Raw genomic sequence first — 288,358 nt, 5'->3', positions numbered from 1 at the left:
TCTAATTGCCTCCATTTGCAGCCACTTCCGCCGTTGCTCGCTATTGCCATTGCCACAACCCATCTCCACCCAGCAGCTCAGGTAACCTTCCTCTCTTTTCATTAATGTTTGGACAACATAGATCATGCCATGTGAGTTGGGACAATTTGAATCTTAAAATCTGCATTTGCTACTTTAGCATGACTAACCCATCTTGTTTGATCATGTAGATTTAAGGGATTGATCTTACCTTTGATCCAATCCCTTAAATCTCAGTCTTAGGTTATTGAAGACTCTCATTTTCTTTAGCACTTTTCTTTGTTGGGATTGAAATCTAGTATAACCAGGTTTGAAGAGTTGGTCATGCTTGATTTTTTTTATTCCATTTACATTTTGGTTTTCTTGGGGTACTGTAATTCAAGGTATGATTGGGTTGATCCCATTTGCCTAAGAGAGGCTTCCTTGTTCATCAGGTTGGTTGGTTAATGATATTTGCCCAGCCATGTCTTAGTTACATGCATTATTTCAGTTAATATTTGCTTCTTTGAGAAGTTCACAAGAGCCTTGCCTGGGATTTGTTGGAATCTTTTGGTTGTTCTTGAAATTCCAAAGGACAAGCTGGTTCGATTCGAGAATTAAATTGTAAATGATGTTGGTATCATTGCCCTGCAGCTTGTCATCCTAGTTTTCAATAATCCGATTCATTAATGTGCTAAGGTTCTGACATGAGGACTATTGTTTCTTTGGGCTTTAGCTTGTATATGGTGTGAATCATTCATACATGTCATGATGTTCTAATATTGGTGTTGCTATATTTTGGAGATGGCATTATTCTACCCATTTATTCTTTCAATAGTGGGCCTTCAAGGTAATTTCAAATATATGGTAAGTGATGTCATCCTTGAAGTGTAGTAGTACCGTGGATTCAAATCCAAGTATAGATACTAGATTCGTAAATTCCAGAAAAGAGTATAGGGATCAGCATCCCCCAAATCATTTGGGACATCCGTTGATATATAGCTGCTTGACTTTGAGTTAATTTTCCATGTCTTCCAGCGATTTTTATGTCCAAGGTAAGAGGGTGCAAGCCATTCTTAAATGAATTATAGATAGGATTCACCATGTTTTGAGGCATTCATTGATTGAATTCCTCCATTGAAGATAAATCTTGCGCTTTCAACGACATTCCTCTTATTCCTTCTTTAGACCATTTTAAACTTGAACTATCAGTGAGCATAAGTCTTTTGGGATTGTCAATACCATTTGATCTTGCCATCAATTCTCAGGAACTTTCCTTAGGGCAAGGCTATGACGGAATGTATCTTGAGCCAACCCTTTCCCTTCCTGCCTTAGAGTCTTCGCAGGTTAAGGGATTTCTTCCTCTTTAGAGTCAGTCCTAGAGAGTTTAGGAGTCAGTCTTACCATCCTAGGGTTTAGGTGTCTGTCCTACCCCTGTAGAGTTTAGGATTCTGTCCTATCCCTTCATAAAATTTAGGATTCCGTCCTTCCATCTTTCAGAGTCAGTCTTCAGCATAGGAGTCAGTCCTTCAGTCTTTCAAGGGTCTGTCCTATCATCATAGGGGTTAGGATTCTGTCCACCCTCTCATCAAGTCGTGCGTTTTTTCTATCCACTCCTGCAAGGTATAGGATGCTGTCCAACCCTTGCAGAGTTGTTATTCTGTTCATTCCCCCCGCAAAGCATAGGATGCTGTCCAACCTTTGTGGGATATCAGGAGTCTGTCCTCCCCTTGTGATGATAGGATTTTGTCCTCTTGTGTCGAAAAAATCAAAAACATCTGAAAAATAAAAAATCTCAAAAATCTCGAGTCATTAGAGTGTAGTTAGGAAAATCTGGTCCGAACTACGGATGGCTTGATCCCTAGCTGAGGGGTACGTAGGCAGCCCAGGCGTGCTGCTGGCACCCTGAGTTCAGTCACCATTTTGCAAATATTTCCCACAACTTCATAACTTTCACAACTTCAAAACCTTCCAAAACTACAAAAATTCTTCAAAATAACTTTACCAACAATTTTCAAAAGATCCTCCCATAGAGTTAGGAGTCAGTCCTAGGCGTTTGGGGGTGTCGTAGAGTGGGGAGTCTGTCCTGATCGTGTTGCTTTGTCATGTCCGGTCGTGTGAGTGTCCCTAGAGTTAGGAGGCCTCAGGTCGTGGTCGGTTAGACACTTAGTCGAGCCGATGGCTAGACTAGAACGCGCTTAGATAGCCCACGGTTTTCCTTAGGACACACAGCCTAGTCACACCTAGGGTGTAGGGTTCACTGGCATTAGTTAGGGCATACAGGGAGTCCTAAAAATCACCATTCACTTGAACTTAAGTAATGTCGCAAGAAGCTTTAAAAACTAGTCGGGTCTAGTTAATCGAGTCTAGGATAGCGGTTCTAGAGGGTTAGGCATTGTAGTTTAGCATAGGTCGCCGAACTACGTTGGCTCTGATTCTTCCCGAGGCCGGGATACGTAGTGCAGCTAAGATGGATGGCCATCTTGGTCCGAGTCAATTATCGCATTAGAGTTTAGAGTTTGTCGTGTGGAGTCGTGTTGTGTTGTGTGTTTTGCTATGTTTTCTTACTTTCATGTACAGATCCTATACTTTTAGCTGTAGCATGCATGTGTTTGTCTACCAGAACATAGACACCAATTAGGCATGACACTCATAACCTAGCTATTCTTAGGTGTCATATCTTTCATTTCTTTTTGTGTGTGCTTCTTATTCATCTCCGAGATATGCATGATTAGCTAGACGTTATCTCGGGGATATTCGTTCTCATTTCACATGATTTTTGTCCAAAACTCTTCAAAGTTAATAATAAATGGCATAAGAGACCAGGTGCTCGCACTTGGGCGAATCGGGGGCGCCTAATCCCTTCCCCATTCGTCATCAGGCACGGACCTTTTATATCTCTGGTTATCTGTTGCGACAGAGCACAGCATGGGATCCAGGGCCCACTTCCTTGGATGGCGACTCTTTCTTTGTTTAAGGTGCGTCTCGAATCCGGGCTAGTCCCCGAATCGAGAGGTATCTCACTTGACATCGCCGCTCATGCTGTGAGGGGCACTCTTTCGAGAGTTCCTTGGCGGAGCTCTCCTTCACGTGGATGATCCCGAGACTCGCGTGGGGGCACCTCCCCCCGCCCCTCTCGGATCGGGTCCTACAGATTGGCGACTCTGCTGGGGATTTTTTGAAACATTGCCTAACTCTGTAAAAATGCCATTTTAATTAATTTTGAAGAAATTTGGGTCAAAACCAAGTTAAATGGGAACTTTATCGTTAGAAATCCAGGGGCACCAAGTAGGTACGTAAATAAAACAATGGATTCACACACTGCACATCATGCATCGTCATATTCGTTATTTCTTTCATTGTTTTTCATTATTATTGGCTCCACGGGATAGATTCGATGCGTGCCCGACTGGGATGTCATTACACCCTGATGGTACTGTTGAATATATTTCCAAGCTATGCGCCGGTGCTGCAGCCGTAGACATTGGGCGTACTTTTGTCTACAGCAGCTGATGGGCAATGAAGCATACTATGTATAACATTGGGCGTACTTTTGTTATACATGTTAAGTATGTTTCATACGCATAGTACCCGATAGATTGAGTCCGGAGCCCTACTTTGTTTTATATATTATGTATATACTTACTGGCTTAGTGAAACCCAACTAGGAAGTACCCGTGTTTATATACATCTGTATTGTATTCATATGAGGACGAACATGTGTTGCTTACACATGTGAAGCCTAAAGTTAGGAGCTTTGTCCCATTTGTAGACTAGGATAGCTCACCTTGCGTGGCTACACCGCGGTCCTAGTACACTCATCAGTCTGTCACGAGTCGAGACCTCCTTGGCTCCGCTAGATTAGACTAGGGTTGGTGCCCCTGGTTAGTATATATATATGTATATATATGTACATATTTGTTATTAGATTAGGGTTTACTTCTTAGTTAAGTTTTCCTTCATAATCTAATCAATTATTCTTCTCTATCCATTCTGTGGATTATCATCAGATTCTTGGCTCTTTTAGTCATGATCTGTCTTCCGTGAGCTTGATCATTTGATTGATCCTGATCAGACCGTGTTCCACATGTCGATTGTGAGTCTATCTTGCCATTATCATTATCGGAGTGTGTGTTCTTGCTGAGAGCCCTGCTTTATCTTGATCATGACGGCATACTCTTCATTATTTGTTGCTGAGACCCTCCTAGTATAGCCGTCATGCTGCCGATTTTATTTCAGAACCCTTGAGCGTAATCATTATCCTTTTGGGTTCGTTGACAAACCATGTGCTTACCTTACCACATCTCCTAGTATAGTTGTTATGCTGCCGAATTTTCTCCGAATACCTTGAGTGTGGTCATCCTTTTAAGCTTGTTGACAAACCATGTACTTGCCGTACCACATCTTCATGTACAACCGTTAAGCTGTCGGATTTTATCCAAGAGAAGGATGTGTTGGTGCTACCTTTTGTCTCAACTTGCGCATTACATTGCCATGCGATTTCTTCTCATTGAACCTAGTGTTTGTGATGTCCATGATAGGAATCTTACCCGGTTGGTTAATCATACCTCTCGAAAGATTCACCTTTTCAAAACCCATTTGGCCTCGCCTAGCTTCAAGGCTTAACCGCAATTCTGCTTCACCCATTGCACCTCTCACATTGTCCAGATCGCCATACACTGAAAATCTCTTCTTGACAGAAATGAGAGAGATGATGATGATATCCATGACCTGATAGACAGGGATCCCCTCATTCTTCTTGAACTCAAGTGCTTCCAAGAACCCTGCACCTAACCGTGTTGCACCTCCTTCACCCACCATGGGAGCCATTTCACCCATTCAACTCTTCATATATCTTACCACCTTTACCTGTACCACCTCTGGGCTGGAAAATGATTGGGAAGAAAAAAAAATGTCAGAGCTTGAACTCCTTGAAAACATCATACCAGAGAAAGCCTTGCCATTGTCAGATGCGAAAGAACAATTTGAGCTGGGTCAACAGAAACCAAAGAGGCCCTCCCTTCTGAGATTCTAACTCCAGGATTGTTCTCTCCAATCATTATCATCATTAATGAAGGCACGTTGTCCTTGAACTTTCAGCGCCAATCCGTTGCCTCCGATGAAGTGTCACATCTTTGAAATTTGCTTTGAAGTGTGTATACCAACCTTCCTGTCAAAGTTGGTAAGTCTAACCATGCCAATATCAATTCTAAGTATGTTGTGTTTATTGGTCTCTCTCATTCTGAGCCAATGTCCAATCTTTTGTTGAATTTGATGAAGAGCCTATCGTGGCGCGTCAAAAATCAATGTATGTACTTCAAACATTCAATGCAACGAACATTGGATTCCAGTGTCATCAATATTCTTGTATATGTTCACTCTTGGATCTAATGTTAATAAACAAATTAAGACACCCTCCTCGGACGAGGATGGCGATGAAATTCTCCTCGAGATCTGAAAGATGATCAGACAAGAGTAAGAGCGTCGAGCAAAGCCACTTGAAGATGAAATCGATACCGTGGATAGTGGTATCCAAATCCGAAACTCGGGAAATAGGGATTGGCAAAATCTTCCGAAGAGCGCAAAGAATCGATAAACCTATTTAGAGGGTTCAAATAAGCGTTGTTTGGTCCTATGAGGATAAACCGGAAGCGTATCTTGACACTGTTCAACGTAAGTCACCCTCAGCTTCAGACATCAGGTCGAAAAAAGCGAAAATTTCAAACGAAGAATACCAGACATCAAGTGAAGTTAATGAAAAATTGAGAGAAGACTTTCGGACAACAAAGTCATGAGCATTAAACATGAACCCCAAAAAGAATACTTGGGCTATACATTGCGGTGGAATTTCAAGTTAAAGTATTCAAGGTGTAGGGGCATTCCCCACATCCAAGCAAAAAAAAAAAATCAGAATGAACAAAAAAAAAGAAGTTAGAATCCAGAGAAGAAAGGAGAAGGGAGCATGCCCCACGTCAATTCCTCAAGAATGTCAGAATCTCAAAAGGCAGAGCTGATAAATAGACTAAAAGATTTCAAAATCTTCAGCATTTAGAGAAGACCCAGAGTCGTAGAATCCCGAATATCAGTGCGAGATCCCAAAGAAAAAGTGGGAATTCAATCAGTCTAGCTTGCACAGTGCAGATGAAGTCTTGCCAGGAAATGCCGCCAGACTCCTCAAAAAAAAAAAGAGAAAGAGAAAAAGTTCAAAGCCATTGAACCTTAGCCATTCTAGAAGCTTGTATGCCAAAACACCAGAAGGCCATCCTTGGACGCCTGAGCCTTAAATGCCAAAATCCCAAGTTTTTTTTAAAAAAAAAAAAAAAATCCTTTTGCAAACACCTTCGAGCCTCAACAAAATCAAACATTATTTTCAAGCACCCACAAACCAGGGGTAGTTCGTTCCGAACTACGTCTGACCTGATCCCTTTCTACAGGGTACGTAGGCAACCTGATCAATTCAGGTTCGGTCAACATTTGGAATAAAAGTCAAATTATTCCCTTTCAACCTTTGGAATAAAAGTCAAATTATTCCCTTTCAACCTTTGAGTTTAAAAGCCAAATCTTTCGGTTCCAAACCCCAGCGAACTACGCGGACTTGATCCTCCATTTTTGGGGTACGTAGGCAACCTGACCAATCCAGGTTCGGTTGAAACTTTGAAATCCAAAAGAAATATCCAACCCTTTTGAACCCAAGCCCGCCTAGAAAGCCCCTTCTGGTGAACAAGCAGAGGTTCAAAGTCAAAAAAAAAAAAACAAAAAACGATGGCGTCTGAAGACCCGCTAGGCTGAAAACCCGAGAGGGCGGTCTAGGCAGAATTTAGGGTCATTCACCCGCTAAGTTGACAACTGAAAAGTTGGCTTAGGCAAAAATTAGGGTATCAAGCCCGCTGGATTGAAAACCCGAAAGGGCGAACCAGGCAAAAGTTAGGGCAAGCGGTCCGTCAGATTGAAAACCTGAAAAGGCAATCTGGTCAATGGCAATGACTTCCAACAAAAAGCGAATCATTGAGATGGAGAAACAGTCTTCAACCAGAGTAAAATCTCGGAGTCCAAGTAGTGCCAGCAAGCTTACTTTAACATTCCTTTAAACTAGGGGCATTGAAACCGAGCAATCCGAAAGGGATAATAACCATGACGAAAACACCGAAAGAGGAGAGTAGTGCCTCTTGACATGGTCTTCGAAATACTCTAAGAGTGGTTAAGCCATACCCTTGAAAAATAACACATCAGATCCAAGAGTGAGTCGAAAGCGAGTCGAGTCCTTAAAGCAATAAGAGTCTTCTTTGATTGAGTCCTTGGAAATCTGTTCCTCCTTCATATTTGTGTTCCCTCTCCTTGCAAAGTCCAAACTGTCGGGTGCTGGAAGAATGGGAGCGTGTCCTCCAAAATGCAAAGAAAATTCAGAGTAAATCCTGGTTTAGGTATCAGAAGGGGCGAGAGACATCTTGTTCAAACCTGCCAAAGACCTTAAGCCTCCAAAAGTGAGCAGTGCGAAAGAAGGGATTTTCAGACTTGGCCATCATGGTGATTGTCCTACTCTCTCCATACAAAAAAAAAACTGTGCAACCTCAAGCCTTCATGAAACGAAGCATCTTTTCTTCAACCATCATTGTCCTGCCTCCTTATAACTCTTGTCATGGAAACACAATATACTAGGGGCATCTTTTATGACTTGCGTCATAAAAGATGTCAAGAGCACAAAGGCAATCAGTAATAATGTCTCCAGCAAGTTAAGATAAGAGGGGTACAAGCACATCTCAAGCCAAACCTCTAAACTCCTCAGTTGAGTCCATTCTTCAGAAGAGTCAATTCTCCAAGTAAATCAGTTTCCCCAGCGGAGTCTAGAATTTGCTCGCGCAGCCTTCAATCCCCGGCAAAATTCAGTTCTCTCAGAAAAAATGGTCAATACTCAAAACCTCAGCAAGTTACATGTGTCTGGTTCTCAACAGAGATCGCGCACTCCTAAAGTTCTCGGCAAGAGACAATCAATCCTGTAATGGAATTGATCGAAATCTCGATTTCTTGAATCAAAATTGTTCCTTCTTGAGTTTCGTGTTCTTGATTGCTAGAGTGGTTTGATGATGATGCTGTCTAATCATTCCGCTTTGTTCATCTGTCAAGATGCTGTCTTCTCAGATCCCAATTTAGGTTTGATCATGATGCTGTCTAATCATTCCGCTGTGTTCATCTGTCAAGATGCTGTCTTCTCAGATCCAAATTTAGGTTTGATCATGATGCTGTCTAATCATTCCGCTGTGTTCATCTGTCAAGATGCTGTCTTCTCAGATCCCAATTCAGGTTTGATCATGATGCTGTCTAATCATTCCGCTGTGTTCATCTGTCAAGATGCTGTCTTCTCAGATCCCAATTTAGGTTTGATCATGATGCTGTCTAATCATTCCGCTGTGTTCATCTATCAAGATGCTGTCTTTTCAGATCCTAATTCAGGTTTGATCGTGATGCTGTCTAATCATTCCGCTATGTTCATCTGTCAAGATGCTGTCTTCTCAGATCCCAATTCAGGTTTGATCATGATGCTGTCTAATCATTCCGCTGTGTTCATCTGTCAAGATGCTGTCTTCTCAGATCCCAATTCAGGTTTGATCATGATGCTGTCTAATCATTCCGCTGTGTTCATCTGTCAAGATGCTGTCTTCTCAGATCCCAATTCTGGAATGATCATGATGCTGTCTAATCGTTTCGCTTTGTTCATCTGTCAAGATGCTGTCTTCTCAGATCCCAATTTAGGTTTGATCATGATGCTGTCTAATCATTCCGCTGTGTTCATCTGTCAAGATGCTGTCTTCTCAGATCCCAATTCAGGTTTGATCATGATGCTGTCTAATCATTCCGCTGTGTTCATCTGTCAAGATGCTGTCTTCTCAGATCCCAATTTAGGTTTGATCATGATGCTGTCTAATCATTCCGCTGTGTTCATCTATCAAGATGCTGTCTTTTCAGATCCTAATTCAGGTTTGATCGTGATGCTGTCTAATCATTCCGCTCTGTTCATCTGTCAAGATGCTGTCTTCTCAGATCCCAATTCAGGTTTGATCATGATGCTGTCTAATCATTCCGCTGTGTTCATCTGTCAAGATGCTGTCTTCTCAGATCCCAATTCAGGTTTGATCATGATGCTGTCTAATCATTCCGCTGTGTTCATCTGTCAAGATGCTGTCTTCTCAGATCCCAATTTAGGTTTGATCATGATGCTGTCTAATCATTCCGCTTTGTTCATCTGTCAAGATGCTGTCTTCTCAGATCCTAATGTAGGTTTGATCATGATGCTGTCTAATCATTCCGCTCTGTTGATCTGTCAAGATGCTGTCTTCTCAGATCCTAATTCAGGTTTGATCATGATGCTGTCTAATCATTCCGCCTTGTCGACCTGTCAAGATGCTGTCTTCTCAGATCCTAATTCAGGTTTGATCATGATGCTGTCTAATCATTCCGCTTTATAATCTCCAAATCTCTGAGTGGCTTAATTAGAGGTTGTCTAATCATTCCATTCTGCAATTTGTGAGAGTCTATCTCACTATCCCTTGAGAGTCCATCTCAGTTTTCTTTTCAAGAATCTGTCTCGTCAATTCATCTTATCATTCCTTCTCGATGAGAATCTGTCTCGTCGATCCATCTCGTCGCCCCCTTGCATCCCATCTGTGTAAGACCCCTGAGGCATCCCTTCTGTGTAAGACCCTTGAGGCATCTGGCGCTCTTTAAGAATTCAACATTCGCAAAATCATTTTCGTTAATTCTTTCCTTCTTTAAACCAATTTCCGGGGCAGGTCAAAATGCGTTGTCCTCTTGGCTTTGACAATCGTGTGACGAGCACCCTCTGCCAAAGAGGGGCATCTGTAGACACCCCATTTTGACCAAGCCCTAAAACTAAAATAAAAACAAAAAAAGTACAAAAACAAAAATTGGAAAATCTCTGGGCAGCTGGGCCCGGATCAGTCCTCGAGTGCAAATACATATATATATATATATATATATATATATATATATGTAAATAAATAAAAATAAAAAAAAATTAGCAACTCAGGGCTCTGGGGTTAAATCTTGAATAGTTCGAGACCGTAAGTGGGCCCCCTGAAGTTTCGTCGAGATTCGACAGAATTTTGCCTGGGTAATGGGGTTCATTTCGAAAAATAGTGCAGAAGAGGGTCGAATTAGTCAAGTCGGGGGTACCCTGGGCAGAGAAAAGCCAGTGAAAAATCCAAAAGGGGGCTGTCCAGGTAAAGAAGAGTGGGGACAAATTCGCCATTTCTCTTTAAAAAAGCCGTCGGGCTAGGGTTTCAAAACAAAAAAAAAAGGAAAGAAAAAAAAACAGAGAGAGGGAGGAGCCGCCGCCCACCATCGCCTCCATTCCACCATCTCCTCCGGCAATCTCCCTTGCCGTCGGCAAGCCCCCGTCCACACCACCATCATCTCGGCACCGGCAACCCTCATCGCCACCTCCCTTCTTCACCTCCACCTCCACCAACAGCAGCCACCAAGGGAGAGGCCACCACCATCATCTCCATCTTCCCCAACCCAAACCCTCTTCGTCTTCCACCCAATCACCACCACCACCACCATCATCCACCTCTGCATCTCCTCCCTCTTCACCATCTCCCCACGAAAACCCAATCCACCCTCTTCAACCCCAACAGATCCGATTCTCTCCTTCTTCCCTCTACCCCAAATCAACCACCATACTCCATTAAACCACCAACACCTCTACCATTTTTTTTTCTCAAAACCCATCTCCATTAAACCCCCTTTTCAGCCACCACCATCAGCCGCCGCACCCATCTTCTCCTCCTCCTCCACCTTCATCTCCATCTCTCCACCGCCACCAACCACCCCTACCACCATCTCCACCTCTGCAACTACATCTCCGACCCCATCTCCGGCCAGCAACCCACCGGAATCCGAGCCGCCACCTCCCCCGTTCTATCCCCCCTATTTTCACCTCCAAACCCCTCTCCACCCCCATCTCTACCCAAAACCCATTTTCGAGCCAAACCCACTTCGAAAAAAAAACCCAAAATCCACCCACCGCCACCTCCTCTGTCCATCCCCCACTTCATCCCCTCTACTCTTACTCCCCTCGAAACCCACTCCCAAGCTCAGACCCTACTCCATCTTCACCCCCACCACGATCCGTTCATTTTCTTTGAAAAAAATTGCAGAGAGGGTTTTGCTGAAGGGTAGAAACCGAACCAAATCAGAGAGAAAGAGAGAGGAGAGGGGAAGAAAGAGGGTTTGCTACCCACCCTACGGCCACCATTTCCACCGTCCGTCTCCGCATCTTTCATCACCTCCGCCATCTCCGACCACCTCCCGTATCAATCTCGCCCCCTACACTCTCAATCGGACCATCTTTCATCTCCTCCCTCAAACCCCTTTCTAATTGCCTCCATTTGCAGCCACTTCCGCCGTTGCTCGCTATTGCCATTGCCACAACCCATCTCCACCCAGCAGCTCAGGTAACCTTCCTCTCTTTTCATTAATGTTTGGACAACATAGATCATGCCATGTGAGTTGGGACAATTTGAATCTTAAAATCTGCATTTGCTACTTTAGCATGACTAACCCATCTTGTTTGATCATGTAGATTTAAGGGATTGATCTTACCTTTGATCCAATCCCTTAAATCTCAGTCTTAGGTTATTGAAGACTCTCATTTTCTTTAGCACTTTTCTTTGTTGGGATTGAAATCTAGTATAACCAGGTTTGAAGAGTTGGTCATGCTTGATTTTTTTTATTCCATTTACATTTTGGTTTTCTTGGGGTACTGTAATTCAAGGTATGATTGGGTTGATCCCATTTGCCTAAGAGAGGCTTCCTTGTTCATCAGGTTGGTTGGTTAATGATATTTGCCCAGCCATGTCTTAGTTACATGCATTATTTCAGTTAATATTTGCTTCTTTGAGAAGTTCACAAGAGCCTTGCCTGGGATTTGTTGGAATCTTTTGGTTGTTCTTGAAATTCCAAAGGACAAGCTGGTTCGATTCGAGAATTAAATTGTAAATGATGTTGGTATCATTGCCCTGCAGCTTGTCATCCTAGTTTTCAATAATCCGATTCATTAATGTGCTAAGGTTCTGACATGAGGACTATTGTTTCTTTGGGCTTTAGCTTGTATATGGTGTGAATCATTCATACATGTCATGATGTTCTAATATTGGTGTTGCTATATTTTGGAGATGGCATTATTCTACCCATTTATTCTTTCAATAGTGGGCCTTCAAGGTAATTTCAAATATATGGTAAGTGATGTCATCCTTGAAGTGTAGTAGTACCGTGGATTCAAAACCAAGTATAGATACTAGATTCGTAAATTCCAGAAAAGAGTATAGGGATCAGCATCCCCCAAATCATTTGGGACATCCGTTGATATATAGCTGCTTGACTTTGAGTTAATTTTCCATGTCTTCCAGCGATTTTTATGTCCAAGGTAAGAGGGTGCAAGCCATTCTTAAATGAATTATAGATAGGATTCACCATGTTTTGAGGCATTCATTGATTGAATTCCTCCATTGAAGATAAATCTTGCGCTTTCAACGACATTCCTCTTATTCCTTCTTTAGACCATTTTAAACTTGAACTATCAGTGAGCATAAGTCTTTTGGGATTGTCAATACCATTTGATCTTGCCATCAATTCTCAGGAACTTTCCTTAGGGCAAGGCTATGACGGAATGTATCTTGAGCCAACCCTTTCCCTTCCTGCCTTAGAGTCTTCGCAGGTTAAGGGATTTCTTCCTCTTTAGAGTCAGTCCTAGAGAGTTTAGGAGTCAGTCTTACCATCCTAGGGTTTAGGTGTCTGTCCTACCCCTGTAGAGTTTAGGATTCTGTCCTATCCCTTCATAAAATTTAGGATTCCGTCCTTCCATCTTTCAGAGTCAGTCTTCAGCATAGGAGTCAGTCCTTCAGTCTTTCAAGGGTCTGTCCTATCATCATAGGGGTTAGGATTCTGTCCACCCTCTCATCAAGTCGTGCGTTTTTTCTATCCACTCCTGCAAGGTATAGGATGCTGTCCAACCCTTGCAGAGTTGTTATTCTGTTCATTCCCCCCGCAAAGCATAGGATGCTGTCCAACCTTTGTGGGATATCAGGAGTCTGTCCTCCCCTTGTGATGATAGGATTTTGTCCTCTTGTGTCGAAAAAATCAAAAACATCTGAAAAATAAAAAATCTCAAAAATCTCGAGTCATTAGAGTGTAGTTAGGAAAATCTGGTCCGAACTACGGATGGCTTGATCCCTAGCTGAGGGGTACGTAGGCAGCCCAGGCGTGCTGCTGGCACCCTGAGTTCAGTCACCATTTTGCAAATATTTCCCACAACTTCATAACTTTCACAACTTCAAAACCTTCCAAAACTACAAAAATTCTTCAAAATAACTTTACCAACAATTTTCAAAAGATCCTCCCATAGAGTTAGGAGTCAGTCCTAGGCGTTTGGGGGTGTCGTAGAGTGGGGAGTCTGTCCTGATCGTGTTGCTTTGTCATGTCCGGTCGTGTGAGTGTCCCTAGAGTTAGGAGGCCTCAGGTCGTGGTCGGTTAGACACTTAGTCGAGCCGATGGCTAGACTAGAACGCGCTTAGATAGCCCACGGTTTTCCTTAGGACACACAGCCTAGTCACACCTAGGGTGTAGGGTTCACTGGCATTAGTTAGGGCATACAGGGAGTCCTAAAAATCACCATTCACTTGAACTTAAGTAATGTCGCAAGAAGCTTTAAAAACTAGTCGGGTCTAGTTAATCGAGTCTAGGATAGCGGTTCTAGAGGGTTAGGCATTGTAGTTTAGCATAGGTCGCCGAACTACGTTGGCTCTGATTCTTCCCGAGGCCGGGATACGTAGTGCAGCTAAGATGGATGGCCATCTTGGTCCGAGTCAATTATCGCATTAGAGTTTAGAGTTTGTCGTGTGGAGTCGTGTTGTGTTGTGTGTTTTGCTATGTTTTCTTACTTTCATGTACAGATCCTATACTTTTAGCTGTAGCATGCATGTGTTTGTCTACCAGAACATAGACACCAATTAGGCATGACACTCATAACCTAGCTATTCTTAGGTGTCATATCTTTCATTTCTTTTTGTGTGTGCTTCTTATTCATCTCCGAGATATGCATGATTAGCTAGACGTTATCTCGGGGATATTCGTTCCCATTTCACATGATTTTTGTCCAAAACTCTTCAAAGTTAATAATAAATGGCATAAGAGACCAGGTGCTCGCACTTGGGCGAATCGGGGGCGCCTAATCCCTTCCCCATTCGTCATCAGGCACGGACCTTTTATATCTCTGGTTATCTGTTGCGACAGAGCACAGCATGGGATCCAGGGCCCACTTCCTTGGATGGCGACTCTTTCTTTGTTTAAGGTGCGTCTCGAATCCGGGCTAGTCCCCGAATCGAGAGGTATCTCACTTGACATCGCCGCTCATGCTGTGAGGGGCACTCTTTCGAGAGTTCCTTGGCGGAGCTCTCCTTCACGTGGATGATCCCGAGACTCGCGTGGGGGCACCTCCCCCCGCCCCTCTCGGATCGGGTCCTACACCATCATTTTCACCTCACCTTCTCTATTGCAAACCCCAATTTCCATTTTCATTTTAAAAAAATTCCAAGAGAAAGAACGAGAGAGAGAGAGAGAGATCTGAGAGATTAAGAGAGAGACAGAGAGACAGAGAGAGAGAGAGCTTCTATTGGTGTTTGTCATCATCTCCCACCCAAGCAGTTCAAGATTTGTCGGCATCTCATTTTAACTCTGATCACTATATTTTGGTCAGGTATCTAATCTATCTTCCCCCAATTTCTTTTGGTATTACACTATAACTATGAATGGAAATTGATTTTTATCTTTTATTTGATTTGGTTGCCTCGGTAAATCAATAGCTTGATTTCAATAGTTTCGTTGCTGATTTGTTGAAATTGATATGGTTTCAATGTAATTGAAAGTGCTGACTGCTTGTGGTAGCTTTTGGCTTTGAAACTAGGCAAGCAGATTCATGGTCATATAATTAGGACAGATTATATGGCAATGTCTTTGTGGGTAGTGTTTGTTGTTGATATGTATTCAAAGTGTAAAGGCATAATATATGCAGAATTGGTTTTAAGAGAATGATAAGGAAGAATATCATATCTTGGACAGCAATGCTTGTAGGCTTTAGTCAAAACGGGTTTAGTGAAAAAGCTATGAGGATTTTTTTTGTTAAATGCAGAATGCGATTGAGCCTGATAATTTTACTCTTGGTGGTGCGATTAGATCCTGTGCTAATCTCGCAAGCTTGGAAGAAGGTGCATAATTTCACTGCGGGGCTTTAGTTTCGGGGTTGATCTCATTTATTATTGTGTCTAATGCCATTGTTGCGATGTATGATAAATGAGGGAGCATCGATGATTCCCAAAGATTGCTGGATGAGATGGAGATCAGAGACCAAGTCTCATGAACTGCATTGGTTTCAGGATACATAGACAGTGGCGAGAAAAGTTTTTGATGAGATGTCAATTAGAGATGATGTATTTTCAAATGCGATGATCACTGGATATTCATAGATTGGAAGCTGAGATAGAGCATTTGAGGTGTTAGAATTGATGAAGTGGGAGCAAGTAAATCAGGATTATTTTAGCTATGTGGATGTTTTTAGTGTTTGCGCAAGTTCAACCGCTCTTATGCAGGGAATGTGTGTCCATGCCCGTGTGGTTCAGAGCGGATTCGAGTCTGATGTGTCTGCAGGGAACGCATTGGTAGATATGTACGTCAAATGTGAGAGCATAGGGAACTCGTGGGATGTGTTTAAGAAGTTGAAAGTAAGAGATTTGGTTTCTTGGAATGCTATGGTTTCTGGTTTTTCTCAGTATGGATGTACAAATGAGGCACGAAAGCTGTTTGAGAGAATGCAAATGGAGGGGGTAAAACTAGACCATTTTACTTATGTATGGCTGTTTTGTCATCCTGTAGTCATTTTGGTTTGGGGCGATGAAGGCGTTAGCCCAAGCCCATCTTTTAGGGGACTTACCTAGTCCAAGTAGCATTTCTACCTCTTATTTAGTAGACTTTCCAAGTCTTTTAGATACCTTTAAATATTTTGTTTTCTTCATTGCAAGGGCGATGAAGGCGCTAGCCCAAGCCCATCCTTAGGGAACTTGCTCAGTCCAAGTAGCATACCCCTCATTTGTATATAGGAGACTTGCTCAGTCTCGTCAGAACCCTTGTTTACGTCATTTGTGTCTCAGAGACAAGCCTTGTCTCATATAGAGAGTTTCCCCTTTTAGGAGGCTTACCTAGCCTCATGTTAGAGTGGCCTCCTCTTTTAGAGCAAGTCTTAGACTTGGCAGTGTTATTAGAGAGCCTCTGACTCATTTGTACTCCTTCCTTAGTGTTATTAGTTTGGAGTTTTTCCATTAGAGACTAACTCAGTCATATAGAGCCTTCCCTGCTTGGGATCTTAGATTGTTTTCTCTGTTCTTGGGACACTATCTTTCTTGTTGTGGTCCGTCTCTTTGAGACGCTAATTGCTTGTTGTTTGTTCAGGGTTTCCCCTTTAGATTTAGGGCTTTGCCCTAGTTTGTGATGTTGCTTGCGTGTTCCCTTTGAGAGTGAAAATATTTTAAAGTCCAAAAGTATTGGAATATTTGAAAACTCAAAAATATTAGAAATTTAAAACGTCAAAAACATTTGAAAGCATAAAAAACCTTTAAAAATCTAAAGTGTTGAGTGTTTTTAGTAGCGTAGTTGGAAAGTTCGTTTCAAACTACGTTGGCTTGATCCTCTTCCACGAGGTACGTAGTGCAGCTTGGGATCTTCATCCCAAGTCCAGCCAAACTTTGTAAATAAATGCTTTAACCTTTTTTCTTCAAAACCTTGTTTTCAACAAGATCTTCCTCTAGAGTTAGGAGTTTGTCCTAGATAGAGAGTTTTAGAGTTAGGAGTTCGTCTTTGATTTGTTGTGTGCTTGTTTGTGTTTGTTTTAGAGTTAGGGGTTTGTCCTAGAGTTATAGGAGCGCCTCCGTCCTGTCAGTGGGCGATTCACATCGCCGACTGATGACTAGAATAGGATGCGTTAGTCAACCCTTTGTTTTCCTTAGGAAATACAGCCTAGTTACACATAGGTTGTAGGAACCATCTGCATTAGCTTAGGGCTAACCTGCATTTAGTTAGGGCATATAGGGTGTCCTAAAATCTACAATTCACTGAAATTTAAATAATCGTACAAGAAGCTTTAAGAACTAGTCTGGTCTTTTAGATCGAGTCTAAGATAGAGGTCTAGGTGTCTTAGGCATCATAGTTTAGAATAGGTGCGAAGAACTATGTTGCCTTGATTCTCGTGGAGGCGGGGATACGTAGGCTTCTTTGGATGAACATCAGACCATCCGAGGACTCGGGCTAAATCGTTTAGAGTCTTGTGGACCCCGATCCGAGATAGGCAGCGAGGGAACGGGTCCCTAACACCATCTGGATCATCCACGTGTGAAGGAGAGCCCTACCAAGGAACTCTCAAAACGGATGCCACCCTCATAGCATAGCACGAGTGGCGATATAAAAGAAAGAGATATGTCTCGATCCGGAACCGAGGTTCGAAACCGAGACATACCTGAAATAAACTCAGAGTCGCCATCCATGGATATGCCATGGAACCCTAAAATCAAATCCTCTGTACAATGGATAACCAGAAATATATATGGGTTCGTGCCTGGTTACGAATGGGGAAGGTCTGAGAGCACCCCCGATTCGTCCGAGTGCAAGCACTTGGTCTCTTATGCCATTTATTATTAACTCCAAAGAAGTTTGAATAAAAAATCATGTGAAATGGGAACAATCCTCAAGAATCGTCTACCTAAGCATGCATTTCCTGAGGATAAAGATAATAAACACATATAAAATAAAATGAAAGATGTGCCACCTAAGCATAGCTAGGTTATGAGTGACAAACCTAATGGGTGTCTAAGTTCTTATGTGCAAACACATGCAAGCTACAGCAAAAGATATAGGATCAGTACGAGAAAGTAAGAAAACACATCAAAACATATAATAACAACATAATAAATCCTAAGACTCTAAATTATTAGCCCGAGTCCTCGGATGGTCTGGTATTCATCCAAAGAAGCCTACGTATCCCCGCCTCCACGAGAATCAAGGCAACGTAGTTCTTCGCGCCTATTCTAAGCTATGATGCCTAAGACACCTAGCCCTCTATCCTAGACTCGATCTAAAAGACCGGACTAGTTATTAAAGTTTCTTGTACGATTATTTAAATTCCAGTGAATTGTGGATTTTTAGGACACCCTATATGCCCTAACTAAATGCAAGTTAGCCCTAGGCTAATGCAAGTGATTCCTACAACCTATGTGTAACTAGGCTGTATTTCCTAAGGAAAACCAAAGGTGGACTAGCGTATCCTACTCTAGTCATCACTCGGCGATGTGGATCGCCGACTGACCGGACGGAGGCGCTCCTATAACTCTAGGACAGACCCCTAACTCTAAAACAAGCACACAGCAAACAAACAATCAAACAACCTATCAAAAGAAAAACCCTAACTCTAAAACTCTCTATCTAGGAGAAACTCCTAACTCTAGAGGAAGATCTTTTGAAAACAAGATTTTAAAGGTTTTTGAAGAAGGTTTAAAACGTTTATTTACAAAAAAAAAAGTTTGGCTGGACTTGGGATGTAAATCCCAAGCTGCACTACGTACCTCGGAAGAGGATCAAGCCAACGTAGTTCGAAACGAACTCTCTAACTACTAATTCTAAAACACTCAACACTTTAGGCTTTTTAAGGTTTTTCAGATGTTTTTTTTTGTATTTTAAAAGTTTTCAAAAGTTTTTGAAGTAAAGCGTTTTCACCCTTTTGGTCAAAGACCTAAGGAAAAATACAAAGCAAAACCTTAGGGCCAAACCCTAGGGCAAATAGGGGAAACCCCTAAACAAGACAAACTAAGCTAAAAAGACAAGAAAAAGATCTACGATCTCAAAAAGGCAAAGCTGCAATGAGACTGGGCTAGTCTCCAAAGAAGAAGGAATGACAACAAGACTAAGGAGAAACTCCTTACTAACAGTATCAAAGAAGACAAATGAGCCACAGACTCTCTAATACTACAACTTAGAGGAGGAATGAGTCAAAGACTCCCAAATAACGCCAACTAAAGGATAAATGAGTCAAAGACTCTCTAAAAAAAATGGAAACACGAGTCAAAGACTCCACTAACACCAACTAAAGAATAAACGAGTCAAAGACTCTCTAAAAGAAAAAGAACACGAGTCAAAGACTCCACTATTACCAACTAAAAGATAAATGAGTCAAAGACTCTCTAGAAAAACCAATAAGAGAAAGATTGAGTCAAAAACTCTTTAATAACACCACCTGAAAGACAAATGAGTCAAAGACTCCCCTATAACACCACCTAAAAGGCGAATGAGTCAAAGACTCTCTAATAACACTATCTAAAGGATGAATGAGTCAAAGACTCTCTAATCAAGGCTGACTCCTATGCGAATGGACTATCGACTAAGGAGAGGCTAACAAGCAAAAGGAATAAGAGACCTTGTGCATATTTGGCAAAGGTAAAACACCCAACCGAGCCGGACAGCTACCTAGCCCTAGGGTGCAACAAATGTGCAACCCAATACCCATAAGGGTAAGGGTATGAAGCCAAGCCGAGTAGAGTGTTCTTCCAAAACCAAACGACGCACAAAGAGGAAAACTAGCGAGAGAATGAGACCGGGCGGGTCTCCCAAACACATACAAAGATGGGCTCCAAGTAACCTTATCATTGCCCTCAAGGGGTAAGCAAGGCTAAGACAACTAATTGACCAAATTGGTCTCTAATTAACAAAGGAACAAACTGAGGTGCAATCTCAGAGAGGATTCTACAAAGGAGGATTGCCTAACGAGACAGAGTATGTCTCCTAGTACAGGTTCTATTATCTAAAGAAGTCTAGAAGACTACGCTAGTCTTATCCAAAGAGAGAAGAAAAAGGTAACTAAGTAAACTCAAATTTCATTCAATTATTATAAAAACAAATCAAATATCCGCAAAGTAAGATCTACAACTAAAGAGTGCACAACATGTAGCAATCATAAAATGATAAACAACATTAATTAGTCCAGACCAGCCGCTGGATAGCCTAATAAAGTAAAAACAATATCAAACACTTCTATGCCCAACCACAAGTACCACTGCCCCAATATGGGGGTGAAATCAGATGATGCTAAAGTAATCATCTGATATCACAAATACACAGGATAATATTTCTAAGCCCGCCTTGAAATCAGACAGTACTCATGTCGATAATATCGAATAGAGTAGTCATCTGATTTCCTCTTTCAATTAAACAATTTATTGAAATAAAAGAGAGATGAATATAATGAGCTTTCAAGATAATCTCACCTGAATAATCCCTTCATAACCATCTTCATAACCTAACTCAAAACTTTACATAAAAGAAGAGTATTAAAAATATCAAAAGATTATGATAATTCCAATTCGTATTAATTGTAGTGCGTAGCAGAAGGTATCAACTTGTGCAGATTCAAGTGCAAAAAAAAAGGTGAGCCACAAAACACAAAGACGGGCTCCAAGTAACCTTATCATTGCCCCGAAAATGATTAAAAACAAAGGCAACTAACAGACCCTGCAAGGACTCTGATAACCGGGATCCATATATAACATAAAGGAAAAGAATAAACGAGCTACACATCCAAACACATAGAGAAGTAAATCACTGTTATTTTGCAAACGTACCCCATCTCATAACCTTTATCATGGAATTACCATTTACCATCCAACCTCAATCAGTATAAACATGGATCTTAAATGCCTCTACAAAAATCTGTTACTCGTATGGGGCAAGCAGAGACGCACAAAATTAAATAACAACATGGACTCACATGCACCATAAAGAAATGATCTCAAACCATATACCCAAAACATATAAAAAAATGACATCAACATCAAACACTTGCAATAACCTTCCTTATCATTTAGTATTCATAAGACCATCAACTGATTCTTAGGATTTTTCCCAATGAACTATAACCAACTGAACAAAGAAATGAGCTTAACAGGAGAATGAATCTAAAGCATGTCATCATTCTTATGTAGAACATTAGCTCTTCATCTCATCTGATTCCTTTCATAAAACAACAGTACTATCAACTAATCAGCTCCTTCACTTGATGGGAGCTGCTATATCTCAAACGGGATAGTGTCCATTTATATATATATATATATATATATATATATATATATATATATATATATATAAATGAAAGCTAAAGGGTGTATAAACTTGCAGGAACAGCAGTTGTACAGTTACATAGACTTAGAGATACACACATATGTACATTTTCCTTTTCAGTTTATCTACTATTACGGGTTCGAAAAAAAATCTAAAAACATGCCATCAACGATAGCAACCAAAGATCATGATTATTTTTAACGAAATTCAAACACGAGTTCTGCAAAACAAGGGATTAGAATCTTAAGCATTCTATCAATTGTAATAAGCACATCATTCTTAATATTTTCCAAACCCAAATTCTGAGAAAACCTTACATTCACACAATACCCTGCAGAAATTTCTTAGATAATTGTGTAGAAATTAAATCAACAGATCACACAAGATTATCAAAATTTTACACAACCATGACTATAAAGCATCAAAATGAATGCCCAGATAGAGCTTTCCTCTAGGTTACTGAAGCTCACGCACTGATTCTAAACCAACCACAGCCACATCTCACGCAATACCTCATCAAATGCCAAATAACCACAGAGCACAGGATAAGTAACACCAATTCAAAGAAAATTTCAATCACACATTATTGAGTAGATTTCTAGAAGAAAATCATTACAAACCATGGAAATTATATTTTAAAAAAATAGAGTTTAAATGCCATTACCTTCTTCTTTTAGACGATTGAACCAAGATCTACTTGCATTTCCAAGAAGCGATGATATTAGCTTGAAGTGATACGAAATCGCTCAGATCTCTCTTTGCCCTTGCTTTGCCAATCAACAGCCTAATCCCTTGAGAATTTTCCATAGCTCCTTATTCGGATTTAGGGTTTGATGTTCAGGTTTGAAAGGAGAAGGAAAAAAAAATGATGAACATCAAGATCTGAGACGTAGAAGATTAGAAAGAAAATAATTCCTGCAGAAAATAGAACAACAATGGAGCGGATTATTAAAAACCAGACAGAGCTCAGGTGAGTTGATCTGAAAAATTGATCGGAAAAGTATGACGATCTGCCGGAAGATGACCGGAGAAGAAGAGAATAGCCGGGATCCTCGAGGAGGATGATCGAAAAAATCAAAGGAATCCTGGAATTTTAGTTCGGGCCAGAACTAGGGTTTGAGAAATTGCAAGAATAAAGCTAAAAGGAGTTAGGGTGAAGAAGATGAAGAAATTGAGGAGGAATGGACAACCGGAGCTCCGGCAAGCTTAGCCGGAGAAGAAGATATCTCAGATCTGAGATTTCAGATCTCAGATCTGAGAATCTAGTAATGATTGGCCGGAGATGGCGGTGGATTTGGGGAAGAAGAAGATGTAGAGGAGGATCGTTGCCGGAGAACAAACGGAGAAGAAGGATGATCGGATCCGTGCCGGAATTTTGCCCGGAGGAGGTTGTCGGATTGACGAGAAAATGAAAACCCAAATCTCTGCAATTTCTCTCTCTCGGATCTTTTTTCTGTGAATGAACCCCTCTCTGTCTGTCTCAGATCTGAAGTCTCAGATCTGAGATCCGAGATTTCTCTGCGAATGGGGTTTTGGATGTCTGGCTAGGTTCCGGTGGGATTTGCCGGAGGTGGAGGAAAAGAAAGAAACCCAAATCCCTCTCCCTCTCTCTCTCTCTCTCTCTCTCTCTCTCTCCCTCTCTCTCTCTCTCTCTCTCTCTCTCTTAGTCTCCCTCTCTCTCCCTTTCTCTCTCAAAACTTTCGATCGGAAGTAGGATCTCCGGCAAACGGTCGGAGAAGACGATCGGCGAAGGAAGAAAACGGAAAAGGAAAAAAAACCCACTCTCGTCCTCTGATTTCTGTTTTCAACGAGAAAAAAAACCACCGTGATTTTTTTTTTTAATATATATCAAAGCAAACAGGTTGATATTCGCACCCTCATTTGATGAGGCGCGCGGATTTTGATGAGCGCGCGAATCAGCTCCGTCTCAGACGAGCTGATTCACCCCTCTTATACACAAAAATGATATATTTACCTCCTTTTCCTCCATGGACAGCCCCCTTTTCATATTAATTCACTCCCCTCATACGCTCATACTACACCTCTTTCCTGGCTCGTCTTATTTGACCAATCGGATCGGATTTTGATGAAATTCCACGGGGATCTTAGGGAGACCTTAAGCTACCCTAGGGTTCAATTTGGAACCCCAGCTCACTGATTTGACAAAGCTTCTCACAAACAATGCAAACCTGGGTCTGGTCAAAATGGGGTGTCTACAAGTCTTAGGATTTGTTGTGTTGTTATATTGTATATTTTGTTGTGTTTTCTTACTTTCTTGTGCAGACCTATACCTTTAGCTGTAGCATGCATGTGTTTGTCCATCAGAACTTAAACACCAGTTAGGTATGTCACTCATAACCTAGCAATATTTAGGTGGCACCTCTCTCATTTATTTTTTGTGTGCTTATTATTTCTATTCTCAGGAAATGCATGCTTAGTGTGGACCCCGATCCGAGATAGGCGGCGAAGGAACGGGTCCCTAACACCATCTGAATCATCCACGTGTGAAGGAGAGCTCTACCAAGGAACTCTCAAAACGGATGCCACCCTCATAGCATAGCACGAGTGGCGATATAAAAAGAAAGAGATATGTCTCGATCCGGAACCGAGGTTAGAAACCGAGACATACCTGAAATAAACTCAGAGTCGCCATCCATGGATATGCCATGGAACCCTAAAATCAAATCCTCTGTGCAATGGATAACCAGAAATATATATGGGTTCGTGCCTGGTTACGAATGGGGAAGGTCTGAGAGCACCCCCAATTCGTCCGAGTGCAAGCACTTGGTCTCTTATGCCATTTTTAGTAACTCCAAAGAAGTTTGAATAAAAATCATGTGAAATGGGAACAATCCTCAGGACTCGTCTACCTAAGCATGCATTTTCTGAGGATAAAAATAATAAACACCTATAAAATAAAATGAAAGATGTGCCACCTAAGCATAGCTAGGTTATGAGTGACAAGCCTAATGGGTGTCTAAGTTCTGATGTGCAAACACATGCAAGCTATAGCTAAAGGTATGAGATCAGTACAAAAAAAATGAGAAAAACATATCAAATCATACAATAACTACACAACAAATCCTAAGACTCTAAATTATTAGCCTGAGTCCTCGGATGGTCTGGTATTCATCCAAAGAAGCCTACGTATCCCCGCCTCCACGAGAATCAAGGCAACGTAGTTCTTCGTGCCTATATGATGCCTAAGATACCTAGCCCTCTATCCTAGACTCGATCTAAAAGATCGGACCAATTATTAAAGTTTATTATACGATTATTTAAATTCCAGTGAATTATGGATTTTAGGACACCCTATATGCCCTAATTAAATGCAGATTAGCCCTAGGCTAATGCAGGTGGTTCCTACAACCTATGTGTAACTAGGCTGTATTTCCTAAGGAAAACCAAAGGTGGACTAGCGTATCCTACTCTAGTCATCACTCGGCGATGTGGATCGCCGACTGACCGGACGGAGGCGCTCCTATAACTCTAGGACAGACCCCTAACTCTAAAACAAGCACACAGCAAACAAACAATCAAACAACCTATCAAAAGAAAAACCCTAACTATAAAACTCTCTATCTAGGAGAAACTCCTAACTCTAAAGGAAGATCTTTTGAAAACAAGATTTTAAAGGTTTTTGAAGAAAGTTTAAAACATTTATTTACAAAAAAGTTTGGTTGGACTTGGGATGTAAATCCCAAGCTGCACTACGTACCTCGGAAGAGGATCAAGCCAACGTAGTTCGAAACGAACTCTTTAACTACTAATTCTAAAACACTCAACACTTTAGGCTTTTTAAGGTTTTTCAGATGTTTTTTTTCGTATTTTTAAAGTTTTCAAAAGTTTTTTTGAAGTAAAGAGATTTCACCCTTTTGGTCAAAGACCTAAGGGAAAATACAAAGCAAAACCTTAGGGCCAAACCCTAGGGCAAATAGGGGAAACCCCTAAACAAGGCAAACTAAGCTATCGATGACAACAAAAAGATCTACGATTTCAAAAGGCAAAGCTATAATGAGACTGGGCTAGTCTCCAAAGAAGAAGGAATGACAACAAGACTAAGGAGAAACTCCTTACTAACAGTATCAAAGAAGACAAATGAGCCACAGACTCTCTAATACTACAACTTAGAGGAGGAATGAGTCAAAGACTCCTAGATAACGCCAACGGAAGAACCAATGAGTCAAAGACTCCCTAGTAATACCACAAAAGAACGAATGAGTCAAAGACTCTCTAATAATATCAATTAAGAAAACGAAGTGAATTAAAAACTCTCTAAAAGAAATGGAAATATGAGTCAAAGACTCCAATAATACCAACTAAAGGATAAATGAGTCAAAGACTCTCTAAAAGAGAATGAAACACGAGTCAAAGACTCCACTAACACCAACTAAAAGATAGATGAGTCAAAGACTCTCTAAAAGAGAAGGAAACATGAGTCAAAGACTTCACTAACACCAACTAAAGGATAGATGAATCAAAAACTCTCTAAAAGAAAAGGAAACACGAGTCAAAGACTCCACTAACACCCACTAAAGGATAGATGAGTCAAAGACTCTCTAGAAAAAACCAATAAGAGAAAGATTGAGTCAGAACTCTTTAATAACACTACCTGAAAGACAAATGAGTCAAAGACTCTCCTATAACACCATTGAAAAGGCAAATGAGTCAAAGACTCTCCTATAACATCACCTAAAAGGCGAATGAGTCAAAGACTCTCTAATCAAGGGCTAACTCCTATGCGAATGAACTATCGAATAAGGAGAAGCTCACAAGTAAAAAGGAATAAGAATTTGTGCACATTTGGCAGAGGTAAAACACCCAGCCGGGCCGGACAGCTACCTAGCCCTAGGGTGCAACAAATGTGCAACCCAATACCCATAAGGGTAAGGGTATGAAGCCAAGCCGAGTAGGGTGTTCTTCCAAAACCAAACAAAGCACAAAGAGGAGAATTAGCGAGAGAATGAGACCGGGCGGGTCTCCCAAACGCACACAAAGATGGGCTCTAAGCAACCTTATCATTGCCCTTGCAAGGGGTAAGCAAGGCTAAGACAACTAATTGACCAAATTGGTCTCTAATTAACAGAGGAACAAATTGAGGTGCAAACTCAGAGAGGATTCTACAAATGAAGCTTGCCTCCAAAGGAGGATTGCCTAACGAGACAGAGTATGTCTCCTAGTACAGGTTCTATTATCTAAAGAAATCTAGAAGACTGCGCTAGTCCACTAAGAGAGTAGAAAAGAATTACTAGGCAATCTCAAACTCAAATTCAAATTCAAATAGCATGATAAACAACATTAATTAGCCCAGACCAGCCGCTAGGTAGCCTGATGAAGTAAAAACAATATCAAACACTTCAAAACCAACCACAAACCCCAATACGGGGACTCCAATGAAATCAGATGATGCCAAAGTAATCATCTGATTTCCTACACATATAATATTTCTACAAACCGCCTTGAAATCAGACGATATTCGTGTCAAGGACATCGAATAGTGCAAATCATCTGATTTCCTTCTTCAATTAAACAATTTACTGAAAATAAAAAGGAATGAGTATGATAAGCTTTGAGATAATCTCACCTGAACACCATTTATTATCGTCTTCAAACCCTAACTCAAAGCTTAGTACAAGAGAAGAATATTAAAAATTTTAACAGATTATACAAATGCATCAAATGATATTTCTGATTTTTATAAATTTTGATGCATAACAGGGGGCATATCTGGAAGGTTGGGTAGGCCTACTAAACAAAAGAGGGGAGCGCTACTAAGACTGAGCAAGTCCCCTAACAGATGATATTTATCTTATGAGCTTTATACCTTATGACAAGGTCACCCATAATAAAACCACCCCAAACATTCAATCATGTACCCAATGATGGAGAATTTCATACCATTTCCCACAGTTGATAATATGAATGCATAAAGATTCCTCATCTGAAATTATTCCAACGGGGTTGACATGACTGTTATTGCTATAACCATTATATTAAACCTTTCTCACCTGATACATCAATGAAAAGCAAGACCAACAGCAATTTGTTTGAGGTTAAGACAATTCAAGGAATAATAGAAAAACAAGCAGACTTGGTGTACTTACAACAACCAAAAGGTGACAACACAAACACTACACTATGCCTCTTTGCCTACTGAAAATAGCAAAAATGACACTTTGAAAAGGACAAGTGCAACTATCAGATCAATGTTGCCGTTACTCAATTGATGCTAGAGCACACAAAATCTGCAATGGGGTAATATCAACGCCATAATGACCATTATGCTCACAACATAGTTCGATCAATGATGAGTACTTCTTATAGAATCAATAACTAGCCCCAAATTAATAGAGAACCATCATCAGAATACTCTCATAACTTAACCCTTACTGAAATATCTGTAGGATCTCTGAAAAGCTAAAACCAGGGAAAGAATAACAACCATACGAGCGATATATGCGACCCAATTAATGGAAGTACAACTATCAAAACAAAGATATAACTCTATCAATTATGCAATGCTCACCAATATACCCAAATCAATTAGGGAATCAGCATTAGAATGGTAAAAAAAATTCAATCACTGATGGAACATCAATGAAATCATCAATAAATTCAAATTCACACAAGAATAACTACCACACTAGTAAGATGATCTAATTAACGACAAGGCTTATAGAATCATCAATAGACTAATATTCATGAAAGCACTATTGCTAAGCAAATGCTACAAATCAATCTCATCTGAACATTCCACATACAATAGAAATGAAGAACTAATGCACAAAAGAAATTACCTGAATTCTCTTGACGATATATTCAGATCAGAGCTTACGCCATCGGCAAATTTCAAAATCACACCATGAATTAAAGAATAGGACAAGGATTATCTGAGAGGTGATGATGATGCCCAAAGACAACAGATCAAACCACTTGATGACTTACACTCTGCCTCTTTCAGCAATTTGTGGATAGAAATGTCAAAGGACCAAAGGCAAAGGCCGAATCAGAGCCCAAATTATAAGGAAAAACTTGATCTCTGAAACCGAACTCCCCAAAGAAACTTGCGTTAGATTTCTGGAATTCCAGTAAGATCCAAATGAGAAGATGAGGTTCGGATTTTAAGAAGGGTTCGAAAGCAGAATTCTGAGATTTGAGGGCTGGGAATAGTTAAATCCGATCTTGAATTTGCCGATGAGGTAGCCGGAGAAGAAGAAATAATCGGGGAAGATGCAGCAGGAGATGGGGTTTGCCGAGGAGATAGTCATAGCAATGGTGATGAGGGTGGAATCTGTTGGGACAAGAACAAGGGAATGGTCGGAATTAATGGAGGTTGTGGTCGGAGGTGGGCCGGATCTCTCTCACCCTCTCTCCTTCTGTGTTCGATTGTTTCACCGGAGAAGATGGTTTAAAATGATGAGGGTTTTCGATCTCTCTCTCTCAAACCCCCTTCGGATGAGCTTTATATGAAGAAAGGTGAAATGGGTTTGGGCAATGTAGGGATAGGCAATGGAAGGATAGAGGTGGAGGTGATGGCCATCGGTGGTGGAGATGTGGATGGGTCGGATTTTCGGCGAGAAACCCACCGGAGAATAAGATCAGAGGTGGGGAAAAAATCTCTCTCCCTCTCTTTCCTCTCCGTTTCTCCTTCTTTCCTTCTTAATTTCTGAAAATCTCAGATCCAGATCTGAGATTTTCTCCCAAAATCTCAGATCCGGATCTGAGATTTCCCCTTCAAATCTCCTCCTCTCTTCTCTCCCTCTCTGCAATATCTCTTCCTCTGTATTTTCTGCTGGAGATGACAGATAGAAGTGGCGGCAGAAATGGAAGATAGCCTAGGGTTGCCGGAGATGTGGCCGGAGTATTGGAGGAGAAGGCAAATCCCTCTCTTCTTCTTCTTCTTCCCTCTCTCTGCTTCAGCGAGAATGAGCTTCTCCCCCCTTCTTATTTTTCATCGGTTTTTTTGGTTTTTATACAAAAAGAAGCAAAAACGGATATCGGCACTACCCTAGTGATGGGCGCACAAAAATGATAATGCGCACGAATCGGCCGCGACAAAAACGGGCTGATTCACCCCCTTTTTATACACAAATGATATATTTACTTCCTTTTTTTCCGCGGACAAACCCCTTTTCAAATGATTCACTCCCCTTTTGGTCAGCATTGCGTCCCCTGTCCTGACCTGTTCACTGAGCAAACGCGCTCGGATCTCGACGAAATTTTACGGAGGTCTATGAGAGACCCTAAACTACCCCAGGGTTTAATTTGGGACCCCAGCTCACTGATTTGACGAGGCTTTGTACAAGCAACTCGAACCCGGGTCCGGTCAAAATGGGGTGTCTACACTTAGATAGACGACTCTTGAGGATTATTCCCATTTCGCATGATTTTTGCCCAAAACTCTTCGAGGTTAATAATAAATGGCATAAGAGACCAAGTGTTCGTACTCGGGCGAATTGGGGGCGCTCTTCGGACCTTCTCCATTCGTCACCAGGCACGGACCTTTAGTATCTCTGGTTTTCCATTGCAAACAGAGCATTTGTTTTGGTTCCATGGCGCATCCATGGATGGCGACTCTGAGTTTTTTTAGATATATCTTGGTTTCGAGCCCTGACTCCGGATCAGGATGTATCTCTTTCTTTTTATATCGCCACTCATGCTATGCTGTGAGGGTGGCAACAGTTTCAAGAGTTCCTTGGTAGAGCTCTCCTTCACGTTGTGGAGATCTTAGAGGATGTAGGGACTCGTTCCCTCACCGTCCTCGGATCGGGGTCCACAATTAGCTGAGGGCCTATCTAGAGGGCTTATATAACAGCCAAAAAAACATGTACCTAACATATTTTAATAATCGGGTGGTCTACTGTTTTACTAATTGGTGATCTATTGATGGCGCTAAGATTGAAGGCCAGCACCCAAAAATGATGTGACCTACATGGTAAGTATTGAATTGTATACTAGAGGGGCCTACATAGAGGGTTTAATAGCAAACAAGATAATCGACCCCACATGTATATTAATCACTGATCTACTAACTGGACTAAAATGTTGGTCCTAAACAGCGAAAAACTAATTTGGACCGACAAGTAAAATAATGAGTTATTGTATTATGGGTTGTCTAATGAAAGTAACGGACCCTACATTTATACTTATTACTATCTATTAGAGAAATTAATAGCTAATGAATGTAATGGATCTCTCTCTCTCACTCTCTCATGTTCCGTCTGTCATTAAGACAACCTTTACAGCCATGGTGTCTCCCGTTTCCAAGCATTTTGATTTTTGACAAGAGAGTAGAGATCAACTATTATGGTTAAAAGAAGAAGAAGAAGAAAACGATTTCAGTTGACTCTGTCCCACAACAGGCTCTGCCATGTAACTGATGGGCTCCAAAATGCCAAAGAAACAACTTTTTAGCTTATAAATGTAGTTGTTTTACCTCCCTCGGCAAATGGGTGACTCTGATATGAGCCTTTCACAACGTTGTTTCACATGGTTAACCAATTACTCCAAGAGCTTATGCTCTTAAGAGTTGGTGTTATTTAATCATTTATACCTTACTACTCCCCTCACGTGTGGCCCATCTTTTTTTGGGATGTCCTCACACGTGGACTTTTAATATTAGCATATTGCCCAGTTGAGTTTTGAACCAGAACATGTTGCTCTGATACCATATAAAACAACCAATTACTCAAAAAGCTTGAGCTGTTAGAGTTGGTGTTATTTAATTATTTATACTTCAACATCCCTTCACAAAAAAGTGGCGATGAGGGGAGAAAGGAGGGTGGGAGCTTGGGAGGAGAGAATTGAAAGGGCTAGTGTGACTGTGTGAGGAGAGAGTGAGAAGCGGCTGAGGAAAAGAAAATCCTTAATTCCAAAAAAATGAATGGTTTGGATCACCCAAAAACTGTGGGCCAGTAATTATCTGGCAGTTTTTCCTGACCGACAGTCAATATCATGTCCATCTGTTCGGTATCTGTGTAAAACGCATCAAACCAATCTTAATCAACTTTCAAAGTGATTTGATACTTTATTAATGCCTCTGTATGCTGAACTGCTGAAGTGAGAACGTTTCTTTGCCAAATGACTTAAATGCCACTGATAAGATCTGGAACTACCCCAAAAAGATAGATTACACTTATGACATGATGATAGGACCAGGTTTTAAATTTCGGCTTCGGTACCGATTACGGACCCCACCAAAATCCGAAATTTTGTGTTAAATTCCGAAATTTCGGCCAAAATTTTGTAACATTTTTTTTATAAAAAAAAATGGCATTTTTTCGAAATTTCTGACCAAATTTCTGAAATTTCGGAAAATTTTGGTTTCGGTCCCCACCGAAATTTCAGATTTCAGCCAAAATTTAAAACCATAGATAGGACCCACCTGTATATATTGTAATGTAATACCAATATCTTTGGATCTTCCACCAATGGAGAATCCTCAAAGAAAGTAACATACTTGAATAGGACCGATAGGTAGAATGTAGAGATTTTACATGCTGCCTGGTCATGAAATCTAGTATTTTTCAAAAAGTACAGTGGGCCCACTTCATAAGATGATTTAGTGTTCATTTGTTAGGCCACATAGCCAGTTCCCGGCAAATTATCAACCTAGGATGATCCTAACCCTCTGTAGGGGCCAACAATATTATAGAAAGTCCTACATATTGAAGGGTAAGGATCATTCTACGATGATGATTCACAGGTTAAGGGCTATTTTTAGAATAGATATGTCCAAGTTGATATTGGAATCTTAATAGAAAATCACACTTTAGACTTTAGCCTAAGTTAATACTTCATAACTTCTATAGGTTATTATTTGATAATATTTGTCAATTATTTTTTTAGTCCCAATGTTTTTATATATTAATTAAAAGATTTACCTAAAATATATAAAAGACCCGTCACCCTTTAGGCCCTGTTTGTTTTGGATTTTGAGAATTGATAATTATGGATTTTGAGAATCAACTGTGAGTCCAAAACTGGTTATTAGACTCAAATTTACATTTAATTTTCAGTCCGATAATCTGTTTTGAACTCGCAAGCTATTGCCAAAACCCTTAAACAGACAGGGACTATTTCTTGGTAAAATTGGGCATTTGGTTCGAGTTGATTCTGCATCCAAGCAAAAATGTACATATTAGTGGGATGAAGAATCAATTTGAGTCCAAAATCAATTCTACACAGCGAACCAAATGCCTCATATGGCTGAGAATCAGTTTTGGACAAAATTGATTCACAAAATCCAAAACAAAATCAGTTTAGGACTTCTTCTTTAGATAAGTTAATAACCTGTCTTTATTAGTACCTCCCGTGTGCTCGTTAGGGTATTAACTTAGACAGGTCCTATTGTACAAACTATTAGGCTACCATATAGTGGAGGCCATGTGAATTATTAAGTGAAATTTTGTTCGCCATGAACATGGATTAGGTGTATAACAAGTTTTAATTAATGTTCAGTTGTTGAACCACTGTTTTTTTTGGAGGAGTTTTGACAGCTTGGGAAGGAATCCTAGGACTTCTCGCGCAACAGGTTTCGAAGAGGGAGAGAGAGGGGGCTGGCCCAGGGGAAAAGGGGGCTGAAATATATCACTTCCCTTTATCAAAGGGAAATGATAAATGCGTAATCTTTCTTTACATGGGTGGCTTCAATGGACGTGGGAATCAGGCCCCTTGAATTCTTCCCACGTTAAGTGCATCAGCCCCTCTGGCTATCCCAAGTAAAAACAAAGGCGTGGTGTTTGTGCCAAAATCTGCTCCAAGTGTTGATGAACACTAGAGCTCCAATTTGAGTCTATCCTACACTCAAAGAACACGTGTTAGGGGTCCTGAAGTGTGGACATCGAGAGACCACTCCGACACTCAAGTTAGAAATCAGTACACAAGCAGGAAAACCAAGCAATATAAGACAATGCTTGTGTATTAGAGAATATGTGTACATCTGAGCGTGGGGTCTATTTATACGAGAGGAATCATTGGCAGCTTAGGAGGCTTTCTTTCTTGGAGGCTTTCCCATTGGCCGAACTTTCTAAGAAGTCGGTTTTTATATTTGTCTTGGAGATCTTCCGAGTTTCCCCAATAGGACTCGGTTCCTTCATTAAATTTCAATATTTTAGGAAGGTTGCCATGCTAGAGTAGATCTCCCCCGTGCACTTGTACCCATCCGTGGTTACTATTCTTGGAGAGTCGGCTATATGGCTGACTTGCTATTGTTTCATGACGACAAGTCTAGTTACTTAAATAAGCTTGGATTTTAATGGATGGTCGGTTTTTACCCATAACAGGCAGATTTATCACTTCCTTATCAAATCATGATGTGACCCTGAAGATCTAAAAAAGATGCATTTTGCATCAAGGCATTGATTAAGAGGATGATTTTGTAAAAGGGAAATGATATATTCACTGCTTTTTTCCCTTGGACCATCGGCTTGGAGCCTTGGAGGCAAAAGAGTAGTCATAAATAATACACTAGAGATGGCTGGCCCAGGGAAAAAAGGGGATCGACTAGTTCACTTTCATTTATCAAATCATGATGGGGCCAAATACAACTGGCCACACCAGTGGTCTCTCACCAGATCAACGGAACTATCACCCTGGCATTTTGTTAGATACATGGCTCTCTTAGAACTTCACATTGGGATTTACTAGCATCTATCAGAGAAGGCATTTTGCAGATTTGCTGTAGCATGTGAGAGCAGCCACCTAGTGAATGAAGACAAGATCTGCGGAAAGTGAGCCTGTGTGGCTGATCTCACATGCTACAGCCCATCCGGGAATGCCTTTTGCAACGGACCCTAGGAAATCCCATTGAAGGGCCAGCCTTGCAATTTTTGTATTTTATATTTCTTTAATTTTGTTTTTTTCGATGGCATTATAAATGCAATTTGGTGAGGTGGATACAATGGTGTACCTTTTCTAGTGGGTTTCTTCAAAGAAACCCTTTACTTTAGTGTTCTTTATAGTCCTGAGAAAGTTTAACATAAAAAATGTGTATATCAAAACATGATTTAATTATAACCTAATGCGAGGGGACTGAGATCTACATTGATGTTCATATTTTAATAAAAAATAATTTAGAATTTCACTTGGGGCATGTTTGGCTACCATGAATGTTTTTCATGATAAATAGGTGTCTCCAAGTGGAGATAAGGGTGGAGTGGCTAAAAATCAGGAAACCAAATACTGGAAACTAGTGTATTTGGCAATGAGGAGTGGTGAAAAAACCGGATATGAAAAACATTACTCAAAATCCGACCGACCTTTTCCTGATTTTTCACAACTCCTCATCACAGAGACACTAGTTTCCGGTATTTGGTATCCTATTTTTAACCACTCCACCCTCATCTCCACTTGGAGACACCGATTTCTCATGAAAAACAATTCATGGTAGCCAAATGCGCCAGCCTTCAAAACAATTCATTCATAAGTTAATTGATATTGACACCCATAATAAGGCATTTTCCACAATTTCAACTTTTTAAATTATTGTACATACAACTTGCTTTTGTAATTACGCCCTCAATAAAAAAAAGTATGGGTGCAACTCTGCAAGTTGGGTCTGATTGTGACCACCCCTAATCCAACTCGAGATAACCCACCTGAACCTCGAGTTGAGAGGGTCAACATTAAATCAAGGAGAGCAACCTTCTATAAAACACCATCTCCATGTAGCTTCACTCATCCTTAACACATTCATTCTATAGAACCTCACATAGATTAGGTGTTCCTAACAAACCATAACACATAACCCTAACCATAACCGTAACCCAAATAATTACTAGCCATCCATTTGAAAACCTCCACTAAGCATGACCATAACCATAATCATAACCCATAACCCTAACCATAATCCTACCTATAACCATGGTTTTAAATTTCATCCAAAATCCGAAATTTCAGATTTCAGTGGGGACCAAAACCGAAATTTTCCGAAATTTCATTTTTCAGTGGGGACCAAAACCGAAATTTTTCGAAATTTCATTTTTCGCCATTATTCGAACCAAAATTTTGGATTTCGGTCCGAATTTTCAGTAATTTCGTTCTTAAATTTCGATTAAATGCCATTATTATTATTTTTTTTAAAAGTGTTACAAAATTTCGGCCAAAATTCGGATCCGGAATTTCGAACCAAATTACCAAATTTCAGTTTTCGGCGGGGTCCGAAATGGTTACAGAAACCATAATTTTAAACCATGCCTATAACCTACAAAACTAATGGGGTGGATGAGTCAACCAACTATGGAGATAGGGTATTTACAGGGCTACTCAAGGTGAGTGATACCTCAAAAACCTTTTACCTTATATATATATAGACACACACACACACACACAAAATAGATATTGTCTTTAGGGACGGGTTGAAATTCTATCGCAATAAAATTAGGCTAAAACTAGGAGGACAAGGTCGAGTTGGCTAGAATTGAATCGGGTTGGCTTTTTCCAACCCTGACTTCAACTCAACTCGAGGGAAGTCCAACCCGACCCGAATCAAAATTGGGGTAAATCTGTCGGGTTCAGGTTGGACCCTACCCTAGTTGCATTCTGTTACGTGCATGCATTGGTCCCATCTAGGGGTGGACATGGTTCGGTTCGGTTCGGTTTTGGGCTAAACCCAGAACCGAACCATATATAATCGGTTCCCTGAAATTGGAACCAGAACCGAACCATATATGTGTGGAACCGAACCGAACCAGAACCATATATAATCGGTTCGGTACGGTTCGGTTCTGGGTTTACCCAACCTTCACATAGCTTCCCCTTGTTCCATCCCCAGCCCTTGCCTGACTTTCTTGTTAAAGGAATGATGACTGAGAAAAACCAGTCAAGAGAGATTCATTTCATCGAGATTTCATCCTCGATGATAATGGCTACGAAACCATGATCATGTTTAGTACAAATTGGTAGCTTTCTATCGACATGGCATTCCACGATTCCAACCAAAACTAAGATCTCACCCATTAGTAATCCCCCAACCCACAGATTTACACAGGAATGCCCAAATGGGTTAATGAATAAATAATTTTTCCTCCCTTTCACCAAATAATTCCTTCTCCTTCCCCTGCGAACTTCTGTTTTAGCTAATCTATCTGAAATATGAAGCCCATCTTGATAGGTGGGGAAAGAAACATTTAAATATTGTACCCATCATCTTCATCATCGCCATCATCTCTCAAATGCTCGAGGAGCATGAAGCAGGGCTGCCTCTTGTTTGCCTGGTATTGTAGGAATTGCAACTCAGGCACTTGTGTGCTATGAAGTGGAAATGGACCTCTGACTGGCTCCCACAGTCATTACAGAGGATCCACACCATCTTGTGCTGGTACATTTCGGGCATGGGTGTCGAAGCAACCTGGAATTTCATTTCAATATAAGATTTAGTGGGGATGACAAGTGCAATGAATCTTAGGAGCGAGCACACAATATGGGAATAGCCTATTGGGTTGTTTGACTATCATCAATACCTCCTGATCGAGCTTTTCCCACAGCATGGACATGTCACAGAAAGACCTCGAGCAAACAGGACAAGCATATCTGTAAGAACATGCGACCCATCTTAACTCAATGGTTGACCCAAACAAAGAATCCAAAGAAAATTATAGAAAGATTAAGAGAGAGATTACAATCAACTTTTCATCTTTAAGGAATACTTACTGAAAATGGAGCTCCATCTCTTTCATGCAATCTAAATGCAATGTATGCCCACATCGTAACACACTAATGTCTTTTGTCGAATCAAACAGATACTGAGGATAACAGAGTTATAATTTGAGTCTATATAGACATTGAATTATGAGAAAAGCTACAACTAAAAGCAAAACCATGAAAGTGACTGATTAGCCAGATGCTTGAGGAAGCTATTTTACCTCGAAACAAACTGGGCAATTGTGGTGCATTGCTCTTTCCACACAACGGTGCGAGTCCTTCAATGCCTTTCCATAGCAACATCCTGATGAAAGAATTGGAAACCCCAACAGTGGTTAGTCTACTGAAAACGAAAGGAGAACAAAGCAGAAATTTATGGCAGCATGACTAATTTAGCTTACCACACTTATAACAGTGGAAATAGTTCTCCTCACCGCCAGTTCTGTATCAACAAACAAGGTCAGAGAAGTGTGTGAGAAATAAAGACCCCACATAGAAAACAAATCCTCTAAAATTGAATTATGAAAAGAAAAAGAGAAAAGATATCATGGTGGGAATATCTCAAACCTGCAGATTCCACATCCATCACAATGATATTGATTCTTGGAAACCTAAGAAAGAAACCCCATTTGAGGAAAGTGCCAAACAAAATAACGTGAGTAACTGATTATATTGTTGGATAGAAATGGTCCGTGCACAAACACAAGCCAACCAAAAAATGAGCATGGAAAGATCAACAACACTAAAACAATACAAGTTTTCAAGGCTGGGTTTATTTATGATCCTTAATGCACCCAACACAAAAGGGTGAAAAGGAACAAAGAAACCAAAATGCTAGATCCTCAAAACCAATAAAGCATTTCATCCATTTTACAGTACCTCAATTGGATAATTGAAAGAACTAACTGGTTCATTTCATACATTTTATAGTATTAAACTTCATTAAGGGAAACATTACAAAAAAAAAAAAACACAATTCCAAAGTCAAGTTGCATATAAAAGTCAAGTTCCTTAACCTGACATAACATCCAAGCATCCCAAGCCATAAAACATCCAAATAGAAAGGAAAAGTAAATAAAAAGGAATGCCATCAAATGATTCAAATCCTCCATTCCAATGTCCAAGTTCATGTTTCTTTGCATCATCCTCTTCAACATGAGTGAAGTGACAGTTGGACTTTCAAGGTCAATCAAGAGAAGTAACAACTGCAAAAGTATACAACAATTAATGTGGGCATACAAGTTACAATAATTAATTATAACAAAAGAATTAAGACAACAATAAAAAAACAAATAAAATGTTACCTTATTCAAATTCTTCAAGTTCATCTAGCTTTCCTTCTACTTCAATAGGGAGTGGCGAAGCCCGTAACCAATCTTGTCCACAAATCAAGCACTCTACTAATTTAGGGGTTAGAGAACTACGAAACTGATCAAGAATACGACCCCCGGTGTTAAAAGCGGACTCTGAGGCAACAGTAGAGACGGGAATAGCTAGAACATCTCTTGCTATTTTGGAAAGAATTTTGTATCTAGAACTATTCACTTTCCACCAACCCAATATTTCAAATTTTTGGTCTTGCTTTTCACATCCTTCTTCTAAGTACTTATCCACCTCAAACTTAGTATCCACGCTCTCCTCTTCTTCTAAAAATGCAACAAAGTCCGAATCAACAAGATCTATAGTTTGCTTACAAGCGTCTAGGTTTTGCTTGTCAACCTCCATCTCATCTAAGTTTTGAACTTTATTGGGAGGCGATGTGGCAAGAGATTGGTAATGCACAAAAAGACGTTGAAATACTCCATATACTCTATTAGTGATTGCACTAACCTTTTCCGAAGCATAGAGTTTAGAGTAACAAAATTTAATATACTTCAACTTAAAGCGAGGATCCAACACCACGGCAAGTAATAACATCATATTAATTTTATCGATGTTCCCCCAATACTTGTCAAATTTTTCTTTCATTTTCAACGCCATAATACTCAAATAAGCATCTCCACTTTTTGACGACTCATCCAAAAGACGTTCAATCTTGAAAACTTCATGAAAATATGAGTTAGAGGTAACATATAAAGATCCGGATAACCGTAGAGTAGCCTCATAGAAAGATTTCAAAAATTGAGTCAATACTCGAGCATTATCCCAATCATCATCATTAGGGCACCCATCTTTCAACTCTGCCATAAAAAGTACATCTTCCTCTCCAAACCATTCAAAAGCTTTTTGAAATTTCAATGCAATTTCCAACATAAGATAAGTAGAGTTCCATCGAGTTGGAACATCTAGGCAAAGTAAACTCTTACATGTAATTCTCTCTTTCTCCACACTAAACTTAAATCTTTGTGCTCTTGATGGAGAACTCCTAATGTACCTCACAGCCCCACGAATTCGAGAAATCGAATCGATGACTTCACTTATCCCGTCTTTGACAATCAAATTTAATATATGCGCACAACACCTCATATGAAAAATTTCCCCATCTAAAATGAAACCGTTCCTATTAGAAAAAATTTTCTTCAAGTATCCAACAGCAGTATCGTTTGAACTTGCATTATCTACTGTAATTGTGCACACCTTTTCTATACCCCATTCTATCATGCATGACTCGACGGCTTGTCCAATTGCCTCACCCTTATGACTAGAAATCATACAAAAGTTTATTATTCTTTTATGTAATTTCCAATCATGATCAATAAAGTGAGCTGTAAGGCACATATAAGAAAGGTTTTGTAAAGATGTCCATGCATCTGTTGTTAAGGAAATTCTTTGGTCTGTTTTATGCAACAAATCCTTTAATTTTTTTTCTCAATTGCATACATTGCCAAACAATCCCTAGCCACTGTACGCCGCCCAATCAACTTAAATCTAGGTTGCATGACACTACAAAAATATCGAAAACCCTCTCGTTCTACAAACTTGAAAGGCAATTCATCGATAATAATCATCCTATTAAGCGCTTCCCTACACAGCTCTTGGTCAAATTTCCATGCCGCAAGACTACTATCCCCTTCTTGTGACAATGATTGATATGAAGAAAGGAGTGTTTGCCTCGTGTCTTGAAAATTGGGATACTTAGTGCAATTTTTAATATGCTTCCATAACGTACTAGTACCATAAGAACTGCTATAAGTATAAGAATTTTGGCAATAATTGCATGTTGCCTTTTTAAGTTTCCCCCCTTCCGGATCTTTAAGTCTAGCAAAATGCTCCCACACTCCAGATGTAAAAGACATTTTCTTAGTTTGGCATACCTTTGCTTTACTTTGAGACGTACCTTCATCAATAGGACTTAAACCTCCAACAGGTACATCATTAGGAATGTTGGTGTCTCCCGTGCTCGACATCTAACAAGATAAACAAGATATGGAATATGGATGGTTAGATGCCTAGATGGTGTGACAAGAAATTCTAAGACAAGCTGCATCAATAAAATGAATTGAACTCAGACAATAATATGAATATGAATTGAACTCAAATTCTAATAGTAATAATTCTTGAGAGATGCATCAAAGCAGCTTGTAAGAATATGATTTGAACTCAGACAAGCTGCCAACAAGAATATCTAAATGCCTCAAGAAAACGTGCAATGTGGTTTCAGAAGAAAATACCCTAATTAATTATGCACTTTCACAAAATATAAGAATTCTAAGAAAATAAAGTTATCTAAAATTAATGTTGCAAAGGACAAAATCACAAACCCTAATCTTTAAGTTTAAACCCTAACAAAGCTAAATGGATCAAAATTTGTAACAAAGAAAAACTACTCAATAGAGTCAAAAATACTAATCTAAGTATCTAACACTCTCAAGTGGCTGCAAAATATGGACAAAGGAAACTCAAATTTCGAATTGAGTTTTACTTTTCCCAGTTTTTTTGGCCACTTTTGACCCTCTCCAGTCTCTACACCCATGCTGTCTCAGTCATTTCCCTCTCTCACCCTCCTTGCCTTTCTCAGCACCTGACAGACTCATATTTTATATATAAAAAAATTCATGGCAGCCAAACATAGCCTAATTGGAAAAAAAACTTATATGGAAAAGGGATGGAATGCTGGAAAATCTATAAATCTGCAAATCTATAATGTGCAAAACCAATAGGGTTTTCCCTCTTTCTAAAACCAATCTGCAAAACAGAAACCCCCCAAAAAAAATTCCTAAAATCTATAAATCTGTACAAAAAAAAGAAATCAAGGCCATGAGAAATAAAAACCCAACAGAGAGAGAGAGAGAGAGAGAGAGAGAGAGAGGGAAAATGAAACTCGAAATAGGGTTTTCCCCAAAAAAACATAAATAAAAAAATTTGGAGAAAATAGATGAAATTAAACTCACTCTGAGGCCGAGATCTGGAAAAAAATGACTCGAAGCTCGATCGGAGAAATCCGGCCGCCGAAAAGCCAAAAACCCCTCTTCTCTCTCGCTCTTTCCTTTCTTTCTTCGAAAGTTCGAATCTTCTTTAACTAGGAAAGAGAGTGAAGAGAGAAAAAGGGTTAGAAAAAAGAAGAAAATAGAGAGAGAGGGATAAAACCCGAGAGAGAGAGAGAGAGAGAGAGAGGAGAATCATACCTTGCGGCTTGCGGGAGCGTCGGAGACTCAGAGCGAGAGAGTCGGAGAGAAGGAGCGGCGGGAGACGGCGAGAGAACGCGAGAGCCGAGAGACAGAGAGAAGGAGGGAGCGGCGGGAGTGGAGGCGGTGGTGTGGAGAAAAAAAAACTAGGGTTTCTTTTTGGTTTGTGATTTGTGATTTGTGAATATATATTTTGGTTTTTTAAGTTTTTAGTTTTAAGTTAAAACTTATAAGTTACAGGGGGGTGAATTAAAATGGGAGAGGGGTGATTTTATCAAATGAGGAGTGGCAAAGGTGAGGGTCGGTTCTCGGTTCGGTTCTCGGTTTCAGAGTTCGAGATGCCCTATCTATAAGGGTACGCTTGGGGGTTCCGCTTCTCTAATGTTATAATAAAGCTGCCCAGACCTTGCGTCTTCCTGACCGATTTTCCGCCGGTTCCCGGATTTCTGAACCGGAACCGAACCATATACATATGGAACCGAACCGAACCGAACCATATGTGCCGGTTCGGTTCGGTTCCTCGGTTCGAACCGGAACCATGTCCACCCCTAGTCCCATCTAGTAGAATAAATTACTTTATATCTTGTGCTACTTTATCTTTAGTTGTGTGTTATAGATAGGAGTATTAGAGATAAGGAATATAAAGATTGGTTTGTTACGAGTTTTAAATTGAGTGGCAATTGTGTTTTTAATTTACAAATAATATGTACAATCCTTTCTAAAATCAATGAAGAAATTTGTTTGAGAATGTGTTGTGCACAAAGGAGGACCGATCATCCCCTCGAAGTGGATCAAGAGGCTGATCTTTCCTCTGTGAACATCAATTATGTTGTGAACCTTAACATACTCCTAATACAAAAGCCTAAAACAAGAGAGTGGGGGTGGAATTATCATTTTCCGAATTAGAACTAGTCATGTGCCGGCTCAATCCTTTCTCGATTATTTAAAACCTTATTAAGAAGAAAGAGAAATATGACTGCTATTCTTCCGACAAGTCGAGGGAGAGAAGCTGACACGTATGCGAGTAAACTTTACCCGCGTTTACGACGCTCCACTTCTTGCGTCTGTTTGTATTCCTTGCTCTTCGTTAACTTTTTTTTTGATAATTATGCTCTTCGTTAACTTCCCTCCACTTAAACACCGAACCCTTATCCAAATGACCATAATACCCCTCTTTGTTTTGCCATCATCCAAGTTTTAGAAATGCCCCTCCTTCCTTCTACCATGACGGAAGTATCCTCCAATATATCGAGAGACAAATATTGGAATTTTCTCTACGCTACTGATATTGGCACTATCCTGTGTTAATAATCGCACAAACTCTGCTTCTCTTTTCATTTTTTAATATGTTTCTCGGATCTTCTTGGGAACAGTAATAAAACAGCTTTTTAAATAATAAAAGACAAACTGAGTTATTGCAATTATAAAAAAAAAAATGGTAGTGTCAACATCAATAGCTTTTTCCTATAATGGATTTTTTTACACCCAGGTAGGGGTGTAAACGAGCCGAGCCGAGCCGAGCTTGGCCAGGCTCGGCTCGCGAGCCTTACCGAGTTCGGGTTATATTATGTTCACACCCCTCATCTTCCCTGGAAAGCCCTACTAGTGTAATTTGACTACTTTTTTAACACTATGGGGGTGGTCCTAGTAACAAATGGGGTTCCAAAAATGAAGTGACATATTTTGCCCCCCCCTTTCACTCCATGAACAACCCTTTTAATGTATATATTTATATATATATATATATATTAAATTCTTAACGAGCCTTAACGAGCCGAGCCGAGCTGAGCCTGGCGTAACTCGGGCTCGGCTCGGCTCGTTAAGGATTCGAGCCGAGCTCGAGCGAGCTTCCGAGCCCGAGCCAAAATTGACACCCTTACACCCAGGGCATAGTATGGCCAGATCCCATCATTTTAAAACACATGTTTGGAGAAGGTGAGGGGGCCCATCATTTTACAACACATATTTAGATAAGGTGAGGCCCCATCATTTTACACTCCTGCATAGCATGGGTAGGACCAACCATTTTACTCCTCATGTTTTGATATAGTAGGCACACCATCTCTACGCATATGGTGGGGTGGTTTCGCCTACCATTTGATGAGGTGGGTCCCACAATCTCCACCCTGCCCTATGCATAGGGTGGGGTCCACTAGTTTACACCTTGTGTTCGAATGAGGGCATATCATCAAAAACCTCTATTTGGTTGCCATCATTAGACAAATGAAATCTTTGGAAACTACCGGAGATCTCTCCTGATTATCTACTCCATGTCTAGTGACGTGTCATTCTTGTTTCCTCCCAACAAAATCTAAGCAAAAAATTAGAAAAAAAAAAGTTATTTTTTGCTAGAATTTGTTGGGGATGATATTTATTCTCTCATTCCCTCTCACTTATCTGTCTCTTTATCTATATGTATTGGTAAATGACACCCCCTACTACTATTGACATTGTACGAGGTTGACAACCAAACACTACTCTACTACTTTTCTACAAGCTAAGTTCCAAATAGATCCAAGGATTTAGGATTAAACTAAATATATATATATATATATATATATATATATATATATATATATATATATATATATATATATATTTGTTGAGAGAACATTTCCTACACACTTGTGTAAGTAAGTTACCTACACATTACCTTAAAATACAGTGGGAGCCCACATTGTTTGGGTGATCCAAATAATTCATTTGAATGGTCCTCACATAGATAGGGTGTCCACAAAAAATCAGATCCATAAGATCATCCCAACCCTACGATTTGTAGAGGTAAAATGGACGTGTATAAACCTTCACAAATTAGTCCATTTTTTGCCTCCATAGCTCTTTTAAAAACTTAAGCAAAAAGCGCTGCCATATTTCAATCTTTTCTTGACCGTACAATTTATAAGACTACTAATATTAGCACTACCACATTTTGATAATTGCACTAATTGCCCATGGTTTTTTCTTGTTAATCGGCTTTTAATAGTTTTTGGGAATTGTGAAAATATGTGATAGCTGGTCAAATAAAAAAAAAAGGTCAGGTAGTGTAATTATTAAACCATGGTAGTGCCAATATCAGTAGCCTAGTCTTACCTAATTAGCTGTTAAAGCTTATTATAATTCCAAAAAAAAATCAAAAGCCATCGAGAGAAGCGTATATAAAGATAGGTAGTGCCATTATCAAAAGACGTAGTAGGGATCTCATTTTTCCAAAATAGTTGAGCATCTTCGTCTTTAATGCGAAGTTAAGGCTAGTTTCGTCATCTGAGTAAAAAAAACCTATGGTTGGAGTTGTTATTTGGAGCAATGATCAAGGGTAATTGTGTAATACTAGACTTTCCCGTCGAAGGACTGCGAAATGGTTCGGACCATCACCATCTTGAGAGTTGAGACAACCAAATTAAATTCCAGAAGAGGAAAGATTTGAGATTTTACTCACAAAGAAAATCTCAAACGTTTATATTCTACTTCATTATTTCAAAATCCCAAAATGCTATCTATAAATTATAATAATTAACTCTACAAAATATCTTTTCCTTTCATTAAATTAAATACTCCAACCAGGTTGAAAACAAGTGAGGAAAGCTACCAAAAAACAAAGAAGAAATCATGTTATTTTTCAGAGCAAAGGTTTTTCATCTTTTATCAGCCATTCTCCTCATCTTGTCCACATTTTTCTTATATTCTTATGGGGCACAACACATTCAATCTGTAACCAAACCAGGTTTATCTCTAAACCCTTCCATGTTTTTTTTTTTTTTTTTTTTTTTTTTGTATATTGTTTCTGTTTTGTTAGTTCCTTGTTTCTGATCAAGGAATTTGATTTTTGTTGTATATTTGCATAAAACCTTCCATGTCCTGCTTTTATTTTGCTTTTTTGTAAATGGGTCATGTTTAGTTCTCTGTTTGTTATCAAGAAATCTTATTTTCCAAGTATATCTGCATAAAACCCTGATTAAGAAGGGTTGATTTTATCTTCTTTTTGGAAAGAATGGTTTGGTTTATGAAATGGGTTTTGTGGGTTTCTACCTTGATCAATGGATTTGTTTTTTTCACAGTATAGCTGCAGAATGTGTTTAGTTGGGTGCTCGTTGTGTCAAGAAATTTAATTTTTGCAGTATATCTGCATAAAACCCTGATTAAAAAGGGTTGATGTTATTTTCTTTTTGGAAGTTATGGTTTGGTTTATGAAATGGGTTTTGTTGGGTTTTTTTGCCTTGACTAATGAATTTGTTTTCCGCGCTTAATGGGTTTGGTTGGGTGCTTGTTATGTCAAGAAATTTTGATCTTTACATGTTATCTGCCTATAGCATTGGTTAAAATATGCGTGTGCATAAAATCTTCCCATGTCATCACTTTATTTTGCTTTTTTGTATATAGCTTATGTTTACTTCCCTGTTTCTGATCAAGAAATTTGATTTTCTGAGTATATCTGCATAAAACCTTGATTAAGAAGGGCTGATTTTATCTTCTTTTTGGAAGTAATGGGTTGGTTTATGAAATAGGTTTTGTTGGGTTTTTGCCTTGACCAATGAATATGTTTCTTTTGAAAATGGGTTTTTATGGGGTGCTTGTTATGTCAAGAAATTTGATCTTTACATCATATCTGCGTGTAAACCTGGTTAAAATATGCTCGTGCTCTTTTTTCATTTTTTGAAGGACTAATCTGGCTTATGAAACATGTTGTTGCAGTGGAAAAAGATGGTTTGGTTTCATGGAGGAGGTCTGTTGTTGAAAATTTAGCATCTCCTCCCATTGACATTGTGGTGGACAATGCCTCTTTTACCCTAGCTGCAGAAAGTACTCATAGGAAAGACCCTTTGAATGGCTATAAATATTATACTGGAGGGTGGAATATCAGTGACAAACATTACTGGGCTGTGAGTTCCTTGTGAACACCAAATTACTTTTCGTTTTTTGGCTTTTTTGCTAGTTTTGTTGGGTTTTGATCAATTTGGTTTATTCACTTTTTCTGTGCAGTCTGTTGGTTTTACTGCTGTTCCTCTGTTCGTCATTGGTTTAATCTGGTTTGTGGTGTTTGGTTTGGCCTTATTTTTTATCTGTTGCTGTTATTGCTGTTGCCCGCGGCGGAGTTACTCCTATTCTCGAACGGCTTACGCTCTTTCCCTTATCCTCCTCATAGTTTTTACCTGCGCAGCAATGTAAAATTTTCTTTTCTTTTCTTTTTTTTATATATTCTTTTATTTTCAGATAGCTTTTTTTTTTTGGCTCATTATGTGTAACCAGTTGATGTTTTGTTTCTTATTTTCAGTGTCGGATGCATTGTTTTGTATGATGGTCAGGGGAAATTTCATGGAAGTACAACAGATACTTTGAAATATGTTGTGTTTCAAGCAAATTTAACTGTTGATAACCTTAGGAATTTCTCAAATGATTTGGCTGCTGCTAAGCGTGTCGGAGTAAATCGGGTTTTCCTGCCTGCTGATGTCCAGGCTAGGATTGATGAAATTGAAACAAAGCTCAATAAATCTGCTAATGACCTCTCTACTAAGACGGATGACAATTCGGTCAGGATACGAAGTCTGTTGGATTCTGTGTAAGATTTGAGGTTTTATGTCTCATTCTGTGCTTCAAAATCTTTTGCATGTTCTGCTTTCAGTGAAGAACATTTCTTAATCAAGATTTGATTTTATTTTCTGAGGTTTCTTTTGATTAAGTTGACCTGTTATTGCTATGTGCAGCCGACTTGCTCTGATCATTGTTGCTGCTGTGATGCTCTTCTTGGCATTTCTTGGTTTCTGTAAGTGTGCATTCCCTTCATTGTGTGATTTCAATTTCAGATTCTGCAGTGTCCAATATTTCATTGAATTGGCGAACTTATTGATGTTATAATAACGGGTTACTTGCGCAGTGTTCTCTGTTCTAGGATTGCAATTTCTTGTTTACATGTAAGATAATATATCTCTTGTTTACATCTTTTGCTGTTTTCCCTTGTGTTTCTACTTTCTAGGGTGTGTAGTGTAATATTGCAATGATGTTTTATTGATATAATGTGGTTTATCCTGATTGAATGCATGATTATGGAATGGTTGCAGCCTGGTGCTGATTGGTTGGATTCTTGTCGCGGGCACATTTATCTTATGTGGCGTATTTCTTCTTTTACATAAGTAAGTTTTATTCATGTTACATATTGATTGATTATATTGAGTGCCACCTTCTCAGACATTGGATGCAGCTATTGTTGTACGTAATATAAGTATATGGTGCTACATCTTTCCATTTTTTCTTGGTTCATTCCCCTAGCAATGTAGAATCTTAAAAATGTACAGTTGTTAGCTTTGATTTTTTTTATTCATTGCCATGGTAAAGAGCTCAGGAAAATTTTCTAAAGGATTCATAAGCCAACCCCAACTAGTTTGGGACAAAGGTTTAGTTGAGTTGAGTTGAGTTGAGTTGAGTTGCTATGGTAAAGAGTGCAATCTAAATTTCTTGTGGCTAGTGATTGGCCCATGCTTTCCTTACAATGATATAGCTCCCAGTCAATGCTGATAATCTTACTGGATTGCTGAACAATTGAATTCGAGGCATTTATGATATGGTTAAGGCTTGAAGCTTTGAACTTGAAGGCATTTTGTGATACGGAATTTATTCTTGCAAACTGACAATTAGATATTGTTGATATTGTTTCTTATATTAGTACAAATTTATGTAATCTGTGTATCATCGCCATTTTTGTTTATTATCTCCATTCCATCTGGTTTTTAAACCTTCTGAGGTTCAAAATTTTGTAAAGCACTATCATTGTTAATGGCAAATTACTTCAAAATTTTCAATGTTTCTCAGTAAAGAACAGTGTCACTTTTTACAATCAATGGTAAAAGGCAGTGTTTGGATCCTACAAGGGAGCATAGGGTCGCACATATGTGAGATCAAGACTGTTGATCTTGTAGAACACCATGAGGCAACCCATATTTGGTCCCAACCCGAATTTACATGCCCTGCTTAAGATAATGGACAACAAATATTAACGGTTTAGTTTTTCTTGGCTGAACCCTAAATGAGGCTTAATCAAGGCTTGATGATTCAATGGAGTAGGATCATCTGATCAAGATGTTCTCAACGTCATTTGGGCCCTTATGATTGCTGTTTGGATCCACTGATCTAATCACGTAAACATGGTTTTAAATTTCGACCAAAATCTGAAATTTCAGACCGATTTCAGTTGACCGAAATCGAAACTGTATATACCCGAAATGATACTTTATTTCAGCCAAAATTCCGAAATTTCGTCCGAAATTTAAGGAATTTCACCCAAAAATCTTGATTTTGTTTATTTTTTAATATTTTCCCGAAAATTCGGCCGCAATTTCCGCTGAAATTTTGTATGAGATAAAATCTTTTTTTAATTGATTTCGACCGAAATTTCGGTTTCGTTGGGGGACTGAAACACATTCCGAAACCGAAATTTGAAACCATGGACCTAAATGAGGTAGAAGTGGGCCCAATATTATTTCTTAGGAAGGAGTGTAAATGTGAATTTCTTTTTAGAATTTTCCTTCTCAGTAATACCAGCCACTTTACATGATACTTTTGTTTCTTTAATTTCTCTTGGTAATTATGAGTCATGAAACTGTAAGGTCAGGTTTATTTCTGATTTGTTCATCTTAGTTGGTTATATTCAAAAGTTAAAGCAAAAGTAATTCATTTCTCTGTCTATGCTTTTCATTTTGTTTTTTGAATGGTTCCATCTATGCTTTTCATCAACTAATTTGTTGAAAGTTTGAATTACAACCGTCTTTTCTCTTATTACATCCACACATACTAGTACCCAATGGCGTCAATATTACCAATGGGATAAGGGACACACAGATAGAATGAATAAATGTAATATATTTGAACAGAAAATAAAGAGATATGATGATGCACGTCATACACATGGTTTTAAATTCCCACAAAAACTGACACAAAATGACTGAAATGTTTCTCTTTCCATTCCCACTGGATCTGAAACCAAAACGACCGGAATGCATAAACCAAAATAGTGGTATACGATATTAGTATATATTAAGTAATTTTATTTATAAAAATTTCTTGCAGAATGTTGTGCATGTATAATGTATAAATATTTATATGAATTACTTGTGAAATTTGGTACGTACTAAATTATTAGACATGCGCGGCAATGCATTCTACTTGGTGTTCGATGTTTTTAAACCATTATAAACTGTTGTCTTGATTATGTGATGGTTTCTAAGTGTGTATTTGTGCTTTCTTGCATTTCCCAAAGTTTCATCTTTAAATTCTATCATTTGCATATGTTTCCATATGTGTCCTTCACCGAAATTTCTAACAGAAACTGAAACATTTCCTTTTTTCGTGGTGACCGGACCCGGACCCAGACCCGGAACCGAAATTTAAAACATTTGTCATTTGTATAGTAGACTGGATATCTAAACACTAGAATGAGGGAGCTTATTATCTTAAGAGCTACCTGTCACATTACACACACTCTCACAATGGAAGGGTTGTGTTGACAATGGCACCTGAGTTGTCTATATAGATTAGGCAAATATAAAATTGGCCTGTAATGGATGTGTGGGATTAAACCGATTTTTTTTATTGGTAGGATTAAACCAATTTAACAGATCGATGTAATCCTATGTAACAAAGACATTACAAGTGAAAACCAGTTACCTAAATAATGAAATAGAGCACTGTCCTGCATTAGGCTTTAAATCCAGAACTAAATTAAAATTTAGATATATAACTCACTCTAAAGCTGTTCAATTTTTTTACTGTTCTTCAAGTGGTAGTAGACTTCAAACTAGAGAGGAATAACAGCTTAAAATAAAAGAGAAATAAGTTCTGAAATTTGAGCACTGAAAATTAATTTCATAAAAAAATCTTGAACTATTTTACTCGTAGGTAGAAGTCCTATTTGTCGACTAAACAACACACTGATAACTGATTCTTCTTGCACTCCAATTCAAACTTTAGCTACCTAACTACCTTTTAGCAACTTATTGGATTGTAATTGCTAACTTGTAACTTCTTAGTTAAAGCAATTGGCAGAAATTACCAAATTTTGGGAAGCAACCTGAGAGGCTGGGATATACTACTTCTAAAAATATTTACCTCCATAAAATGGTTTGGGACTCCTCCCTGTTTCTTAGGCTTGCCTGGGTTTCACCTATGCTATTCAGATTCCATCAAAACTCCTGAATTTCTGCAAAATTTCTCTGTAACTCTGGGTCAAAACAAAAGTTCTTGGAATTGCACGCCATGTTGTCTTCTTTAACAGGAGCTTCTCAAAATCCATCTCAGGTTTTGTGAAAATCACCATAAATATCACGATGAGAACTGTTGGGACACTGGTAGAACTCACCCTTAAAAGCTAGCAGTTAAGGGGAGGATGCCCAAGTCAGTATAAGCCCATCCACATCCATTCACTTTTCCGTTGTGGGATCTTTGCTTTTGCGTGGAATCCCCGGCAACTCCCCCCACCCCCCACCCCCCACCCACATGCAGAAGCAACGTGGGAACTATGAGATCTTCTCTGAGGGAGTTCCACCATCCTCAAAAGTACACCGGGTTTACCGAGATCTTCCCCAAGGGATTTTCTTCATCCTCAAGGGTACACTGGGGTTACCGCCCCCTGCCTCTGATACCACTTGTTGGGACCTGGGTGGAACCAAGGTTTTAAATTTCGGTTTTGGTACGTATTTCGGACCCCACCGAAATCCGAAATTTCGGTATTAAGCTTCGAAATGTGGGACTGAAATTTCGAAATTTCAGACCGAAATTCTGAAATTTTGTAACATTTATTATTATTATTTTTTAAATGCCATTTTCTTGAAATTTTGAACTGAAATTTCGGGAAATTTCGGTTTCGGTCCCCACACTGGTGGAACTCACCCTTAAAAGTTAGTTGTTAAGGGAAGGGTGCCCAAGTCCTTATAATAAGCCCATCCACATCCATTCACTTTTCCGATGTGGGATCTTTGCTTTTGTGTGGAACCCCCTACAAGAACATTGTAGTGTTTTTAAGTTTTCAGCATGATCTTACATGGAGGTTCAGGCCACCATGTTAACAATTGTCATGCTGATGTCGTCAGCCCTCTCTATCCTTTCATCCCTAAATTTTCAATTTCTTCTTTTTCTTCCTCTTGTGCTTGGAAATGATCCTTAATGGGATTTTGGGGCTTTGTAAATTGTAATTGGCATCATTTGTCTCAGGTTAGAGAGAGACCACATCTTTTCATCTTCATATTCTTCAAATGATTAAACATTGTTTCTCAGACATCAGCCAATCAAAGGATTTTTAGTTTTGCTTAGAGCAAACCAAGTCAACGTGGGCGTGCAAATGATTGACATGGGAAGTTCTTAAACAATATTATCAATAGGAGGTTGACTGAAGTTGATTTTGTTTTGCTTAATCTTGTTGTAGGTCCCCAACAAAAAATCTTCTTCATTAAAGAGACACGATAAAATGATCCGCTTAATTGAAAACTTGGTACTCCTCTATGTTGATTAGCGGCCTCTTAATACTTAATTTGCTTGCCTTGACTTCTTTTATTTCTCCATTTGGCCATTGACTTGAGAATGTAGGCACTTGTGTATTGAAAGCTTGATTCCCATCTTCCAAAGCATCCTCTAGAAATAACTTATGAACTTTACATCGTGATTGAAAGTGGTGATCATCGGTAGTCCATGAAGGTGCACTACATCCTTGAAGAAAATGTGGGCAACAAGTGTGCCATCTTTTGAAAACTGGTCTACATTGACATTTGACAAGAATGGGTTGCATGCCTCATGGAAATTTGTGGAAAAACCAACACAAAATACATGCTTAAATCTTCCCATGGAGTGCATTCAATCAATGTTTTCAAATGCGTCCAAGGCACACCCAAAATGCCCCTAGGCTCAAAGGAAAAAACCACCATACCCAAAGGTGAAGGCCTGTCACTTAAGGTGTACATGGATTTCACTTAAGGTGTACATGGATGGAAGCCTTATGTCTCACAAGTAAGTCGAACCAGGGCATTGTTTTTGCAAATCAAATCTTTAGTTTTTTTTTTTCCCCTTTTTTTTCTTAATTTAAACACTCACTAAATGTTTAAGTTAGGTTGAGGGGGCCTTATAAGACATATTTTATAATTTAAAATCATATTTTTTATGATTTTAGAAAGTTCTGATGTTTTAGGGATTTATTCCCCTAGATCTTGTTTGGTGATTCTCCCTAACCGTTCAACACAATCTAAACCCATCAGTTTCAGTGGATTTCTATCATCGAAACAAACCATGTGGTGATAGATTTGTTTGTGATTGACTACTCTTTTGAACAATGAGTTGAAATCCTTAATTTATTGGTTTTTCCCTATTCAAAAGGTATTTTATGTGGGTTTATTGGAGTGCTTTCTATCTCTTGATGATTAACTTGGGTGACAATAAAGATTGCTTGGAGATGTGCAAAAGAAATAGATGAGAAACAAAAGGGATATTTTGAATGTTTATATTGTGATCATCGGTGCACATGACGTGTTAGCTGCCTCAAGCATCATTTTACAGGGGCATGTATCAAAGAATAAAACTGTGCACCAGTGTCCATGAGATGTTCAACAAGAATGTGCAAATGATTTGAAAATTTTTAAAAGTGAAAAGGATAGAAAAAATGAGCTTCTAGTGGATATTGGAAGAGAGAGAAGTGGGGGGGTGGTAGTCCAAGTGGTGAGGGGATTGATAGTGGGACTCCCATTGACAGTGGTGCTTCTCAACCACATCAAGGTTGAGAGGTTCCATTGATCAATTTATCATCGCTGAAGCTAGACAAACTGTCATAAACTCTACATGGATGAAGGAAACAATGAGTAAGAAGATAGGATGATTTTCTTTGCAAATGCCCGTACTTTTTATATTGTGAATAGCTGATATTTTGCAGCCATGATTGAGGCAATTGTGGCATTTGGGGTTGGCTTAGCTGAACATCCTCATCCATGCATGGGATGAGGACATGGATCCTCAAGGTGGAACTTGAGAATATAAATTACATAATGGAAGACCACAAGAAGGCATGAGCAGAAATGGGTAGATCATTTTGTTTGGGTGGACAGATGAGAATAATAGATGTTTGATTAATTTTCTTGTAAATAGTCTAATAGGGGCATATTTTTTAAATCAGATGATGCTCCAGGGTCCATCAAGGATGAAGATATGCTGTTCTGTTTATTGATGATGTGATACAGGGCATTGGAGAGAAGGTAGGGCAGGTTATCACGAATTGCCATTCTAGCTATGTTAGCACATGAAAGAAACTAGTGGACAAGAGGAAGAATTGTAGTTTTTTTTTTTAATGGTTAGTGGAAGAATCGTATTATTTTCCATGCATTGCTTACTTCTTTGTCTCGATGCTAGAGAGCATAACTAAGTTTATTTATGGGCATGCATGAGTTCTTAGCTTTATGAGAACCCATACAATGAACCGCGAGCTTCTCTATCCTGCAATTACTAGATTTGCCACGGCCTATCTCACGTTGCATGGCTTATATAAGTAGCGCAGTATCTCTATCATTCAAAAAAAGCAGCAGTATCTCATTTCCTTGTTTTCTTTCGAGGCTTTTACTAGCAATGCTTATGCCAAGAAGATCAAGGGCATAACGATACATACAACAATACGGTTTGATCATACATGTAACTTTTTTTCATTAAGACCATTGTCATTAGTTAGTGTCCTTAGAGAGGTGGATTTAGAGGAGAGGTCTGGTATGGGATTTATTTATGAGCTGATAGATTCAACTTAGGAAAATATTTCCTTTAATTGTGGGGGAAGCAAGAGAAATTATCTGCCTATTTGGAGTAAGATAAATGAGAGATGGACGGAACAGTTACTGATGGTTTGCTAGTATCTAATTATCAGTTCCTTTTAAATGTTGGAAACCATGTTTTTCTAACAAAATCCTAAGGAAGTTGAAATCGAAAGAAAACATAGAGGACACTAATGTCTTATTGTGGAATAGGCGGATGTGACAAAGGAAATAATGAAGCCATGTCAAACACTCTGGACACGTCCTGTGCTGACACGTGTGATCATACCCATGCAACCCATCTCATCGTGAAAATGAAGTATATGGTTTGCTTCTAGTCTACCCCTGAATAGGGTTATAATTTCTTTTATTGTTTGAGCGCGCTTTACGTCACTACCATGGGTAACTGTTACATGCAAGCAGAGCATATTCAAAATCTTTGGCTTCTGGTCAGCATCCAATATTTGTTCATGGGCCATATTATTGCCTGCTACAGGAAAGCATTTCGTTTGTGACAGACAATACAAAGTTTGTATCACTTCATGTGATATGAGCTATATGTATACAATTTGCACTTGGGTGGAAACTCATGGAAACACAACTCAACAAGTTATCAGAACCATTATTTTTGCTTTTATTTTCTGTTCAATCTATAGGAAGGTCATTTGGGGATTCCTTTTGAACATAACAAGAAGTATTTGTAGTTTGGTTGAATCCTGATACTGGAATCGTGATTCTTGAATCCCTGAACTAATACTCATAGGCTTCGGTACCTGAGTTAGTCTTGACTTGACTGATGAGTTATATTATTTCATATTTGTGTTTGGTAACCAATCTTGTCTTGCGTCAGCACATTTAGTCCAATTAAGGATGCATCAAGCCCTCATGTTATATATACTTGAAATATGTGAAGATACATACTGAAAAGACAAAAATTCAGCAGTTGGAATGTTTAACAGATCAATCAATATGTACCATTCGAAAAAAAAAAAAACAGGTCAATCAATATGTATTACCAAAATATTTTCAACATATTTTCATAAATCATATTCTATGTGCTTAGTTCAGGGTCTTTTTTTTTTTGAAATGGTTAGTTCAGGATCTTCAGATATATTTTTCCTATTTTTCTCAACTTTTGGACTTTGGATTTTCATCCCACCTCCCACCTCCCCCCACCCCAACACCACCACCCACCCACATACCATGCACACTTACCCATTTGTATGCCTTTGCTGTTGGAGGTTACTTTCGCTCCACTCGCGACGAAGACTGATTTTTATCTTACACCAACATAAGCCATCTGTCATCTGTCATAGCAAACTATGACAGATGGCCGATAGGTCTTCGCGAGTGGAGCCCAATCAAGACAATCGGCGATCTGTCATAGTTTGGGCTCCCTAATCCTCCCCAAGGATTCAAACTGTTGACTGGTGGATGAAGATTTTACTGCCCCTGCTGTAGGTTTATATAAAATTGTGGAACTATGAAGCTGATTCTCTCAATATTTCTTTCGTTAGTATGCCAACAATAAATCAACTGCATGATGTTGATCATTGTTATTACATGCCATACCATGAACTGAATATCTTATCTTCTTTTTTGGTCATACCAGTGTTGTCGGAGACACATGCGTTGCGATGGATGAATGGGTCGTACATCCTCATTCACATACTGCACTGGATGACATACTCCCCTGTGTGGACGTTGCAACTGCCAATGAATCCTTGTATCAGAGCAAGGAAGTCACTTTCCAACTGGTGAACGTTGTCAATCAGGTCATCAATAATGTCAGCAACAGGAACTTCCCTCCTGGCCTTGCGCCTTTATATTATAATCAATCTGGCCCATTGATGCCTGTTCTCTGCAATCCATTTGCTTCCGACATGACTGATCGAGTTTGTGTGATTGGAGAAGTGGACTTCAACAATGCATCACAGGTAAATGGATACCCCACAACAGTGGAAATGAAACTATGCCCGTTTGGATGCAAGCTGCTTAGAAGTAAAGTGATGGCATTTGACATTTCCCAAGTAAAAATAAAGTACAAGTAAAAATTCTAGTTTACTTTCGCAATGAAAGCAGAATGAACACTGCATGGCAACTAAATATTGCTGGGAGAGGGGAAATGATGTCATTTTACTATTCTTCCCTAAAAAAACACTATTTCAGTTGCAACCGACATTCATTGCCGATTCCCGATTCCTTGTTTGGTTGCCAATATTGCATTGAAGTTTCATTTGACTCCCCAACTTGTTCTAGATGTCATTATTTCTTTTTTGCACATGTGATGCCCATGTGGCAATAATGTCCCCTCCACTCATCTTCCAACCAAATTCTACTAAAATTTGAAATTTTTGGTAGAAGAATAGCGGGAAAGGTCTTGTCTTTTCTATCTCTCTTCCCAATCTCTTTTTTTCACTCTCTTTGTTTTACGGTAATGACACCCCTACTTTTTCCACTACTCTGACAGCTGAGGCACAACCAAACACTACTTACCACAATTCCTCTATTCTTCTAGAATCTAGACAAATCAAATGCTTGTCTCCCTTTTGACTACTCTTCGAGCCACCTCAGCGCAACCAAACATATATATGTTTATGTTTTCCTCTAATACCAGTTTTACTTCTCATGCAGGTATGGAAGAATTATGTGTGCGAGGTTTCATCAGCTGGGATATGTGCCACAATGGGTCGTGCTACACCTAACATCTATAACCAGTTGACAGCCGCGGTCAGCGTGAGCTATGGTCTATTCCATTACACGCCGTTCTTAACTCAGCTACAAGATTGCAGTTTCGTGCGAGATGTCTTCTTAACCATTAGTTCAAACGGCTGCCCTGGTCTGCAACGGCACAGTAAATGGGTCTATGTTGGCCTGGTGATGGTATCAACTGCTGTAATGCTTTCTTTGATCTTCTGGGTCATATATGCAAGAGAGAGGCGGCACCGAAAGTATAACAAACAGTTCATCCAATGATCAGGACCAGGTCCTTTCGAAGACAAAATAGTAAATCTTAGTCTAGTTCATACGGTTAGAATTTAGGTGAGCATGGCAGATTATTCTTTTTGTATCATGGACTAGGTATACTTCTTTCTTGGGGCTTTCCATTTTTCTTTTCATTATATAGATCAGTTATGTCCTCTCCTGTCGAAGTCCTTATGCAAATGCAGGGTTAGTGTACATTGATTTATGGGGCTTTGCTTCAATATTTTACACTTTGACAACTTGTGCAGAAGAGGGGTTTGCTTTCACTCCCCCTGTTTCATATCGGCACCCTCTTCTTCTTTTTTAACAGTTTCTTGGCAAATGGAGAGGACTTTAGGGTTTGAACATAAACATAACGATGTGGGTGAGTAAAGATTTTCCGGCATTGTCGATGACATTGTTGGACTTGGGCGTGCTTGCCCAGTTGCGGCAATGTATCCTTCTGCACTGTAGGGTTTGAACATAAACATAACGATGTGGGTGAGTATAGATTTTCCGGCATTGTCGATGACACAGCTGAATGTGTACTCTTAAGTGTGGCTTTCACTGCAAAATGATACCCACACTTTGTTTTGATAATGACACTCTTTCTTCATTTTACACTTTTCTAATTAGCTGTCAAACGTGTACTAATGGCAATGAGGATGTCATTTCCCTTTGAAATTCCTGTAGATAAGAGCTGCACTAAACTGTTTGCACCATAGTTAGCAAAACTCTGTTTTAAACGTGTTTTTTTTTTTTTCACGTTTTATTGGTATACCGTTTAAAACTTTTACAACGAATAAAACTCCGCCAACTATCCAAATTTACCCAATCATATTTAGTAAATGACAAAATTCTAAACTCATTTTTTTGTGTTTCTGATTTTTTTTAACCAATGCCGTGTTAAAATTGCCAAATCACATTTTGCTAGCTATAGTTTACACCCCCATTGGCACACGGCGAGTGCGCGTGTCTCGGTTATGAAAAATGTGTTGTCTCGAACAGCTGAGTGAACTTCCCATCTGGGCTCTTTACTACGGAAAAAAAAAATCCTTGGATAAGTTGTTCTGATATTAGCAATTCTGCTTGGGTAAGTTTATCTTGAAATGATCTTACCTGTTCTTTGGAGTAGTGGGTTGGGAGAGGGAGCGTCGTGTTGGCATTTGGATGTGATAGCTAATATTTTATTGGGATATAAGCATCTAGGATAGTAGGATGTGGTGGAGAGTTTCTATTGCCGCTCTTTCCTATGAATAAATCCTTCTCTCGTCTTCCCCAAAGAGACGACCATCTCCACGATTCTCCACCTAGACTGCCATCGTCATCTTTACCTAGTTGTAGTATTTGTAGAATTAAAACTATGAATTTCTTGAATTCTCGAACATTTCTCTACCAGAGATAATTAAACGTATGTTTCTGTTAGGAATTCTTAAGTATGCTCTTTAGCCTTGACCTGCATTGAAGGTCCTACATTCCCAGGAGCTGCACCTAATTTTATCTCAACCATTCAGCTATAGAAGCCTATATTTCTACTTACCTAAAGAGCCTTCACTCTACCTCTTATCAGATATCACCACCTTCACCACCTCCTATAAGCATCTGAAGTGTTTTACTCAATTTTATGGAAATTGGAGGTCAAAACATTTCAAGAACTATGGCAACAACTATCGCCATGTAATACGTTTTCCTGATTTTTTATTATGTTACATCATCTAAACACGGCAGGCATCTATGTACCAGTTATATATTGGGAGCACAAAATGTTCTCTTGATAATCATGTATGTCTTTGATCTAGTTCTTGCTGATTTTCGAGGCTCTGCTCCCATTCCTATGTGTTCGGACAGTTATATGCGCATTATTCTATGCAGGGAAACCAACATATCTGGGAAATCATCTAGGCAAAATGATACCTTTTTCTTTAGGTTACAATTAGATGTGCCTTGCTCTGTATTGAGAGCAAGGTATACAGATCTTTTCTGTATAAACTAGTATGAATATTTTAACAAATGTCACTATCTGAGAGTGCTTGGTTAATTAATGAATTAATGCAAAGGGATTTGCTAGCGTCCTTCTCAAAAGGCATTTCGCAGATGGTTTGTTGCATGTGACAGCAGCCACACAGGCTCTCTTTCAGCAGATTTTGTCTTCATTCACGAGGTGGCTGCTGTCACCTGCTACTGACCATCCGTGAAATGCCTTCTGCGATGGATGCTAGCAAATCCCTAATGCATATGTTAGTTTTGATTATTAATAGTACTTGGTCAGTCTGACTTCATTTCATACATCGCTCTTATGATGTATGCATTATTACTGATTCTTTATTACTTTAAGTAAATAGTCACTTCTATCAGCCAAACGTGATTCTATTCCAAAAACAAACACAAAACAAAAAAAATTCAATGTCAATTACCAAACGTGATTCTTTTTTCTTTTTCTTTTTTCGAATTAGAATAAGAGTAAAAAACAAAATCAAGAATCAATAGCAAAATCAGAAAACGGAATCAACAAAATCAAGAATCAATAGCAAAATCAGGAAATGGAATCAAAATCGTTTCCAAACGCACCCTAACTTACCACCATTCTACGAGGTAAGTTTCAGGCAAATCCAATGCTTATCTCCTCTTTGTTGACTACTTATTCCACTACTCTCTGAGCCTATGCTGCACAACGAGACAACTAAAATGGTGTTTTTTGGCAATAGTAATGTTTGGCAACTAGGGGTGCAAGTTTGGCCCTGTCAGCCCTGACCCTACCTGAGCCCGAACAGGGTCTGGGCTGGATTTGCCAACCCTTTATAGAATTGAACCATCTGTGCATGTTTCTTTTGCTGATGTTTTCTATTATTATTAATTGTCTCTGCTACCCGTCATGTTGTTGAATTCATATTATCTTATTTTGATCCCTTTCTCTGTTTATTGATCATTTTGTTCCATATGATATGTGGTTGCTTTATTTTTGACACTTTTAACAGGTATTTCCACTAGGGTCAATCAGGGCCGGCCCAGCTCGGCCCGGTCCAATCAGGGTGGGCCATGGCCGTGCTGAACCCTGTAGGGCGTGCAATGGGTTGAGGTTTTTGGGCCCTGACCCAGGGTCAGGGCAGGTCAGGGCCAAGATAATGGGATCCAAGGTTGGGCTAGGGTTTTGAAAAACCCGACCTGCTGCAGCCCTATTGGCAACCATGAAAAATTATCTGTGTGAGGGTTTGTGCTAGGCGATGGAAGCAAAAGATGGTATCAAAATTTTTTCCTGAAAACAAGTGAAAAGAAAATACCTTTTTGGATTTGGCACGAGTATTTTTCAATGTCTTTTACTGAAATTTTTTACTTGTTAAAAATCTACTTAAAATGTGTAACAAAACCTTGGAACTTTTGATTTTCACTAATAAAAACATTTATGGAATTTTTTTTCAGTCTATCCAAACATGCCCTAAATAGAATATATAAAAAGCACAAAATGTAGGACAACGGTGACTTTATGATATTTACAATCTCTTCACCAGTGCATTTTGGGTTGGAGACATACTCACAGAGTCCTTGTCTATGTGTATCCCCATATGGCTTGCAGGCCGCCCTTGGCCCTGTTCATTTGGGGTTTTATCTAGTATTTAGAGTTTGCCTCCATTTGGTAATATCCTTTGATTAACTTGAAATGAGAGAAGAATTAGAACTCCATTTCAGATAGATACACCTTCCTCGAAACTCAGATTGAGTATAGCTTGGTTTAATCCTGGAGATAGTCATCTTAATCCTGGGAGGTGCAACTATCTTCCATAAGGGTCTTCTGCATTAAGCCTCTAAGCCCTAAATGGATTAACAATTTGCTTGAGCAATGTATCAAATCTTTGCTTTCAATCAAACAAAGAGATATACAAAATGAACGGTTCAGATTTACTGTTCTAGTCTTGGTGGACCCCTCTGAGGGTGGAGGCACATATAGCATGAGGGGAGCCATGGTCCCCCCCAATGACTAGCAAAATCCCTTTTATGGGTCATGGCATGCACATGCATGCTTGGATAGTTTAATGGCCATGGCCCCCCAAATCCCCAATGACCAATGCAAACCGGTGGAAATTAGTCCGGCCCCCCAAGTGTAAATTCCTGGCTCCGCCGCCAGTCTGACTACAAGGTCTTGGGTCTATTTAAGGGACATATTTTCAAAGGTTAAAAGAGTGAAGAGACTTCTCTTTTGGATGGCTAGACTATCCTTTATTTTGGCAGCGCTTAGCATAAGGACCTTTGGACCCACTCCACCCTTATCTTGCTAAAAGTCTACTATTGCCTTAGAAAAAGGAGAGAGACAGGAAGTTGTTCACCAGTAGACCCAACTCACACATAAAGCCCTCCTTATCACTCAACCAAGCTCATATTATACTCATTTATTATAAGCTTCCTATCGTCATCTTCTGCCAAAAAGAAAAATAACTTGCAACTTCCAACTGGTCCACATTGCGAAACTCAATGGGTTTCGAGTTTCCCAATAGTGCTCCAAGTGGGCACCTAGTCCGATAATGGAACCATCTTCCAAAGCCTTGATATTCCCACTTCTATTTCTTCCCCAAGATCTTTTGCATATTATATTCGAATTATTGTAGTGGGGTTGAATTTTCTTGGAGAGAGAGAGAGAGAGAGAGAGAGAGAGAGAGAGAGAGAGAGAGAGAGAGAGATTTTAAGATATTTCAATTTTGGCTGTGATATTTTTCATTGTCACTGTATGCTAGGAAAAATAAAATAGAGAGAAACTACTTACAAATAGTTCCATTTTTTCATCTATCACTATCTGCTAGAAAAAATATAACCTCCTGCATTGAATAAGAATACAGTGCATTCTAATATATTTAATGGAGGCTTGAAAACCATTGGACATGTCAATTGCCATGGTCAGGATTTCTGCTCTTGGTGGGCCTCATGACACAAGCTTCTTGGTCTGCCAAGGCATTTCAATTTGGGCAGTGATAAATCGACCCCCATATATCTTAAATCGGCCCCATAGAGAAAGACACATGAGGGGACGATTAAAGACATATGGGGTCGATTTATCACTCCCCTTCAACAAAGAAAGAAAAAAGAAAAAAAGAAACCTCTTTTCCAGTTGGCCTTGTAAACTTTTTACTTTTGGAGAGGCTTGGGTCCGACGGAGAACCTTCTTGTAAGCAAAGAAATTTTGAGCTGGTCCTCATAGTGAAAGTGTCATGACTATGAGAGTTGAGGAAGAAGCAAGTTGCTTAGGCTCTGTTTGTTTTTAATTTTGAGAACTGATTGTCATTCCAAAACTGATTATTGGAGATAATAACACTTTAATCTCAAGTCGAATAATCAGCTTTGGACTCGCTGTGCGTTCTCAACATCCAAAACAAACAGGGCCCAATGCAATCACCCAAACTCTTTTGATTTATTTTTCTTTAGCCATTTTACAGTTTATTGGGTAATAGAAAATGGAAATAATTAATACCTGACCTTTTATCTCTCATTTAGGTCACGTTCGGCTCCCAAACTCTGCTCAAAATAGTTTTTTCAACTGTTTCCAGCCACTTCAGACCATCTCCTAACTCCTGCCTCTTAATTATCTTCTTCTCCAGTCTCCCAACCCCTCTCTCACCACTTGTAAATTATTAATTCATGAAAGAAATTTATTGGTTACCAAATATGGTCTTAAGAAAAAAAAAATCAATAATCTATACTCAATCCAAGATTTCCAGCAACGCCCACAAAGTTGACTCAATTTTACCCAGGGTAAGCTCTTGTTTGAGAGCAACTTCTCATACGTACATTTGGTTACACATAAGGCCATGTGTGGCAATCATGAAAAAAAAAATCAGGAAAAGGGCATGTTTGGCAACCAGGAAACTTTTTTCATGATAAATCGGTGACTCCAAAGTGGTGAATTAGGAGTAGGGCTGGTGAAGTGGCTAAAAATCAGGGATCAAGAATCCGGAAACTAACCCATAAAAAAAAAAGAATCCGGAAACTAGTGTGGGAGTGGCTAAAAACCATGAATCAGTCAATCCTATTTTGTGTAAAGTTTTGGGTTTCTTGGTTTTCAGTAACTCCGGCACTGGTTTCCGGATTTTTAGCGCCCTACCCTAGATCTCACCGCTAAGGAGTCACCGATTTGTCATGAAAAAAAATTCCTAGTGGCCAGACATGCCTAAAGTCTCTCCCTATTTGCTCATCACTCACAACTGGCCATCTGGCCCCCTAATATTCCAGGGAATATTTTGCACGGTTGCCAAACATGCCCTAAATATGCATCCAGAAACGCCACATGATATGTTGGGACTTGGGACATGTGGGGCAATTCGATGTGTGCCACACGTTCCATATAATAGTAAAAAATACGAAAACATAAGTCATGTAAGTGGCGTTACCAAAATGGTATGGCATGCGATGTTACTATTTAAATCCTAGTACATTGCGTAATGATATTTGATTATTACAACCAGTCTTTTTCATGGGCAATGAAGTGGAGGATGCCACCACCGCACCACATACAAGACAACAAGAAGCATTTGGCCCTTTGATGAGAGCATATATAGAGATCCTATTGACTATTTCTAGAGATGCAATACTTTGACCACTTCTTCCGAGAACTTTTGAGCGTCCAACAATTGCTAGGAATGGGTAGGCATGAGTAAAAGTTGGGCTGCGTAAGGATACCCTTCTCGTTCACGGAAGGGATTCCGTGGAGTAAACGTTTAGAGAATGAAAGGGAGCGAAAGAAATTGGAGGAACTTGCTAGGCAAACTCAACCCACAATGCCTGTTTTTCAAAATCAAACGTGTCTCGAAATCTAGCATAAATGGCTGTGAAGAATTAGATATAATATGGGTACAAGGGTCGATATAATATGGGTACAAGGGTCGGGTTCAACCCGATTTGGGCTCGGGCCGAGTTGACATTTCCTAGTGATGGGTTGGGTTTGGGTTAGGAAAAGCCAACCTGATTTAATTTCGGGTTGAGTTAGGGTTGAGTCCTTGGGCTACCCGACCTCGTCTTCTAATTTTATTTTGATTTTAATATTAGGATTATGTTTTTGTCCTAGACTATCCAAACCCTAGGGATGGAGGCACATATAGCCGGGGGGTGGCCAAGGCCCCCCAATGACTTGCAAAACCCCTTTGACCAATAACCATACAAAATTCCTTTGACCAATGGCCATGGCCACCCCAAAGACCAATGCAAATTAGCCCCTCCCCCCAAGTGTAAATTCCTGGCTTTGCCCCTCACCAACCAGACTTGATTTGGAAAAAATGGGTTAGACGGGTCGTGTAAGGGTTGAGAGATTTAGAGGTAGGTTGGGTTTGGCTTGACCTTCCTCAACCCGAATCTCGGGTTGGGTCAGTTTAGTTGGGGGAATGCTTTCTCGGGTTGGGTTAACCCAACCCGGCCCTAATTGCACCCCAGTTTCTAAGGACCTTTTGACTCTTTCTAAATAGGGAGTTGCAGGGACCATCACAGAAGGCATTTTGTGGAACGGCTGCTACATGAGAGTGCAGCCACATAGGCTCAGATTTTGTCTTCTTAACTCTCATGCAACAGCTGTTACGCAAAATGCCTTCTGCGATGTTCCCTAGCAAATCCCATCTGAATATGCAATACTTTGACCAAACTCTTCAAAAACTTTGCCTTGGGAGTTAGGAAATTGCTAGGAATCTGGGGGATTAAATCGTGAGTACAATTTTGCCTTGGCATAATTTTCAACATATTTCAAGGCTTGAGCAGTCAAGGAGGGAGCTAGCTGCTTTCTTCTAATTAAGCGCGTGGATCCCACTGTTTCTAAAGTATAAACCATGTTTGTTGAACCTTTATATAAAAAATATTTCATCAACCTTATTTTTTGTAGACACCCTATCTATGTGAGGGCCTTTAAAATAGATGGCTTGGATCACCCAAATAATGTGGGCCTCCACTGTATTTTAAGCTAGTGTGTAGAGAACTCTCTACACATATGTGTAGGAACCGTTTTCTCTTTATATTATTACAAGCATATAAATTATAACTGAGCCCCATTTAAGTAAACGAGAAAATGTTCTCTTATTGGTACTTAATTGACACTATATGATTGAGGCAACCTTTTTTGAAAAATGACACATCCCTTTCGGCTATGTTCACTTGTGTTCTCGGGAAAGCAAATCCCTAGAAAACAGCCTCTTTATTCCTTGACAAGACCTTGACAAGACAGAATTCTGGTGTTCACTTGCTTTCTTGAGAAAGTAACAAGCCTAGATTGTCAAATAATGACATGGAAATTGCCAAAAATGATGTGGAAATGTCTCTTTTCTCACAAGTGTAGGAAACCAAATCCCACTATTTTGGTCGGATTTGCTTTTCCGGGAAAACTAGTGAAAAAAGGTGGGCAAACAGTTTCTCAGGAAACCTTTTCCTGCACAGTTCCTGCGCACGTGAACAAGCGCGGGAAACATTTTTCTCCACAGTTTCCCTGGATTTCTTTTCATAATGCCACGTTAGATTCCCGAGAAACCTTTTCTTTTCCTTTCCCGGGAAAACAAGTGAACAGAGCTTTCATGGTGCTTTTGCTTTTTGCTGTAAAGTTCATTTTTTTTTTCAAGTAAAAATGTCTTCCTAATTATATAAAAAGCAAGGGATTAGCTGTACTTTTTCCTGTTTAAGAGGGTATTATTACAACATAAAAACCTCAAAAGACATATTGACAGACATTAGTCAGTAGACATTGTGAAATTGTCCATCTTCAAATTATATTTGTGCAAACGGAGATCCCACTAAAAGAAAATGGGGATGGTCAAGAAGCAATCAACAACCAAAGAGAAAAGTATTCAATGGGTATTGCCATTATTGGAAAAGGGAGTGCGAATATAGTTACTCGCCATTGGGCATTGGATGGCAAGCCGTGATTTATTTTATCCTCGGATAAACTTGCTATCCTTTGTTCATGTTGGCCTTTCTTCTTGGATAACATGAACAAAGTAGAGGTAGAATTATATGCCTATATGGTGTTCGCACAATCCTGTGGAAGACGCACACCATATCATGGTGTAAATTCCCACTGGACACACAAGTAGGGATGCTTTATACTACAAATTGACTCAAAGTTGAACCTATAATCACTTACAACATTTACACCGTATCATGGTGTAAATTCTCACTTCAAGTGCAACTGTGCAAGTTAGGGTGGTATTAGAACCTTGTTAGGTACAACCAGCAATTCAACCGCAAAACATTAAAGTCCTCGCTTATTGTTTATGCTACTTGCTATGTACTCACCATGTGAATGGTTACTCTACACACGTATCTTCATTTTTCAAACTTTTATTAGGTTCTCACAAGTATAACATGACTCACAAATTTGGAAACAGACACCCTTTCCCAACCACTTTTCTTTCTCTATACAATCTTTCTCAATAACTAATTATAATGAAATTTCCAATGGGCTGTGAGAAACCACCAAAGCTTCATAGGGTGTGGTTATATTCTGAAGAATGCTCTTGGATTTATAGGACTCAAAATTAGTCCAATAATCAGTTTTGGAATCAAAATCAATTCTAAAAATCTAAAGCCATTGACGGCTGGTTGCTAAAAAAAAGTTTGCCAATGTCTTCAATTTTAAGCTGTTGGGCTTCTTGTTTTTTTTTTTTCCCTTATTTTTTGGAATAGAAAGAAAGGAAAGCAAGTGAGAGAGAACTCCAAAAGGGTCCCTAGAGGGTAGGGCTGCAACTCGAGCCGGGTTTTACCCGACCTGCATCTACCCGACCCGAAAATAGCTCGGGTTGGGTTCAGGTTTCATGGGTTTCGGGTGGAGCCGGGTTGAGCATTCAAAAGCCCGCATGAATCTCGGGTCGAGCCGGGTTTGAAGGGGCCCGACCCGACCCGACCCGAGTTACATAAGTTATAGTATGTACATTTTTTTCTATTGTTAGTTAAAAATTAAAAGTGAAAACCCACGCACCCACTGTTATTGTATGTGAGTGTAATTTCTGCTTCTATGAGTTGAGTTGATTCAAGTGTTTGATTCAACATTGTTTCATTGTAATTACAACATTGTTTGATTAAAGCATTGTTTGATTAAAGTGTAATGTGAGTGTAATTACATCATTGTTTGATTCAAGTGTAATGTGAGTGTATTTCTACTTCTATGAGTTGAGTTGCCTTGCCAAACAAGAATTTTCCTTAAAAAATTACGTCAACGTGAAAAAACCCGACCCGACCCGAGATATTTCTCGGGTAGGGTTGGGTTCTCCAAAACCCGACCCGCCCGACCCGAGTTGCAGCCCTACAAAAAGGGTCCCTAGAGGGTGCCTTGTCGCTCTCACGATTAACATATCCTTACTTTTAATTGGGATATATGATGTCGGTATACCCATGTTTTGATAATGACACTCCTCTCATTAGTCTAGACATTTCTAATTGGATAACCATGCATATGAATAGGGCTGCAACTCGAGCCGGGTAAAACCCGACCCGCATCGACCCGACCCGAAATAGCCTGGGTCGGGTTTAGGTTTCATGGGTTTCGGGTCGAGCCGGGTTCAGCATTCAAAAGCCCGCATGAATCTCGGGTCGAGCCGGGTTTGAAGGGGCCCGACCCGACCCGACCCGAGTTACATAAGTTATAGTATGTATATTTTTTTCTATTGTTAGTTAAAAGTTAAAGGGATAATTACATTTACACCCCCTCTAGTTTCTGACACATCCACTTCCACCCCTATAGTTTAAAACGTGACAAATACACCCTTGTAGTTTCAATTTGTTTAAGGTAGGCCCCCTTAGCTGAAGGTTCGTCCATAGATTGAAGGGTTAGGATGATCCGATGGAGCTGATTTTTTGGGCACACCCTAACTATGTCAGAACCCATCAAATGAACGCTTTGGATCATCCAAACAATGTGGGCCCACATTATTTGGATGATTTTTTGGTAGTGTTTGGATTCGGGTAGGGGCCCACATTATTTGGATGATCCAAAGCGTTCATTTGATGGGTCCTGACATAGATATGGTGTGCCCAAAAAATCAGCTCCATCGGATCATCCTAACCCTTCAATCTATGGACGAACCTTCAGCTGAGGGGGCAAACCTTAAACAAATTGAAACTACAGGGGTGTATTTGTCACGTTTTAAACTATAGGGTTGGAAGTGAATGTGTCAGAAACTAGAGGGGGTGTAAATGTAATTATCCCAAAGTTAAAAGTGAAAACCCACGCACCCACTGTTACTGTATGTGAGTGTAATTTCTGCTTCTATGAGTTGAGTTGATTCAGCATTGTTTGATTGTAATTACAGCATTGTTTGATTACAGCATTGTTTGATTCAAGTGTGATGTGAGTGTAATTACATCATTGTTTGATTCAAGTGTAGTGTGAGTGTAATTTCTGCTTCTATGAGTTGAGTTGCCTTGCCAAACAAGAATTTTCCTTAAAAAATTGCGTCAACGTGAAAAAACCCGACCCGACCCGAACCGACCCGAGATTTATCATGGGTAGGGCCGGGTTTGGGAATCATGGGTTTTCCGAAAAAAAACCCGACCCGACCCGACCCGAGATATTTCTCGGGTAGGGTTGGGTTCTCCAAAACCCGACCCGCCCGACCCGAGTTGCAGCCCTACATATGAATACATGTGGGGGTGAAAATGCCCACCCCAATCACGGGGTTATGTGAAAAGGAAGGGAAATAATATTTATGATATGGGCACGATGATTTTTTTGCCTCCTTGTGGGATTATGCGCCCCCCTTTTAGCATGACTCGACGTCACAAAGGTTAAAGTCTGCCCACAATTCAGGTTAAACGGTGGCGCATAATCCTACACGGGGTGAAAAAATCATCTCCCTTATGATATTTCTATCACCTTTTATTTTGTGCTTTTTACCCTACTGCAGTACGCATTCGCTACGCTGTCAACGTGAATTAGAGCGTTAAAATTGCCCACTGTTCACGTTATAAGTGGGCCGAATGCGTACTCCGGAGAGGGGTGAAAATATCATCTCTAAATTGTAAAGGGACGTTTCGTTATTCTTCCAAAAGTGATGGGTAAAATCGTCATGACACAAAAAAATGACAGGATGGACACGCATAGAGGGCATTATTATTGGTAGTTGACAAGGAAACCTTTTGTTCGTGATTTGCCTAGGGTTTTAAGGCTACTTTCGTCACATAAAAACAGAGACGGAGTCGGCATGTTGAAATTATCGCGTTCATGTTGGTGCTCTTGTAATTTCCAAGAAAGCTAGGGTCTATTACAAAAACGTATTACGTGTCAGCATTTAGGGCTGCCGAAGAGCTGCTGGCTAAAAGGTGGAAACATATCTGTTTACAGCGCCCACAGCATTGGAGCCATTGGATCCGAATCAAACTTAACCATGGTTAACCACGACACCACACAACGGCCGGTCTGGTTAAGTTAAACTAATAAAATAAGAAAACAACCAATAAAATTACGCCAACGACTAGGTCAAAAACTTGTATAAATACTGCGCTTGAGCCAAGCTAAGTTTGCCAAAATAGAGAGCCAAAGGCCCTTTTCCTCAAATACCTTTCTTCTCCTCTTCTCTCTTGTCTTCTCTTCTGCAATTTCAATGGGGAGTTCTTCTAAAACCAGATCTAGCGGTCCAGTTTTGCCGATCGGCAACGGATTTCAAAGATCGGTCTCACCTTCTGGAAGATTCTGCTCGTCTTCTATGTCTTCCTCATCTGGATCGGCTTTTGCCTCATCCTCTGCAAGTTTCACTTCTCAATCGCCTTCTTTCTTCCACAGATCTGCATCTCCTACTCGTGTAAATCTCTACGGATCCATTACATCTTCTCCATCCGTACGATTCTCAATCGACCGTTCGATTTCTCCCAACCGATCCTTCTCTGTTTCATCTCGCGATCAAGTCTTCAAGAAGCATCCAAAGAATCCGTTACCTGATCCTTCTTCTCAGCGAAGAACGTGTATGTGCTCTCCAACAACGCATCCAGGCTCGTTTCGTTGTAGTCTTCACAAGAACAATGGACACCAGGCGGTGAGTTCACCTTCGAATCGGTTGAACGCGCGTAGATCTGCGATGACTAATTCTCTTGTTCGGATCGGTACCGTTGAAGGTGGTGAATGGGTTAAGAGAGCTCTTTCCGCGTTGATCCGGCCTTCTTCTCATCAACAGAGAAGAAGAGCCGGTTTTCAGCCGCGGCCGAGTCGTCTTTCTGTTATGTCTAAGGCCGAGGATTGAAATCCTTGAGCAGGTTCGTTTATATTCGATCTCCGATATCTAAAACTGCCTTTTTTGTAAATGGTTCCGAGGTTTTCCGGCACCGGTAGAGTCCGATTCTGGCCAGAGGTTTTTGATCTGAAGGAGCAAGACACAGACGGATACCAATCGGCAACGATAGAGCTTCTTTTTCTTTTGTACTTTGGACACCGAAACCCTAAGCTTCAATATGGAGCCCCCTCCTTTGTGTAAATATCTTTTGCAGCCTTTGATGGCTTTAGAAGGAGCACTGAAGAGACTCAAGAGATTCAATTTCATTCATTAAAATTTAATTAATCAATCAATTAATTTGTATTATCTAAAAATTTGTCAAGACCATTATAATCATCATATTCATTAACCAGAGAAATTAACACAGCAAAGTCGTCCTCTTTGCAGCGAGGTTCTTTCTGTTTGCCGTTACGTATCGTTTGCCGTTAACGTCTCCGACTGATTATCCGTTGCCGTCGTGACGGATTCCGTCGTATGTGCGTTTGTCGTATGGTACGCCTCCGTGTATCGTGGTTGTGTTTCTTGGAGGTAAAGTTTTTATTTATTTTTTATATTTTGTTTCCAATTTTATTTTTTATTTTTATTTTTTCATTAACGTGGTTCTGGTTGTTTCTTGTGCAGCAAGTTGCGGAAAGGCGTGGAGATTCCTTTCTGGACTTCTAAAAAAAACCTCAGACTTGATGAGAAGCTACTAAATATAAAAAAACTGAAATAAATACTAAAACGATTCATAATAAAAGGTTAAAAAATGGAATTAGTGTTCCTGATACATGCACATAGAAACAAGAGACCGAATAAAACCAGGATTGTGGTATGAGATGATCTAGACCGTTTATACGGTGGGACCTATGCCGAATAACTGCTTATTGGACTATTGGGATCATCTGCTGTCAGTGATGAGTGATACTTCCCAATTATGAGATGTCATCTATATAAACGGTTAACGATCAACGGACTCTTGGTCCTAAGCATGCCACGTGTACGGGGTGATGGTAGAAGAATTTTAGTTTGGACTATTGAGATCGTACCTCCCTTGACTTTTTCAAACGTAATATGCCCGGGTCCCACCATATCAATGGGTCAGAACAAGGGATTGGGCTCTGCATGCCACGTGTACGGCTTGATGTGCGTTGTGTGTACGTTGGTTTGTGTACCTAAATCTGTGGCAAATTTGTTAAGATCGAGGAGCTCTGTTTCCCGATAAGCAGTACTAAATCGAACGGGACAAAGTGAAAATAAGATAAAATAGTGAAAACCACTAGTTAAATGCGTTAAAAAAATGCCTCGAAATTTTCAAAAGCGACCGAAATTAAACCCGCCTTCATTAGCCTAAAACAGTTTTTTTTTTTTTTTAATGACACATCTAGGGACAAAGGCCGACATTTTTTTGCTGGGATTCTCGCTCTTATAAGTCTCACCTACGATTGAAAATAGAGAATTATCCACTTTGAAAAGAGAAAATTATCCACTGTGAACTCATCATGGCTCTTTTGTAGGATTGGAAAGACTAGGGCTGCACATGGTTCGGTCCGGTTCAATTTAAGGAGTTTTTTTTAACCGAACCAATCACATCGGTTTGTAGAAAATTCAAACTGTAACCAAACCGATCAGAGGTATAACCGAACCGATTTTGACCGATTCGGCTTGGTTCGGTTCAAGGTTTATCCGGTAGAAATCCAAATCAAATAGTTAAATATGTTTATCTATTAAAAAAAAGTTTATCTATCCAAATCAACCGTCAACAGTGTGCAACGAGACCGGCAAGCTCTCTCTTTCTCTCTCAAGAAACAAAAATGTAGAGACATCTCCCACTCTAACCCTAATCGAGGGCATTATAAAGGGGATTATATATTCGTCTCCCCCTTCTCTTGGACAGCACCTCTAAGTATTTATTCTTTTTACACTTTAAGCGGTAGTCTAAGGGGAAGAGCTGAATGTATTCTTTACTTTTGAATACAGGGAATTGATATAGGCACGCCTCCCTTGTTTAAATCACCCATCTTCTCTTTGCAAATGAAATAACTCACCTTAGATTTGAGAATGACACAAAATCAGTTTGCTTTTTCCTCTATTTCTCGGTTCGGATTGGTTAATTTTCGGTTTAAAACTCTAAAAACGTGAACCGTTCGGTTTGGTAAAATTAATTCCAAACCGAAAGGCCTGATTCGGTTTGGTTTATGGCCGGTTTTTTGTGCAGCCTTAATGCTATGTTTGGTTGCCGGGTTTATTTTGTACCTGGGAGTTATGTGGGAGAGTAAGTTAAATTTTGGTCCCATCCCATGTTTGGCTGCCTTTTAGCACTAGGTTTTTTTTAATCCCACTCTTGTAATGATTACTTGTGGGGTGAATTTTTTAATCCCACTTTTGTAATGATTGCCTTTTCATCCCATCCCAAGATAACCCCAGGAACAAAAATAAACTCAGGAACCAAAAATAAGCTTGAGAAGAATTTTTTTCTACCCAACAGTTTAAGCAACCAAACAAAGGTTTTTTTTTTTCCCATCATATCTCCCAGGGTATTTTTTTCTCCCACATAACCAAACATGGGATTTTTATTTTACCAGGATACTTCTAGGACTTTTTTTTTCCCACCTATCTCCCAGGGTATTTTTTTCTCCCACATAACTCCCAGGAACAAAAAAAACCCGGCAACCATACAGAGCATAAGGGAAAAAAATAGAATGCCGGCCTAAGTATGTATTTCTGCTGAGTACGAACCTCAACTTTGAGAAACTGCCTGTTTTGGGAGTATTGATTTTGGGAAATGTTGAAGTGCCGTTTTTTATTTGGGACCGACGTAAAAAATAGATATTATTAACAGCTGTATCCCATTCAGGTTAAGAGCAGTCCATTGAACTGGTGCCGCGTGTTATCTGTTCTGCATGCCAATTAATCGGCTCCGAGGATATCGGAGTGGTTTCTTTCGAGAAATTTCGATTTTCGACAACGTCTTGAATAGAAAGGAAACGGTGAGTTACCTTACCTGTTAAGGTTTTTGGTCCCACATATGGATATTAGCAATCGAGACCGTTGATCTTGTATACTACACGTGGCATAAGATGGGACAAAAATGTGTCCATGGGAATCTATTCCATGTTTGACGGGGTGGGAGATGGGCCCCGCTAGAATATGGTCCTGTCACCTTAACCAAAGACTCTTCACCTTATCTTCTTTATATATGCTGGTATCACGTTCTGTGGGACCTACCTTTTGAGTAAAGCTAGCACGAGAGCGATCTTTTCTTTTCTTTTCTTTTTTTAGGAAATGATATATTTGCCCATTTTTCTTCCCCAACCCACCCCTTCTTGTCTTTTCTTTTCACAAAATGGGTGGCTGAAGAAAGAAAAGGCTACGAATATATCATTCTCCCTTTTCTTTCTGATAAGGGTTAGGTTGCTTTGTTGGTTGGAAAGCGGTCCACATTATATACCAACCCTACCCCACACATTGGAAGTCGGGTAGAGAGACAAAGTTAATAATATCTATTATCTAATTGAGATTTGCTAGGGTCCATCGCAAAAGGCATTTGCTAGGGACCGGCTTTTGCATGAATTGAATAAATAAGACAAAATCTATTCAAAGTGTGCCTATGTGGCTGCTCTCTCATGCAACAGTTGGCCTGCGAAATGAATTCTGGGATGGTCCCTAGCAGATCCCATATTATTAGAGGCTTTTTTAGTTGAGATGTTTAGTCCTTAAATACAATACAATGATTTATTATTGTCCACTAGAAGCTTGCAGTGATTTAGAAATAGAATTAAGCGTTTTTTTATATGTTTATTTGGGTGTCATAGTTTGGGTGTCATACATGTTGGGTGCAGCATCCCATGTTCCTTGTGCACTCTACCAATCTTATCTTTTTTCTATCCGTGGCCTTTTTATAAAGACCACATATCCAATGGGCTTGGAGTTTCGAAATTTTATTTGCCGACTCGCGTGTGGTCCAGTATTTTTCGAAAGCACATTGGAAAACTAAGAAATTTTGGTAAAGTTTTTCTTTTGCAAACTCTTCTTGAAAATTCCTCGAGTCCAAACTGGGCCTTAGGGCCACCCAATTGTTGTGATTTTGTGTGATATGGTCACCAATGCACATCATTGATTCCTTCGTGACACGGGAGGAAGCGTGCGGAAAAGGCAAAGATCCACAATCTTCAAGCCGGTAGAAGAAGAAGAACATCGGATGTTTATATTTATGGACATCAAAATCTCAAAGTCCTACTCAAACTTTACTTTTAAACTAGGATAAAGTCTATCTTTAACTAACTAATTAAAGAGACCTAAAACATTAAACTAACTAAAAGATATCAAAAAAATAATAAAATCGTCCTACATCACTTCCCCTCCCTCACGATTAGCAAAAGTATGGAGCATTCCAGCCCCTTAGAGTTAGAGCGTTCGGCTGAAAAGCGTTTCAGAGCAAGTTGCAGACCATGGATCATCTCTGTTGTTGCCTGGGCAAGTCAGTGGATCACTTGCTTATTCATTGCAGGTGTGGAGCCAAGTAATGGATTTATTTGGGATCTTTTGGGTGTTCTCTGCTCATATTCATGAGCTCCTGGATTATTGGTCATTTGTACCTTGGCATGGTAATGGTATGACTTTAAGGAATCTCACCCTTTTGACCACCATTTAGATCTTTGGGAAAGAGAGAAAAGCCCTCACCTTTAAGAATGAAGTCAAAAGTGATTGTTCTTCTTTCTTACCATTGTTTGGGCTAAAGCTCTTCCATTTTTAGCTTATACTCGGTCACAGGCATTAGTTGCTGGAAGGATATCAGCCTCAATAGTCCCTGTGAGAAGATTGTTGCGTCAAGATAGAAGCCACCTGAGCTTGGGTGGTTGAAGTTAAACTTTGACGGACCCAGCTTGAGGAAACATGGGCCCTCGGGTATTAAGAGGCATTCTTAGAGATGAGAATGCTACACCAAATGGGCATTTCCAAGCTCATTGGAATCATGGATTCCAACGAGGCGGGAGTAAAGGAGATCTTACAGTGCCTAAGACTTCTAGCGGCTTGTGAGATCGATAATCTCCTAGTAGAGGGTGATTCCCTCAATGTAATCAGATAGTTAGACGACATGTCTCCCTATCCTTGGAGGTTCTCAGAGTTTCTGGATCAAATCCTAAACCGGATGGATGGTCACTAGGTTCACTTGCCCTTGACAAATGGAGATGCAAATCGTCTAGCTCGTGAAGGGGTTTCCATAGTGGTTTTTGACTTTCTCCCCCCTTGACAAGGGTTTCTTCTCTCCCTCCTCCTCCTCCTCCTCCTCCATTGTTTTTCTTTCTTTCTTCCCATGAATATATGTCTTGGTCATGGCTTTCCGCATATTAATAATTTGATTCATTTCATGGGAGGAAGACGAGCTTTTAATGTTGCCCACAATTTAGCTCACACTTGAAATAAAATAATTGTGAAGACCCAGTACCAGAAGAATTTCTTGCTGAGAAATTAAAGTGTTTGACCCTTGTTTTCAAAAAAGAAAAAGAAAAACCAAAACGTGCAAAATTACAGACGAGGTCACTTGTTTAGACTTCAGACAATGTTTGGCATCCGTCAAAAACTATTCCACGGAATATCCGCGGGTCCGACTTTGTGAAAAAAGGAAGGAGAGAATTGAGTGTGCCACAGTGGAATTCTTGTTTTCCTTGTTTTTAGGAACTTTTTATGCTCCCCTCCCTCCTCCGGGGTCTCCATCTCGGGCTCATCTTTCACAGCAGGCTCCACAAATTTTCCATGGAATATTTTTCATGTTGGCCAAGCATGACCTTAACGATCCAAACTAGTCATTTACTAATCATGGGCCTCCTGGCCATAGAAAAGATGTGCCCTTCATATCTTCTCAACTGGGCAATCCTAGCTATTCGTTTATATTGTAGGCTGTAAAACTGACGACCACCATTGTGAGTCAGTCCCAACCATCAGCATGGGATTCCAAATGGGGAGATATGTGCGAAATCTTCACCGTTTATGTAGTGGGCCATCATATGGTCCTGCTCAAACAGACATCTCATCTGTAAGATTAAGGCCCAGAAAATTAATACTTTAGCGCGCGCTTCTCTTGGCAGAACCTTAAACAAGGCATAATAGAATAAGTTTCTAGGATCATCCAATCAAGGTGGGACCAAATTTTATGATAAAAAGCTCAGCCCGAACTCCCAAATATCGACCCCACTTGCACCCCTAACGCACGGCCCTACCCTGTGAACTAACTGCTCCAAAATGCAAAATGCGCCATCCAACCAAGAAAAGTCTCCTATTGAATCATAAACTTTGATATTAAATTGCGGACCATTGACTTTGAAACAAGAATTGGACTGCTAGGCAGAAGCAGTCGCTGGAGTTGTTTACCTTCTCAATAGAATTCCAACAAAAGCGGCGAAGAAAAGGACTCTTACGAAGCTGGGATTGGAAGAACTACAACCCAACACCTTAATTCATCCTGAACTAAGTCCTTGTTTGTTTTGGATTTTGGACAAGTGATTTTGACTCTAAAACTGATTATTGTTGGGGTTCCACGTGAAAGCAATTAATCCCACATCGGATAAGTGAGTGGATGTGGATGAGCTTAAAAGGATTCGGGCACTCTCACCTTAAAGGCTAGCTTTTGAGGGTGAATTCAACCCGTGGCCAACAATTATTAGACTCAGATGCATGGCCTGCAAGTCCCAAACTTATTATTAGACTCAAAATTAAACAAACAGAGCTATGCTCGAAACTCTGTGCTGCGGGCCTCCGGCGGCCAGGATTTGGCAACAGTATCACCTAAGAAAATGCTCAAACCTTTTCTCTGTTTTTTCATCTTTGCAGATCGATTGCCCTACATGCTGCCTAGCCGATTGGAACTGCATAGAGATTGGGTTGGACCTTCCGCACCACTAAGGTGACATACTGACATGGTCCACCACTCCAGCTAGCCACGTCCGGAACGACTATGAGTAGCTAGCCACCTAGTACGGCAGGACTGACCAACTATTGTCAATAAAAAACAAAAGGTGATTGAGGCTAAATGAGACGCCGATATCATGACGGGCAATAAAAAATTAACACAAGAAATATTCTAAAAAGTCTCCCAAAATGAACAAACAAGTCTAAAAAAACATGTGAAATAGATGTTATTGGACATGTAAAAACCTCCTCTTACCTTGTAAAAATGTACTTTTGAAAAAAAAAATTATTGAAGCTTAGGACCTAACGTGGAATCCCGTATATTAGCGCCGGTAGACCATGATTGAATTGAGTAAAAGATGATAGATTCACTAAAAGGTGTCTATAGTTACCCCAATCAAGTGGATGCACTACTAGTGCTGGTCTACGATGAGGTGTATTCTGATATGTATCGAAAGGTATTGAAGTACAAAAGTTGTTCTTCTCCAAAAGCTTAAGCTCTCCCCCGCACGTGTGGCCTACTTGGCAAACACGTGGCACATGTGGTCCCACTTTGGGCCGACAATCGCATGTGGATTTTTGCTATCCAGGAGGTTTGAACTCAAGACCTTTGGCTCTGATTAGGGGTGGCAAAATTGGCCGAACCGAACCGGAACCGAGCCTAAACCGAACCGAAAATTCGGTTTCGGTTTGGGGATCAAACCGAACCGAAACCAAATATTTCCAATTATTATGAGTAAGGGGTGGCAAAATTGGCGGAACCGAACTGAAACCGAACTGAAAATTTAGTTTTGGTTCACCGATTCAAATTTCGGTTCGGTTCGGTTTGGGGGTCGAACCGAACTGAAACCGAACCATTGCCACCCCTAGCTCTAATACCATATTAACTTACCAACTTCTCCAAAAGCTTAAGTTATTGGAGAAAGGCGTTATTTTTCTTTTATACTTTAACATTGGGCAAGCAAACCCCTCTCCCCCCACCCTTATTTCTCTTTATCGGTCACATAGAATTAACAACCCGTGCATAGCATGGGTATGGCCCTCCGTTTTACACTTGTTTTGAATTGGTGGACCCACCGTTTAGCGTACACAATTCTTTTATGGTGTGTAGCCCTGTAGTGATGGTGCAGAGCCCACTGGTTTATACATATTGATGTGATGGGGCCCTCCAATTTATACCCATGCATAGCATGAGTGAGACCCACCTTTTACACATCATATTTTATAGTGTGGAGCCCACTATTTACACCTCTTGGTTTGATAGGGTGGGGCCCACAATCTCTAGCCAAACCCATGCATATGGTAGGGGGCACCATTTTACACCCCATATTTTTATGGGATGGGGCCACCATTTTATTGCAATTTTCCCACCGAAATTGTTTTCCAAAATAATTTTTTCCTATTTTAAGGGAAATTAAAAAGCTACTTAGACATTAGAATTTTTTTAACCATTTGCATTGCATGGGTGAGGCCCGCCATTTTTACACCTCATGTTTCGATTGGATGGGGATGGCGCCACCATCTCCACCCAAACCATGCATTTAGCGTAGGGCCCACCATTTTACACCTCATGTTTTGATTGGTGGGTCCCATCTTCTCCAGCCAAACCCATGCATAGGGCAGGGCTCTCCATTTCGCACCTCATCCTTTGATGGGTTGAGCCATCATTTTACACCATGCGTTGCATGGGCCAGGAATGCTAGTAATATTTATGAACCCGATCCTCTGTATACATGGGCAATGGGTCCATGATTCATGATTTCTTTCAGTGTAAAACGGGCATAAAACAAATATCACCACCAATTTTTCCACTTAAATTTGGGCGTAAAACAAATTTTTACGCCCGTTTTACCCATTCTACATCAATAGAAATTAATGAAGAGAACTTATATGATGCCCTAACCGTCAAAAGAGCAAGCCCTTGATTTTTTATCTAGTCAAAACACCTTTTTTAAGTGTTTTGACCGGATCAAAAATCAAGGGCTAGGTGGCAATTGATTAATGAAAATGATTCTTGTTTTAAAGTTTTTCAATTTTTAAACATTGAACATGGATGGGCCAGGGAAACGGGGTGGGGGTATTGCAGATGCACATGAGAAGCCAAAGACTATAAGAGCAGGCCCAAGCCCATCCAATCTGTGAAACATTATTGTCCATCCAAACTACACCTTTAGACCTCTGATCCTACGGTCAAGATATTCCAATAGATGCGAGTCATTGTGCTACGGCCCAATCATTTTCCGGTCTTTTTCATTTTCTGATGGTGTGGATGTGAAGTACTGCAGATTAGTGAAATCTTGTTTTAATCGCATTTGGGTTTTGGTAATTGTCGAGTTAGATTGTGATTGCGACGTCTTTTGGGTTTATTGAAAGATTCTTTATTTATTTTTTTAAGAGAAAATGACTAAAAAAACGGCTTTGATATGACAATGACCTGTCAAGGGGGAGAATTGGAAATAACCAATCTAGAGTGATGGTGACTGGTTTGCGTCGGTTTAGGACAAAAATACCCTCATTTTTAAAATGCCCCCACCTCTCTCTCTCTCTCTCTCTCTCTCTCTCTCTCTCTCTCTCTCTCTCATGGGATGATCCCAACCATCAATTAGAGGGCCACAATGCCTCTCTCTCATGAGATGATCCCAACAGTCCATTAGAGGGCCACAATGCCCCCATCTCTCTCTCTCTCGTGGGATGATCCCAACCGTCCATTAGAGGGCCCCAATGCCCCCTCTCTCTCATGGGATGATCCCAACCGTCCATTAAAGGGCCACAATGCCCCCTCTCTCATGGGATGATCACAACCGTCCATTAGAGGGCCACAATGCCCCTCTCTCTCATGGGATGATCCCAACCGTCCATTAGAGGGCCATAATGCCCTCTTTCTCTCATGGGATGATCCCAACCGTCCATTAGAGGGCCACAATGCCCCGCAGGTCCGTGCACCTCTCTCCGGTAGCCTCTGATTCTGAGCGAACCTCTTCTCACAGGTTGGTAGTCTCTCCCTCTCAGTTGTTTAAACCCCTAATTTTTTTAGAAATCTATGGTTTAAAGCCCTAAAGTTTGGTTTAAACCCCTAATTTTTCTCAAATTTTTCACAGATTATTGGTTTAAACCTCCAAGTTTGGTTTAAAAATTCAGTTTAGAAAACCCTATATTTTCCCAAATCAGTTTAGACTCAAACCAATAAGTTAGGGTTGGTACTCTCTCTCTCTCTTTCAGTTTGGAAAATCAGCAACTAAAACCCTAATTTTTTTTAGAAATCTATGGTTTAAAGCCCTAAAGGTTTGGTTTAAAATCCTATGTTTTTTAGAAATATATGGTTTAAAGCCCTAAAGGTATGTTTGAACCCCTAATTTCTTAGAAATGTATGGTTTAGAACCCTAAAGTTTGGTTTAAACCCCTAATTCCTTCCAATTTTTTCACAAATTTTGTGTTTTAACCCCCAAAGTTTGGTTTAAACCAATAATTTGTTAGAAATCATTGGTTTAAAATTGAGAAAATGAGTTTATAAAACCCTATATTTTCCCAAATCAGTTGAGAAAACCCTATATTTTTTAAATCAGCCCCTAAGTATTGGAAAATAATGGTTTCAACCAATATTTGATAGAAATATTTTGTTAAAACCCCTATTCAATTTAGATAACCCCTAATTTTTGGGAACTGTATGGTTTGAACCAATAATTCTCACACATTATTGGTTTAAACCCTTAAATGTTGAATAATAAATGGTTTAAACCAATAATGTTTGAAAAATCATTGGTTTGAATCCCTTCTATTTCAAAAAATAGCTTAAATCCTTTCTATTTTGGAAAACAACCCTTAAGTTTTGAAAAATGATGGTTTAAACGAATATTTCTAATAAATCATTGCTTAAAACCTCTATTTTTTTTTAAATCAGTTGAGAAAACCTGTAATTTTTCAAAAATATATGGTTTAAACCAATAATTTCTCATACCTTATTGGTTTAAACCCCTAAATCTTGAATAATAAATGGTTTAAATCAATAATTTATGACAAATCATTTGTTTAAACCCCTTCTATTTCGGAAATCAGCCCCTAAGTTTTGAAAACTAATGGTTTAAACCCCTAAATCTTGAAAAATCAATGGTTTAAACCAATAATTTATGAGAAATCATTGGTTTAAACCCCTAATATTTGAGAAATCAGTTGGTTTAAATCAGTTGTTAACATTTTTTCATAACATTCTGTCTGAACGAGTCCAAATCTGATTTATTGGATTTGATTCCATCTTTTCCACCTAGTGATCATCTCATCAAACCATGGTAATGCCTCTGCTATTCTTTTAAGCCTTGTATTTTTTAAAATGTTGTATATATCTGATAATGGTTTGTTTTGCAAGCGTCTTATGCTACATCGAGATGCTGCCCCTCTAAGTTTCACGACTTCTTCAGGTCCCTTGAGTTGAGGAAAGCACATACTGATATGTTAGAGAGCAGCCCATTTGGGGCCTTGCTTAATCTAGAAGGTCTGAAATTGCACAAGGCAATAGTAACCGTCCTCGTGCGATCTTGGATGCCGAAGTCGAGGGCATTTAAAATAGGTGGCATATTAGTCCCTTTTGAGGTCAGGGATTTAGCATTGGCATTGAGACTAAGTCTTATAGGGAATAGAATACGGGTAGACTGGCATTCGACAGAGGAGGTCGAAGGTTGGAGGTTTTCCGGTGCTTGGGCGAGATTTGGTGAGATTGCAGATGTTATCAGGGCAGGGTCCAGATTGGATGAGATTGCATCGGTCCAGACAACAGTGAGACATGTGTTGCTGCTCTTGTGTTGCTCGTGCTTTTTGCCCGGGCTGACCCTGTGAATCACAGGATGAAATCCTGCCTCTTCCCCTACTTAAGAGCAAAGACCGTGGAGAGAATTGCTTGGGCATACCCCGTCTACGACTTCCTGGTAAAGTCATTGGATTCATATTCCAAAAACGGGAAGACGAGATATATCACTGGATGCGCTATTGTGCTACAGGTAAAGAGTACATATATTATATACATGATTACTCTTTTGTTAGTTTGGTTTTTTGGTGCGACCCTGGCAGAGCCTCCGCTACGGCTCTAGTCAACTCCTTCATTCGGTCGAACCCAATCGTGGTGATATCTCGTCTTGCCGAAATGAAATTCTAACGAAACAAATGCAGGAACGATACCCAGTAATCATACGTCTCGGCCTCGACTACTGCATGTGCCAGCGGGAATATCATATAAGATGATTTGAGATCAAGGTCGTCGTCATCTCGAATATCATATAAGATGATCTGAGATGGGTCAAAAATATATCGACACTTTATAGATAGAGAAACCTCACTTCGATTGGTCCCAATTTTACTATGAATTAGATTGTCAAAATCTCTAAATTTTGTTCCCCGACCCACAATAAGAGGCAACTTCTTCCCGCCGACGTATTCAAATGATACCACATCCTTTAGAATGCCGTCGACATGTAAGACAAAAGAAACCCTTCGTTCCTCTCTCTTGTAAAGACAAAATTAAAAAATGATTAGAAGTGGTTTAAAGCAATTTAAACGTGCTAAAAATGGAAAGAGAGGAGAATGGAAAGGGAACTACATACCTTTTCATGGAAGGGAGATTAGTATTGGTGCAATGCAATGCAATGGTGCTTTGGAGTGAAGCAATCGAATGGTGGTTTATGCCCCTACAAAGGAAGCAATGGAATGGTGGTTTAAACCAGTGATTTTTTAACAATTACGGGCTTTCTCAACTGATTTCTCAAACTTCAGTGTTTAAAACAATTGATTTCTCACAAATTATTGGTTTAAACCATTATTTTTTTCAAACTTTTGAGATTTAAGCCGATAATGTGTAACAATTTATAGGTTTCAGAAATATTATGTCTTAACTGATTTCAGAAATATTATGTCTTTAAATATATAATTTCTAACTAATTATTGGTTTAAGCTATTGACCTTTCAAAGTTTAAGGGTTTTCTCAATTGATTTCCTAAATACTAAGGGTTTGACCAATGATTTCTTAACAATTATTGATTTAAACCATTGATTTTCAAAACTTTACGGGTTTAAACCAATAATTTCTGAGAAACTAATGGTTTAAACCATTGATTGTTCAAAACTCACAACTGATTTTTGATATATTACGGGTTTTAATCTATGATTTCTCAGAAATATTGGTTTAAACTATTGTTTTTCAAAACTTAGGAGTTTAAACCATTAATGTTTGAAAAATAATTGATTTAAACCAATGATCTTTGAAACAATAGGGGTTTTCTCAACTGATTTTGAAAATATTAGTGGTTTAAACATATGATATCTCACAAATTGTTGGTTTAAACCATTGATTTTTCAAACTTTAGGGGTTTAAACCAATAATGTGCGATAAATTATTTGTATAAATAATTGATCTTTAAAAGATTAGGAGTTTTCTTAACTGGTTTGTTATATATTACGGGTTTAACCGAATGAATTCTTAAAAATAATTGCTTCAAACCATTTATTTCTCAAACTTTAGGGGTTTAACCAAATAATGGGTTAGAAACTATAGGTTTTAAACCATTGATTTTTTAAAAATTAGGGGTTTCCTCAAGTGGTTTCAGAAATTTTAGGGGTTTAAACCAATGATTTCTCACACTTTAAGTGTTTCAACCAATAATGTATGTGAACTTATAAGTTTAAACCATTGATTTGTGAAAATTTAGGTCTTTATCAACTGATTTACAAAATACTTAAGGTTTAAACCAATAATTTGTTATCAATTGTTTGTCTAAACGATTAATTTTAAAAAAATTAGTGGTTTTCTCAACTGATTTTGAGGTTTAAACCAGATATTTCTCCCAAAGTATTGGTTTAAACCATTAATAGTTCCAAACTTAATGGTTTAAATCAATAATTTCTGACAAACTGTAAGTTTAAACCTTGAATGTTTTAAAAATTAGATATTTCCCAACTGATTTTCTAAAAATATGTTGTTTAAACCAATGATTGTTCACAGATTATTGGTTTAAACCATTGATATTCCAAAATTTAGGTGTTTAAACCAATAATGTCTGAGAAAGTATTAGTTTAAACCATACATTTTCCAATAATGTGTTCCCAATAACTTAAGGAGAATAATAACTGAAAAAAATTAGGGGTTTTCCAGAATTTATGGGAACAATAACTGAAAAAATTAAAGGAGAAAGTGACAGTGAGAGGGGTACCAACCTGAGAAGCGAGCCATCGTGTGGGGAGCGCCCTCTTTTGTGCCGGTGAAGAGGAGAGAGAGGGCCAACGAGAGAGTGCCGGAGAGAGAGAGAGAGAGAGAGAGAGAGAGAGAAGTAGTTTGGGGTTTTGAAAATAAAACAGGTGTGAGAGAGAGAGAGAGAGAGAGAGAGAGAGAGAGAGAGAGAAGTAATTTGGGGTTTTGAAAATAAAACACGTGAGAGAGAGAGAGAGAGAGAGAGAGAGAGAGAGAAGTGGTTTGGGGTTTTGAAAATAAAAAAGTGAAAGATAATCATCACCTGTAATTTGATTTGATAGGGGGAGAGGGAGAGAGAAAAACGTACAATGAGGGGCATTCTCGTCCAAACAACTTTACATTGGTCATTTCCAAGTCCCCCCCTTGACAGGTCATTGTCATATCAAAGCCCTTTTTTTTGGTCATTTTTTCTATATTTAAATATTAGTGTGTTGATATTTTTCCTATAACGTGTTTGGATTGCAAGAAAAACATTTCTTACGGAAGTTTTTTCTTTGGAAATTTTTTTCTTTTCACAATTTTGAGGGAAATGATATGTTTATGATTAATTTTGACGGATATGATCATAAATTGAAGCTCTCTCTCTCTCTCTCTAAGTAAAAATTGAATAGGATCGGTTCAAAGTGTCTTTTTTCATGTGTAGGACAAGTAATAAATTTTAGAAATATTTTCCTTTGCAAACTTTTCTAGAAAATTCCTGCAATCCAAACAGGAATTTTTAATTGCTGAAGTGACCTTCATCCGCTTGTATAGTTAATAAATATGGTCGTGGAGTTTGTGAAAAAAGAGAGAAAAAAAGGTAAGAAGTCACCTTCTTGCTATAGGCAATGTAACATATGCAAAGCAGTACATAGTTAAATACCCTCAATGACAGGGCACTCACATCACATGCACCATCAAAGAGCTTAGTTATACTTACATTGAGCTTTTTGGGTCCATCATCTGTTTCTTCTCACTTATCTTTACCAACAGTTCTATAGTTGACATAGAGAAGGCAACTATGCCTTTCAGGCTTCTATGGAATCTGTTCTCTATAATAATTCTTCTTGAGTTATCAAAATCGCTAATTCAGCTCTTTTTGTTGTTCCTTAAAATCTCATGCGACTTAAGAAAAATCCTCACGGTGTATCTGATTACACCTGGATTTCCTCAGATTAGAAAGCATCTCTAATACTTGAACTCAACTCCTTAATGCAACAACTGACAGAACCATTTTTAAGATGGACAATACTAAGTGGTATACTTATTTTCGCATTTTGTATCTTACTCTTCTTTTTGTACCTTTATATTTGGGCTTGGTCTTGTCTTTCTGAGGTTCTATTGCATTGCTCTTGGCTGTAAAATGGTGCATGTTTTGCCTTTTTTGGATTTCTATGTACTACATGTGCTGATTGAAACTCAACAGCATGCTACTGCTAAAAAAACGAATGAGATTTATTGGCATTGACCCATACTGGGGTTGCCAATGCTCATTCTAGATATATAACAACTATTTTCCTGGGTCTGTTTAGACCTTGTCGTTATTCTAGTCGGCTCAAGTCTTTCCAGATGTATTTGTAGAGCGAATTAGTTACAGTATTTGTGGAAAAACTTGCATTGATTAAAGGAAAAGGTATCATAGATTCATGCAGATATTTGATGAATTGCCTACGTACTAGTCAAAGGTGATCTGTGGGTGATAAAATCAGAGATACTTCAAGAAGAGCAACATCTGGGATCCATAAGCATTAGAACAGATCTTTACTTTTCAAGTGTAAATTAATGTTAATCTGCATGCCCAGAGTCTTAGAAGGGCGATTTTGCAATTTCTTTCTTTTCTTAGGAAATAAGGAAACCTTACCTCAGAGGAATCTGAATGTTGTAAATAAGTGGTAGAAGCACATTATAAGGCTCACATGACGAAAGAAGAATAAGATAGGTACAATAAGTGTGAATAATCAGGGCCAAGACCAGTAAGGCACTCAACGGGGACATGTTGCAGTGTGTGAGACAGACAAGCTCAAGAGCAACTTCAGCCTGGAATTCTATATGGACATGGGATGATAGAGCAATGAGCAAAGAATTTCTTTGGTTGGTACACAGAGTAACTAACAAGACAATTGATAAAGGATCCCCTTACTTTCTAGGAAGTCTTCAAAGAGGAGTAAGTACTCAGCAGAGACTAGATATAAGTTCAGAGGGAAAAAAACTCAGTAACTTAATCTATTTATAGCAGCAAGTCATCTATAAAATTTGTATCCAAGAATCACTACTTTTTACTGATTAACAAAAGTTCCCCAAATGTCAAGTTAATTGTCTCAAAGGGGAGAGTGGTGCTGTGTGATCTGACTGAAACAAAAGGGCTAGTGTTTAGCCGTCTTACAACCGTACAGAATGTCACAGTAAATGAGTCAAAAGATTGAAACTAAAACTATCCAAATACCCTTACAATGTTGACATATGCCCAAGACATTGATGCCACAATTGAGATACTGAAAAAGTTGTCTCACCAGGAACAACAGAGCAAGAAATAGGAGGGTATCATGACAGAACTCCAAATGAAACAGATGACCAACTGTATAATCTCTCTATTAGTTGCCTGGTTCTACGTTTGTATGACATATCCAGTTTTAGAAAATTAAAAGGTGTAATTCAATCAACACATAGACTGTTGAAGATTCATCACCAACCCAACCGAATGAAGTCACTTGAGACCTGGTCTTTAGGAAGTTAGTGGAATATATGCTATTGTTTAGGGCAGTTACTAGTGGCTATTGCTTAGGAGTTTGTTGCTTTAGTGGCTATTGCTTAGGAGTTTGTTGCTTCCATTTAGGAAATTAGTTTAATTTCAAATCTATAAATGTAAGCCTTGTACTCTGTTTTTATCTATCAAATAACACTCAGCAATTTCGTTTTTACATGGTATCAAAGCAAATGCCTGGGTTCAAACCTCCTTGATAGCAAAATCCACATGCAATGGCTAAACCCAAAAGTGGGGCCACACGTGAGGGGGAGTGTTAAAGTATAAAAGATTAAATACTACCTTTCTCCAACAGTTTGAGCTCTTGGAGAAGTTGGTAAGTTAACATGGTATCAAAGCCAGGTTCAGTTTTTGTTTTTTTTTGCTGAATAGAGTGTATTTGATCCAAGTTTCTCATCAACTATGGAGTTTGCTAATTCTGTTGGTGGGATTGAGAAATTGTCTCACACCAACTACAATGACTGGAAGTCTTGCTTGGAGTCCTATCTTCAGGGGCAAGATCTGTGGGAGGTAGTAAATGGAGCTGAGGCTACTCAACCAAGTGCTGATTCTGAGGCAATCAGAAAGTGGAAAATCAAGTCTGGAAAAGCCTTGTTCGTGCTCAAGGCTACCACACAGAGGATCTGCTTGATCACATTCGTGATGCAAAGTCTCCTAAAGAGGCATGGGATGCTTTTGGCACTTTGTTTTCGAAAAAGAATGGAGCTCGACTGCAAATGCTGGAGAATGAAATCGGATCAATTACCCAAGGTACTATGTCTATCTCAGAGTACTTTATGAAGGTTAAAATGATTTGTCGGGAGATTTCTCAACTCGATGAGGAATCAAAAATCTCGGAGGCTAGGCAACGACGGATCATTATCCGTGGATTGAAGCAAGAGTATAGTGGTTTCATAACTGCTATTCAAGGATGGCCTGTTCAGCCAACTCTGCTTGAGCTAGAAAGTCTTCTAGCAAATCAAGAGAGCTTGACTAAGCAAATGGCAGGTCTATCCTTCAAAGACAATGAAGAAGCTCTTTTTGCTGGACGAGGAATAAGACCAGCAACAAGAACAAGCAAAGTCAAAGAAGTTTCCAAACAGGGGAAGATTCCAACTTCAAAACCAGGCCAACCTGCTACAACTGTGGTATAGTCGGTCATATTGCCAGAAATTGTCGCTCACCTTGCTGCAATTGTGGTAAAACCGGTCATCTTACCAGAGATTGTCGCTCACCAAAGAAGAAAGCTGCGGAAAGTAATGTTGTTGTTTCACCAAAGAAGAAAGTTGAGGAAGGTAATGCCGCTCTTTCTAACAATAACAGTGAAGATGAATGGGGAGCATTTATCTCCATTGTCGAAGATCAGGAAATTGTGTACAGGTCTAAAGATGAGGAACAGAAGGAATTCTTGCTGCCTGAACATCAACATAATGTTGTTTTCACGGCGCTTGATGAAGAGGTTACTACCAGCTTGGCGGAAGCATGGAGGACAAAAAAAACAAAACCAGCATATTCTAAGGAATGGATCATTGATTCAGGCTGCTCCAATCACATGACAGGTGATGAAAGCAAATTTTTGAGCAAAACTGACTACAAAGGAAAAAGAGTTGTGATGACTGCAAACAATGCCAAGCTTTCCATAGCACACGTGGGCAATGCAACCTGCAAATCAACATCAGATCTAGAAGATCTTGTGTTCCAGGATGTATATCATGTCCCGGAGATGAAGAAAAATCTGCTATCAGTGTCTCAATTAACCAAATCAGGAGGGTATGTTGTATTTGGACCCGATGATGTGAAGGTATATAATAATGTGCAGATTTCTGGTAATCCTTATATGCAGGGAAGAAGATCTGAATCTGTTTATGTCATGACGGCACAAGAGGCTTATGTTGACAAAGCAGGGAAGCACGAAACGATTGATTTATGGCATGCAAGGCTCGCTCACGTTGGCTTCACCAAGCTGAAGGTTATGATGCAAAGAAGACTGGTACGAGGACTTCCCCAACTAGAAGTACGATCTGACATAGTATGTGCAGGTTGCCAATATGGTAAAGCACATCAATTGCCTTATGCTAAATCAAAGTTTCAAGCAAAAGTTCCATTGGAGCTAATACATTCAGACGTGTTTGGAAAGGGCAAAACAACTTCTTTGGGGGGTAAGAAATATATGGTAACATTTATCGATGATTTTTCTAGATATGTGTGGGTTTATTTCATTAAGGAGAAATCTGAAGTGTTTGGAAAATTTGTAGAGTTTCGTAATGAAGTAGAAGCTAGCCTCAAGCATGAAATAAAATGTTTAAGGACAGACAATGGTGGTGAGTACTCATCCATTGAGTTCTCAACATATCTTCAAAAGCATGGAATCTCAAGGCAATTCACGTGTCCTGATACACCCCAACAGAATGGGGTTGCTGAAAGAAAGAATCGACATTTGGCCGAGGCAGCAAGGAGTATGATGCATGCCAAAAATGTTCCAAAAAGATTTTGAGTAGAATGCACGAGAAGTGCCACGTACATCACAAATCGGTTACCTCAACCAAAACTTGATTTTATGTCACCATTTGAAAAATTATTCAATCATAAACCAAGTGTAAATCATTTTCGAGTTTTTGGGTCTGTTTGCTATGTTTTTGTACCTGATCATCTCCGTAGTAAATTTGACAAGAAAGCCATCAGATGTGTATTTACAGGTTATGATTCTGAAAGAAAGGGCTGGAGATGCATTAACCCTAACACAGGACGAGCACATGTATCAAGGAATGTGGTGTTCGATGAATCATCTTCATGGTGGTCAGTCAATCATGACTTTGTACCAGAAAATAAGCAACTCGAGATGAAAAAATTTGCTCAGTCAGAACCTGTATCCATTCACGAAGGTACTAACAGTCATGACGAAGAAGAGGAGGCGATCATATCATCCCAACCAAGTGGCTCTCAAAATGATTCTCTTGATGATGGAGTTGCTTATGATGATGAAGAAGAAAATGAAGGCAACAACAGTGAAGGACCACGAAGGTCCAAACGTGTGTCTAAGCCAAATCCGAGGTATGCAAATCTGAATATAGTTGCAGCATTCACAGCGGCAACAAAAGACAAGGAACCAACCTCGTTTGAAGAAGCACAAGACAACAACAATTGGAGTAAAGCAATGGTGGAAGAAATCGTGGCCCTAAAACAGAATGAGACATGGGATCTTGTACCAAGACCATCTGGGGTGAAACCCATTTCATGCAAATGGGTTTATAAAATTAAGACCAAGGCCAATGGTGATTTAGAAAGATACAAGGCACGACTTGTAGCTCGAGGTTTCTCCCAGCAGTACGGATGTGATTATGAGGAGACTTTTAGTCCGGTGGCTAAAATCACAACAGTCCGAGTTCTTATTGCTCTTGCTTCGTGTTTAAAATGGAAACTATGGCAAATGGATGTAAAAAATGCTTTTTTACATGGTGAAGTTGATCGGGAGATCTTCATGGAGCAGCCCAAAGGATTTGAGAGCACAACATACCCACAGTATGTATGTAAGCTGCGAAAAGCGCTCTACGGATTGAAACAAGCTCCAAGAGCTTGGTTTGGAAAAATTGTAGAATTTCTTCAAGCTATTGGCTACTTGATGACTGCTGCAGATTCCAGCTTATTTGTAAAACTCACAAATGGGCATGTTTCTGTCATTCTGATATATGTTGATGATTTAATTATAACAGGTAATGATGAAGAAGAAATCGACAGGGTCCAGGTTAATCTTGGAGTACGATTCCACATGAAGAAGCTGGGAGAACTACATCATTTCCTTGGGCTTGAGCTTGAGCAAAATGAGAAAGGAATATTTCTTTGTCAACAAAAGTATGCAAAGGATTTACTCAGTCGGTTTGGGATGTCTGAGAGCAACATTAGTACTACGCCGATGGAAGTCAATGCTAAACTTCACACAGATGATGAGGAAGACATCAAAGATCCAACAAGGTATAGGCAGCTGATTGGAAGCTTATTATACTTAACATTAACTAGACCTGATATTGCTCAAGCAGTTAGTGTAGTAAGCAGGTTCATGCAAGCTCCAAAGAAGTCTCATCTTGAAGCTGCTCGACGAATACTGAAGTACATAAAAGGTACCATTGACTTTGGTATAATGTACAAAAGAGGAGGAGACTGCAATATCAAGGGATACTGTGATGCCGATTATGCAGGGGACCAATCTACTAGAAGATCTACAACCGGTTATTTGTTTAACCTTGGATCGGGAGCAATCTCATGGTGTAGCAAAAGACAACCAACTGTGTCTCTATCAACCACGGAAGCAGAGTATCGAGCCGCAGCAATGGCAGCACAAGAAAGCACATGGTTAGCAAGGCTACTTGAAGAACTTCATCAGTCTGTGGACTATATAGTCAGCTTATATTGTGACAGCGAAAGTGCAATTAAGCTTGCAGAAAATCATGTGTTCCATGCTAGGACAAAACATATTGAGGTGCAACATCATTTCATTAGAGAGAAAGTTTTAAAGGGAGAAATCAAATTGGTACCCATTCGAACAGATGATCAAGTAGCTGATATACTCACTAAAGCACTCTGCTATCCCAAATTTTCAAGATTCAGAGACCTATTGGGAGTGACAGATAGAAGGTTGGCGCTGAGAGGAAGTGTTGAAGATTCATCACCAACCCAACCGAATGAAGTCACTTGAGACCTGGTCTTTAGGAAGTTAGTGGAATAAATGCTATTGTTTAGGGCAGTTACTAGTGGCTATTGCTTAGGAGTTTGTTGCTTTAGTGGCTATTGCTTAGGAGTTTGTTGCTTCCATTTAGGAAATTAGTTTAATTTCAAATCTATAAATGTAAGCCTTGTACTCTGTTTTTATCTATCAAATAACACTCAGCAATTTCGTTTTTACACCAACAGAGAATATTCATGAAAATATTTGTAACTTGAAAGCATCAGACAATGATATATCTGAGTGGGGATTTCTGAGGTGAACAAACACAACCAACAAAAGCAATAGACGATGAAAATCTGTTGAATAGAGATGATAGAGAGCTTACTAGAAGCCAGAATAGTATGTTAACGTGTAACTGTCACCAGTCATGTGATTTGGGAGCCAGAGTTGAACAATTGGTCATACCTGAGGTAGAAAAAAAAGCTTGGGCAAGAAGGTTTTGTATTAGGCCAAGTGACACAAGAGGTTGCGGAAAGTGGAGATGGCACAGAGTAAGACATAACGTCAGTAGAAGCAATATCCTTATTATGACTCGCTTTAGACAGTTGCGTCCTAGAAAGGGAGGTTGAGGTGTAAAGGATTCCTCCATTTAGCAGGTCAGTCTCATATGCCCCAATTTCTTATAGTTTACAACAAATAAGTCACATTTCTTAAAGAGCAGGTACAACAAAGACTTTAGGTCGAGAAGCACGAGACTGAAGATAATGTAATGAAGAAGCCCATGGGACTACCTCAAGGCCTCTTTATTTGAATGAAAGGAAGCAGGGCATGTCTTCTAACCTTAGTGTCATCCTCTTTTCCCTCCTTCCTATCCTTACCGTTGATAATTTGGTTTCCATCAATTCATTGGTGCTTACTATCTTCTGTTAAGAGTCATCTCTGACTCTCGCACAACGTCGGAGGGGCGAGCCAATGTGATTGATTCCTAGTTAAATGTGCAGTGGTGTAATGTTTGGAGATTAAATTCATGAGAAAATATTCTCTCTCTTTAACTTTGAATTTTGTTGTTGGTGTTCTTCTCTTTTGCTTTGATTTCTTCTTCAACAAGTGGTATCAGAGCCGCTAGTCAGGGGATAGGTGAACGATCGTCGAAGCCACCGGTCAGGGTCCCTGGTGAACGATCGTTGAAGGTAGTAAGATCAAGACCACTGGTCAGGGACTGGTGTATGTAGCTGATCGAAAGCCTGCCAGGGACTGGAGTACATAGCTGGTCGAAGTATGATCAAGCCTCTAGGTATGAGATCCAACTCGTCTGCGCTTAGGGATCAAATGTAGAAGTTGTAGATCCGACTTCAAGCATGCCACTCGTCATAAGGCAGATCATGGAGTTGGATTTCACCAATTCAGTCAACGGGATTCAGAAGTTGAGTGACCCTCTTGCTGATGATCCTAACTATTTTGGATGGACCATAGACCAAAAATCACATTGACAATCTCTTAAGAGTACAAACCCAGTTATTATAGTATTCAGTTGAGCATAACCACTTCACGCAAACAGTTTCATTGGTCGGTCAAAGCTTATCAGGACTGTTAGAAAAGGATGATCTCAATATGTTTGTGCTATTCTGGTTATTATTTTGAAGCTAAACTGCTTGTATTCTATTGGAGCTGTTCACAACGGGATTGGCTATCCTGCTTGGAGAAGTTTATCTTAATGAAATTGTCTTGTCCATGGTTCGCCAATTTATCTAGTAATACTTATCCAAGAACGAAGGTCAAAAAGGATAAAAGATAGCAAGTCTATCCAAGGATAAAATAATCTTCGACATGTTTTCCCCGTGATGAACCACCCTATTAAGATTATGGTATGTTGGTTGGAAAGAAAAACATAACTTTTATGGCATAAATAGAAGAACTAGCATTGGAATGATTTATGAATTGTCCACTGGTGGATTGGCAAATGTTGCTAATTTGGTATGTTTGCCATATTTTTAGAACCCTTGTCAAATGAGTGCTTTGTAGTTTGTTACAGTTGGATTAGGTTCAAGTCTAAATCTATAAAAGGAGTTCTTTGTATTTGAACATGAGAGAATAGAATTTAAACCCTTGGTTTATCATGTGAATGGGAAGATGAGATAACTTACTTTTGGATAGATATATGCTTAGTTTAAGAACATATTATATAAAGAAAAAGCACTTGGTTTTGGTATAAAAGTACAAAGTTTCACATCTTGTACAAAATGGAAATTGGTATTCCCAATCCTATGCAGTTAAGTTGTACAAATTGAAAATCTGTTTTTTTAGGGAGCAACCACCTAGGCAATTAAGTTGTACTAAATGGTAATGTGTCTTAATTTCTTCCGCTCCTTAACCACAAACAAGTTATCCTTGGTTTTTATATTTTTATTAGGGTGTCCCTGTTTATATCTTTCTTTCTGTGCATTCAGACATCTTTTTCCAGACTCACTTTAAGAACAGTTTTAAAATAGAAAAGGAAATATGCGCATGCTACTGTGGAGAACCCTTCACATGTTTCTTTCTCTCTTTTTGGGCTTGGCACCATTAGACAATCTATCATCACTCATGATAGCATTCTACGTTTGCATTCATGTTCTAATTTGATCTGTTCTGTTACCTTCGAGCTTGCAGCCGTTAAGGACTTCAGCTACTAGAAGGACCGTGTGGATGCAATCAATAATGAGAAGCGCATGTTCAAGTACTCTGTGGTTGAGAGTGATCTTGAAAGAAAGTGAAGTCTACTTCATTTGAGCTCAAATTTGAAGCTTGCCCTGATGGGAGGAGTTTATGGAAGTTGAGTGGGGAGTATAAAACTCTCGAGATAATCCTACCAACAGAAGCTGAGATTGCAGATATGATGTCAATTAAATACTATCTTGTTTCAAAACCTAATGTGTATGCCTAGATTTGGCTTCTGGTTAGAATGATGTTGCAGTGTCTTTTGACTATTGATAGATTTCGGTAAGGTTTGCCTTGATGATCTTCTCTGTAGTAAATTCTATGTCGTTGTAATGTGTTCAGTGTTGAAATGAGAACTTCTGTTTGCATGTTTATTTTGATTGGAGAAAAGTAAGATTTATGGTGAAAGAGCAGATTTCTAATTCAGAATGTACTACAAAAAAAAAAGTATATAAAACTTGCTATATTACAATTCCTCAATGACAATTAAACATTAAAAACTAAAATCAGTGACTTTGGGATCCAAGGTTACATCCAAACAGAAAAATTCTAAATCCTTGGAAATTACATGATGTTATCCGAACCTCATATTTTAAAATTTAGGATTTGATAATCTGGGTTTTTCAATTATGGACTTTGAAGAAATTCAAGATTTTAAAATGATGATATCAAAACGGCTAGTTAATTTCAGCAAATTATTAAAATGTATGCAAATTGACTCATATTATGTATGTATGGCGTTCAACGAACCAGGAAACCCAACTATGCTTAATGTATTCACAAATCACAACAATGCTTAGTAGCATTATATGGCAAATTCCATATCAGGAATTACCATGTCCCTTGTTCTGATTAATTTTTTTTCATAAGGACTTTGGAGAACCCTGATATGGAAATGTATAGGTATCTTCCTTGTAGACAAAATCAAGAGAAGAAATCAAAATAAGTTTATTGAAAAGGCCCAAGCTAACAAAACCAGCCATGTCTAACTCTGATTTCTCACTAAAGTATACCCTGTTTTCTCAAACAATATTCAGAACTTGTAATCATTTCCCTCACAACCTAAGCTTCTGACGGTTTAGTTTATTTCCATCAAAGGATAACAAAATCAAAGTGGGCAATCTTACCACAAAAGCAGACACCCTGGGGAAGAACAGTAAAAGCCCATCTCTCACCTTCCCAAAAAAAAAAGGAAATTTTCATGTGGGCTTCATATCTTGAAACATTGAAGCCCACCTGTTCTCTTCCATCCCAGCCGGCAAACGCCCACCATCACCGGCCATGTCATCGTTCTCACAAAGATCATCATAACCCATCGGGCTCGCACCATAAGCAATTGGGCTAACAATTTTCTGATCCCCATTAGCGATCATCAACCTCTCTTGCTTAACAGTCCTCAATCTCTTATTCCTCTTCACCATAGCTCCCCTCCATCGGTTTCCATACGCCTTCGCGGGCACGACAATGAGGGCAGACTTGTCACGTTGAGTCCATGCATGAATATACTTCGAAAGCCTCCTTTTAGTCTTTTTGATCACTGCCAAGAGCATTGACATTGTATGTGGGGTGCCTCCTTTCTCTGTTTTGGCAAGCTTTAGTATCTCTAGCCTGTGTTTAGCTATAGAAATCCCCATGCTTTGGAGGAATTCATGGTTGAAGTATGTGATGTCTTCTTCTTCGAGCTCGTTGTGTGCGAAGGCGAGGCCGTATTCATAGACAAGAGAAGGCTCGAGATTGGTCTTAGACAGCCATGAAAACCAGTCCATGATGGTCTTGTTTTATGGATTGCTTTAAATTGATCAATTGAGATTTATAAGAGAATGTGAAGAAAGAAGGAAAGGTCTTGCTGTCTTTATCTTTCTGAAATGGATGGTCGTAGAAGGTGGTAAAAAAAAGGGAAAACTACTATACAACCCCTGGATAAAAACGAATTTACAAGAATCCCCAAAGATTTTCTTAATTACCAATACCAAGTTATTGTGCCGAAAATAGCATTTAATATTTTCTTATACCCATTTTACCCTTGGTTATACCAGCTAGGTAATGAAGAAATCCCTACAATATCTCAAATCAAGTCAACATCTCTCTCTCTCTCTTAAATGAGATTGAGAGATTTTATACGGTGTAAGGCTGTAATAGTCCCAAAAATTACATGGTGCCCTGGCGGTCAAGCCTGGGTCCGCCCTTGATATTTGATCCAACAGCTGCCTCTTGAAAAGCAGGCTGCCGTTGGATCATATATCAAGGGCGGTAACTCCCACACAGGACTTGATGGTTGGGCACCGTATAAAAACTCGTATAGTCCATTGCTTTTCAAAAGTAATGCCTGAGCCACACTGTAGGATGATCCAAACCGTCCATTTGATGGACCACAACTTAAATAGGTTGTGGATTCGAAATCATTTCCATAGGATAATCCTACCCAAAAAGTTTGTTCAGGCCACACCATACGATGATCCAAACTGTCCATTTTGAGGGCCACAATGTAAATAGGTTGTGGCCTCAAAATCATTTCCATACGATAATCCTACCCCTCCGATCTATAGAGGAACGGCATATTATGGACACCTCGTTAGATTGGCGATCATCCTATGTTGTGGCCTACTTTTTAAAAAATAATGGACTAAATGGGATTAAACCTCATTTAAGAGAGAGAAATCTTGCCTTTATTTGAGAAAGAGAGAGATTTTCAAACGATTCATTGTTGACTTTATCGATGAAAGGAGTGATTTTAGGGATTTCTACATTAGCTAGGTAATACAACCAAGGGTAAGTTGGGTAAAATAAAAGATTAAAAGCTATATAAGGCACAAGAACGTTGGTACTGGTAATTAAGAAAATTTTGGGGGATTCATGTAAATAGGTTTTGATCAGGGGTTTTTCAGTAGTTTTACCTAAAAAAATAAGTGACTATGTGGACATGAAAATATCGGTTAGACAAATTCCAAATTACTTTTGGGTGGATCTTGTCCTCATTCAATTTAAGTTTTGAAGGTGATGGAAAGTGGGCCCATCTCTATCACTGGTTGCCAGGTCTATGATTGAGCTAGGATAAACTCCACTCTACCAATCAAACAAAAAAAAACTCCACCGATGTTGCATGATGCATCCCACCTTACACGTGGCACATGAAGTGATGATCAGGGTCGTTGATCTAGTGGGCCATATTACATCGATTGGGTATCTTAGCCATCTGATCGTGGGGTGCAAATGGAGAATGACTAACTTCAAACTAGCAAACAGATCTGTTCTATATCGAGTTCGTTCATATATAGAGTGGCACACCAGATTTAAGCCTGATGATAGCATCATGTGCCACGTGTACGATGGGATGATACTTATTAGTCTTCGTCTCCTTATTTAAACAAAGGTATCATGACATTTTGAAACGACAAAGGAGATAAAATGGATGGATCCCGCCATTGAAAGAGGACTATGCGTGAAACGTAAACAAGGGATCGTTGGAGTTTCGCGCCATAATCACGGCAGGACTGCATGAGAAAGGCTAGTTGTGTGGGTACCACTCCCTACTCGTATTCCGTGTCTTGCGGGGTGATGAAATGACTCAAATTTCAAACCCCGCTATCCTATGAGAGAGAGTAGACTAAAAGCCATCAATCTTTGTTTGTTTAGATGCTTGAGGTTGTTGAACATATGTGATTTTTTTAGACTATGGCCCATCATTTGGACGGTTTTGATTGACCAACTATATCACTGCATATACGGTAGGTGATTAGGGGTGTCGAGGGATCCACTTTGGACCTGATTCACCTATTTCTTCGTCGTGATCCGTTTAGATCCCTTATCGGTTAATCCTTTTCAGAGTGCTTTTCAAATCCTACGATCTTAGTCTAGGTTACGATCCATTTCAAATTTGACTGTCCACAGGCTACGAACCCTGAAGAGGTTTCCTCATTAAAATCCTCCTCAGAAAAGGAGGACGATCAAACAAACACAATAGGCCCCAAAGAAACTCCAAAAAAAAATGTATCCAAAGCGGATGGACGTAATTAAGTCTACTTGATTCCAGTCGAGCATGAGGATAGTGGTGGAGAAGAGACTCCAGAACTTTAGGCATCAAAGGAATCATGGCAGGAAATTCACAAGGAAACTTGGCCAAAACACTCACAATGAGCCCAATATACCCCTTCCAAATTGGCTGATTATGTAATTGACAAGTATTGAGCATCTTGATCTCTTAGGCTTAGTGTGTGTCGCTCATATGTGAAGTCTTGGTTCTCCCTCTCTCGCATGTTCTGAGTTAGGGTTGGTTTTGTGCTTTTATTTTATCATCTTTCTCTTCATCCAATAAATCAGTAGGGGTTCCCGCTAAACCCCAACTTACCCATAAAAAAGGTGTATTTTACAGTAGGGAAGTGATATAATCCCCCCCCTGCCTTTACAAGGGACAACCCTCTATAGTGTATTATGACTACTCTTTAATAGTAGAGGGGGCTGTCAAGTTAAAAAGAAGCGGATATATCACTTTCCCTTGAAATATCCGTCAGTCAATGGATCAATTGACTCTGAAGAAGCTGCTATGCTAATCTATTATATATTTTCTTATGCAGAAATTAATTTGTCCAATTTGTCAGCAGAGTGATAAATCGACCCCCATATATCTTAAAACGACCCATTTTAACTAAAAGGTTAGGGTGTGTGAGACATATACTTGTACGGTGTTTAACAGCATATGCCAACTTTATTCAATGCCCAACATGTTACTTTAAAAAGGGGTCGATATATATCGGATTGATTTATCACTTGTTGCTGATTGTTTTGTGCTTGGTTGTGATGTGATCTAACCTTGTAACCTCCCTTTTTTTATGTACTCTTACCCCTTTTAAATTCATCTTTTATAATGACACCCCTTATAAACCTTTGTGTTGATAATGGCAACCCTTCCATAAGAAAAGCTCAGGGGTGCAACTTGGGTCGGACTCAACCCGATGGGATCAACCCGTTGGTTCGGGTTTGGTTGGCATTTCCTTGGGTTGAGTTGGGAAAGCCAACCTGATTTAATTTCAGGTTGGGTTAGGGTTGAGGCCTTAATGCGGGTGCTTAAGAAGGAAGAAGAAGAAAAATTAGAAGTCAAGAATACAACTTAGAGAAGAAGAATAAAATAGGAGCAAAGCTCAACCCAATTGATATTCCATCAATTACATAAGTTAATCAACATCCAAAATCCCCTCTAAAGATGATTTCTAACTCTTTAAATAAAAGAAAATCAAAGCAAATTCGTTCAAGCTCTTCCACTAGCTAGCTTAGGGACTAACATAACATTAATTGCATCGGAACTCACTAACATTGATTGTTTTGGGAACCCAAAGACACAATCCACCAAAACCGCCATAACTTTCTACCCTCTTTTTCAATTTTCGAGCAGAAATACTTGTTGGAAAGATATCAAAGAGACCTACAACTTTGTAGTTCACCACTTTCTATGATTCTACCATTTGAAAGCTCAAAAATTAGGTTCAAAACGGTCCAGCAACGTTAATGTGGGAATCTACCTTGGAACTCCACCAAAACCACATAGGCATGATTTGGCTGCCATGTTGGCACTGCATCAGGCCTTGGCAACCCGGCGACCTAAACCCAACCTCTGTCCTCTAATTTTATCATGATTTTTTTGGGTTATTGTATTTTTCTGTTTGACCCAAGGTGAACCCGACTCAACCCGCTCCCAAATCGGGTTAGATGGGTTGTGTTAGGGTTAGGAGATTTAGAGGCGGTCAGGTTAGGGTTGACCATCCTCAACCCGAGGCTCGGGTTGGGTTGGGGGGCTATCTCGGGTTGAGTTCGGGTTGGCCTCAACCCGTTCCAACCGTACTTGAGTTACACCCTTAAAAAATCTCCATTATTTTGTCATTGTTTTCCTCCAAATTCCATGTAATTAAATTTTCTTATAAAACAACCAAACCGCGCCTAAGACTTCTCTCTTCAAAGTTGTAGCGGACCTATTTTAGTGTCATTGTTGTGATCATCAATGTCGTTAACCATTTTCACTTTAGGAATATCCAATTTTCTCAAACCAATGGAGCATACTACTACACTTTACAAATAGTACCCACTATCAACCTACTTTTTTGTATAGAGCTCATATTTCTGACCCTTGTTCTGGTACTTTCTTACCTTTATTATTTGCAATGGTTTCAAAAGTTATTACAACTAGTAAAAATGTGCGTGCGATCGCGGAACAAATTGGAAACAGAAGAAAAGAAAAAAGATTCCATTTATGGTTCGGTAGAGTACTTGGACAAGGAAAGTGCAGAGAATCTTATATTATCCTAAGGTCTCATTTGTTTTAGATTCTGAGAACCGATTGTGACTCCAAAGCTAATTATTTGATTCAAAATTAAATATAATTTTGACTTCAAAAGTGAGTTTTGACTCAATCAGTTATTAAAAAAAAAAAAAAACTGGGCTCAAGGAAAGCATGGTCTATATAATAATGAATAGTTTAGTTCAATGAAAGGTGGGATCATCTTATAATAGAAGGTACATTGTATTTCAGTGAGGCTGCGCATAAATAAAGCATCTCTGCAACTTGGATAATGTCTGCAACTTAGATAAGGCAACCAAGGCCTTGTGCATATGACGAACTGAGTCCTACTACCTTCATCTAAATCGTCTATCTAATACACAAGTTTGATCTCTTGACGACTCAAGTCATGCTGAACAAATGATATTAGCAATCTGGGAAAGGGAGTAATGATATTAGCAATCTGACCAAGAGTCTGAACATAGACAAAAACTACAAGCAAGAGCCCAACTCACTTGAAAGTTCAGTTAAATAGTTAATTTATTGCTGACTAGTCTATGTTTGATGCGGACTGATTTTTTAACTGCAGCTAACTGTCATCTAGCTGGCTCAGTCTTCTTCTTCAGCAAGGTACCTGATGTCCTGAGCCCCAATTATAGAAGCTTACCCAGTGTATTTCTTCAAACAGTTCAAGGAGGGAGACAAGGAATAGGATGAAGAAGAAAGAGAAGATAAGAAAATTCAAGACGGATTTTATTCCTACTGTGGCTGATGCACAAAATTGTGACTGCATATACACACATATTATATGCATAATGGTTCATAGTTAATGTCACCTTCCCGTTTTTATACGGCACTAGCAAGTCCCCTGTTTGTTTGTAATGTTCTTCTTGAAATATCTGTTCCCAAGTTACTCATGAGCTCTGGTTTACTATATGTTTTAGTCCCCTGCCTGCCAGTCCAAAGCAAAGCATTTGTTCTTAGCTTCTTATTTGGTTACTGATATCAAGGTTGATTTATACTAACTCCGGCGTTGCCATTATGGCATTAGCATCCAATGGCATTCATCTGCTTGGAAATGGCAACGAAACGACTGTAATCCAAGTGGCAAGGTAAAAGAGTACCAAAATTGCTCCATCCACTGATTGTTTTGTATTTTTCTTAAGTTGTTGCTTGCATTGATAGTTTTATCATATATGCTTCATTTTGTAGGCAACAGCCAGTGTTCCCCCTCAATTACGGAAGCCACCAAGTGGCATATTAATGACCAATGATATAACTGACACAAACCCCGAAGAAGCTGTTCCTTGCTTTGCTCTATTCAAGAATGATTCTTATGTCAATGTCAGCATCAGGAGGAAAAATTTCCCTATTCAACATGATGACATTTAAGGTGGTGATCTATGGAGAACAGTCGTTAGCTAATATGGTGTAACATGTATTTACAATTTTGACCATATCTAGTTTCCCTTTGATAACTGTAGACAATGATGACATTCATGCCTCCACCACCTGCAGCAACATTTCTTGCCTTCCACCCTCTAGACAACAACAATATAATTGCTATAGGCATGGACGAGTCTACAATCCAGATATATAACGTCTGTGTTGATGAGGTGTGGTATATTTTTTTATTTTATTTTGAATGGTGAGGTGTGGTATACTACTAATAGATAAACTTGTGTTTTACTGGTGATTAAAGAGGCCGGCAGCAATGAAAATGTATTGATACTTTGCGTTCGTGCAGGTTAAAAGCAAGCTTAGAGGCCACTCGAAAAAAATCACTGGCCTTGCCTTTTTCTCATGTATTGAATGTGCTGGTGTCATCCGGAGCTGATTCTCATGTTAGTATTTAGCCTCTTCTTGGCATGTTATATTGGACCATGATTTATTTTGTCACTTACTGTCTCTCGTTCTCTGTTTTCATTGGCTTTACCTAATTAGAATTTTCACCTTTATCATTTATGCTCTACTTGGTTGGCCATATTCTTTCTGCAGCTTTGGGTGTGGAGGACTGATGGATGGGAGAAGCAGAAGAGCAGATTTTTGCCCGTTCCGTCTGGGCGAACGGCAACAACAGACACGGGTACAGTTTCACCAGGATCAGATACTGGCTGTGCATGAAATTCAAATTGCCATATATGAAAAAACAAAACTAGAATGTGTAAAGCAGGTATTGCATATAAGATAGACAAATAATTTGAGCAAATGATCCATTCAAATAATAAAAATTTGAGCAATTGATAGAATGCGCTTTCATCCTTTTGACTGGTGTTTCCTTTTCTTTATAGTGGGTTCCACGTGAATCTTCAGCGCCAATCTCCATTGCTACATTCTCATATTTCAGTCAGTTAGTATAGGTTAGCTTTCTGGATGCATATGTATGTGTATTTAGTGCTGCAAACCTCAGACTAGGATTAACCCAGCTGCTTATCTTCCAGCTAATGTCAGTTATTGTCATTTACTTAAAGAGGCATACATAAACTGTTTGGGTTGACTAAACTGTCACGATGGCAAAGCCTGTTTTCTGGTATGCTCTGGGCTTGCCAAGATAGCCTCTTGACATGAGTGATTGAATGCGCTGTACTAAATTATATGTTACGTTCCATATAGATATATGCACCTAATTGACAACGGATTTGTTAGGGACCATCGCAGAAGGCATTTTGCAGACAGGCTGTTGCACGAGAGAGCAGCCACATGGACGCACTTTTCAATAGATTTTGTCTTATTCATTTGATTCATCTGAGGTATGGTTTTGAAGTTGACTGTTATTATTTGCAAATATTTATTGTTATAATAATTTTTCCGATGATTTAAAAAAAAATGATGAGGATGAATTAGTTAATATCTTTTCAAAGAGGTCTTAATTTCCCATTTGCACATGAGATTAAATTAAATATCGTATTTACGAATAATAAGCTATTTTGGTGGCATCCTAAGAGGTACGTATCGACCCAAATGGAGCAATGAGAATTTTATCCAGTGATTTCAATATATGAAATCATACTTGTTGTGGGCATTCCACCAGGAAAACATCATAAAATTTGTGAGAGGTTGAACGGGGAGGAGAAGATGGTAAGGGAAGGTTGTTGGATTTTAGAGTTTGAAGATTAAAGGCAACGAATAAGTAAAATGATATCCGCACACCCTCGTATAATAATGGCAATTTTCTTTTTGTTAAACACTTTCTCGATTTGCTCTTCAAACATGACAGCTTATGAATCCAACTAAGGGCATGTTCAGCTCTCTTCTTTTGATAATAACACCCATAATAGCTTCCTATTTTGATAATAACACTCATTCTTTATCACCTCAATTTTCTTACATTTTCTTGGCACCCCACACCTATTTTTTCACTCAACTTGCACTCCACCTGAGGTCCACTTCTCAGTTCTTACATATTTTATAAAGGCCTGCAAAATCCAAATCATTTGGCAAGGTGCCAAGGAAAACCAAATGGTGGGGATTAGCTGTCTTGTGTTTATAAGTTTATATTAAAACTATCTGGAATAATGATATGGTAACCAACAATGGAACCGAACAAATGATCAATGGGTTAAAATAGCCTCAATATGATTGCTCATCGAGAGCTCACTAAAAGCAAACAAAACAGTTGATGCAATGCCGGTGGACCCTGTTCTATGACAAAAAACTATAGGTCATTGTGGCTTTTTACTTATCATCGATGATTTGATACTTGCAACCCTCGTACATGTTCTAAAAATAATGGACTAATGATCTTCAATACAACAGAAATCCAAGATATCTGTCACAAACTTCTTTCCCTAACTAAATCTCTCCCCTACTCTTTGAATAAAAATATAGCAAGATGGAATTCTAGTTTTGATGCCCTTTTCAAATCTCTGAAAATAATCTAGTTTTGATCCCACTCTAATAAAATGATTCTATACCTTTGTTCAAGCTTGATGAAAATTATGCCGAAATTTTCCTTGCCGAATTATTTCTAAATTCAAACATTGTAACTATGAAAATTATGCCCTGTTCGTTTAAGATTACGACAACCGATTGTGAGTGCCAATCCGATTATTCACTCACAATCAGTTGTCATAATCTTAAATGAACAGGGGCTTACTAAGATCGATTTTATTTTTTCAGATGCATGGAAAGTTGATTGGGACCGTTGATCTGATGATCCGGCAGACAGCAGTAGGACAAATGTGGGTCAATAATGACGGCGAAGGACCCTAATCATGGTGCCTCACAACCATGGTTTTAAATTTCGACCGAAATTTTGGAATTTCGGTCAAAATTTCGGTTTTCCATAAGTCCGAAACCGGTACCAAAATCAAAATTTTAAACCTTCCTCACAACATCAACATGCGGATGCCAAGTGTATGGTGGGATAATGTAATCATACTTGATGGTGATTAGGTGCTTTGTTTAATCATTTTCCTGTCCGTTTTCTAAAATTCCTAAGTTTCAATCATATCTGAAGCAGTGAAGCACTCTTTGAAATTATATATCCATATGGTACGACAGGACCAATGTCCTCTTTTTTTTGGGGGGGTGGGCTTATGACTTTTGTAGTTACCCTTAGAATTAGGAATGACACCCATTGGAGTTCTGTCCTACATCTAAAGAAGTAGACCCAAGTTAAAAAAAGAAAAGTCTGATGTGCCAAAAAAGCCCACATTTATCACTATTTAATTGAAGGGCTGTAGTATGCATATATAAGAAGAAGGCTAAATTGAAGGGCACCCCAGTCGAGGGCGTCCCACTGAATTTGCTCACTACATCTGTCCCTATTTAACTTTGCATGTACCATTCCTTGTTCCGGTGATATGGATCTAATGGGGCATGGGTTGTTGTAAGGGCGCCCTTCAATTTATATCGAATGTCACCCTCCACTTTAGAATGGTAACTGATATATTCGCCCACTTTTCTTCCCTGGGCCAGCCCACCCTAGTCCATTCTGGTTTTAAATTTCGGTTTTGGTACCGGTTTCGGACCCCTCTGAAATCAAAATTTCAGCCTAAAATAATCCGGCGAAACCAGAAAAACAATATCTTATTCGATATAAATTTCGGCTGAAATTACCAAAATTTTGGTAAAATATTAATTTAATTAAAAAAAAACAGGTTTTTGGGTGAAATTTTGGGGAAAAACAAAATTTCGACCGAAATTCCAAAATTTTGAAAGAAATAAAATACCGTTGCAGGTATTATTGATTTCGGTGTCGGTCTCCACCAAAATCCGAAATTTCATATTTCAGTCGAAATTTAAAACCATGCTCCCCTTTTACAATACTAGTAAAAATGCACGTGCGTTGCACGTGCTATCCATTTAAAATTGTACAGACCACATCATAGGTTGATCTAAACCATCAATGTGATGGAACACAACATCAATAGGTTGTGCCCGTAAAATCATTTCCATAGGCTGATCCTAGCCCTCTAAACCATGGAGGTTTCTATGATTGTTGTTCCTCTTAAGGTGCCCAGAATTCGTCAATATTTTTACAGGTGTCATGCATTCGTAATATCAACATTTCTGTAATTTGACCCGCACATGGTGAATAAGGAAAAGTAGTTTTTTCGTCATCGTTAGGGGTGCAATTTGGGTGTCAACCCGACCCAATTCGGGTTGGGTTGGGTCGGGCTGACCCGATTTGATATGGTACCAATTGTTGACCACCTCAACTCAAGCCGGGTTGTTTTGGATTTTGGGAACCAATAATGAGTCACCAATAATCAATTTTTAACTCACAATCGGTTCTCAAAATCCAAACCAAACAGGGACTAACAATTAACAAAGGGAAATATTATCCGCACTACTATATTTTGATGATCACACTCCTCACTTGATTCAAGTACGGTATGGCCCGCATCATAGGATTATCCAAACCCGCATCATAGGATTATCCAAACAGTCCATTGTGGACTGTGGAGACTATTTCAATGTTGAAAAAGAAAAACACAAATATACAGAACTTCTTCAGATGGAACCCAAATTCGAGTTTCGGGTCAGGTCGGATTGCCCGACAGCCCAACTAGATCCAACCCGATTTCCAATTGGGGTTGGTTTTTCCCAACCCGATTTGCCAAAAAGCTTTACCCGACCCAACCCAAATTCAGATTGAACCCGACCTGCGTGGGAACATCCAAGTAACAATGACGGTTTGAAATTATATATACTGCTAATGTCCTCACTACTGTATTTTATAATGGCACTACTCATCGTATTTTGATGATCGCACTCCTCACTCTATTAAAATGTATGGTATGGCCCGTACCCTGTGTCGGTACTTTTCGTATGTAGATTACGATTTTACCCTGAAATAATTTCTTATAGAGATAGATGTTAGATATCAACAAAAGGGTTAATGGTAAAAGAGTAATGCTGACGTGTAAATCCCAGATAAAAAGAAAAGAAATTTCTTTTGGATGGGCCACTTCCTACATAGGTTGTGCCGCAAAAATAATTTTCATAGGTTGATCCGAACCCTCCGATCTATAGAGGGTTATAGGTTGATCTAAATCGTCCATGTGATGGAATACAACATCAATCGGCTGTGCCTGTAAAACCACTTCCATAGGTTGATCCTAGCCCTCCAATCAATAGGGGTTTCCATAATTGTTGTTCCTCTTCAGGTGCTCGGAATCCATCAGTATTTTGCAAGTGTCCTGCATGAGTAATATAAATTAGTTCTTTCGTCATTGTCATATGTCTTTGCCTCTTCTTTGTATTTTTTTGCTGTAATTGTCATAAACAGGTACCCGTGTCGGTACTTTTCGTATGTAGATTACGATTTTACCCTTACATGGAATTATGGCAGTGGGACACAAGCGGAAATAATGGCAAAGGGTGGAACACATCAACCCATCATTTTGCCTTTATATATAGTAGTTAGATTAGATTAGATTAGATTAGATTAGAATATAGTAGTTAGAATGTTAGATTAGATTAGGGGGTGGCCAAAGGAAGAAAAAGGGGCGGAAATATCATTTCAAAAGCCTTAACTTTGATCGATGCTAGGTAAATAGGTAATACGTAACTTGGTTTGCTCTAATTTCTGGTCAAGGGGTGCCTGTATCAATACGGTGATCGGAACCGAGTCAACCCAGAGACGACTAGAACCCTCCTTCACCCACGTCCCCTTCCTAAATCTCAACCCACCTTCACCCCTTCTTCCTCTAAAATCAAACCCTCCCCAAAAATATATATATATAAAAAAAAGAAAAAAAAAATCTCTCCGCGTCGGACAAGAAAAAATGGTGTCGGAGATCGAGGTAATTGGAGATGGAGGAGGAGGCGACGGACGAGATCGCGAAACGGCTGCGTCTGACGGAGAGGAGCTTCGGAATGACATTTACACGGCGGCGGCGTACGGAGATTTGGAAAAATTACAGAGATTGGTAGAGTCCGACGGGTGCTCCATGTCCGAACCCGACCCTCTCGGTTATTACGCCTTACAGTGGGCCGCTTTGAACAATCGGACCGCCGCTGCCCAATTTATAATCGAGGTACCTATTTTTTGTACAACCTTTTTGATGGAATGGAATTTATGTGGGTGTTTTATCTGATTGAAGGGTATATGAGTTGTTATTTTTTCTATTCAATTTATTTTGTTTATGAACAACATGAAGGAATTCTAGTAATTTATATAGGGTTTTGCATTGAGAACTTAGTTTTGCAATCATTATACATGTTTTGTTAGTTTTACACATGTTTTGAGACTTTTTGGGGAATATTTGTTGTTTAAATTTGTTTGGCAGCATGGAGGAGATGTGAATGCATCGGATCACACGGGGCAGACGGCGTTGCATTGGAGCGCGGTACGGGGTGCAATCCAAGTTGCTGAGCTTTTACTTCAGGAGGGTGCCCGCGTTAATGTGGCTGATTTATATGGGTATCAGGTCAGTTCTCTGACCTTTTTTTATTTATTATTGATTATGATGCTATTTCTTCAGTTGATTTAATTTTCAGATAGGCAGTCAAGCTTTATTGTTCTTTGAAAATGGTTTTTTTTTTTAATGGATAGAATAGTTTTAAATCAATGACATCTACTCAAACATCACTTTAGGCTCTGTTTGGATATACAGTAGTTACCTTGTAGATTAGTGGTATAAGTAGTCAATAGGGAGGAGACAAACATTTGATTTACCTAGAACTTACCTTGTAGAATAGTGATAAGTAGTGTTTGGTTGCCAACCTCGTAGAGCAGTTGGAGGGGGTGTCATTACCAATAAAGAAAGAGAAAAGGCAAAATTTTCCAAGCCAAATTCCTCCTTTTTTGAGAAAGGGTTACTTCAGGGATTTCGATGCTAAATTGGCAACCAAGCACCATAAAGTTGAAGAAAAGTGTATTCTCTTTGCTTGGTGGGAAATCCTTGAGGATGACGACATGTTTTAGGGTTCATCGATGCACGGAAGCAATGGAACTAGTTCTTGGTTCTGCAATAAAGTTACATGCCATCTCCACTGTAACATCTACAAGCTAGTTATGAACTCTATCTTATCATAATATCACCACTATAGGATGTTGAGACTTGGTAACACAGAAGAAAAGGAAGAAGAAGCATCTTTAGCCTCCAAATAGAACAGCTGTGCACACTTTCAAGTACCCACAATTATCTCTTCCACATTTAGAGTTGTCTCCGCTTCTCAAGAATTTTTATTTATACACATATGTGCTGCAACTTGTGAACTCGAATGATGTTGTAACTGGATTCCAAGAACAAAGTACGTGAAATGGCCGCTGATAACATGAACTAAAGTCTTTATAAGTGTCTCCTTCAAATTCCAACTGGTTTTTCCATGAGAATTTTCAAATTGCCTTCATGGAGTGAAGAGTAGTTCGTTAGTGACATATGATAGGTTTAAGACCTAAAAGAGACGTCAGTAATAAGATGGCCATGATTGGTAAATGGTATTGGGGCATTCCAATATACAACAGGCAACGTAGAAAGAAGTGACATTTTGGAATTCAATAGTAGGTTTGTTGTGAGCTGCACTTTACCTTTTGAATGGCAGAATGAGTAGTTCCTTCGACTAGCAAAAGATGAATCGTGTTTGCTAGAGAGAGAAAAAATTGATTGCAAGAATGACGGCGTGCATCTTCAGTTCAGCAACACCATGATGTTTGGTTTATGTGTTTATAGACAAGGACTATGGTTAAGAGTGACACTTAAATGTCTCGAAGTGGACTTGGGCAGAGAATAAATCTCACAAAAAGTTCTGTCATTTCTTTGGGATTAGAGAAAGTGAGCTGGATGGATTATATAGAAGATTTGGCTGCTACAAAGCTGTGCTTATAGTGACCTACTTGTCTCTAGGGGTTCCAATGGACCCAGACGATCCTATGGACCGAAAGGTCCTATATATTGTGATAAATTGATGACATTTTAAAATATCATGGTACATCGGGCTATATATTGCGATATTTAACATGATATTTTAAAGGCCCGATACTTTAAAGCTATGATTAGGAGGTTTATTATTGTATTGGCGATGTAAGTGGCACAAGAGGTCTTTGAAGGAGAAAGGAAAGCCTTGGTAATGCATTATGGGGGGAAAGTATAGATGTGTGAAGGTGGATTAAGCTTCTGGGCCATAGAGAGTGATCAATCAGGTAGGTTTAGAAATGGAAAAGGGATAGGCACAGGTTTCAAGGATGAAATTTTATAATGGGATGATTCTTGGTGTGGAGAAGCCCACCCCGCTGGTCACTGGCCATGCTTTCATTCATTAGGGAGAGAAGAGAGGGGAAGTGTTGAAGCATCTTAGTTTGAGGCTGGAATTAAAGCAGGAGTTGACCTCTTGGAGTGTTAGAATAAAACTAAATTTGTAGGAGTGGATGCAGTAGAAGAGTTTTGGTAGGATTGTTCTTTCGTCTTTGCTGTCATTTCATTACTTGCAGATAGTCATCTAGGCTATAAGAGGCTGCCTTGAGCATAGGCTATCACTTCGGCAACAACTTTGAAACCAGGAAGACCTCCCAGGTTCAAGATGACTGGCAGGTCTTGCTTAAGTGATATAGCTTTGATTTTGTTCTTCCCTCTGGGCTCATGACTGATCGTACTTTAGAACTGTTCTCAATTGGACTATGAAAAAGTTTTTAGATTCTATAAAGAAGTGAAGAGTGGTGGAACTAACTACTTAGAGATGGTGGGGGACTAAGAGCCCCTCCTCCACGATCTCCTTTGAGGTGCTTACCTAGTGGGAGGCAAAAATAGGAAGTAATGCAATGAGGAAGCATAGGTGGAAACTAGGTTTTTAATTTTGGTTTCGGTTTTGGTCGTCACGGAAACAAAAACATTTTGGTTTCGGTGGAAATTTTAGCTGAAATCTTGTAAAATCACATAAACATATGATGATATAATTTTAAGATGAAACTTTGGGAAATGCTAGAATAAGCACAAATACATACTTAGAAACTACCACATAATCAAGAAAGCCTTCCATAATGGCTTAATCATATCGAACACCTAGTGACATGAGCTGTCGCATGTGCCTAGCATAGTAAAAGTCAATAAGCCCCGCTGATCTAACATCCCAAGGACCCCAACTCTATGTCAATACTACATAGAATATAAGATAGTACAATTATCAGTCTCCCCTCCAAGGACCCCAACTCTATGTCAATACTACATAGAGTTACGAGGTCTTATTGGTTCCATCCCGATCTAACATCCCATGCATATCGGTTGCTTTGTTGTGCAGTTCAGTGATGTTGCCGACCAAATATCATTCTGTACATTAATGAAATAAAATGAAATGCAAACCATAACATTTTTCCATTTTTTTGTCGTTCTGACCATTTCGGTCGAATTTCGGTCAGAACTCGGAAATAATGATGTGGAAGGAATTTATTGAGATTTTGTTTTGGTGGGGATAGAAACGAACACATTTCAGTCGTTTGAGGAAATTTAAAGCCATGGGTCGAAATATAGTGGCAGGAACTTTTGGATTCAATTGATGTGGCTTTGGATGAGATGGACCCAAAGGTCTAAAGTCTCAGATAAATGATTTATCTGAGATTGTTTGACTCGTACAATACTTTTTTTTTTTTTTGATAAGAATGTTTAGATTCTAATGAACTGTCAATTAAATTGAAACTTTAGAACTTTCTTACAATATGTTTTCAAATTCGTGAAGGAGTTTATTTCATTGTCTTTGGTATAATGATTCTGTGTAATTTCATATTCATCCTTGTCATCGAGTAGTGACATTCCCATTGTTGACTGGATCTAAGGCAAGGTTGCTCCTACAAAAAAAATTGATAAAAATTTCACTTGATTGCAGGCAACTCATGTTGCAGCACAGTACGGTCAGACGGCTTTCCTTTATCATGTTGTTACAAAGTGGAATGCTGATCCAGATGTCCCTGATAACGATGGACGGAGCCCCCTACATTGGTGTGTTACACCTTGTCTTGGCTACACTTTATGTTTCCATATTCTGAAACATTTACCACTGGCATGCATAATGTCAATGTCTTTGCTTCTTTATATTCATGATACTTATGTATTGGAAAGAGTTCCATACTTCCATTGTATGTTGTCTCGTGTTTGCACCACACTATCTTGTTTTACTTTTAGTTTGTTTCAGTTGCAGCCATGGTTTTAAATTTTGGCCGAATTTCGGATTTCGGTTGGGACTGAAACTGAAATTTCCCAAAATCCGAATTTCAGAAATTTCGAGAAATTGTTTTTTTTTAAGAGAATAGAGTTCCTAAGGTGTCACTTCATATAGCTTATATGAGGTGGCGCTCACAAAACATAAGGGGCCCACATTTTTGGGGTGATCCAAACCACTCATTTGAAAGGCCCTTAGATGGATATGGTGCCTACAAAAAATCAGGTCCATAGGATCATCCTAACCCTTCCATTTATGGTGGTTAAAAATGGGCAGATTTATGGAGGTTTATACCCATCCATTTCAACCTCCACAAATGGAAGGGTTAGGATGATCCTATGAAGTTAATTTTTTGGGCACACCCTATCTATGTGAGGGCCTATCAAATGAATGCTTTGGATCATCCAAACAAAGTGGGCCCCTTATGTTTTTAAGCGCCACCTCATATAAGCTATATGAGGTGACACCTTAGGAACTCTATTCTCTTTTTTTAAATAGTATTACTTCGAAATTTCGGTAATTTTGGCCGAAATTTTGAAAAGAATAAAAGAATACTTTTTTATTACCGATTTCGGCCAAAATTTTGGAATTTCGGCAGCCGAAACCGAAATTTAAATCCATGGTTGCAGACTTGCAGCACGAATAGTGATCCCCATTGAAATTTTTTAATAAGCATCGTAATTCTTTTAAATTTTGCTTCATCCTTGCTAATGCTCATGGGCCATGGAGAATTTTGAGGCCAACTCAGCTGTTTACTGACTTGTTTTGTTCATTATGTGAGCTTGTAGGGCTGCTTATAAAGGTTTTGCTGATTGTATACGCCTTCTTTTGTTTCTGGATGCTTATAAAGGGCGACAAGATAAAGAGGGTAATCTACCCTTTTCTTTTCCCACATTTGGTTTTCATGTGAGACACAGACACATTTTTGTGACCTTAAGAGAAATGTTACTTTTGTATCAGTTAAACTATCTTTTTTTTTGAGTAATCAGTTAAACTATCTTTCATGGTCAATAATAATGCCTCACAATTGTTTTCACCACTGTGCCATTAGGTTGTACCCCTCTTCATTGGGCAGCTATCAGGGGAAACCTAGAGGCATGCACAGTGCTAGTTCAAGCAGGGAAGAAAGAGGACTTGATGGTGACAGATAACACAGGCTTTACTCCTGCTCAACTAGCTTCTGATAAGAATCATCGGCAAGTTGCTTTTTTCCTTGTAGGTATTCCATAACTAAAGCACACTTGATATTCCATTGCAGTGTTTCAGGAACTTATAATCAATAGTTCGTTTTTACTTCTGATGTTTTTTACCTATTCTGTTGTTTCATGTTTTCTTTACTCGTTCTTTAGCTACCTTCCGAAGACAATATGTTGTTTGGTGGTCTACTTCTGAAGTTCTTATCCAACTGGTCCTGGAGATTTTGTGATGTTTTTTGGAATATATGTTTCGGCAGGGAAATGCTAGACGGTTGTTAGACAAACGCTGTGATGGTAACAGCAGTCTTGGAAGGATTGCAAAAGTAGGACTTGCACCTCTACTTTGGTGTATGATTCTATTTCTACTTGCCACCTATGTCCATTCTGTCATCACAGGTATATTGCTCTGGTCTTTGCATGTATGAATTGCATTATCTCTTTCCTGTCATGATATTATATTTGTTTCTTTCTTACCTTGGCTGCAGCATCGGATCTGTTGAAGTTAACAGCTGCATTTGCGCTTTTTGCATGGTTGGGAGTTTTCCTTGCAAGTGCTGGACTCATAATGTTTTATAGGTGTAGCAGGTGTTTCTCTACTGACATTTCTTAAATGCATACATATTTACAGCTACTTTTTTCTTTGGAAAACACTTCCAAAATGGGATCCCCTACCGAAAATAAAGAAGGGGTAAATTTGGTCGATGGATTTGGCAAGTTTAACGTGAATTTTACGTTTGTGGAGATACGCGTCCCTCTTTTTCTGTTTTATGTGCACTTGTCATGATAGAGGATCCCGTGCATTTTTCCAGCACGGAATCCTGTTTTGCTAGCAACCCTCTTTTTCTTTTGTTTTGAATGATAATATGATTTTGTAAAAGAGTACGAGGGAGAGAGATAAGTGGAGCGGGGAGCGGGGAGCAGGGAGGGCTGTGTTGCAGGGAAGAGCAGGAGAGATGTGGATGTTGGGCCTGGGCTTGAGACATCCCTGGTGAAGGAAAAACAATAAAAGGTGCTGACAACCAGTCAAGAGGAAACACATTCCCAACACAAATGACATCTCTATCCACTCTTCTCGCCATTTAATCTGCAGCCTCGTTCATACTTCTAGGAATGAACTAAGGAAAGAGAAACAAATCTATATAAGTGCGGGACTTCCACATGGAATTTGGTGAATGCCACAGACCCACTTTGTTTAGACTTCCATTGAGATACCGGAAGAATCATCTTCCACAAAACGTGGCCTTGATAACTCTTTAGAAATATGAAGACTAGCAAGGAGAGTAAGGACTTCAGCTTCACTGGAATCCAAAACACCATTTGCTCTAGAGTAAGCCTCGATAGCCTCACGCATTTCATTGCTAAATACTCCTCCAATACCAGTGGGACGTTTGTTGCCTCATGAACCAATATCAAAATCTAACTGATGTAGGGTAATTGAAGAGAGATTGAGGGGAAGAAGAATTAGGGGAGAAGAGAGAGAAGAATAGGGGAGGAGAAGTAGACGAATAATAGAGGGGAGATAGCAAATCGTTGCAATTCAATTATTATCCAAAAAGTGAGCCTAAACGTGTGGTTTAGGCCTATAAATAATCAAATTACAACCCAATAAAATAGAAAGCTACTAAAACTAGAACTCTAAGAAATAGAAACCTGATAAACATGAACTATGACTAAAATAACCCTAACTAAAGCTGAAAATAACAAAAAGGTCCCTGTGGGGCCTAAATAAGAATAAAAAACAACTCTATGGGCCTCTCGGAGGGCGGCCCCGTCTTGAATAGACGCGCAAAGGGCGCCGATCTCCATCATTTCCCCCTGCTGAAAAGAACTCTCCTCCGGAGAGTGAAGAGAGTGGTACTGCTCCAAGATGTCAGGATCTAGACGGTGAAGCTCGTCCTTTGTAAGCCAAGTAGCATCTGAAGGAGGACGACCACGCCACTGAACAAGGTAGCGCTGAAAACCACCATGGCGGGAGGAAACAATCTGATCGTCAAGTATAGCCTCAATCTGGTTTGAAGGAAGTGGTGGCACTGGTGCAGGAACAGAAGAGCTGGCAGTCCGACCTGTAGAAACATCTGTAGGCATAGAAGGAGGCTCAAAGGTACCTCGATAGGTGAGAAGATCTTCAATATTGAAAACATGACTAATATTCATATCAGCAGGTAAATCAATTAAATAAGCATTCGGGCCATATTTACGAAGAATACGAAAAGGTCCGATGGCTCTACCATGCAACTTTTTAAAAGAATGGCGAGGGTAACGTTCGGGACGAACACGAACCATGACATAGTCACCTTCATTAAATTCAAGGTTCCTACGATGTACATCAGCTGCTAGGTTATAGTCAATATTACTAGTAGCAATCCTACGACGTATATCAGCATGAAGGTCATGGATGTGCTGGGCAAAAAAATCGGCTGACTGAGAGGGACGGGCATCAGGTGGTAAAGGTATAAGATCAACAGGCTGACAAGGGTTGACGCCATGAACACTCTCAAATGGGCTCTTTCCAATAGTCCTATTGATGGAACTATTGTACGCAAACTCCGCAGTAGGTAACAACAAATCCCATGTACCAGGACGATCTCCAACCAAACATTGCAACAAATCACCTTAACTACGATTAACATCAGCAGCAGACATCAGTCTTCAGCACAGTTTCAAGAGTCATCTCAGCCGTTGATCGCGCCCCTTCTTTCGATCATCAGCTTTCACTCATCCAATTTCAGATCCGCGATAGACGTTGTGCTTCTTTCGACATGACAAACAAATTAGATGGTTGATTTCAGTTTTCGATGCCGATCCTAATGGCTCCGCCCTATGTTCCATATTTTGACGGTTACGACGATCAATATTTCCAAGACCGCACTCCCTATAGTTATTATGAGACTTTATGTCTACGGTGGATCAATGCTTTGGATGCATATCATGAATACTACGGCTATGATCACCGAGAGACCATCTACCGAGCCAGAGAAACTGTACGACGACAAGCTGAGAGATTATGGATAAATCTAATCATGGACCGTCATCGCAGTTCTTATTTCCGTCGATGGGAGGATGTTCGTGATGAGTTTATGGGTATTTATGCAATAAAGGCATATCAGTATGAAAAACAATTGATTTGTGAAGCAGCTGCTCGACGAGAAGAAGCTGCTCGGCTTGCACAAGAAGCTGAATTTCAGGCAACCTTGGAAAAGATAGCGTGTGACTTGCATGAGAGTAAATTACTACGTGAACAAGATGCTGAAGTCTTCGCTCGCTTTGAACAGAACATCGCAGCCCATCATGCATAAGAGGCCGGAATTGAAGCAGCGACGAAATTTGCTAACACTATTGACATGCCAGACATAGATGATGCTATTGGTCCGACAGATGATCTTGTGGATGAGACCATTATAGTTATTGAGCCTATGATTATGTTATATATTGAGTCAGAGATGTCAGATATAGAGCCAGAGTTAGAGACTCAGTTGATTGCTGATATCGACATCGTTGCGCATGATGCTTCTGAGATTTTCCTAGCACCAGTTGCCGAGGATCTAGAGAGACAGCTTGCCACTTCCACAGTCGATCCAGATATTATGACCGAGGCATCTGAGGTTGTTCCATTGATAGAGTTGACCGAGCACCGTCATGATTCAGCGGCGAGTGCCTTGCTTGACGAGCCATTACTTGAGATGAATGTTCGAGATCACATTGTTGAGGATTGTCCTATCGTTGAGCCAGTTGGGCAGGTTATTGAGATTAGTACTGAGATAGAGGTGCTTGTTCCGCAGATTGATCATGAGGTCCATCAGCCTGACGTCACTGCCCCAACTTCAGTCCTAGATGTTGATTTATTGATTCTACTGAGCCTGATGAGATACCAACGGATGACTTTCATGTTGCTTCTCCTGCGCCTACTGAGCTACCAGTTGATGTTGATTATGTGGAGGATGTTCCCCGATTGGTACCACCCATAGCTGTTTTGCCGATCACGCCGATCCAGGACGAGTACGTTGCCATCTTCCCAGCTTCCCTGATTCTCACGAAAGGCTTGTATTTTGATGATTTTGCATGCATGCTTTCTTGTATAATCCACCGCCAGCCTTTCAGATCACTTTCATTGCTGTCTCGAGCATTAGCCATCAGGATTGCTTCAGACGGATTAGGCCTCCTTCTGCTTCATTGGATTATTTTCATATTTGACTCAGGCGGACTAGAACTCGAGGGCGAGTTCTTTTCAATCGGGGGGGAATGATGCAAATATTAGGCCTAAATGAGTGGCATATTTGCCAATTAGTATTTTATTAGGGGTATTTTAGTCATTCAGTAATTTAGAGTTCTTATTTTAGTAGGCTTCTTTAAGAGTTCATGTTTTAGTAGGTTTACTATTTCCTAGGTTCTTTATTTGCCTATATATAGGCCTTTTTACAGCTTATTTTGTGAACTTTGATGATTAATACAATTGATTGAGAGCTTCTTCCCCTCTTTCTCCTCTATTCTTCTATTCTTCTTCTACTTCTTCATAATTTCGTCTCTTCTTCGAGTTATTTCGTCTCTTCTTCCCCTATTCTTCTAATTCTATTTCCTTTCGTCTATTCCTCTCCCCTTTCCTCATTTTTTATCCACGTTGCTACATCACTAACTTTAGAAAGAAGTGGAAGTTATTTAGAGACAAAGTACTTTAGATTCATCACTTCATATGGCATTCAAGAAGTTGCTTTGGGGACTTAGTCATACACTAAGAACCGTATGCCACAAGGGTACAGACATGCATACAATTTTTTGTTTTTTTTTACTAATATTTTGAATGTAGTATTTAGTAGGTATGTTTGAGATCTTGCATTACTAATATATTTCACATATGAATTCCATGGATTCATGTCTCCAGATATGGTGCAATTGATCAAACACCATTTGTTGCTTGGCATTGTTGTAGACCACTCATTATAAGAACCATATTCTTTATGTCTCATAAGAGTTAGGCTTCAGTCTCAGTTGACATTTGCGCTTGGTTTGTTTTTTTACTTGTAGGAAGGATCCTGGTTACATCAAAATGAATTTACATGACTCACAAAATTTGAAGGATGATGTGAGTTCCATTTTGGCTCTTGGTCTCTTTCATTTGGCTTTGTTCTCGGTCTCACTATAGCAATGCTGATGTTATTTAGTTATGTTGAGATCTACTAGTTTTTATTTCTTAATGTCATTTATGGTAGGTCGAATAATTTCTTGTGTCAACTTGTTGATTTAATTAATTATTGTTATGGAATGCTGAAAACATGCATTGTGTTATGTTCAAAATCTTGGTTTCTTTATTTTTAGTGATGTATACAATATGATTCCTGATTCCCTCTTAAGATACGGCCATATAATAGTAATTGTTATACGCTTTATTTAGGTTGACCTAAAGGTTGAAGCCTTGGTGACCCTGTTCCATTTCATCCGAAATGAACGAAACATACCATCCCAATGACCTAAACGGTACCATGATACATGGTGAAACATTCTGATCATAAATTCAGTCTATTCAACCCTATTTTGTTTGTTTCGTCCGGTACGAATGAAACAAGTGGGAAATACTTGCTCCGATTGGAACCGAACCGAATTTATGAAAAATTTAAGATTTGTTCTGTTTATGCTTTTTCAAATTTTTTTTTTTTCATTTTAGCCCTGTTTTTTTATTTATAATTGTTGTAAGGGCATTTTATTCAAAAGGGAGGGTTACAAACACATGAAATGCCTCATTTTCATCACTTCATTTCCACTACGCCGCCTGCCCCCCCCCCCCCCCCCCCCTCCACACACACACACACACACACAAAATAAAAATACAATAAAAAGTGTTTTCTCGTCATTTTTTTTGGAATTTCCCATTCACCCCTTTTTAGCGATAGTTTAATAGTATTTGAGGGGCACTTGATGTATTTTAACCAAGGAAGCAGGATTCGTACCCAGAGTTGGGGATTCGCGAATCCCCGAATCGTGAATCCGAACCGTGATTCGATTCGAATCCCCGATTCTAGGGAACCCCGATTCCCAATTTTGGGAACCCCGATTCCCAATTTTGGGAAACCCCGATTCCCACTTTATAGGAACCCCGATTCCCAGGCGATTCCCTGCGAATCCCCAGCGAATCCCAACTCCCCACGACTCTCAGCGATTCCCCGGCGAATCCCCAACGAATCCCCGGCGAATCCCCGTCGACTCTCTGGCAAACCCACGATTCCAGCTTCCCACCATCCCAGGAGCCTTCGATTCCCGCTTTCGAATCCCGAATCGAATCCCGCTTTCGATTCCCGCCTTGGCAACCTTGATTTTAACCCTTCGAAATTAATGGGAGGGTTAAAAGTGCATCAAAGCATCTCATTTTTACACTTTTGCAGAGACCGTTTCTTTAGATTTTTGAACTAATTTTTTAAATCCACCGATTGTAGCATCTTTTCCAGAATGGACTAAACACTTGAACTTCTCATTCCATAAGGAAAACGGAATGCCCACCGGAATGGAATTAATAACTAAGGTTGAAGTTGATCCTTTTTTTGAATAGGTATTAAACTTGGGGTTTAAGGTGTTTTCGACCTATATTTGAAGTTTTGGTGTATTTTTCGAGGGGTTAATGAATAGTAACAAGTTTTCCGTTTGGGTTTTGAGCTGCCCTTCTTGATCATGTTTTGGTAAAATCTATTGTTGTTTCATCTCTCTATCATTATTTGTGGAGATCCGTTGAAATTGTTTATGTGATTTTTCAAGTCTAGTAAGTTTTTTACTTTGTGGATTCCTACTAGATTGCTTGCTTAAAAAAACTCAGAAATGAACATTGGATTATATTCTCTGTCATCTTAAGAGTGCAATTGCTTCGTATATAAATCTTAGGTGGGTATTTTTGTGATAAGTAAATAGCCTGTCCTCCTTTTTGACACACGTGGAACACAACTATTAGTTATCAGCTATTTAAATGTTGAGGTAATGAAGACTTTTGAAGAGTCAGACTTCCTGTAGTTTTCCATGAAGCTTGTTAAATAAAATGAAGGGACTCTCTTGATTTAAATTGTTACTAATTCTCCCTCTATCATCAACTGGGCAAACGAAGCCATTAAGGTTAGAATGTGGTATCAGGAAACTGGGATCTGTTAATTGGATCTGTTCTACAAGGTCATGGACACTTATTTGACCCTGAACAGGTCTTGCTTGGTTTTGACATTTTCTTTACATCTATATCTTGACTCACATTTCCCTTTGAACATCTGACAATGTTATTTCTCTTTTATTATGTAACAGGAACCTCTATTGAAGATGGAACTGGATAATCCTGCTTTATTGGCTGGGAATTGGTCTCAGCTCTGTGCAACATGCAAGGTATCATTCCCTTTTAGTTTTTATTATTTGGTACTTGTAATTTGAGCTAGTTTCATTAATTACCATTAACACTCTTGAATATGTTCTTATATCATTTTGTTCCATTCTTTAGATCGTTAGGCCTCTGCGTGCCAAACATTGTTCCACTTGTGATCGTTGTGTTGAGCAGTTTGATCATCACTGTCCATGGGTATCAAATTGTATTGGAAAGGTGCTTTGATAATGTTGGGTTGCCATCTTACTTTTTTTTTTTTTTTTTGAATAGAAATGGGTTTCCATCTTACTTAAAATCAGTTTCCCTTCTTTTTACATTACCTTCTGGTCACTTTGATTCTGAGCATCAATTTACCTTCTTCCTGTCATCTTATTGACTACTTAATCGCCTGCAATTGCAGAGAAACAAATGGGATTTCTTCATGTTTCTTATTCTAGAAATTTCTGCAATGATGATTACTGGAGCCGTGACTTTGATACGTATGTGTAATCTTGAATTTGCGACTTCTTTAGCCCTTTTCGAACTTCAACTTCCTAGCAGCTTTTGGCTTTAATTGCCCTGAGTAAAGACAAATTGTTTTTGGAATGTAGGAATCTTGACAGATCCGGATGCTCCAAGTTCTTTCGGAGCATGGATGAACCATGCAAGCACTCATCATATTGGAGCTATATCATTTCTGATAATGGATTTTCTTCTTTTCTTTGGTGTGGCAGTCTTAACTGTTGTACAAGCTTCACAGGTATGTAAATAAAGTAACTGGATGTAGTTTAGTTAGTTTTTTTCCATTTTAAGTAATGCAATCGTTTCTATGCTATAATGGCATTTTACCGATGGTATTGTAAATAACTAAATAAAGGTGGCAGAAAGGTTTTGATATATCACAGCTTTAGGCCAGGTTATTGGTTTGCTTTCTTTCCTGTGTACATGAAGTGATATAGGTATTGCAATGACAACACTAAACTTGTACATTAGATGCTTATACTAGACACACCCAAGTTTATGTTTATCAAATGACCTTAACAGATGTTTTAAAGTTAAAAACTACAAACTGGGTCTCCTCTTATATAGTATTTGAATCTAGAATTAAGCTTTCCTTTTCTGGTGGTTAACTTGCCTATAGCCAATTAGCCATCACTCCCTGCTTTTAGTTTACCCATTGCTTTCAATCACTTGAAAATTTGTTAGAACTGTACTACATTGCCCGCCCCAAATTTTGGACCAATTCAATCTATACCATCTTCCAACCATCTTGTGAGAACTGTATTAGGAATCCCAACCAGACCTTTCAAGGAGAATCTCTTTTCAGTGTGATGCCATTTAGTGACTGGTTCATACAGGTTCTTTGAAGACCAAATTTTTTTAAAGATTCCCTGAACAGACTGCAAGTTGGCTGACTATTTGAGTAGGTTTGTCGAAAAAGAAAAGGAAAAAATAATAGATTGATTAGGAGTTGGAAAGTACCAAGTGAAAAGTGAAAATTTGTTGTGGGAAAGTGAAAATTTACAAAATAATCTGTACATCATGTTAACAGTACTGAATCATTTCCTCTTTTTTTGGCATAGATATCTCGTAACATTACAACGAACGAAATGGCCAATGCGATGCGGTATAGTTATCTCAGGGGACCGGGTGGTTGGTTCAGGAATCCATATGATCATGGTATTCGAAGAAACTGCTCAGATTTCTTGGTAAATGGCTACAGTGAAGATATCGAGTATGTGGAACCCTCCGTCCATTCTGAGGGAATCGGAATGATGCAGATGACCAGGAATACAAACTTGCAAAATGGGGAGAACCATTCTCATCACCCTGATGGCACTGGCCATGTCAGCGTCGACATGGACTCAAAATACACAAGACCTCATGGACATACACATTCCTCCCAGTGCAACCATAAGCATGGTAGTAAGGCTGAATCTGGCCCTTTGGGCTTGGGTCTTGGTCTTGGAAGAAACGGTCAACAAAAACCCCGTTCTATAGCAGCTTCCTGATTTGTCACTCACCTCACTCACCCCCATGGATGGAGGTGAATTTGTAGCTCTAGTAGCTGTAACTTTTGAAAAGCACAACATAGTTTTTCAGTTTTTCTTATACATTTGCATCGTATCATTGTTGTTTTGTGCAGTTATTAATCTTCCTACAATGATATGCGTTGTTGCTTGTCGTGTGTAACGTTGAAAGCATATCTCATTCGCAAGATTGACGCTACAAAAAATCAACAGCTTAAAGGCATCTTTAGGACGTCTTTTTACAGTGCTTGATCAAGGGTCTAGAATAATCCGATAAGGGCGGGATCAAAGACAACAGGCCAGACTTGTAATGGCCAACAATATTCAGGGCCGCGGGATAAGGGCAACAACCCACACTTGTCATGGCCAACAATATTCATGGACGGGAAAGCCATACATGTGGAGGCATCCTTTAGGAATGCTAAACTGAAGGGCGCCCTTGCAAAATCCAGCTGCAAAGGCATCTCCATTGGATCCAAGCCGTATCAGTTACGGGTGCAACTAGGGTTCGGTTGGATCGGGTTGAGGCCAGCCCTAGCCCAACCTGAGATAGCATTCTCTCAACCCTAAACTGACCCAACCTGCGCCTCGGGTTGAGGATGGTCAACCCTAACCCGACCTGTCTAACCTGCATTTTCCAAATTGAGTTGGGTTGAGTTGGGTCGGGTCGGGTCTGGGTTAAGCTAGGGCCAAACAAAAAAAAAGGGGATTTGCTAGAGTCCATCGCACAGGGCGTTTCGCGGATGGTCTGTTCTGACAGCAGTCACAGAGGCTCACTTTTTCAGCAGAATTTGTCTTCATTCTCGAGGTGGTTGCTGTCAGATGCAACAAACCATCCTCAAAATGCCTTGTGCGACGGACGCTGGCAAATACCCCCAAAAAAATACGAAATGAAAACATAACCTGAGAAATAAGGATAAAATTGGAGAACAAAGGTTGGGTCCGGTTGCCCAAGAGTCCAAGACCTCAAGTCTAACCCAACGGAACTCAAGTAAATGCTAACCCAACCCGAGCCAAGCTTTTGGTTTGGATGCTTCCGTGTGTTCGGATGAAACAAAGGATTATTGCTCAGTAGATGATTCGGCATCCTCAGGTGCTAATGTGTACTTATGTGCATGGTTTTAAACTTCGACGGATTTCAATCAACACCGACACCGAAACATTCCGAAACCGAAATAGCCAAAATTTACAAAATTTCAGTTCTGAATTTCGTTAATTTCAGTGAAATTTGTTAAAAAATATTAATTTTTTATTCTTTTACAAAGTTTCGATCGAAATCAAATTCGGTTGAAATTTTAACCAAAAAATGGGGTTTCGAGCTGGTGTACCAAATTTCGACTGAAATTTCAGTTTCGGTTAAATCCGAAATTTTAGCGGAAACCGAAATTTAAAACCATGCTCACGTGGATGCAAATTAGGTTGAGCCCGACCCAAGTTACACCCTCAGTATCATTTAATTCATAATGCCATTGGGAAATGTGAAAGTAAAGACATAATAAATGCAATGACGTGAGGTGGATCATGGAGTCCTTGCCGCTGGTACCTTCAAGAGCGCTCCTCTATTAGTTTAATGGTAAGAAAACACAATTCCCGGAAGGATGTTGTTTTTTCAAAGTCCAAGCCTCACCTTGAACAGAAATGCAATCCACAGCATTTGGGCGTGCATACTTCAACAGATTAAATCCTAACGTTGCTTTTTTTAATTTTTTCATCACCCTCGATCAATGGGATTACTAGAATTTTGAAGGCCGACCATATTCAAGGACACGATCACCATCTCATGCCACACATGATTGTTATATTTCGCCCTGTTTGGTTGCTAGTAAAAATTTTGTCCTGGAAAGTTTTTAGTAAAATTTTCGTCTCATCTTGGTTGCCTCTTAGCACTAGAATTTTTTTAATCCCACTCTTGTAATGATTGCTTCTGTGGTGACATGGACTCTTGTCCCCTCTTTTTCTTTCCTAGGGAATGATGTCCTCTCTCTTCTCCCTCTCTCTCCTCCCTTCCCATATTTGGTAATGACACCCCTAAATTTTAGCTGGAATTTTAGGAATTGTAAGAAAATAAAACCTAGCAAATCCTGTTGACTTCACTGTTTGGATTAAAAACTCCCTAGGATAAATTTTTTTATTCAAGCAAACGGAGATCAATGTCCTATTACTCCACAATTGATCAAATATTTTGAAATTGAAACGAAAAAAGCTCTTATATAGTTGGCGCTCTAATAATAAAAGGCCCCACTCTTACAACCACTAAAAATTTTCCGTAGAAAATACTTTCCAATTTTTATGACAAAAAATAACTAACTCCAATTGATATCCGCAAGACGTTGTTTTGATCATGGTTTTAAATTTCGACTGAAATCTCGGATTTCAGTGGAGATTGACACCGAAATTGATCCAAACCGGTCATTTATTTCGGCTGAAATTTTGGAATTTCGGTCGAAATTTCAAAATTTGACCTAAAAAATCTGTTTTTTTTTTAATATTAATTTAATATTTCACCGAAATTTAATATTGAATAAAATATTGGTTTCGGGTTTTTTACCAGATTTCGACCGAAATTTCGAAGGTCCGAAACCGGTACCGAAATCGAAATTTCAAACCTTGGTTTTGATAACGGGACGACTCACTTTGTTTTGATAACGAGAGCATTTTAAAAGAACGATATAACCAAAGCGAATTAAAGAAGTGAAGAAAACAAAGGTTAGGCAGGGAATCCGGTATTTAATATTTAATCACCAACAAAATTATGGCGGCACAGAAACGCGGAGTAGCGTGTAAAAGCTTCCAAAGTAGCCTCTCGTGTGATCGGATAAAGCAAAACCCCCCCTGCTGTGGGCCCATTCTTCATTCGTTCTTATCTACCCATCATCCGAACCACCTGTCCGAGTCACTTTTGTAGACTCGTGTCGACGATCGCATGCTTCGGAGCTAGGCTCGGCCACCAGCTCTCTCTTGCAGTCTTGCTTTCCAGTCCTTTCTTGCTGCATCAGTTATCTCTTCTCTCACCATTTCCTCTTCTCAAAATGCGAACGATTTTAAGAACGAGAATTTTTCTTCTTCTACCAAATCGTTGCTCTTTGTTGCAGAAAATCATCGAATCAGTTAGATGATAATCTGCTCTTCAGGTAGCTAATTTTTCATCAATCGTTTTCTATGAATTGAGAATCTGTCGTTTGATTGATCGGGAGCTGCTGTTAGCTTCTTTGATTTGAGGATTTCTAGGGTTTCTTTATTGATGATCGTTGTCTTTTCTCATCCTTTATTTGTGATTCTTTTCATAGTCGTTTTGCTTTCTCTGTTGCTGTGAGGAGTGACCTTTAATCGCTTCTTCCTTCTTTTGCGATTTCATGTATTTTTTTTCCGTTGATGATTGTTTAGTGCGTTTTAATACATAAATTTTCGATTTTTGTACTGTTGTTAAGTAGTTTCAAACAATCTGTGTTCTATTACAGTGTCATCTGTTTCTGTATCTGGTGAATTAGTGTTTAGATCGCTTATAGATTGTCTGATAATTATGATGATCCTCTATGAGATTGTATTTCTTCGTGTTGGTCTAAGTTTCTGGAATTTCACTTCTATTTGATCTATGACTTAAAGAGGACGTGTTGTCTATGTTAAACGATGAGTAACAATACTAAAAAAATCAGTGAGAAAACACGCGGTGAATTCCAGATTTTGCCGCTGTACACAGGACACAAAGTCCTTGTGTTTGTTATGAAAATTCGTTTGTTTTGGCTAAGTAATTTTCCATTATGAAAGAGTCATTTACATAAGCAAAATTCAAAACAAAAAGAAAAAGGATTAATTTACATGTACTTTAGTCTATTTGACTGCTCTTGGCTTGTGATTTGAATGATCTTGAGTCGTGGTGAGATTGCTTATTACACCTCCTTTGTCTTCTTAAATGAAAATGTAGGTTTATATTGCTGTTCACCTTTAATTTTTGTTAGGGATTTGCTAGAGACCATCACAGAAGGCATTTCACGAACTGGCTGTTGCATGACAGAGCAGCCACATAGGCTCACTTTTCAACAGATTTTGTCCATATTCATGAGGTGGATGCTCTCTCTTGCAACAGCCCTTCTGCAAAATTTCTTCTGCAATGGTCCCTAGCAGATCTCTTTTTGTTTCTAGTCAGAGTGTGATTAACTTTAACCGAAGGAACCTTTCCTATTAGGAAACGTGGGTAACAATACTATCTAAAGCAAATAACTCATGAGATTTGAGCAGATTACATCCTGAAAGGTTCCAAAGGCTAATCGAACTGTTAGGACAACACTTGAACCGACCTCCTACACGATAGGTGCAACATGCCGCTGAACTAGTTGTAGGAGGAATCAGCCAATCAGTTGGCAAAGAGGTGCCTGATATGTTTCAGAGCATGAAGAATCTGCCAATCATTGTTTATTACACTTCAAAGGTGAAGCAACTGTATGGGCAAAGATATAAACTGTTTGGGGTAACATGGGTGCAAACTAAATTAGTTAAAGACATGTTGGAGCAGTTTGGCTAGGTTATTTGGAATATCATCCCTTTAGCTGTTTGCTGGGGTCTTTTAAAGTAAAGAAATGAGCACAGCTGTCAGGAAAAATACAGTTCACTGAATGCAGTAATTTTAAAGGTCAACCTGGATCTGATTAGTTGGGCCTCATGCAGAAAAGAATTCTTAGTTCAATCACCCGGAATTATGCTAAGTGGCAGGAAATTTCATGAGAAAGATGTTTGAAGATGAAGATGAAGATGAAGATGAAAGCATGATGGAATCCCTCCGCTCAAGAAGTCATTAAGCTTAAGTTTGATGGTTGCTCCCTTAGCAACCCTGGTCCAGCTGGCATTGGGGGAGTTTTTAGGGACTCAAATGCTGAGATTATTCTATCTTATTCGCTACCAGTAGGGCGAAAAGTTTTATCGGAGGCGGAGGTAAGGGCGCTTCTAGGAGGAACATGGCTATAAGTCTGAATTCGGGAGTAAACTTTATGTGAAAGGAGATTCATCCATCGTTGTATCATGAATAAAAGCAGTTAGGTCGTTGGAGACTTGGGTAGTATGTTAATGAGATAAACGAGTCGCTAAGATAGGTAACCGTGGGATGTAGGAATATTCCTTGAAGCATGAATGAATTGGCCATAGTTACCGGAAACTTCTTCGTTGGATGGGACGCTCATTTCCCCGGAAACTCGCCTCAGAAGCTAAGTTCTTCTCACTTGTCAAATTTAGGGGAGCCTGCTTCCCAAACGCTTCCTACGTGTTTCCTCTTTATTAAGAGTATGTTTCTACTTGTAATCATTACCTATATTAATCCTTCCTCCCCAACCTACTACAAACCTAATCTTTCTATGTACTTCCTGTTTGCTTCCAATGAGGTTTCTTACACGATTCATGTGGACTTTCAATGGCGCTTCCCACACATTTTATCTTCTTTCTTTAGAGATTTTCGCTTCTCGCATTTTATCTTTTCTAAACCTCTCGCTTCCCGCATCACTTCTCGCTTTTGCTTCCCACTCTCGCAACTATGGAACTGGCCAATAAATTAGCAAAATCAGGGGTGTCGAGGGAAACTTTGTACTATGAGCAGCAGCTGCCCTTTGATGTAATTCTGCAGTTTTTCTTTTTCTGTTTTTGCCAGTTCAGGGCTTTGTTTTTTCAATATTAATTGACTTTCCAAAATTGGTAAATAAAATTTTCAATTAATAATGAGCACTTTTGGGCTATTAATACACGCAAATGATTGGTCAAATGACCATAATGTTCATTGCCGTCCATATATTACTAAAATGGCTTTCGTATGCATGCATGCTTTGTAAACCCACATCCACAACATAGTGACACACATTTACTTACACGTATCATGTATGCATGGGTGAAATATAGCACAGTCAACTTGTTGAATACTCCATTATTTTCTTACAGCAATCAGTAACGAGGACATTGTGATTTTAATAACTAATTGCGCAACTGTGGTTTTAGGGGATAGTACAGTTTGCATCTTTGGGGATGAAATGAAGCAGAGTATTGTTCAGCCAATCTTTCCATAGCGCCTGTTGAAAATCGAACTGCTTGCAAGTTCTCAGGGCTTCATGGGGGGAGCTTGCTCAAGGAAGAGAGACCAACAGGTCAATGAAGAAAGTGTACAAAGAGGGTTCTCTTCTAGATTTTGTAAAAGTGGCAGTTCAAAATGGTTGGGGAGTTCTGTACATATTCAGCAGGAAAGGGGCAAATGCCCATCTCTTATGGAACTTTGTATTCATAAAATACGCGAGGTATTTGTTTTCCTTTGGCATGATTGAAATTTGAATTCCCAAAATACAAGAGGTGCTTGTTTTCCTTTAGCACACCTCAGATAGTTCTTACCCCTTGCTAACTTAAAGGGGCATTTTCTTTCCTCTTTATTACAGGGCATTAGTAATTATAGTAGCTTTTCGATGCTTCCAAGGGATTTAAGTCAGCAGATCTTCAATGAATTGGTGCATTCTCACTGCCTGACTGACACCTCTCTTGAAGCTTTTCGAGATTGTGCCCTCCAAGTAATATTTTCTTAATGACTTCATACCTGAATTAGGTTGCTGTTGTATTATTAGTACTTATTGTGTATGTTTACTTCTGAAGTCTTCTTATCATGTGTTTGGCCAGGACATTCACTTGGGAGATTATCCTGAAGTGAAGGATAGCTGGATGGATATCATATCTTCGCAGGGGCCATCTTTGTTGTCTGTTGACATTTCTGGTTCGGATGTAACAGATTCTGGACTTATTGTCCTCAAAGATTGCCCAAACCTTCAAACTTTGAATTTCAATTATTGTGACCAGATTTCAGATTGGGGCCTAGAACACATCTGTGGTATTTATCTGTACCACCGCTTCTTTTTAGTGTCAGATTTTCTGAAAAAACAATGGGTCATGTCTTGTTAGCTTAATTTCAATGTGTATCTTTCGAATTTCTGTGATTAAAGGGCTTCGCTTTCACTTGTTTTAGTTTGGCGCATCTAATTTTAATCACTGTGTAAGTTGTTGATCAGTTACCCTTGTTGTTTGAGTTGGTTCATTTCATGCTTTGTGACTTCTAATTGCTCCATATTGGATGCAGCTGTTGCCTTCATACAGTGGCCGATTACTTATTCTTCTCAGTTTCTGTATTCACCAGATTTGAGTACCCAATTCATACTCCCAAGCATCTTTCATAAGCAATCTACAGCTCTACAGCTGTCAGGGGCGGCTTCGGCTACCAGTCAATGCGCCTGAGATGAATCAAAGCAGATCCCAGATTTCATAGTTCAATAAAATTGAAAAAGTTCTCAGACACAACACAAACCTAGAAGCCCTGATCCTAGATGTCATAGCTCAATAAAATTGAAAACCTTCTCGGACACAACGCAAGGCTAGAAGCCCCATTAAGCCTGAACTGTTGTAAGACACAAATACCAGTGTTCACTTTTCAACTTTTCTGAATTTCTTTATTAGTGCAAGTAGTGGCAAGCAAACAAGAAGAGGATTGTGAACCCAATGCCCAGGAGGATTAACCACCTCCATGATTTAGATTTACATTTTTTTTCTCAAAAAACTTGTAGTTTGGTTGCGTTTTATAAAATCTGTTACTCCACGCTTGCTGCAAATGTGGGTCTGCTAGGTTAACCAGTGGTATAACACTACATAATTGTAAAGGTTCTTTACAGAAGCTCACTGAAGGTATTTTGTGCACATGGTAAAGTCCAACCAACGTCTTAGTGGCTCTGTTCACACATTGCATCTCTTTAGAATGCTCTTTATTTATACATTAATCTAGGCCCATGTCTCCAACTATTGGAAATTGTTATGGAAGTCTTTCGTGATTCTAGGTAAATTCAGTTGCTAAAATGGCAAGATCTTTTTGTGACTTAGGTCACATTGTTCTCCTCGGCCTAGTGGTTTTTATCCATAGAAAACACAGGTTATCCCCACTGTGGTCTTGTTTATGTTTCCTTTTTCCTTTTTATTAATTCAATATATTTCACTTGTTAAAAAAGAGGCAAGAATTACTTCAGCAGAACTCCCCAATTAGTCAAAATGACTCAAGTTAGATGACACATTTTCTTTCTGTGTCGACCTTGTTTTGGTAATTTTACGAATTCAGTAGTTTCTATGTGTGTGGATGTATGCAGACCATGTTTTTTTCAGTATTTTGATTTAATATGTCAATCCTTTCTACGTAATAAAGAACCATTTCAGGCTGGAATGATGTGGTAAAGATACTCGTAGGCCATTTGTCATCTTTCATAATCTTAGTGGAAATACAGTTCTGAATGTGATGAATTATGTCTTAGTGGAATGATCTGGGTGGGTGGGATAAAGTAGCTATGAGGGTGTGTTTGGTTGCACAAAAGCCGGGATGGCTCAAGGGTTTCGCTTGGCATTTGTGTGCCACATCAGCAAAATCCCCTTGTTTGGTTGCCAATATAGCATTGACATGCCAGGAGACTCCTAGGGATGTCTCATGGCTAATAATTGCATGTCTGATGATGTGTTACCTGTGATATCCAAGCCAAAATCCACAAAAGGTGGAATTTTGCTTGGATTTCTTGGGAACAATGCTTTTTCTCTCTTACCTCCCCCCCCTCCCCCCTCTCTCTCTCCCTACCTCTCCCTCTCTCTCTCTCTCTCTCTCTCTCTCTCTCTCGCAATAAATATTTCTAATGACACCCCTACCACTACTCTATGAGGTTGACAACCAAACACTACTCGCCACTATTTTTTGAGGTAAGTTCTAGGCAAATCCTATGCTTGTCTCCTCCCTGTTGACTACTTATTCCATTACTCTCCGAATCTATGCCGCGCAACCGAACATACCCTAAGTGACTGAGATGGTCAAAAGCAAAAACAAAAAAAAATATAGCAAAAGCTCAAGGTGCATCATCGAATGAATGGTAACGTTCCTGAACAATAAGGTCCCCTCTTAATGTTCAGTGTGATGCTTGTTGGCTTTTTCTTAGTTTCATAGTCCTTGGGTTCATCTTATGCATATGTTTATTAATTGCATATTGTACTTTTCATTGTGTATTCACATAAATGGCGACGTGGATGTGTTTTCTATTTTGTCACATTAGCTTATGCAAAATGTTGTGAAGACTCATAATTTTGTTACACCGTGTTCTCAGGCCTCTCAAACTTGACATCCTTGAGTTTGAAAAAGAATAATGCAATCACTGCTGAAGGAATGAATGCTTTTGCTCGCTTAGTTAACTTGGTGAATTTGGATCTTGAGAGATGCTCAAGGATTCATGGTGGACTAATTCATCTTAAAGGTTTGTTTTGTACTCCTGTAAATTGATTGTCAAAGTTAGCTCTATCATTATGCTTCTCTGCAACGTTTCACATACTCAAATGTTGAGCACTTCTGTATTAATTAAAGTATCTTCTAGGTGTGTCTTTAGAAGAGTTTATGATTTTTAGGACAACATAAATGAGTGAGCATCTCATTAGTAGATGCAAGTAATTACTGTTTGATGATGATTTCTGTCCTGCTGGCAACTAGAGGACTGGTTTGATATGTGCATGCATGTGTGGAATATGAATGTACATATACATTGACATCCATATATACCCATTGGCACCTTATATAAAATGCATTCTTTTGAAGAAAAGATGGTTAGACGTAGCTGGTGTTTAAGGTTACTCGTCCTTAGTTATCTAATGCTTTGAATAGCACTCAATTCTTATCATTGGTTTTTCTCTTATATTTGCATGATTGTACATGCTTTTGTAGAGAAATCTGGTCGCCTTTTGTGTAGAAATCCTGGAGCATCCATTGTGGATTTGCATCCCATTTACTTGATCGGGACCTCTAAATTGGCACCATGTCCTTTTCTAATATTGATATGGGCAGTTAAATTGGCACCATGAAAATTTTCTAAAGGATTCATTAGCCGACCCCAACTAGTTTGGGACAAAGGCTTAGTTGAGTTGAGTTTAGAGTTGATATGGGCAGTATATTTTACCTTGGTGAAATTATCCGTTTTTCCTGTCCCAAGCTGCCTCAGAATATACAAAATTTCACGTTGTTTTTCATTTTACATTACCACTTGGTCCATTACCTATTTAACAATGGTGGATGCATTTCTGTATGTGGTAGCTGTATTTGTCTTTGTGTGGTTCTGGGTTTTGGGCCAAGGATATTTTGAACACTGTACAACATAATCTCTTTAACAATGGTGTAATCATTTTTTATGTGGTAACTGTATTTATCTTAGTATGGTTCGCGTGGTTTCATGCATGAGTCACGTCTCAACCATATGTATTTTGCCAAATTTACAAGCTGTGTGGTTCATGTTTGGTGGAGTTTAATTTGATTGAGCTATTGGTATGCCTCATTTCTTTACAATAAGATGCACATTGTTTTTCTTTTTTTATTCCTGCATGATTAGGCAATATATAGTTGTTTCATGGATTAACCAGGAAAATAATTTGACATGTCATTTTAATGATCTATATTTCTATTTTACAGGTTTAACAAAACTCGAATCTCTCAATGTCAGATGCTGTAACTGCATTACAGATGCAGATATGGAGCCTCTTTCAGGTTTCTAATCCAATCCCTTGCTTTCTTCTTTTGGATGATAGGTTTTATGTATCTTAATTATGCTGATACATTCCTGAATAGGAAATTTTGTATGAAGTTACCAATCGAAAAAGAAAAGAAAAGAAAAAGAAATTTAGTATGAAGTGGTTCATGCAATTTGTTGAAACAGGTGTTATACATATTTTGCTAACATTCTTTCTCCTTTTTTTTTTTGCTTCTCTTCAGTTTGTGTTATCGTGCTCTGAGTTTAATGGTAGAGCTGATGTTTGGGATTTTTGTCTACGAAATCTGTTTGCTCAATCACATACTTTATAACTTTAATTTTTTTCTCCTCATTCCTATTTTTTATTTTTTGAAAAAAATATATTTTTAGTCGGTTCAATATATGTGTGTGTGTGTGTGTGTGTAGTGTTTCATTATGTTTATCTCGATTGAATAACTTGATTGGTAGGGTTCATCGATGGGGGAAAAGATTGAGAAGCTGCTCAAGTTTAATGTTATTTATTAGGGGCTTTCAGAAGTAGGATGACAGGGAAGGTCAAGAAGTCTTAGTACCAATGGGAGGGGGTAGTTCTTCTCTGTTCGTGTCTTTATGAAGATGCTTATTTTGACCATTCGGGCTCATTGACCAAAAAAAGCCCATGTGAAAGAGGTGTTGACAAGGATAATCCTGCTAATTTCTCCACCCAGGAGACAAAAGTGGAAGGTTCTCGGTGTCATATCTTAGAAGTATTGGATGTTCCCCTAATTTTTGGCCTCTTGACTTTGGACTCGATCGGAGCAGCTTATCGAGAAGCTGCTCGGTCTCTCCTTCCATGTGAGGAAAGGGATATGGCAAGATTGGAGTTCAGTGTTAATTATGAGTTGGCTTTTGGAAGTAGAATGACAGAGGGAATGTTAGGAAGTCTTAATACCAATGGAGAGAGAGAGAGAGAGAGAGAGAGAGAGAGAGAGAGAGAGAGAGAGAGAGAGAGAGGTTCTCTGTTTGTATCTTTATGAAGATGCTTATTTGAAACATTTGGGGTTGGGGTTCACCGACTCAAAAATCCCATGCGAAGGTGGTGTTGAAGAGAATAATCCTGCGATTTTCCATATAGGAGGAGAAAATGGAAGGGCTATTGATGTAGATCTTAGAAGTATTGGATGTTCCCCTAGTTTTGGCTTCTCGACTTTCGACTCGATTGGAGCGGCTGATGGCATTTTGGTTGCTTGTGTTGGACTTTATTGTTCTAGAAGAAGAAATAGTTGTTTTTTTAATATCTCTCTAAGATTAAGAAGGATTGTGGATAATTTGCAATGGGCATTTTCAACATTGTATGGTCCGTACGCTGTTTCCTTTTGTGGTCCTATATGGGCTGAGCTCAATGCTATTCGCAACCACTTGCAGATCTTGTGGTGATTGGGGGAGATTTCATTTTTTTTTTTTGGGAATGGTTTTGGGGGAGATTTCATTGTGACTCATTTCTTGGGAATTGTAATAAATAGGTGGGAATACTCGAATTATTTCCAGTATAATCCTTTTCTCGTATTTTATGAGAAGGAATGTTCTTGTTAATCTTTCGCTCACTAAGGCTCTTTTTACGTGGGAATGGAACCAAGTAAAATGTTGATTGGATAGATTCCTCCTTTGTCCTCAATAGAGTGCAGCTTTTCCGGAATTCCTACGGAATGCTTTTCGTAAATCAGTCTTGGATCATCGACCCATCCTCCTTGACCCTCATATGGGATCATGGGGTTCGACAACCTTCCATCTGGGCTTGCTTGCTTAGAAAGACCCATTTTGAAAGATAAATTATAGGAGTGATTGTTTGAAGTTGGCGGTTATGGCTCTGATGTCAGATAAAAAATTGATATTTGCTAAATAGAAGACTGTGCTAAGGTGGTTTTTTTTTGTGGTTGTTGTGTGGGGGGGAATCAACGCTTGAGTTACTACTGGTCTTGAAAGGCATTAGTGAAGTGAGTCAATTTGGAAAGAACCCAACTCCAAGACGAGTGGTAGGATTATTTTGTAGGAGTTAAGGTGGAAGCAAAGGTCAAGATTGTAACGGTGTAACGGTTAAAAGAGGGGGACTAAAAACATGGCCTATTTTCATAGTAGTGCTACTGTTAGGAGACGATCTAACTGGATCTGTGCTCTGGTAAGGCCTATTTTGTGGAACATGGCTTTCTCGGTTACTATATGGGTCATTTGGAAAGAAATGAATGCCAGTGTTTTTGATGGGGATAGCTAAAAGTCCCCACTTCCTTTATGTGAAGGCAGTAGCCCTGACCATTTCTTGGGTGAAGATGCTACTGTCTTTCAGATTCATATCGGCCTATGATCTATGCCATGGTTGGAAGGAGATATGTTGGTGTGTGGAGATGAATCCCTCAAGTATGGATGCGCCCCCCCTCCCCCCAAAACCAAAACAACAACCAAAAAAAAAAAAACAAAAACAAAAAACACACATATTGGACAAACATGCTTTAGACTCTGTGGTGGGTGGGTGTGGGGGGAGGGACTCTCTCAACGTCATCTGATGGCTTAATAAGGGTCCCCATAAGCATCCTTGGAGGTTTGACAGTTTCTTTGACGAGATTAATGATATGAAGGGTTCCGCTTCCATGTCTTCATGCATGTTCGAAGGTCCGGTAATGAGGTGCCCGATCATCTTTGCTAGGGAGGATGTTTCTTAGCAAGCTTTGGCGTTATTTGATTCCCTTCCTCGACTTTTTTTTCTTCTTCTTTGTTCTTCTATTAGTCTGTCTCCTTTATTTTTGTACTGACCATCTCGGTCTCTTTTAATGAATTTGGCTACCATTAAAAAAAAAAGGGATCCGTGCTCTGGTTATTAATCGAGTTAGGGTCGATGATCATGGTTTAATTTCCTTAGACTGCATCCGCTAAATTATGTTATGAGTGGCTTCCAAACAAAAAATGTTATGAGACACCCTCCATCATCAATGGCCAAGATGTCCTTCCTAATAAATCCACCATTTTATTTACTTCCATCCTATACAAATTGCATCATGGCAAAGAGTTCAAAGTAACGTTCCCCTTGGCATTCAGGAAAAGTACACGCAAGAATCCCACTAAATCATCTAACAAATCATGCATAAGCCAACTAAATCCAAAAAGATAGGATTGCTGCTGTTATAAACCCTCCAATAGAGATGTCTTTAACCTCTCAAAATTGGATCAAACTTGATGTGCAGCCAACGACAATAGGAGATGCAAGGACCTGAAGCACACAAAGCAAGAAAACACAAGATTTACCTGGTTCAGCCGTGTGCCTATGTTCGCGGGAAAAGAGAGTTGCACTATTTTGATTAGGGTTAAACTCTCTTTTCTTCCTTCTCTCAGCCAAGAAAATTTCAAGACGCTCTTACACCCTTACTGTAACCCTAATATGTTGCCTGTAACCCTCTTCATCCTTGTAGCGGACGAGTTAGCCCCTGGGTCCACAGATCTATACGATGTTGATCATGATTCCAACTGTTACAACAGGCTTCTATAAACATGGCATGTTTCTGTATCATGATGACTTATTCATTCATATACATGATCAAGGCTATGCTTTTTTTTGCAGAGTTGCTAAAGTTAATGACATGCATGTACCTAGCACCTTATTGAAGTCAAATCAATTTTTGACTGTTTGGTTTTGCATGGGTGCATGGTTAATGGGCTCAGTGTTTCTCAGCATCACTGTACTTGTTCCCTGCCTGCCATACGTTTTACATATAGCATGGCTGCATAGGCGCATACACAATATTGGTTACCCCCCTTTTGTTTAATTGTGAGGAACTTATTGTTTTTTATGGTCTTTTGAGACACATGTTTACATGTTGATATTCATTTCTTTGTTGTATTAACTTGGATTATGAAAAGTTGACCTTCTAGTTACTTTCCCGGAAGAAAAGTACATTCCTAGGTCTAGAAAGACTATCTTGCGCAATATCAATAACCATTAATTAGTTATAGAAAAGTTCTAAATGTATCTTGCAAAAAAAAAAAAAAAAATTAAAAAAACGAAATGTACTTAAATCAGATGATTCTCAAGGCGGCTGAAGATAATTACTTTAATAAATCTTCAAATATTGTTCGTAAAAGAAGGTAAATGACAATTAGGAAGCCAGCACGATGCTTGTTTAACATGGAACTTTCATGCCACTATTAGTATTTTATCCCATTATGATAATAACTTTAGTTATGATGATAAATATTATTAATGCTTGAATAGTCAACAGTCAGTTCTTGGTCACTTTTGCTTGAAATTTGATCTTCTCCATTGTGGTTCAGGTCTCACAAATTTACGAGAGTTGCAAATATCATGCAGTAAAGTGACCAATTCAGGCATTGGTTATTTAAAAGGTACTTCCTTTTCTTACATTATTGTTTGTCATGCCATATATTTGATCAATGCCGCAGTGTTCCATTGTTTTGTTATATCAGTTCCTTAGCATTATATGTTGATGTCATATGTTTGGTCAGTGCTACATTCAAATTGGAGATTAGGTTCTTTTTTAATATACTTGGCAATATTCTGTCTACAGCATGGTTTTAAATTTCCTCGAAATTTCCATTTCCATCCCACCGGAATGAAATCTACGTGATTTCCCTTTACGCCGTTATTTCCCCAAATTTTTGACCGAAATTCGAGCAAAATGGTCGGAACGACAAAAAAAAAAAGGAAAGATATTATTATTTGCATTTTATGTCACTTCGTTAATGCAGAGAATGATATTTGGTAGGCAACATCATCGAACCGCTCAACAAGAAAACTGTATCTTATGCATGGCATGTCAGATAGGCATGGTCTGGGGACCAATTATACCTCGTAACTCTATGTGGTATTGACATAGAATTGGGCTCCTTAGAGGGGAGACTGGTCTTTGTACTTTCTTAGTTTCTTATACTTCTTCTTCTAGCATTTCTCAAAGTTTCATCTTAAAATTTCTTCATTTGTATTTGTTTTTTAAATGTTTAAAAATTTCATAATTTGCATATGTTTCCATATGTTTATGAGATTTTACAAGATTTCCAATGAAATTTCTACCTAAACTGAAATGTTTCTTTTTCCTTGCAGACCAGAACTGAAATTTCAAAATATCACCGTAGTCTTAAGCTTCCTTCATCCTTTGGGCTTACAAACTGCCATCTAACCAAACACTATGGCCTTCTTCCACAAAAATAGAAGAAATGTATATTTTTCACTAGCCCAATAATCATAAATGAGTGTTCTACGAAAATATTTGACAATCTTTGTAAGTGTCCGGCAATAACCAAGGGATGCCTGACAGTCACAAACACATGCTCGATAATAGTTAACAACCTCCTGACAATCATTAATTGGCCTTAACTACGCAATGGAAGAAATCTGATAAAATGGAACCTGAAATGAGCTTTGAGAGTCAGTATGCATAATAGCAATCAGTCATATGCCACCATTAAAAAAAAAAAAAAAAAACCAATCAGTCCTACGCTGTTATGAAACATACAATAGAACAAAAAATCAACAGGGTAATAACATTGTATAAAAAATCATTAAAAACGGGATAAGAAGCGATGTCACAAATATCTCCAATATTTTCAAAATATCGCGTTTTTATCGTGACATTTTGATAAAACGACAAAATTCCGAAATAATCCCGAGATTTTAAAAATATAGTGATATTTTCATTTTTTTATCAGAAATATCGTGATAACATCATGATATTATCCCGATATTTTTATGATATTTTTATTTTTTATTTTTTCTTGAATTTTCTACACGTATATATTTTTAGTTTTTTCCCCGATATAACCCCCCCACCCCCCACGCTCGCCCCCCAAAAAAAAAAAAAATTCCTAGATTTTTCCTTGCTGAGAAATTCTCTAAAACGATATTTGTGACATAGATAAGAACCTGCCCCAAAGTTCAAATCTGATGAAGAATATTGCTAGAGTTTAAGTTGATTGAGGATCAGCCCCAAATTGTGTGGAAAATGTTACGATCTGATGCAAAGCAAATGAGCTTTGAGCGTCAATACGCATAATAACAATCAGTCCTATGTTGTTATGCAATTTGATCCCACACGTAGGTAATGGCTGGGGTCTCACCAACATTGGAATGTCGATCAGCAAATTATAGATCTGACGCCAACTCATTGCCGAGGGGATGAACTTCCGATGCTTATCGCAATCAGATCCATACCAATTGGAAACCCACTGCTGTCCATAGGTGCTCATCTGCACTGCCTGCCAAAACTCCAAGAGACAATATCCCAAAATGCTAATCCCGTTTTTGTTTATATAACTCAAAATAAACTTGATAACCCACACTTAATTTCCTAAAGGGCCACACTTATTAACTTAACACCCAACCAATTGAAAAACTTAAAAACTAGTGGCAACATGCCCACAATGTTAATTCTACTCAACTCAACTCAACAAAGCTTTTGTCCCAAACTAGTTGGGGTCGGCTAAATGAATCCTTTAGGAAAATTTCATGAAGCCACAATGTTAATTAAACTAGCAAAATAAAAACAAGAAAAACTACTAATTGGTCATGGTGCCCTCTCTCTCTCTCTCATGTCATTTGGTTTAATTTCTTTCATGACTGCAAAACATTCCCAAAGTTGGGAGGTTAGGTTCATAAAACTTCCGCGGATTGCGCTTGAATTTAGTTTTGCATAACCTCAACAATAGCTTGGGAATCACCGGAGGAAACTAAAGCTGCCTCTCGCTAGGAGTTGACAGAGTTGTCTACTTCCCGACTCTAAAAAACTGAATCCCTCAAGTCATGAGAGTTACATTCTTTTTCAATTGAAACATAATATATTGAAATAATGGAAATTAAAATTCGTGTCCTTGCGAGGACATACCATTTGTCACAGTCAAGCATGTAGTGCCAAGTCATCAAGGAGTTAGTACACCAAAATTCACCAATTTGTCTTTTGAGGAGTTTTGCCTATCAAAATTCTCAGTGGGGGTGATCCCTGCCGAGAACAGGGATATGAGATGCTCCCTATCAAAATTCATGGTAGAAGGTAAACCCCCACCCACACCCACACACCCACCACCCAACCCACCTCGTAACATGCCCACGCCCACGACCAACAGCACTGCCATAGCACTCTATAACTTTTGCCTCTCGGTCCTTGGTTGCAACTAAAAAGTTCTATGAGAGCAAGGCATAAGGGTTGTTAAGTTACCCACATATGTACTCAAAATCAAATTCCATCACCATTCCCTAACTCTACACAAGAACTCAACCCTAACGTGACACGCCAACTTCTCTCGAACATTAACTCTTATAAAACTGTTTACACTACTGCCATTCCAACCCTCACTATTTTTCCCGGCTCTCTCTCTCTCCAAACCCACTTGCACAAACGCTCGGCATCCATTGGAATTTCAAATGCCGCTGGCCGCCGATTCCTTGTTTGGTTGCCAATGTTGCATTGAAGTTCCAGGAGACTCCCCAACATGTTTCAGACATAATTATTGCTTTTTTGCCCATGTGGCACTCATGTCCTCGCTTCCCATATTCCAACCAAATTCTACCGAAATGGGAATTTTTTGGTAGAAGAATGGTGGGAAAGGTTTTGCCTTTTCTCTCTTTTTCTCTTTCTCTCTCTTACCTAGCTCTCTCTCCACACACTATATTGTAATGACACCCATACTTTTTCCACTACTCTCCGAGAGGACTGCCGCGCAACCAAACAATACTTACCACGATTCCACTATTCTCTGATTGGTAATTCTAGAAATTCTATGCTTGTCTCCTCTGTTTTGACTTCTTATTCCACTACTCTCTGAGCCACCCCCGTGCAACCAAAAATGTCGTAAGAGGGTCTTATTCAAACCCCCACTCCCTTAATTCTGAATTTCATCTTTTTTGGGTAGTGGGTACACATGTTCATGAATGCACGTATATGTGAACTATATATTCATGCTTGTGTACATACCCAAATATATCGTTTGGTGTGGTTGTGGACGCAGTTTGGTGAAGGAAATAATAGTAAAAAAATGGAAAAATGCACCTTAAGAGTTTTCCCCCTCTCTCACCCATCATTTTTCTTTTCTGCTAATTAAAAGTTGGAGTGTAAAAAAAGTTTTTCTTTATGTAGCTTGATCGAACCAGCTCGGTTCTTAATATATTCTTTTACCGCTTCAAAAAAAAAAAAAGTTGGAGTGTAAAGGTTTTTTAAATACCTTGTTTATCTTTCCTTATGCTTACTGCATTTGCCTCATCATGTCTGTAATTTCCAACTCCTGTTGGTACTATTTTGCATGTTCTATTCTTTGCAAAAATATTTCAAAAAAGCCTCGTTGGAGATCGTTTCTTTGAAACATATCTGCAAGAATTAGTCAATGAATTGTTAGAATTTTACTTGTGTTTTGCCATCCTCATTTGGAACTTTGGGTCCTTGTTATATGATTTCCAATTCCTGTTGGTGCTATTCTAAATATTCTATTTGCAGAAATGTTTCAATAAATCCTAGCTGGGGATCATTTCTTTGAAACATATCTGCAAGAATTTCTGAATGTTTAATTTATTTGGATTTGGTTTAACTTTTAGAACATAGTTTTTTATTGTACTTGAGCCCCTGGGCAGGTTTGCGTAAACTTCTTCTATTGAATTTGGAGGGATGCCCTGTTACTGCTGCATGCTTGGATCCTCTTTCAGGTTCTCAAATTAACTCTGTCTTAGTTTGCTTTTTGTAGTTCGTTTCAATATTTTTTTTACCTATCATTGATATAATAGCATTAATGAATGTAAGTTGAAGCTTTTTTATATTCATTAGGAACTCCCACTCTGCACCCAAATTTTTTGATCTGAAATCGAACGGCCAGATTTTTTTTGATTTTTATCTTTCTTGATCATTCCTCCATATTGAGAGCAAAAACATAATGTTTTGCATTCTACGAATAGATCCAACCGTTGGATCTGATTCAAATTGCCTGGGGTCTTCTTAAAATCTATCGTCAGATTTGTTATTCACCTTTATAGCCATCCTATATAGATCCTAGATTCAAATTTCTCCCAAGATTTGATTGGATTTCATCTACTTCACCAAATTACTCCCTGTTCTCTAGGCTCTAGTGTTTCCCTGTTGTTCATTTTTGGTATCAGACCTGGCTTCGGATTGCTGCTTGAAGTAGCAGGGTTATTAAAGGAAGATTGACTGTTGATGTTACCTTGATGAGAAAGATAGCACTCTACATATCAATGTGGTAAGGAGTGTCTTGGCAACTCCAAAACCAAACAGGAGCAAGATTTGGATCTCTACCGCTATCTTTTGCACGGATGTTCGCTACGAAGAAAAATTATACTGATTGATTATAGATGGATGAGGCCTTTTTTTTGGTACGTTGGCTGGAATTGAACCTGCGACCTTAAAGTTGAGAAACAAAGCCTCAGCCCTTGAGCTACAACCCCAACTCCAGATATTTGAAGCCCTAACGGAGTAGCAGAGCAAGTTTCTGACATAACTCATTTATCGTACAAAGCATGTTCAAAGGTTTGCAAAGGGGCAACCCAGTTGCCGATGTTACTATATGTGGGATTGAAGGGACAAATTTTGTATTTCTACTACATAATGTAGACAGAAAAAGATAAATCTAATGATGCTCTCAAGAGGGAAGATCAAACTTTTAATCTACCACCGATTCATATGCGTACACTAGGTGTAGAAAGTGGGTGTAAGATTTCATCTACTTGAAGAATCTGTTGTCAAAAGGATCTTTCTTTGAATGAAATATCTTATTTGGTGGAAAGAACAATTATTCTCCTTTCGTATGTTGATCACTGTCAAATAGTTCCAGCTTGTCAAAAGTGATTCCTATGACTGCTACCAGTCCCTATACTCAACAGAGTCGAGTTCTTTTCAAGTGGGGGAGAATGATGGGGACGGTCCTTTACAAATTGGAAAAGAGTGCAATTATGGTGGTGAGCCCATCATTTAGTGCTAAACTATCTTTAATTTCCCTTAGATTTATAATTAAATTAGGGGCAATTACTTTATTATTAATTACTTTAAGCTATTATGGGTTATTAGGTCTTTTTCTTTTTAATTCACTTAAAGTCACTTAAGTGAATTCATAGAAATGAATGGGGCCATCAATTTTGCGGATTTTGCAGTTTTTTAAAGTGGAAGCCGGTCCAAATAGAATTCGGGCAGATCTTTACCCAGAGTAGAGCATAAACCTAAAAGAATTGAAGAGACCCATTCAGGAGCAGAAAATTAGATATTTACCCAGGGTAGAGCATAAACCTAAAAGAATTAAAGAGGTCCATTCAGGAACAAAATATTACATTGTGACTTGGATCTCGATGAAAGAATACATCAACCAGAGGTTAGGGGGGCACTTGTGTGTAGAGTTGAGAGTTGGGTTTTGTTATTTCGTAGTTATTTTTATGGGAAACTTCTAGAGTTTAGCATTAAGTGTAAGAGGGCCCACACGTTTTAACTGAAATTGCAGAAAGTGTCAGAACTGTATGGAAAGAAAAGTGTGTGCGCGCACGCACGAATTGTAAAGGCTTTAGAGCCATCTAAATGCTTATGAATGAAGTAAAAATACCTTTGCCTTGAGCAACCATGGATGAGATCTTGATGTGGTGTCTGATGTCCGTGGTAGATCATCGGTGTGATGCCCTTGGTATCATCCTTCTTCTATCTCTTCTAAAGTTTATCTCAAGTTTTTTCTTTTCTCGTTTTCTCTTCATGTTTATAAACTTGAGATCTTCTATATCTTTTGCAATTTTAAGAATTTAAAGTTCCCGTGACATTGTTTTGGACTCAATTGCACTAAAGAAACAAGTGAAAAAGTATTTCTTTCTTGGAATTAGTCACTCAATTTCACTATTTTAGCTGTGAGGAAGAATTTGCAAATTGATGAAACTGGTGGACAAATTTTCTGTCTCCTGGCAAACCTTAAAAAAACTGAAGTTGAAAGAAACATGTCAGTTGTCTCTAAAAAATATGCCTGTAATAATATTTTAATCCAACTTAGAATGTAAATGGACAATTATGTCTACAAGACAGGTTTTTGAATAGGCTAAATAGAATTCTTTGAATAAATGTCCATTATAAATTAGTTATCAGTTTTGCACACTTCATGAACACAGAATATAGCTGGCACATGACAAATTTATTTAAACTTCCATTATGTTCTCAATGTGAATTACAGCAGACTGTATTCGGATGAAATCTGGTATTTCGTACGAAATGAACGAAATGGCCTGTTTCGTCCAAAATACCCCATTTTAGTTTTTTCTTCTTCTCTTCTTCTTGCCTCTTCTTATTTCCCTTCTATTCTTCTTTCCTCTTAATATTTACATGTAAATTCATTTAAGTAAGTGTGTACATTTACCTAAGATTTACACGTAAATCGGGCCGGATGAAAATATTAGCTTACAAATGATGGAGTATTTTCTCAATTTTAAAAATTCATAAATTCATCTTGCCCAAACATTATTTAGTCCCAAAAGCCCGGTACAAAAAACCTCATAATTGGTCTCTAAAAATTTTCCATCTATTTAGGCACTTGTCAACACGGGTCTTAAGTTATATAGATGTTTTTTTTTTTTTTTTTTTCATATTTAGTTCATTTAATTGTTTCTTATATTTTTAACAATTTCTGATTTTTTTTTCTTCTTTTAGCTATTAAAAAAAAATTGGTCGTCGTAGCATGCCAAAATGTTTCGGACGAAACGCCGAACAAAACGGCCGAAACACCAAAGCGTTCCATTCCAGTAGCCAAAACGAAATGGCCCCGAATTTATAACTAAGATGTTCCCTGACATGATTGCAAGACAACTATGCATTGTGCAAAACAAGGGAATGTACCACTGCAACAAAGGGGGCTCTACTATTTTTTTTTAAATGGTGACTGAACAGGGCTCCTCTAATTGGAAAGATTTAAGGCTTTTCATTTCAACTTTAGACAGGAAGTTAATTATAGAGGGTGACTTCTCTACTGTAATCAATTGGGAATAGAAAGAACTAAGTATGGCCAATTGGAGGTTAGCTTAAATATTTAATGAGATAAGGAATTTAGTGATACCATTGATGTATCTTTTAGTTACACCTCTAGTAAACATACTGATATTGTGGATGGTATGCCAAAATAAGGTTAGTGGGGCATGAATTATGTATCGGGAAGAAAGGCTTTGTTATAGTAGTCATGATTTAGTTTTTGTCCATCTTTTTTTGTTACTAGTTTCGTGGAAATTAGATCTCTTAGTGACTTGACTTGGTCTGCATTTCACACAGGGCTTGTTGCATTGTCATATTTGAATCTTAACAGATGTCGTCTATCTGATGATGGATGTGAGAAGTTTGCTGGTGAGCAATGTTGATTCTTTTATCCATTCCATTGTATTGGATGTAAGAATTCAAATTATTATTGAAAATACTAGCTTAGCCTTGAACTTAATGCAGCCAACATTGTTTTGCAGGCCTTGAGAATCTGAAAGTATTGAATTTGGGCTTTACCGATATCAAGGATGCTTGTTTGGTGCGTCTGAAAGGTAGTTTTTTTGTTGTTGTTGGGTGCGTGGGTTATTGAATTTGTAGTGCATGCTGATGTTATTTCCTGTACCACTGATGGAAAAGTACGTAGAATTATGATGTTATCTTGCTATAATGTTTGTCTTCTAGAAGAATCTTTTTATAGTTTTGTTATATGTAGAAAACGTATTCGAAGAATTATAGTCATAGAATACATTATATATTGGGAAATGATGTTAGCACAACCATGCTTTAATAATTGCACAAATGCTGCTTGTCTTTTCCTTTTTAATTGGTTTGCAAGAGCTTTTTTTTGAACTGTAATAACCCTTGACAGCTCCTTAATTAATAACAGACAAGATGGGTCATTGCAATTATTAAAGGGCGCTGTTTTTTTCGCCCTCCCCTAAGGATTATGCACCCCCTTTTAATGTGATTTGACCAAAAAGCGTTAAAGTCTGCCCACAATTCCTGTTAAAAGGGGGGCGCATAACCCTACTTTTTTTTTTTGGGGGGGTGGGGGTGGGGGGGGGGGGGGGGGGTGGGGGGGGGGTGGGAGGGGGAAAAAAAATCATTTCCCTTATTAAAACATGTTTGTGCTGATATCATTTCCCTGTGTGCGTATCTCATTTCTCAATATATATATATATATATATATATATATATATATATATATAGAGAGAGAGAGAGAGAGAGAGAGAGAGAGAGAGAGAGAGAGAGAGAGAGAGAGAGAGAGAGAGCAATTTATGCCAATGATGGGGATCATCCTTCACAAGAATTAAGGTGTTAGGAAGATTGGGCCCATCATTAGTGTTACAATGGTCTTTTATTTAGTTTTAGAGTGTTATTTAAGTTCTTTCAAATCATAGGGGTGTTAAGGTCTTTTTGTAATAAAGCCACTTAAGTTACTAAGTTCCTACCTCATAAAAGTGGGCCTAATGGTTGTATTTTTAATTAGTTTCTCTGTCTTGCGTTATTACAGGTTTAACTAATTTGGAGAGCTTGAACTTGGATTCATGCAAGATTGGTGATGAAGGGCTGGCTAATTTGGCAGGTTACTTTTGGACGCTCATTTTCGTTCTTTGACTTTATTTAAGTTATGCCTGACTTCTATATTAACATTTATTCTTGACAAGTTTGATCTCAGCCAATTGGTATGCTGAGACAGTGATACTTGTTCTGTCCCTGTAGGCCTGTACTTTAACTTATGTGAGCTTCTGCAAATGAGTGATTAATGACTGATTAGGCACTCCAAGTATTAGAATATGTGTTATCCATAGGTTTGTACTGCGAATTGTGAGGCGAAAATTATATTCCATAGAGATAGATTTGTGTAAGCTTTCCCTCCCTTTTGAATGATATGTCAGTGTTCATTTCTTTTGCAGCTTGTTGCTTCCATCTTCTTTCATTGCTTGTCGTCTAAGCTTATTGGGAAACCGCTACCCCATTTAGGCCTAGAAAACAATTTCCATCTACTCTCTCTCTCTCTCTCTCTCTCTCTCTCTCTCTCTCTCTTTTGTATGCAGATGAGATACAAGAGCTGGAATCAATTTTTCAAATTAATTCCGAGAAAGGAAAAAAAAAGCTTTTCACCTAAGTGTTTTGCTCTATGCTCCAAGTTGCAGTATCCATTCTTTATAAAAAAACAAACAGAATCTGTAGGGCGGAAATAGCATCGGAATGATGCAAGGGAGAAACAATGATGGAATCTGTTTCTCACCCCAAGAGGTGATATTCTGACGGGCGGAATGAAAATTTATCGGAATTTTTTATTTTAATTATTTTTGCATTCCCTTTCCGGGGGAATCGGATTATGATACTGATTCCGAGTCCTTGTTCCGGCAATCCAAACACAGCCTTTGGGTACCTCTTTTTCCTCTTTCCTTCCTCTCTCACCACTACTTTCCTCATCTCCAATCAATCAAGCTTAATATCTCCCCCTTAGCTCAGCAAATCCTGCAAATCTGGCATAATTCATCGATTGAGCTTGGACTGATTGTCTTTTCCTTTTTCTTTCTTTTGTGTGTGTGTGTGTGCTGGCATGCGCATGGTGCATTGATAATGCATGCATGAACTGTCATGGTAAGGAAGCTTGATGTTTCATGGTGGTGAATCTGGGCTTGGATGGTTGTAGGAGCAAGTGCAATCTCTCACACAATCTCCATATCTATTCACACAGTAATTGATGAGGATATAACCCCCTTCTCCTTGTCATGACACAGCTTTGGAGGAGGAGAAAAAAACATGAAGAATAAAAGGTCCCTTTATTCCCCAAAACCTATGAAAACAGAAGCCAGATAAGCCTTTAATAAACACCTTCATTTGAACGAGTTGGGGTGTGATATTAGCTTGTGCTACATTTCATGCTTGCAAGTTGCATCTTCTATTCAAAATCAAATAGTAACTAAAGTTGAAATTTTACATTTTTGAAAAGGGAGATGATATTTTCACCCCCTCTGCAGTACGCATTTGCCCCCCTTATAATGTGAACAGTGGGCAACTTTAACACTTTTTGACGTCAAATCACGTTAAAAGGGGGGTGAATACGTACTGCAGGGGTGGGGGGTGTGAAAATATCATCGCCCTTTTGAAAATTATAGCTAAAATTTTACATGAAGCCTACTAAATCATTTCGGGACATGGTTTTAAATTTCCATTGAAACCAACATGAAATTTCCACTCTTCCATGATTTTACAAGATTTCCATCGAAATTTCCATCCAAAACCAACATGTTTCCACTTCCGTCGTGACGGAAACACATCCCAAAATTGAAACCTGAAACCTGGTTTGGGGAACTGTTTGATTGTCCATCAGACAGGTTTTAGCATTGGGCCAAGTTTCGAAACTTATTCTGAGGTCCGATTGAGCTTGGGAGAAATTTGGTGGCATATAGTTTGGTAAAGGGGCTGATAGGGATCCAGCCTTGGATGTGTCAGGGTGAAAGATGTACTTCGTTTTCTTTATGACCTTTTTTTTTATCATGTTTGTTGTATTTTTTCAGTATTTGGTTCAGAAGATGTTACGGAAAAAACATAAAAACTAAGCATAATCTAAAATGATGAGGAGTTCATTCATGCAAGAATGGGTGGCAACCATTTGGTCTATGAACATTAGAAGTAGTCCTTGGAATGATGCAAATTTCATGGTTTGTAGCCATTTATTTTGTCATAATTTATTACACTTCGAATTACTTGGCCATTTCAATCTAGAGTATACCATTGGACTCTTCTTTGTGGTTGTGCAAGTTTTGGATTTACTGTTTAATTTTAGTTGCGAGTGATGAGGAAAATATATCTGAAATATATCTTGTGATTTTTGCAAACATGCAATTTTCATCTTCTAATTCGTTAGCTTCAAAATTCCAACGTATAGTACCCTGTTAATGGGACAATTTTCAAACTTTACGAAAGTTAGGTTTGCATTCTCATTAAATAGAGGCTATTGATATTGGCACTACCATGTTTTGGTAATTGCATCAATTCATATTGTCTTTATTATTTAATGAGCTGTAAAAGGTTATTTCAATTCCCAAAAAGCTCTCAAAGCCAATAAAAAATAAAGGACAAGGTGAGTTAGAGCAATTATCAAAACATGGTAGTGCCAACATCAGTAACAGATATTAGTCCTCAATGAATATTATTTTTATGGTTGGTAAATAAAGGAATAGTTCTATTGGAGATCCATTGCTTGGCTGCTATTTCTTTTCTGTAGCTGGTATAGCCTTTTGTAACGTCGATGTTTATTTTATATTTTTATTCTCAAAATATTGTTGTCATTTTTGGTTTGAATGAAATATTTATTTGTTCATGTTTATTTTTACCTTGTCAAGTCAGGCCTTCGTCGGTTGAAAAGTTTGGAGTTGTCAGACACTGAAGTTGGAAGTAGTGGGCTCCGTCACCTTTGTGGTTAGGTTTCAACCTTCTCTCTCTCTCTCTCTCTCTCTCTCTCTCTATATATATATATATATATATATATATATATATATATATATGAGAAAATAAAGTATGTGCTGCACAGATAAGCTATCTGTGCATGGGTATATAAGACATCCCTATTGGTATTGGTTCATTACGTGGGGATCCAAATCATTCATTTGGATGGCCCTTCCATGGGTAGGGTGTGTACCAAAAATCAGCCCTATGGGAGCATCCTAACCCAATCAAAGTTGGAAGGGAAAATGTACAGACACTGTGTGTCCATGTTTCTGCCCATTTCCCCCTCCACAAATGGCAGGGTTAGGATGATCCTATAGGGCTGATTTTTGGTACACACCCTATCCATGGAAGGGCCTTCCAAATGAATGCTTTGGGTCCCCACGTAATGAACCAATAGGGATGTCTTATATACCCATGCACAGATAGCTTATCTGTGCAGCTGCACATACTTTATTTTCTCATATATATATATATATATATATATATATATAAAATCTTAGGGAAATGTTATCAGCACTACTGTATATTGATGAGGGCACTCCTCTCTTTATTCAAAGTACGGTATGGCCCGCACCATAGGATGACCCAGACGGTCCATTAGATGGGCCACAGTCTAAATAGGTTGTCCCTCAAAAATCATTTCCATAGGTTGATCCTAACCGTCCGATCTGAATGTTAGAAGGTTGATCCTAACCCTCTATAGATCGGAGGGTTAGGATCAACCTATGGAAATAATTTTTGGGGCACAACCTATTTAGACTGTGGCCCATCTAATGAACGGTTTGGATCATCCTATGGTGTGGGCAATACCGTACTTTTAATAAAGTGAGGAGTGCCCTCAATAAAATACAGTAGTGCTGATAACGTTTCCCTTATTTTATTACAAAACTTTATTATGTTTAGGTTTTTTTCCTGGTTTACAATTTATTAAATTTGTGAAAAATGCTCATAAATGTTTTCTTTCGTTGCACTGTTTAGCAATGCATCCAGGGTTCTTTTTCTTATTTAGAAGGGGATTTAATCTGTTTTTGGTGTGATTTCTCACTCTCATGTCATTTGATTGTCCTATATTCAATTTCTTTCTTTAGTTGACTTCTGAGTGCGTCATAGAAGGTTCTCTCGAGATTGCAACCCGTGTTTAGATAGCAAGTGGAGGAATGGACTACCGCCCTTATTGATATAACATATAGTCAATATTTAGAGTAGAAAACTCTGCATATGTTATATATGTAAATATTGTAGAGAAGCCTACGAGGGCTCTCCATGTGTGGTTGGTCAGCACTTTTTACTTGGTCCATGGATGTGCCAGTTATATCATAGACGTTCATCAGAGTTCCATGTATGGTCATGAGGACAGTATTTTCTTATGCCATCACTTTGGTTTATTTTGTCCTAGATGATTGATTATAGCTCGCTATAGGTCTACATTAAGCCGAAGCACTTCAAATTCTTAATGAATTTTCTTTTTGCCTCCCTAGATGTGCAATCAATCAATATAACCATGAAAGTGGCTTTCTCGGATAAATGATCACCGTCATGATGGCTCACACTTATCGACAATAGGGATTTTGTTGATACGAAATCCATCAACATTTGCAGGAGTCTCTGTCACATGTCACATGGATTCTTCTGAATAGGCGATCTACCCATGTCGGACACTTGCCAGATTCCAATACTTTAGGATTCACTGTGGCATTCCTAGATCTCTTTTATAAATACTACTACAACAAATTTATAATTATCACATGTTTTGGGAATTTTTTTTTTTTGAATGGTAGCCAAAAAAAATTTGAAAAGGACCGAGATGGTCGAGTACAAAGGAAGATAACAGAAGCAATAAGAGTACAAATAAGCAGAAAGAAACCAAAATCAGGGGGGAGGGCGTCAAACAAAGACAATGACTCTTTAGAGACACCTAATCTAGCCAGCTTATCCGCCTCCGAGTTAGCAGATCGACGAACATGATGGTACACAATATTGAAGTTGCCAGTTATATCCTTAATCTCATCGAAGTATTTGTCAAATCTCCACGGATTGTGATGCGATCTAAGCCAACGAATGACATTAAGTGAGTCTCCTTCTACCACTAAAATGGAGAGGTGATTACTATCTGCTAGATTAAGTCCTTGATGAACCGTGCAGACTTCTGCTTCTAATGCATCTGCAACCCCAATTGGTAGAACGAATGCCCAGACAACTTCTCCTGAGTCTTTCCTTTGGATACCTCCAACTCCAGCTGGGTCGGGGTTCCCAAAACTGGATCCGTCAAACTTCAATTTTAGGAAACCCATGGGAGGAGGATTCCAAACTCGAATGACCTTTTGTTTGACCTCAGAATTTGTGCAAACTTCCTTCCATCTTTCCTATAAATCATAAGCTGATACGAATTTAAAACTAGGAAGTGACTTTGCCCACAAGATCGTTACATCAATAGCTTTTATGAAAATAAAAGCACTTCTAGCTACATCTTTGAAGATTCTTGTGTTTCTTTCTTTCCAAATCAGCCAAATAGTATAGTAGTTAAAATGAGAAGTTCCATAGTATCTTTCCTTTCCTCTTCGAAGGAACAAGGGACTAATATTAAGTTTTTCATATGAAAATAAAACTTTATATTTATTTGACCTACCAAAATTCTTAAATGATTACCTCTTATAATCATTAGCTTACAAAGAATTAAAATTAGAATTGATTAAAATATGTTGGTGAGTCAAGGTTACTTAACCTACCAAAATTCCCAGAGGATTACATGCTATAAGTTATAACCATATTATCATGTAAAAGAATTAAAATTAGAATTGATTATAATATGTTGGTGAATCCAGAAATCCTTTTTTCTGAGGTTAGCCAAATCCGAAATTTGATATTCTTTTACTTGTACTGATGGGGACATCAACAATGGGCTTGGATTCAAGGTTTACAAGCATAGACGTAGACGAGACTGATGGCGGGGACTTTAGCATGGGCCCCAGACATGGGCGTCTTTTTTTTATTATTTATTTTCTATTTTCGTCATTTTATTTGTAGCCTACTTTTTAGACATCAATTCTCATCCGTTTGACGTATTTTTGGTATTATTAGAAATGTTTTTCAATTACCTATCTATCTAATTAGCCCAATTATTTGGATATGTTTTGAGCAAGTTATGAGTGTTTTTAGGAAGTGGTATAGGTCTATGACGGGATTACTATTTTTGGTAAGTTCTTAACTTTATTTAGTTTACTTTGGATTAGATGAATGGTTGAGATTAGTTCCATACGTTTTAAGGTACCTTCTAGGGTTTCTTTTCTTATAAATACATCTTATGAAAACAATGTAAGTGACTTTTTGAATATTGAATAGAATTGACGTTTATTTGTGAAGAGCTATTGTGGCTTGGACTTCTCTTCTCTTCTTGGAGGCTTGGATCCATTCTTCTCAATCCCCTCTCATCTTCTCACTTATATTCTCCTCTCAAATCAGCCATAAACAAGTCATTAGTTCCTCAATTTTTTTTGTTCTTGAACCCTAAAATGCAAAAACCCAAAATCCAAATATCTCCTACACCGTTTAAAATCTCATCTTGAAACTTTGAAGGACTTTATTTGGGACTAAACCTTAGGCAAAGCATCCAAGATCCATAGCTTTAAACCCATTTTGCAGCCAATTGAAAATTCACACCCTTTTCAAGCCCGGAAACCCCTTTTAAAGATCCATAGCCTAAACCTACAATCAAATCAGAACCTAAACCCTAGAATTACATTTCTTCTACCTACCTGTTCTTACTTGTTCCTTACCTAAGATCTGGACAGCAGTTTCCTTCAATTTCCAGATTTGCAGAAATTGTGACTAAACCTCAGCCAAAGCATCCAAGATCCATAGCTTTAAACCCATTTTGCAGCCAATTGAAAATTCGCACCCTTTTCAAGCCTGAAAACCTTTTTAAAGATCCATAGTCTAAACCTACTATCAAATCACAACCTAAACCCTAGAATTACCTTTTTTTTTTACCTGCCTAAACCCTTACCTAAGATCTGGACAGCACTTTCCTTCAATTTCCAGATTTGCAGAAATTACCAAAATACCCCTACGGCCTAAATCTGGACTGTTTTGACCCAATTCCTGCTGCTAGACATTTTTTTTTTTTTTTTCTTCATTGATTATTATTAATTTCTCATGCTTTTGTTACATCTAATTGATAGGTTTTACATAATCTTTTAGTTCTTTTAATTGGTTGCATGCGTAGGCCTAGTTTCGGACTAAACGTTCTATTATCAATTCATCTTACGAATCCTTGTCGCTTTGATTGATTTGTATAAGGTTTAGTTCATGCTTAATTACAATCTTTATAAGTATTTATGTGATTTAATTCTCATTATTGCTGCTGTCTATAGATTAATTAAGTGTTAATTCAGCCCTAGGTTTAGTTGTTTAGTTTTCTTTTAGTTCTCCGCGTAAGCCCTAAACTGTCCTGTCTTAATCCCATTAGGAGTGTAGGATTCTCCCTAAATTAGGTCTTGTCCTGCATCGAGTACCCATGCAACATAGGCTGGAGTAGTTCACCACATGTCCTTGTCTTACACTGGTCATATGAGTTGGTTTGGTGCCTTTGAGTTGGTTGAACACGGTTTGCCTCGAGCTTGGGTGAAGATAACTTTTCCTAATTACTAAACATGATGGCTACTACTTTTAAAAAGTTTCTAAAGTAAATTATGGGCCCTTCTCTCTCTTGACCACAAATCTTGTTCTTAATAGGAAGTGGCTACATCCATTTTCTTCATCTCCTTGATGGTACTATAATGCCCCCACATTTTTGTGTCCAAAAGTCAGTGAACTCGAATCTAAATACTATTTAAACGTGATGGCTCAAATATGAATCTATATTGTTTTCCAGTCCATAGTGTTCTCAGTTTACCCTTTTTTCAAAAAAATAAAATAAAATAAAATAACAGACAGAGACAAAGTCTTAAAAGTTAAAGAAAATAATCTTACATTCGCCTTTTGATTGCCATTTTTGTTATCCTTTGGTTCTCTTTCATCGTTTGGAGGTCCAGTTGCCGTTTCTTTTGCCGCAACAGTCTGATCTCGCCGTTTCTTTAGCTGCAACAGTCGGATCCTTCCCCATTGCTTTAGTCCGGTTGATTTTCTTCTAAGAGGTAAGTGCCTCAACCAATAAATCGTATGCTTTTAAGAATCTTTTAAGAGGTAAGAGTTTTCTAAATGTTAAGGGCCCTAACCTGTCATCTCAGTCATGCCTTAACATGTACTTTTAAGCCTTGATTTTATATTGGGGCAACTTATGTAAGCTTTTAAATCTTAGCCAGTGACCTTAACATGTCTTTTAAGCCTTAATTTTAGGTAAGTACTATAATAGGGAGGGACAGAGGGAGGATGAATGTTTTTATTCTAGACGTGGAGGTGTGGGGTGGGAATTGTTTTTTAAATGCTAAGTCATTCTAAAGATTGATAACGTTTTGAAGTAGGCATTTCTTCATTTCTTGACAAAAGCTTGTGGGTGAGTGCGTGGGTGGGTGGGTTGGTGGTTTTATTATTATTATTATTTTATTTTATTTGTAGGGTGGGGTGGGGGGATGAGATGGATGGTGAGCAACGAATTATGGAGAGTGGGTTGCAAATGTCCTAATGGAATGGGGGAATTCATGTTTCCATTAGCCTCCTGTCTTGGATTCCCCTTTTCTTAATTCTTATTTTTACATAATTTTTATATATTTTTAACTTTTTCATGTATTTTACGTTTGAATTTACAACTCGTCTGAGTTGATCGAGTACTTCGATTTTGATTTGCCTTGGCCGAGTTTTTAACACTGTCTTATTGGTGGCAAAGTCCAATAGTATGTGCATCCTAATGGGCTTGGTATGGTTCAATAAAAATTTTCTTGGACATGTTATGCATCAAAAAACAAAAGAGTGACACAACAGCCAAAAACGAAAAGCTAAACCCTAAAGAAAAGTAAAGAGAAATAAAGGCCTAGAATACAACAGGCATATTGTGTCAAAACTTAATAGAAATACAGGAAACACCATGCTTGGCAATCCGACAACCCTTGGAGTTTCATTCATTGTGAATCCACTGCAACATAAACTCTGAGAAACCTGGCAATAGATCTATAGCATGAAGAGGTCAATAAGCTGCCAAGCGGAGGCTTAGACTTGTGCTTAAGCCGCCTCCTGTGATGAATGAATCACCTTCTACCTAAACTCTTGCATATTCGAGGGGCACCATACACTTCAGACATAACTACACTTCTTCTACTTCAGCAGTAGTTGGATGATCCTCGCCACAAGGTCTGGCAAAAAGCAACCCCTCCTTGCCATTGATAATGGCATGGTTGCTACTTGCTGTCTTTGCGCCCCTCTGTTCATTTATAGGATGTAGTTGTAAAATTCTATTGCTTTAGTGTTGCTGATCTTATCAATACACAAAAGGTCATGAACTAGAATGCTTAGCGCAATGACAAATAGTATTAATCATGCATGCTTGATGGGCAGCAGTGTATTGTCATCATTGTGGTCCCTGTCATAAGCATCATGCACTTGCTGGTCTTTTAGAGCCCTCACAGTTTCAGGTTGCAACAGTGGTTACATGTCAGTGGACTCAGTGCATCTTAAGTTTTTCTTTTTGGCTTGGTACTCCTGTGCTCTATTAACATAAAAATATAAGGAGCAAAACTTTGGGTTCATGGTTGTAATTTTGTTTATTGTTAACAAGTTTGAATTTGTTTTGCCTTGCATAATTTATGCTTCAACCATATCTTGATCTACTATTCTTCCTTTTGTTGCAGGTTTGGGTAATTTGGAGACTCTAAATTTGTCTTTCACTCTAGTTAGTGACAGTGGTGTAAGAAAGTTATCTGGATTGACATCTCTTAAATCACTTAATCTGGACGCCCGACAAATTACGGATACAGGGCTTGCGGCTCTTACAAGTAAGTGTTTCTATACTGAGTATCATGCAACACATACATGCATGCACACACACATACTCAGCTCAGCTCAACTCAACTCAACTCAACTAAGCCTTTATCCCAAACTAGTTGGCACTCACACACATACATATTATTCATTTCAGTCGTTCTTTTGGATGCCCTTTTTGTAAATTTCCATGTATGCCTTCATCATGACCCCAAGCAAGCTGTAAATGTTTCATTTTCAATAGTAAGTTCTTCAAAATTGCTTTTACTTGTGGTATGGAACTATGGATGACCCCAAGGAAGCTGTAGATGTTTACTTTTCAATTGTAAGTTCTGCAAGATTGCTTTTAATTGTGGTATGGGATGAGTCATTTTTTGAGTCAAATCATCCTGTTACTTTGGCGGTCAGTTAAGATGTCTTACTAATATTCATTGAAGTGCTTTGAGAACGATGACATTGTGTACGCAGTAAATTTCCTATTTTTACTGTGTTACTATCATAAGTTTAGACACTGATGGTTGACCAACTTTATTTTTTATATTTAACTGGAAACCATGACAGCTCTTTTATTTTATAAAATGTTGAATAACCTGCCTGTGTAAGCTGATATTAATTATGCCTCTTTCTAATAAATTTGTCTCCATTCAAAAAAAATTGTGAATATTGTTTGTCTCTATTTTCAAGTGTTTTTCATTAATTATCCTTGTCCTATGGAATCTGTGTACTTCTCTCCTCGAACGTTCACATTTCATCTTAGACTGCATGTGATGAAAATCATAGCTGATATTAATTATGCCTCTTTCTAATAAATAAGTCGCCATTCAAAAAAATTATGAATATTGTTTGTCTCTATTTTCAAGTGTTTTTCATTAATTATCCTTGTCCTATGGAATCTGTGTACTTCTCTCCTCCTCGAACGTTCACATTTCATCTTAGGCTGCATGTGATGAAAATCATAGCATAAATCCTTGTATATACATATTTTCCCTTTTTTTTTGTTCAACTGGATCCATTATTTTTTTCAGCTAACCTCTGTTCTCTGCATATTTGGTGCAGGTCTGACGGGATTGACTCATCTTGACCTTTTCGGGGCTCGCGTCACTGATTTTGGAACAGACTGCTTTCGATGTTGGTTCTAATAAGTTTTTAATATTTTGTCAAATGCCTGTTGGAAATGTTTATTGTTATAACTGTTAAGAATCCTAAATTTTATATGGTGTTAAGCCCTTATAGCCCCGTATTTTTTAACAAGTACTGTACGGATCACATCATAGGATGATCCAACCCGTCCATATGATGGAACACAACGTAAATAGGCCGACCACATCATAGGATGATCCGTACATATGATGGAATACAACGTAAATAGGTTGTGCCCCAAAAATCATTTTCATAGGATGATCCTAGCCCTCGGATCTATAGAGTTTTCCATAATATGCAGTTCCTCTATAGATCGGAGGGTTGGGATTATCCTATAGAAATGATTTTTTGGGCACAACCTATTTACATTGTGGCCCATCACATGGACGGTTTGGATCATCCTATAGTATGGCCCGTACAGTACTTTTTAAAAAATACAGGACTTAAGGGCTTACACCATATAAAAACTCCATGAATCCTGTTGAGCAGATATGTGCGAACTTGTGAGAGTATTCTTATCTAGCTGTTTGCAACTGCTAATCAATCTCCATGCATTCCTCATATGCTTGATTAATACTTCTGGAGAAATTATATGGTGCCCGACCGTCAAGTAGCGTGAAGGTCGTACTTCAAAAGTACCACCCTTGATATTTGATCCAACAGCAGCCTCTTAATAAGTGGGCTGCTGTTGGATCAAATATCAAGGGCGGTACCTTTTTTACGGTACTTGACGGTCGGGCATCAAATAAAAACTCATATTTCTGTTCTTTGATATAAAATTCAAGAACCATTTAGCATGTATTACCAGCACACTGCCATCCTTTGCTTTAGTGGTTCTGGCCATTTCTGAAAGCTATCACTGTAATACTCTCATGAATCCCATTTCCACTGTAATACTCTCATGAATCCCCATTTCCACTTGTTGCTGCAACTATTTTTGAGTAAGCGAGTATTTCAGGAAAAAAAAAATTGTCATAGCATGTTAGGGTGATCCGGACTTGCTCATTTAATTCTGCTAGGAAATGTATCTACTCCCTAAAATTCTTTATATCTTCTAGTGAACTAGTGATAGTTCTTGTCTCAACTTTTCCTCATTGATATCTGTAGTTCTATGGAGTAATACTAAATTTTTATTATATCCCAAATTATTCCAACATTCTATGTGGTATAAGAGGTTCCATTGAGCTTACGACCTTGTTCTCACTCATTTTCTGACTTTCAATGTTCTAATGGAGGGTTGCGGCTTATGTCACTGTTTAAAAACTCTCCCAAGTCAATTGTTCACTTGATGGGGATTTTTGTGACATAGTGAATGATCTTTTTGTTTGCTTGCTAAGTTGCTATTGATATATTTAGTTTATTCATTATTGCACCATTTGAATTCATCATATAGTGTATGATATGCTATGTGGTTGAATGGATCATAGGGTAGATGTTTTATAAAATCTCATCCCGCAAGGATATACTCCAATCATACTAAAAAGAATATTGAATCTGACCAACCATATTAGTGCTTTATATCTGCATTTGTTTAATTCAGACTTCAAGAACCTTCGATCCCTTGAGGTATGCGGTGGAGGGATAACAGATGCTGGTGTGAAGAATATTAAAGACCTTGTTTCCTTAACTCTATTGAATCTTTCTCAAAATGGAAGCCTCACAGATAAAACCTTGGAAACAATTTCTGGTATGTTATCCTACAATTTTAGATATTATGTGGTCTCTCTATCTGCTTATTCATTCTAGTACTCAAATGTTGCTTTCTTACATTGTTCATACTTGCATTTGTATTATAGGATTGACTGCCCTGGTTTCCCTGAATGTTTCAAATTCCCGTGTATCAAATGCGGGGTTGCAATATTTGAAACCTTTGAAAAATCTCAAATCATTATCCCTGGAATCCTGCAAAGTGACGGCCAGCGAGATTCGGAAGCTTCAGTTGACTGCTCTCCCCAATCTGGTAAACATTCGACCTGAGTAGTTCTTGAGGAGCATAATATGACTGTAAATAGTTCACAGCCATGGAAGGGCAGCTTATGTAGACATATATGATATAATAAGTTGTGGATAAATTATCAAGAAGACTTTAATGAACTGTACATGTGGGAATGCTAGACTGGAGTATTTGGAACTGTAAATATAGATGAAGAATTATGTGACGGGGAGGGAAAGACCGTGTAGTTGCTTTCAGTGCATGTGAGCAACACAAGGTGTAAATATGCTTCCCCTGCAGTCTATGGAATTCCGGAAATTGTATATATGCCTTGTCATGAATTTCTGTTAGTTGTTAGAAACATGAATAACATCTCTTCAAGTTGATTAAAAAAAAACATGATATTGTGCAAAACTGTTGACATTGGGGACTTTTGCAACGGTATGTGCAGGAATACAAGCCTTGCAATAGTTCCGATATTTAGGCCCTGTTTCTAGGCTCTGTTTGTTTTGGATTTTGAGGACTTATTGCGAGTCCGATAAACTGATTATTCAACATAAAATTACATTTAATTTTGTTTGCAATAGTCAGTTTTCGTCTAAATCGGTTCACAAATTCCAGAACGAACAGGATATTTGGATTTTGAGAATCGATTGAGTCCAAAACTGATTATTGGGCTCAAAATTATGTTTAATCTCTCTCTGGATGGTGGTTTCATATGTAGAAAAATGGCTGATTTCAGCTTCATCTATGTTATTAATCGGTGCATTTCAAAATATTCTTGGTTATTTTGGAGCAAGGAGTACCTGTCTGAAAATTATCAGAAGGTTTTTAAGGAAGGGAACAATGAAGAAAACTTGGAGGTGAAAATGTAATAATTTTTTTTACTTTTCAAAAAAAAAAAAATGTAACAATTTTTAGGAAAAAACAACTAGGGGTGGGAAATATCATCCTGACAGTGGGGCCGTTTGGATACGTGGATTTTAAAATCCGGGATTTCTTCATAATTGTGGCTAAGAGACGAGAAGAAGTGGACCAGCCGTTGTTTTTGACTTCTCGCCATTCTTTCTGTAAGCAAGACAGTAGCAGATCCTCCCATATTTCTAGGTTTTAGAGATCTCAGGATGCAGGAGAGATTTTTAAAACTTGAATTTCTCACTTAAAATCAAAGAAACGCTGTCAGGACAGCATACAACAGCTTGATCATGAACCCTATTTATACTGTTTTTCAAAGTAAAAACCTTGATTCTAAAATCCGCACACCCAAACAGCCCCTAATTGTCTTCATATCATTTTCCAAAAAAATGGCCAGAAATAGTAGTGGTGTCGATGGATTCACTTAAGATCTTGACCTGTTTGGGTCAGACTCAATTGGTTGCATGTAGAGCAGAACAATTCCAATGACTCAATTCAATGTTAAAATATGCCTTCTAATAGCACCAATAGTACATATAACACACAATTTATCAAGCGCCCATTTAACCCCATGCCCAAACCTAGCCATTACAGAAGAAGGGAAAACCCTAACTTACAAGAAAAGGGACTAATACCATACGGTAAATGATACAATCGCTCCCTTTTCTTCCTTGGGCTATCCCCTTCTGGTGTAAAAAAGTAGTCATAAATACACTAAACGGGGTGTCTCATGGAAAAAGGGGGCGCATATATAACTTCTACACCAGATTTTAGGGATTAAACAATGGCAGTGATAAATCGACCCCCAATTATCTTAAATCGACCCCCTATGTGTCTTTCTCTCTCCTCTGGGTTTGAGAGAGACCCAAAGGGGGTCGATTTAAGATATATGGGGTTCGATTTATCACTCCCCTAAAACAAAGGGATGTTATGTACTCACCCCCTTTCTTCCCTGGGCCACCCCATCTATTGTATCTATGAGTCTATGACCACCCATTACCACTACAAGCGGCTGGCCAAAGTAAGAAAAGGGGGTGAATGTATCATTCCCTAAAACAAATTGGGGTCAATTAACCCTTCACATAGGATTCTAAAGTCTAAAGTCTTCATTATCCAAGCAATTACAACCTCCTTGAATGTCGGAGGAAGCAATTACAATCGCTCCCTTTTCTTCCTTGGGCTATCCCCTTTTGGTGTAAAAAAGTAGTCATAAATACACTAAATGGGGTATCTCATGGGAAAAGGGGGCGCATATATCACTTCTACACCAGATTTTAGGGATAAAACAAAGGGAAGTTATATAGTCGCCCCCTTTCTTCCCTGGGCCACCCCCCTCTATTGTATCTATGAGCCCCCTCTCTACTGTATCTATGACTACCCATTTACACTACAAGCGGCTGGCCCAAGTAAGAAAAGGGGGTGAATGTATCATTCCCTAAAACAAATTGGGGTCAATTAACCCTTCGCATAGGATTCTAAATTCTAAACTCTTCATTATCCAAGCAATTACAACCTCCTTGAATGTGGAAGGAAGCTTGGGAAAACATGAAACCAAAAAAGAGGGAGGGAAATCTTGGGACACCAAAACCCTAACTTATGTACAAGAGGTCAAAAGAGTAATGAAACAGAAAAAAGAAAAAGAAAAAGAAAATAAAAGGAATTAAATTCAAAATTCACCCACCTAAATGTAGTTAATAAATTAGGGCGAGGGAGGTCACAAAAAACCTTTACAATTTTCTCTTTTTATCCCCCACGAAATTCCTATTTACCAAAAGAACCCTAACCCGAGTTCGCTCGTTCCAAGCGTTTCTAAGGTTTTTGGATAGGGTTTTTCAAAAAGGGTTGCAATTATGTGGTTGCTTTGGAGAGGATGCTCTCTTATCTAATGGAAACTGTTGTGGTTCAGACAGTTGCTAAATCTGCTCTGTGGCCTCTCTTGGCAATATGGGTTTCAAGCTCTGCTCTTTTATGTTTTATTTTTTTTCAGTTTCTTTTTCTTTCATCTGGGTTTTACTGTAAAGCTGTGATATGTGCTTATGTTTATGGGTAGTTTTAATGTAGTAGTTTTGTATTTGTGTGTATGTACTGTAGGGTTATTGGGTTAGTTATTTGTGATGTGGCATTCCATCTTGCTTGTATTTATGCAGTAGCAATTATATTAAATGGGAGAATAGAAGAATTTTACAACAGAGGAAAATTTTGTTCTAGGAGAGTCTTGCTTCCTCTCGAATCGAGCCATTAAGAGGTCCAGTTGCCTCGAATCAACCTCTTTCCCTTCTCTATTTCTATATTTTCCTTGCTTATTTGTGTTACGGCCAATTACGCACGTAACAAGCTGTTTGTGTATTACGGGTTTGATATTTCAGAAAATGAACCAACAGATCGAGATGGTAGCAGATGGACCATTTACAGAATCCCTGCTATAATTTTTACCATAATACACATTTTCTGTTGCAAAACAATGGCAACCATTACTTCTTTGTGTTGAAGAACAGATCGTTCACCGCCCTCCATTCGATTTTGGTAGGGCGTGCTTCCAAGTTTACTCTCCTTCTGTGTGGAAAATGCCAGTCAGATTATCTAGTCGACAGGGACTTCAACCTCCATCTTCAGGCCAGAATTTCCAAGAATCTGAATGACTTGCCATAACAACAGTAAGAAAGAGAATAAATGCAACTAACTTAAGAACGGAAATCAAGTAAGGCCATGAATTTTTTTTCCATGGATTATTAATTTATCCAGTGGTGGGGGAGGGGAGAGGATTGAGAGGGCACGAGTGAAGAGAGAGTGAGAAGTGGCTTAAAAAAGAGTGAAATGAAAAACTCCACTCAAACTACAGATTTATTTTTCCTATTTTTTCAGAAACTTAGCACCATCTATTCCCTTCTGCTCTCTCAAATTCTCCCCTTCTCCCACTCTTTCTACCCATCTCTCACCACTGGGCAAACAAATATTCCCTGAAAAAATTCATGGTTGTCAAACATGGCCAAATATCAGATGAATTTCTATAGAAACCATGAATGAGCTATTGTGATGCTTGAATAGAGCAAACAAAGAACATTAGCAGAAGAAAAATGGAGTTAAAAACACAAAATCTAATCAAAAGAAAACATTCAGTTGACATCGTATTAATAATCAGATATTAAAATGGCGATTGCTCATCAACAGAAGAACCCAAAACATGTCACCTAATGACCACGAGGAATCATCAATGTAAAGGAGAGGAGAGAAATAGCATCTATTTATATTCTTCCAGATAATGGAAGGTATGGCAACTGGAAAGGGATGGCCACCAGCTAGATCAAAATGTTTTCTTTCACAATTAAAAGATGGTAAAACAGAATCTGTAAGGAGTTTATGATAATTGTCAAAGGACTCAAATCAAAGGATTTTGAATAAGAAATTGAGTAAATCAAGACTAAATGGAATAAATGGATCTCAAAAGGTCCATAAAGGAGCCATCATAGGTCAAGTTCCTGCTCATCTGATGCACATATCCACATTTCAATGGCATTTTAAGACAGGTGTTCGAATATGCTCTCATATTTTCCGAGAAAACATACTCCAAGAAACAGAATGGAAAAAAAGGAAGAAAAACTGGGTAGAAAGAAAAATGCAGAGAATCAACTTATAGCTATAGTAATCAAGTTATCATTGCTCTTGCAGACTAAAGGTTCTTTTTTTCAGCAGGTTGTTTGGGTCATCTTCATCATTTCATTGTATCAATACTGTTGGCTGGGAGAGGGAAACTGATCAAAAGCTGAGAAACAATTAAGCGGGGACTATGTCCCCTTGATGTTCTACTTTGGCCTATATGGCCTATCGGCACTGATGTTCTTTGGTCCATTAATTTACTTTGTATTAAAAATAATGAACAATAAAAATAAAATTCTGAATATCAGTAAGAATTAACTTCATGTAAGGAAAAACTAGCATGGATGAAACCAAAAAAAAAAGGCATGGCTGATTTTCATAAAAAAAACATCCAGCATGAGTAGAAGAGAAAAGCCATGCCATGACATCTCAAATGTGTCCGCAGAAGCTCAATATAATATGACATCCTAAACATCGATCTATGATACTATAGCAAATGCAAATCCAAAAGAAGTAAAGGGACGTACCATTCAAAAAAAAAAAAAAAGTAAAGGGACATCCCCAGAAAAAGCTGTATAAAATCTCGAAAAAAGAGAAGAAAAAATGTGAACGGAAAAAAACTACTGAGAGGAAGTGAAATAACTCCAAGAGCAAAGGGAATTGTGAGGGAGTTCCTAATCCCCTGACCAAACTTGTCAAGGTAAACCCTCCCCTCTCTCTCTCTCTCTTCTCTCCTCCCTTCTTCTACTATTCCATCTCCCTCTTCTCCCTTATATCCTCAATTCACTCCATTTCTCCCTTCTTACACCATACATTCATGTTTCCACCTTTCCTCCTGTTCACCCTTCCTGGTTGGGTTTATAAAAGTTCTCTCTTTTCCTCTTTTCACCTCTCCCGGTTTGATTTATAAATCATTCTCCTTTTTCCCCTTATCTTTTCTTCCCCTTGATCACCATTCCCCTTTTCTTGATCTTGATCTTCTTTTCTTTCCTTTATCATGATCTTGATCTTTTCTAGATCATCATCTTCCTTTTTTTTAGAGCTAAAAGAGTTCTTTCCATAAGAGTGTTACAAGAGAGGGGGCAAGCGGTCTCCAACAATTACACCTCAAAGTCAACAAGCAGATAGCTACAAAAACATATGCAAAAGACATGGCCCAACATTGGGAAAAATCAAAGACGAGCATCAGAACCAACCGTGTCGTTCAAGCGATTACGCCTGGATCATTTATCCAATGCCTTCTTGAGGCAAGCCTTGAACCACCTCTATCAAGGCCTTCTCCACACCCTCCTTCGCCAAGAGATCTGCGCATACGTTGGCCGATCTTCTCATCTGATGAAAATGTGGGCCAATTATGCGCACCAAATCTCTGGTCTCGGCAATGATATCATCAAGCTTCCACGGAACTCTACTTTTATTTTATCCCCAGGACTGAGCATTGGTGGAATCCCCCTAGATGATTAGCGAACCCAATCTATGATCTGCAAACAATCTTAAACCCGAAAGCAATGCCCTTGCTTCCGCTTCGTTTGCATCACAAATACCCGTCGGGCCCGAAAGGAAGATCGTGATCTTCCTTTCTTTTCAAGATCTTGATCATTGCTTGATCTCTATCTCTCGGATCTTGATCTTTCTTTCCTTCATCTCTCCTTGTCTTGGCAGAGATGAGTTTCTCCTCATATCTCTCGTTATGTCTCTTTCTTCTCTTGGAAGCTACCTACATCTAGACGTCAATCCCCACACACTACTTAAGTACCGATTTTTCCTACATTCTGATTTTCACTACGGCCTACCAATATTTTTCCTTGGAGCCTACCCTCATTCCTCCTTAACCACATACCCTACACATATACCTACCATCATTCCATTAACCCTTCAAGATTTCTTTGGGCCATAATTAGGGGTTTATTTTACAAATCTGATTTCTTGTCAGACATGATAAGACATCTGCTTATTATTGAGTAGGGAACTGATTTCTCTGATTTATATAATCTATTGTATGGAACACTCTTGGCTGACTTGATTTCTATTGGCGGAAGAATTCAAAAGCTTTGAATCTTTGTAAAACCTAATTTTCTTTTGATAACTAGTTATTTATTCTGTTTTTTTTAAGGGTAACTTGTTATTTATTATATTATGAGAATGTATAGTGCAAACTCACATAAATCAACCTACGAACCCTAGGTTTGCATCAATTGATATCAGAGTCAGATTTGCACTAATTTCTCATCCTCCAGGTAGCCTCTTTACCATTCTAGCTAAAAGTTATTACAGAACTCAAGTTGGATCAACTATCTACAAATCAACGATTTAGACACCTTTAGATTCAAATTTGCGTTCTCATCATCCGTATTTCCAGAAATGGTTATCATCTGTATGACTGATGCCGGCCACTTTCATCCTCCACATTTTGGATCAACTATCTACAAATCAACGATTTAGACACCTTTAGATTCAAATTTGCATTCTCATCATCTGTATCACTGATTTTTCCCAGAAATGGTCATCATGGTATGACTGATGCCGGCCACTTTCATCCTCCACATTGCTGTTGTCATCAATCTCTCTTAGTATAAAAATTTGAAAATCTAGGTTTCCCAATTTTCCATGGACTCGTCTCTTCAGATCTCCAGATTGGCTCTAAGGATAGGTGATCTGAATTGTTTCTGAGATCTTTTATTCAAGACCAACCTCATTTGATTTAGTTTTGATTGGAGGTCATGCTGATCAATTCTTGGCATGCATTTTGGCTTGCACCCTACGTTTTATAATGATTTTGATAAAATCTAGGAGATTCAATCCATCTAGCTAGTAATGGAAAAAATATTTTTTTACCATTCAAAAAAATGAAAAAAAATATTTTGAATCAATAATTTTTCCATAAGTATGCTGCATACTCCTGTGGTAAGGGACTGATAATTAAAGTATATGACAATGCATATTTTTAGGCACCAGAGGTTGGGTATCCGTAAGTCGAGATTTTCTATTGAATAGAAACTATCAATGAACCAAGGACATAATTTATAGCTTGACTTCTGAATGTCCTTTTCATGTTTATTTACAATGGAAGTGGAGCGAAACAGAATTTAAGATCATATGTTGATGATAAAATTAATAGCATAAGGATCAGGTTTTACAATTTCCTTAAACATTATCTTTGATCTTTTATATTACCTATAAGCCATAAAAGTTTTAAAATAGAACGTCACTTGAGTCCTTATATAGCTTTAGGTAATGTTTTAATACTTGGAACCGAAACGTAAAAGGGGTCGAATTATATTGGATCATAGATCATATATGATTCATTCATATTTATAATATAAATTATAAACAAATCAGAGATAATAATAAAATGACTAATTATCATTCTCCTCAAAATCCATTAATTAAATAGAAACTACTATGATTAGTTATTCAATATCATAATACGAATTATTTGCTAACAAACTTGTCACATACTAATCATTCATTTTCTTTCCAAACCCATATATATTAGATAATAATCTTAAAAATAATAAAAGATACAAGTTCATATCAATTCTCAATCTCAAACATCAAATGACAATTGAAGAAAATCAATTATCAAAAACTGATAAGTCGTCGTCATTGTCCTCATTATCATCATATCTATTCTCGATACAAGTAATGCCCTCAAGAACATGCACTGTTTGACTGAGTTCATATACCAACATAGATAGGAGAAAGAGAAAGTATGTTGTAGGGTTAATATTTATCTGCTTATCAAATTTGTAATAGTAAGTACACATGCAGTCACATGAGAGAGAGAGAGCATGAAAAATAACCAAAGAACTTTTAATTTTATGGTCTCTAACTAACTGCTTATAATCTTGGCCAAAGAAGGTAATATGCAGAGTCCCCACCTACTTCTAATCTCAGTGTAGAAAAAAGAAGAGAAATGTGATGTTCGAAAATTATTCTCTGCATTGCTTTTGCGCTTTTTTGTAAAAAGAATATAAAATAAAAAAAACTTCGCAAGAATGCATTCCACGATCCTGAACAATGATGCCCGTTTCTCCTAATTTTGTGTTTTGAGTAGTAAAAAGATTGGTTTTTTTTTTTTTTTTTGGAAGCGGTAAGAAGTCGTTTTGGGTGATTCTCATTCTCCTATTTTTGTCCATTTTGTCTACGCAAAAAGAGGGAGAAAGAAAAGCTTTCTGAAACAAGGACAAAGTGCGGACAACGTGCATCTGCTGACTTGGCGTCTACAACTATTTCTAATCTCAGCCAAAGGTGTGGAAAAAACAAGAACTTAACTACTTCAAATGGTGGGTTGCTTCAAGCGAAAGGTGATTTATTTAGGTGGGAGGCAACAATAGTCACCATGTAAGTTCTCTTTCTTCTTTGTCTTCTTCGCCATCTTTTTTTTCTGATGGTTCGAAATAGTTCCAAAATTTCTTTCATCGGTTCAAACTGGTTCAACTACTTCAAGCAGAACCGGTTCAAACTGGTCCTTCCACCTTATCTTCTTCTTTTCCCCCCTATTCTCCTTCTTACTAGATCAGTTTGATTTGATTCATTTGAACTCCTCATCTTTTTTCTTCCTTCTCACAATATGATTTTTTAGGGCTTCTCCTAATGTAAGAGGCAAATGTGGTCTTTTGAAAGAAAGTTTTATTTCTTTCATATAAAACTTAAATAGGATATATCTCACAATCATACGATATATGGTCGAATCGTACGATTTAATTGAAATTCACAAGATTCATAGAAATTAAATTCAATCATGGGATTCAAATCGAAATATATAAGATTTGTTTTGAATCGTAAATCCTAAGATTTTCAAAACAATGGTTTTAGGCTTCATTTTTTTTCTAGGACGCATCTGTTAGATTGCCAATAAAAAGTCAACCCTGCATTTTCCATATACAAAGTGTCCAAATGAAAGGAACAATACCTTAACGAAGTCACCCAACAAGAAAGAGCACTCCCTTGTGTAACCAGCCTCTTCAAAAACGTGGCTCAAAACTTGCTGAAAAGAAATAAAAAATACAATGAAATTAGTTCAGTGACTTTTACCCATGTGCAGATGCATGGAAGTTATTGAATGAGCATATAGATGTTTATCAGAAAGCGAGACAGGTTGGTTAATAGGCTATTTATTGGTTGTGACCATTCATTGATGAGAAACATCTCTAGGCGTGTCTTAAAGATGAAGCTAATCAATTTCTTGCTTAGGAATTTATACCAGACTTGGAGCTTTCCAGATGAATCATCATCCTGCAATTTAAATTGACTGGAAAAATTTATTTGTATGATGTTTCTGATGTTGGTGAGTCAGTGTCTCCATATATGTGTGATTAACTTTGTCCTTTAGTATCTTTCCAAGTTAAAAAATAAAAAACAAGAACTTTTTTTTTGAAAATATAAAAAACAACAACTTAAACAAGAAAAACTACCTATACTTTTCTCTAAGCTTCTTTAGAACCAATAACAGGTATTGCCAGCCAAGAACACAAGTGGCAAAAGAGTGGTCCAAAGTGCTGCCGGGAAAGATCATTCATATCAATCTCCTAAACTTCCAATGCAAGAACTTCTATTGCCAAAGAAAAGAAAGAGCTGCATAAGGATACCTCTCTTTGCTCCTCAGACATGAATGATCCCGTCAAATCTCGCAACACCTCTAATACATCATTGAAGCTCACCTTTCCATTACAGTCTGAGTCATAAACCTTGAAGATGACTGAATCACATAGATAATTAAAATGTTTAGTAATAACACCGACAAAGACACAAAATTACCATATCCCTGATTGAACAATTATATTTTCTATATCAGCTACCATTGCAGAAAAAAGTGCTGGTTTGTTATTTGGGCAACACCATATACTACCATGTATCAATAAAAAGTGACTGCTTGAAGAATAAAAAGAACAGGATTTGTAAATATGAACAGCGCTGATGAATGGGGACAACTTCACAGTTGAGGAAAGTAAGTCGTACGTTCAATTTTCTGTGGAAGACTTGCATGAGAGCTGAAGGCTGACAAGAAGGATACAAAGTCTTTAAAGTTCAAGCCATCCACCATTCTAAGCAGCCTCTACAATGAAAACAGAAGCCAGCGAAAACACGAAGATATGAGATACAGCTCTAAGCTTCAAAAAACTGTGCCATTCTTATAGAAATGTGAATGTGCAATGAGCAATATTCATCACTAGACCAATAAAAAATAAAGAAGAAAAATGTACATAAACATAAATCACAAAAAATCTATGGCATGCAAAACAACTGATACCATGTGAAACAACCAATTACTCCAAAAGCTTTAAGTTGTTAGAGTTGGCATTATTTAATCACTTATACTTCAACACTCCCCCTCATCTGTGGCCCCTCTTTTTCTTTTTCTTTTTTTTTGGGGGGGGGGGGGGGGTTGGCCCGTACACCTGGATTTTTAATATTAAGAAGTTGTTGGGGTTAGAACCCAGGACCTGCTGCGAAGCAATAGCTCTGATACTATGTGAAACAACCAGTTACTCCAAAAGCTTAAGTTGATAGAGTTGCGTTATTTAATCATTTATACTTCAACAATACCATCCCATACTCCACTTGGCATCAGAAATCATATGCCTGGTATTTTTCAATCGAAATTCTATGGCATATTTTTGTTTTTTTTAATGATCAGTAAGTAACAAAGCATTAAAAACTAGGACAATTACCATCTGCAGTCATTGATCCTTAAGTCCCATAGAATATACTAGAGAGTTATAAAAAATAAAAAAATTACTAGAAAGTTAGAAAAAACAAAGAGTTAAATTAGGGCATCATAAGAAGTATAGGAAGTACCAGAGAAAGGGGATTTACAGCGAACTCTGGAACAGATAAGAACTCATCAGCGGATATAAAACCTTTTGAATTTCTATCTAGCTGACAAAATCTCTTGTACAGTGACACAATTTCTTGCTGCGAAACTGAATCACCCCAACCCCACAAAAAAAAAAAAAAAAAACAGAAACAGAAAAATTCAACACATAAATAAATAAATAATCCAAGGGGAAAGATTTAAAAAGAGAAAAAAAATAAAAATCAAAGAATCGAGAAAAGAGAAACAAAATACAGAGATTGTTGCAGTGTTCTTGAACTTCTTCAATGTCGTACTGAGTAAGCATCGATGACGTATTTCCCATCTTTCTCCTCTCTAATCACCTAAAACAAGAACACGGAGAGGTATTATTTATAAAGGTTTGAAGAGGCTTTGTCATCATCGAAGGCCTATCAATAAAAACCATGCCGTGTTGAGGTAAGACGGGGCCCACATTGACGTATATGTACCGATTGTTAAATCTTTTTGGTATGAATTCTGCACTTTCATTGGAGAAGCCCATGGGGCCTACCTACTTTGTTCTTGTAATTTCAGAGGTGGACAATAATGGGGGTTACAAATAAGGGGGTGGTGTTTGGATCTAGAGAAAATAATATTTTTATCAGCACTACTGTATTTTGATGAGGGCATGGCCCTCACCATAAGATGATCCAAACCGTCCATTAGATGGGCCACAACCTAACTAGGTTGTGCCCCAAAAATCATTTCCATTGGTTGATCCTAACCCTCCGATCTATAGAGGGTTAGGATCAACACTCTATATCAACCAATGGAAATGACCATCTAATGGAAAGTTTGGATCATCTTATGGTGCGGGCGATACCATACATTTTCCATATTTTTTATGAAATAAAATATTTGATGGAAAATTAAAATCTAGGGTCAAGCAAATTTTCAGCTTTTTTTTTTAAGAAAAGAAAATAAGAAAGAAATGGATTATAAAAAAATCAATGAAAATAAGTTTACCAAATATTGCAAATTTTATTTTCCATGAAAAAAGAAATTCTGAAAAAAATTTCCCCTACATCCAAACAGCCCCGTGTCACAATCGAGGGTTACTGCCAATAGCTTTCAACCATTACATGCTTAGAAATTATAATAATCCTTTTCTCTTTTCTCTTTTCTCTTTTCTCTTTCTTGTGCTATGATATTTCTATCATGTATAATCTATCTATACTATCAATGACTTTGGATCTTTGTTATGGACAAACCGAAGTTTTAGGAACAGCAAATGCGGGTGAAGGACTTCTGTTAAACTTTATTACAGTTGAAATAGTAAGACATTGTCAGCATCACCAAATGGTAATCAAAGTCAGAACTCAAAAAAACACACTGAGAATTAACACTTTGGCCCTGTTCGTTTAAGATTTTGACATCCTTATTTCTTTTCTTTTTTTAAATTGACAAATATATTCATCAAAATTACAATGGGGACCGGTAGTCCCACTAGATTTACATAATATGAATTGCCTAGGAGCATTCTCCTTGGCCCAAAAGAAAAACTCATTACCCCTACATTACCCAATAACCTCAATTGAATCGAATAAAGCAAAAAGTGCCATATTTGTGTAACCCCAAGTCAAGATCGTGACCTACCACGTCACACCGATTTCTCCACTGCAATCCGCTGGCAAATTTGATTTTCAAAAATCCCGCTCGAAGGCCTAGAGCTATTGTGCGCCCCTAACCGTGCACGATAGCCAACCACCCAACACATCATCCGATCTCCGGCGGTCTCCACCTCGAACTACCACCAAACACCGACGGCTCCGTATTAAAAATATATCAAATTCTTCCACCATCTTCTCTAAAACCTACTTCTACTAACCCAAAAATCATCCCATCCAAAAGTATATTCATAGCCCTAACCCTAAACCGTAACCCTAAAGACTATACTACTCCCCCACCTCCGTCCCCAATCAACTCTAACCCTAACAACCCTAAAACTCCCCTCATCTTCCTCCTCCTTCAAACCTTAACCCTACAAGGTTCATTGCCGTTATCCACAAACTCCCTCAGCTCCATATCCAATCTCCTCATTTTCCCCTGAATCCGAACACCATTTTTCCTTACATTGGCCCCTTCTACAGCCTCCAACAACTTGCCCATCCATTTTCTCCATCAACCCTAATTAGATCCAGCCCCTTTACCATTAAATCCGGCCTTCTCGAGCCCAGCTCCGGCCATTCCGCCCTATATATGGCCCCCGGCTTTCCATAACCCCCGGATTCGATAATCCACGGCCTCGCATTGCCTATAGCTGGCCTTCCACTGCTCCAGATCTAGCACCCCACGGCCTTTCACGGCCGCCGGAAACCTTCACGGTTTTTCCCGGCTCCAGTTTCAGCTTCACAGCCTTCATGACTTCAGATTCGGCCTCCACGGCTCCCAATCCAGCCTCCACGGCCCCAGATTCTTCCTCCACAGCTCTAGATCTAGCCACCACGGAAAAACCATGTTCCAGATCTAGCCTCCACGGTTCCCGATTCGGCCTCTGCGGCTCATCTTTTGCCAACCATGAAGAGACGGTAAAAAGAGGATTTGCAATGGGGAGAGGGGAACGAGAGAGAGAGAGAGAGAGAGAGAGAGAGAGAGGGAGACGAGAGAGGGAGACGAGAGAGATAAAGATGTAGGAGAGAGAGGGGACGAGAGAGAGGAAGACGAGAGGGAGAAACCGCCTTCCTACCTAAGCCGACGCCCTAGTGAGGGAGCTTTTTTAATCACCTTTTTTTTCGCGCCTATGACATCCAATTGTGAATGCCAAACCTATTATTGGACCCAAATTTAAACACAATTTTGCGTCAAATAATCGGTTTGGCGTTTAGAATCGGAGCAATCTAACACAAGCCGCAACTATTCCTGGGGGTTGAGCCTCTAGGTCGGTGTTAAAGACTATGTTCTTCAACCCTGAGGTCGGAGGTTCAACCCCAGCTTACCTATCAATAAAAAAAGTTGCAACTATTCCTGTAGGTATGGAGCTTTTGTAAGGATAAAAGTATATTTGAGGAACAAAGTCGCAAGATTATTAACATATATGGGTCCAAATTGAGTCGGGTCGGTTTGAGCTTTTGTTAAAAATGAATTGGAATCAACACGAACCTGGCCCAATTTTGTGGTAATGTCTCAACCCGAATTCCCAAAATTTGACATGAGTTGACCCCTATTAACATAGCCAGAATTCTTAAGGAAACCTATGCATGATCTGCACTTTTACTTTTCCTGTGCATAAAATGGTCTGGAACGGAGAAGAGGTAGAAAACTAAGATCGGAAGCGAACTGACAAGGAATAGACAATTTTTTAAAATAGCACAGATTACACAAACATTTCTTTTGCTAATTTGGTTTTGTAAACTTCCATATTCACTCCTTGGACTAATTACCAAAAAAATATAGAGTGAGAGGATTTAGAAAGCTTGGGAAAATGTACCTCCACATGACACTTCTCTTGAGAATTCCATGGGTTGGTATTAGTGGAAGGCCTGGTTCCGAGACTTGGAGTTCATGGGAACATTCATGAGTGATTACCACTAACAAGTGGTGATTTAAAGTGGGAAATAACAATTGCTACAAGAGGAACTAATTCATTCCAAATTCAAGAATATGATTGATTGGTCTGTGTGCCTCTCCTATTCCTTTTCTGTATCCCCCAGTTCCTGGGATACAATTTGATCCTTCTACAACCAAAACTCAATTTGTTGAGAGCACTTAATGGCTTCCTTATGGAAAAATCAATTTACATAGAGGAACTAGGTCCACGGCATTTGTGAACCAACTATTGGTACAAGAGGAACTAAGTCCAATGCATTTACAGACTAAGACCAAGTAAATAAACTATTAAAATCATGTGGAAATAGATCCACATGAAAACCATGAGTTCAGTATCAAAACAATTGAGTGAACATAGAACTCAAACAATACCAACTTCCGGACGCATCTATCTCTTGAGAAAATGTGAAAATTTATGAACAAATAGCACATTATATGTATGCAATTTCAGCTCACAATGTCACCCCAATGTTTCCAATGGTCAATGAAGAAAGCACATTACAAATAGAGAAAAGTCAATTGATCTATAACCTAAACTGTTCTTTGAAGAACAAAACAAATTTATTCATACCAGAACAACCCAAGTTGATTGGTTAGGACTTTTAACTCAAAGACAACAACGGAGAATGAATTCCTCTGAAGACTATTTTCAAATAGCTCTTGTGCCATCCAATCCCAAGTCATTCTCAAACAACTGCTTCCTTAGTACATCATGCAACTGCCCAAAAAGCTGCCTTTTCACTGAATCAAAAGCATTTTCCAACCTCTGTAACTCCTCTGTCGCATTCGGATTATACATAAACAAGCCATAGTAAAGATCATAGCTATCTTTAGACGTATTCTCCACCAAATCCAACAATTTCTCATACCCTTTCGTATTAATCGGTGTAGACTTCAAATCCAAATTCTTCAACATCCTTCCCACCGTATGCGTTATAAATTGTGACCCCGCAGCAAATATATCATGCTCTGCACAACTCATCTCCTTCATTTCACAACCCTCTCGCGCGAAAATATCTAAAAATTGTTGGCAGCGATTAGCCCTCGATTCATCGCTCCCAATTCGAACTTTTTCATAGACGAAAGGGAGATCTTTCCAACCATTTTTTCCGCTCTCCGGTCCGAACATTGGGTGGGTGCAAAGAACATCGAATTCGAGCGGTAATGTCTGAAGAAAGAGATTTTTTGGGAATTCTTTGACTGAAAGGACATCAACAAAGAGGGTATTTCTCTTAAGCCTTTTTATGGGCAAAGATTTTAGAACAGTTTCAGTGGAAAGTATTGAAGTGCAGAGGAGGATTACTTCTGGGTGTTCTTCACAGAGATCATGTGCGTCGAGAAAATAAGAGACACCCATTTTTTTGGCGGTTTCAGAATGGTCAGAATGAGAGTGGGCTAAGACAATATGGCCTTGTCGGATTAAGGTTTTGGCGAGGAATTGGCCGAAATTTCCGAATCCGACTATGGCGATTTTGAGCTTGCTGCAATTCTGGAATTGGTGGGAGATGAGGGATTCATAATCGAAGGGCTGAGCTGCGTCGAGAGCTCTGATTTGGAGGGTTAGATGGGGTCGAACGAGTGGAGGAGTTGGATTGAAGATGAGAGATGAAGGGAAAGAAGAAGGACATGGGAGATAAGGTTTCGGAGGTTGAAGGGGCTTGGTTTTTGAATGTTGGGGAAAACCAAGACTGAGCATTTTTATTCTTTCTTTTTCTTGCTCTTGCAAGAAAAAAGAATGTAAGAAAGGTTGTACAAAACCCTGAAAAAGAACCCTAAAATAGGGAAAGATAATGACTGTATTGCAGATAGGAGGAGAAAGGGGTTGTTGATTGATAAACTCTGAATTTTCACTAAGCCTGGACGGATTACAAAGAGAATTTGATGGTGCTTATACACAGAGCACTTACATGGTAAATATAGAATGAAATCAAGATAACTAGGGAAAGAGATTACAATAGAAGATTCTAATCCAGCTTCATTTCTATTTCAATCTTATTGCTTAATCTAGCTAGGTTGCCTCCCTTAACCTACTTGCCTAATCTACACCAAGACGATTCAACTGTGAACCTCAACCCAATCCAATGTCTCACATATTCTAACATGCTCTCTCAAACGTATGTGAATTGAAAAATCGACATACGTTTGATTACAATAAGATTTCCAAAGTAAAATTCTCCAATATAAAAATTGAATTTTTCACTAGAATCTCTAATAAGAAAATAGAATCCTTTGATTTGAAGCACAATACCAAAGTTTGATGATGAATATCCCATGCTGATGTCCGAGACTGATTGCCAAAGAAGACGTCGCTTGTCGATGTGTCGTGAAGAGGGCTTAAAAGTCAATAGATTATAGCCTCAATGGGGCTAGATGATACTCAAGTTTCGATGGGCGAGTAGGAATGAATCACTATAGATCAATGCCGTAATGGGCAAAAAATGAGCCTCAATAGGCAAGACATCATGGATTGACTACCAATCCACATGGAATGAAAGTAACTCTCAGGCGCGCACGTAGAGAAATCGAGGCACCTTAATTGAGTAAAGGAATTATTTCAGGCACGTACCTAAAGAAGGGCACCTCAACTGAAATAGAAAATTTAAGTATTTTGGAAAAGAAAAATTGAATGAGAGAAAGCAAACAACTAGCGGCAAATATGGTGATGACAAATATTGGCAAAATTTGGACAGGAATGAAAAGGCAGTGCAAATATAAAAAAATGAGGGTTAGTGATAAGACAAGGCAGTGAGCTTCCAAGAGAATATGGGGCTTAAAAACCGCAAAGGGGTGAAAATTTTGGAAAAAAAGAAGAGAAGGGACGCCAATATCGATTTATTTATTGCAGAATCTCTAGCTGATATACCGGGCCCCTTTTCACAACAACGCCTCCATATTTTATGGGAGATGATATTTTCACTCCCCCTGCATTTCCCATGCGCTCCCCTTATAACGTAATCTGACGTAAAAAGTGGGTAACTTTAACGCCTTTTGAGGTCAAAATCACGTTACAAGGGAGGCGCATGCATAATGCAAGGGGGTGAAAATATCATCGCCCTTTTGGGAAATGTAATAACCTATTGAAATTTTATACCGTGTATCCCTTATTTTTCAAAAAGTACTGTAGGGACCATACTATAGGATGATCCAAACCGTCCATATGATGGGCCATAATGAAAATAGGTTGTTCCCAAAAAATATCTCCAATGGATGATCCTAGCCTTCCGTTCTATAGAGGTCTCCGTAATATGCAATTCATCTATAGATCGGAGGGTTGGGATCATCCCGTGGAAATGATTATATTTGGGCACAACCTATTTACGTTATGGCCCATCACATGGACGGTTTGGATCATCCTATAGTGTGGTCCGTACAGTACTTTTTGAAAAAATAAGGGACTATAAGGACTTACACCGTATAAAATCTCGTTCTTTAAATGCTAAAAGACAAGATGGTTTCTAAAAATATCAAAACATGGTTGTGCTGATATCATTTCCCATGATATATTCCCTTTTTTAACTTGAGACATCCCCTCCAGAACAAAACATATAGGAATCAAGACACCTAGTCCCCACAGAAATGCACACTCCGACTCCTTGGCAACCCAATTCATTGAATCAAAATAATAGGGGTAACGCCCTGTTGTTTTTTAGTACAAAACTGAATATTGAACTCAATATTGCGTTTAACATTGAGTTCAATAATCAACATTGAGTTCAATAATCTTTTTTTTTTCTTTTTATGAAACTGTTAGATTTTATTGCTAAAGAGAAGGCCCTTACCAAGGCGGTCAAGGGGCCAATCACAAAGACAAATACAAAATATCCAAATGAACAAATTGGAGGCTCCCTCACGGGGGAAGAAAATAAAATAAAAATTCTAGGTCAGATCTAGACACACCTACCCGAGCAAGACAATCTCACTCTTCATTCATCGACCTCCTTACGCGATCATAAATAAGCGTATGGCCTTCAACCCTATCTAAAATCTCATACTTTTTTTTTTTTAATGAAAAAACGCCATGGGGAGAAGATCTACGTTCCGACCACCTTATGACATTCAAGGAATCTCCTTCCACTATAAGGTTCAATCATCAGAAACAAACAGGGCGTAAACAAATCTACAATCCTACCTTCCTAATTACAGTCGCAGAGCCCGAAGCCAAACCTAGACAACGATCTTAAGAAGTCGAATTTTGTTTTTGCAGCAACCGTATCAAGGTTGGATAGAGGAGAATATGTCAAGGAGGATAAGCATTCCAGGCATTTCAAATATAAGAATTCTAAAAGATGGAAAAATGATTCAAAATAAATGTGGAAAAAACCATGGAAAGTGGTACCCGGAGAAAAGGGGGGCAGTAATATTAGCTGCAGTTTAAAAAACGTAAGCAGGATAAGGCCATTGGGCTTGGCCTTATGCTTCTTCTCAAGTGAAAGAGTCAGACTCCTCTGACTAAAAATTCCGAGTACAAGTATACCCGCATCTCATCTCGGTATGGAAAAAGAACCTAATGTTTGACGACAAAAAAGGAATGAACGCAGACCATCAAAACATTTGTAATGGCATTCAACTTCTTCCTCAATGAAACCAAATTGAAAATCTCACCAAGGTGGAAAGTGAAAAAGGTCAGATTGTGCATCCTTTTTTTCATAATTCCACCCCTTTTCTTTTACATGGAGCTTTGTTTCATTATTAATGCAAATAATGAAACCACAAAACCTGTTCTTTCTCACTTTCATGTCCACTGAGAGGAGGCAACCAAACGGGGAAGGCTGATTTTCACGAGTAAATGATCACTCCTGCCAATGAATACACGAATAAATGAATATATGCATATGTATCTCAAAAGGGTTCCCCTCTCTATTTCAAAGGAAACCAATGGCATAACAGAAATTGGAGCCCAACCGTTCTTCAGAAACGACCAGGACTCAATCCAAAAGAAGAATCATCATCTGTGAAAAAGGTAAAATTTTGCTTGTCCACTGCTAAGCGACATGGGTACAAAAGTAAATGCTGCTATAATTAGAGCTAAATAACTGAGGGAGAAGAAAATGAAAGAGAAGTGAAGAAAAAGATAAGGCAGAGAGCTAGTTGGAAGGAACGACAAGCTATTTATGTGTTTCTTTCCACTTTAGAAAATCTTGAAGAGCAGGCCTCCGTGCCTGGCAAAGAAAGGAGCGAAGACGAGTGACTCCACAGCCATGAGCTTGATTAGTATGTTAAGCGACGGCCCAGATGTGTCCTTGAGTGGGTCCCCGATAGTGTCACCGATCACAGCTGCCTTGTGTGGTTCAGATCCTTTTGGACCGAGACTCCTAGCATGCTCAGAAGCACCAGCCTAACCACATTTTGGAAGCATCAGCAACATTACAAAGTCATCGCAAGTGCAAATGCAAACTTGACAACGGTGTTTCTTAAGGAGAAGTCTTAGGAAATTAAATGGCCTCTTAAACTAATGTAAGGAGATATTTAAGGGTTCCAAAAGAAATGAAATAAGGCTACAAAAGCAAGAAAGAAATGTTACCTCAATATACTTCTTGGCATTATCCCATGCACCACCAGTGTTGGATGCAGAGATTGCAATCTGTTGATCAGAACCAGAAAAGGATAAATTTAGTCCTAGAGTTTCGAACATATAATAATAGGATAGTGTAATATGTTGTTGTGAGCATAAGAGTATCTCTATTTACCTGTACCCCAGAGACAAGGGCACCTGCTAGGACACCAGATAGAGTTTCCACACCAAAGAAGGTCCCAACAATGAGGGGCGTGAGCATAACCAACGCACCGGGAGGGATCATTTCTTTGATGGAGGCGTCAGTGGAGATCTTGACACAGGTAGCATAGTCAGGTTTAGCAAGGCCCTCCATTAGACCTGGTATTGTGTTGAATTGCCGGCGGACCTCCTCCACCATTTTCAGGGCAGCACTACCCACACTTTTCATGGTCATGGCCGAAAACCAGTATGGAAGCATGGCACCCACAATCAACCCAATAAAGACCTTCGGGGTCAGAACATCTACTGTCGAAATTGCCGCACGACTCACAAAGGCACCAAAAAGTGCTAGAGACACTAGGGCTGCGGATCCAATGGCAAAGCCCTAGGAGGAGGATGAATCAATCACAAAGCCAGTTATGGTCATGAAGAAGGGAGGAAAAGCAACGATTCAAAAGAACAAAAAAAAAGAAGGGAGGAAAAGCAAGAGAAATATATGAACAAGGTAAACCAGAGCAAATATCTTAACCTAACTTACACATTCAGTACATAAGTATTAAATTAACCTTCACCTCTATTTAAAAGGCAAGGCTACTTCTTTAAACAAGAATCAGGTATCCCTCATAGACATGCATATCTTTGCACAAAATTCAGGGCATTCTTTGCCTAACATGTCAAGTGAGCTGATGTGCACCAGCTTCTGCTTGATATAACCAGATAGTCACTTGTATTCATAGAAAATATAGGGCTCACTTGTCAAATTCGTTCAGATGGGGCATTCTGTTTATCCTTACAAATGAAATGTCTCGGTGCTCCTCCCATTTCGGTGATCCATTTTGGAAAAGAAGCAACAAAAAATTCAACAAGTTTAAATTTTAAAATTGGGATAAAATAGAAAAACATGAGCACATCAGTAGCAAAAACAAAGGCAAAACATAACTGAACATTTTATTAAACCTACCATTTATTACTAGCGTGTAAATATCTATTGGAAATCAAGATAATATAAGTACCACTTGTATAACCCATATAAAGAGAGATTTTTGTTATAGTTAAACCCACACACTTCATTGGAGATGGTTTTCCGAGCAAGGACATCTACCTTCTGTGGGGAAAGGGTAAGAAAATAAAACAAAATGACCTGAACAAAAAGGTTGACATGAATGATTGAAATATTCAGAATTCACCAGAACACAGGCCGGTACATTCTGATTTCCTTGCCCAAACAGAACATTTGAAAAATCCCATCCAGCAGGGAAAAAATGACAACTAAAATCTAGGGTTGCCTCATTTCCATCTTTCTTCTTAAAAGATGAGAGGCCCTCGCATTGCACAACCAAATGCATGTGTATTGACTTGGTATGTCTATTACCAATACGGTGAGAGGCTAAAATTACAATGACTACCATGGCAAATCAAATAATTCAACAATTGGCAGGAATACTTATGAGCAGCACAAAGGAAAAGGAAAAGGAAAAGGAGAACCAAGATCACTATAGTCATGTGGTATCATCATTAAGAAGGATGGAAAGGAACAACTTCCAGCATTATATAATACCTTTCCAATTGCAGCGGTAGTATTTCCTGCGGCATCAAGAGCATCTGTTCTCTCACGGATCCTGTGGCTCATGCCAGCCATCTCTGCAATGCCTCCAGCATTGTCGCTGATGGGGCCATAAGCGTCAATGGCCAAACCAGTGGCAATTGTGCTCAACATTCCAAGGGCAGCTACTGCAATACCATACATGGCAGCAAGGCTAAAACTCACAAAAATACTAACGGCGATGGCAAAAATAGGAATAATGACAGATTTGTATCCCAAAGCAAGCCCAAAGATAACATTGGTAGCAGCTCCAGTCCTGCAGGAATCAGCAACATCTTGCACGGGGCTGCAAAAAAAGGAGAAGTATTGTTGGAACAGAGAGTAACATGAAGAAATATGCCAGACGAATAGCAAACTTCTAGATGGTTACCTGTATGCATTGCTCGTGTAATACTCAGTTACAAACCCAATAACCAGCCCAGCCCATAAGCCAATGGCAACACAGAAAAACAGCTCCCTGGCAAATCCAACTCATAGATTAGATGCTAATAACAGGCATCAATGCCCAACAGTTGAAAAGACGGAATTAATTATAGAAGGTTTACCAGTTCTTCACATCCTTCTGTACTCCAAAATTGAAGATTGTGAAGGACGATGGGAGGCCGATCCAGCTAACAATTGCAATCCCAATAGTCATCAGAACGGTGGAGATGACAAGCTGCTTCTTCAATGTTGGCTCAATTTCCTTCACTGCCTTGATTTCGAAGAAATCGGTCGCAAAAAGTGTAGTGATCAAACAAACAATGATGCCCATGGAACTAATGAGAAGGGGATAACACATTGCGGTAAATTCATGGTTGTTTCCGAAAGAGGAGATAGAGGCAACAACAAGGGCAGCACAAGAAGATTCTGCATACGAGCCAAAAAGATCCGATCCCATCCCAGCAATATCCCCAACGTTATCACCGACATTGTCGGCAATCACCTAAAAATACAAAAGAATTTTTTCTTTTTCTTTTGAGAGGTAGAGATAGTACAATTTAAACACATAATTCAAAGGAAGCTCAGCAACTGGGGGTTTTAGAGATGAATGAAGTTTCTTACAGCGGGGTTCCTTGGGTCATCCTCAGGAATGTTCATCTCAACTTTGCCCACAAGATCTGCACCAACATCTGCAGCTTTTGTATAGATGCCTCCCCCAACTCTGCCAAACAGAGCCATGGAAGACCCACCAAGTCCATAACCGGTGATGGCCTCAAAAAGGCCTTCCCAATCATCACCATAGTACACCTTGAAGAGGTTGATGACAATGTAAAGCACCAAGAGGCCATTTGCTGAAAGCAGAAATCCCATAACAGCACCAGATCTGAATGCAGTGATAAAAGCTTTCCCAACACCCTTCCTCGCCTCTAGAGTTGTCCTTGCATTTGCATATGTCGCAATTTTCATCCCAAGGAAACCAGAAACAACAGAGGTGATTGCACCAAGCAAGAATGATACAGTGCTGAAGATGGCAGTAGCAAGTGCAGGCTTGCACATCTTGTCCTTGTTATATGTGCAGGTTTGGCTCTTGGTGCTGAAGCCCTCCACGGAGCCGAGGAAGAGGAAAATCAGGATCGCAAAAGCAATCATAAAAACCCCAACATACTGATATTCAGTAAAAAGGAAAGATGTTGCTCCTGTTTACATCCATACATGCCAGAGATCAGAGAACACACACTCTGCTCACCAATTACATATCCATACAGCCAATCATGAAATCTACATCCAAAGTTGCTAATTTGCTATGAACTATTGAACACAAGAAAAGGATTTTAGAAAAATCACTACCCAATCATATACAAAAAATACAATAACCACAAGAAGGCATTAGAACCACTCAAACAAGATGACAAAAGTGAACAAAAATCATGGTTAAATAATTCAGCAAACAAATCTAAATGACGGTAACAGCAAAAAAAAAAAAAAAAAAAACTAATATCAATAATTAAATACATCTGCGGCCATTGTAGTTGCAGTAACGAGACGCTGTAGTTTAGGAAGTACTAATAGAAACAATAATAATACTTAAATTGCTGTGATCTTACTAAAGACAGCTTAAACCATAGTACATACAATGTTAACTAGAGAGCGCTAAAAAAAAACAACCACAACAACAGCAGCATATCAAAAAAATGGAAAGTCACCAAAACACAAATGCAAGAACAACATATCAAAAATTAAAAGTTCGAGATTTTCCAGGACAAAAAAAAGAAGCAATTATTAACTGGTCTGCTAGGTTCTGAGTATAATTTCTAAATTTCACAGGCATTCTCATTCCAGATCAGTCATAAAAAAATCTCAGAAATCAGCAACATCTAAACCGTAAGTGTTAATCTCCTCATGAAATCCTACCTCTAAATGTTTTTTCTCTAATGCACATCAAAGCCAGAGATGTAGAACAAGATGAAAGAAATCGCAAACGCATTAACATACACAGTAAAAAAAAATGTTGAAAGAAAAAGAAAGAAAGAAGAAGGCAAGTAAGCTAAATAAGAGGTAAGAACAGAAGCCAGAAACTCAAAACCCTGTCCTTAGCAACATACAGAGACGAGATCCACAGCAAAAAGAAGAAGAAAAAGCAGAGGAGCTCTCATAAATCCGCAAAAACAGGACTAGATCTAGCAAAAGAAATACAGACAAGTTAAGATCTGAAGCTAAACAGACCTTCACTAATAGCGTTCTGAATCTCAGCGCATTTAAGAACGGTGTTGTGGTCGTTGAGGCCTTCCTCCTCTTCGATCAGATAATCAGAGTATCCATTCTTGCTGTTGTTCTCCGGAGAAGGAGACTTCCGCTCCGGTGAGACCTTGACGAGAGAGACTAGATACCATTGGATCAAAGAGAAGACTATACCTATAAAGGCAGAAACCGGAATCAAGATCTCAGTCAATAGATCTGAAAGAATTGTTTCTCCCATACTCGATTCAACTGCAAAATATCACCAAATCGGACGGTGGATTTCCGTCCGAGAACTATCTCGGAAAGAGAATGAGAATACGAGGGTTTTGTATCCACAATCCCTCGCTTCTCTTCTTATTTATACGTAGAGAGGGGGGGGAGAGATCACTTTTAATGTACAGTGAGGGGGAATATATTGAAGAGGGCTATAGGGCGTATTTAAGACTCGGTTTCGTGTCCGAATCGTACTCTACTTTCCTTCATTTTAACTGCTTCTATTATTCTTATTTTTTATTTGGATTTCTTCTTTTAAGTTGCGGATATTGAGCGTGCGTCAATCCCACTGGATAATACTGTTGTTGTTCGTCTTTTCTTTTTTTATTTTATTTTTTGCTATTTATATCTTTTTTGTTTTTTGTTTTTTGTTTTTTGCTTCTGATTTTTTTTGTCTCTGCTTCCTGAATGAAAGGAAGCGGGGGAGGAGGGAGGCATGAGAGTTGAGACTCGAATCTCACCTTTGGCTTTGTGGGACCCAAATAATAATACTTAATCTCTTTCCAAGTTGGGTCTCACTTTTGCCTTGTCTACATGTTCCTAATTCCGTTCAAAATGAATGCATCGAGAATACCTTGAGGCTCACTTACGTTCCCTGGAAAGCAAATCCCTGAAAAATAGCCTCTTTTTTTTCCTTGACAATACAGAATTCTGGTGTTCACTTGCTGTCCAGGGAAAATAGAATTACACATGTAGAATTGTTACAGTAAGTCAAAAAATGACATGGAAAAGCCCATCCCCCCCTCCCGCGCCCATTAGGGATTTCATTTCAGACCAAAAACACACGGATTTCGTTTCCATGAGAACTAGTGCAAAAAGAAGGGCAAACAGTTTCCCTGGAAACCTTTTCCTGCACAGATTCCCTGAATTTCTTTTCCTAATACCACTTCAGATTCCCAGGAAACATTTTCTTTTCCTTTCCCGGGAAAACCTGTGAACAGAGCCTGATTGGATATATATATAAGCCCTTGATCCATCAAGACTAGTCTAAGATTATACTAAGGTAGATTCTTGATTTTTGGTCTTTTATATGGTAATTTTTGTCTTTTTAGATATATTAATATTTTGGTTGTTTTACCGGAATTAAAAATCTACCATGGGTATTTTAGTCACAAAATTATAGCAAGACCAGATTTGAAAAATTCACTCAAATGTGATGAGTCTATTTGCAACTAGAAGACCCTTATTTTCATATAAACCTAAGTAGAAGACTTCTTTTTGTGAGAAAAAACCCTTTTTATAATAGCTTTTTTAATAATTACGTTCTCTGGTCTCATACACGAAAACTGACTGTTGCCCAGCACCCAGCAGGCAGAGGATTAATTTCGGGAAATAATATATTCGCCCTTTTTTCTTCCCCGGTCCACCCCCTACACTAAGCCTACTAGTGTAAAAGAGTAGTCCTTGTGTGCAGTATCAGAAGCAGCTTCCAACGGTTACTATTTTTTATCTAATTTTGTGTTTTAACCTCACAACTTAGAAATGTATGCATGGGCATGGCCTTATTTTAGTCTGATTAAATACATACCACGGAAATCAAGAGATTCCTTCACACCCATATCGACATTGAGAGAGTTTATCCATTCGAGGTGCTGCTGCAGCGGCAACACTGCAAATTTCATAATTCCAGCGGGAAGCAATATATTCGCCCACTTTTCTTCCCTGGGCCAGACCCCTTTTACAGTACAAGGGGCTGTCCCAGGTAAGAAAAAATGAGCGAATATATCATTTACCTTTCCAGCAGTGTAGACTGTAGGCATGGAATCTCCATTTACTCACTAATTCACCCCTGCGTATGTGCAAAAATAGTGAAAATGAAGGCTACTGATAGTGGCAATACTGGTTTGAACTGAAATAACCTTTGATAGCTCGGAAACATCTATGATACCATGTGAAACAACCAATTATGCCAAAAGCTTTAGCTGTTTGAGTAGGTTTTATTTAATCATTTATACTTCAACAAATGGGAGATAAAGATGTTTATCAAAATGGGTCTTGTTTATATGGTAAGAGGGTTCAATCTGAATGAACTGTTACCATGATTAAGATGGTTCTCCTACCACTCGCGCTAGATCTAAATCTAGAATGTGATTCATTTTCTTTCTTATTAGAATTGGCCAGTTTAAACATTCTAGGAATGTTTCATTCCAGCTTAGATCAGGCATAGTCCGTGGCAAAGGACACCAAGAAAATGAAGGCTCGTAATATCAGCATATCATGTGCACGGAATAAAAACAAGGGGAATGCTAAACTGAAGGGCGCAACTCCACTGGATCCAAGTTACCAATTTGCCATTTTCTAGCCTTCTAGGCTCTCTTTCTTTCTTTCCACTTAAAATGGGTGTAAAACAGATTTTAAGCTTTTTACGTAGAAAAACAATTTTCATGATTGTATAGTGGGCCTGTACTCATGAGAAAAACAAGTGAAGCGGTCTCAATCTAGTCTGAAAGCATAGCTGTAATAAAGGTCTGGGTGTGGAGTCTCACCACCGAGAAGATGGATCAGAACAAATAAACAATCATCCGACTTAGCTAAAAACAAAGAGGAATGATATTTCAACCTCTTTTACAGCACTTTTTCCCCTGGTCTTTTGTCTTTCCTCAAGAGTCATTGCATTTCCTCTGGTTTGTCTTTTCCTGAAAAAGAAATAAAATCAATTTCAGGAAAAGACAAAAAGAAGGAAGTGGAAATTATTAAAATATCTACTAACAATTTTAAATTAATAACAGAGTGTAAGAGAAACTTGGGTGGGTGGGGGATATTGATAATATCTCCTCCTTTAACTTTATTCGTTAAGTTTTAAAGGGAAAGAAAAACGTTAAAGGGGGTGAATTTATCCTCAAGCAGTGAACCATTTTTACAGAAACCGTTAAGAGGGTATCATTTCCCAACTTGGGTGTGTACACCATTCAAAAAAAGAAACTTGGGTGTGGTACATGCTGTTCCAAAGTCTTTGTCCAGGTCTTGGTTATGTTTTCTTGAGACTATGTTTCTTTCGACTTAAAATGGGTGTAAAACAAATTTAAGCCCATTTTTCCACTTAAAAATGGGTGTAAATTATTTTTTACGCCCATTTTATTTTACGTTGAACAAAATGGAACCCTAGGTTTGTTGGGCATGGGACCAAGACCATGTGGGTTGCCTCGTGATGTTTTACAAGATCAATGGTCTTGATTGCATGCACATTTCCCATGTGGGACCCTAGAATTGCTCATCACGATTGATCTCAGTGGCACAATCTGCCTCTCTTGATGAATTGGTCATGAGATCAACCTTGATTCAAGAATCATAAAAATTACATGATTGACTCAAATCAGGTGATTTCCTTAGAGGAATCTTATCCTTGTTTGGAAAATGCACGACATAATCATACTTTGGGAACCCACTAATCACTTAAAGCTAACTTAATTAGCTTATAGTGGGAAAAAATGATGAAACATCAATGCACTGAGAAAGGGTTGATGTTTGATGCCATTTGGAGTGCTGATGGACGTAGCTGCCTAAAATCGTACAATGAAAGTGGTTTTTGCTCCATGACCCATCTACACCAAGGCTTTGGAAATGAATGGTTTTGCATCAGTGAGCAAGTGACCTCTACTCGTACTTTTGCCTGCACATATTTTTCCCCATTAAAAACCATAATAAAATGAGACTAAGGGCATGTTTGGCATCCATGAAAAAATATTCGTGGGCCTAACTATAAAAGATGACCTTATAATTTATGAAGAGGGAGGAGAGAACTGATGAGGCATAAGTGGAGAGAGACGAATAGAGAAGATTTGAGAGTGGGAGTGTGGGGAGCATGAAAAACACCTTAAAAACAAGGAAAAAACACCCAGTTTTGATTAGGGTATTCTTTCACTGTTTTTAGTGATTTCTCATGCTCTCCCCATGCTTTCTCCGCTCTTGCCTCCACAAGTCGCTCCCTCACCCTCCCTTCCTCAATTAGGCCCACCAATATTCCTTGGAATAATTTTTCATGGTTACCAAACCTGCACTGAAGTTCACCATTTTCCATTGGTATAAACAGACAGGGAGCCTGCAAAGTGACATGGGACCCGCACGGTGAAATTGGCTAGGTTGCACCCGGCAGGGAAATTCAGTGAATGATATTTCCATTTTCATGAGGCCCACAACTTATTCTTGTAGTTTTAATACACAAGAGACAAAGCAATTGATTACGAAAAGCACCCTATTTTGGTTGTATATAGACGTTGGAAAGAGGGGAGAGAAAAGATACATCTTCGTTCAAGTGGATGTGATGGCTCCTCTTAAATCCACAGAGATTAGGTTTCATTGCGTCTGATTTAAAACTAGTGGATTCCAAGAATATACTTTTCTTCCGAGCATCTTCAAATTGCTATGTTATAATAATAACTGCTTTCTTGGAGAGAGAGAGAGAGAGAGAGAGAGAGAGAGAGAGAGAGAGAGAGCTTTAGTGGGTATGGTTGATTGACCCTAGGTTGCAACCCTATGTGTCCTAATTTATGGGCCATAGGGCTGACCCACACATCCCCACTTCTATTCTTTTTTGTTGAAACGAAAGCTAGTGTTGGATCGTGTGGCCATCAGCCCTCAATCGAAGATCATCACGTGATATTACTCACACCCGCTTACATTGTTTTCCAGAGAACTTATATGATGTGTAGAGGTATAAACCTATATTTTTCAAAAAAGTATGGTATGATCCACACCATAGGATTATCCAAACTGTCCTTTAGATGGGCCACAATGTAAATAGGTTGTCCCCTAAAAATCGTTTCCATAGGATGATTCTGACCCTCTCATCTATAGAGGGACTGCACATTATGGAAACTTATATAGATCGGAGGGTTAGGATCATCCTATGGAAATAATTTTTTAGGGTACAACCTATTTACATTGTGGCCCGTCAAATTGACGGTTTGGATCATAATATGGTGTGGGTCTTGATGGTATACAGAGATGTAAATTGTATTGCAAATATGGAAAAATTGAGAGAGGGAGAGAGAGGGCTGTAGATTTCTTCCAATAAGAAAATGTATATGTGACAATTGGAGGAAGATAGGTTGTATCAAATTGAATGAATCCAAGAGGAGGGATGGGCTATTCTTATAGAACAGCCCAACATGGCCGTTCGGCCATCATAGCCTTTCATTATGGCCTTCACAAAACACCTCTCCTTCCACCGTTTCACTCCAACGGACATGATAACTGTTCATTCAGTTACAGGTCTTACCGTACTTTTTTTGAAAAATACGGGTTCATACGGCCACACATCATATAATATCTCTTGTGCTCCAAATCATACTTATATGTATTATTATTTTACATGAATAAAATTTATTTCCAAATGGGTGTCTATTTTAATCTCATAGCATGTGCATTGAAGACTCTGGGAGAGGATAAATTTGCCACACCAGTTAGTGAATCAACTTGGTGTGGGTGACTCTTCAGATGGTTGATAATATCCCACCTAGTGAGAGGGTAGTTGACTTAAATGTGTGATTGGGGGTGATGGTGCAATTATGGGCATGGTTTTAAATTTCGGGATTTCGGTGGGGATCGAAACCGAAATTTTGATAATTTCAGTTTGAAATTTCGAGAAAATGTTATTTTCTTTAAAAATAAAAGAAATGTCACAAAATTTTGGATTTCGGTGCGGTCCGAAATCAGTACCGAAACCGAAATTTAAAACCTTGATTATGGGTATGATAAGGATGTCCATGTTTTGAAATGAGAAGTCTCGCCTGAGCGTTTATCTGGGCCCTTTATTTGGTTGCAAATGGACCTAAATGATCAGTCATGCTAAAGATAAAAAAGTCTCTCATCGAAGGAGATGGAAAAATCTCTCCAAGTAATTGCTCGAAAATAAGCAAACACCACCATAGGGGAGTATAAATATCTCCCCGTAAAACAATAAAAGTTAATTAATATGTGGTAAAAAGAAATTCTGAGCGCCACAAAATCTACACTGTTGGATCTTCACATTCTGAGGCATCTTGTGTCGAGATTAAACAAGTGATGCATCATGATAAAGGTAAAATACCATACGAGGGAGGATGCGCACATTCCGGTTTGTGCTCTTTTCTCGTATCATAAGAAGGATGCAAAAGTGTAATGTCTTGTTCGGTGGACGGGGAACAAAGCTCAATTAAGAACGACAGTAAGAGTTTTGACTTTTGAGGAAGCTTGATTAGTGGACTCAAAATTGCGTTTAATTTTAAGTACAGGAATTACTTTTGAACAAAAACAATTCTCAAAATCCAAAACGAATAGTGTAAGCAGACGGGCGTTAGCGGAGTCTCTCTCACAGGAGTCCTTTGTAACTGCTTCTATTTTCGTCATGGGAAGGTTGTATCCTACCAATTAAACTTGTTCTTTTATAAGAGAAATTATATGATGAAAGGCTGTACAAACAAGTTAAGGTGGTACGATAGAGTTAACACCCTTGATATTTGATCTAACAACAGCACCTAAAAAAACGAGATGCTGTTGGATCAAATATGGATGATGGGTACAGGGGCCAGACTAATTTACACTTGCCTGCATTGGTCATTGGTGGGCCGTGACCACTAAACTAGCTAAGCATGCTTGTAATGCTATGTGCCTCCGCCCCGGTTGGGTACGTGTTTATAAGGCCCTTCATCGTATAATTTCTCCTATTATGTAGTGTTTTTGTTGCTTCTGATGAAGAAGTGAAAGGGAAGAGATGAAGATGGGAGGTAACAGTGGTTTGATGAGGAAAGTCAACTTTCTGATCTTTCTATAAATTCTATATTGAAATATAAAAAATGAAAATTGTTTCACCTGACTAAGTGCATTGCCCCAAATATAAAAAAAAAGTGCATTAACCTTTTTTTCCTTTGCAAAGGGCTGAGATTACTAGATAAAAACCTATTTTTTAAGAGAAATTATATGGTGAATGCGCACGTAGATCGATGTTGGCATATTTGATCCACCAGCAGCACTGCTGTTGGATCAAATCTCAAGGGCGGCAATGCCTACACCAATCTACAAGTGCATTCACCATATAAAATCTCATTTTTTTAATCCCAGTGTTTCACTAAAAAGCAAAATGGCTGATTTCGGAGGAGGAATCAAATCACGACGGAGTGAAACAACTTCTAAAAATTGTTAAGGAAAGAACCTATATCGGTTTCCAAGTTGCTACTTCAACGTTTAATTTATATGTAGAACTTTCGGGCCTTGGATTTTGAGAACCGATTGTGAATCCAGAATTGTTTATTAGACTCACAATCGGTTCTCACATCCAAAAGTCCATGTTTGTTTTGGATTTTGAGAATCGATTTTGAGTCCAAAATTGATTATTGGAGTAATTTCTAGAGTCCAATAATCAAAATCCACAATAGAAATTTAAAACTCGAACAGGGCAAAACAAAGGCCTTAATATTTTCAATTCTCTTATTTATTTTTCGCTCCACTTCTGAGTAACTACTTCTCAACCAATTTAAATGAATATTCTTAGTACAATCATAGACAATGGAACAGCATATCAAACTACTGAATAGAAATGAACCAAAGAGCTACCCCCAATGAACCGAGTTTGTATATAAGTAAAGAAGATAAGAATGAGAATAATTAGCAACCTAACCGACTATTGCGGTTGTGTGTGCTATTTATATTGAATAATATAAGTTACAAGACAATAATGCCCTTATAGAAGAGAAATATTGCAAGATTACAAAATACAGATAAATACATGCTATTACCCTCCCACTATTTGAGCGGGTTTGGAACAGACTGTCAAATTGGAACGTAAATATGCAAACCGTGTTGATGATAATCCTTTTGTAAAAATATCTGCAATTTGTCGCTCTGTAAGAGTATAGAAGACTTTAAGTTCCCCTCGTGCAACCTTTTCATGAACAAAGTGATAATCGATGTCAATATGCTTTGTTCGTGAATGCATAATTGGGTTTGCCACTAAATATGTTACTCCAATATTATCACAATGTATCGTCACAGGCTTTGGTAAGAAAAATGTTAAGTTGACGTAAGAAAGACTTGATCCAACATGTATCTGCAACTGCATTTGCGACGGCTCGATATACAGATTCAGTACTAGAACGAGAAACAATTAGTTGCTTCTTAGCAGACCAAGATATTAAGTTATTTCCCTGAAAAATACAAAATTCAGTAGTTGACCTTCTTGTATTTAAACAGTTAGCCTAATTAGGATTCGAATATGCTCAAAGATGATTGATAGGTGTTGAAAATAAGGAAATACCATAATTGAAATTACCCTTTAAGTAGCGTCAGTCCCTTGTTTCTCTTCTTCTCCACATTTTGTTTTTTTTCCTTTTTCCTATCAATTATGGCTTCTCCAACACTTCTTGAAAATGAAACTAATCAACATACCGATCACTCTCTTCCTCTCAAATAGTGATCTCGTCCTCTCCTCCAACCTTTTCTCATTCAGTTTTTGAAATCACTAACATCAAATCTCTTGTTTCTACACTCTTGATAATGAAAATTTTATTAGTTTCATTTTCAAAAAGTGTTGGAGAAGCCATAATTAATTGGAAAAAGGAAAAAAACAAAATTTGGAGAAGAGAAACAAGTGACTGGAGAAATAGATCTTTGCGAAAATTTTGTCAAGATCGAATTCGTTCTCTTATACCATAAAGAAGATAAGAATGAGAATAATTAGCAACCCAACCATCTCTTGTGGTTGTGTGTGCTATTTATATTGAATAATATAAGTTACAAGACAATAATGCCCTTATAAAAGCGCAATATTACAATATTACAAAATACATATAAATACGTGCTATTAATAAGTTGGTAAGCATATACCAGAACCTGAACTCGAACCAATGAACTGGGTAACATGGATGTCTCTTGCTTGTGTGTGTGTGTGTGTGTGTGTGTGTGTGTGAGAGAGAGAGAGAGAGAGAGAGAGAGAGAGAGAGAGAGAGAGGGCAATGGTCATTTTGGGTCCCACAAGTGAGCCAGGGTGAACGATGACAGATGGCCAGAGAGAGAGAGAGAGGCCATGGTCATTTTGGGTCCCACAAGTGGGCCAGGGTGAACGATCACAGATGGCCATACAACATTACGATGGAAACATAATGGAATCCCAATGCTTCCTACTTCGTTGGTGGCATTCACTTAGTATTAAATCAATTGATTGTACAATCCTAACTGTCCAACCTTATCAAAGGCATTTAAAGGTAAGTTTCTATGTACCATCGAGATCAATCCTAATTGTCAACGTTGGGTCCCACATAGGGTCATCCATGCGTAACCAAGACAGTTGATCTTTTAAATCATCACTAGCTGACCAACATGGTCCAGATTCCATGAACCGGCATCTCATCCATACGATTGATTTTATAGGCCTTAATCGAATATTCGAATGCCATACTTGTGATTGTCAGATCAAGGGATATCACTTCCCTTTTTTTATTGTCAGTTATAGAAATGAGCTAATTAAGGAAACCATATCTTCAATGACTAACAGTCTAATAGGGGTGTCAACGGATCCACTTCGGATCGGATCCACCTATGTCACGGTCACTATCCATTCAAATTCCTTATCGGTCGGATCGGATTCGGATTGTTCTTCGGATCCTACTTTCCACGTCACGATCACGATCCATTTTAAATCGGACTGTCCATCGGAGTGTCCTATTATGTCATACTAAGCTTAGTACACAATTAATTTTTTTAAAAAAGAATTAGAATGTCAGTCCATCATAATGAAAAGCAGTGATCGACTTCAAAGAAGTGACTAAAAACAGGAAAAAATATGTATCAACTATCCACTTTTCTAAGAAGATAATAGAAACCAAAAACTTAGCAGGAGTTTTTTGTGCATACTACTCGGATGCTGGGAAGGCAAGGGTGCTGTGATGGCGAGGGTGAGAACAATGACTAGCGATAGTGAGGGTGAGAGCAATGACTAGGGACAGGACATTAATTAATGTCAATGGAGTAGATGGGTTATGGTTACCAATAGGAAGATGAAATGTTCGTTCCACAAATGGGGAAGGGATACTTACACGGAAAGGAAGAGGAAATTTATTTCGAAAAGGAGATTTCATTCAATAAAGATGGAAACCGATAACTACTAAAAGAATATGACTATTTTGACGAGAATACCCTCACTTAACATTGATGTTGCAATGATTTTGAGGGTATTTTTGTAAGATGATTTCGGACGATAGGAAGATGAGATGTTTGTTCCACAAATGGGGAGGGGATACTTACACGGGAAGGAAGAGGAGATTTATTTCGTAAAGGAGATTCCGTTCAATAAAGATGGAAACTGGTAACTACTAAAAGAATATGACTATTTTGACGAGAATACCCCCACGTAACATTGATGTTATAATGATTTTGAGGGTATTTCTGTAAGATGATTTCGGATCGTGACTGTCCCTAAGGACTTTCGCAGCATGCCTGGATCCGATCCAAAAGTTTTCGGATCATATGATTGGGAATCTGAAATATGACCATGGACCCTCTTGGTATGCTTATATCCCATTCATTAAAGTTCGGATTCGGATGGTCCATCGGACCGTCTGGATCCATTGACACCCCAACAGTCTAACAAAGCAAAGCTAATTAATCTCCCCACAGAAAGCAATCTTTATTTGCGTCCATTGGTGGAATGGTGGGCTATCCAAATCCGTCAAAGATGGGCCTCACAATATAACGATAAAGCAACGGAGTCAACAAAAATGTGATCCGCTATACTTATAGATGGCCCCCACTTCGTACCATTTCCTTCCCATGACCCCAAATCCATTTTCTTTGGCCAATCCTAACCGTCCAATCTCACGTGAAGACATATTAAAAGTTAAACCCATATATCGGAGGGCTCCAAATTCTTAAGTGCACCCCTTTATAGGATCCGATCTTCTACATAGATGATCTCACGACTCTACTAGTCAAAGTCAAAGATTGGAGACTAGAGGCACAACAACCCAAAAACCACCACGTTGGCACCCCTTTCCCGTGGACCAGGCAAACCAAGATTTGTTGAAAAAACAAAACAAAAAGAGAGCTTAATTCCCAAATAAGGCCTTTAATTATTAAGACGAGGGATGATAGTTACAAGGGAGCCCTTGCATAAAGAGCCTTAGAAGGGCTCATGATTGGATCACGTCATCAAATCTAACTGAATTTTCTTTTTCAACATTTTAAAATGTAACTGAAAATGACGTGGATCCAATGAAGAGCACTTTTGCCGCTCTTATGCAAGGGCTCCCTTGTATCTATCATATCATTGACTCTTCTTTTGGATAGACAATGAAAAAATCAAAAACAGAAACGGAGCTTAAGTTAGTTAAGGCTTTAATATTAAGATAACCCTTGGCTTTTTTCGGATAAACACGCAGTATAATCCCGATAAAATCTCCCCCCTTTGAAACTATCATCACCTCCATTTAAACCCACTCCTTGTTTCTTCATACCCAGCTCGCTCTGGTGTTTTTGTAGAGAGAGAGAGAGAGAGAGAGAGAGAGAGAGAGATGCCGGGAAAAACTTTTATCGGGTCGATCGATCAGGGAACGACCAGTACTAGATTTATCATTTACGATATCAATGCGAAGCCTGTGGGTTCTCATCAAGTTGAGTTCACACAATTTTACCCCGAAGCAGGGTAAGTAAAATCTGTCTTTTGTTTTTCTGTTTGGTTCTTTCTTTGTGTTGTGTTTTTTTTTTTCATGGTTTTATTTTGTTTGGTTTGATTAGATGGGTGGAACACGATCCTTTGGAAATTCTAGAAAGCGTTCGTGTTTGTATGGAGAAGGCTCTAAACAAGGCAACAGCTGATGGGCATAACGTTGATGATGGATTGAAGGCCATTGGCCTCACTAATCAAAGAGAGACTACTGTTGTTTGGAGCAAATCTACTGGTTTGCCTCTTTACAATGCTATTGTTTGGATGGATGTCAGAACTAGCTCCATTTGCAGGTTTTTCTTTGTTTCTAAGATCTAGGTTTTCTTGTTTTTGATGTTTTTACAATAACCCATTTCATGGTTTTTGTGATTAATGTAGGAGATTAGAGAGCCAATTATCAGGAGGAAGAACCCATTTTGTGGAAACTTGTGGTTTGCCAATTAGTACTTATTTTAGTGCTCTTAAACTCTTATGGTTGATGGAATGTGTTGATACTGTTAAAGAGGCTGTTCAAAAAGGGGATGCTCTTTTTGGAACCATAGACACTTGGTTGATTTGGAATCTGACTGGAGGCTGCAATGGTGAAGATAGAGACCAAAATAAGTTGACTGGTTTACATGTAACCGACTGTTCAAATGCTTCAAGAACAATGCTCATGAATCTCAAAACCCTTGATTGGGATAAACCCACATTAGAAACTTTAGGCATACCAATTGAAATCTTGCCTAAGATTGTTAGTAATTCGGAGATTATCGGCAAGGTTGCGAATGGCTGGCCTGTTTCAGGTGTCCAAATTACTGGTTGCCTTGGGGATCAACACTCAGCAATGCTGGGTCAGGCGTGCCGAAAGGGCGAGGCAAAGAGTACTTATGGTACGGGCGCGTTTATACTATTGAACACGGGTGAGGAGCCCGTGAATTCGTCCCATGGATTGCTTAGCACAATCGCGTATAAGCTTGGTCCCAATGCACCTACTAATTATGCGCTGGAAGGGTCTATTGCCATTGCTGGTGCAGCTGTTCAATGGCTTAGAGATAGTTTAGGAATAATTCGAAATGCGAGCGAGATTGAGGAATTGGCAGAAACAGTTCAGAATTCTGGTGGGGTGTATTTTGTACCGGCGTTTAATGGGTTGTTTGCGCCATGGTGGAGGGACGATGCAAGAGGGGTTTGTATTGGGATCACGAGGTTTACGACCAAGGCGCACATTGCCCGCGCCGTGCTGGAGAGCATGTGTTTTCAGGTGAATGATGTGCTTGATTCAATGCATAAAGATGCAGGTGATAAAGGGGAGCCCATGAAAGAGAAGGGAGATTTCCTCCTTAGGGTAGATGGGGGTGCCACAGTCAATAACCTCTTGATGCAGATACAGGTTTGTTTTGATTATTTTCTAACTCAATTTGCTTTTGATTTTACTACTCTATGAGAGGTTTCATGTGATCTTTCTAAATGTCCACCTACTTGCTTCTTTTTATCTTTACTTTTTAAAATGCGCATTTTTCTTTTGTGATTCTCGTGGGTTTTATTGGATCTGAAGTTTGATACCTTGGTCGTAGAATCTGACCCTTTTTGCTACTAAATTCAAAAAAAAATCAATTAAAAATGTAAGTAGCTGTGCTTTGGACTTTGGAGATTCCTTTTTCTTCTAATGTAATTACACTTTTGTATGGCATTTTTTATAACTTTACCATGGTTAAACTTTGTTATGGATGAGTTTTGCCCTTGTCTAAGCTAGATAAAACAGTGAGTGGAATGGGGCCTACTTAGTCCCACACTCTTAAAGTGATATGTCACACCTGATTAATTCTATAGGACTTAAAGGGTATTATGCTTGCTCAAATGTCTTGTTCTCTTTTTGAAATTTTGGCATTTCCCACCGCATTCAAGTTCACCAACCTTGTAGGTTGATTATAATTTTCTACTGTTTCGTCACAAAGTTCACTTCATTTGACATTTTCAATAGTTTCCAACCCCCTTCCATCATATTTTGTATTGGAAATCCATACAAGTGATAAGAGATTTTGTATAGTTCAAATTATAAATTTAACCAAATTTCGTGTGAATGTCCTCACTTTTGATTAAGATCATACATCCACAAAATCCACCACCTCTTAAGAAGTCCAAGCAACTAGGGCCCATTTTCCACCTCCATCTGATAATAAAATTTGCCTTTGGTGAAGTTTCACATTAAGTGATTCAAACTGATCATTCCCCTGTATAATTTCAGTGATTACAACTATCTTAGTTTCACCATACCGTATTCTTCTTGATAATTTGGCCTCTCAAATCTTATTCAAGTTCCCTAACATGGCCATGGGTTATGGTTTTAATCTTTTTTTCTCATATAGTTCACTTGTTTTGATAATTATTCATTGGATAAGGGGATACGTTTTCATTTTATCCTTAAGTTTATTGATTGCAAGTTAGTGACCAAGTTTTTATTCACCTTTTGTCTGAAAAACCAAACATTCATTTGCTTAGTTTCCTGTATGTACCATGTGAAATGTAGTAACTTCTCAGTTTGATACTATGTGAAAGCATTACAGGGTATGCACTGTAATGCTTGGTTTGATACTATGTAATGACAGTTGGGACTCCTGGTCCCTAATGTAATTTTCATGGTATCAATGAATATAAGTCAATTTTCAAAAAAAAAGAGAAAGAAATGTAGTAACTTCTTCTGTTTATGATTCACAGGCAGACTTGTTGGGTAGTCCGGTGGTGAGGCCAGCTGACATAGAGACGACTGCTCTTGGAGCTGCATATGCAGCAGGATTAGCTGTGGGGGTTTGGACAGAAGATCAAATTTTCGATGCCAGAGACAAGGTTGCCAAGGCTAAAACATTTCATCCTAGGTTGGTTGAGGAGCAGAGGAAGAAGAGATTGGATTCGTGGTGCAAGGCCGTGTCTCGAACTTTCGATTTGGCCGACCTTTCCACCTAATCGTCTACTTGAACCATCTCATCTATCTTTCAATATGTTTAAATGACTTTATTTTGAATAAGTGGTTATGTAGATTGTTCTTGCATCTGAACACCTTCTACTAGAATTTTATTAATCTTTTAGCTGTGATGGAAATAAAAAATCTGCAATTGCACTCTCCATTTAATAGTTTCCATAATTTTATGGACTAAAAGATGTTATCTTTTCAGCTTTTGCACATTTAGGCTTGAGTTCATAGTGATAGAACTACAGAAAAGTAATGCCGTGTTTGTTTTGGATTTTGAGAATCGATTGTGAGTCCAGAAGTGATTAAATTTGAGTCCAATACAGTTTTGGACTTACAATCGGTTCTCAAAATCGAAAACAAACAGGGCCTAAATGTTGTGTACCATAAAGACCTCCAAGGGGACAGTGAAAATACATTAGGTACAGCTGCAGTTGCCCTTGCTCATGACTGTCTTCTTTCAGTCATTCAGGCCAGGCTCGAATGACACTTTCTCCAATGGAAGGCCATAAAGACTTGGGCATCCCTCCTAGTTATTCGCATTTATAGTAGAAATGGGGTCCCTGAAATCTGGTACTCTCCCAGATGATTGTTGTAAGCGACGGAGAAAACAAAAAATGTGTTTGCTGATAGATCCAATCCAACTTCTGACGGGATGTTCCCTGTCAACTTGTTTGCTGATAGATCCAATCCAATGAAAGATCGCGTCTCATCAAGGTGAAAAGATCCCAAGAAAACCATGAGCTGACAACCCAAAACTACCTTTCAAGTGTTGATTCTGCTTTTCTCAATGCTGTATTATGGAAACAAGGGAAGAATTGTTGTTCGAAGGATCTAGTGTGCAAGTTGGTTGGGTTGCAAAACTGTTTGGGAATAGGACCAGGAAGGGAAAAAAAAAAAGATTTCCCTCAAAGTGTAGGATCCTAAGTCATGATTGATTTTTCTTACCCATCTCCGAAGATTTCTAGAGAACTGATTACTTCCAATATCCAAGTGACCACGCTTGAGCTATTGAAAGGAAGGACAATCTAGAATTCCAGATTGATCCGACCAAGGGTTGCCATTCATATTAGATATTCCAACTCTTGGCTGATCATAGAATGTGTGTGTATGCCTCCGTATTGAAAAATACGTTTCTATTTAGTGTTGGTAATGTATGCAACAACACTGGAAAAAGTATGATTATGTATCCACACTGTAAATTTCAGAAATATTGGTGTTCTAATGACGCTTTATCTTATTTGGCTTGCTCAGTATGTTGTTGTTCTTTGCATCTTCCTTGCATCGTCAAAAATTACAAGTATTTGCATCTAGCAAACTTCAAACAGTTTAGCTCTAGCTACTGCTTCCGCAATAGAGAATTTGATCAGGAGTAGAGTATATATACACTTGAGGTTCTAATAATTAATATTATTGGCGCATCTTATATATGGTATTAGAGAATATTAATTGTGAGATAGGTGTTGTCCATCATCACCATCCCTACCCCTAGTCCAAAACTTTGTCCTTGCCTTGCCCACATTTCTGGTGTACCAAATTTTATACTTGTCTTTTTGGCAAGTATTAAAACGTACACCACAACCTTCTACTGCCACCACCATATATACCTGAGTCTAGTGTTGCTGCCTTGCCTTCATTTGCCTTTGATGTTGCCGTCATTGCCTCGTCAGAGTCTGATTGTCGTGGCCACTACATTAGATTCAACTGAAAACACATAAGAATGTTTCCTATATACCTACATATAGCATGCGGTTACATACAATATTGAACAACATTGTTATTTGCTTGAGTGAACTTTGAAAAATGTTTTCTAAGAAGATACTCTTTTATATCTATATCAATGGGTTTTCATATTAAGTATTAGAAATAAGAGAGCACAAATTAGCAGCAAAAGAACAATGCTGGTTCGTGAGGAATAAGATATAAGAGATTATAAATTTATAAAGCATTAATTATTAGAAAGTCAATTGTATGTCCATCCTAACCCAATATGCATGTATGATGGTTGAGGCTTGATCCTAGCTTTTTTACCCCAAAATATAAAAAAATAAAAATTACATACGTAGGATGCTCATCTTATATGCAAATGGATATGTACAAAGTTTACAAATAGGCTGCTAGCAAAATGGAAATCCGATTCATAGAAAAGCAAAAGACCATATGCGGTGCCATGTTGATGCAGTGCCAACATGGCAGTCTTGTCATGCCTAGGTAGCTTGGGTGGAGTTTCAATTTGCATTTTTGCCATAATGTTGCAGCCCGTTTTTAACCTAATTTTTGGACTTCTAGATTGAAAAATCTTGAAAAGTGGTAAACTTGAAAGTTGCAGGTATTTTTGTGCTGTTTCCAAAGAGTATAAGAACTTGAAAATCGAACAAGTGGTTAGATAGATATGATAGTTTTAGTGGGCTGTGTCTGTTGGTTCCCAAACTAGTCAGATTTTGTGAGTTCCAATGAAATTTATATGTAAATCCCTTGAGCTAGCATGAATTTTATCTTGTAGTTTTTCATTTAAAGGGATAGAAACCAGCTGTAGAAGGGGATTTTGGATTTTTTATTTTGATAAACATATAATTGATAATCTATCAATTGGGTTGAGCATTGCTCCCATTTTCGTTCTTCTTCTCTTGTTGTGTTTTTGTGTGTTGATATCTTCTTCTTCTCTCTTAAGAACCCACATTACATTTGCTCAATGAAACAACAAAGAGTGTTGTTCCCCCACAAATGCAATATTTTGATGAGAAATTATATGGTGTAAGGCCTTACAACAATAAGGCCGTTGTACGGTGGAGGTACCACCATGATATTTAATCCAACAACATGATCAAATATCAAGGGTGGTACCTCTTCCGTATTGTCGTAAGACCTGTAGGAGCTCAACTTCAACCCTAACCCGAGCCTCAACCTGACTAAAAGTTCTTCAACCCTAACCAATCCTAAGTAACCCGATTTCAGCCATTAAAAACAAAAAAAGGAAGAAAATCACCATCTTCTTTTGGTTGGAAAACGGCCGTCAGCTGCCCACCGGGAGAGAAAGAGAGTTTCATCCTGACATTTAAAAAAAGAAAAGAGATAAAAGAGGAAAAAACTCATCATCTGCACTCTAATGAGAGAGAAGTGAGAATGAATAAAACTTAGAGAAAACTCCATTTCTGCTTTATTCTTATCTTTTCTTCTTATCTTCGTCGTCTTTTTCAGTTGATCGGCTGTTGGTTTCAGAGAAGGACGGAGAGATAAAATAAAGATGGGTTTTGTTAACGGGGGCACTCATTAAGGTGCATTGGAAATGTAAATCTATACATGGTTTGAGAAAAAAGACTCAAAAGCCATGTAAAACTCTTAATTCTAGGGGTGTAGATGGATATTCAGAAATTCGATTACCGTCCGCATCCGAATCCGTTTAAAGCGAATATTATCCGAATCCGTTTCAAGCGGATATTATCCGAATCCGTTTATGAGATATCCGGCTCTTAGCGGATGCGAATCTGGTAAATGGTATATCCGATCCGTTTAACATCCAAATTCGAGAAGTAAATCTTTTTTATTTATTATTAATAATATCATTAATATTTATTTTTAGTAATGACACACTATCTTTTGTTTCTATAAGACAAGTGAATATTCTTTTTAGAAAAAAATAAAATAAAAACAAAAATAGCCCAAACCCATTCCATCAAAATAACCCAAACCCGTTCCATTATATACAAAAAAAAGGGAAAAACCCAAAGACCACTACCAACACTATCATCCATCCCCATCGCCTCCCTCTCTCTCTTGCTGCCTTTGTTTTAAAAGGAAGAAGAGGATCTCATATATTTTAGGGTTTGAGAGTTAATTTTGTGAAGAGAATGTAGAGGTCTAGTTTTAGGGTTTGGAAAATTCATTCGAGTAAGTAGGAGAAAAAAGATAAAGTGCTGCAATAAAATGTTCGAATTTACCGGATAAACGGATACGGATAATATCCGAATTCGAACAATATCCGACGGATACGAATTCGGTAATAAATATTAAATATCCGTCGAATCCGAATCCGAATCCGAATTCGGATAGTGTATACTGTAATCGAATTCGGATATAGCCATATCCGCTCCGAATTCGATCCGTTTACACCCCTACTTAATTCCTATGTAAATTTATTGTAGATTTACATTTTCAATGCACCTTAACGTTAACAAAACCGAATAAAAATAAACTTAATAAGATGTTAAAAAATATAAAAGGGGAAAAAACTTGAGAGAGAGAGACCCGCCCACGTGTTCTCCGTGTTTTCTTAGAGGGGAAATAACGACCTGACAACCGAGGTGTTCTTTGCGTCCACGCGGAGGAGAGAAAAAAGAGATGCTTTAAGCAGCTTTATAGCAACCTCTTAGCTTTTTAACGAAATTACCTATATGACCTGAACTTTTTACTAATTTACAACATGACCAAATTAAAATCGGGTTTTCTTTGGGTTGCGAGTTGCGGGTGACCCAACCCGAAACAAACTCGGGCTGCCTTTTTCAAACACTAACCCGACCCGAGTTCTTCATACCCCAACCCAACCCAATTGAAAATCGGGTTAAGACCGACGGGTTAGGGTTGAGCCCGACCCGAGATGCACTCCAAGCCTTAACAGCTCTTAAAATACTCAAAAGGCCACGCCACGAGATCCCAAGTGATGTTCACTGGCTCGTTTGGATACCTCTTGCATTCGTATTTTGTTTTGGATTTGAGTTCTGAATACAAAACACATCAATCATATGCATGATCATGTTTTAAGGGTGGGGAGGAGGGAGGGATGGTGAGGTCTAGTTGCTGCGAGAGCAACGTCGAGGAGCAACGATGGTGAAGGAAGTTACCACAAATATTGATTTCCAAATACATAACAAATTTGAAAATCGGATTTTTTTTTTGCACCGTTGTAGCTAATTTGGAAAGCTAAGCATCTGAAATAGTTCAAAATATCAACTAAATTCAAATCTTAATCTTGTCGGTATCCAAACGTGGCCTTAGTTGAGGGAAATCGCAAAAAAATGTAAATTCTTTTATGAACACATGGCATTTTCTCGTTGCAGGTCTCCTGGTAAGTGGTAGTCTCGGTCTCCGTATCATTTTCCAATTGGAATTTGGAAAACAAAGTGCGTATACGCTGTATAATTGTAAAAATATGGTCGTGCGGATATCAATCCCACAGGCCGACATCAAAGTCGGACACAGTTAACGAGTGGTATACGTGTAACCTGGGAAGTCCTGTCATTTCACTAGTACAATCTTTGTTATGAGACTCACTAATCCAGCTCTATCCAATAAATATAGGGATTCACTCCTACATGGCCCCACCCCAACATCAGATATTGACAAAACAAGACAAAAAACACTCACAAGTCTGGTCACACCCAAATGGGCCCACTCCAAAAAATCCTTTCTTCCAGTTTCAGATGCGGATCTTCCGTCAGAAGATTCCAAAATGCGAATCAACGGCTATAAAATTCCAATTCTCACCGCACTAAATACCGGCATTGTTCCCCAATCCAAAGGTAGCCGTTCCAGCTCGGATTCAGTTCTTCACGCCCTTCTTTTCTATTTTTGCCAAAATCTCTGACCCAAATTACAACCCCTCTCTCTCTCTCTCTCTCTCTCTTTATCTGCCGGAGTTTTTTTCCGGCACCGGCATGGTGATGATGTCGCCACGTAAATCAATCAGAGAGAAGGTGTTTAAGAGCGTTGGGGTGTCTAACCTTCAAAAGAGTAGGTGTTCTCCTTATGGGCTCTTTGAGGATTGTGGAGATGGGGAGAATTTGGAGATGGAACAGCTAGGGGCTGAACGGTCCAAAAATGTTTTGATTCTGATGAGTGATACCGGTGGTGGACATCGAGCCTCTGCGGAGGCCATTAAAGATGCTTTCAGATTGGAATTCGGGGACAAGTATAAGGTGATTTGGTCTATTGCTTTTAGGTTCTTTATATGGGTTTTTTTTCTTATTTTGTTGGGTTTCATGTGATTTTGGTGTTTTTGTCGTTTTTCTTATGTCTGTTGTCATCTTCCTTTGTTTGGGGTTTTTTTTTGTCTTCTTGTTTATTTGAATTGAAGAAGAGTTTTTTGGCTTCGTTTTAATAATTTAGATGTTTCTATTTTGGTTATTTCTTTGATGGGTTTTCATGGTTTTGCGGTTCTCATATTTGGTACTCATGTGTTATGGCTCTGTTTTTTGGCTTTTAAATTTGAAACTTTTGCAGTTTATTTGCGATTGTGTTGGTTTTGGGGTAATTTCTCTCTAGTTTTGGTGGTTTATTGGGTTTTGTTCATTTTCATAATTTGAATTTTCTGTTTAAAATGTTCCATTTCATGATGGGATTTGCTAGGGACCATCGCAGGAGCAATTTTGCGGCTGGGCTGTTGCATGTGAGAGCAGCCACACATGCTCAGATTTTGTCTTATTTATTTAATTCATCCGAGGTGGCTGCTGTCTGTTAGGTACCTTTCCGATACGCCAAAAGCTCCAGAGCTGATGGAACGGGTTATGCAAGGCCCTTTAAACCTATCCCATACCAGGCTGGGTCCCACCCAGTCCCATACCTAGGCGGGCCCCACTCAGGACCGTAACATACAACCACGCTTCCGCATCCGCCGTCCTCAGCGGCCCACTCTGTGACGGCTTTCACTCTGGCCTTTTTTTCCAAGTAGCCCTTTTCACTGGTTGCCCTTCCGTGACTCGAACACGGGACGTGGTGGCTGCTCTGATACCAAATGTTAGGTACCTTATCGATACGCCAAAAGCTCCAGAGAGCTGATGGAACGCGTTAGGAAGGCCCTTTAAACCTGTCCCATACCAGGCTAGGTTCCACCCAGTCCCATACCTAGGCGGGCCCCCACTCAGGACCGTAACACTCTCACGAGCAACAGCTCAACCGCAAAATGCCTCCTGCGATGGTCCCTAGCAAATCCCTTTTATGATACATATTAGTTTTAATTTCTGTGCCATTTTGATGTTTTGTTTGTCTATTTGTGATTTGTGATTCTATGTTGATTCCTTTATTTATTTTAATTTTTTTTGGTTGGGTGCATGCTTGATTTCAGGTTTTTGTGAAGGATGTTTGGAAAGAGCGCGCGGGTTGGCCACTGAATAACATGGAGAACCAATACAAATTCATGGTGAAGCATGTTCAGCTTTGGAAGGTTGCATTTCATGGGACCTCTCCTCGTTGGATTCATTGCGTTTATCTCGCAGCAATCGCTGCCCTTTATGCAAAGTAAGTGTTTCTTGCCAGATTTCATCTAGTGGATTATTTGATTGCCAGTTCTAATCACAGAAATATTGTCTATCATGTTCATCAATTTTGTAAACAGTTGAGGCTACTTTATATTTTATTCTGGTCTACAAGTTGGAGATATTTAATTGTAAGATACTACTCTCTGAGGTGTATTTTTATATGTGATAAAAATCAAATCATGCTCTTAATTGTTGACTAGGGACCATACCAGATTATCTAATCATGCTCTCCAGTTTCCTTCTTCCTTTTTTCCATAGATTAAGAACTTTAGTTTTGAGTGTTCTTAAGCAAAAGGAACACTAAAACCCCAATGTTGGTCGATTAGCATTTATAAATTTTTTATTTAGAATCGTTTCATAGTAAGGGTAAAAAAACACTCACCTGTCACCATTGCTTATGTTCTGGTCGTCTTCTCAGATTGCTTACTTGCCGTTTCCGTGAGATGAGGAAACCTAACATTCTCCCATTTGCCCTGCAAAGATCTTAAGCCTTACCTATAGTGATCATTTCTTAATGTGGCTACTAATGTTAATTAACATATAATTCTGTACCATAAAATTACTAACAACAAATGATGTAGTCATTAGATCATCTGTTTGATTCTATCCAATAACCTGTCCATGATTATGCTACTAGCAATTTCATCAACATCAAGATAGAAATGTAAATATGGGCCAAATTTCATCTTAGGCATTTTGCCTCTTGTTGCATTCCATTCAACGTGCACGAAAAAAACAAAAAGGAACTACAGAAAACCGACATATTATCAAAATCAATAAACAAATAAAGTGATCACATTAAATGTATTTGAATCTAATGCAAACCCCACTATCAAAGGCAATCAAAGTCATCCACCAAAACCATGCACACAACATGCTCTCTAAAGAGCTTAGGTGGCTAGTCTTTAGTTATGGGATTGCCAAAGTAAGTGCAACGCTTATGTGTTTAAGAGGCACATTGATTCTAAACTTTCCCTCACAACTAGATATCTCTATTCAATATGCTTCTACCCATCTCCAGACTTGTTATTCTTGGAAAAGAATACCACAGCGGAATTGTCACGAAAGAGTTTCAGCGGCTTCTTAATAAAGTCAATCACATGAAGCCCCAAAACAAAATGCTCCAACCACAAGGCATGAGACAAAGCCTCAGAATAGAATCTCCTGCAAGCGTGAAAACTGAAAATATAACCAGAGGTGGACCTAAGGGGTGTCCTGGCATCGTATAAAGTCAAAATAAGAGTAACAGATAACTTTAAGGCTATCTAAGGCCATCTCACCTCGTACTCACGAGTATATAACCTTTAGTCCCTTGTAGGCAATGCATAACCCATCAATTGTTTATGTGCATCTGTTTTCTTTGTTTTCTTCTCCATTCTGATAGCTCCCTAGCACGATATCAGGACGGTTATAGACCTGAGCATACATGGAATCATCAACATCTAATCACATTCCATCCCATTTCCAAAAGAGCTATCTAATTTCAACATATACAGATTGCCCTTCAGAACTAACCCAACCATAACATAATCTTAGAATAGGGAAAATCATTATTGTCAAACTTAAAATTCTGATCCAAAGGAATCAAGTTTTGATACGAATATAAGATTTCTACTCATTGTAAGAACATAAAATCTATTTATTAAATCTAAAATGAGACCAATATATAAAACCAGACAGAGAGTTTAGTGTAAAATCCTAACTGTTTAAACTGGAATTAGGCTTGTTTTCGTTACAAACCCTTGCGCTAGATCCAATTTTAGCATGAGAAAACAGACCTTTAATGATAAATAGTTTAATATACATCACCGAGGATTTGATGCAAGTCATGCACAGGGAGCTTGCATTTTGAGCTGGAATTAATAAGCTTGTTTTATTTGTATTAGTTACGAGTTATGCACTGCATGTACAACAAATGGATATTTTATTAGTATAACATGTTTATTGTTGTATCTGCAGAGAGGTGGAGGCTGGTCTGATGGAGTACAAGCCAGGTATTATCATAAGTGTTCACCCTCTCATGCAACATATCCCTCTATGGGTTCTCAAATGGCAGGGTCTTCAAAAGAGAGTAGTTTTCCTCACAGTGATTACAGACCTCAACACTTGCCACCCCACATGGTCAGTTAACAATTCCATACTTAAACAGCCATTTCTGTTTTGCCCGATAACCAAATTTATCCAGAGTTTTCACATTAACCTTCTATTTTTTAAAAATCTCTGATTGATAAAAAGTTACAACTAATTTCAGGTTTTACACCGGTGTTACCAGATGCTACTGCCCCTCAGAGGAGGTATCCAAGAGGGCACTGCTGGATGGCCTAGAACCTTCTCAAATTCGTGTATTCGGCTTGCCTGTTCGACCATCTTTTTGTCGTGCGATTATATCTAAGGTTCACTGTTAAATTTATCCAACTAAAACATGCAATATATTGATCACTCCAGATGGGGCTATAGATTTTTGTTGTTGATGAGACTAAATTTTAGCTGTCCTTTGGACTATTTCCACTTATGCAGGATGAGCTAAGAGAAGAATTGGAAATGGACCCTCAGTTACCTGCAGTTTTGCTGATGGGAGGTGGTGAGGGAATGGGTCCCGTTAAGAAGACTGCAAGGGCCCTCGGGGAAGCCCTTTTTGATGAAGGGCTGGCCAGGCCAATCGGGCAGATTGTTGTCATATGTGGCCGCAATCAAATTCTAGCCTCTACGCTACAGTCGATTCAATGGAAAGTGCCTGTCAAGGTTATTCTCATTGCCTTTATCCGATCGTAACGAAAATGATTCCTAGATCTGTTTCAATTTATAGTGCTTATATTGGCTTCCAATTTAAAGCTGCTTTCTTGGTCATAGATAAGAGGATTCGTGACCCAAATGGAGAAATGGATGGGAGCTTGTGACTGCATTATAACAAAGGTATGTTACTGGGATGTAGTCATGTTTGGTCACACTGTGATACTTTTACTCTTTATACTACTTTCTGTATCTGTTTATTCAGCTGGCTCTTGTTTCCTTTGGGCTTTTGGTATTTATAGGCAGGACCTGGCACAATTGCCGAGGCTTTGATAAGGGGGCTTCCTATTATCCTCAATGACTTCATCCCTGGACAGGTCAGTGCTAATTTACTCAACGATTGTATTTCCTTTAGAGAGTTAAACATGATCCAACTATTTGATTGCAAAGGGTCTAATGTGGATTGATCTTGCATTGCTCAAAACATAATTTTAAACTCCCCCGCGTCATCATGGACTCCCCTGAGCCGACTCCCTTTTCCCTTGCCGTGTTCTGCATTTTGCCCTATAGAGTCAATAAAACTCCTTTGACACTCAACTTTGATCAAATACAAGCCCAAACCATCTTTTTAGTCCTCCAGAGATTGATTTTTAGTGCCTAATAGCTTGGTGAGAGACATGGAAGGATGCAGTCTTAATTCTTTCCTATTAATGGAGTATTTCACTTAATTCTTTCCATTAATGGAGTATTTCAGGAGGTTGGCAATGTTCCTTACGTTGTAGAGAATGGAGCAGGGGTCTTCTCAAAAAGTCCGAAGGAGACGGCCAACATAGTTGCTCAGTGGTTCGGCCCCAAGACAGAAGAACTGAAAAGAATGTCGCATAATGCACTGAAACTGGCGCAGCCAGAGGCCGTGTTCAACATTGTTAAAGACATCGATGAACTGGTACAGCAACGTGGGCCCATGGCCAGCATTGCTTATTCGGCAGTGACCTCGTCGTTCTCGTGCCTGATATAGCTAGTCAGTGCCAATTCTGGCTTCTTAATTCTGATATGTACAGCTAGCTTTTGATATTCTTTGGTCTTTTAGAGTGGATTCTTTGTGTAATAAATTCTGTAAATTTGCAAGTAGGCTGGGTTCCAGGGTCGATTGCAGGCAATTGTTGAGAGAGGATTTGAATTTTTTGTATAATTTCTGTGTGTTTTATTAATTAATGTGCGCCCTCTTCTCCACTTCCCAATCAGCCTGTGTTTGTTTCTTTAATTGTTTCTCTTTGGTGTTAAAGTTTGTTTTTTTTCTTAATAAAAGTTTTAGTTATTTATGACTTATCTACTTTCAATGGTTTTTATAAATATCACATTGCTTATGCAAAACTGCTACAACAATCTTTGAACCTTGATGACAAGGCACTGGTTATATTTCACAGGAAAAACAGATTATGTGTTAGGTACCTTACCGGTACCTTACCGATACACCAAAAGCTCCAGAGCTAATGGAACGAGTTAGGCAAGGCCCTTTAAATCTGTCCCATACCAGGCTGGGTCCCACCAAGTCCCATAACTAGGCGGGCCCCCACTCAGGACCGTAACATACCACCACGCTTCCAAATCCGCCGTCCTCGGCAGCCCCCTCTGTGACGGCTTTCACTCTGGCCTTTTCTCCAGGTAGCCCTTTCCACAGGTCGTCCCTTCCATGACTCGAACATGAGACACGGTGGCTGCTTTGATACCAAATGTTAGGTACCTTACCGATACGCCAAAAGCTTCAGAGCTGATGGAACGCATTAGGCAAGGCCCTTTAAACCTGTCCCATACCAGGCTGGGTCCCACCCAGTCCCATACCTAGGCGGGCTCCACTCAGGTCCTTAACATTATGATTGGTCAAGGTAGCTACACAAGAATAGACGACATAAGGGTAGAAAAGTACAAGGGTGTGTTAGGCAAGACAACGAAAGGGTAGAAAATTAAGGCGGAAATGGGATAATGAGAATCTTCCAAGTGATTAACTACACAATAAAATGTTAAGTTTTGCCAATCATATTGATTACCCATAAAAAAATCATAGTGATTTTTTATTTCTTCATTTTCAAAAAAAAAAAAAAAAAAAAAACTACCTATAGGCAAAGGTCACATTCAACAGCCAAAAACACTCTTAATTGGATATCAGGATTTTCGTATTGAGATGATCTTTTAGGCCCTGTTCGTTTATGATTATGACAACAGATAGTGAGTGCTTAACTGATTATTGGACTCAAATTCAAACATAATTTTAAGTCCAATAATCAGTTTGGAAATCACAATCGGTTATCATACGAACAGCGCCTTAGCCATCTGTGATCTGATTTTGAGTTCAAAACTGATTATCGGCTCAAAAGTACCCAATATTATGCTAATTTGGGGTCCAATAACCAGTTTTTGGACTTTCAATCGTTTGTCAAAATCCAAATCAAACAGGGCCTGAATGGATTGATTTCTAGAGAATGAATAAGCAAAGTAAAAATACAAAACAATCAAAGATACACTAAGCCCCAAGAGAATGAAGAAGATTTTTTTTATCTTTTATGTTTTATTTTTGAAATGGAACCAAAAAGTAATAGAATAATGAGAAATATATACATTTAACTAAATAAAAAAAAATCCATGTAAATCAACATCAAATGTACCCAAGTTCTACTAAATGCTGGCAAAGAGAATTATTTATTGCATTTAGGGCACTCTACAAGGACCAAGGGGAACAAAACCTCAGCCCAGAAAGGAGGGTTATTGCTTCCACCTTGTTGGAATTGCACGCTCCCACAAGACCTGAAAATGATAATAATGTAAGATAAGCTGAATCCCGAAACAAACTTAGAATTCATGCACTTTTCGGGTTATCTTTGGAGCTTCCATCAAAATTAAACTTAATCCAAACACATAGGGCAGGTCACCACCTCAACATGAAAATACTCTCCCTTCCTTTGCCTTTAACAACTATTCTCCATTTTCTAAGGATGTCGCTCGTTCTATAGTTGGAGAAGTTCTTGTCGTTCCTTTCCCATAGAACATTGCTAATTTTGATTTCTAATAGTATTCTTCCCAAACAGTACCTCGTTCTTTCCTCAAATATGCACTCGTTCCTTTCTTTCCATAGATGTCATATCATTGCATACAACATCAATTCCCCAAGATCTGTTTCATTTGGCCAGAGGGATCACCACCCCAGTTTAGAATGATATTTTTTATGGATCTTTGAAACAACCAAGAGACCAAATTTCATTGATGGACCATTATAGCCTATTAGAAAACGTGCAATGTTATAGATGGATAAAGACTCTTCCTCCTGCTTAGAAAGGACGCACAAACTTGCAAGAAAAACCTTCCTCTTTTCAGCCGGTTACGTGAGTTGATTTTATACGCGGCCACTGTCCGAGCGAATCATACCACTCAAGGAAACGCCATAGATTTTCAAAGCCTTGAATGGAGGGATGATGAATTATCCTCCTCAGTCAACCTGTGAAATAAAGAGCGAATAGAAAAGGTACCTTGGGTATCAATTATCCATACTCTATGGTCAAGGCAGATGGGTGAAAAATATCAAGGCTTCAGACCCTCTAGTGGCAGGGTGTGTGGAAATATCAAATCCATGGCTACTTTTTATTTTCAAAAGGATTTGATATTTCCACACCCCTGCTATTACACTATTAGCAAGGAGTCTGGAGGAACTTCCTCCAAACGGATCTGAAGCCAAGTTTTATTCCTCACAAGGAGGGTAGACTCTCCATTTCACTTTCTTTCATGTTACGCCAAAGCCTAATGATACAGTCCAATCTCCTATCCGCCATTTTATCTATATTATCACACACTCTAGCCCCGCTATTGGTCGCTAACAGGTATGGGTTTGGAAGTGCATGCATGGCCTGACAAGGACTCGCCTATTCAAAGATCTACTAAAAACCTAGTCTTTACTTAAAAATCTTCTTGTTGGGATAAACAGGCCGGCCCAAGCATTCTAGGCAGGATAAATAGGACGTGGAGATATTTCATCTACTTCGGCAACGATCCTCCCAAGAGGGCTTAGTTGATCCATGATTTATGTTTCATCTTTCTTTTCCTTTTCATTTGTTTCGAGAAAGAGATCGATCAATTCCGATTCTTTCAAGTTTCACGATGTGATCCGTATGAGTCGCAGTTTGAGCAACTAATGGTATGCTACAAGTGCAACCAATCAAGTCACAAATCCAACGAGTGTCCCAAACGTGGTTGGCAAACTACCAATCTATCCATTGGTGACGAGCATGAAGAGGATGATTCGAAGCAGTGTGGTGAAGGGAAAAATACAGAAGATCCCATTCCTACTACTTATGCTCTCAGATGATCATTGGTGATGCATCGTGTGATGTGCACATCTAAAGTGGAGGAACTCACACAGTAGAACAATCTCTTCAGATGCAAGTGCATGGTTAAAGAAAGGGTTTGCAACGTCATCATTGACTAAGGTAGCATGGAGAATTTTGTGTCAAAGGACATGGTGAAGTAACTCGAGTTAAATATAAAGAAGGACCCTACTACCTACAAGCTCAGTTGGATTTCAAATGATAGCAAAAAGAAGGTAACTGAACGGTGTCGAATCCCCTTTGAAATTGGTGCCTTTAAAGATGAAGTTTTTGCACACATATGCCTACTTTACAAAGTATTTCCTAGTTAATCCTAAAGAATAATGAGAAGGGGAAAAGGTTCAACTATCTTAGACCTATTTCTAATAAGGTTCTCGATACTATACCAAACTTTTGCTTAAGAAAGACCCCTTCAATCAATTTCAAAATTATGATTTTTTCCTACAGTCTCTGTTTTTCTTATATTAAAGTGCGCTTATAAATTTACTTAGGTTATTTTTGTTAGAAAAGTTTAGTGACTAATATTTGTTAACATAAGTAGTATTTAGGGACTTTATCAGAAATTTTTCATAAAATGTCCACAGTAGATTGTATATTGACAATATTTATTCCATATTCCTATATGTATTGTTGTGATCTCTACTAATATCATCTAATTCAAATTAAACTAATATTTACACCTTGTTGTGATATGTACCAGCGTCTCTTTGTTTTAAGGCGTCGTTTGAACGTAAGGGAAAAAATTGAAAACTACTTCCTTGAAAAAATGAGGATTCCAACATTTGGGCAACTCATTTTTCAAGAGAAATATATTCTAAGTTAAAATTTCTTCCATGTTTTCTAGTTTTTAAATCCTATTATACAATGTATTTCTTTCAATGTAATTAATTTTTTCACCTAGATCCTCCTAAATGTCTTCATTAGTGGTTATAAACAATAAAAGAAATTGATATAAGAGCGAGCGAGGGAGAGAGGGGGAGGGCAATATAGAGATCAATAATTCATTAAAATAACTAAAATTCTTGCCTTGTTAAGCTAAAATAAGGGGAGGTCTCCGCAATGTAGCTTATAAAATTTGAAATTGTTCCATTAAAAATAAAAAGATTAGAAAATTGTTGATTTCATGTGACAATACTTGTCAAAACAAAATAAATAGAGATATTTTAGCTGAATCAAAATCCAGATAATATCCAGGAGATTTTGATTCGGAACTCATCATGCCACGGTCCGTTGAGCGTTACAAAAAAGGCATGGATAATCCTCGAATTCTGCTTCATAGATAAACCAAAAATGCAAATAAAAAGAAATTGAGTCTTAGACCATGTGCTCTTCAGGTTCTGAAAAAAAAAATCTATCAAAATCTCTCAAGTAATTTACGCCACGATAAGGCCAAGGATTGTTCACATATCTTTAATTTTGTTCCTTTTCCTTTTTTTTGTGCTACCCTTCATTGTATGCTTTTCCAGCCATAGAAGAAGAGTAGATGAGAGTATTCCCTCAGTTCCTATTTAAAACTCATTTCAGGTCCATAGGCATCATCGCCTTGAGTTTTCCACTTCAAACCTCATACCTAGTAAGTCTCTCTTTCCGTCATACTCCAACGCTAGCTTCTTCTTCGTTCATGGGTGACTAAAACTTAGTTTTATTTACTTCTCTTTGTGTTTTATATTAATAAAGAGAAATGATATATATTCACCCCCTTTCTCAATATTTCAACCTGCATTTTTTTGGTACCTTATTAACTCTTCTATAGCTCTCTTTGTTACCTCTCTATAGAGTGCTGCTTTATTGATGTTAAGATATTATGAACAATTGCTTTATTAATGGTAAGATATCCATGAGCCTATTGCTTAAATTACACCATCATCTCTCTATATCTAGGGGTTATTTGGATGCAGAGGGAAACTTTGATAGAAATTTTTTTGAAAATTTTATTCCTTGGTATAAATGAGTTCTCCAATGTTTGGCTAACTCATTTTTCATGATTTAATTAAAAAAAAATAAAATTGGCTGCTGATATTCCCACAACCATGTTTGATAATGAGATGAACTCACCTTGTCTTTTCTTATTTAATAAGTTGTCAAAAGCCATTACAGTTCCCAAAATGCTCTCAACCGCCAATTAAAGAGGAAAAGACAAGGTGAGTTCGTCTCATTATATAAACATCGCAGTAAAAATACTACCGGCCTAAAAAATATTTCTTGTATTCTAGAAGAATTTAACCTCTTCTTTTTTTTTTATGAGAAAAAAAAAGCTAGCTAACATTTTCATTTTGCATGCAGGAAGCAGGGGTAATAATAGCAAATATAACTTATCTCTGAATACAGAAGAGAGCAGTTTTATTCTTGAAAATGTCGTCTAATTTGGGTTCTTCTAGCTCGAGGAAGTTGAAAAGTGTTATTGTTGATGAGAGAGGGTCCAATCTTGGTGCTTCCTCTACGAGACATGGCTTAAGTCTCAAGAACAAGATGACTACCCTTGTCGTGGATGACAACATTGTTATTCGCAAGATTCACAAGACGCTTTTGACCAACCTTGGTGTTGAAAGTGAGGAGATGGAGAATGGCCTGGAGGCCGTCAGTCTCTGTGTTGCCGGAAAGATCTATGATCTCATATATGCTGATGCCTGTCATGGATGGACCGCAGGTAAGACATTTTAGTTCTTGTAGGGATAAAATTGTCATTTCAATCCTGTTGACTTGATCTTCATTTGATTCTGCCATAGATTATGGAACCACTTACATGAAAATTGAATAACAATTCTTTACATGGGATATGTCTCATCCCATGCAAAAGCTAGTGATGGGGAAAAATTGTCATTCCATGGAGATAAACGACTATAAACTGTTCTTTATATCAAATTCTATGAGGATGAAATTACTAGAAACTTCACCTCACAGGGGCATCTAATTTTGAGTCCAACAGTTTTGTATTCAAAATCAATTCTCAAAAGGGAAATGATATCGACACAACCATGTTTTGATAATATGCATGAACTCACCTTGTCCTGTCTGCTTAACCAGTTGTTACAATCAAGGTTTTAAATTTCAACCGAAATCCGAAATTTCGGGTTTCGCTCAAGAACGAAACTGAAATCGGGTATACTCGAAACGGTATAAAATTTCGGTCGAAATTTTGTTTCCCCGGAAATTTCGGCCAAAATTTAAGGATTTCACCCAAAAAATAGATTTTTTTTCCCGTTAAATAATACTTTCCCGAAATTTCGGCTGAAATTTTCTATGGAATAAAATATTATTTTATTTGATTTCGTGGATTTTGCCCGAAATTTCAAATTTTCGGTTTTGGTGAGGATCGAAACTACCCCCGAAACCGAAATTTAAAAACTTTGTTACAATTCCTAAAAAGCTATCGGCGGCCTTTGATAGCTGGTTAAAGCATATGTGAGAAGCTGAGTTTGTGTCTATATCGTTCTCAAAATAGTGCCTAAATATACAAAAGACGGTGCCAAACCTCTAGCTCAAATAGTTCAAGCTTTGTTCACCTTACTTTTTGGAAAGTGATATATCCGCCTCTTTTGATCACCAGGAACACCCCCTGTCAGTGTTTGTGCCGATCAGGGCATTGAATTCTTCTGACATAAGTGCAACAGCTACTCTCTAGTCATTAATACACTGACAGGGGGTGTTCCTGGTGATCAAAAGGGGCGGATGTATCACTACCCTTCTTTTTTTTTATAACAGACCCATATTATCTAGTAAAATAACAAATATGCCCCTACGTCAGTGTACCTGTCAATATTACTAGGGTTATTTGGGTTAACCCTGACAGGAGGTAAAAATCATATCTTCATATATTTTTTCTTTAAATATTGATTTTTTTTGGCATTTGATAGGCAACGAGGATGATGAGGGCAATGGGTGTTCGAAGCAAAATTGTGGGCGTGAGCATAAACTCGCGCTACAATGAGAAGCAGTTGTTCATGTATGCGGAAATTGAGGAGTTCCATGTGAAGCCCATGACTCGCAACAAGCTCATTTCTCTTCTCCAAGAAATCAACAACCGCCACTAAAATGCATACAACAGTGACAGTGCCACCTTATGTTGCAGACTATTACTGCTACTGTTGGATATTTGATCTTCGATCGACACTGCTATGAACTATTATATACCTATATAGAGGAGGCCTAAACTTCCATTTGCTTAATAAAATTCCATCTTCTTACATCTATTGGGAAGACGTTTCTTTTCTTGTTATAACTACTTCGATCAAGCTTGTGACGAGCAAAGTTGAAATACAACATTGGCTAATCCTACTAAGTTTTAGCCATTTTATATACATCTCTGGCTGGCGATTGCACATGTCTTACATCAAAAAAAAAAAAAAAAAAAAATAAAAAAATATATATATATATATATATATATATATATATATATATATATATATATATATATATATATATATATATATAGCTCATATGAGCTTGAGGGCCCAAACACGTGTGGGCCTACATTGTTAGGATGATCCAAAGCATTCATTTGAAAGGCCCTTACATAGACAGGGTGTGTACAAAAAATCAGCTCTATAGGACCATCCTAACCCATCAAAAAGTGGAGGGCAAAATGTACAGACACCGTTTGCCACAAATCTACCAATTTTTGCCCTTCGCTTTTGGAGGGGTTAGGATGATGCAATGAGCTGATTTTTTGTACAGACCCTATCTATGATGAGGCCTTGCAAATGAATGGTTTGGATCACCACAAAAAATGTAGAAATTTTGCTTTTGGGCCCTCAAGCTCATATAAGCTATATGAGCTTCAAGCTCACAATCATTTAGTGTTCCTAAGCTATAGCTTAGATATAAGCTTATTTAAGCTATAGCTCAAAAACACATGTGACACCATATTTTTTGGGAATCCAAAGCATTCATTTGGAAGGCACTTCCATGGATAGGGTATGTACCAAAAATCAGCCCTATAGGATCATCCTAACCCTGTCATCTGTTCAGGAAAAAAATGGGCAGAAACATGGACACAGAGTGTCTGTCCATTTTTCACTCCACCTTTGATTGGGTTAGGATGATCTTATAGGGCTGATTTTTTGTACACACCCTATCCATGGAAGGGCCTTCCAAATGAATGCTTTGGATCCCCCAAAAAATATGGGGCCACGTGTTTTTGAGCTATAGCTTAGATAAGGTTAGATAAGATATAGCTTAGGAACACTTTCCCCTATATATAGATAAAACATTTCCTACACACTTGTGTAGGTAAGTTACCTACACACTAGCTTAAAATACAGTGGGGGCCCACATTGTTTGGGTGATCCAAACCATTCATTTGAATGGTTCTCATAGAGACAGGGTGTCCACAAAAAATCAGATCCATAGGATCATCCCAACCCTACGATTTGTCGAGGTAAAATGGACGTGTATAAACCTTCACAAATTAGTCCATTTTTTGCCTCCATAGTTTGAATGGTTGGGATGATCCTATGGATCTGATTTTTTGTGGACACCCTATCTATGTGAGGACCATTCAAATGAATGGTTTAGATCACCCAAACAATGTGGGCCCCCACTGTATTTTAAGCTAGTGTGTAGGTAACTTACCTACACAAGTGTGTAGGAAATGTTCTCTCATATATATATATATATATATATATATATATATATATATATATATATATATATATATAGAGGAAACTGTTGTTGAGCTCACCAAACTTATGGTGAGCTAGCTTGCCCAATCACATGGGTCCCACATTTTGGGGAGTGATCCAAACCATTCATTTGCAAGGCCTTATCATAGATAGGGTGTGTACCAAAAATCAGCTCCATAGGATCATCCTAACCCCTCCGTTTGTGGAGGACAAAAATGGACAGACACAACCTATCTATGTAAGGGACTTTCAAATGAATGGTTTGGATCATCCTAACAAAGTGGGCCCCTATGTGATTGGGCAAGCTAACTCACCATAAGTTTGGTGAGCTTAAGCTCACCAACAGTTTCCTCAAATATATATATATATATATATATGGTCGAACACACCCTATCTATGGAGGCAAAAATGGACTAATTTGTGAAGGTTTATACACGTCCATTTTACCTCCACAAATCGTAGGGTTGGGATGATCCTATGGATCTGATTTTTTGTGGACACCCTATCTATGTGAGGACCATTCAAATGAATTGTTTGGATCACCCAAACAATGTGGGCCCCCACTGTATTTTAAGGTAGTGTGTAGGTAACTTACCTACACAAGTGTGTAAAAAATGTTCTCTCTCTCTCTCTCTCTCTCTCTCTATCTATATATATATATATATATATATATATATATATATAGAGAGAGAGAGAGAGAGAGAGAGAGAAAATGATTGTGAGCTTCAGGGCCCAAACACATGGGTCCCACCTTTTTGTGATGATCCAAACCATTCATTTGCAAGGCCCCATCATAGATAGGGTGTGTGCCAAAAATCAGACCATTAGATAATCCTAACCCTTCCAAAAGCGGAGGGAAAAAATGGGCAGATTTGTGGCAAACAGTGTCTGTCCATTTTGCCCTCCTCCACATTTGGATGGGTTAGGATGATCCTATGAAGCTGATTTTTTTTACACATCCTATCTATGTAAGGGCCTTTCAAATGAATGCTTTAGATCATCCTAACAATGTGGGCTCATATGTATTTGGGCCCTCAAGCTCATATAAGCTATATGAGCTTCAAGCTCACAATCATTTTCCTCACACACACACACACACACACATATATATATATATATATATATATATATATATATATATATATATATATAATAGAGTTCCTAAGGTGTCACCTCATATAGCTTATATGAGGTGGCGCTCACAAAACATAAGGGGCCCACATTTTTGGGGTGATCGAAACCACCCATTTGAAAGGCCCTTAGAGGGATATGGTGCCTACAAAAAATCAGGTTCATAGGATCATCCTAACCCTTCCATTTATGGAGGTTAAAAATGGGCAGATTTATGGAGGTTTATACCCATCCATTTCAACCTCCACAAATGGAAGGGTTAGGATGATCCTATGAAGTTGATTTTTTGGGCACACCCTATCTATGTGAGGGCCTATCAAATGAATGCTTTGGATCATCCAAACAAAGTGGGCCCCTTATGTTTTTAAGCGCCACCTCATATAAGCTATATGAGGTGACACCTTAGGAACTCTATTCTCTCTCTCTCTCTCTCTCTCTCTCTGGGAAATGAGGTATCTAGAGGGCTGCTCACGGTGAGCTATACCTCAGAAACCTTTTTCCCTATATATATATATATATATATATATATATATATATATATATATATATATATAGGGAAAAAGGTTTCTGAGGTATAGCTCACCGTGAGCAGCCCTCTAGATACCTCATTTCCCAGAGTTGGTTGACTCATCCAACCCATTGGTTATGTAGGTTATAGGTAGGATTAGGGTTATGGTTAGGGTTAGGGTTAGGGTTATGGGTTATGGTTATGGTTAGATTAGTAGAGGTTTTTAAATGGATGGCTGCAAATTAAACTCCTATATATATATATATATATATATATATATATATATATATATATATATATATATATATATATATATATATATATAGAGAGAGAGAGAGAGAGAGAATAGAGTTCCTAAGGTGTCACCTCATATAGCTTATATGAGGTGGCGCTTAAAAACATAAGGGGCCCACTTTGTTTGGATGATCCAAAACATTCATTTTATAGGCCCTCACATAGATAGGGTGTGTCCAAAAAATCAACTTCATAGGATCATCCTAACCCTTCCGTTTGTGGAGGTTGAAATGGATGGGTATAAACCTCCATACATCTGCCCATTTTTAACCTCCATAAATGGAAGGGTTAGGATGATCCTATGGACCTGATTTTTTGTAGGCACGATATCCATCTAAGGGCCTTTCAAATGAGTGGTTTCGATCACCCCAAAAATGTGGGCCCCTTGTGTTTTGTGAGCGCCACCTCATATAAGCTATATGAGGTGACACCTTAGGAACTCTATTCTCTCTCTCTCTCTAAATATATATATATATATATATATATATATATATATATATATATATTTAGAGAGAGAGAGAGAATAGAGTTCTTAAGGTGTCACCTCATATAGCTTATATGAGGTGGCGCTTAAAAACATAAGGGGCCCACTTTGTTTGGAGGATCCAAAGCATTCATATGATAGGCCCTCACATAGATAGGGTGTGCCCAAAAAATCAACTTCATAGGATCATCCTAACCCTTCCATTTGTGGAGGTTGAAATGGATGGGTATAAACCTCCATAAATCTACCCATTTTAACCTCCATAAATGGAAGGGTTAGGATGATCCTATGGACCTGATTTTTTGTAGGCACGATATCCATCTAAGGGCCTTTCAAATGAGTGGTTTCGATCACCCAAAAAATGTGGGCCCCTTATGTTTTGTGAGCGCCACCTCATATAAGCTATATGAGGTGACACCCTCAGGAAATCTATTCTCATATTCTCATATATATATATGAGGTGGCTCTCACAAAACATAAGGGGCCCATATTGTTAGGATGATCCGAAGCATATATTTGAAAGGCCCCATCATAGATAGGTTGTGTACAAAAAATCAGCTCCATTGGATCATCCTAACCCCTCCAAAAGTGGGGGGGGAAATGGGCAGATTTGTGGACAAAACGTGTCTATCCATTTTTGCCCCCACTTTTGGAGTGGTTAGGATGATCCAATGGAGCTGATTTTTTGTACACACCCTATCTATGATGGGGCCTTTCAAATGAATGCTTCGGATCATCCTAACAATGTGGGCCCCTTATGTTTTGTAAGAGGCACCTCATATAAGCTATATGAGGGCACCCTCAGGAACTCTACTCACTCTCTCTCTCTCTCTCTCTCTCTCTCTCTCTCTCTCTCTCTCTATATATATATATATATATATATATATATATATATATATATATATATATATATATATGAGGGCCCCTTATGTTTTGTAAAGCACCCCGCGCAATGCGCGAGCTAGAAAAAAACTTAATAGTTATAAAAAGATGTCTTACTACCATTCTTTAACAAAAAAGAAAAGAAAATGCATTGATTATCATTATTTCAATCAGACATATATAACAGAAAGAACTTTTGATTGAAAGAGGTTAAAAGGTAGCAAGGCACACGATCATACCATAACAAAGCCTCTTAAATGGCAATCCGAAAGCAAAGATGGAAGAAAAAATGTGACTAAACTACTGGAAGCCAATTTTATCCCTTAAAAACAAATACTTCGAATTCATTTAATAAACAGAATCAGGTTCTATTTTTTCAGTGAAACATATGACTTTCTCAATCAGTTTGCATGGCATGAATAGCGTCGGTCTTCTTGATAAAAAACAAAGTACCAAGCTTGCTAGCTTCGTATTACATAGTACATTATAAAATACAAAAGTGAAGCAATATTTGTAAATAGTTAAGAATCGGAATTAGATAAAAGAATTAGAGTAATTAAGTAAATGAGGCTCATTTCAACACTACCCAAAATGGATATATGGAGTTTCTCTATAGATCGGAGGGGTAGGATCATCCTATGGAAAAGATTTTTGGGGAACAACCTATTTACATTGTGGCCATCAAATGGACGGTTTGGATAATCCTGTGGTGTGGGCTGTATAGTCCATTTTGAAAAAAATTGGGTGAATATTGTAGTAGAAAGGGTGGATTTATCGCCGCCCAATGCCAAAAACTTCCACTTCAAAAATCATCTACATAGGATGGTCCTAACCGTCTAACAGACGGTTTGGATCATCCTATGATGTGGGTTGTATAGGGGTGAATATTGTACTGCAAGGGGGTGAATTTATCACTGCTCAATGCCAAAAAATTCCACAACATTTATATGAAGTGGGCCCACAGAGCATATAAGGTCGGAGATATGCAGAGAGAGGGAGAGAGCCGCAAATGTTGACTTTCCATTCAAATTTTATATTAAAAATTGGAATTTCCTAGCATCCATCGCGGAAGGCATTTGGTGGATGGTCTGTTGAAGGTGAGGGCAGCCACTAAGGCTAACTTTTTCAGCAGATTTTGACTTCATATATGGGGTGGATGCTCTCACCTGCAAATGCCTTCTACCATAGACTGTAATATGGATGAACTATAAGATTAAAGGGCTAGATGGTAAATAAATGAAACATGGACGTGTAAATCTCACAGAATTCTCTAAATGAAACGTGGACGTGTAAATCTCACAGAATTTTGGAAATATTCAAAAAATTCTCTAATTTCTCTTCTGCTATAATATATATATATATATATATATATATATATATATATGAGGAAAATGATTGTGAGCTTGAAGCTCATATAGCTTATATGAGCTTGAGGGCCCAAACACATGTGGGCCCACATTGTTAGGATGATCCAAAGCATTCATTTGAAGGCCTTTACATAGATAGGTGTGTATAAAAAATCAGCTCCATAGGATCATCCTAACCCATCCAAAAATGGAGGGCAAAATAGATAGACACCGTTTGCCACAAATCTGCCCATTTTCCCTTCGCTTTTGGAGTGGTTAGGATGATCCAATGGAGCTGATTTTTGGTACACACCCTATCTATGATGGGGCCTTGCAAATGAATGGTTTGGATCACCACAAAAAATGTGGGACCCATGTGTTTGGGCCCTCAAGCTCATATAAGCTATATAAGCTTCAAGCTCACAATCATTTTCTCTATATAAATAAATATATATATATATATATATATATATATATATATATATATATATATATATATGAGAAAACGGTTCCTACACATATGTGTAGAGAGTTCTCTACACACTAGCTTAAAATAAAGTGGGGGCCCACATTGTTTGGGTGATCCAAGCCATCCATTTTAAAGGCCCTCACATAAATAGGGTGTCTACAAAAAATCAGATCCATAGGATTATCCCAACCCTACAATTTGTGGAAGTAAAATGGATGTCTTTAAACCTTTACAAATTAGTCCATTTTTTGCCTCCACAGTTCGAATGGTTAGGATGATCCTATGGATCTGATTTTTTATGGACACCCTATCTATGTGAGGGCCTTAAAAATGAATGGTTTGGATCACTCAAATAATAATATATATAAAGAAAAAGAACATCAAATTCTAGAATCTAGAAAGGTAAGAGAAAGAAAAGAAAAAGGTGGTTACTAATTCTAGGCTGTCTTGCACAATATTCACACTAATTCCCTCTTTGTTTTGGATTTTGAGAACAGATTGTGAATCCATATCTGATTATTGGACTCAAAATTAAGGCCCTGTTCATTTAAGGTTATGCCAACCGATTGTGAATCCAAAATCAACTATTGGACTCAAAACTAAACATAATTTGGAGTCCAATAATTGGTTTGGGCACCTAAATTTTAGCCTAGCAATCAGTTTTAGACAAACAACCGCTTCTCAAAATCTAAAACAAACTGGGCCTAAGGAAAATAGAGGTGTCTACAGTGCCTTCTTTCTCTTTTGAAAAAAAATGAATTGGGCATGCACCCTTTTAGTGGCTGTACGAGTAACAACAAAAGAAGTTTCGTAGTCATAAGAAACCAATTTAAGGGGGCATCAATGGTAATAAAAGGGGGCTCATTTATCTTCACCCTAATATTTATTTGGTTTTTCAAAGTTTTCATAGGAAGGAACCTCTTTATATGAGAGGTTTCTTCCACACCATTACAAAAAAAGAAAAGAACCTAATCCTTCAAGGTCAATCTTTCAATCCCACTACAACCAAACCCATGATTTATATGGGTAACAAATGTGGTCCACTTTCTCTCCAAAGGCATGGCTTGAAATCCTGAGTTAAAGCGAATATTACAATTGGGGTGTTCTTATCAATATTATTTATGAGAATCTAAACAAGGATTAGTAGTGGTCTTTTTTGCAATCATGTTGTTCACCACAAATAGCTTAAATGATTGGGTCTCTTGATGGCATATTTGTAAATTCCCAATGACCCAAGATCAAGTAAACGTTGAATATCACTGATGTAACGTTCAATTGAAGCGCAGGCCTGTGTAGGGAAATGACATGCACTTCCTTGTTTTGATAAGTACACTCCATTTTTTATTTTACACATCCCTGGATGAATGTTTTCTTGAAGTGCAAAGGGTGGCAATGGTTCGGTTTGACCCCCAAACCAAACCGAAATTTGAATCGGTTTGGTTTAACAGAACCGAAACTGAATTTTCGGTTCGGTTTCAGTTTCGGTTCGGTTCGGTTCGGCCAATTTCGCTAACTCTTACTCATAATCATTAGAAATCAGGGGCAACAACTCGGTTTCGGTTCGGTTTGAAATTTGAATCGGTTTGGTTCTACAGAACCAAAACCAAACTAAATTTTGAATCGGATTGGTTTAACCAAACCGAAACCGAATTTTCGGTTTCGGTTTATCGGTTCCATTTCGGTTGGATTGCCACTCTTAAGTGCAGCCTCATTACATGATGGACCCTACCTTTGGTTTATCCGGAGTTTCCAGCTAAGAGGCCTTATGTGAGATCTCCATACTCCCACAAATCACACTACTCGGACCATTCTTGGGTCTCCGACTGATCTATTTTGAATCGGATCTACTCAAATTTGGATCCAATTTGCGTCACGATCAGTTCGAGTCCTAAATTCGGTATTTGGGTAATGATCCATTTTGAATCGGATGGTCCATTATAGTGTTCTAGGTCATATTCTACCTATGTGGCACAACCAATAAACAGGTGAACAATTGAGTTTTGCCAAATCGTGAAGGGTATCTTAGTTCAATAGTGGTAGTTATGCTCTTTACCAAGGACAACTTTTTTGGGCCTGCATCTCCCATGTGGACGTGATCAGAACCGTTGATCTGATCAGTTACCACAAGTCCAATCCATCGTATTTGTCCTATCCTTGATCCGATGATTATAAAGCCTCCATCCATCAAGCCTTGTCTAGTGTTCTGCCTAAGAAAAACTAGACCATTTACGATTACACGTCAGACCCAAAAATTAGACAAAAGTAAGGAAAGAGTGCGTATATCATTTCCCATTTGTTATGTTAGGGAGTACAACTCAAAGCTGTGTAGAAAAATACAGAGGCTCTGCTCCCCCCCCCCATCATGTGGCTTTTGATTTGCTTTCGAGTGAAAAACTTACGCACTACAGACAAACCTCATTGTTAGACCCAAGAAATATGCCTTTCTTCAATTGGTAACGCATGTGATCATGATAGGAGGGCTCCTCAAAGACTTCCCAATCTAGAAAGTGGTGGATGTCGAGAGAGAGAGAGAGAGATTTTCCACAAGGCAATTGAGTGGGTGGAGGTGTCAAAGTAGAATTTGACTTAGAAACACGCTAGAGTTTTGTGAGAATGAGAAAAAGTATATCCCACCACCTTGAGTGTGATGAGTGCAAGAACCTAAAGTGTGAATTGGGTGCATTAACTTGATTTTGGGTTTGAAGTCTACGCTTTAGACCATTGAATGGTAGAGCCTTCAAAGTGAGAACAATGACATGAGCCTGGGACCCTATGAAGTGATATGTCCACCCCCTTTTTCATGATCCAAACTGAACTTGGGTGGGTCCCATCTGTTCAACAAATGAAAAAAGACATAGGATGGGAACCACCATTGTATAGTATGGGAGTCCCCAATCGAAAAAAAGTGGGTCCCATCATTTCAACCAATAGGAGAAAGAGAGAGAAAGAGCTTAACAAATGCAAAGACCATTATATTGAATTGACCGACCGACCTCCAATTCCTTTTCTTGCCCGTCTCTCTCCGATAGCGAAAGAAAAAGAGAAGGAAACATACGCGAAACAACCTCACCCACAAAACAACAAAGGAAAATCCTTCAAATAACAAGCTGGAAAGTGATATTTCCACCCACCTTCACCTCTGTTTTTTATTCCTTCCCTCACGCAAACACAAACTCCAGAAAAAAATACAGTCCTTGTTTCACGTTTCTGCTCTCTGACACCCTCTAAAAACAAATCCCAGCCGTTCATCCCACTGACTCTTACCGTATTTTAAACCAATTGCCCATAAAAGTAGCTTTAAGAGCTGAATCTCAAACAGTACTAAACTGATAACACCCCCCAAATTTCATGCCTTTTTTCCCGCTCCCATCTTTGATCTTTCCATGGCTACCACCAAACCCTCTTCTTCTTCAGACCCAAGTTCTAATCTCACCACATACGTTCAAGCAGACCCTTCAACCTTCAGAGCCCTAGTCCAAAAACTAACCGGAGCAAATGATGACTCCTCCGATAAGCTTCCGGTAACTTTTCCGGCAAGATCCACCGGAAAATCTGTTTCGGCCAATATGGGTCTTCGTAGATCCGCTTTTAAGTTACAAGAGAGGAGACAAAACATGAGAAAGCTAGAGATAAAGCTGGGTTCTATTTTACACAAAGGTGAGGTTTTGTTGGTTTCTCCTGTTTCTCCTTTGGATTTATTTTCTTCTTCTCCTTCTTCTTCTTCTTCTTCGTGGGATGTTTTGAAGGAAGAGAAAGCGATTGCTGACAAGGGTTTTTATTTGCATCCTTCTCCTTTGAGCACGCCTAGAAATTCTGAGCCTGAGCTTTTGCCATTATTTCCTCTGCATTCTCCTAGAGAGTCTAGTTCTTGAGCTTTGGGTGGATTTTTTTAACTATGTTATTAAGGACTTTGTGATTTATATGATCTTGCATTTGCTTCTATGGTTAATGGGATGTGTGTTTTTCTCAATGTATGGAGACTGATTTTTGCAAGTTAAAATATAAATTTAATTAGCCAAAATAACAGAAGAACGATGTTTTTAATTGTTCTTAGTTAAGGGGAATAATATTTTACCGTTGTATGTTTATACCTAACTAATATAATGGGAAGAGTCTCAATAAATAGGGGGTTTATCTATCAAAATAAAGGGTGCGAAACTGTAAATATCAATTACCTTCATTAAAATTGAAAATTGAAAAGGAAAACGTTGACCCTTTCTCTATTATTTCTACTGGTATGTATCTACATTTCCCTAAGACATGTTACGTTAAATCATCTCACAATTACCTGTAAAACCCTGAGATTTATCTTCCCAAGAAAAAACACACTGAAATTTCCTCTTGGAGTAAGTTATCTAGAATGACCTCTTTTCGTGGGAGCTGTGATTGGTGTAAAAGAACACCCATATATGGAAGTTTTGCAAAGAGAATGGGACCCACTTAATCTGGACCGTTGTTTCAAAGCCAAATTAATTGGGTCCACTTCTCATCCCTAATCAGTCATGAACTCATGATCCAATAATGTCCATAAGATTCATCTATGCAGAATATGGGAAGCTATTAGTGTAAAAAACCCATAAGAGGGTCTAGATACTAAAATTATTTTATTTAGGTAAATACATTCGCCCCCTTTTCTTACTTTGGGCCACCCTCTTGTAATGTAAAAATGGGTAGTCATAATTACATTTATATTTGTATGGCCTCCTATAATTACAATTATAATGCCAGCTGCATTTGGAGATGGAGGGAAGCGTACTCAAATCACAAAATATGGGTATTTTGTAATTTAAAAATCATATTATGGGTTTATATAAGGTCTTAATTATAGAGTTTATGACTGGTTATTTTACAAAAAAACGTAGTTACTGAACAGGAGGGCATTTTAAGGATTAAGTGAAAAAGAAGGGCTTAGTAAAATATTCTCAGATTAAGAGGATGTTGTTATGGCATAGAAGCTTAATAGGGCCTTCCTAATAAAACCCCATTTGAACTAAGTCACTATGGTAAAAGATTTTGATTATATTTTGAAAGGGAGATGGTATTGCCACCCTTTGTAACTCAAGTCGGGTTTTACCCGACCCGCATCGACCCGACCCGAAAATAGCCTGGGTTGGGTTCAGGTTTCTTGGGTTTCAGGTCGAGCCGGGTTGAGCATCCAAAAGCCCGCATGAATCTCGGGTCGAGCCGGGTTTGAAGGGGCCCAACCCGACCCGACCTGAGTTACATAAGTTATAATATGTATTTTTTTTCTATTGTTAGTTAAAAGTTAAAAGTGAAAACCCACGCACCCACTGTTATAGTATGTGAGTGTAATTTCTGCTTCTATGAGTTGAGTTGATTCAAGTGTTTGATTCAGCATTGTTTGATTGTAATTACAGCATTGTTTGATTACAACATTGTTTGATTCAAGTGTAATGTGAGTGTAATTACATCATTGTTTGATTCAAGTGTAATGTGAGTGTAATTTCTGCTTCTATGAGTTGAGTTGCCTTGCCAAACAAGAGTTTTTCTTAAAAAAATTGCGTCAAAGTGAAAAAAACCCGACCCGACCCGAGATTTATCATGGGTAGGGCCGGGTTTGGGAATCGTGGGTTTTCGGGAAAAAAACCCGACCCAACCCGACCCGAGATATTTCTCGGGTAGGGTTGGGTTCTCTAAAACCCGACCCGAGTTGCAGCCCTAGTACTCTTATCTATCTATAATCTCATTGATTTCAAATCAGACAAAGTAGTGGACCTAAAGGGTCTGAATGTTAATATTAGGAGGCATTTTCAAAGAGGCAGATTGCTTGACGCATCATGTACTATATAAAACAAGTACTAGTGTTCTAAATTCAGCTTCCTTCCTATCTTATAAATTGTCTTTATATATGAAGGAATTGGCTTACTTTGAGAGAAATTTCGTTTGTTTGTGTTGCTTTCACGTCATTTCTTCCCCTTTACATATACGGAAACCTCTCTCTCTGAACAAAACTTCACTTGTCGTCAAAGTCATGTGAAAGCCTTTACTTTCTCCCCTAAGACCAGAGGATTGGGAAACTGAAAGCTGTTTTACAGCACAGACACTGCCTGTCTTTTTATTCTTTCATTCTTTTTTCACTTATTCCCTTGCTTCCAAATTGGGTTAATCTCCATCAGGTTTATATTGTTGGGATCATCAAAATGTGTGGTTCCTTTATCAAAATGGAAAGATTGAAAACTATTCTTCCTTCTCATATCTGCTTCACAGTTGACCACTTGGGCAGGTATCTGGACCGTCCATCTGAAAAGTGAGCCTAGGTAGGCACGACCTTACATTGGGGCTAAATAAATCAAAGGTTTAGATCACCCATTAATGTAGGGCTCACTGTATTCTTTTTGCTACACATATATGCATGGCCTTCCACCATGTAAAAATGTAAAAACTCGGAACCCATATGATCATGATTGCAATACTAAGTTCCTGTTCGAATTTCTGAGTCCAATGATAAGATTTGAACTCAAAACCAATTCTCCAAATCCAAAACAAACAGGACTAAAGTACTTTCCAACCAAAATGATATGGTTAATGACTGCCAAAGATGCATTAATGTCACATTTGCAAATAATATTAAATTCAAATAATTTGATTTGCAAACAACGACCGATTTTGGTAGCATCGAAAAAAGGCACTTAGGCCTTCTTTGTATTGAATTTTGAGAACAGATTGCGAGTCCAAAACCGATTATTGGACTCAAATTTTTGTTATGGCCCTGTTCTTTTGGATCTTGAGAACCGATTGTGAGTTCAAAACTGATTATTAGACTCAAAATTAAACGTAATTCTACGTCCAATAATTGGTTTTGGACTCAGCAATCAGTTTTCAAAATCCCAACTAACAGGGCCCTTGAATTTTGTGAGAACCGATTGTGATTGTAAACTTGATTATTGGACTCAGAAGTAAGCGTAAATTTGAGTCCGATAATCAGCTTTGGACACACAATCGGTTCTCAAAATCCAAAACAAAGAGGACCTTAGCCTAGCTTGGGGTGACCCCCTCCCTATAATATCGCATACAAGGCAGTGCTAACAGAGTGAGCCATGTGGAGCCTCATGACGCAGTTTACAAAGAGAATGAAATGATCGAGGAAAGGCAGAATCCATAACAATGGGGACGGGAGCGAAGGGAAGAATTGAAACATTTAAAGTGAGTCAGATTCATTCCTCAATCAAGGGCTTGTTCAAGTGCAAAGATGCACCAAAACCACAAGTTTCGATCCCAACTATCACCTAACACTGGGACAAATAACAGTTGGCATACAAATGGAGTTCAATTTCTTCTGAAACAGAAGTAGAATGTATAACATGCTCTCAGATGACTAAAAACTCAACAACAGTTTTTATTGATCAAGTAGGAAATTTAAAAAAATAAAACAGCTAGATCATTACAAAAATTAACCAAACCAGTCAAATGGGTTTGTTTAACAATGGAACTGAGCTGATTTCATATGACATGTGTCCATTCATTTTCCAAATAAATATCAAAGTTGATGAGCAGAACCTGTCGTCATTAAACAAAGACCGAGCAAAAAGCATAAAAGGAAAGCATCTTCCAAGTAAAGAGTTATTTGTTGTTACCTTGTCTGGAATGGCTTTCCTTGCCACAAAAATCAGCCTACTAGAACTGCACTTCCCTCCACTTTGTTTCAAAGAAATATTCTTTTTCCTTTAGTCTTCAGCTAACTGAAGTGCAAATTGATTGACGAGTGTGTAACCCATTTACTGAGTTACTGAACTGCTGCCTGTTTCTTCTCCTCTTAGAGACCAAAGTAAATCCTTCTCCATCTCTGTTGTTATTCTTATTTACATCTACAGCCTTTGGCAATTCATGATCTGATCGGGACCCTGAACCCAATTTATCATCATTTCCATGAATTACTTTGATTATTGCACTGTCTCTATTAATCGGATCAGAAAAACGCTCGTGAACTTCAGCGTTCCTCCGATGCACCTTGCTTTTATTTGATGGATCTATATTACGCTGGACTGACTCAACGATGAAACTAAGAAGTATCTGCCTTGCAAGCTCATTGTTTTGCAACTTATTCTTACTGTTCTTTCCTCTACCATCACAACCTTCATTAGAAGTTTTCTCATTGAGTTTCTTCTCTTCCGAAAGCTCTGCAACATTTGACGCCGAGTCCATTTCCTGACTTGATTCAGCCCCAAAACTTTGAACATCTAAATTGTTGTTTGCTGAATCGGGTAACGAAACCTTTCTAGGGACAAATTCGGCTGCATGTGGGTTCATTGTTTTTGGAGGATTGGAGTTGGTCCTGACAGTGACAATGTGTTGGCTGTTTGGGAAACCGGGTTTCATACAAAAAGAGTGGCCAGTTCTAAAATACAAAGGTGATCTTGGGCCACGAGGGACTCTAGCAGCAACTGACTGAGGAGGAATCCCCACCTGTTGAGGTGAAATTATTCCATGATTTGTTCTCACATCGTAAAAACCAGATACAGCAACTGAGTTGAATGGAGGGGGCATCAGTGACGGTTTCCCTGGATTGAATGGTTGAGCTTTAGCTGACAGCTTGCTGCCATTTGTTTCTGTAACCTCTTTTTCGTTAGAAGACCATGCCATCTCATCCAATTTAGATGCTGATTTTTCCAAGTTGGGATTTTGAGGTTCTTTCTCTCTGGTGGACGATTGAGGTTCTTTCTCTCCGGTGCCTATACTTTCATTCTCATCTTTCAATGCTACTTTTGCACCGGCCTTATCTTCCTCCTTGGATGTTTCAATTGAATCATTGCTTTGAGTGTCAACCATCTCCTGGTTAATTTCTTTTGGGTTCTCCACTGCTGGTTTAAAGACTGTACCCGGAGGTGCCACGGCTACTTCCTTGTAGGACAGAGACTTTGAGGCAATTGTGTTGAGTGTTGGCAGTGCTGAAGAAATCTTGTGGACTGATGTTACTCGTGGATTTGGTTTTAAATCTGACACTATATCTGGATTCTTTGCCTGCAGTTTATTTGGATCCTCTCCGCCAATCAGGCTTGAAACTTTCAGAACCTTTCCTACATCAGCCACGTCGGTTGAAACAGTTCCAGGGGCTGTAAAGTTGGATTTTTGAGCTGGTGACAAGGTTTTCCTCTTACAACTGGTCTCTCTAAAATGTGAGGGCTCAGAGCTGTTTATGTTTAGCTTTGCAAGATCTGGTCTTCTTGAATCAAACTTCCGGGTTCCAATGTTTCCAGACCGTCCTTTTGGATTGGCTGCTTGCCATCCTTCATCAGATATTGCTTCTGATGTTATCACAGCCACTGATGCTGACTCGCATGCACTGATATGGTCATTTTCTTTAAATTTTTCTGGGTGAAATTCTTTAGGGCTTTCTTCCACTTTAGCATCTTTTGGTATGCTGTTAGCTGACGGTATGTCATCTATGTTTACATCAGTTTGTTCTTGGTATGGTTTATCACTAATCTGCAACACCTGCCCAATCATGGAAAAAAACACATTTGGCACCCAGCTAAAAGTTCAAGACATACAGAAGAACAGAGAAAATTTGCCAAGATCTGCAATCATAGAAGATTTATTGATTTCAGGAAAAGGCCTATAAGCAATTACAAAGCCGTCGCGTTTTTTGAATCACCAATGCACCAATTAATAATTAGAAAAGCTCAATTGATCTACTTCTTGAAAAGTTAAAATTGATTTCAAAGATCCTAAATTTTCTCTACCTTGATGAATGCATAGATTAGTAAGCAATCGAGTTCTTGACTGTGTTCCACAAAAAACGGTTTTAAATTACCACTGAAACCTATGGGAAAAGAACTGAAATGTTTCTGTATCCATCCCCAGTCCCCACCGAAATGCATATATTGAAACCAAATGCATGCCAAAACCAAACCATAAGTGTATTAGTAGTATGCTATATCATTATGTTGTAGATAATTATATCTATATTAATTGCATGTGAAATGTAGTGTATGTATTATGTATAAATATTTACATAAAATACATGAGAAATGTGGTATGTACTTAATTATTAGACTTGAGTGACATTGCATGCCATTAGGTGTTTGATGTTGTTAAATCATTATAGATGATTGTCTTGCTTACATGACTGTTTCGAAATATGTATTTGTGCTTATTCAAACATTTCCTGAAGTTTCATATCATTATCTATCATTTGCATGTGTTTTATACGTTTCCGTGATTTCACATGTTTTTTTACCAAAATTTCCAACCGAAATAGAAATATTTCCATTTTCATGGTGATCGAAACCGAAAGCTAAATCAAAACAGAAATTTAAATCCTTAGCTGTAACTACCTTTGCACGCCGTTGTTTCTTTTGCGCATCTCTCCCTTTCGAATATTGGTCCGGGTTTATGAAGTCAAGAAGATCTGATACACTGAGCCAATGGATAGTAGATTTTAGAATACAGCCAACTAATAATTGTGTTCAAATCTAAGTATGTGGGCAATACCATGCTAGTACCTAAGGTGACCTTTGCTTGCAATGGATGCATCTGGCTTTGGAGTGCCATTTTGGGCAGCCTCTTGCTGTTCCAATGCTTTTGATTCAAAATATTCAAGCCACGCAGCAGCGTCCTGCATTAAAATACACAGCATTCAATATCCCATATCTGAGCATAATGTAATTATAAATAAAGTAATAACCGCACTAAACAACACACAGATTTCATCAGATGTGAAAGATACCTGAGTGCGGAGGTCGTCCGATCCAAGTTTGGCTTGAAGTATTTGCAATGTGGTTTGCTCATGTTGCACACTGAGGGAATAGGCATCCATCAGTGAAAGAGCTATGGCAATGGCATGATAGCTTGAGGCAGTCTGTCAGATCGAAAAGAAACCAACATTAATTGCAAAGTTTCATAGAATCATTGTCATCTTTACTGAAATTTGTTGCTAAGTACAATATTAATTCTTAGAACTACTTATAGTAACATATGACTGCTTGCATGTATCTATTTATTTATCCAGATAGAGAAAATTTCTCAATGTTCAGGACCTATGAGTGCGTGCGTGCGTGCGTGTGTGTGTGTGTGTGTGTGTGTGTGTGTGTGAGAGAGAGAGAGAGAGAGAGAGAGAGAGAGAGAGAGAGAGAGAGAGAGAGAGAGAGAGAGAGAGAGAGAGAGAGAGAGAGAGAGAGAGAGACTTGTATGTGATCAGTTCCTAGCAATCTTTGATTGCACTTGAGGGCCTCATGTAGGTATCTGAGAGCAACATGAACATTTCCCATGCCCTCTTCCATCATAGCCACATTTATGTATGTTGCAGCGGTATTTGGATGTGACAGCCCACATGTGAAGTAAAGAAGGTACAATGCACGGTTGACATACCTGAACACAGAGAGAAGCAAAGATGAAGGTAACTGCAAATTAAACAAATGAATGAAAATTTTCCCAATGATCAATATATGACCCGAAAAGACTTATCAGAAAGATACTTCTTATTGTACAGGTGTGAGGCACCTATCACGTGAACCCTTAATGTGTTTCCTAAAATCCCAAGGCAATGGAAATCTTTCAACAGAGAACATGAAATGTTTAAGTCCATAGTAAGGACTGCATAAGAAAATGTAAAATTCAAAGACTAAGGCTTGTGTTTAGCAAGTCCAATACAATAGGAAAGATGAACCAGCCACAACTTACTTCAAGGCTAGTTCAGTGTGTTGGAGGCGATAGTAAAAAACAGAAAGATCACCATAGCTTTTCATTGTATCTGGGTGATCAAGACCAACCTCCCTCTCATTGATGTCAAGAGCCTTCTGTTGATATATAGTTGCCTATGCAATAAGAAAGAAAATGAAGTTTAGATAGTCAAGAGATGGAACAGCTATTTTTCAATATCTAAGCTACAAGTTCGAAGAAATTTGAAGATCCAACAGCGTATGTGCTTAGACACAAACAACACTAATTGTAAAAAATGATGGGATAAATATAATCAAGACATGAGCAAAAGAAAGATAAATGGAAAACCCACAAAGAACACACGATTTATGTGGTTCGGCTCAAAGGCCTGCGTCCACTGGCAATTCGGTGAGAAATTCCACTATGAGTAAGCGCAAAGAAAATTACAAGGATTCCTTGATCAATTTAAACCCACCAATCAATACCAAAACCCTTTTTGAATCCCTTTTGAAAGAATTCTCTCTCCTCCCTTCTTTTTCCCCCCAATAAAAGACTTCTCACTCTACAGCTCTTTCCTGTCACCTACTCACGTAGGGTTAGAAAACCTTCCTCATTTAGGAGTCTTCAACCAACCTTCCTCATTTAGGAGTCTTCAACCACAACTAATTACATTACGCCATGGTTATATATTTTTTAATTCCTCTTCCGGGCCTTATGGTCCTTTCACCAGTAATAGTTAAGATAGAAAAAGAAGGTTCTTTTTCAGTTTTTCAAGTATTTTTTCTTGGAAAACTAGAGAACATGCAGGAGTAAAACTTTTGGACTTGTTTTTTGGAAAATTGAGTATTTCTTTGCTTGTGGGTTTTTGGCATCTTATGAGCATATGAGATTTTGGTGTTGTTCGGGTCTTGTGTGATACAATTTGGGTAGAGAAGAGGAAGTTAACATCCGAGAAGAAGCTTCTAGTGAGAAGATAGTTTTTGGTTGTTACATGTTAGTCTTTGCATAGTGGATTAATGCTTGTCCCCTGGCGTGCCGTTCATCTTAAAGAGATAGTTCACGCATGTCAGTGTGTTCTCTTTGGCACTTTCTTTTGCTTTTTTCTTTCATTGCATATTGTGGTTTTGATTTAGGACTGCATTTGTATTATCAATTTTAAATTACAGATGGGAAAATGTCAGATTTCATATAAATGCTACTCTTATTGCAGTTACCTGATTAAAATCTCCTGTATGGTAAAGAACCACAGCTAAAAGACTGTATGCGCTCGCAGTCATTCGATGGTAGGGACCACATACTGCTATCATTTTCGACAGTGCCTTCAGATTCAAACATATATAAGACAGCAATTGATAAGAGTCATACTTTAAAAATAATAAAGAAATATAAAAAGTTTGTTTCAGATGGCAGGATTTGGCACCTTAGTTCCATAGTTAACAGCATCCTCTAGTTTTCCTTTATCAAGTGCAGCCTTGGATGATTCCAGTAATGTTCTACCATCTACGGATGAACACGCCACATGCTGGAGAACAGAGTTCAAGTACATGATTAAAATTATCACTAGATACTTTCCAAGATGAAATCAAAGTTTGAGCACTGAAAGCCTACTTTGTATACAGGAACCATGCTGATAATGTCGGATTTCTTAAAAGGGTTCGGGATATCCATGACGTAATCTTTAGGAACCAACTCTAATCCAAGCTGAATTATAAAAAAATGGTACATAAGAAACTCGCTTTGAAAAGAAATATATTGAATTTGTGGGGACCTGAATATGCCAAATCCACATACCTTATGGCAAAGCCCACGGAGAATTGCAAACTTCCTTAAGTGCTGAAATTCATCTTTTAGGCGCCAACCAAATCTTTTGGAAATGAAGGTTTCTAACCACTTCATTTTGAGAACACGATCATCATTTACGTCTTGACCACCATTTTCATTTGTCCAGGATCCCAGCAACAAATTCAATGATGATGCTATAGCAGAAGACAACTCCCCAACATTCCCAACAGCAGCAACAACAGCCTGTATTATGTGCTTAAAGGCACGCGTAACCATCTCATGAACACAAAGCGATTGTATATGAGGCAGCTTCTCTGCAAGTTCAACCTGGTTTATTTGATAGGATAAAGAAACTATGGAAGTTAGGGTCATGGTGAAAAACTTTGCGAAGGAAAGCCCATTTTGCTGTTGGACAAAAAAATTTAATAAATATGTTAAGGGTTCTCACCACGCATCCCAATGAACGCATTTGCAGTCCCCTTGTATGCATGAAATCAGTTAATGTCCGCCCATCCACCGGAGAAAGTTCAAGTGAGCCAAAGTCCAATACCTATAGAAGTCACAATTCCAACTCAGAATCGAGCTTAGGTTGTGAATCTGGAAATGATTAGCCATAAAAAAAAATGGAGATTTACCAGCTTTGGTAAAGCAATATCGTCATAATACTTATGTGCCATCTCAGTAAGTTTATCCAATGACTGCAAGCACCAAATCAAACCAATAAAACATGAAGTTAGACAAAACCAATATTCAAATGTCAACTTGAGGTATCTATGAGAGTAAAGAAAGGGCGATGATATTTTCACTCCCCATGCAGTACGCATTCGCGCCCCTTTTGAAGTGATTCGACATAAAGTTGCCCACTGTTCACGTTATAAGGGGCGCGGATGCATACTACAGGGGGAGTGAAAATATCATCTCCCTAAAGAAAAACCAATCAGAAATCTTCAACCATAATTACATGTTTTTTTTTTTGAATGGCACAACCATCATTACATGTTAGTACTTAATTTCTATGGGTGCTAATGTAAGAAAACTTCCCATGCATCATGTAGCTAACATTTGATTACATATCTAAGTGATGTCATTTGATTAATAATATGATGGCACAATCTCCTCGATTGTTACAATAACTTCTGATGGAAGAACTTTCTCATGTTGGTTCTATCACATACTCGGTGCCTTTTTCATTTGATAACAAATTTTTAACAATAAGAAGAAAATGTCTCCAAGTCCACTTTCATCTCAGAAACAAAATTCAATGTTAGCAAATATCAAACCCAGTACTTTGAGAGACAAGTTCAATTGTCAAGGAAAATTATTTAAGAAATATGCCAACAAGAAAATTATGTAAGAAATATGCCAACAAGTAAACAATGAAGGAGTATTTTCAAAAGAGCAACTCAGAGACCTTTTGATGAAGACCAGTTCCAGATCCTTTTAAACGCAAAAAGGCTTCTTCAGAAAGAAATTTCTGTATTGCGGCTTCACTGTCGCACTCACCCTCATTTAGTTTGAGTGAATCTCCGTTCCCTGTATCAGAGTTTCCACTATTGGTATCCTTTTTCTTTTTTATCTTCTTCAATAGTTCAAATTGCTTCCCAAGTCCTTTAATGGCTGGTTCGAAATTAGTCCCTTCCCCACTGCTCTTGCAATCAGTACTCGTTGAAGTTTCCTGTTTTTGTAGATGTTGCACCCAACAAGCTCCAAGCTCCCATCTAATGGTTCTTTCAGTAATGGCAGGGGTCTCTTGTAACTTGGTCAAGCTATCACTGAGTACTCTCCGCACTAAACTCCTAGCTGCCTTGAGCTCATCAGAATGTGAAGGAGAATGCTGACCTCCTCCTACATATGACTCTGTGCAACATGATTTATGGAGCAGAACTCTTAAGCTGCACACAGATTTTGAGATCTAGTAAGTGCACAATGTCTAGTAAGTAGCAATGTATGCTTAGGTTTTCTCTGAAGAGGTCAAATGGAAAACATGTAGATTGACACACACGTTCACTCAAAATGTCTGAAAACATGTATGTTGCTGACCCAAATGACTATCTATTGTATTCATATGTATGTGCTTTAGTGCTTGTATACATATGCATGTATGTTACTATATGTATAAGTGAATAGGCAGATTATAATGTTCACACCTGTTGACATTCAAGGCATTAGCACCCCCATTAGGATGATCATCAACTTCAATATCCTGTGATGTACAATCACCTTGATTCATATCACCTGAAACTTTTACAACTGCAGTGTATCCACAATGCCTAACAATGACAACACCTAAAGTGGCCGTGTCCTGCACAGGCAGTATGCTCATTCGTAGTTCATATTATGGAATAATATTATTCATGTTTATAAAGAAAAGCAAACAAGGGAATGTATATCCTTACATGAACAATCACATTCTCGTCAGCAGTGACCCCTTTAAGAAGACTCCTTAGCGCCACCTCCTTAGCAGACATACCATCCACTCGACTACCATCGATTTTCTCATTCAGTTTCAGGCTTGCATCTGCCACATCTCTTTTCACTACTATACTCAAATCTCCAACTCGTTCTTCATGCAAGACCAAGTCTTCGGAAATGTTTGGGCGTGTATTGCAATCTATGAAATGATGGATTACAGAAACAGCTTTGATGACTGAGAAGTCTACGAATAGACTGTGCAGCAAAAAGGCCTTGCGATCCCGGATCTGTCTCTCATCCTCCGTTTTGCATGGAATGCTTTCCAGAATTGAAAATTCTTTGGCCCATGGCCTATGATCCCATTTACCATTTCGTCCCTGCCCACCACCATTGCCACCCCAGTTTTCATCTTCGGTTGGCATTGGTGGAAATTTCGAGGGAGATTCTGCAACCATTGGGGGGACAAGCCATGTATTTGCACGGAATCCATATGGAAGATTCCCAAACTGGAAATTTGCATGAAAAAAACAAATTGCTCAGCAAGAAATGCAACTGAATGGGCATACACAACTAGGAACTTGTGTTTAACAAGTTCTAATTCCCAGAAATCTAATACTAAATAAACTTTCAAAACATTTTCAGAGTATCACCTTATTGTGTTCTACAAAAGCTTTCATCAATGAATCATAAGCCTGCATATGATGAAAAATTAATCATGAAAATACGCCTTTTAATATAAATGAAGATAGACTAAATTATATCCAAAAAGTTCTTTAATAAGTTAATAAATACAGTAATATTGTCATGAGCATGGAGGAAAACATTCAAAGCATTAGAGAGAAAAAACAAATTAAGTACTTACATTACCAAATGCCCTGCTAAGCTGTTGCAATAGATCCACCAGAGAATGACTTTGGATAAACTGCTTCCCCATGATATAGAACCCTTTGAAGGAGGCAACCACAGTTACTACCTTCCCATTGCAAATCTTAACCTACAAGTCCCAATTTCTTTAGAAAGCTAAAAACATAGAACCAAAGAAGCAAAATGATGAACAACGCTATAGAAGAACCAAGATGGAAAATTATGATTCAATAAGATCAGTAACAGATAGAACCTACACTTCAAATGCATGCCAAGCAAAAGCCATAATAAGATGCACCTTGGTATGGGACTAGGTGGGACCCAGCCTGGTATGGAACAGGATTAAAGGGCCCAGCCTAAAGCGTTTTATCAGCTCTCGAGCTTTTGGTGTATTGGTTAGGTGCCTAACATCATTATTCTAAATTCTAAACTCATTTTTCTCCATTCCAATTCACTCTAATGCAATGCATGCATCTAAACCAAAACAATCAAACTTTCAAGAGCCATAACTCACCTCTATTTCGAAATAGTCACCCTCACGCCTTTCTTCAATTACACGGCTTTCACATCTCTTCACATCTGCAACAAAACCCAGAACAATATCTCCTCTAAAACCCTTAAACAAAGAACAATACAACAACAAAACGAAAAACAAAAGATGAACCCAAGAAGGAAAGGAAATACAGACATATAAGAGGAGGAGTGAGGTGAGAGAAGGAGAAGAAATCGTAGAAGTTAGCGAGCTTGGGAAGGGGTTGAATCGCAGCCATGTCGTACTTTTCGGAAATTCCAGAAATGCCCTCTTCTGAAGAGGACCCAGATGGACTTTTTCCATTAGAACTTTGTTTTCTGGTTTTGGGCGTTGGTTCTGTTTTTCCATTACTTTGCTTGCCAAAGCAGGTGGTGCATGCAACAATGTCCAGGAGCCTCCGCACGTGAGCTACTGCTTGCTCCTCTTCACTGTAGTCCTCTGCACATGCAATGGCATTGTCGTAAATCTCTTATGTTTCGAAGGCATTGTGCTTAGAATTTCTCCTAGTTTGGCTCTTGCAAGTTGCAACAAAACGGCAAGAAAATGAATGCCGAGAAAAAATTTCTATGGAAAATGAATGTTCCAGATCTGGTAAACTCATTTTCTATGGAAATTTTCTTCCATGTTTATTTTTAACCCATGGAGATTTTTTATTGGATTTTATTTTACATAGGAAATTTTCCAGCTTTTTCTAAAGTCTTTTTCAATTGGCAAGTGATATATCCCCCCTTTGTTTTTACTTGGACAGCCAAGTACAGTGTATTTATGACTGGAGAGGGGCTGATCTATTTCACGTGTGAAGGATTCAACGGACCTGATTGCCTGATTGCTACTTACACTGCAACTGGCTATCCCGTGTAAAGAAAAGGGGTGAATTTTGTCATTTCCCTTTCAATTTACTTTGTTCAAAATAATTTTTTCCCTGTTCTCAAGTAAAATAGCAAACTTAGGATTTTACGCCGAATATTATTTTCCATGGAAAAAATAATTTTCCATAAATTATGCCTAGCAACTACATATTAAGGCATTTTTAATATATAAGCAATGAGATTCGATGAAATTAGGTAGCACTTGATCTTAATATAGTAAACTAGTTAGTACTGAAGTGCACGCGCCACTGACCACTGTGGCACTAAAATACTCGCCAAGTCAAATGACAGTAGCAAACAAATCCATGCCGTTGATTTGCATCTAGATCGATTCAATTTCTTGGATAGCTAAAATCACTCAATTGACAAGATTTTTGGACTGTGGGCCCGTGGTCCTAGACTCAAAAGACTACATTTTGTGTGAGCAATATACTCGCCATTCAGCTCAAATGACCCAATTTACTGTCATTACAATGAAAAGTATGTGAAACTATGAATTTATAGTTTATAGTTTATAGTTTGTACTGGAGAATGATAAATTCGTACCCCCTGTAGGATAATTCGCACCCCTTTAAACGTTAAAAAAAAACGTTACAGTGTGCCACACACACCCTCCTTTAAAGGGGGTGCGATTTTATCATCACCCTTTATATTTTGTAAATAGGAAAACTACCCACCTTCCACCACCCTTAGCACACATGGTTTTAAAGAGATGATCTCGGCCGCATCGTTCAATTTCTGTCCTCGACCCTGCAAATTTCTTAGACAAAAATTATTTCTAGAATAACAAAAAAAAAACAAGAAAATGAAAATCATTATCTAGTGAAAAAAATTATGGTAAAAAATTTCCATGGTAAATAAATAATGTCTGAAAACAGTCCAATTTTCCTGGAAAAAGGGAAAACTTTGGATTATGGAGAAGAATTTCTATGAAAGATAAATTTACTAAGCACTGAAAAAAAAAAGAGAGAAATAAAAATTTTCCATACATGCAAATAGCTAAGGACTTTTTTTTCTTACCTCATGAGACAGTGAATAATTAGTGAGGTGGCATGTCTCCACATCAACAGCCAATAGCCTTCTTACATCTAAAATCTTATCAGTGGAAATACCCTGCATTTGCAACAAACACAAGTTGCAAGGAATTCAACAGGCGGATGAAACTAGGAAAACATTTCAAATTGAAAGAAAAAAATAAGGTGGTTTGATATTAACACACCCCTTTTGTTTTTAATAGACACCTCTTTATTTCCAATTATTTCATTAATGGCACCTATAGCTCATTGGAAAAAAGTTCTGAAATAAAGGAAGAAAGTGTGTCTACCAGAACAAGAGGTGTAAACTGTAAACATGAAAACTACCAGAAGAAGGAAAGATTAAAAAAAAAAAAAAAAAAGGAACCTTGAGTATAACTTGGGAGTCATAAGGAGTGAAGACTTTGATGTCAAGAACACTGGGCACTACAGAAAATAGAAAAACAAAACTTAAATAAGGTGATATATTCTCCAAGAAACATACATCTGGAAACTACAGAGTAATGAAGAGAAATGGATAAAAAGCTAACCTTTCTCTTCTCTTTTCTTCCTCTCTGACTTGGTTTTGTTTGCCTTACCACGTCCTGTTTTGGGGGCCATCTGTTTTAGAAATTAAAGATGGATTTGGGGTTTAATTTAAAGACCCATTTCAAAAAACTGGCATTTGAATTGAATCAGTTCAGGTTCAGAAAACCACACTCATAAGAATCAGAAAAGTCTTAGATTTTGATGAGGATGAATAGCGAAGAAAGAGAAGGTGGTCGGGGAAGGATTGAGAGGTTTTAGGGGAAATCTGTAAAAGGAGAACTGGGGATTGGATAAGGATTTTTTTTCGCTACCTTTCCATTGATTTCTTACAAATCCTGGCCTCTCGTTTCTGAGAGATTTCCTCTCTCTCTCTCTCTCTCTCTCTCTATCTCTCTCTCCTCGTGAGAGCTTTTAATGAGAAAACCATGCATTACGACAAAAGAAGGAAGGAAGGAAGGCGATGGGTGAGAGAGGACCGTTGACCTGAGGACACGTGGAGGGCTTAGGATAATTTGCACAGCATTTTGTTTTATCACGTGTTAGGACGTTGGTGGGCCAACCAACCCTCTCCATATTGCATAGCCCAGATTAGTTGTGATTCTTGTGAATAGAAAAATCTCTCGTTTTTTATCGAATCGTTTGTCACATTTTCTTTGGTAGGTACGGACAGCCTTCCTCGACAAAAGTCTCAAAATATTAAACGGAAATAAAGAAACTCCCATTGGTGGGCCCATCTTTGGCCTTTCATATTGTCCAACTAGTGGGTCCAACAACTAATGACCTTGAATGGGCCTAATTGAGATCGATCAAATCAATCATTGGAGGTTCCAAGATGGGTCTCAAAAGTTAGAAAGCTAAGGTAGGGCCCACACTAGTGCTCCCTATGAGCAATGAGATAAAATGGGCTCTATCGTGTTGGATCATAGCATTAAAGAATCTTCCATCGGCGGGCCCACCTTTGACCGTTTGGATCGTCCGACTTGTGGGCCTTACCACTAATCACCTGAAATGGGCCTAATCTAGATGGATCAATCGCAAAAGTGAGCTCTAAGTGGGGTCCCACAAGTTGCACAACCTAAAATGGAGCCCACAGTAGTGGGCCTTACCAACAATGGCCCAAAATCAGAAATGAGAGAGTTCTTAGATGGGGGCCATGGGGTCCCCGTTTAGTTTGCTTCTCGCGAGCATAATGAGAAAACGACTGCTTGATCATTGTTTTACAGTAAGCATACGTACAACCAAGAATCTCAGTGTGAGCATGATATTTAAGTTAGGCATCAACAAGTTTTTAATACATCCAATGAGAAGGATAATTCAATTAGACACGCTGTTTTCCATAATTAATTCATGAGGTTTAATATAACGGTTAGTTCAACCATAGCCCTCCACCCCTTACACGTGATAGGTACGTAGGGTTGATCAGGACTAAGGGTGTCAATTTTGGCTCGGGCTCGGAACCTCGCTCGAGCTCGGCTCGAATCCTTAACGAGCCGAGCCGAGCCGGCTCACCAGGCTCGTTAAGAATTTAATATATTTATATATATATATATATATATATATATATATATATATATTATATATTAATATATACACTAAAAGGGTTGTCTAGGGAGTGAAAGGGGGAAGCAAAATATGTCACTTCATTTTTGGAACCCCATTTGTTACTTGAACCACCCCCCATAGTGTTAAAAAAGTAGTCAAATTACACTAGATAGGGCTGTCCAGGGAAGATGAGGGGTGTGAACTTAATATAACCCGAGCTCGGTAAGGCTCGCGAGCCTGGCCGAGCCCGAGCCTGGTTCGAGCCCGAGCCGAGCTCGAGCCTAGCTTTTGAGCTTAACGAGCCGAGCCGAGCCTGGCCAAGCTCGGCTCGGCTCGGCTCGTTTACACCCCTAATCAGGACAATTGTTTTGATGGGCCGTGAAATGAATGTATATCATTGCCATCCAATCAATACACACAAAAAATGGTAGGGATTTTTACCCGCGAGTCCATAATCCGGAGAGAGATCTACAAGCAAATGATCTGGTCTTGATGAGTAAAAATGACCCCGATCCAATGCATATGTGGCATGTGTGCTTGTTGATCATGACCGTTGATCATATTTCATCAAAGGTCTAGAATCATTCAATGAGATGGGATCGAGGGCAATAGTCTGAACATACAGTCTTTTTTCTTAACTAGAAAATGGTGCAGACTTAAAATATAATTCTATCATCTATTAAATTTACCATTAATTAGTCATCAAGATTAAAGATTTATCCAAAAAATTTAGCCTTTTCTCAACTCAACTCAACTAACTTTGTCCCAGACTAGTTGGGGTGGCTAATGAATCCTTCAGAAAATTTTCATGAAGAAGGTGACAGGATCTACCCGGCTCAAATTGACTAAATCTAATCCTGACACTAGTTGGGTTCGTCTACATGGATCATTTTCTTCCATTCTCTCCTATCCAAGGTCATGTTCTCTGTTATGTTCCTAGCCATCAAGTCTTTCCTGCCTGTTTCTCCCCAAGTTATTTTCCCCTACCTCTTTTTACTCCATCAACTTGGCACCAGTCACTTCTTCTCACCGGAGCATCCAAAGGCCTACGTTGGATATGCCAAAATCATCTTAACGGTGCTCTCTCATCTTCTCCTCAATTGGTACCACCCTCACCTTTTTACGGATATCTGCATTTTTTATTCTATCTAACCTTGTGTGGCCGCACATCCATCTAAGCATTCGCATCTCCGCTACACTCATCTTGTGCACATGCTGCTTCTTGGTGGCCCAACATTCTAAGCCGTACAGCATGGTTGGCCTCACAACTATCTTATAAAACTTTTTCTTCAACTTGGTAGGTATTTTATTGTCGCACAGAACTCCTAAAGCATGCTTCCACTTCAACCAACCTATTCTTATTATGTGGTTAATATCCTCTTCAATCTCTCCTTATGTAGGACTAAACCAAGATAACGAAAGATATCCCTCTTAGGTACCTTCTGCCCAGTCATATTACCTCCTTACATTACTAAAGTCGCACTCCACATACTATGTCTTCGTCCTACTCAGTCTAAAATCTTTGGATTCCAAAGTAGTTCTCCATAACTCTAACTTAGCATTAACTCCTGCTTTGGTTTCGCCAATTAATACTATGTCATCTGCAAATAACATACACCACGGCACCTCATCCTGGATACCCCCCGTAAGTTCATCCATAACTATCGTAAAAGGATAAGGGCTTAGAGCTGATCCTTGGTGCAGTCCTATTGTAATTAGAAACTCATTAGAGCTGACCCTTATGTTTAAAAATATTTAAATTCAGAACCTTTTTTCACGATAATGGCATTCATTAGCATTTACCGATTTTAAGGCATGACTTAATGTTTTTGTATTCCTATAAAATTGCAATCATTTTCCAATACGAAAAATGCTAAGGCTAAACTTTTTTAGGCGAGAAATAGAATATGATTTAAGAAGTGATTGAAGGGGTCGCCAAGATTGACGTTCGGTGTAGTAAATGTTTTTCAAAAAGTTAAAGTTTTTTCTATTTCATAATTTCCAATGACTAATTAGAAAATATCTTGCAAAATAAGGATTTACAGCAAAACATCCCTAAATTATAAGAAGACCATGTAAAGAAAGTAAGAAGAAAATATATTGTCCAAGTCTAATTGTTGGTTTTGGTGTCATAATATATTTTCAAAATCCAAAGGCCCTGTTATTTTAAGATTGTGACAGCCGATTGTGAGTACAAAACTAGTTATTAGACTCAAAATTAAACGTAATTTTAATTTTACTCACAATCGGTTGTCATAATCTTAAATGAACGAGGCCAAAACCAACAGCGAAGTAACTATGGAATGAACTAAATAAATAACCTAAAGCCAAGTATGAGGGGCTCTTCTTTGGCTGAGGGCATGCAAAATTGCATAGATGCTCCCTGGCGAGAAGCCAAGAATAGAAGTCATGTTCAACGAGGCAAATATTTCATAAACTAAGGCAAGAGTCCTGCGTCACCCTCTGGGTCAAAAGGCATGAAATAACTTCGGGAAAATGATATCCTCCCCCAGTGGCGGAGCCAGGAATTTACAGTTGAGGGGGCCGGATTAATTTACAATTGTCTGCATTGGTCATTGGGGGGCCATGGCCACTAAAATATCTAGGCATGCATGTATAGCCATGAACCATAAAAGGAATTTTGCAAGCCATGGGGGCGCCATGACCCCCTCAAGATACATGTGCCCCCCCCCCCCCCCCCCCAACTCTAACATTATCCGTTAAGTTTTAAACGCAAAGAAAAATGTTAAAGGGGTGAATTTATCCTTAGGCAGTGAGCCATTCTCGCAGCTAAAAAAGGGGCGGGGGTATCATTTCCCAATAACTTCTTGTAATTTATATCAATATGTACGGTCCACGAGCAACTAATATATTAAAATACAGCTGAGGTATTATTTATAAATAAGATAATAATAAGGGAAATGTTATCAGCACTACTGTATTTTGATGAGGGCATTCCTCATTTTATTAAAAGTACGGTATGGCCCGCACCATAGGATGATCCAAACCGTCCACTAGATGGGCCACATCCTGAATAGGTTGTGCCCCAAAAATCATTTCCGTGGCTGATCCTAACCCTCCGAAAAATACAGCTGATAACATTTCCCTAATAATAATATTATTCATTTGATGGACATTTCGACGGTGCATATCATGTGCATGAACCACGTATATCATTCATTTCTTTCTTTATTTGATCGGTAAAAACATTTTAATTCGTAATCGCCATCAAAAGATGGGGTCAGATAGTATAGGAATTGAAACAAATCATCACGTATCACTAATAATAGGATGAGCTTCGGTGGTTCGATATAAGATTATAAATGTCATTATTAACATTTGATAATATAATCCTAAAGATATATTTTTAGCACTATACAAATGAAAACATGAACCTCTTTTCAACCATTTCCTAGCCCTTTTATTTTATTCCTAAAAGTAGCTGAATTTCCACCTCCTTTTATTTGTCTTTTCCTAACCAATCACCTTTTTAGTAGGGTGCAAGTAACTTGGGTCTCTTTTCCCTAGCCCACGCTCGATTTTACAGTGAAAGCTGAACCTGAATTCTAAAAATTCTATTGCAACCTCACTTTTTAGGACCCAAATTTTGCTTTTAATCTTAGATAGTAAAAGTGACTTTCTGCATAGTTACCTCTTCCTAAAAGATCATGCTCTTATCAATCAAAGAGAGTTTTGAGCGACTCGGTCCCGGTCTCATTACAAAGGACCAATGGGGGCACACTTGTAGCTGGTTTTTACATAAATGTTGCCAACATTTCAGCCAGGGTTTAAGATGAGAAAGAATGTTTTCCTTTTCAAATGGAAAGGCCATTCCACATTGGAAAGCCTTATGCAGAACCAATGTTGTTCCTCACTTTCCTTTTTACAGTAGTTCAAGTCACTTTTGTCCTCGTGTAATCAAACAATGTAAAAACATGAAATTTTGTTAAAAAAAAAAAATTCTTTTCCAAACTTTAAAAAAAAAAATTCCTTAATATTTAGAAAGACCTTCAGTTCATAACCATATTCCTCTAAATTAGTAATTAATCATATTCAACTCAACTCAACTCAACTCAACTATGCCTTTGTCCCAAACTAGTTGAGGTTGGCTAAATTAATCATATTATTTCTCACTAAAGAAAGAAATTTTTATTTTTATTTTTTTTTGTAATATTTTTCTCGGAATCCAAACATAGCCAAATTAGTACCACGTGACAAGTGGGGACTTGGGCTCCATAGTCCGATAAAGTCCTCTCTACCATCTTCCACCAATTTCTTACCGACCAAACAAGCCCTAATAAGCGTCGGTGGAATAATAAGTCGAATGAAGAAGACTCACGGTTGGGAAGGAATATCACGCCCCCAATTCCACGTTTGATCGCAACGTAGCGAAGACTGTCTGGTGGTAACTAGTAAAGTAAACAGATTTCTTTCTTTTCTCATGGTTTTTGGAAACTGACTACCGCAATCTATTCTCTCATCCTCTTCTATGGAACAGAGACAACGAGAAAAAGCTTTTCTTTAGATGACCATCCATGGAAGAAGAAGAAGAAGAAGAAGAAGAAACCGAGAAAACCCATCAAAACCAGGTTTTAACAGTGTTGGAAGCCCTGAAAGAAGCCTCCCAAAAGCTTCAAAACGAGCCCAAAAACACCACCAATTCTTACGCCATTAAAGCCCTCTTAGAACTCGAACCCGAATCAAACATATTCTATAATGATTCCAATCTTTGCACTCTCTCTCAACACCTCTCCCACCTCAAAACCCTCGTCCAAAACCTGCACAATTCAGAAGAAAACACTGGTATCCGATCCTACTTTCGCCGCCGGGCCATTGGTTGTGAAATCTCAAGTATTGCGGGCTTAATCGAGACTGAAATTCAGGCCTGGATTGATAGAGAGAAAGTTGAGAATCTCGTAAAAGCTCTCGCTAAAGGGGAGGATGAAGAAGAAAAGGTTAAGCTTCTAATTGAGTTAGAGAACAGGGTCTCGCAGGGTTTTGACAGGGAGTTACAAGAGGTGGTGTTGAAATCCAAGGTTTTCTCCGAGCTCGAATCGGTGCTCTGTAACCCAATTGCCTCGAAGCGGATCCGAGAGCGGTCCGCTTTCGTCATTGCGGGTCTGGTTCAATTCAATAAGAATGTGTTCGTGGGTGAGGTCTTGATGGGTCGGACTGTCCGGGCCGTGATTACCATGGGGTCCGCTTCATCCCTACAGGTATCATCAATCGATCAATTACTCGGATGTTAGATTTGGTGTTATTTAATCATTCATAGTTCAACACTCGCCTTCACCCGTGGCCCCTCTTTTTTTGGGTGCCATACAGGTGTCACAAACGGCACATTGGCTCCCTCTTTTGCGTTTGCAGGGATGTAAATGGACATGGACGTCTAATGTACCATCAATCCCAACTTTAACAGACATGATCTAGACATGTTACCGGATATAATAGACCTGGCAAGCTCGACCCGTGCCCGCAGGTCGACCCGACCCACCTGCAAATTTGCAGGCACGGGTCTGAGTTTTAGCGACCCGTCAAAACTAACCCGCGGGTGACCCAACCCGCAAAAAACGGGTCGGGTCGGGTCAACCTGCGGGCACCTGTGAAAAAGACAGGGGGTCATCACAACCGTTCATACTGTGTGTCCTACCATAAAAAGGTCAAAGTCCCACAAATTGCTCCAATCAAACAATCTCAATCCTTCAATAAAATCCAATCTTCTATTGTGTGTGGGCCCCAAATGGATTACGTAGAGATACTGAAAAAGGCACGCACTAATCAAACTATCTCAGATTCTCAATCCCTCCACAAACCCAATCTTTTCTTTTGATATTTTCATAGAATATAAATAGGTTGTGGCTGGCACCATAGGTTGATCCCAACCCTCCGATCTGAATGTTAGAGGGTTGATCACTTGATCCTAACCCTCTATAGATTAGAGGGTTAGGATCAACCTATTGAAATGATTTTTGGGGCACAACCTATTTAGGCTGTGGGCCATCTAATGGACGGTTTGGATCATCCCACGGTGCCGGCCATACCCTACTTTTAAGTTTTAACATTTTCCTAAATTAAAAAAATCGTTTGAATTTAACCACTGTTTGAATTTGCGGGTGACCCGCGGGTTGACCCGGCCCACCCGTTTGCCAGGTCTAGGATATATTGACACATTTCAGGATCCTATTATATGATCCAAAAAATTAACAAAAGCCCATGGGGAAGTCCTAAATCCTATTTTATTATACTATTTTACAAAAATACACTAATTTTTTTATCACTTTAAGGCCATGACTCGCAGCTAGGAATTTTTTACATGATAAATCAATGTTTCCAAGTGTTCACTTGCGTTCCCGGGAAAGCAAATCCCTGAAAAACAGCCTCTTTTTTCCTTGACAAGACAGAATTCTGGTGTTCACTTGCTTTCCTGATAAAGTAACAAGCCTATGTGGAAAATGTCAAATAATGACATGGAAATTGCCAAAAATGATGTGGAAATGTCTCTTTTCTCACTAGTGTGGGAAACCAAATCCCACTATTTTGGCCGGATTTGCTTTTCCGGAAAAACTAGTGATAAAAGGTGGGCAAGCAGTTTCTCGAGAAACCTTTTCCTGCACAGTTCCTGCGCACGTGAACAGACGCGGGAAACCTTTTCCTACACAGTTTTCCTGGATTTCTTTTCCTAATGCCACGTCAGATTCCCGGGAAACCTTTTCTTTTCCTTTCCCGGGAGAACAAGTGAGGCGTACTGCAGTGGGAAAAGGAGAGATTAGTCTCTTTTTGTTGTTTTTGTTCATTCTTGTTTTGGTGACCATGGCTGCTATTTTTAATGAAATCTCACCATTTAAAAAAAAAAAAAAAAACTTACCAGGAAAAAGTCAATCCTATTTTGAGTACAGTTTTTTGTTGCCTGTTTTTTAGTCACTACTCATCACTTGGAGGCACTAGTTTCCTGATTTTTAGCCAATTCACCCTTACCTCTACTTGGATACACCACTTGATACACCGATTTATCTTGAATAAAAATCCATAGCAGTCAAACGTGCCCTAAGTGGGCCATATGCATTTTTTGAGCCATATGCATTTCGGTGGTATTTCAGTAAATGGGCCATAGTCAAACGTGCCCTAAGTGGCATTTCGGTGGTATTTTAGTAAACATGAGCCATATGCATTTTTTTGATCTTTTTTTGAACGATTCCTACTTTATTAGTTTTTTTCATTAATGTCACACTATTCACTTCCTTTTTTGAACCACTGACCCTAAGTCCCTAGCCCACTGCGCTGCCCCCGCTCACACTCAGACTGGCCCTCTTCTGAGAATTTTGAAGGTTTGAAATGTAAGTAGGACCTACTAGGACACTCTGATGGACTGCTTGATTCGAAATGGATTGTGACGGATACACAAAAAGTAGCATCCGAATAACACCCCAAATCCAATCCGACAGATATATTTGAATGGACTGTGACTAGACGTAGGTGGATCCTATCCGAAGTTGATCCATTGAAATCCCTACCAAAAGCTTAACCCTTGTCCGTATAAGATTAGAACAAGTGATAGTGAGTGCCAAAAGGATTATTGGACTCAAATTTAAACGTAATTTTTAGTCCAACAATAGGTTTGGTTCTGACAATCGGTTGTCACAATCTTAGACGAATTGTTAGAGCTGGTGTTATCTAATCATTCATACTTCAACATGCTTCGTCGCTACAGGTACTCTGTTCTCTCATCAGATCGATCAAAAGCCCACTTGTAGATGAAATCCAATCCAACGGCGAGATACCCAAAATCATCAGCTTCTTAGATTCGGACGATATGGAAATTAGAATGGTAGCAATGGATTGCGTGGTCGAAATTGGTTATTTCGGGAGGAAAGAAGCGATTGAAGGGATGATCGAAGAGGGTCTAGTGAGGAAACTTGTGGAGATGCAGAGATCGAGAAATGGGGGGGATTTGATAGAGATGGGTCGGTTTGAGGAGAACGAAGATGAGGTTTTCATAGAGGGGGTTGAGATTGAGCCAAAGAGAAAGAAGAGCAAAGAGAGGAGATTTATTGAGAAGCATCCTTTTGCGAGCTGTGTTGCGAGGTTTGCAATACAGTTGGAAGTAGGAGAAGGGTTGAGGCAAAGAGAGAAGAGAGCTTTCAAGCAAGAGGTTTTGAGAAGAGTTAGAGAGGCCACAGTTTCGGATGCAGAGGCAGCTACCATTCTTGCAGAGGTGCTGTGGGGTTCTTCACCTTGAAATGAAAAAGAGTGAAGAAGTGTGATAATCTGTATTTAATGTGATATTATTAGGGTAATATGTAGTTATTAGATATTATTTTCATAAATTTTATTCATTAGTTATTTTGATTTTCTTTTGGAACCCACTTTGTGGGTTTTGTTTGCTTCTCATGTAGTCATGTAGATGGTTCTTAATGAAACTCGATTCCTTTTCATATTAATTGTTTGTTTCATCTAACTTTTTAATTAGGGATAATTACATTTACACCCCCTCTAGTTTCTTCGGGTATGGGCCCACATTATTTGGATGATCCAAAGCGTTCATTTGATGGATCCTGACATAGATAGGGTGTGCCCAAAAAATCAGCTCCATCGGATCATCCTAACCCTTCAATCTATGGACGAACCTTCAGCTGAGGGGGCAAACCTTAAACAAAACGAAAATAGAGGGGATGTTTTTGTCACTTTTTAAACTATAGGGGTTGAAGTGGATGTCTCAGAAACTAGAGGGGGTGTAAATGTAATTATCCCTTTTAATTATACATTTTTATGATAACCTTTACCAACTTTAGGAGGCACACCCACTATTGCAAGGACCCACCTTGTTCGACGATCCAAACCATTCATTTGTTGGGCCCAACCTAATCAGGCTTGGCAAGAAAAATTATCTCATAGGATGTACTTAACCCTCTAATATGTAGAGGTTTGTATATGAGGTCATAAGTGAATGATTTGGATATTCAAGAAAAATGCATGCATGATGCATCATGGCTCGAGAAAATTCATTGTGTCCCACCCATTCACTGGGCTAATTTCGAGTGACCCACTTAGTCCCGGTGGAGGTGAAATACACTTCTATATGGATGGCCATGAATCCTGACCATTTTGTTAATTATCCAGACCCGTGGTTAGTAAAACCTTGATCTTGATTTTTGCACGGCATAATCTCTTAGATGGAATGGGACTGGGACCAGTGTGGGTTGTCTCATGATGGTCTAGAAGATCAACGGTCTCATTTATGTCTCTATGTGGGACCCCAAAAATTGATCAACATGAGTGATCCTAAGTTCACGACTGTCGACCACAGGCTTGTGGAGGACGATTTAGGGGCCTTCCCTCATCTGATCAATTTAGTGTCAACATGGACAAATAGTAGGGCTGCAACTCGAGCCGGGTTTTACCCGACCCAACCCGAAAATAGCCTGGGTCGGGTTCAGGTTTCATGGGTTTCGGGTCGAGCCGGGTTCAGCATTCAAAAGCCCGCATGAATCTCGGGTCGAGCCGGGTTTGAAGGGGCCCGACCCGACCCGACCCGACCCAAGTTACATAAGTTATAGTATGTACATTTTTTTCTATTGTTAGTTAAAAGTTAAACGGATAATTACATTTACACCCCCTCTAGTTTCTGACACATCCACTTCCACCCATATAGTTTAAAACGTGACAAATACACCCTTGTAGTTTCAATTTGTTTAAGGTAGGCCCCCTCAGCTAAAGGTTCGTCCATAGATTGAAGGGTTAGGATGATCCGATGGAGCTGATTTTTTGGGCACACCCTATCTATGTCAGGACCCATCAAATGAACGCTTTGGATCATCCAAACAATGTGGGCCCACATTATTTGGATGATTTTTTGGTAGTGTTTGGATTCGAGTAGGGGCCCACATTATTTGGATGATCCAAAGCGTTCATTTGATGGGTCCTGACATAGATATGGTGTGTCCAAAAAATCAGCTCCATCGGATCATCCTAACCCTTCAATCTATGGACGAACCTTCAGCTGAGGGGGCAAACCTTAAACAAATTGAAACTACAGGGGTGTATTTGTCACGTTTTAAACTATAGGGGTGGAAGTGGATGTGTCAGAAACTAGAGGGAGTGTAAATGTAATTATCCCAAAGTTAAAAGTGAAAACCCACGCACCCACTGTTACTGTATGTGAGTGTAATTTCTGCTTCTATGAGTTGAGTTGATTCAAGTGTTTGATTGTAATTATAACATTGTTTGATTACAGCATTGTTTGATTCAAGTGTGATGTGAGTGAAATTACATCATTGTTTGATTCAAGTGTAATGTGAGTGTAATTTCTGCTTCTATGAGTAGAGTTGCCTTGCCAAACAAGAATTTTCCTTAAAAATTTGCGTCAACGTGAAAAAACCCGACCCGACCCGACCCGAGATTTATCATGGGTAGGGCCGGGTTTGGGAATCGTGGGTTTTCCGAAAAAAAACCCAACCCGACCCGACCCGAGATATTTCTCGGGTAGGGTTGGGTTCTCCAAAACCCGACCCGAGTTGCAGCCCTAACAAATAGTTCCACGTTTCCATGCCGGGTCACATCTCTCCCCAGAGGATGTGAGAACTCGGCCTCCCGACGGGCCCTGCTTTACATAATTTTTGTTGCATGCACTATTTTCTAGGGCTGCAACTTGAGCCGGGTAAAACCCGACCCGCATCGACCCGACCCGAAAATAGCCTGGGTCGGGTTGATGTTTCTTGGGTCTTGGGTCGAGCCGGGTTTAGATTAAAAAAGCCCGCATGAATCTCGGGTCGAGCCGGGTTTGAAGGGGCCCGACCCGACCCGACCCGAGATACTTTAAGTTTTATAATACGTAAAAGCAAAAAACGTAAAAGCAAAAACAGGGACTCTTTCCAAAAACGTATTGTACTTAAATTTTATAATACTCTCCCTAATCAGCAAAAGAAAATTAGTATTTAATCATCCCTTTATTTTCTTCTTTGATTATTTTAGTGCTAAACCAAAAACAGGGACTCTTTCATAAACGTATTATACTTAAGTTTTATAATACTCTCCCTAATCAGCAAAACAAAATTAGTATTTAATCATCCATTTATTTTCTTCTTTGATTATTTTAGTGCTAAACTTTTTAGCCTTCTGTTTCCCTTGTTATGTGCTCTGGGCGAGTCTGATTCTAAAGATACCTTTCATCTTTAGAATAGTTCTAAACAGTGGTTTCGTGGTTCTTATAGCCGGAGGCAGAGTTTCGTCCTCCTATGTCTGAAGTTGTCCAAGCATTGGTCCGATTAATGCAAAGGGCAAGCATAGTCAAAAGGCGTTCGAGTGATGAATTAAGGTTCTCATATAATATCCCGGATCATGAGGCGGCGGATATGTCCTTCTAAGTGTCCGAGGTTAAAGCTAAATGCCGTTCTTATGACTTCTTCCAATTTTGTATGCTTGCCTAATAATTGTTAGTTTGTCTGCTCTCACTGAGGACCAACTTGTTGAGGTAGTTCCTTGGACAGGCTCTATCTAAGAACTGTGTTTACAACATTGCTTTGTAGGTTCTTGCCAAACAAGAGTTTTCCTTAAAAAATTGCGTCAACGTGAAAAAACCCGACCCGACCCGAGATTTATCATGGGTAGGGCCGGGTTTGGGTCTCGTGGGTTTTCCGGAAAAAAACCCGACCCGACCCGACCCGAGATATTTCTCGGGTTGGGTTGGGTTCTTCAAAACCCGACCCGCCCGACCCGAGTTGCAGCCCTACTATTTTCCTTTCTAGAGAGCCCCACATTGGGGATTCGGACTCAATTATCTGTCATGGGTAGAATGCCTGTTGCATGAGAGACCAGCCACATAGGCTCACTTTACAACAGATTTTGTCATTATTCATGCGGTGGCTGGTCTCTCATGCAACAGATGTTCTGCAAAAATGCCTTTTGCGATGGAGCTTAGCAAATCCCAATATAGATGAACGGTCTTGATTTCCCAAAATTGATCCTTAGGAATGATCCCAACATACAAATCCTTTATAATTTTTGTGTGGCTTGTAAATTGACAATTAAAATAGGAAAAAAAGAAAGAAAAAAGCATCCGCTCCCAGATTTGGATGTAGTGGAAGAGTGCAGTAAAAGGGTGGTCTCCCACAGCAACCCTGTTTAGAAGTGAAGGAAAATGCTAAAAATGAAGTGGCTGTTACACTCCTTCCTAGAAGACACTTGTTGGGCCCCAATTCTGTCTCTTCCACATGATGTGATCCGTGAATCCAAACAGAAACCCTAGGTCCGTAGAGAAATATAGCATCCAAATACAAAGAACTGATGTATAGCTCATGATCTACAAGATCAACGGTCCTGATTTCCCAAAATTGATCTTAGGATTGATCCCAACTTACAAATTCTTTATAATTTTTTTGTGGCTTATAAATTGACTAGTAAGGCAACCCGCAGGAAGGAAAAATACTCCACGTCCCATAATTGTAGGGACTGGATTAATAATAGTAAAAGAAGCACACCTTTCCTTCAATATCCCAATAACCATGGCAGATACCAATCTGCCCAAACCTCCACCAGTCACTAATCTATGAAGAAGTGAGACGTTTCTCAAACTCCAAATTATGATCTAGTACTCTCGGCCCATGCTACCTATGGGGGGGTTAAAGTGGTCTGCCCCATCCTACAAAAATATGTTAGAAGGAAAACAATTTTCGCCTACCCAAGAACAGAGGAAGAACAGAGGAAGAAGAAGAAGAAGAAGGGAAGAAATAAATAGAAATTAATGGGCATTTTGTTATGGCGGGTAAACTGGTTTTGAAAAGGAAACCGATTTAGGCATATATCCTACACGATTTGTAATTGAGAATTAATAGGAGACAATTGCCTTATCCTTTCAATAAATCCCTTAATTAAAGATATGGCAAAATGGACAGTTGGCAGAAAACCAAGTCGTAGTGGCACATGAATGGCAATAAATCCGACCACCAACTTAAAAAGAGAAAATGAATTTTTAGGGTTAAATTTAAGGTTAGCAATAAAACCGATTGAGTATTGAAACTGATTTAGTGGGAAACTGGATTTTGTGGGATAAATTTTATCTTAGTGGCTAATTTAGTGGTGCAAAACCGTTTTAGTAGTGGGCGTTTTTGTGGGGAGGAAAAACTTTTCCAAAAACCGTTTTTCTTGGAAAGCGAATGACACTTGGAAAGTTAGCTGCTCAGTATATACTAGTATGCAACTAATGGGCCCCCATCACATGGGTACAGGAGCTGTAAAATGGTGGGCCCATGCTATGCATGGGTTTAAAGTGGTGATACCCAAACAATAAAAAATGATGTGCAAAATGTGGGCCCCATCCAATGGAGAAGCCCATGTCAAATGGCAGGCCAATGCCATGCATCGATAGGCCCGGGGGTGACCCGTGCTATGCATGGGTCTAAAGTGGTGAGACCCAAACTATTAAAAATAATGTGCAAGAGGTGGGCCCCATCCAACCAATAAGCCCATGTCAAATGGTAGGCGGGTCCACTCGTGCTATGCATGGGCTTAAAGTGGCGAGGCCCATTAGGATGACATGCACATCCCACATGTTAGAAAAAGTACCATGTTTTCATCAATTGTTTGCAAGGTACCCCAATCCGTAATTAAAATAACTGGATAAAGTTAGTATTTTGCAAAGCGCCCAAATGCGTAGTATTCAAAAATAGCCGCAATTGTTGACTTCTGCGGGGGAAATCATTTCTGGGAAAAACTTTTGCCCGGGAAACATGAAGGCCATTTTGGATGGAAAATACTCTACGGGAAACCTTTTCCTGAAAAATCCAAAATTTTTCCTGAAAAAGACGAATGACAAAATGGAAAGCTAGCTGCATAGTATATAGATAGATAGATAGATTATAGATAACTAAAATAGAAAAAAAAGCATCTTCCCCGGACTTGGATGTAGTGGAAGGGAGGTCTACCCTAGCAAGTAGCAACCGTGTTTTTAAAGCGTATGAAAATGCTAAAATGAAGTGGTTGTTGCTCTCCTTCCTAAAAGACAGTTATTGGGGTCTCAATTCTGCTTATTCTACATGATCTGATCCATTGATCCAAACCTAAACTGTAAGTTGGTTGATAACACATGGATCGGAATGATCATAGGCCTTGACCTACGAATCTTTATCTTATACAAGGAATGATAGATGCAAGGGCCCTCTATTATGTTGCCTAACGCGTTCCATCAGCTCTGGAGCTTTTGGCGTATCAGTAAGGTACCTAACATTCTCTTTATGCAAGGGCCAGAGGAGGGCCCTTGAATAGCTTTCTTTAGCCCTTGCATGAAGAGAGCCCTTGTGTCTATCATTACTCATCTTATACATGCAATCACAGTTTTGGGTGGGAAATCAACAGTCTTGACGGACGGCTTTGTTTGCCCCTTACAGTTCTCGTCTTCTCTCTTGATGGCGAATCTTGATTGACACTAGGAACCGATTCGGAAAAAAGAAAAAAAAAAATAGAAGCATGGCATGAGATTCGCGGCGGAAGAATTTCCCATGCTGCATGTGGTGGCCTAAAAGTTGGCTTTTACTTTTGATCGCGAAAGTACGGAAAAGACTAAGGTCCCAAGCTCTTTCGGACACATCTACACAGAAATCTTAGACACGTGGGGCCCACCGCTACCCAATTAGAAATGATTGCCAATGGGGAACACCAAAATACAAGAATTGTACACGGGGGACACAATTTTGAAAAATTGTTAAAGAGTGTTGATAACCCCTGTTTGAGAATTTGATAACCCCTATTTAGAGACCTGATAACCTCCATTTCGTCCCTCTAACAATTTTTCAAAATTGTGTCCCCCGTTCATAATTCTTGTATTTTGGTGTCCCCCATTGGCAATTTTTCTTTAGAATAAAGGCTAAAGCCCTTCTTCGTCCCGAGACCACATTCAGGGCGGTCAAAATTCCCCGGTGAAAATACCCTTCCTGGCCAGATTATCTCTCCTCCTATTAAATGCTTCTGTATTCGAATAAAATAACGTCAGAATCTCTTGAGCTGGTTCAGTTATTAAAGACGAAAATCTCTATTCTCTTCTCTTTCATAGTTCTTCCTCCATGGCCACCGAACCAGACGAAGAATCTTCCCTTCTAAACGAACCTCTCCTCGATCAAGATCATGAAAATCAGCACCAGAATAGATTACTGCTCCGTAGATCTGCTTCTAACACCACTTCTCAGATCGCGATAATCGGCGCTAATGTCTGCTCTATCGAGAGCTTGGATTACGAGTAGGGTTTCTAGATCTCCAATTTTCTTTCCTTTTTTCTCACTCTACTTTCCTGAATCTGATTTTTTAGATCTCTGCATAATGAGCTCTTTGTTCTGATCTGCAGAATACCGGAAAATGATTTCTTCAATCAGGATTGGCGATCTCGCGACAGAAATCAGATATTTCAGTACATCTTCATGAAATGGAGTTTTTGCTTCCTCGTAGGAATCATCGCTGGCCTCATCGGATTCTTGAATAATCTTTCTATTGAGAACATTGCCGGTATCAAGTTCGTCATAACCTCCAATATGATGCTAGCAAAGAAGTGAGATTTTTTTTTTATTTTTTTTTTATGAAATTATGAGAATTTTTTTGATTAATTCTGTTTTTTTTTTTTTTTTGCTTACTGTGAAAAAGTAAAATTGATGAAATTTTAAATATCTCCTCTAGGTATGGACACGCGTTTGGTGTTTTCGCAGTTTCAAACTTTGTTCTTACTCTGTTTTCTTCAATCATCACTGCGTATATAGCGCCTGAGGCAGCTGGCTCGGGTATTCCAGAAGTCAAGGCTTATTTGAATGGTGTGGATGCTCCGAGAATCTTTGCGTTACGGACTCTGATTGTAAAAGTAAGGTTTTCAATGCGTTGAAGCTTCTTCTAAATTGGAATGATTCTCTTGTTCTTGATTATTTATGTTGAATTGAGTGGCAGGAATTTTTACTGGGGATGTTCTGTTGAAAAATATGAATACAAAATAATGCAATTGAAAGCTGATCGGAAGAAGTCTTCTTCTTCTTATTTCTCAAATTTGTAACAAAAGGAACTGATCATTTCCCATCAATAAATATGTATATGTTTTCTACAATTTATCTATCTATCTATATGTGTGTGTTGTATATGTAGTTCTATGTATTTATGCAAGTAATTCAGTATATATCTGGTTAGGTGCTATTTTCTGTACACAATCTTAAGTAATAGTCTCCAAATTTAAATTCATTCTTTTTCCTTTTTAGAACAGCTTGTGGTTGTTTGTCTGTAATTTTTTTTTTTTAAAGTTTAGTAGTGCATGTGGGTGTTCCTTAGCATGAACAACTGTCCTTGAATACCTATGTGCATTTTGATTAGACATCACAAGATTGTTTTTCATAGGTGATCTATTTCCTATTTGGGCTTGTTGATGGTAGTCGTCCACAGCAAGCCATCCTCGAGTTCTTCATTTACTATGTTTCCTTATTTCCTTTACACATATGTGTGCAAAATGCTCTTTTCTGCAATTGAGGATCACAATGTGCTAAAGGAATCATTATTCGGTTATCCTTTTGAGGAGGAAAAAAAATGGTCCAGGTTTTGAAAAAGGAAAGTGCCTCATCTATATGTTGACTCTGTCACAGATTATTGGTAGCATTGGTGTTGTATCGGCATCTCTAAATGTGGGCAAGGCAGGCCCTATGGTACATTCTGGTGCATGTGTTGCAGCACTACTGGGCCAGGGTGGGTCCAAAAGATATGGTATAACTTGGAGATGGCTACAGTATTTCAAAAATGACAGAGATAAGCGTGATCTTGTTACCTGTGGATCAGCTGCTGGAATTGCTGCCGCATTCCGTGCACCAGTTGGTGGTGTTCTATTTGCTCTCGAAGAATTATCGTCATGGTATGATATCTGCTTTTGAACTTGCATATTCCATTTATGTTGTTTGATGAGTCCATTTTTCAAACTAGGGTTATGAAGGGGCCTTTCTTTTTCTCTCTTTGGTTGATTATTCAAGCTTTAATTAGACAAACCAGTAAATGATTCAGATTACTAAGGCAATGAGCACTAAGATAAACAAGCAAATAGAAATATCTTCTTTTTTGTTCCACCATAAAAAAAAGGGCGGCCCCGTGCACAAGGCTCCCGCCAATGCGGGGTCTTGGGAGGGCTAGATGTACGCACCCTTACCCCTGCTTTGCAGAGAGGCTGTTTCCGTGACTCGAACCCATGACCACCAAGTCACAATGGAGCAACCTTACCGTTGCGCCAAGGCTCGCCATCTAGCGTGAAATTTTCTACCTCCTCTTTAAATGTTTTTCTCTTTAAAACGCAGCAGTGACAGAATTCGCAAAGTTGACAAACTAGTAGGATGAATCTAGGGTTTGGAAGTAGATGAGAGTAGAAGAGAAAAATGAAGAGAAAGGAAAAACATGTGAATAGTTGTCTCATGTCCCCTTGTTTATTTTATTAGGACTATCAATAATAATTAAAAGATATGTGTACCCCTAATTCTCACTTAGCAGATGCTAATGAGGCAGAAGTCCGTGCCATTCATCAAGGAATTAAGTTGCTCCTCAATGTAGACTTGAATAAGGGGACCGAAACCAGGATTTGGCGAAATTAGAAATTTCGCCATTTACCAAATTTTGAAATTTCGGATTTCGATCCGAAATTTCGAGAAAATGCCTTCTTTATTTTTTTTTAAAAAGCGTTACAAAATTTCGGCCGAAATTCCGGAATTTCGGACGTGAGTACGAAATTCCGGTTTTTCGGAAGTCCGAAACCGGTACCGAATTCGAAATTTTAAACCTTGATCCCAAGTCCTTTAACTTGCCCGGATACTTAATCTCAAATTCCTTCCCCAGATAAATCTTGAGCTTTTGAATGTCCTTCTCATCATCTTTAGTTACAACATATCATCTGCATAAACAATGATGGTCACTGTCCCTCTATGGGATCGCTTAATAAATAGAGTATGATCTGTTTAACTCTGTAATTAGCCAATCCTTTTCATAGCATTGATAAAGTGCATAAACCATGCTCTTGACAACTGTTCTAGAACATAATATGTCTTCTGTAGCTTGAAAACCTTTCCATTCACTTCTAGGAACTTGAAAACTTGGAGGTACTTGCTTGTAAACTAACTTCCTCTACTAAATTCCCATGAAGAAAGGCATTTTTCACACCCAACTGATGAAGAGGCCAAGACTGATTTGCTAGAACAAATAATAGAACTCACATCGAATTCATCTTTTCCATTGGTGAAAACGTCTCCTGATATATATTTAATATCATATGTCTAGGTGTTACCCTTGGCAACCAACCGAGCCTTGTACCGTTCCACTGACCCATCTGTATACCCATTTACATCCAACTGGTTGCTTGCTTCTAAGAAGGTCCGCCAATTCTCATGTTCCGTTCTTCTCTAAATCTTTCATTTCTTCACACGTGACTTCTTTCCACTGAGGTTGAAGCAATGCATCTGAAACACTACAGGGTAAAGAGACAGAGGAAATAGAAGTTGGAGGGATTGAGCCTCTAGCACAATGGTCAAAGGCTTTGTTCTCCAACCTGGAGGCTGGATGTCAGAGGTTCAATCCCAACTTACCTACCAAAAAAAAGGAATAGAAATTAGAAAAGAACGAAACGAGAGAGATAACGACGCCATTAAAAAAATGAAGAGATAATGAGTGATACAAAATAAAATCTGCAATGGGATGTTCTGCGCAGTTGTGTTTCCCTTTACGGATGACAATAAGCAGACAAAGATCATTAGTGGTATCAATGATAAGAACACGATTTGAAACATGAGATGGGGATTATAAGCTAGTACCAGCATTCAGGGTAGGATTATCATGGGGTGGTTGTTCCCCCATTGGCTTCCTCTGTATATAGACTTTTAACTCCTTAGCTGATTGACTTGTGTCTTGTAAAGTAGTCGTACCACTAGAGTCAAAGACATGGTGGCACATGAAGATGAAGAAAAACAAGAGCAGTCCTCTCTTCACTAACAGCCCCCCTTGAAGAGAGGTACCATGAGAAGCAAATGGAAGAATTCATGAAAAGTAACATCCAGGGGTACAAGACGCCACTGCAAAGCAGGATGATAGCACTGATACCCCTTCTAAGAAGCTGAATAACCAAAGAAATTTGAGAGCTTTAAGATTAAGTTTAATACAAGAATCCCTTTAAATGCGGACAAAACAAACACATCAAAAAACATAGGGGTAAATAGAGAACAATGCTCAATCAAGTGTAAGTAACTCAACTGGAGATTTAAAAGCAAGAACACAAGAGGCATAGTTGTCAAACTCTTAGAAGGGGTTGAAATTAAAAAATCGAGTCACGGGTTGACAACTATGGCATGAGGGCATATAATTGCGGAGAAAGAAAGTTGTAAAAACATAATTGCCCGCAAATCTGACAAATCAACCCCAAATAATCTTCTAAAAGGCAATTAGAGCATGACCTCTTCACCAGTAATCTCAAACAATGTTAAGCAAGGTTTCAAATTTCGATTTCAGTTGGTATGGGAATGGAAACATTTTGGTTTCGGTGCAAATTTTTATGGAAATCTTCTAAAATCATAGGAACATATGAAAACATATGCAAATGATGAAATTTTAAGATGAAACTTTAGAAAATGCTAGAATAAGCACAAATACATACTTAGAAACCATCGCATAAGCAAGAAAGCCTTCCATAATGGCTTAATCACATCAAACACCTAGTGACATGCGTTGTCGCAAATGTCTAGAACAGTAAAGTCAATAAAGAAGTACAATGTAATGAATTATAAGAAAGTACAATGATCAGTCTCCCCTCCAAGGACTGGACTTTATGTCAATAACACATAGAGCTATGAGGTATTGTTAGTCCCATGCTGATCTGACATCCCATACATAAGACACAGTTACTTTGTTGTGTAGTTCAATGATGTTGCCTACCAAATATCATTCTCTACTTTAATGAAAAGGAATGAAGTGAAATGCAAATCATAACATCTTTCTATTTTTTTTGTCGTTCCGACCATTTCGGCCTAATTTTCAGAATTTCAACTAGAAATAATGACGTGGAAGGAATTCATTGAGATTTCGTTTTGGTGGGGATGGAAACGGAAACATTTCTGTCTTTTTGGGGAAATTTAAAACTGCGATGTTAAGAACCTTGTCTCAAATGTGATCCAAACTTCATGGGACTAGAACCAATAGATTCCCTGCCAAAAATGACCAACCAGGTCCCAATCCATGCTAGCAAAATCTCTTCAAATCATCTCCATCACCTGATTTTGTTTCTATTATATTTTTTCCATGCTGAAATCAACCGGCTTAAACAAACTTCAAATGGCTCTAAAAAATATCTTCACCAGAAATCATCTTAAATCATGACACATACACAATGATTGGTAAAGCCCTCATCCTACTTTGGTCACAATGATCGTACGACTGCTGACACCAGCAACACCCTATTGATATTCTAAATATCTTCAATCAGTCTTTTGATGATGCGCGTTGTCGATCAATGCCTCTAATAGAAACTAGTAGTATGAATCTAGTGTTTGGAAGAAGAGAAGATGTAAGAGAAAAGAAAAGAAAGGAATAAACGTGCATTGTTGTCTTACACTATATTGCTAGAGTGAGAAGCGAGTGCGAGAAGCGATGCGGGAAGCAAGGGGCTTAGAAAGGAGAAAATGCGGGAAACTAAAACCTCTAAAGAAAGTAAATAGAATGTGTGGCAAGTACCATTCAAAGTCAACATAAAGCATGTAATAAGCCTCATTGGAAGCGAAAAAGAAATATATATATATATATATATATATATATATATGAGAAAACGGTTTCTACACACAAGTGTAGATAAGTTATCTACACACTAGTTTAAAATACAGTGGAGGCCCACATTGTTTGGGTGATCCAAACCATTCATTTGATTGGCCCTCACATAGATAGGGTGTCCACAAAAAATCAGCTCCATAGGATCATCCTAACCCTTCGAACCGTGGAGGCAAAAAATGGACAGATTTGTGAAGGTTTATACACGTCCATTTTACCTCCACAAATCGTAGGGTTGGGATGATCCTATGAAGCTGATTTTTTGTGGGCACCCTATCTATGTGAAGCCCAATCAAATGAATGGTTTGGATCACCCAAACAATATGCCCTCCACCGTGTTTTAAGCTAGTGTGTAGATAACTTATCTACACTTGTGTGCAGAAACCGTTCTCTCTCTCTCTCTCTCTCTCTCTCTGTATATATATATATATATATATATATATATATATATATATATATATATATATGAGGAAAGTGTTTCTACTCGGCCGAGTAGAAAAGCTTATCTACTCCTCCCTTTAAAAAGTACAGTGGGCCCACACATTGTGGATGATCCAAAGCATTCATTTGATAGGTCTTATCATAGATAGGGTGTGCCCAAAAAATCAGCACCAAAGGGTCATCCTAGCCCTTCGTTTTGTTGGGCCTTGTAGAAACAAAATGGACGCATCTTACGCATCTTACACAGTGCGTCCATTTTGTTTCTACAAGGCCCAACAAAACGAAGGGCTAGGATGACCCTTTGGTGCTGATTTTTTGGGCACACCCTATCTATGATAAGACCTATCAAATGAATGCTTTGGATCATCCACAATGTGTGGGCCCACTGTACTTTTTAAAGGGAGGAGTAGATAAGCTTTTCTACTCGGCCGAGTAGAAACACTTTCCTCATATATATATATATATATATATATATATATATATATATATATATATATATATAAAGAGTAGAACTATAATAGGTTAGAGAGAGGGATAACATTGAGTTTTTGGGAAAAGATCCACATGAGTTTCAAGATGAGTCATTAAATGTTAAATGCACTAGTTTTTTTAATATGCTCATTCAGCATTATCAAAAGGAGAAAATGCTCTTTTAGGAAGAAATAATGACTTAAATAGGAATCTTACTCTTAATTAAAAGGAAACACGTAGGATGCGTGTGAGAAGCGCGCTTCCTCTATATTTGGGAAGTGAGAAGAACTTAGCTTCGAAGCGAGCTTTCGGGGAAGCGGACTTCTCATCCAACTAGGAAGTTTCCAGTAACTATGGTCTTACGTTCCATTGCTCATTTTACTAGGGCAATCCAATAATAATGAAAAGACAAGTATACCATCAGCTGCCTGAGAAATAACTCAAAATGCCCAATTCACATAGCAAAAAAGAATTACCTCTACATCTCAACATGTAGCTCTTTTGATGTTTAATTACTTGGATAGAGCACTATTCCATAGAGGCTGAGTGCCAAGGAGTTGCTTCCACTGTCTATGATTGAATCCCTTGCAACCATGAATTTCTAAAGTCTGAAGACTCTGAACATCTCTTTGCAGTAATTTCTTAATGTTGATTCCTAGAATCTGTTCGGCAGGTGGAGGAGTACCCTTCTCTGGAGAGCGTTCTTCACAACCGCTATAGTTGCTGTTGTGCTTCGAGCATTTATTGATCTTTGTAATAGTGGAAAGTGTGGCTTATTTGGAAGAGGTGGGCTGATAATGTTTGACGTGGCACCCTCAGCAAATTTTATTTATCACCTCACTGACTTACCCCCAGTGATTGCTCTTGGAGTTATTGGGGGAATATTAGGGAGTTTCTACAATTTTCTTCTGGTTAAGGTTCTCCGAGTTTACAGCCTTATTTATGAGTAAGTGTTGATTCCTCCTTGCACTCAGTGAATCTTGAATTAAAATGTAGACAGAATATTGAACTCATTATCCTTGTCAATTCCTTGTTGTTTCAGGAAAGGCATTGCCTATAAATTGCTTCTTGCATGCTCGGTTTCAATATTCACATCCTGTTGCTTATTTGGGTTACCATGGTTTGCACCATGCAAACCTTGCCCAATTGAGGCATCAGAAATTTGCCCAACAATTGGCAGGTCTGGTAATTTCAAGAAGTTTCAATGCCCTCCTGGTCACTACAATGATCTTGCCAGCCTATTTTTCAACACAAATGATGACGCAATTAGAAACCTTTTCAGTGCTGGCACGGAATCTGAGTTCCATCCTCTATCAATCGTTATTTTCTTTTCCACCACCTATTTTCTTGGCATATTCAGTTCTGGCATTGTGGCTCCTTGTGGTCTGTTCGTGCCTATTATCCTTACAGGCGCAACTTATGGGCGCTTTGTTGGATACCTGATGGGTTCACACACCAATCTTAACCATGGTCTCTATGCTGTTCTTGGGTCAGCTTCCTTGCTGGGTGGATCGATGAGGAATACTGTGTCCCTATGTGTTATTTTGCTGGAACTGACTAACAACTTACTACTGCTGCCTCTGATTATGCTGGTTCTGCTCATATCCAAAACGGTAGGTGACTCTTTCGGTGGCAATATCTATGATCTGCTTGTGAAACTAAAGGGACTTCCGTATCTAGAAGCCCATGCAGAGCCATACATGAGGCAATTGATGGTCAGTGATGTCATCACGGGCCCATTGCAGTTCTTTAACGGTATAGAGAAGGTGGGTAATATAGTGCACGTCCTTAAAACTACTGGGCATCATGGGTTCCCTGTGATTGATGATGCTCCACTTTCAGATTCGCCTCTGCTTTCTGGCCTAATCCTTCGGGCCCACCTTCTTGTATTGCTGAAGAAGAAAGATTTCTCCCCTACTCGCACGCCTACACTCATTAATGCTGCAAAGCAATTACGGGCTGATGATTTTGCGAAACCCGGTACAGGAAGAGGTGACAGGATAGAAGATATAGAATTGAGTGCTGAAGAGATGGAAATGTTCATTGATTTGCACCCGTTTACAAACACTTCACCTTACACTGTCTTTGAGACAATGTCACTAGCCAAAGCTCTTCTACTTTTCCGAGAAGTCGGCCTCAGGCACCTGTTGGTGGTTCCAAAGTCTTCTAGTGTAAGAGACCTCGCCTCATTTATTATAACTGCTGTTATTACCATCCATTATGATCCGTCCATACTAATAGGTTTACCTACTTGTGATCTACTGCAGAGAGCACCTGTAGTTGGCATATTAACGAGGCATGATTTTATGCCTGAGCATATATTGGGGCTGCATCCTTCCCTAAAGAGGAGTAGATGGAAGAGATTGCGTTTTCGGAACTTCAATTTCTTTAAATTATTTTGAGCTTCTCAAATAGTCCTAGGACATCTTTCATACCATGTATAAAATCCTAATGAGCTGCTGCATAAGGTATGGATTTTTTAACTTTAATACCATTCCTTTTCTATTCCTTTCCAGTTTTTTTTAAGATGGAGACCACAGGTGGGCGAGCTTGTTGCATCTGAAAATTTCTTTATAAGTAGTGTGATCTGGGAGAGGAGCAGCTCCCAAACGTCTAGCTTTCTCTGCACAGATCCCGCTAGCCAATTGCTAACCATATGATGAGATTAGATATAATACCATCTTGTGTCCCAGTGAGGTACTCGGCCTTTTTTTTATCTCTCACACTCCCATTTCATCTGGATATCATCCATTCTAAATAAATAAATAATAATAATAATAATAAGAGCAACGATAGATGCGAGGGCTCTTTTCATGCGAGGGCTAAAGAAGGGCCTTTGAATAGATCCACGTCATTAAGTGCCACAAATTTCATGCAAGGGCTAAAGAAGGGGCCTTGCATCTATCATTCCTCTAATAATAATAAGGTTGGCTTATAATTTATTCTAAGCAAATAATCTCCTGTTTTCACATGGCATCCACCAGATTCTGAAACCTTTACCATTTGGGACATGGAATGTAACTTGGGCTTTGAGCGATGATACTCAATTTTAGGCTTCCGTGAAGACTTGGACCATATTTGGCCACCATGAATAAATATTCCATGGAATATTTGTGTGGCCAATAGTGTGAGACAGGTGTGGCTTGGACAGACTTCCAAACGGCGGAGTGAGGGGAGCATGAAGAAGTCTAGACGGAAGGGAGGCCTTGCAAAAAAGAGGTGAAAAGGCCCTCCTATTGGCTACACATCACCATCATCCCTTTCACCTCTTTTTTGCAAGGGCTCCCTTCAGTCTAGAATTTCTCTTTGTTTTTTAATGGTATAAATAAGTATATTTTTAAGGCTCAGGCCTTGTGGACGATAAATGAGAATGATAACACAAAGGCAACTTGCTGATTGATGCGAAAGTGAAAGTGAACAAGGCAAGACAACCTCAATTAAGTGTGACTAACTTAATTGCGACCGAGGCTAAACTTCGTCTTTTAAGTGTTAATAACGAAATGGCATATGTCATGTTCTTCAACAATTCTTATTCTCTGTTTCTTAGACCGTGATATGGGTGGAAGAGAATCGCTTGGAGTGACTCTGCTTTGCTTCTCAGAGTCGGATTTAAACAACAGGCCATAAATCTCTAATTATACGAGAAGCATTAAAAACAAATTAAATGACATCTATATTGGGAAAACATTGTGGCCCTGGACAAGCCCCAAGTTACTTAAAACCTTAAAAATATAAATTTTTTTGGAGGAAAGTGTTCCTAAGCTATAGCTCAAAAACACATGTGGCCCCATATTTTTTGAGGATCCAAAGCACTCATTTGGAAGGCCCTTTGATACGGTGCCGTCATCCATTCCCACTTCATCCGAAGTTCCCGCAGATATCACGACTCCTCGTACAACTGCCCAACGACCACCTTCCACTAGGACTCGACATCCACCATCGAACATGAAGGATTACGTGTGAAATCCTTACTGTTGTGCTACCTCTAGTGAGTAGAATAGGAAGATTTATCTTCCCATGTTCTCCATGTCGATGATTTCAGTTTCCCATGTTCTCCATGTTCTCCACTTAGATGATTGCAGTTATTTTTGTACTTATTTAAATGATGCATGTAATAGGTAGGAGAATATAATATGATTATATTCTTTGTTCCTTATCTCTTTCCCACACACAATTCCAGGAGGACCTGGCCTGGAACTCAGGAAAGACTCTTTACTTTGTTGATTACACAAAGTACTCTACCACGCTTCCATGGATAGGGTGTGTACCAAAAATCAGCCCTATAGGATCATCCTAACGCAATTAAAGATGGAGTGGAAAATGGACAAACAATGTGTGTCCATGCAGGAGGATTCCTTCAATTCTTTCGTACTTTTCATTCTCTGCACGAAAAATCTGCAGAATTCCTTTTTGTGTAGGGTTGCCAATCCAACCTTAGTTTATAAAGGAACAAATTTTGGCACGTACGAAAATGAAATTTTTACCCCTTTTGTTTGTCTTTTCTTTAAAGTAATTACATTTTCATCTCATTCATGTGACTTTTCTACTCCTTTTCTTTGGACGAATTTTACGGCCATTTTTTACATCGAAAGAAAAGGAGCCAAATTCCTGAAAATGAAGCCATTCTTAGAACACGACAAACAAAAGGGGTGGAGTGAAAATGATAAAACAAGGGGGTGAAAATATGATTTCCCTGTTCGCGTACATAAATGATGTTGGCTTGTGCGTCATTTCAAGAAAAAACTCAAAGCGAGGGAAGTCAGAGCTCTGTATTCAGTTGAAAGGAAAGGAGGGAGTTCACATTGTAAGAACATAACTAAGAACCTTACTTCACAGATCACAATTATTAAAAACCGAGAAACGAAACCCATGAGAGCACAGCACAAAAAGGAATTCATCTCATATTCAAAACAATATAAAACGTTACGTGTCCTAAATAATGTCACGCATTGAGAAAAAATAAGGCCAAAAGCATACTCTATATTTGAAGGTCCATGAATGAAACACCCCATGACAAAAACAAAGAACACTTGTTCATGACGTGCCATTACACGTGGCTCAATCATATGAATTCTCTGATGTGGGGGCCACAACCCTTTAGCTGGTGAGGCATCATCGCATTCTCTGATGTGGGGGCCTATTACAGGCTTAAGTCAGCTCTGGAGGAGTAGAGAACATTTCAAAACTCTAGAGCTATATAGAAAACTATGGGAGAGGTTTAAAACAATGTTGAGATATGTACAAGAGACTCTCGAACCAATTAAGGTTGATCACATGGATACTAAAGCACCTAATTAATGAGTGACGATGCACCTTAGGTTAGTGCCTTGGTAGATGTTGGTACGACTCACAACTTTGTGTCAAATTAAGGAGGGTGACAAGAGATTTGGCCTTCAACTTCCAAAGGAGACTACATTTATGTAGTTTTTAGCATCCATGTTCGACAACAAAAAAATACATTTTAAATAGGGAAATGTTATAAGCACTACTGTATTTTGATGAGGGCACTCCTCACTTTATTAAAAGTATGGTATGCCTCGCACTATAGGATGATCCAAACAGTCCATTAGATGGGTCACAACCTAAATAGGTTGTGCCTCAAAAATCATTTCCATAGGTTGATCCTAACCCTGTATAGATCGGAGGGTTAGGATCAACCTATGGAAATAAATTTTGGGGCACAACCTATTTAGGATGTGGCCCATGTAATGGACGGTTTGGATCATCTTATGGTGCGGGCCATACAGTACTTTTAATAAAGTGAGGAGTGCCCTCATCAAAATACGATAACATTTCCCTTTAAATATCAATATAACTAGGTGTAATTGAATTTTTGGGGTATAGAAGATCCAAACCAAGGACTATAAAATGGACGGTTCATATCAATCTAAAGTCAGACCCCAATAAGTGTTGTACTGAACGCATCTTATCGTATCACAATGTGTGATCAAGGGCAATAGGCCACACTTGTTATGGCCAACCATTTTATGGACCCGATTACTAAACACGTGGCAATGGGTTCGTCTACTACATAGTCGTTTTCCTTACGAAGGCAATGGGTCCCTTTAAAAACATATATCTAACAGATATTTCCTTGATATTTATACCATTTACGACAAATTTTATGCCCCAACATTAAATTGCGCAATAAATATCGCACGCTAGCTACCGAAATCCAGATTTTCTAGTTCCTATACATGGGAGTTCAATGTGTTCACGTCACTACTCACTCAACTGGCTACCAAAATCACTTATGTACATGCATAGTCACCGAGTTTAGATTCGGGAATAATTCGACCTGATACAATTTTTTTTGGGAAATGTTATCAGCACTACTGTATTTTGATGAGGCCACTCTTCACTTTATTAAAAGTACGGTATCGGCCCACACCATTGGATGATCGAAACCGTCCATTAGATAGGCCACAGCCTAAATAAGTTGTGCCCGAAAACTCATCTCCATAGGTAGATCCTAACCCTCTCCGATCTGAATGTTGGAGGGTTAGGATCGACCTATCAAAATGATTTTTTGGGCACAACCTATTTAGGCTGTGGCCGATCTAATGGACGGTTTCGATCATCCTATGGTGTGGGCCCTACCGTACTTTTAATAAAGTGAGGAGTGCCCTCATCAAAATACGGTAGTGCTGAAGAGAAATGTCAAAACGGTGTTTGGGGGAGGAAGGGGCGGTGAGTCTATGACATAATCCTTTTAGCAAAATTGCTAAAGAGAAATGTTATCAGCACAACATATTTTGATTTTGATATTTGCATAAACCCAGCTCTCTTATCTCCTTTAATTGGATCCTGAGAGCTTTTCAGGAAATGTAATAACCTTTTGACAGCTCTTTAAATAATAAAAACAAGATGGTTCCTGATAATATTAAAATATGGTTGTGCTGTATCATTTCCCTTAATTACGAGAGATTATATGATGAAGAATTGAAGTGCCTTATAAACAAGTTCTCATCATCCCGTCCTTGATATTTGATCCAACAGTAGCCCACTTCAATCGTACCACCTTTACATATTTATACTGCCCTTCATCATATAATTTCTCCTAAAGTACCAATGATTCAGGGTTAATTTTCAAGTGTGGGAATATTGTTTGCAGATTTCACGCTGCTTGGCTAATACGGCATTGGAGAAAGAAGGCCTGTCGGCCATCGGAAAGCAAACTAAGATCTTACTGTTAGACCCTTTTCTAACACCCGACTAGGGTCGATGCCAGAAATTTTGCACAAGGGAGGCAAAAATTATAGTAATTTTTTTTCTATCTTAAAATTAAGATAGAAAAAATTTCTATCTAAAATTTTGCACAAGGGGGCAAAAATTATAGTAAATTTTGCACAAGGAAGGAATATAAAAATGGAAAAATTAAAATTTTAAACTTATTTTCTATCTTAGGGATGATTGGAAAGGGGGGCATATTTTTTTAAAAATGGGGTAAGTATAAAAAAAAAATATTAAAAAATAAAGGTTTTTTTTTTTTCCAAAAAATTAAGGGGGGCGATTGTCCCCCTTTCCTGTCAAGTGCCATCACCCCTGCACCCGACCAACCTCTTGTTCCCTGTCTCACTCTCATTTAGTTATATCAGCTCCTATATTATCATAATTTTTATGATTTAAAAAAAAAAAAAATTGTGGTGCAAAATTTGAATATTAAACATGAATTATTCATAAAATTCAGGTAAAATTTGAGACAATCAAGAAATTAAAAATGATCAATTTCCCAATTATTTACAGATTATGAACAGTGTTCTTACAATAATTCCTATTATAGGATAGTGATTGTTTTAATTGTCTGAGAATTCATTGAAAGACATTGAACACTATATGATCTAATTTGGTACCGTATTGGATGACATGGATCCAATGAGTTGTCTCTACGGCTAGGTTTTTTCAAGGGTCCCCTTCAGTTTAGCATTCCTCATAAACTAAAATAAACATATTGGGTATTTCATTTTTTTTTTTGAAAAATATAGGGAAATGATTTAAGCACTCCATCGTCTTCATGAGTTGCGCCGTTTAGTATTTAAAGGGTTTATAAGAGCTTTTTGAGAGCTGTAAAATCCTCCTCACAGCCCTTTAAATGCTAGACGATAAGATGCTTCGAAACATTGGAGTTCTGATATCATTTCCTTAAATATATTGTACCAAAACCGAAAGCTAGATCCGATACAAAAAATTAGTAGTAGGATCTTAAATTTTAAATTAAGTAGATGATTCAAAATTTTGTTGACGATCATCCAAATAGATCCGATCGCCGCTGCAAATACTATCACAATATTATTCAAACTTTGTGACGGTTGATCTAGTGGGCCAGTCGTAACCCATGGTGACCCACCTTATCAAAGGTCCTTATCTTTGCACCCACAAGCAAAACTAATGTAAGGGTTGAGATTGCTTCTACCATTAAACATGCTTATAGGATAATTTTACATTTAGTGCATATTACCTTATTGGGAAATGATTGTAGCACTCCACTAGTAAGATTTGTAGCCAAAGCTTCTTGTCTTTTAGTGTTTAGAGAGCTGTCAAAAGGTTATTTACAGTTACAAAAAGCTCTAACAGCACCAATTAAGCATTAAAAGACAAGAAGCTTTCGCCACATATTAGAAAAATGGAGTGCTGTAATCATTTCCCTTGGCCTTAACTAAAAACAAATTCAAATTTCTTTCAAAAAATAATGAAAGGGTGTTTTGGTCATATTGAAGGGAGAGACTTTCATGATTAACTTCAAAAACAAACTCAGCATATTCCCTCTAATAATTCCATTTCTTTACCCCCCCCCCCCCCCGGCCCCCCCTAATTCAATATCATATTATATTTTTTGGGATTTGCTAGTGACCATCGCAGAACGAATTTCGCGTCTAGGCTGCTGTTGCATGTGAGAGCAGCCACACATGCTCATATTTTGTCTTATTGATTTATTCTGTGTCCTTCCTGAAAAATCGCAGATACAGATACCCCTGTCTAGAGATTTCTGTTTTCGGGCAAAAAAACCTATTTAATCGTCTTCCCTCTTTCTCTGTTTGGACTCACTTGTTCTTTTCCTTCCCTTTCTCCTTCTTCCCCATAACCCAAAAAAAAAAAAAAAAAAACTCTCTCTCTCTCTCTCTCTCTAGTAACCGTTAATGGCGGGAAACGACTGGATTAACAGTTACCTGGAAGCGATTCTGGACGTGGGTCCTGGAATCGACGGTGCCAAGTCATCCAAGTCATCGTCTTTGCTTCTGAGGGAGAGAGGGAGATTCAGCCCAACTCGTTACTTTGTTGAAGAGGTTATTACTGGATTCGATGAGACTGATCTCCATCGCTCATGGGTGAAGGTATAATAAGATCTAAAATGAAATTTGGATTTTTTTTTTTTTTTCATGCATTCTTTTGGTTTTGATTCTGGGTTTTATTTTAATGGTATTTTTTTTTAGGCAGCGGCTATGAGGAGTCCTCAAGAGAGGAATACTAGATTGGAGAACATGTGTTGGAGGATTTGGAATCTTGCTCGCAAGAAGAAGCAGGTTTTGATTTATTTATTTATTTATTATTCTGCAAACTCTACTTAAATTTGTTTCATTTTTTTTCTTACTTGGTGATACGGAAATTGTTTTGAAGTTTTGTATGGGATAAAAGGAAGATGCTTGAGTGTATTTCAGCATGGAATCTTTTGGATAATGTAACTGTTTGTTGATGATTGAAATTTCACTGATTTGGGGGTCGAAAATAAGTTTTGATCTTGCATTTTTATCCTTAAATCGGATGTGTTTTCATGGAAGTTTGAGTTCTCTTATGTTTTGTGTTTTGATCAGGTTTTTGTATTGTTTTTGGGTTGTTCTGTTTATGGGTTCTTAGTATGTTTTTGTTTTGTGTTGTGATATTTATTTGGGTCTTTACAAAGAACATCATCAGGGTTAAGTTTTTATGTCCCACAATGTAGTTTGATCATGCTGATCTTCATTTGGTTGTGCTGCAACTCATTAGCTGATATTGTTCTTGATGCAGTGGAAGTTGAGAGGCCATCAGTTCAATTTTTGTACTTGATTCGATCTAGAAGAATAAATTTATTAGATTTGCATTCTAGGTCGTGTATCTATACTTTTTAAAGTGAATCTTTTCAAGTACGTTCATGACTTTCTTGAAGAAAGTCGTGCGCTTGGTTTATTGTGTTGTACCATATTACCGGAAACTTCGCAGTCTCATGGAAAGCTCGCTTCATATGCCAAGTTCTTCTCGCTTCCCAAATTTTGGGGAATCGCCCTTCCCACACGCTTCATACTCGTTTTCTCTTAATTAAGAGCACAATTCGTATTTAGATGATTATTTTTGGTAAGTGATATTTATGTCTCTTTTGATCACTAGGGACACCCAGCGCCAGTGTATCAATGACTGAAGGGGGGCTAATGTACTTGACGTCAGAAGAATCCAGTGGATTTGATTGCCGCGTACACTGGCTCCGGGTGTCCCTGGTGATAAAAAGGGTGTTAATTTCACTTCCCTTATTTTTTTCCTAAAAGAGTATTTTCTCCTTTTGATAATGCCGACGGAGCGTATTTAAGAAAAGCTATGATTTGTTGACATGGACACAGGTGTCGCATGTCGACACGGACATGAAGTGTCGGACATGGCAAACCCCCAAAATTTAGAAACGGGGACACGGCTAAAATAGAAAGTATATATATTCATGATTTGTAGACAGACTTGCATGTCGAGTTTCGACACAGTTACCAGGTATCTGACATGGAAATTCCTAAAAATGGCACGCTCATACACGTACATACATATAAAATTACATATTACTATCATAATTTGTAACAATATAAATACGGTATTCATTTAACAAACTAATAAATCTTAGGATTAATCAACTATAATCTAAAACAAACATGAGATAAACAAATGACACCGCATTCATCAAGTTAATCCATTCTCTTTAGTCTCCAATATGCAGCGAGAAAGAAAGACCAATAGGACTTGGGTTTTAAATTTAGGGAGGGGATATAACTTCAATTATTCGTTAAAGAAGTGCTAAAAGAAGAGTTTATAATAAAAGAAGAGTTAATAATAAAAAAAGGGCGTCCTAGTGCACGAGGCTCCCGCCATTGCGAGGTCTAGGGAAGGCTAGATGTACACAGCCTTACCCGTGCTTTGCAGAGAGGCTGTTTCCGTGACTCGAACCCGTGACCACCGGTCACAATGGAGCAACCTTACCGTTGCTAAGGCTCTCCCTCTAAAAGAAGAGTTAATAACAAAAGGGATAACTACTGTATTCAATAATAAAACCGAATGTCACATCAACACGGTACAAAAAAAACTATTGACACACCCACATTAAGTCCGACGCATCTAGCAGTACAATTATAAGTGTTGAAAGAAGTGTCGATACATGTGGACACCTGTGTCGTGTTGGACATGGCACGACACATGTGGACACACGTGTCGTGTCGGACACGTCACGACATGTGTGTCAACAATAAATTCAAAGTGTCAGATAAATCATAGAAGAAAACAATGTATATACAACTTTAAAACTCATCGTAAGTTTTAAATGGAACTTATATTTATCTTTTTCTAGAAACTTAACATTAAATGTACATGAATAAAACAAATGAAACTATAAATGGATAAAACTTATAATTCTAATCAGTCGTGAAGTCTTCTTTATTACATTAACCCTTCCTCCACAGCCTATTTTTCCTTCTAAGAGTATTTTCTTCTTTTGATAATGCCGAAGGAGCATCTTTAAGAAAAGAGTGTATTTAAAACTTCAAAAATCATCTTAAGTTTTAAATGAAACTTATATTTATCTTTTTCTAAAAATTTAACATTAAATCGCATGGATAAAACATGAGAAACTATAAATGACAAAAACTTATAATTCTAATCCATCGCGAAGTCTTCTTTATTACTTTTAATTCTTACTTACACTAACCCTTCCTCCGCAACCTATTATACTCCTACTCTTTATGTACATTTCTTGTTTGCCTCCAATGAGGCTTATTACATGCTTTAATTGGACCTGCAATGATGCTTTCCATATATTTTCTCGCTATTTTCTTTAGAGCTTTTTGCTTCCCTCATTTTCTCTTTTTAAAACTCATCGCTTCTCGCACTCGCTTCCCACTCTGGTAGCTGTGTGCTATACCTCCGTGAAAACTACTTATTCTTAGGATATTAATGCTTATGCATTGTGTTTTCCCAAGATTTTGTGTCATGGTTCTCATGCATTTGCAGGACATTTTCTGAGATGGTGTTGTCCAATCTCTTAATTAAGTTGCCACTTCATACTGCATAGAAAGTACTGATAGAAAATGGTTCTTGTGCAAAGTCTTGCTCAGGTTAATGGAAATCATAATATAAAATTGATATCGTTTCTGGTCTACTCAATTTGTTATAACGTGCTGAGAGAAAATGGAGCCAATGCTTGCTGAATAATTTCTAGTCCTGTGCATATTCTCTGGTTTATTTATATCTTTTTTGGACATTCACCAATTCATATGATCACTATCGAACTATTGCAAGTGTTAGATTGTTTTTTTATTCACTTTCTTTGTTGAAATTAGACATAGCATGATGGCTATCTGAAAGCGTACACTAGCACATAGGTGAAGGAGTTTTTGTTTTGGTGAGCTTGTATTTTAATTTATGTACTTGGGAAATTCCTTCAAATGTTGACACTTTTTCCACACAAGCACATATCTAGTTGTTTCTCAGTGAAGACTTTGCTTTAGGATCGGGCCTACATCGTGCTCGTGGAAAGGGAAGGGAAAGCATATCTATCTGGACCAATTGCCATAGTTCGAGTTTTTACAGTTTTGCGCCATTAAAAAAAAAAGATCTAATGGCAAAAATTTATTGAGCCCTAATTTGCATCATTCTGGTGCATGAGATATTTATCCATTGAAATTACACTTAATGTAATGCAGATTGAGGGAGAGGAAGCCCAACGCATGGCTAAGCGTCGTCTTGAACGTGAAAGGGGTCGCAGAGATGCCACTGCAGATATGTCAGAAGACCTATCAGAAGGGGAGAAGGGAGATGTTGTCAGTGACATTTCGGCTCATGGCGATAGCACTAGAGGCAGGATGCCAAGAATTAGTTCTGTTGATGCGATTGAGGCTTGGGCTAGTCAGCACAAGGAGAAAAAGCTCTACATAGTTCTAGTAAGGCATGTAACTGAACTTTGAGGCTCTAATAGTTGTTGGTGAGATCAGGTAGATGTATATAAAATGATCTCTTCACAGTAAAAAGGCATTTAACTATTTAAGTTGGAAAATAATCTTGGTGATGTTAAATGAGTAAAGATAACATGCAACCAGTATTCTTTAGATAATTTTTTTTTTCTGAGAATTAATTATTATGGTATGTAGGTTGGCAAGTATTCTTTAGGTAATTGATGGAACACAATGTCAGTTCATCTGAGACGCCAATTAGATAGCTTCATTAGATTTAAATCATTGTCAATTTTCTATTTTCTAATATATATGTTTCTTCTGATAAAAAAGGATACTGGCCCTATTTATATCCGGCATAAATGATGGCCTTTAACTCTTGTTAACCAATAATCTTCATGCAGCATTCATGGTCTGATACGGGGTGAAAATATGGAGCTTGGCCGCGATTCTGATACTGGTGGTCAGGTAACTCTTTGTGATGAAGCTCTTTCTTTTAAAGTCCTCTCTGCTGGTGTGATCTATTTAAATCATTGTCTGTATAATGACCTGTTAGTCTGTGGAAACCTGAATATTGTTAATTTTTATAGGTTAAGTATGTTGTAGAACTTGCAAGGGCTTTAGGCACAATGCCTGGAGTTTATCGGGTTGATCTGCTGACCAGACAAATATTAGCTCCAGATGTAGATTGGACTTATGGGGAACCTACTGAAATGTTGCGTCCCGGAAGCTCTGATAGTTTCATGCACGAGATTGGAGAGAGCAGTGGTTCTTTTATTGTCCGCATCCCATTCGGACCCAGAGATAAATATATACCTAAGGAACACCTGTGGCCATACATTCCAGAATTTGTTGATGGTGCACTTAACCACATATTAAATATGTCCAAAGTTCTTGGGGAACAAATTGGTGGTGGGCAACCCGTTTGGCCTGTTGCCATCCATGGACACTATGCAGATGCAGGTGACTCTGCTGCTCTGTTGTCTGGATCTTTGAATGTTCCAATGCTTTTCACTGGTCATTCACTTGGGAGAGATAAGTTAGAACAACTACTCAAACAAGGACGTCAATCAAGGGAAGAAATAAATGCGATGTACAAAATTATGCGTAGGATAGAAGCTGAAGAGTTGTCTCTTGATTCCTCCGAAATAGTTATCACAAGCACACGACAGGAGATAGAGCAGCAATGGAATTTATATGATGGATTTGATGTACCACTTGAGCGAAAACTACGAGCTAGAATCAAGCGCAACGTGAGCTGTTATGGGCGTTACATGCCTCGCATGGTTGTAAGTATAACTCGCAATTGCTTATATTCTATATGAGAATTGCAGACTTGCTTATTGAAATTTATATTTGTTAAATTGTTTGTGGTGTGGTGTCCTAACTCGCGATTGTCTCACATGTTAGATTTTTCTGTTTATTTAGTAGGAAACTCCTGCTAATATATCGGGTAAGTTATCAAGAATGAATTCTATTGTTACAATAATCTGCAGATAATGACTCCTGGAATGGAGTTCAATAATATTGTTGTACATGATGGTGATATGGATGGCGACGCAGAAGGAAATGAAGAAAGCTCAGCTTCTCCGGATCCACCGATTTGGTTTGAGGTTTTAATTTCATTGAACTTCTTCTGCCTTCTTGTATATGTTTGCAATGCCAATACTTAAATATTGAACTAATGTGGTTTATATTTTTCTGTGGATATGGTACCCGGAAAACTTTTCCTATTCATTTTGCTCTGCCTATTGGGGTGCTTTTCTTTCATTTTTGATTTGGTATTTTGATGTTTGACAGATAATGCGCTTCTTCACCAATCCTCGCAAGCCTATGATCCTTGCCCTTGCTCGTCCAGACCCAAAAAAGAATATCACAACTCTAGTCAAAGCATTTGGAGAATGTCGTCCATTGAGGGAGCTTGCTAACCTTGTATGTGTATTCTAGATGCTCTTGTTGATATTATTGCTACCTTTTTTTATTGCTAGATATCTCAGCTTCATTTCATGGGCGGGTCATCATGATTTTTTGGCGGAGGGGCTTCAAATGTCTACTTTATGAAATATTCTGACATTTTATATTGTTTCAGACTCTAGTAATGGGAAACCGTGATGCTATCGATGAAATGTCGAGCACAAATGCATCTGTTCTCACCTCAGTACTGAAACTAATTGACAAATACGATCTGTATGGTCAAGTTGCATATCCAAAGCACCACAAGCAGTCTGATGTCCCTGACATTTATCGTCTCGCTGCAAAGACAAAGGTACGATTTCTCTGTCGGCTGAGGATGGGCAGCGGGCAAGGTTAATAGTTTAGAATTGAACAGTAAAAAATAGTTTTACTAGCTGTGATAGTTCACTTCCTTTATTGTGTTCTGCATCCTTCTGTATAATGACTTTCAGTTCATGCTAGTGTGGTCTGTGTTTTGTTTTTTCAACATTTCCATTACATTTGTTCCTAGTTCTTTTTCATGTGTTACTCGTGCACCCTAGGATAAATTCAGGTGAAAAGAATATGGAAATTGCTTTTTTTCCCATGCGACCTTAACACAATTTTTTTGAGAAAGGTGATTGCGACCTTGAACATGAAAGTGATTGCCTTAAATTGGCACCTGGTACAAACAATATCACCTGCGACGACTCCATTTTAGTAACACAAAAACCAAAGTGTAAGTATTGTTTGATACATACACTATTCATCCTAATTCCTAAACTACGTAGCATCTCGACTGCTGCTTACTTTGTCTTGGGTGATTCAGTAATATACATATTGGATTTTGAGGTGTCCGTTATGTGCCAAAACTCTAGTACTCTAGACTAAACCATGCTTTGATGGCTGTTAGAGTTAGTGTTATTTAATCATATACTTAAACATTCCACCTCACGTGTGGCCCCTCTATTTTGGGTTGGCCATCTATGTGGATTTTTAATATCAAGGAGTTGTTTTGTTTTGAACCAAGGACCAGCCGTGAGACAATAGCTCCGATACCATGTGAAACCACCAATTACTCCAAAAGCTTAAGCTGATAGAGTTGGTGTTTTTTGTTTTTTGTTTTTGTTTTTGAATGGTAGAGTTGGTGTGATTTAATCATTTATACTTCAACAGACAATAGATAAATAGACACCCAGAACCTTATTAGTAGAAATCTTCTATTCAAGGTCAAGCTACTAAACTTCCTCTTACCACCAACTGCCACTACTATGATTATATCATCATCTCCTTTGGGTCAAAACCAATGGCTAATTCTGTTAGTTATTTTCTTTATTAAATCTAAATACACTAATTATTTTCTTTATTAAATCTGAATACATATTTTAGATTATTTATTATGTTATATACATACAAACTTTACTTAGTTAATCGCATGCCTTGAATCATTTGAGAACAGCATTGGCTCCCACGTCATGCAACTTGACTTTGGTGTTTTATAGTGCCCGTTTCTGTCTTTATTAGGTTTCTATTAGATAATTTATTTCTATCTTTGGTTTCTGATCGTTAATTCTATATTATCTCATTAATATCAGAAGTACTTAAATCATCTTGATAAATTCAATTTAGCAAGTTAATATTGGCTCTTCAGTTAGCTGAGATGTCATCGTGTATTGAATTTAATGTATATACTTGTCACTAAGATTGATTTGCACATCTAGGTATTTGTTATATATGTTGATATTGCTCTTGTCCTAATCTGCAACTCTGCAGGGTGTTTTCATAAATCCAGCTTTCATCGAGCCATTTGGCCTTACTTTGATAGAGGTACTCTTCGGTGCTTTATTTACTCATGGAGCTTTTATGTTTCACTAGTGAATTACGAAAGCTGACATACGTTATGATCTTTCCCTGAGCAGGCTGCAGCTTATGGTTTGCCTATTGTTGCCACAAAAAATGGGGGTCCTGTTGATATACATCGGGTTTGTTAAGAAATTAATTACTATCTTATTTGCATTTCTCTTTGCTCCCACTTATTAGTTTCAGCAAGATTAAAAAAGAATTGTAGCTTTTCCAATGCTTAAGTTAAACTTGTTGCAGGTTCTTGACAATGGCCTCCTTGTTGATCCCCACGATCAGCAATCTATTTCTGATGCTCTATTAAAGCTTGTTGCTGATAAGCAACTTTGGGCTAGATGTCGGCAGAATGGATTGAAAAATATTCATCTTTTCTCATGGCCAGAGCATTGTAAGACTTATTTAACTCGGATAGCCATTTGCAGACCAAGGCATCCTCAATGGCAAAGTAGCAACGATTTGTATGAAAATTCAGACTCAGATTCTCCAGGCAATTCCTTGAGGGATATACATGATATATCTTTAAACTTGAAGCTTTCATTGGACGGGGAAAAAAATGAAGAGAGTGGCTCTCTCGATAATGCTTTAGATTCTGAGGACAGCATGGGAGATGGCAAGAGTAAGTTAGAGAGTGCCGTTTTGACATTCTCAAAGGGAGTTGTTAAAGCCACTCGAAAAGCTGGATCCAGTGAGAAAGCTGACCAGAGCGGCAATGCTAGTAAGTCACCAATGTTGAGAAGGAGGCGACATATTTTTGTTATTGCTATCGACAGTGATTCCGATACCGAACTTATTGAAACTATCCAAAAGATTATTGAGGCTGCACGCACGGATAAGATTTCGGGCTCCATAGGGTTTATATTGTCAACAGCTCTGACAGTATCGGAGATACACTCTCTTCTAGTCTCTGGAGGCATGCTTGCTACTGATTTTGATGCCTTTATATGCAATAGTGGCAGTGAACTGTATTATCCATCTTCAAATTCGGATGGCATGCTTAGCCCTTCTGAGCTACCCTTTGTAGTTGATTTAGATTATCATTCCCACATTGAATACCGTTGGGGCAGTGAAGGGTTGAGAAAAACTTTGGTTAAATGGGCTGCTTCGACTGTTGATAGGCAGGGAGAAAAAGAAGAAAAGAATGTTACTGAGGATGAGAAACGTTCAACCAACTATTGCCATGCATTTGAAGTGAAGAACCCAGCATCGGTAAATTTAATTCTGCATTTGAATTAAGTGGGGAAAGTATTTTCTTGCAAAAGATCGTGATATCTAATGAATTTACGAGATTACTGCTATTTTGTGCTATTTTCTTATGCTTAAATCTGTTTTGTGATGGGATAATTGTTAAACTGCCCGCTTTCTTCTGTTAACTATCTCATATTTAGAATAATATATTGGAGTTCCTAATTTTCCTTATATTTATAGGTTCCTCCTGTTAAAGAGCTTCGGAAGATGATGAGAATTCAGGCTCTCCGATGTCATGTGCTATATAGCTACAATGGTACCAAACTGCATGTTATTCCCGTACTGGCTTCTCGTGCCCAAGCCCTCAGGTATATGTTTAAGATTACCCTTTGTTTGGCATAAAGATGTCGGTCCATGCAATCATTTCATAAATTTGCCGTGGTCACTTTCTATTTAAAGATATATCCTACATGAAATTTGACAATTGCTAGCCTTAGTTGGGTCCCTGCCTGTCAGCACTTAACCGTTGATTTTAATTGAATTAAACTCTAATCTAGTAGTATCCAAGCTTACTGAGTTGATAAAGCTTCTGGAATATTTGAGAATGGAAGCGGAAACCTATCTTTCTTATTATATTTCATGCATCGTAATGAGTCATAAAGCACTTTATATCGAATTTTACTAATCTAACAAATCAAAGACTATTTTGTTCTTTGTACTACACTTATTTTATCATGACGTTTGCTGAAAATGGGCCTGTCTTTCTTGCACACTTTTCCCAAGGCCCTTTAGAAACCTGGTTTCTGCCAAGTAAAAGAGGACTCAGACTTTGGATGTTGATTCATCTCTCATTTATAAAGAGATATTTATTGAAAATCTTGTAATATGATAATGACAACATTGTGATTACACTTGAGTTTAACTCACTTTATTTTTAACTCGTCATGTGATTGCACATGATTTTTACTAGAATCTTGATATTCTTATTATCATGTAATATATTGGCTACTGCTAAAAGAATTGTGTAAAGGGATTTTATGTCATGCTGACAAGCCAACCATATTATTAGATTCCAATTTAATGAATTCTTTAGTTTACAGACCCAAGTTGTGGGTGGATGGTTCATGAAATCATGTTGATTTTATCTTGAATATTGAGGAATGATGGTAGATTGAGAGCCTTGACAATTTTTTTGAAGGAAATGCCTGTCCTAGGTAGTCTCACATGGATTATGTTGCTGCATATCTAGATTTTATAAGTACGATTGGGTTGAAGCAAAGGTTCAAAATGAATAAGTTTACTGCTCATCTCTAATACACTCGGTCATCCTGTGAAACATTTTTATCACGCATACATGCACATGATGCGAGATCTGTGAGGGAGGATGCAAGATTATTGGATTCAGAGGGAGATGCCATTGCTGCATTCTCACTGATCTTAATCAATTGCCGGTTCATGTATTTTTGTTGCATGAATGCATGTATGCCCTCTGTTATGAAGCTTGTGAGGTTTTAACTTTTAACTGCTCAATGTTTCATTCTTTCCAGGTATTTATATATTCGATGGGGAGTGGAGTTGTCAAATATGGTCGTCTTTGTGGGTGAGAGTGGAAACACAGATTACGAAGGCTTGCTTGGAGGAGTACACAAAACCATAATTTTAAGCGGGGTTTGCTCCAAGAAGATGCAGAGTCAGCTCCATGCTATCAGAAGCTATCCATTAGAAGATGTTGTGCCATTTGACAGCCCCAATCTCGTTCAGACCACGGAAGGATGCGACACCAATGACATACAAATGGCTCTAGGAAAATTAGGCATCCTTAAGGGCTAGCAGAGCCCTTCCATGCTTCTTCACATAGGAAGGCTTATACTAGTGAAACTTTTCAGTTTTGTTCCTGCTCTTTTGCAGTTTTTTAATTTCAGGACTGGCTTCCCAAACTTCATCCAGACTTTAAACCGCCCTAAACAGTCTTCTGTCTTTAAGTTATAAATCCCTTGTGTGTTCCCTCCAAATAAAACCTCTATACCCCAAATCAGGTACTTCCTTCTGTGTTATCTGTTCTTCATCCCATACCCAAGTCCTTGTTTCAATCACCTGTCCTCTCTAATATCTTGCTTAGAGAGTTTTTCTTTTTCCAGTCGTTGTCTCCCTCTCAGATATGCTTCAGCTGAGTATCAATTTTCTGTTTATAGTATTGGTTTGTTTGCTTTTTACCTGTCTTAAAATATGTGGTCAATTTGTCAAAGAAAATAATGAAGAACTTGTTCTACAAGCCTCCTCTCTTTCTTTTGTTCTTTTGCAGGTCAATCAGAGCATGGTGGATTAAAGTATTGCCAATGGATTAAATTAAATAGTTCTCAACAGGATTTACATGGTTCAACAGTCTGCTGGAGACAAGTTTACAAGCTTTCTCTTCCTATACCCTTTCAAAATCCAAATTTTGAAATAACTCTAGAACAAGCTTTTCTCTCCCTATTCCCTCTCAAATTCAAAAATTGCTAATAGCCCTAAAACAACCCCCAAGATGATAAACTACCTAATGCAACTATCAGAACTACCCCTGGTCACAGTAAACTTTTGGCCTGCTTATGCCTGTGTTCATGATGC

General features: G+C 38.6%; 17 protein-coding genes and 2 pseudogenes across 23 annotated transcripts; 12 read left to right on the top strand and 7 right to left on the bottom strand.

Annotated features, from left to right (window-relative positions):
• Nucleotides 1-36,149: 36,149 nt before the first annotated feature.
• Nucleotides 36,150-37,484, bottom strand: LOC143851172 (E3 ubiquitin-protein ligase RZFP34-like). Its single transcript, XM_077360514.1, has 6 exons — nt 37,429-37,484; nt 37,263-37,303; nt 37,083-37,165; nt 36,871-36,962; nt 36,681-36,750; nt 36,150-36,568 (listed from the first exon to the last, which is right to left on the bottom strand). The coding sequence occupies exons 3-6, from the start codon at nt 37,110-37,112 to the stop codon at nt 36,389-36,391; spliced, it is 372 nt and encodes a 123-aa protein (XP_077216629.1). The 5' UTR covers nt 37,113-37,165; nt 37,263-37,303; nt 37,429-37,484; the 3' UTR covers nt 36,150-36,388.
• Nucleotides 37,485-38,166: 682 nt separating this feature from the next.
• On the bottom strand, nt 38,167-40,208 carry LOC143849494 (zinc finger BED domain-containing protein RICESLEEPER 1-like). The gene is made up of 2 exons (XM_077358531.1): nt 39,682-40,208; nt 38,167-39,502 (listed from the first exon to the last, which is right to left on the bottom strand). The coding sequence occupies exons 1-2, from the start codon at nt 40,206-40,208 to the stop codon at nt 38,167-38,169; spliced, it is 1,863 nt and encodes a 620-aa protein (XP_077214646.1).
• Nucleotides 40,209-44,791: 4,583 nt separating this feature from the next.
• LOC143851394 (uncharacterized) lies at nt 44,792-57,451 on the top strand. The gene is made up of 9 exons (XM_077360809.1): nt 44,792-45,147; nt 46,116-46,303; nt 46,404-46,585; nt 46,696-46,980; nt 47,126-47,184; nt 47,296-47,332; nt 47,480-47,551; nt 55,797-56,121; nt 56,819-57,451. The coding sequence occupies exons 1-9, from the start codon at nt 45,033-45,035 to the stop codon at nt 57,158-57,160; spliced, it is 1,605 nt and encodes a 534-aa protein (XP_077216924.1). The 5' UTR covers nt 44,792-45,032; the 3' UTR covers nt 57,161-57,451.
• Nucleotides 57,452-69,604: 12,153 nt separating this feature from the next.
• Nucleotides 69,605-72,430, top strand: LOC143851315 (uncharacterized). Of its 2 annotated transcripts, XR_013236285.1 has the most exons (3): nt 69,605-70,342; nt 70,747-70,887; nt 70,981-72,430. XR_013236285.1 is itself a non-coding variant. In XM_077360699.1 (2 exons), exon 1 carries the CDS (start codon nt 69,697-69,699, stop codon nt 70,327-70,329), a length of 633 nt encoding a protein of 210 aa, XP_077216814.1. In that variant the 5' UTR covers nt 69,605-69,696; the 3' UTR covers nt 70,330-70,342; nt 70,747-72,430. The 2 variants fall into 2 exon arrangements, 1 of the variants encoding a protein (XP_077216814.1); XM_077360699.1 differs by having other exon boundaries at nt 70,747-72,430.
• Nucleotides 72,431-95,477: 23,047 nt separating this feature from the next.
• LOC143851081 (uncharacterized) lies at nt 95,478-96,358 on the bottom strand. Its single transcript, XM_077360401.1, has one exon. The coding sequence runs from the start codon at nt 96,315-96,317 to the stop codon at nt 95,751-95,753; it is 567 nt and encodes a 188-aa protein (XP_077216516.1). The 5' UTR covers nt 96,318-96,358; the 3' UTR covers nt 95,478-95,750.
• Nucleotides 96,359-101,645: 5,287 nt separating this feature from the next.
• On the top strand, nt 101,646-103,313 carry LOC143849492 (topless-related protein 1-like; annotated as a pseudogene).
• A 4,560-nt stretch (nt 103,314-107,873) lies between these two features.
• LOC143849802 (protein S-acyltransferase 24-like) lies at nt 107,874-123,112 on the top strand. Of its 2 annotated transcripts, XM_077359005.1 has the most exons (14): nt 107,874-108,303; nt 108,556-108,696; nt 112,085-112,197; nt 113,206-113,285; nt 113,469-113,632; nt 113,871-114,009; nt 114,099-114,198; nt 118,633-118,690; nt 120,880-120,957; nt 121,070-121,168; nt 121,353-121,431; nt 121,543-121,691; nt 122,515-122,978; nt 123,078-123,112. In XM_077359005.1, exons 1-13 carry the CDS (start codon nt 108,052-108,054, stop codon nt 122,941-122,943), a joined length of 1,881 nt encoding a protein of 626 aa, XP_077215120.1. In that variant the 5' UTR covers nt 107,874-108,051; the 3' UTR covers nt 122,944-122,978; nt 123,078-123,112. The 2 variants fall into 2 exon arrangements, with proteins under 2 accessions (XP_077215120.1, XP_077215119.1); XM_077359004.1 differs by having other exon boundaries at nt 122,515-123,112.
• Nucleotides 123,113-125,885: 2,773 nt separating this feature from the next.
• LOC143850714 (Leucine-rich repeat family protein) lies at nt 125,886-160,236 on the top strand. Its single transcript, XM_077359936.1, has 16 exons — nt 125,886-126,092; nt 128,935-129,227; nt 129,363-129,491; nt 129,598-129,805; nt 132,096-132,242; nt 133,442-133,516; nt 137,796-137,867; nt 142,096-142,167; nt 145,757-145,828; nt 145,942-146,013; nt 146,976-147,047; nt 149,828-149,899; nt 156,709-156,852; nt 157,895-157,966; nt 159,519-159,665; nt 159,775-160,236. The coding sequence occupies exons 2-16, from the start codon at nt 129,045-129,047 to the stop codon at nt 159,957-159,959; spliced, it is 1,722 nt and encodes a 573-aa protein (XP_077216051.1). The 5' UTR covers nt 125,886-126,092; nt 128,935-129,044; the 3' UTR covers nt 159,960-160,236.
• Nucleotides 160,237-163,077: 2,841 nt separating this feature from the next.
• On the bottom strand, nt 163,078-171,652 carry LOC143850944 (uncharacterized). Of its 3 annotated transcripts, none has more exons than XM_077360240.1 (6): nt 171,493-171,652; nt 171,222-171,346; nt 170,382-170,478; nt 170,012-170,121; nt 169,336-169,410; nt 163,078-163,465 (listed from the first exon to the last, which is right to left on the bottom strand). In XM_077360240.1, the coding sequence occupies exons 1-6, from the start codon at nt 171,560-171,562 to the stop codon at nt 163,436-163,438; spliced, it is 507 nt and encodes a 168-aa protein (XP_077216355.1). In that variant the 5' UTR covers nt 171,563-171,652; the 3' UTR covers nt 163,078-163,435. The 3 variants fall into 3 exon arrangements, with proteins under 3 accessions (XP_077216355.1, XP_077216353.1, XP_077216354.1); XM_077360238.1 differs by having other exon boundaries at nt 163,078-163,457; XM_077360239.1 differs by lacking the exon at nt 163,078-163,465 and adding an exon at nt 163,495-163,783.
• Nucleotides 171,653-175,193: 3,541 nt separating this feature from the next.
• On the bottom strand, nt 175,194-176,713 carry LOC143850861 (prephenate dehydrogenase family protein). Its single transcript, XM_077360134.1, has one exon. It carries the CDS (start codon nt 176,498-176,500, stop codon nt 175,454-175,456), a length of 1,047 nt encoding a protein of 348 aa, XP_077216249.1. The 5' UTR covers nt 176,501-176,713; the 3' UTR covers nt 175,194-175,453.
• Nucleotides 176,714-179,639: 2,926 nt separating this feature from the next.
• On the bottom strand, nt 179,640-185,198 carry LOC143849597 (pyrophosphate-energized vacuolar membrane proton pump-like). The gene is made up of 8 exons (XM_077358666.1): nt 184,767-185,198; nt 183,165-183,739; nt 182,666-183,045; nt 182,491-182,577; nt 182,076-182,406; nt 180,492-180,902; nt 180,326-180,385; nt 179,640-180,139 (listed from the first exon to the last, which is right to left on the bottom strand). Exons 1-8 carry the CDS (start codon nt 185,017-185,019, stop codon nt 179,933-179,935), a joined length of 2,304 nt encoding a protein of 767 aa, XP_077214781.1. The 5' UTR covers nt 185,020-185,198; the 3' UTR covers nt 179,640-179,932.
• Nucleotides 185,199-196,375: 11,177 nt separating this feature from the next.
• Nucleotides 196,376-199,788, top strand: LOC143851794 (glycerol kinase-like). The gene is made up of 4 exons (XM_077361276.1): nt 196,376-196,665; nt 196,758-196,979; nt 197,065-198,058; nt 199,384-199,788. Exons 1-4 carry the CDS (start codon nt 196,535-196,537, stop codon nt 199,627-199,629), a joined length of 1,593 nt encoding a protein of 530 aa, XP_077217391.1. The 5' UTR covers nt 196,376-196,534; the 3' UTR covers nt 199,630-199,788.
• Nucleotides 199,789-205,113: 5,325 nt separating this feature from the next.
• On the top strand, nt 205,114-210,940 carry LOC143849856 (putative monogalactosyldiacylglycerol synthase 3, chloroplastic). Its single transcript, XM_077359122.1, has 8 exons — nt 205,114-205,545; nt 206,691-206,863; nt 208,843-209,004; nt 209,135-209,276; nt 209,401-209,625; nt 209,734-209,796; nt 209,916-209,990; nt 210,368-210,940. Exons 1-8 carry the CDS (start codon nt 205,285-205,287, stop codon nt 210,629-210,631), a joined length of 1,365 nt encoding a protein of 454 aa, XP_077215237.1. The 5' UTR covers nt 205,114-205,284; the 3' UTR covers nt 210,632-210,940.
• Nucleotides 210,941-216,338: 5,398 nt separating this feature from the next.
• On the top strand, nt 216,339-218,017 carry LOC143849490 (two-component response regulator 24 pseudogene; annotated as a pseudogene).
• A 9,853-nt stretch (nt 218,018-227,870) lies between these two features.
• Nucleotides 227,871-228,691, top strand: LOC143851072 (VQ motif-containing protein 11-like). The gene has a single exon (XM_077360391.1). It carries the CDS (start codon nt 228,105-228,107, stop codon nt 228,591-228,593), a length of 489 nt encoding a protein of 162 aa, XP_077216506.1. The 5' UTR covers nt 227,871-228,104; the 3' UTR covers nt 228,594-228,691.
• Nucleotides 228,692-232,054: 3,363 nt separating this feature from the next.
• On the bottom strand, nt 232,055-244,745 carry LOC143849295 (protein REDUCED CHLOROPLAST COVERAGE 3-like). The gene is made up of 23 exons (XM_077358282.1): nt 244,364-244,745; nt 244,201-244,259; nt 243,820-243,912; nt 243,477-243,549; nt 242,087-242,368; nt 241,913-241,977; nt 241,397-241,528; nt 241,185-241,226; nt 240,519-241,040; nt 240,270-240,424; nt 239,534-240,014; nt 238,758-238,820; nt 238,571-238,672; nt 238,132-238,449; nt 237,949-238,041; nt 237,761-237,862; nt 237,555-237,659; nt 236,362-236,495; nt 235,866-236,049; nt 235,409-235,540; nt 235,185-235,297; nt 235,017-235,098; nt 232,055-234,174 (listed from the first exon to the last, which is right to left on the bottom strand). Exons 1-23 carry the CDS (start codon nt 244,431-244,433, stop codon nt 232,414-232,416), a joined length of 5,163 nt encoding a protein of 1,720 aa, XP_077214397.1. The 5' UTR covers nt 244,434-244,745; the 3' UTR covers nt 232,055-232,413.
• Nucleotides 244,746-250,162: 5,417 nt separating this feature from the next.
• Nucleotides 250,163-254,341, top strand: LOC143851134 (uncharacterized). 3 transcript variants are annotated; one of them, XM_077360462.1, is made up of 3 exons: nt 250,163-250,305; nt 250,402-251,119; nt 253,612-254,341. In XM_077360462.1, the coding sequence occupies exons 2-3, from the start codon at nt 250,439-250,441 to the stop codon at nt 254,137-254,139; spliced, it is 1,209 nt and encodes a 402-aa protein (XP_077216577.1). In that variant the 5' UTR covers nt 250,163-250,305; nt 250,402-250,438; the 3' UTR covers nt 254,140-254,341. The 3 variants fall into 3 exon arrangements, with proteins under 3 accessions (XP_077216577.1, XP_077216576.1, XP_077216578.1); XM_077360463.1 differs by having other exon boundaries at nt 250,194-250,308; XM_077360461.1 differs by having other exon boundaries at nt 250,176-251,119.
• A 6,431-nt stretch (nt 254,342-260,772) lies between these two features.
• Nucleotides 260,773-270,113, top strand: LOC143851323 (putative chloride channel-like protein CLC-g). Its single transcript, XM_077360710.1, has 7 exons — nt 260,773-261,126; nt 261,232-261,432; nt 261,558-261,735; nt 262,499-262,761; nt 268,279-268,551; nt 268,648-269,776; nt 269,873-270,113. Exons 1-7 carry the CDS (start codon nt 260,954-260,956, stop codon nt 270,005-270,007), a joined length of 2,352 nt encoding a protein of 783 aa, XP_077216825.1. The 5' UTR covers nt 260,773-260,953; the 3' UTR covers nt 270,008-270,113.
• Nucleotides 270,114-276,553: 6,440 nt separating this feature from the next.
• On the top strand, nt 276,554-288,023 carry LOC143851747 (putative sucrose-phosphate synthase 1). The gene is made up of 13 exons (XM_077361233.1): nt 276,554-276,937; nt 277,037-277,126; nt 280,529-280,770; nt 281,179-281,242; nt 281,365-282,063; nt 282,271-282,387; nt 282,575-282,706; nt 282,864-283,040; nt 284,480-284,533; nt 284,626-284,688; nt 284,807-285,772; nt 285,992-286,119; nt 287,299-288,023. Exons 1-13 carry the CDS (start codon nt 276,743-276,745, stop codon nt 287,579-287,581), a joined length of 3,210 nt encoding a protein of 1,069 aa, XP_077217348.1. The 5' UTR covers nt 276,554-276,742; the 3' UTR covers nt 287,582-288,023.
• Nucleotides 288,024-288,358: the final 335 nt, after the last annotated feature.

Source organism: Tasmannia lanceolata, unplaced genomic scaffold, assembly GCF_043159265.1.
Source record: "Tasmannia lanceolata isolate RefF3 unplaced genomic scaffold, GAP_Taslan_0.1 ptg000018l, whole genome shotgun sequence".
Lineage (NCBI taxonomy): Eukaryota > Viridiplantae > Streptophyta > Magnoliopsida > Canellales > Winteraceae > Tasmannia > Tasmannia lanceolata.
Note: the sequence above shows the minus strand (reverse complement) of the source record. Positions and strands in the feature narration are given on the sequence as shown.

Excerpts from the sequence above, each read along its gene's own strand:
- LOC143851172 (XM_077360514.1), bottom strand. The coding sequence starts at position 37,112 with ATGCACCACAATTGCCCAGTTTGTTTCGAG. Across the intron at positions 36,751-36,870 it reads GAGATGGAGCTCCATTTTCA|ATATGCTTGTCCTGTTTGCT; the intron begins GTAAGTATTCCT and ends ATGTTCTTACAG. Across the intron at positions 36,569-36,680 it reads GGGAAAAGCTCGATCAGGAG|GTTGCTTCGACACCCATGCC; the intron begins GTATTGATGATA and ends ATGAAATTCCAG.
- LOC143849494 (XM_077358531.1), bottom strand. The coding sequence starts at position 40,208 with ATGTCGAGCACGGGAGACACCAACATTCCTAATGATGTACCTGTTGGA. Across the intron at positions 39,503-39,681 it reads GCTAGGGATTGTTTGGCAAT|TCATAAGGGTGAGGCAATTG; the intron begins GTATGCAATTGA and ends TATGATTTCTAG.
- LOC143851394 (XM_077360809.1), top strand. The coding sequence starts at position 45,033 with ATGTTATTTTTCAGAGCAAAGGTTTTTCATCTTTTATCAGCCATTCTC. Across the intron at positions 47,333-47,479 it reads TTGCAATTTCTTGTTTACAT|CCTGGTGCTGATTGGTTGGA; the intron begins GTAAGATAATAT and ends GAATGGTTGCAG. Across the intron at positions 56,122-56,818 it reads ACTTCAACAATGCATCACAG|GTATGGAAGAATTATGTGTG; the intron begins GTAAATGGATAC and ends CTTCTCATGCAG.
- LOC143851315 (XM_077360699.1), top strand. The coding sequence starts at position 69,697 with ATGGGGAGTTCTTCTAAAACCAGATCTAGCGGTCCAGTTTTGCCGATC.
- LOC143851081 (XM_077360401.1), bottom strand. The coding sequence starts at position 96,317 with ATGGACTGGTTTTCATGGCTGTCTAAGACCAATCTCGAGCCTTCTCTT.
- LOC143849802 (XM_077359005.1), top strand. The coding sequence starts at position 108,052 with ATGGTGTCGGAGATCGAGGTAATTGGAGATGGAGGAGGAGGCGACGGA. Across the intron at positions 113,633-113,870 it reads GGCAAGTTGCTTTTTTCCTT|GGAAATGCTAGACGGTTGTT; the intron begins GTAGGTATTCCA and ends ATGTTTCGGCAG. Across the intron at positions 120,958-121,069 it reads AGCTCTGTGCAACATGCAAG|ATCGTTAGGCCTCTGCGTGC; the intron begins GTATCATTCCCT and ends TCCATTCTTTAG.
- LOC143850714 (XM_077359936.1), top strand. The coding sequence starts at position 129,045 with ATGGGGGGAGCTTGCTCAAGGAAGAGAGACCAACAGGTCAATGAAGAA. Across the intron at positions 157,967-159,518 it reads TGGAACAGACTGCTTTCGAT|ACTTCAAGAACCTTCGATCC; the intron begins GTTGGTTCTAAT and ends TGTTTAATTCAG. Across the intron at positions 159,666-159,774 it reads AACCTTGGAAACAATTTCTG|GATTGACTGCCCTGGTTTCC; the intron begins GTATGTTATCCT and ends TTTGTATTATAG.
- LOC143850944 (XM_077360238.1), bottom strand. The coding sequence starts at position 171,562 with ATGGGAAATACGTCATCGATGCTTACTCAGTACGACATTGAAGAAGTT. Across the intron at positions 170,122-170,381 it reads TCTTCCACAGAAAATTGAAC|TCATCTTCAAGGTTTATGAC; the intron begins GTACGACTTACT and ends TATGTGATTCAG. Across the intron at positions 169,411-170,011 it reads TGTCTGAGGAGCAAAGAGAG|CAAGTTTTGAGCCACGTTTT; the intron begins GTATCCTTATGC and ends ATTTCTTTTCAG.
- LOC143850861 (XM_077360134.1), bottom strand. The coding sequence starts at position 176,500 with ATGCTCAGTCTTGGTTTTCCCCAACATTCAAAAACCAAGCCCCTTCAA.
- LOC143849597 (XM_077358666.1), bottom strand. The coding sequence starts at position 185,019 with ATGGGAGAAACAATTCTTTCAGATCTATTGACTGAGATCTTGATTCCG. Across the intron at positions 182,578-182,665 it reads CAGAAGGATGTGAAGAACTG|GGAGCTGTTTTTCTGTGTTG; the intron begins GTAAACCTTCTA and ends TGGATTTGCCAG. Across the intron at positions 180,903-182,075 it reads CTACCGCTGCAATTGGAAAG|GGCTTTGCCATTGGATCCGC; the intron begins GTATTATATAAT and ends TCCTCCTCCTAG.
- LOC143851794 (XM_077361276.1), top strand. The coding sequence starts at position 196,535 with ATGCCGGGAAAAACTTTTATCGGGTCGATCGATCAGGGAACGACCAGT. Across the intron at positions 196,666-196,757 it reads CAATTTTACCCCGAAGCAGG|ATGGGTGGAACACGATCCTT; the intron begins GTAAGTAAAATC and ends TGGTTTGATTAG. Across the intron at positions 198,059-199,383 it reads ACCTCTTGATGCAGATACAG|GCAGACTTGTTGGGTAGTCC; the intron begins GTTTGTTTTGAT and ends TATGATTCACAG.
- LOC143849856 (XM_077359122.1), top strand. The coding sequence starts at position 205,285 with ATGGTGATGATGTCGCCACGTAAATCAATCAGAGAGAAGGTGTTTAAG. Across the intron at positions 206,864-208,842 it reads ATCGCTGCCCTTTATGCAAA|AGAGGTGGAGGCTGGTCTGA; the intron begins GTAAGTGTTTCT and ends TTGTATCTGCAG. Across the intron at positions 209,277-209,400 it reads GTCGTGCGATTATATCTAAG|GATGAGCTAAGAGAAGAATT; the intron begins GTTCACTGTTAA and ends CCACTTATGCAG.
- LOC143851072 (XM_077360391.1), top strand. The coding sequence starts at position 228,105 with ATGGCTACCACCAAACCCTCTTCTTCTTCAGACCCAAGTTCTAATCTC.
- LOC143849295 (XM_077358282.1), bottom strand. The coding sequence starts at position 244,433 with ATGGCCCCCAAAACAGGACGTGGTAAGGCAAACAAAACCAAGTCAGAG. Across the intron at positions 241,978-242,086 it reads CCTCACTCCTCCTCTTATAT|ATGTGAAGAGATGTGAAAGC; the intron begins GTCTGTATTTCC and ends GTTTTGTTGCAG. Across the intron at positions 238,042-238,131 it reads TCCGTGGGCTTTGCCATAAG|CTTGGATTAGAGTTGGTTCC; the intron begins GTATGTGGATTT and ends TTTATAATTCAG.
- LOC143851134 (XM_077360462.1), top strand. The coding sequence starts at position 250,439 with ATGGAAGAAGAAGAAGAAGAAGAAGAAGAAACCGAGAAAACCCATCAA. Across the intron at positions 251,120-253,611 it reads GGTCCGCTTCATCCCTACAG|GTACTCTGTTCTCTCATCAG; the intron begins GTATCATCAATC and ends TCGTCGCTACAG.
- LOC143851323 (XM_077360710.1), top strand. The coding sequence starts at position 260,954 with ATGGCCACCGAACCAGACGAAGAATCTTCCCTTCTAAACGAACCTCTC. Across the intron at positions 261,127-261,231 it reads ATCGAGAGCTTGGATTACGA|AATACCGGAAAATGATTTCT; the intron begins GTAGGGTTTCTA and ends TCTGATCTGCAG. Across the intron at positions 261,433-261,557 it reads AATATGATGCTAGCAAAGAA|GTATGGACACGCGTTTGGTG; the intron begins GTGAGATTTTTT and ends TATCTCCTCTAG.
- LOC143851747 (XM_077361233.1), top strand. The coding sequence starts at position 276,743 with ATGGCGGGAAACGACTGGATTAACAGTTACCTGGAAGCGATTCTGGAC. Across the intron at positions 282,388-282,574 it reads ATCCACCGATTTGGTTTGAG|ATAATGCGCTTCTTCACCAA; the intron begins GTTTTAATTTCA and ends GATGTTTGACAG. Across the intron at positions 282,707-282,863 it reads TGAGGGAGCTTGCTAACCTT|ACTCTAGTAATGGGAAACCG; the intron begins GTATGTGTATTC and ends ATATTGTTTCAG.